Source organism: Phaenicophaeus curvirostris, chromosome 1 (genome assembly GCF_032191515.1).
Source record: "Phaenicophaeus curvirostris isolate KB17595 chromosome 1, BPBGC_Pcur_1.0, whole genome shotgun sequence".
Taxonomy (NCBI): domain Eukaryota; kingdom Metazoa; phylum Chordata; class Aves; order Cuculiformes; family Cuculidae; genus Phaenicophaeus; species Phaenicophaeus curvirostris.
In genome coordinates this window covers 31426674-31678879 of record NC_091392.1, presented here as the reverse complement: position 1 = coordinate 31678879, position 252206 = coordinate 31426674, and the positions used below count along the sequence as shown (strand labels likewise).

Genomic DNA, 252206 nt, shown 5'->3' with positions numbered 1-252206 from the left:
GATGTTTCTGGAGCAGAGAAGAGATGCTAGGGCATTGAATGCAAATAATACAGACAAACCCAAAACCTAAAAATCTGAACAAAATGCAAAAAAAAAAAAACCCAAACCCAGAACTGATAGTCTATATTGGACCATTAAAGCTGTGAAGATTTTCAAACTGAATAAGTCTTCTTTCTCACCCACTCCATAAATAACAGGTACTCAAGGGTTTTACTGTATTGTCCAGCTCCTGGCAAGCTGCAATCTAAGTTTATAGAGAAAAGTGTTAGCTCCTTGGATTAAAAAAAAAAAAAAAGAAAAAGAAAAAGAAAGCAGCTCTTTTTTTCAGTCTTTTCTTGCCTGCTAGTAATTTTCAGGAGGTCATATTTTCCCCTTAGAAGCAGAGGCACATCTCCAGTGGATTTCAGTGGCAGCTGTGTGCTTGTTTCTGAGAGAAGGTTTAGCAGAAAGCAGAAGGTGTTACTGTTTAGGAATTGCACTTGACTTTCATTCAAGAATAGGTATTAGGTATATATAGGAAATGCATGAAAACCAGACCTCTCTTTTTGAAAAGAGCAAACATTTTTCAAGGGCAGAATCCTTGGGCTCTGGCCTAGGCTGTAGAAAGCTCTGAAGAAAAACAGTGGAGCCAGTAGAGAGGAGAGCAGATACTCACAGAACAGTTGTAAGCATCCCCATGGATAAATAAGGTATGGGCAACGCAAATGTCCCTGCCCTTGACCTGGTTCAGTGCATCCACCAACATCAGATACAGGTTTCCTCCAGTTCTCGTATCTGCTATTGGTCTATCTACAAATTTTTTCTCAATCCTTTCTCAAAGGTAGAGTAATACTGGTGTGGTATCCCAGCTTTTAATCAAAACCGAAACAGTGTATATACGGAAAATGTTGCCTACACTGATCTGAGTGTTGTAGGATCTTTGATCTATTGTAAGTTTGTGAAGTTGGGTGCAATAAACTGAGAAACAGGCTAAGAAGCCACAAACTGAGACATAGTGTAGTCGCTAAACCTTAAGTCAGACTCATGGAGGGACAGTCAGAGTTCCATGTATGTAAAGAACAGAAGTCATACTGCTGAACAAAGCTGGAATTCTCTGCTAAATAAAAAATGAGAATGGGCTGAATGAATATTGTCTAATTTATCAGTGTTCAAGGTTACCAGTCAGTTGGGAGTTGTTCTAAAGGTCAGCAAACTCCAATGAGACATTACAGTGGCCCTTGTTTTCATGGCTTTTCACCTCCTTTTCCCCGTCTCCCTCCTGTTCAGTCAAGCCAGTAATTAGTAGCTCATGTTTTTAATTTTCCATGAAAAGTAAATTTAAATATTAAAAATTTATACCTAATTTCCAGGCCTAAATTATCTGCCAGATGATATAGTCCATAAAAAAAATTATATTACTGAATGATGTGGGTACATTGTGCTCACTTACTAGCCTTTCATTATTGATGCACTGTTTGTAGTGTTTGCAGTACCAGAATTCAATAACTTCCATAAAGGAATTGTCACCTCTCTGCAGAGTAATTGCCCTCAGTTAATGGACCTACGCATATAAAGGCAGAGATGTCTTCAGTTACAATGCTGAATTCAATGCTATGGTGAAATAAGTTGACATAAAGCAGCAGTGTTGTAAACTGTTGGAAAAGGGAGTTAACTGCAGCTGCAAATGTCTAGTACTCGCAAGTTTACCATGGGTGAGAATGGGGACTGGATGTCTCAGCTCTCCTTATGGCTAAGAATATCTTTATCTTCCTTGAGAGCTCAAGTCATAGCTGAAATACTAAACATTGGTTATTTCTAGTGTGCCTAGAAATGGATATTTATGAAGGCAGTGCTGGAAGACTGCCTTCCTTCAGTCTTCCTTCAGCCGAGAGGCAGAGGGTCTTTCCATTAACAACATTGAGCTACAGCAGTTCACCCTGGGGCACCTCAGAGAAGCACAGCTTCATAAGCCACAGAGGCCAGAGCTCAGATCTTGCCCTGATACAGCAGCAACAGCTGCTGACTTCAAATGCAGCATGTGAATGGGGTGAAAGCACCTCCTCCACAGGCAAGGTGAGTCTCACCTCAAACAGGTTGCCCATTTCCCTGCTGTGGGGAGATGCCTTGGGGCAGAGTGCATAGAATCATAGAATCACCAGGTTGGAAAAGACCCACTGGGTCCAGGCACCACTTGAGGGTCTTCTCCAAAGCCGAGGAGACTCCCACTGCAGCATAGTGATGGTGCTCAGCTCACGTGGCCTCGCAATATGCAGGTACTCCCTTGATTTCTCAGGCAAAAATAGCAGCAGCTTTAAAATAAGGCTCAGCTAGTTATTTTTTAATAGTGAAACTTACTTACAGGCAAGTGCAGTTTAAATTGTCCCTACACCAGTTAATAATTTAAGTTAAAAATCATTGGATACATTTTGCCAGCTACCTAAAGAAGACTAGAGCAGCTCTGTCATCTCCTGAATGGTTGATCAGAGGAGAGGAGTCTCTTCTGTGCTGCACTGGTAAAGCTGCTGCTCTCACATCTTCTGCCTAAGTTACAGCCTTATTCACCAAGTTGTAATCTTGGCCATCTCTTCTGTTGCTATATTTATTTTTAATTAAAAATGTAAAACTTGTCGTTTTAGCATGGTGGCCAAATCTCTGTCCTAGGAGTAAAGATAAAGTGTACCACTGGATTTTTGAGTAAGAAGAAGCAGTTCAGAGAGGGTCTGAAAAGAAAAAGATTATGTTGAACACCCTGTTTCTCAGATCTCTGTGCCCTGGTTGTTGATTGGCAAAGAGAACAGCCACAAGTGTGTCAGTGTACTTCTTTTTTTTTTGGTTTTGTCAAGATGGTGCTGATGCAAAATCATAGAAAGAAAAAAATCAGTTGTTGAGATCGGTTACTCATCTACTTTTGCTCTAATCAGTATTTTCTTCTTGGCAGAGTTTACACAGTCTGTAAAATGCCGAATAGACGTTTACTACAACAGGAGATTTGCAACCCTGTATTCTACTAATCTGTTCATAGATTATTTCTATAACACGAAACTTTAACTACAACAAAGCATAATAATCTATTGATCACATAGTATTTCATCCATAAGAGAACTGAACTCAATTACTATGCTTCATTTTAAAATCTGGTTTTGTCCGTCATTTTACCATTTTAGACTTCAAATATAACTCCCAAGGTGTGTGTTATATATCAGCAGTATTGCTTGGAACTGCAACATAAAATTGTTGAAGGGCTTATTTTAGGACTGAGTCATATTTAACAACCAAAATAACTAGAGCTGCATCACCATAGCTAGAACACTCATCTAAATAGAACAGCAGAAACAAAGTACGAAATCAAGTGCAATTTCATGATGAGGAGGGAGGGAAATTTCATTCAGCAGGAACAGGGAAAAAAACAGAAAAACAGGGAGCAGTCCCACTGATGCTAAATGGACTTCACTAAAGCCTTTGACACTGTCTCACAGTATTCTACTTGAGAATCTGGCATCCACTCGCCTGGACAGGTGCATCCTCTGCAGAGTAAAAAACTGGCTGGATGACCGGGCTCAGAGCTGGGTCCAGCCCTGTTCAATGTCTCTATCAATGACCTGGATGAAGGCATTGAGTGCACCCTTAGTAAATCTGCAGATGACGCTAAGCTGGGTGGAAGTGTGGATCTGCTGGAGGGTAGGGAGGCTCTGCAAAGGGATCTGAACAGGCTGGACCGCTGGGCTGAGACCAATGGCATGAGGTTTAACAAGGCCAAATGCCGGGTCCTGCACTTGGGGCACAACAACCCTGTGCAGTGCTACAGACTAGGAGAAGTCTGGCTAGAAAGCTGCCTGGAGGAGAAGGACCTGGGGGTGTTGGTTGACAGCGACTGAACATGAGCCAGCAGTGTGCCCAGGTGGCCAAGAAGGCCAATGGCATCTTGGCTTGGATCAGAAACGGCATGACCAGCAGGTCCAGGGAAGTGATTGCGCCCCTGTACTCAGCACTGGTGAGGCCACACCTTGAATATTGTGTGCACTTCTGGGCCCCTCACTACAAGAAAGACATGGAGGTCCTGGAGCGTGTCCAGAGAAGGGCAGTGAAGCTTGGTGAAGAGGCTGGAGAACAAGTGTTATTAGCAGGTGAGGGAACTGGGGTTGTTTATCCTGGAGAAGAGGAGGCTGAGGGGAGACCTTATCACTACCTACAACTACCTGAAAGGAGGTTATAGAGAAGTGGGTGTTGATTTCTTCGCCTCAGTGATAAAAGAGGCAATATCCTCAAGCTGCACCGGGGAGGTTCAGCTTGGACATTAGGAAAAACTTTTTCCCTTAAACAGTTATCAAGCACTGGAATAGACTGCCCAGAGGAGTGATTGGGTCACCGTTCCTGGAGGATTTAAAAGACAGGTAGGTGAAGTGCTTAGGGATATGATTTAGTAATAGACAGGTACAGTTGGAGTTGATGATCTCAAAGGTCTTTTCCAACCTAGCAATTCTATGATTCTATTATTCTAGTTCAGTCCTCTCCCCTATTTTAATGACTGCTGACCTGAACAAGAAGGAGGATGCTGCCTTTTGCATGCCTACCTTATTTCTTCTAAGAAGCTCCTCAGCTGCTCCTGCTTTTGAATATTTCATCTGACTGAGAGGACCACAGCCTTTTCCCGTTCATTATTTCTTGGTGACTTTAGTAAACATGTGAAAAATACTTAGCACCATCACAATGCAAACAGCTTTTTCCCAAGATTGAGACTGGCCCACTTCAAAATCAGGCACTGCAACTCATCTGGAGTATCCTGTCCTGAGGAAAGCTGCAGGCACTGGCCAGGCGTGTGGAAGGAGCAGCACTCTAGGTAAAGATGTCTCTGTGCAGTTTTGTTGTTTTATTAGCTATGTAGATTTAGGTCCTCCATAAGTTCTGATCAGAATGACCCAGCTCTAACTGGCTTCTCTTGCAACCTTGCAAGGCATAAAAATCCCCTTTTTTGCTGCCATACGTGAATTTTGAAGTAAAGTTGTTTGTTGATGCAGAGGGATGCAGGGTAGGACTGAGACATCCCCATCCCGCTAGGAGCCCCAACATATGCAGCACACGGCCCAGGAAAGCTGAGGGCTGCCTTCAAATCAGGAACAAAACATTCTTACAGTCTGAAAAAATAGTTTTCCTTGGAAACAGGCAAGAAACCAGGCCATTTATTTGCTTTCCAAGGCAAAAAATATTCCCATATTTGCCTCATTTACACTGGACGTGGATGAAATGTGGGTGCTCATTTGATATTCTGTCATCATATGGCTCTTTAGAAGTTACCCCAGTCAACTGAGAGAAAGCCCCCTCCCACGGCTTTCCTTCTGCAGGATATTTTCGGGGAGATGCCCGTGGGTGCCACTTTGCTGCTGGTGCCTGTGTGGCCTGGACTAGGCAGCACTTCTTCCCCTGCCCAGCTGGGTCAGGCTAGTGACAAATGGATGTAAAAGCACAGCTAATGCAGATGGTGTGAAAATATTTGACCTTGAAGACATTGCTGGTGGCAAGATGGGAGGGATAATATTGACACTGCTTAAAACGATCTTTTTTTAATTAATGTATTTTGTCTTTTTGAGTTTCCATTGGGTGATAATTACATTTGATGGTCCCTGATACTCCTGCTAAGAACACAGCAGGTGAGGAAGAATTAATTCACTTTCCTCACTTGGTAAACTTGAGAGGCTGCTCAGCTGCTGCCTTCAAAGGGAGGAACGCTGCAGCCTGCAGAGCCTGTGATCCCACCAAAACCAGCACAACTCAGCAGAAACACGTATCGCACCATCCCTGCCTGTTCTGGCAGTGAGTACCCTCCAGCCTCAGCAGCAAGAGCACTTGCTTTTAACAACCCCATCACATTAAATTAACTCCTTCACCACGGAGCTACTGGATTAGCTTTCTCTGGCTGGAAATAAACGGGGGGGAAAGTCAATTACTGTTTTTGCAACTACATTACCCCCTGCTTGGTATTTTATTCAGAAAATTATATGCTGCTCCCACCTACATCTCCTCTGTGGGCATGAATGTCAGCACCTGACAGATCACTTTCAGTGCTGCCTTATCCCAGCATGGCACTGATGGTTCCCATAATAGCTAATTTTATTCTGCCATGTCTTCAAACTTTCTTACATGGGATTTATCACTCATTGAGCTAGAGATCACCTGTGTTGCTTCAGAGGTGTCAGCTAGTGTTAACCATCCCTTTACAAAACCTAAAATATATAGATTCCCACTGTGTATATTACATGTTCCTAAAAAGCTGTACAATTAGTATCACTGAATTTGGATAAATTAGGAGTTGAATTCTTACTCTAAGTCCAAATTTTCACAGTTTGGACTTATCTGTATTTCCTAGTCCTCTGGGACTTGAACCAGGCTAAGAAAAAAGTTTGCTGAAATCCTAATTATTGTTTTTCTTCTGAATGAGGATTAAAGCCAACCAAGGATACTTTTCGTTAACAGAAGCATCTTTCAAAACCTACATCCTAGAAGGCCAGTTTGCACCCCTGTACACAGGTCTAAATTCTTGAATGACATTCCACCACAATTTAAATCATTTCCCAGCAAAGCTATAGCTATTCAGGTATTTAAACAGTCCACTTAAGTGATCTTTTTATTTCTTATATAGTGAGTTTTCATCTTTTGTGTATGATTCACATATGATTTGCATATGATTTCATATGATTTTTGTATGCTTCATGTATTTGAATTGCTTCTTGTGGGTAATATACATTTATACATAAAGCTTCTCCACTGTTGCATTTGGCTTTCTTGAGCTACTAGAATTTAGGGTTCATATATGAAATGAATCATTGTGCACACCTGATCAGCAAACCAAATTCTATAGAGAACTGAATTTGGCCCAGTACACAGAATACTGAAGGTAAGCTTGTCTTTGGTTTAGTATTTGAAATAGTTTTTGTGTTTTATTGTGTTCTTCAGCTGTGATCCAGCAGTTTGGCATTAATCTAGTTTAAAATTATTAACCTGGATTTCTGAACAATCAATCCGTACAAGGTCAACTGCAGCCATTGCCTGCACGGTGTGAATCAAAACTTAAGACACGTAGACACTTGGAACAATATAGAGAAGCAGAGATTTCACAGTAACCAAAATGCTTTTCATGTACAAACCCCAAATATACAGAATGGCTTAGAGTGAATTAGGCAATAAATTTTTTCCCAGGTTTAGTGACAGCAAAATCAGTGGAGGCTTAGATGTGAGTTTATAGTGTATTTTCTGAGTGGTGTGCTGCTCTGCACTAGAAAATCCCAAGACAGCACCTACTGAATAGTATAGATATTGGTCAGCTTCCTACTGAATAGTAGGACTGAAAAACTTGTGATGCTGAGCTTTGCACGCTTTACACAACTGATTAAAGGCAGCTGAACACATGGTCAGAGGACTATGATGGAGGAGCTGTATGGGGATGCTCCCACCTCCCCTCTGCTGTGGTGCAACTGACTTCTCTGTAGCTCACTTTATAGAGAGCTAAGAGCAAGCACACGGCAGCTACTGCACTGTGGCTGAAGCTCTTCGGGAGGTGGTCGGCTCGTGTTGCTGTCACTGCTTGTGGCTGTCTAGCCACACCCTTAGTACTGGTTCAGGTTAAATGGTTTGGAAAGAAACCTCCTGTCATGGAGACCTCACAGCAGTAGGAGAGGCTGGCAAAGAGGCTTGCTGGTTTGAGGGGAGGTGCCCTCCTGCCAAGCAGACACCAAACAGAAAACAGGGAGTGGATCCAAGGCCCAGGGAAGTCAGCAGAGAATTTCCCTCACCATAGAACCTGGTCCTTGAAGTATTCATGCACCTGCTAAATGAAGGTGTGTATTAACCCATGTTTTTGCTAGGGTTGGAGCATTTGCTTACACATTGTATCTGACACAGTGCAGGTGTGCTCTTCCATTGCTTTCTCTGCATGGATGGAGTTCCAAGAGGCTAGAAATATATATAAACTAAATTATGTCAATTAGAAATAAAGTTAGTCCATTTTGTTTGCCAAAAGACAAAAAATAACATCTGTCTTAAATCAGCTGTGTTTTCCGAGAGGGAGGTTGGGTTGGTAACGTCAGGAAGGCCCTGGCTGTGTCCCTTGAAGTGTTGCAACGGAAAGGATCCATTCGATACAAGGCAGCTTTTCAAGGGGCGCACAATTAGGGGCAGCGATGCAGGAAATTGCAGACACAAAGAACAAGAAAGACTTGTAGACATGTGACTGAAAAACTACAGCTGTGAAAAGAGTGGTCCAGTCTGTCCAATTGTGTGCCTTGGTACCCCCAATTACTGATGCAACCTGTTGGTTTGTCTTCAATGGCTTAGCAAGAAGATTACTTTCACAGTAGTTTCCTGATAAATGTCTGCTTGCTCATTAACATAGCTGATATTTTCTAACTCTGTTCAGATTTGCAGCCTTAGCTAATCCACATGCTATTTAGTTCACAGGCTAGAGTTCAAATGGAAACAAATTTTTGATCCTATTTGTACAACTGCGTGTCTTTTCCCACCCTCTTTTATGGTCAGAATAATAGCTTCAAACCCAGAAAAACCTCCAAAAAGCCTAAAGTAGTAGAAAGCTCATTTATTCTGACATAAAACTGCTTTTAACTCTGAATGCAATTTCTTCTTCTTCATTTCATCTTTAGTTCTACGCAGTAGCAGTTCCTCAAATCTGCATTTCTTTCATAGTCTGCCAATGCTATAGTTTTACACATGTATCCCCTTAAATCAACAAATATTTTTCAATATATTTAATGAAAATAGATATAGAATCTCACCTGATAATATGTACTGTTAGAATTAATGTTTTTAACGTTGGATAATGACATAACATGCTAAAGCAAAGCCCAAGTTCTAAGAATGCCATTTATTATGACCCGGATTTGTAAGATTTATATCAGAAAATGTTTAGCCTGAAGAAATGAACATAACTTGAGGATTTTTTTGGCTGAAATATTTGCTTCAACACTGTAAATTTTCAGAGAGCAGTAATGAACCAGATGAATGTTTGATTTCAAGGTCTCCTTGGGACAAGCTGGAGTAATTTGCATAAGTATAAAGCCCTTCTCAGCTGAGCTGCATTGCAGTGGCACGTTTCAGTGCTCTTCTGGGATGGAGGAGCGTGGAGTGTAAGACTCTTCTCTGCTTCCTTCTTCACTTGCCCAGGAAACAAGTACTGAGTCGTTACCTCTTGCACCCAATTGGTCCCATCTCCACCTTTTCCCTGTGCTTCTTTTTTAATCTGATAAAAAAAGCTTGGACCTTTTTTTTGCCCAGGACACCTGTATTCCTATATGTCCTGTTACCACAAGTCATAGGGTGGGTGAGAGGAAGGATCCACCATCAATGTGCCCTGTAAGCCCTGAGGCTGGGAGTTTCAAATGTGCTTTAGTGAGTGCGTCTTAGGAGACGGAAAGCTGAATGCTACAGACCAAGAACCCAGTGACAACAGGTTGTCAGCACTCACAACCCACACAGATTTAGAGCTAATCAAATGACAGAATGATCATGAACTTGCCCATTTCATTTATGAACTGCTAAATCTTTCGGGAAATATAGTCGTACAGGAAAATAACAATGTTTAATGAATAATTGTTAATTAAAAAAAATTATCCATGTGGGAAACAATCCCAGTGTAATATTTAACTTACTAAGTAGATTTTATTCAATGGACCACAGAGTCTTTTGTTAACACCCATGAAAATTCAAAAATGTCATAATAGTCACTGGAGAGCTCCCATTCTTTTCCCCATCTACACTAGAAACAAATACAGAATTACAAGGGAAACATTAATAAAAAAATGACAGTAAGGACTGTAAGGACTGATGCAAAGTGCATTTCCTCATATGCATCAGGAGCTAACAATATAAAAAAATCTATACAATTCATGCTTAATATACTGTAGTTTGATTTTTCAAAAAGAACAACATATTTTATACTAGACCTAAAATTGTCTCAATAAATAATGAACAGTTTGAAAACAGTAGGTCAGTACAGCTGAGCAGAAACAGTGGCATTGTAGTGGCTTGTATTATGGTACAGTAAAGTCCCAACCATGTTTAGGTGAAAAAAGATAGGTAAGAAATCTGGTCCTCCCTTTCTCATCACAAGTTACTTTCATTGACACAGAAGAATTAAAGCCAGTGAAGCTCGCATTGAGTGTGAACACACACAAGTAGCACTAATGACCAAGAAGGAAGTTGTTTCTGAGCTACTTTTAAACCAAAGAAACCTGTTCCCTTCACTTCTGTGTGAAGGACTTCTCACCTTTCTTTGAAGACCATTAGTGGGACAGAAAAACAAGCTAAAGACTCAACTTGGGCATTTTTCCTCCTCCCATTTCCTTTCCTTGCTCTTGCTTTTTTTGTTCCTGGGGTTTATATGCTGAGATTTCTGGCACTGCATGCACAATGATTTCAGCTATTAGACTTGTATTACTTATTACTTATAGACTTGTATTACATATTCTCTGACCACTAAACCCAAAGCTAACCAAACAAGACACTGAGGAACATAACAGCATGTCTAGAAAAGCCATTAGGTCTGTTAAAACACAAATATATAGACTGTGCATTGCATGAATGAGAGGCAATTTAGAAGAACAACCTCATGTCTTCATAAGCAAAAGTGGCTTGTTTTCCATGTAGTGACATGCTTCTGAATCTCTTTCTTGTCACCCAATTATATGCTTGTCAAAGATAGAGCCAGAAGGTCACAACCACTTTACTCTCCTCACTATATAAATCAGCCAACCAAAACTACCACTTCTTAATGCATTTCAATTATTTACAACTCCAAACCTACTTGAACAAATACACTTCTAGGCCTGAATCTGAAAGCTAAAAGAGAAAAAAATGTCATCACAAATCATTAGAAGTGGGCAACACAACGCTGGGGAATACAGGCTCCTGACATGCCTTCACTGGACAACAAGTCATGAGGAGTTTAGGGTATTTGGCTTTCTTTATCTTGTTTGAAGTGTTCGTTTGTAATTGCACAATCCTGGTATATATTTTAATATGCTATTTAGATGTACAACAGAGGTACATGGAAACACACACACCTCCCACACAAAGACTGGGTCTAACTTCTGTTAGACTACATGTGCTAGACAACTCAGCACCTAGCTCCTGCTGAAGCCTTGATGGGAGCCAAAACAAACACCTCATCAGTTATTTCTAACCTGATCTATATGCTTGGAAAATTTCTTCGCCCAGCTCTCAAAACAAGAGCTGGAATCCATGCTCCATTTTAGGGGGCTGCTGAATCTAGCCTTCCACATCTCCCTGCTCCTGGACCACGCATCCAGGTGCCCCAGTCCCAAAGTATCTCCCCCTTGTCCCCCAGGCCACTTGCCAGCTGGTCTAGGTTGGTGCTGACAACACACCCTCATCATGCCCCATGCTGGCTCCACGGGCACATGTTACTCCCATCCCTGGTCTACTCCTGGCACTCAACGCCTCTTGTACACACATGTACACAGCCCAGAGAGCTTTGCAAACAGGAAAATTCACCAGACGTGAAGTTCAGTGAGAAGTGGGAACTGATCGCATCCTGACCGTGCCAGTTTGCACAGGACCAGCTCCTTTTCTCCCCTTCCCTCTCTGTTTTCCCACTCTTGTTATGCACAAAACCATTATGGTCCCTTCCGTCCCTTACCTCAAATGTTTTTCTCTGAACCCTACAAGGAACTCTGTAACCTGGGCAGTGCCTCCAGTCTGTGGGGTGATCTGGAGACCTTCCTCTCTGACTCTTGGTGCTCGGTGTCCCCTGCCCTATGGGGCTGGTACAGCCTTGGGACCAGAGCAGGATCTCCTGTCTTGGACTGCACCATTGGGGTTCCTCCTGCCATCCTGCCTTCAGGGCTGGGGGGATGAGCTTTTCACAGGCTGATGGCCTTTGTGAGGAGGAGAGGGGCAGGGATGTATTGGGGTTCCCCTACCTGTGGGGTTCTTTGGGTACATGTGCCCGGCTTCTGTCATATAATCCAGCACTCCCTACTGTCCCCTGTCCAAGAGGATGCTAGGTGACTGTTGGTTCAGAGGAACTTCCAGTTGGATCGCACACAATTATTGTGGCTAAGTCCCGTACGGCGTTCTGGAGCGAAGAGTTCTTGTTGGAAGTTTGCTGCAATAAGCTCTGTATTAACAAGGAATGTAATGGAAAATTAGCCAGAAAAGTCATTCTTACGTATGTCTCATTGATATAATGAATATTTAAAGCAGAATGGAAATGCTTCAGCAGAAAGAAGAGGGTGTCAGGTTCCTGTGAACCCTTTCAGGACAGAAAATGTTGTAGCTAAATAGTGATGCTCTTCTGAGCTGCAAAACTGAGTGGAAATGATAGAGTGATGCGACAAGTATTTTTGACATAGTATTTCAGGTAAAAAATGGAACAGTTCTATACCGTTTTCCTGGGAAAGCCCTTACTCCTCTTTGGCTCTGGCAGGAGGACCTACCTCCAAAAAATGCAACCCAACTGTGCAATCCAGCTAAGAAAAGACAATTCCGTCTCCGTGCCCACCTGTGAAGTGCTGCAGAGATGAGTGGATATTCTCAAAGTGATATGGGCACGGGAAGTCCACACCTGTCTTAGTGGGGCATGGACTAAATCTGGATCCGTGGGGTCCAGCATGAAAAAGTACAGGGTTTGAAAGGCCAGTGGACTTTCTGATGGCACCACGTGGGAGGGGGGCTCTTTGCATAATGTGCCCAGGAGGTACACGCAGGCCCTGGTTAGACAGCGTAAGTCCCAGCAGAGGGTAGAGAGCCCTGCACAAAAAACCTCTGGGGCACAGAGAAGTGGGTTGCACACACTCTTAGTTTAGTGTTGGTCAGGGGTTGGACTCCATCTTTTAACACAGTAGGTAACTGTGTAGATAATGAAACTTTTTTCTTGTGTTTTCATTATGAGGGTTGTTCATTTTAATTGCTGGACTTGGGTTTTGCTTGTTTGGTCTCCTCTCATTATTGTTATGGGGTCTGATTCACCCTGTGTTTCTGTTTTCTTTTGAGGGAATACTGAAGAACATTCCAGCTGCTGACCTGGCTCCCGTTGTAACAAACCCCAGGAAGCTGCTCAACAGGAACAGCACTGTGTTCTCCTCTGTGCTCCTTCCACAGCCACCCCCAGCCTTTGAGATGAACACGGTCTGCGTGCCTAGGGCATGCAGCTCCTCCTGTGCTTGTGCCTTTTACTCTGCCAGTCCCAGTGGCGGTTTGTCCATCTCACTGGTAACACTTTCAGAGATCAAAATAGACCTATTTAAATGCAGACAGGTGCAATGGCTATTTAAAGTAATGGCAGTCAATACAACAGGCGCTTAAGTCGTGAGAGCTGGTCTGTCATTAAAAATCCTCCTATGGGATGCCACTGCCCTCTGGGACTTTCTGACTTATTAAGAACGTTTTAAACTACTGTGTGTCTCTACCAGGGATAAAATAATGCAGTCTTGCTACTGATACCTAACATTGTAGCCAGCAGCATGAATTTCTGGTTCACACTAATGTTTCTGTATCTTCAAACTTCTCTATTTTGGCTCTTGTAGGTGACATTGAGCAGAAAGAATGAAATATCTTATGTTACTATATATTGAAATCTTAATTTCTTGCAAGCACCTACAGGTACTCCTGACTTCATCTTGTAATTTCTTGATTATAATGAATGAAAATTTCCACTCTGATTTCCTCTTGTATACCATTTTCTAGATAAAAGATCATTCTGGGTGCTTAGATCAATAATTTCAAGGGTACAGAATGGATTTGGAAGCACACATTGCCTTGAAACTAGCAGCAACTGTGTTTCTAATGTAATGGAGTCATTCTGAAAAATTGAGGACCTACAGCTTATTTTTAACAAAATAATTATTTTATTTTAGTGAACAAATCTTCTGTAATGCAGAAGGCTTCAGCATGTAAGCCAGTTCCGAGTGACATCAGTTTTCACCAGAAGCAAATCTAGCAGTGTGTGCTATACTTCTTTCACTAATAATGTGAATTAAGTTGCATTTGGTAAATAAAAGGATGTGTGTTTCAAAAGTTTGCCAACATCTCACTTAGAGTGTAATAAACTGTGTGTTGTTTGCTAGCTTTGTGGCTCCTCTAAGTTTCTGATAGTATGGTATAAGAAAAATCAATATCTCATTTCTCACATCAGCCAGATGGATAGGCCAGGCAAGAGCTTCAGCCAAGCCTTTGTGCCATTCTGACAGGGAAAAAACATGTTTTCCCTATTTCAAGCTCTACTGTTTACAAGCGGCTATTGACAGCTTTGCAGTACTTCCTCCAGGTAAGATCTATCATGGAAGAGTTTTAAAGTCTTGCTGGCTCTGCTGTATTTCTTACACACCCCCACCTCAACTGCCAAGTACAGTTATAAATTCTTAAAATGGTTCTTAGTTTTGCATGCACTCACTAAATGTTGAGATTAGCCAAGGAATAAAGATGTTCTGAATTTACAGTCAGCCTGACTTATGCTGATACTTAGCAAAAAAACCATGTAATGAGATATTGGCTTACAAAAACCTGGCAATTACACTTCCACGCCCTCTGAAGACATTTGTTTCCCTGTATGGCAAAGCTCTTTATATCTGTTGGAGAACCAACTGGCAATAGAAACACTGTGGTTTTCTGTTCTGTGGATGCCATGGAACGCATTAAAATAACAGGTAATTTTTAATACCAAGGCTAGAGACAATGCCAATATTGATATAAAAAAAACTTCACATTTAGACAGAAAGCTGAAAAAAGTTAGATTTTCCAATACACTCACTAATAAGATTAAAAACTTTGTTAGTGAAAGCAGTGGTTATCTACTTGTCTGCACAATACATCGTAATCCCACCCCCAAAAGGAGTATTAAAAGATAATTGGACCTTGTGATTGCCAAGTGAATCAGTCATTGTATGGGAAAGCCAAATAAGAATTATCCATTTAGCTCTGGTTGGCCATCCCACTCACAGTGCTTATTACATGTTATTTTTTTTCCATAGAGAGACGCTGCTTGGCAAAAAGAAACAGCATTCATTTGCCTGATTCATGCTCTCTTTTAAAACCTCTTTGTTAACTGGGGCTGACTGCATGAAGAGTCCTCCACAACAGTTTCTTCATGGCTATGTCACTGCCAATAAGTTGATTGTGAAGTTGGCTTCAAGAAAGCTAATGTTCGCATTTAGTGCATCTAAAGCACTATCACTACAGCCTAATTCTCCTGTAATATAAGAAATCTAAAATTCAAATGCAGATACTCCATTTTCCACATGTCGCCATCAGGAGAGCTACTGAGGCAGCTCAGATAAAAAGGGAATTTGTGTGCAAATGCAGGGCTGTCATATACTGCTGGAAAGCAGCAGAATACAAACAAGATGTGTGCAACATTTTTATATTAAATACTCTTAAAGCGCAAACCAGTCGAAGTGCTATGATGAAACCAAAAGCTCAGCCTAGGTCTTCCCTCTGCTTTGCCGCAACCATTTCCTTCGGATCTCAAGGTCTCTGAGGAAGCCGTTCCTTGTGCAGACACAGAGTGACAACAGCCACCCCTTGGCTGAGTTTGGCTACTCTGGGGCCTTGTCAATACAACCCTACACTGAAGTGTTTTATCACAGTGCAACACTATAAGCTCAAGAGCTTGGTCCTTCATCATTGCCTGTTTAGTTTTCATGGTCAAATTTTTAAACTGAAACCAGGAGGTTCAAAACAAAGGCAATGTCCACGTGAGTCTCAGAGAGCTGAAATCAGGAGTGACCAATGACAGTCCTCCCTGATGCCTGGACGAAACTATGAAAAGTAGTGGGACTGCATAAAGCTTCTTAAATGAAGGAAAGGATGTTATGGGAGCCAGGTTTTGGGTTGCAAAATTAAATATAGTGAGGTATGGATCCACTGTCCTTTCCTTTGTAACTTCCAAAGCATAGCTGATTCAGATGAAAGATTCTGTTTTGGCTGATATCAACTGGAAGTTCAAAATCAATGGCACCGCATATCAACACAGGCAAAGACAGAATGCAATGTTCCCTATGGTACCTTTTGAAGCTTACTTTTGTTAAACGCATACTGTACTGTTCTTCTGGAAATAGATTTTAAAGATCATTTTGTAAGAGATGCCACAAAATGAGAAGAAACATTTGCACAACTCATTTTTGGCTGATCTAACTTCAAAACTGAAATTGGGGCACAAACCATGACATAAAAGCCATGTTTCCTCCTTTTCTGGCTGATTGCATGCTCATATTGCTTTTAAAATTCTCAGGGGATGTACAGTTTGAAATGAAATATTAGTTTGGTATAATGGTAGCAAGGAGATCGTAGTTATAAGCTACTTTTGTAAAGCATAAATCAATGCCTGAGCACAAACCCCTTGGAACCTAGCATTAAATTCATATATTATCAGTAATTATAATTTTTTGCTTGATGACATATCATCACTCATGCAAGTTGCTATGAACTATTTTTTCCACACAACTTGTGCACAAGGCAATGACCATTGAAAACTTCCAAGGATAAATAAGTAAAAGGATGTTTTTGTTATTGGCAATTCTACACTCAGTTGAGAAACTGTTCCTTCTCATTACAGGGCATTGAACAGTTCCTTTCCCAAAGAGCTGATTTTTTAACAAGGCAGCAGACAAGAATTGAGACTGAGTGACAACTTGTAGTCAGCAAGATAATTCAACGCTTCTTATTCTAAAAAAAGAAACATCTGAGAACACTGTAAGCAAGGATGGGGCACAGAGGCTGTGAGGGAGAATCTTGAGAGCTTTGGAACAAGTAACTGATTAGTATGGAGAATGAAAGCCTTTAAGTTGAACGTGCTGCTGTGATTTGTTTCCTAAACTGTTAGCCATCTTGATCAGTTAATTTTTAGTACTTCTAGGCACGTGCCCTCATCCTTAGCCTGCAGCTGAGAACACTTCCTCTGGGACTGGGTTCTGCAGAGCAGGTGCCAATGCTTTCACTCTGGACTCACAACTAATCAGTGGCTCACAGATGTCTGATGGCACCATCCACAGATGTGATCCTCAATACAGCGCTTGCTGTAGCTGTTTTCATCCCTGCTTCCTTGGCTGGAGATGACTCTCTGATCTTACATTTTTCCTTCCTTCCACATCTCTCTGGGTCAGAGAATAGCATGCCCACTTGGTTCAAATGTCCAACAGTATTTCAAGTCTATCTCAGATTATTCTTACAACAATTTAGGGTGCTTTTTTGAAGGAATATATCTTTCCCCTTAAAGTTATGAATGAGTTGCAGCAGCTCTACCTAGCTGCAGTTGCTCTGATATGTCAAAGAGGAGTTCAGGAGACAACGTGGACCAAAGCCTCCTACATTACAATAAAATCTTGCCAATCACCTTGCATTGGTGAAAAATAACCCATCAGAATGGGAGATACCTGCTCCAAAAGTCATTTTTCTGACACCCTGTAACTGGCATAAACAAACATTTGTGAATTGGATCAAGTTGGTATCCCAGGGCCATGGAATTTCCAACTATGAGAGGGATAAAATGAGTAACAACTGGATTGTATATTACAGAGGCATTCCTCACAGAAAGCTCACCATGGCAATACAGCTACAGGCTAATATCTACCCCACAAGAGAATTTCTGGCAAGGGGCAGACAAGACACTCAAATTAAATCATGTCAGCACTGCTAAGCAGAAAATGAAACCTGCTCACATATCATTGGGTCCCGTGGTTCAACATGCAAGGATGAAAGGACATAATTAACTTTGTGAACTATCGGCAGATGAAACCAAAAAGAATAAGCTGTATTCCAGAAACTGTTCTTGAAAAATGAGCATGATGAATTGCATAAAAAACCATGTTTGTCAAATCAGACCAGGCTGTTGTTGTGGATACATAATTAGATGTGAGAGTACAGCAACATCCCTGCTGGATGTGGCAGCAGAAAAAGCAAAGAAATACCAGCATCTTAACAATCGAGTTCAAGAATTGACAAATACTGCCGCTATTAAATTTACAGGATTTCACTTGGGAGTGCATGGGAAGTGGAATCAAGACAATTTTGAGCTGTTAACTGAATCAGGACTCGCCAGTTCCTGAGAACAAAAAGTTACTTATCATCTGAAATAATGAATGGTATCTGTGAATTAATGAATTGACTCTTTCTATCTATCTGTCTGAGGTGAGAGCCAGACTCCCAAAAGGTGTGGTACACAGACCCAGGGACAAAGACAAAAACAATTGAGGGTATGAATACTTGATGAAATCAGAAGTACTGAAAAACAAGTGATGGTAGCATGTGGGGATGAAAAGGATCTCAAAATCACGATGCGTCGTCTGCTCTATTAAGACATTAAATCACTGCTCTGTGCCTATGTAAACAGGCCACCTTCACTTAACCTGGAAAATTTACAAGCGTAATTCTATATACATTCGATAAATAAATGCCCAGATAACAATAGCTGAAGTGATAATGAGGTAAGTGTGCACAACAACTGTGAACACAATACATAAAACTGTGCATTCTGCAAGGGAGGTTGCCCCAAACTGGTCTCACCATGAGGAGAGGAGGAATGGTGAAGTTTACTTGAGACATCGGTCAGATGGATTAAACAGAATGTAGAAGAATACCAGGAGAATGATGAGAAAAGAAAGAGTCAGCCCAGGAAGAAATCTCAAGGAGTGTGAGAAGTTGTGGCTGGGAACAAGACCCAGGAGTGAGACAGGGGAAGAAGCAGCCACCAAAGACAGGACTGGTACTGCCAGAAGCAGCCTGCTGCTCCTAGATGATGTAAAGGAGTTTGTGAGATGTGTTCTCATCAGTGGATAGATTAGTGGGTAGGGTGCTCCAGTATCTCCAGAAGGAGAGGTGCATGAGCTGGGGAACCAGCACTCCAGAGGAGGGGGATGCACCTAACCATGCACGTGTGTGTGTGTGTGCATACTTAGAGATTTTGGGGGTTACTCATTGAAAATGTGCTTAGAAATTTCTGGTTGTTTATCAACATTTGCTAAGTATCTTGAACTGTAGTTTATCTGTTGTGTTGACAATACTGATCCTAAATGCACAGTTGAATGCTTGCCAGTTAGTTTGATGCTTCTAGTAATCAGATAAATGGCTCCAATCCCCTCTGGTGTAGCATGGAGAGTTGAGCTTTTTCCCTGTGGGGCACTTGCACCCAGTCCTCCATGACCTCCTAAACCCCGCTGTTATGGGTTGGGTTGGAGAAGATGACCTTGAAATTCAACCTCTGGACCCAGCAGTACCCAGCTCTTGTTCTTCCCTCAGGTCAACAGTGAGAGCAATACAGATCATAGGTGGTCACTGCCATAGATTAGTTTAATACTGAAGTTAGACTATGCCAACGGGCGGAAATTGTGCTTTTGAGCTACAACCTGCAGTGGTCAGGCTTTATTTCCTCTCAAATTTGAATGCTCTACTTTGTCTAGAGGTCATTTTCCCCTTACAGATGCATTAGAGACTTAGCCTTGATGTACTGCAGCATGCTGACTCTTTCTGCAAGCTACCAGATGTTACAGCTCTGACAGAAAAGAGGGAGAAAGACAGTGTTGGAAAAATTATTTTTGCCATTATAAGAACAAGTACCCGTAAAGCACCTCAGTTCTGGATCTTCTCAGCTAAAGTTCAAATTGTTGTTGCTTAAAGATATATTTGAATCTGTGTTCTGCCACCTACATATATATCCCTGTTTTCAAAAGACTTGAGCATCCACATTGATCAAGACTTGCCAACGGACTGCGATTTAATAATAAATTTTTACTACTGTAACTCAGTCTTTTTCTTCCTTTTCCAGCACTGATTACATCTCTGTAGAAGTGCTCTAACAGGTCCAAGAAAGCCATTTTAAAACATGAAAGAAGGTACAGACCTGACCCTTCTTACTCTGAATACTCTGTGCCCCCACTGATGTTGGACTACAAGGAATGTATGTTTGAACAGATTGCTGCCTGTGTCAACTTTTGACACTCAGCTGCTAATATGCTCTTCGTAGCATGTTACTGCCTGATATTTGATCTTACCACATACCCTACCTGGGTTACATCTGATGTCTCTGTAAGAAGTGTATATACATGCATCTAGATGCTTGCTGACTTCTTTTTAACCCTGGCAAACCTCACCACTACACGAGCAACTCAGTATTGTCTCTCTGTGAGTTTAAGGCTGCTGGAGGAATTGACACCTGGCAGTCATCAAATATGACTGGTAACAGCTCTAGGTTAATTGAATCCAGAAAAGAAAAAGCCATGTTTCAGTGCTACCAGCGATAACCATCCTCATCACCAGCATATACCCCCTGGATGGAGCAAGCCAGAGGCAGGAGCTCACAACACTGCAGGCAGTTTGAAACTTTCAGGCACTGCTATGCAGTGTCAGTCACACTCCAGGAAATCTTTTGTGTCCTTCATAGAAAGATCAGCCCTCAAGACACTCCTCCCAGCAGCCTCTTTGCACTTTTGCCACAGCTGCAGCCATCGCCTCCCTTGCTGGGAAATACAAGATGGAGAAATTTTTGAATTAGGTAACACAATAAATTATCTGCAATGGACTTAAATTTTCTGGTGTGTGTGAAGTTCCCAGGTTCTACTAAACACCGCATTATGTGGTATCCCTGGGTTCCTTTGGGAGCTAACTCTTGGGAGCACTTCCCCATGCCTGCAGTTGCTGGGGAACTTTCTACAGTGGAATTAGTTCTGTTGCATGGTTTCAGGCCAACAAGGTTTCTGGAGCCCGAGTAGAGAGGAGGTGCTCCTGTGCCATGGGGCTCGCGTCCAGGAGCCATGGAGAGCCAAGGAAAGCAAGTGCACCTCCACTTCCAGGGTGAGTTCAGGGACATTGCTGAAAGTCATCACCCTTTTTTGTCCAAGGGCTTGTGCAAAAACTTGTAGCTTAGCAAGTGGGCACAATTCAAAGAAGTCTTTTTAGAAGTGAAGCAAAATGAGGTAGGGATAGGGGGATTAAAGCTATACATAGAATGAAATAAATATCTGCAAGCCTTTTTGCACCCCAGGGCCTACTTCATCCCGGAATGCAAAGCCAGGATCCCAGGCCACACCTGCGGCAAGGACGGAGAAATTTCAACTCTTTCAGCAAATCCCCACACTGTGCAGGGGCCGCAAAACAGACTGCGCACACCAGGGCCCAACTGCAGATCATTCCAGGACAGGAACACTGATTTCTTTCAAGGTTAAATTGCAGATCTGCTCACAGTTCAAAGTTCTTCCTTCTACCAAAACAAGAACATTGCCAAAATAACTTAAGGACAATGTCGCGTGAGATAAAGCCCTGGGAATATCAGGTTTCTACAAACTGTCAGAAAAGACAACATGACTTTCATATATTGCAGTTATCTAAAAGGCTGATGGATTTTAATTTCCTCCCTTTCAGGTTGTTTTAGGCATTTTTTTTCTTCAGAGTTACAAACTCTGATTGATTGAAAGTGCTGTTATGCCATCTGGTAAACCTCCCATGCTGTGAGGAAACAATATCCAAGCTTTTCTGCCAACAAGAATATCAGTTTAGATTATTAAGACTTGAGGCATTGTTGAATTCACCTGCAAAAGGACGCAGTCAGCAGGAAAAAATTCTAGCAGTCTCACATTCCTAATGTTGTTGTTCGAAGTGAAGTTTTGGCATAAGCTACTAGGAGGAAGGAAAGCTTAAGTCTGGATGATAAAACTGTCAGAAGATATATGTATTTAAAAGAAGCAGGTCTCGGATGAAGTAAAGAGTCAAAAGCTGGTCTTATCTGGCCAGAAGATAACTTATCCTTGCACAGGCGGGATAGTCTTTCATTACAGGCAGCGGGACCTCACCCACACAAAACTGAATTTGATTAAGAGGAGGTGGCACAGAAGCAAAGACATTTGAAAGAATGGATCCTAATTTTCCTGTCTCACAGTTGTGCAGAGAAGATATCAAATTTTTTTTTTTTGTGAGTGGCAGTCTTTGGCATAGGTGAAACAAAGCTTTCAGATCATGTATACAGGTTTTGTAGACACTGTTGAAAGAAGTGACACTTCTTACACCATTTCACTCCCAAAAAGCCTATTAGTGCTTCTTTGGAAATTAAAAGCCTATGCTAGTCCATTTTTATAAGTGAAAATCCCAAACATTTTGTGAGGAGCTGCAGAGTTGCTGATCTTGTGTTAAAATGAGGCAGATGAGTAGCTGTCAAGTCTGCTGACTGGCAGAGTTCCATACATCCAGCTGCTGACCTGCAGAGATGATGCACAGTCCACTCCATACCATGATTTTATGGCACTTTGGATATAATATTAGATGGATTCTGGGGGAACATAAAGATTTCCATAAAGTACTAACATCCAAAATGTTTAAAAGACTTCTGACAGCAGCGTGTTGTTCAGCTTTCAGATAGCTGGCTGGATTCTGGGATCCAGACCTTTGACTTTCACTTCAGATTTCCTCCAAGTATTCTATACGCATTCACTAGCAAAACTGGCTGTATCTTCTACATTTTTTCAAGGGACTTGTTGATGCTAACAAATTGTCATAGCTAAAGAGGAGATATGTTTATTGTTGCAAGGAACTTCTGGTGACCATAGAAGACACATGAAAGACATAGTAAGGGGAACAAGCTATCTGAGTTGGATATACACAGACCTAACCTGTTCTTATTCAGAGCTGTAACTGCTTAGTTTCTTTCCTAGCATACAAAGTACATTATAGGACTTCAAGAGTAATATATAGGGAGCACTTTGAGATCCAGGATGAGGGAAAAAGGAGGTTGTTCTGTTGCTTTGGAGTCTAAGCCTTGGCAAAGCACCAACAAATAGGAGGCACCTTTTTACTGAACTCTACTTAGACAGGGATATTCAGTCAAGGGTCATTAAGACCGCTAGAATGTGAGTATTCTAATAATTTTTTGGCCTCCTTCTAGATTTGTATATGGACAGCGAAAGGGGACAATATTTACATATGCACAAATGGATTCTTTACACAAATGCTTGGGAGGACAGTGATAATTCAGCCATGTCACGTTTGGTGAGCGAGGAAGGCTGCACTCTGGGTTAACAGCGGGGCTCGTGGGGAGGGTTGAGCAGCTTCATCTGTTGCAGAGGGAGATTATGAATGTGGTGCTTAGGAATCATTCTATATCCAGCAACAAGAACTCATTCTCTGCTTTTCCACTCACCCTCTCCATGCAGGCCCCATGGGTGGTGGAAGCTAGGAAGGTTGTAGTTTATTCCTATTGCTTCATTTTTGGATCTGTGATCCTTCGGATTTCCTTACAGAAAAGTGTATTTTGCCCCAGAGAAACCATCCTCTTCATGACAGATATTGCCACCAGGACATGTAAGTATGTTAGAAAGGTCATTTTTGCTGTACACTGCATTGTCCAGTATACTGATTCCAGAAGCAGGGGAGGGAGAGGGGGAATGGCTATAAATTGGAGAGGGGAAGATTTAAACTAGGTATTAGGAAGAAATTCTTCACAATGAGGGTGGTGAGGCACTGGCACAGGTTTCCCAGGGAAGCTGTGGCTGCCCCATCCCTGGAGGTGTTCAAGGCCAGGTTGGATGGGGCCTTGGGTAACCTGATCTGGTGGGATATCCCTGCCTGTGGCAGGGGGGTTGGAACTAAATGATCTTTAAGGTCCCTTACAACCCTAACTATTCTATGATTCTATAACATTTTGGGTATAAAAGAGCAGCTTTGTAACTTATTTGTACATTACTTGCTGTGGTAGGAAGCACTGCTAAAATCTGTTTTCCAGACTCACAATGTCTGAACTCAGACTGAGATCAGTGAACTCAGGAAGGCAGTTGAGGAAGAAGGGAGGTATTTCCACTTCTTATTATGGTCACCCTGCAGGCATTTTCATGGCAGGAGACAGCAAGTATTTGATACTAGCAAAACTGCCTTCTGACTTCAAAAATTTTATTTCTTCTTGCGGAATACATGCCAGGGTGAAATATGCCTAGTCCTGTTCCTGGGATGTTTCATGCCATGTCTGTGTGCTTGTGAATCTCATAAGGCAAATAAAACATTTGACAGTCACAAACTAGAAAGGCCAAAGTCCTAATAAAAGAGACGAGCAGTGGGATACCTGGGTTCTGGGAACCTGGGCAAGTGATTTCATATTTTAGCATTTTTTTCATTTTGCTTTCAACCATTGCATGTCTTTTGTACTGCAAATTCTTTGAGGAGTTCCTTTCTAATTGTTGTAGTCTTATTTATCTAAGGCTACCGTGGTATAAACAGTAACAAGCAATATGATGTGTGTATATTTGAGTAAAGTACATTTTCTGAGCAGACACAGAATATGGAGAAATGGTCTTGTTCACAGCCTGGTTCACTTCTTTAAAGAGACAGTGGAGATTTTTGTGATGTGAAGTTAGAGACAACAAAATACTAGGAGGGACATTCGGGCTATCCATGTTTATTCCTTCATGTGCCTTTTGCAAGGCACTAAAACGCATCCAAATGATCTGGATGCCTTTGAAGTCTAGTCTGACTTGTATATACTGTGTTTTTATAACACTCTTCAGAGTAACTGGTCTAACTGTTCAGTTGCAGTGATCTAAAAGAGGCATATAGCTTACATGGACCTAAGCTTGTATCTTTGGATGGCCCCACATGACTTTCACAAAGCTGTTACTACAGACTAGTTACTAACTAAGGGCCCATCGCTGGTTTTTTATGTGCTACAGGTATTGCCTGTGCTTAAAAACTGAAAATAGCCCCTATTTTTTAGGTGCAACAACACACGTTTCCAGGGAGGTTTCATTAAATACTATACACTAAGCGCGCCCATAGCTGACAGGTTCAACAAATAATTACACTGGCCCTCATAGGCAGACTTGCTGTGAAAATGGAGCAGAAGGTCACTGTCAACTTCTGCCACATCTGCTCTAGCTTCATTTATATAATAACAAACTCTTAGACCTTGGAATCAACAATCTTTTCCTTTTTTCTTTTTGAATGAATGATGCCTTAAGTCTCTCCAAGACCCCATAGGAAAGAGTTTGATCTCTGCCCCCTTTGGGATTATTTCTGAGGACTAGCTTTCCTGTGTAGCTGTTGAGATTTGTGCAGGTCAGAAGTGATGGCAAGGGTGGAAACGGAATAAAGAGACGGTGCACTGGAAGTATAAACGACTATGTTGTCTGGTCACGATTTAATTTTAACCTTGCACAGATTTTGGCAAATGTTCTTTTGTAATATAGTTTCATGTAGCAAAACCAGATTTTTTTTTTCTTTCCAGTAACCATGGAAACACAGAAACAATGATTACTGGAAATTATCTGTACTTGTGGGATCAAGTTTGTGTTATCACTGGAAGACACAGACGCTAAGCCACACATGCATCCTCAGCAGCATTACCTGGCAAGGCTGCCATAGCCAACAGGGAGTGAACCTCACAAAGGTCCTCAAACATCTGGAGCCCGTGGAGCTGCTGCAGTTGTGGAATATATTAACACTAGCTGCTGTTGGTTCAAGCTATACCTGCTTTCAGCAAATGGTTTTATGAACAACTAAATACTGAAATTGTGACTATGTCTTAACATATGTTTTGTTTTCCAAAAGACTTAGTAGTCACCAGCACAACGACTCTCTTTATATCCCCTTAAATCTCTCAAAGGAAAGGTCAGCAAGGCATGCACTGTCTCAGAACCTGTCATCATTGACACCTATCTCTATTTAGAAGGAGGAAGTGTTTGTCAATACTTTTTTAAAAGCTGTTTTTGAATAAGATCATCTCTTATTACCTAGCTCTTCTTCCTTTGTCATTCTATCTTCTAAAATTACCCAGGCTCTTTGGATAAGCAACTGCTTTAAGACACAAATGTGGATTAAATTGTATTGATTTGTTTGATCTTTATACATTCATCCTCTCCTTTACTGCTTACACATCCTGCTTTTCTGCAAAGTTGTCCTTCTCCCTTTCACATTTCTTTAAGTAATGTGCCTCCTTCCCAGACAAGAACTTGAATGGGGCCAGCTTTCATCTAATTACCTCTGCTAGACTGACTGGGAGGGAAGAGCTCCTTAGATGCAGTGGGAAAAACTTAATTAAAACAAAATAACCCCCTGACCAGCCTTGTCTTCATCCACATTCCATGCAAGCACAGGTTTCTAATCTGTTTGTCATTTTGGAGACCAATTCTAACACTCTTGTGTGTGCAGACATACACGAGGCCAGTAATTGAAAGTCAATATGAACGGAAGCCCGAGAAGAAAGAAGTCTTTTTTTTCAGTTGATCTAAATGATTTTTCAGTTAATAAAGATCACAGTATGGCCGCATAGATTAATGACTCAAGCAATGCATAAGATCAGCTATTCAATTTGTTTCCTAGGTTTTAAAAAAATGTAATAATCCATTATATTAATGGGTGCTACTGGTTCTTCTAGACGAAATATAATAAAGGATGACTCTTTCAAGAATAATTTTAAACATTCACTCAGGGTAACTGATTACATGAGCCAAGGATTGCAAATTGAAGAGATAATTGACTTCTTCAATATGCAAATACAGTACAAGGTAGTAAACAGATACCAGTTACATCAATATGAATTATAATTGCAATTAACTTCAGCATCACAAAGAAACTGTCTTGATTTTCCTCAGTGCCTGCATGCCATTTTTTGCTTTCAGTTACTCCAATGTAGCATCTAGTGAGAGCTGGTGTGGATTCACTCCCACAGGGCAGAGCGTACCTGAACAGAGCTGTGCTCACATCTTGACACCTTTGGCTTCACAACGTGTCACTTGTCATTGTTTGCACATAGTTTGATAATTATCACTTTTTCCTACTGGGAATTTCTTACAGAGATTTCTACCAGGGGCAACATTTATGCAACAATACTGAGGAGGTTTTGGAACAAACCCAGGGAGGTTGTGCAGTCTCCATCCTTGGATATTTTCAAGACCTGCAATGATAAAGCCCTGAGAAACCTGGTTTGAGCTCAGGGCCAACCTAGATTTGTGCAAGAGCTTGGCTAGAAATCCCTTCCAATCTGAATTTACCTACAAACCTATGAAAGTGAACAGGAGGTAAGCAGAAAGGAAAGGAAGAGCCTGGATGGAAACTGCAGAATGATTTTGAGGATCTTGAGAATCGGAGAAATTTAAATAGTGGGAAAAGGGAAAATGGATCCCTTGGGGAAAGGGAATGGAAACAACGGAAAAAATTAGTTGACAGCTGAGGAAATGTTCTGATCCATCTCAAAATGCCTCTCTGAAAGATGGCAAAAAGGAGGGAGCAAACATGCAGACAGCATTGACCTTTTAGAAATAAATATTGCACTTTGGTTTTAACTGCTATGACTCCTTTCTGCTTGTCTTTCTTATTTCCATGACAATAGGTAGGAAACAGACACTGGCCAGCCACACCAACAGTACTTGTCTGACTGAAGAGAAGAAAGGATCCTTCTCTTTTCCTAAAATCCCCAATCTTGAAGCTATGGCAGGTAGGGCGCACTGGCACTCTGTGCATGACCAGGCTGAAATACTCCTTTCGTCAGGAACTGAAAAGCTAGAATGAAGGCAGACTTGAGGAAAACATCTATTATGTTCAGGTAGCTCACATCTCCTTTGAATGTAGCTGAGAGCAAAACAGGTTGCTTGCAACAGGAGACATAGAGCTCTGGTTGTTTTGAAGAAGTTACACAGTTATGTGTCTTCTTGAATAAATACATTGAGTCATAAAAATAACTGTCTGTAAACATTGCTTTGTAATTCTCCAAGGAGGGACCTGGTTAGATGGACCAAAAACATTTCTGGATGTACCATACAGAATTGCAATGAACCATATTTGTACTAGATCTGTCCCTAGACTGTGTCACAGTCTTCATAAAGGAACCTGTTGCTGCTTTGGCAGAATGTCCTTGGCTGGGCAAAGCCCATGTACAGATGGTGCTGCATCAACAACAGCAATTATGGGCCTTTGGTGGGTGATTGGTCATTTAGGTCACTAACAATAAAAATTTATTGGAAATAAAACCAGAAGAATGAAACAGACTTTAGGAAAAAAAAAAAGGAAGAAAGGAAGGGAAGAACAAATTCAATACGCAGAGAAATGCTCCAGATGTCACAAAGCAGCATGAGACCCTGGTCTATAACCTGCCTGCAGGAATCAGATAAGTTGCTCTTCTCAAGACCCCAATCACTACACAACAAAGCATGAGATTAGAAGCATCTCTGTGTCTGTGCTGCTGCTGTAGCATATTTTTCTGAAGAGATTTGGTGTTACTTTACTCCACTTGGCAAAACATTTGTATTCATGCTTTTCCTCTCTCCTGTAAGGAGTTTGCTGTGGAGAGCATCACCTCCTGGGGTTTCTCCTTTGTAACTTCTTCCCTACTTCCCATTAAGAAAGCTACCCCTTTTCCTCAGTGAAAAGCTACTGGCATCCCCCATGCAGAGGAAGTGTTAAGGGGGAAATAAGATGGTGTTAAAACCTAGTCACCCAGAAGAGCTACTGACCCAGAAGTCATCTAGAAGCTGAGAATTGAGAGCATTTGGGAAGAGGCACTTCCTGCTTCGATTTGATATCTGAAAGGATATCTCTGTTGATAAAGGGACTGCAACTGTTTGTTAGTAAATACAGTTTGAATCTTTGCGCGTCCATAATCCCAAGCACAGAGTCACTCTAGCATCTGATATATGTGTATTTTGTCTATATCCTGCACTGGGCAGTGAATCAACTTTATCTTCTTATTCACAGTTTGGTTTGTCGAATTTTTATGGTTCTTGCAATCTGCCCAAAGTTTAAGCTGGTTGCTTTTAAACGCAACCTAAACTGAAACACTCTGCTTACAGGACTGTAACTACTTCAACTTTGTGGCCTGAGATAAAAAGTCCTCTCCCACTGAGTCCCTCCTAGGAGGTTGTTAAAATTAAGAGCAATGCATTAGAAATCTGTTACATCTTTTAGTAGTGAGTCATAACCTGTTCATTTCTAGGAAAATGAGCTTGCCAATCTACTAAGTATCTGAGTTGTCTTTCCAGTCTTTGAGAGCTGTCTGATCTTTGTTTCCAAGAGGGTGTCATGAGGGAGGCTATTCACGCCAGGAAAAACAATAATTTAACACAAGCTGTAATACAGTGCAGAAGCTCAGAGTATGATGGAGAACACAGAAATCTTTTGAAACAGAACAAATTTACTTTCTGCATAAATTAGACAAAACCATGATTTTGGGAAGCAGATTGTGCGATTACATATTCTTTTTTGGGTTTGCATTTTCTAGGCAGTGTGAGGGGATGCACAGGAGATGAAGCAATCTGGAGTAACTATCTCATGGAGCAATGTAGAATAGAGTAGTCGTGCATCATCTGCTTGAGAGACACAGCACTTTCCCCCAAAAGAATCAACTAATCCCTAAGCTCCTAACATACTTACACATACACACACATATTCACTTTTATAAACATTAATATTATATTTAAGGCACTTTCTACAAATATTCCTACCTTCTCTTTGCTCCATATCATTTCCATCTCAGCAAAGGTAATTTTTCGACAATACTGAAGTGATTTATAGGCATCCGTGGGCTCATAAATCTTATGTGCTTAGCCTAGAGATGTCTCTTCTATGTGCACTATTTTAGGCAGTATCAACCATTCATCACTGTACTGTGTATCTATGGTAAAGAAAGAACCATTGTAACAAATATGATCTTTGTCAAAGCAGACTGCCCTGCAGTGATGGCAGCTACTAGATGGTTTATTATAGAGAGCAGAGTGGAGACTTGTGCAGTGTGTGAAAATATTGACACTTCTTCAAGTTTCTTCCCTTCTATGGATTCTTCAGCTTTTTGAGGAAAAGAAAAAAAAAAGACTGAAAGAATTTGTGTAATAGTTAAGACAAGACTTGCAGGAAAAAGTCAACCATCCCTCCCATGGTTCCAGTGATGGGTACAAGACCAAAAACCATTGCTGAGTGGTTTGACTTAGTGAAGCGTTTCAGAATATTTATAGTGAACAATAGTCAAATCCAATGAATGTGCTTGGAGAAGGAATACTTCCACTTTGGGTAACCAATTTCAGGCCTTCCAATTAGCCACCCATGGACTCTTCTGCAGTCCATGGAGCAAGATAAGTTGCTTCAGGAGAATATGAAGGATAACTCTGCATTAGCAGTTCATCTCAGAAATGCAGTTTAGATTGTGCTCACTTACTCTCTCCTAATCCAAATCACAAGGTTTCTGCACATGAATGAGTTTTTCCCAGAACGTACTCCAGCCACTATGGTGAATTCAGTTTATAAGGGCAGCCAAGAGCTAAACTGAAGTAAAACCCTGGAATACACAAACTGTGGGCACCGGAACCTCTTTGCCAGCTGTTCCACTCCACAAACCCGTTCCTGCTCAGTCGCACTACTAACCAATGCAGAGGTAAATGACTAAAGTACTAAATCACCTTTAGTGTCTTCAGTTTCCAAGTCTCTGTCTGCTTCAGAAAGAGCTCAGGGTAAGCCTAGCCACCTAACTCAGGCTTTTCAAAGGCAACACTAGAAATGGAGAGAAGAAATACTCCTTTTTTCTCCCATCTGCGTCTATGTTTACAAATGAGACTCCTACACAACTGACGAGTCTTTTCTCCTTTCACTAAGTTGATGAGTTGACCATTAATTTAAATACTCATGCAAAAGCTAGGCTTACTTGATGCTGTTTTCTCTTTCATGCAGGCCTGTAATGACCTTAAAAACATTAACTCAATGTGAGGTCAAAGAATTATTTTAGCTGCGGATCAGTTGCTTAATAACAGTTTTCTCAGTCATGTAATCATGCAAGCTGTAAGGCTCAAGTAATTCTTTCATTTTCTGCCTACATATTAATGGATTTAACCAATCCCATGCACAAAAAGGAGAAATAAGCTAACTAGGGATTTTCAGTACTTGAATTTACAGTGTCCAAAACATACAGAGAAGCATGTATCTGCAACAATAATCAGCTATTTCTGTAAACTTAACAAATCAAATGCAAATTTCTACTTAACAAATCAAATGCTCTTTGGAAGTCAAACATCAATATAGTCACCTCTTAAATAGTATAAGCAGGACCTCATTGTGTTTTGCCATTAGGAATTAATGGCTTGTCTTTGACTGTATCTTAAGTCAATTAAGTTTATAGGCTGCAATAGGCAAAAGCTAATAGATTTATTTTTAGTTATAATTTTAACGGATAAAAATTTAGTCTGATTATAAAGTAAACTTTCTCCTGATGACATATTAACTATTCCATAAGCAAAATATTTGATTTTGACATTACCGTCTTATTTAGTGTCAGAAATATTTATGGCTTTAAATAGGACAATGCATGGATAAAATATTTTAAAAAATTGGAAAACTAACAGAATATGTTCCTGCCTCATAATAAACAATTGTTGAATGGTATTTATTAAAACTGGCTCTCAAGCGACAGTTAATAAATGCATAGTTCTATTATGCATGCTAAATTCAGCATTCTGAAAACTTAAAAGCAGATAGATCAAAACAAGAGAGAGAAAAAAAGTCACAAAGACAAAATACATCAACACCAGTAAATGACAGGGAAACAATTCAGACTTAAAATGACTTCTTATTTAGTAACTTGTAACAACAATTTATAGAACTAAATTACAGTAAAATCAGAGTCTTTCTGATGTTTCAGATATGCAGTTTTGTCTAGTGCACAGATATTGATCATACAGCAGAGGAATTCACATTAGAAAGTCCCCTTCAAAAAAGAAAAAAACACAGTTTCTCTATGTTTCTTCTTCCAAGTTACTCTTATTCACAGATAATGAAAGAAGAGGGGGGGAAGGATACAATAAAACTAAATTATTAATCTGTTTTAATTAGAAACCTTAAACATTTCTTCAGTATTTGGAAAACGCAGACTGCTTATGTGTGGTGTGCTTCATATGCATGTTTCATGTAATTCCAGACCATATCTGCACTGAACTGCACAAATGCTGGATTTAATGGGCTTTATGTCCTTTACTGTAGTCATTCCATTGGCTCTTTGATATTGGGTAGGTTTGATGTGATGATGGAAAGAGTCGCTTCAACCATGTAATTTCACCTCTGTTTCTAAAAGGTGAAGGGCAAAGCCTTTTATCAAGGAGCAGTATATTTTTAATTACATAAAATATAATTAGGCATTATCACCTAACTGCTATTACTGATGGAGAAAGTCATATTTTCACAAGTAGTGACCCATGCTCTATTATCACTCTGCTGTTTACCACATAATGAATCTGTATTTCTATTTGGCAGCTAGCCAGCAAAAAATTAAAAGGTAATCAACATGCTGCTCTGCAGTCTGGTCATCAAAGTCACTGGCTTCACAGATGAATAAATAACAAAGTCAAGTTGTGATGTCCTAACAGCAACTGTTCTTGAGGAATAGCTATGTTTATCTCCTCTGTCAAGACATCAAATGATACTTGAAAGAACCATATACAAAAAGCTTTGCAAAACAGGTTAGAAGAACTGTGCTATACAACTGGTGTTGAGTTAAAAACAGTTTAATGTCTCAAGGCACCACCATGGTAGAGTTTTAAACCTGCAGGTAATCATCTAATACACTATTATACAGATAAAGTATTAATAAATAGCTTGTACAATTTTGGGAAGCAATCTATAAAGGAATGTTATACAGTAGGCACATACTATAATACAAATAAAACCCAAAATTCCTAGAAAAAGCATGCTGAGCACCTTTTGGTATAGGTTGAGTTTCTTATTCTAAACACTATGTAAATCTTAACTTACAAAAGGTAAAACTGAAATCTTATAGTAACTGCTTACTTACTATAAGTAACAGTTACTTAAAGTAACTGCTTATTTAAACTGATTTTCCTGGGTATTTGCCTTTATGTCACAGGATTACTCTTAGGGACAGAGGGCTCTGGTACTGGCTGTAAAGGGCTATCTTGTTCATTCAGTTGTGCGTTCAAGTTTTCAGAAGTTAGGAGAGAAGAATTAAAAACTATTTCACTTAAGTCTGATTTTATGGATACAAGATGTGGTTCTTGAAAGCTTAATGGCTCTTCTACTAACACCTGTGTATTTTCTCGTGTCATTCCCATATCTGATGGTGACTTTCGTTTCATTCTTGTGTAGGATTTGTCTAAATTCTCCATGCCTTGGTCAGTTTTCTGAAATCGCCCAAAGAACCAGATGAAGAAGCCAAACAAAGCAAAAGCCAGCAAACTTGGAATAAAAGCCAGGCATTTGACATCAAGGCTAGAGCCTGTGAATCTGCTGTGCAAGAACATGTCGCCTTCAGCATAGGTCCGGTTGGTCAGTGGGTTAGTGTTATTAGATCTCCATTCCCAAGACAACTTAGTTCTATTAAGGTCTTTCAAGCTTTCTGAGTCCTTCACTGTGTAGATCTTCTGTCCAGGACCAATATATTGACCATATTCATGAGGTTTGTAAAATATTTGGTTCTTCCACATATTCAGATCCAAGATTAAAACAAGGAAGATGATTCCATAGTTAAACCATTTGCCTGTTTGGAAAGAGAAAGTTCTGTCACCTGATATATCCATTTTAGAAGCAGTACAAATGCAGTCATATGTAACAGCTACTCGGAGAAAAAAAAAAAATTTTTCATTAATCTGTAAAGCAAAATTGTAATAAAATTACCACCATATTCAGATCTACACTGAATATCCCTTAGTATTTCACAATTATGTCTGGGTACATAATAAAATAATTCTGTAACACAAGCACAGCAGTACATCAATTGAATTCACATTGCAGTTTATAGGAAATCTGTTGGTTAGACCACTAGGTGATGTGGTATGGATTAATAAACTTTGAAAAGCACTCATTTCAAGTCTTAAAAAATATTCACATGGAAATTTTCCATGAAAAGGCCACATTTGATGGAACTATTTATATGCCAGGAATGATTGAAGTGAATGAAATTTTGGATGTTGGTAATTAAGTAAATATTAAGAGTATAAAAATATATTGTATGATATACCAACCATGGTGCACACTTATACTTGGGTGGGAGCTATTGGATAAACTATGATTTGGAGATATTACACCCTAGAGAAACAGTAAGGTCTGACTGTAATTTTGGAAGGCCAGTCAGCTTAACTTTTCCTATAGTCTGCATAATGAGAAACTCCTTCAAGGAGTGACTCACAGTCATTAAGCTCCGGCAATACCAGAGGAGGAAAAATGTCTCCTCTTATTATTTAGAATTGCTCTTTCGCATGTTTTCTCCAGGCATCCAAAAGACATTAAAAATAACTTTATGCAGTTGCAAACTTGTCCCTGCTTTGAGTAGAATGTTGAAACAGATGAAGTCTAGGTATTCCTTCTAACCTAAATTGTTCTATGAATACACAAAACAAATTATATTATTTCCATAGTTAAAGCATCTCTTACATTCTACCTGGATATATTTTACAATCTTACCTGTGCAGTGATGACTGGCACCACCCAAGATTCCAGCTAATCTACATGTCAGCATTATGTAAAAGGACATTTACGGCGGAATGTTCCTGCTGGTGATGAATGATATTGATCTATGCCGGAATCATATTTAAATATGTTTCATGTGAAAAAGAAAATGAATGTACCAGACTATCTATCAAATGACATCTGTCATTGGCTCGGTAAAGAATAAATTGATTACAGTTCCTGAAATTCTGTATGTTCAAATTGTATAACCAGAATGCTCCAGGAGGGTAAGGAGGGTAACTCCTTCTATTTCTGCAACTGTGTTTAATAGTCCTCTTCACTTTAGATTATACTTAATGAACAAGAATGTTCATTCTCTTCTGTTATAGTCACTATCCAGAAATCAAACTGCATTGAAAAGACCTTGCGGCCAACCTTATTCCTGTAATTCCTTAATAATTAATCTCTTTTTTCCAAGTTTGATCAATGTTAAAATTGCCCTGTTAAAGAATATTATTGTTTTAGAAGATTATCTCCACATTTTATAATACTTAATTTCATTAAATCAACATCAAGACACTGAAAATGATGCTAAACTATGAAATACAACAGCAAACAATACAATCTAGTTTCATACTGTTTCCTGTGGATTCCCACCCTCTGTTTCCTGTGTTTTTCCCCATTAGAATAACTTTATTTTTATTTCCGTATGGACTTTCAGCAGACAGGGACAGAATAAATCTTGCATAGTGTGTGTTGATGGGGTGAATGGGACATGCATATTCACTGCTATATTGGCTGCTGTCAAAGAGAATATAATAGCTGACTGATCTCTGCTTTTTCCTCAGCTGGTCACTAGCTTAGATGTCCCTCTTTTACCTAACCAATGTTTCTTAGGGCACAATGATAATGTCACTATTTTTCAGATCTCCACTCTCTGAAAAATGTTTTTGAAATGGCTGTGGGTTCAAATTATTTGATGCTGAGTGTTGGACAGAGTGAGACCAGCCCAAATGATCATGAACATGATCAGACAATTCTGTATTTCTTAAGAAAACAGGCTAAACACAAATAAGAATGAAACAAATATTAGAACCACTATTTGTTTATCTATGGCCACTTTGAAAGAAAACATGATTTACTACATTCATAACATCCTTTCTCTGCTATGGTTGTTCTCTTGAACACTTTTTGAAACAATAATTTGTTGTCAAATATTACTTTCATATTATTCTCAATTAGAAAGCTATTTCAACCAGAAACCAACCCCTTGCTACATAGCCTTGAGGTTAATTCCTTAAGTCATATTCTTTTCCCAGGAAAATGTATCATAAGCCCATTCAGAAGAAAACTTTCCACTTTGGTTATTAACTTAATCCAAATGTCATCTGTTGTACTTTGCATTTCTCCAGAGCCAAGACAGGTGACTTTCCAGAGAGATCTGCTAGACCCTAGAGATGTTAGGAAGGGGAAAAATTCATGTAGGACCGGTATTGCTTTTTCCCTTCAGCTAGACATTGCAAGAGTGAAGATGTGTAGGGAGAAAACAGACAATTAAAGGATCAAAATATTAAGCATGATGAGCTGGTCTTTATAAAGGCTGAAATACACTGTTATCGTTTCCTTGATTGTAGGTGTCAGGTATGACTGACAAAGGAAACTTAGTAATTGCAATGCTGAGCTGCAACTTACCTCCACTTTAGGCATGATGGCACCCAGGAGACTTTGCAGCTATCACCTGCATGGCCACATCGTGCTAAATGCAACACTTGTAGAGCAAGGCACCTAAGGAGTAAGACCTGAGATGGCAGCCTGCTGCTAGTGAAGAAGTTGACTAAGAAGCTAGCAGAAAACACTAAAGATGCTGAATAGAGGTAGCCAGGTGCTTGATCTCAGGCTTCATGTAGTATCTGTCCTGCACTGTTGTTTCATAACTATGAATCTCTTCTAAGATGAATCTGTCTAATTAAGGTTCCACCTCTCTTACGTTAAGAATTTGAGTGCTGACCTCATCTAAGAGATAAGCATTCCAATTATTCCTGTTTCATCAAAAGCATGAACATGAAACTCCCTCATTCAGCTCCTAGACAGAGTTTGGCAGGAAGGAGCAACAGCTCTGCTATTGGGATCATTGGGTCAGTGCAGACTATAAAGGGCGCTTAGACAAACAGCTTAAGTGTAGATACCCCAGTTAACTAAGATGAAGAGCAATCTATATGTCTAAGTGGCAGCTATTTGCCTAAGACCTACCTCTGTTCTATAGTGGATCCTCTCAGAACTCCTTCAATTTTTCATTTCTAAACAATTTCCCCATTCTCTGCATCACTGTCACACTCAATGAGCTCTATGATTCCTTCTTTTCTTTTGAAAACTGCTGCCATCAGAACCAAACACTGTATATGAGTAACAGTTTCACCATAACTGTATATGAACATAATGACATCTCCCTACTCAGTATCCAAGGGCTGCGCTAATCTCCTTAGATGCAAAATGACTGGGAGATAGTGCTGTCTTGGTTACTTACAGAAAGTATTTGCCTCTTTCTGGAATACCACGTCCTCTGCTGTCTATCCCTCTTCCAAGGCATGTAATTTTACTCAGCTGCACTAGCAGGCATGATAGCCAAATAGGCCCAGTTTACCAAGCAATCATTCTAGATCAGTGATAAATGTGTTGAAGCAGACTGAACCAAGAGGTCTGACAGTCTCCATTCACAAATACTTATTTGATGGTAATTCCTCATGACAAGTAATTTTTGAGACTTATTATACTGACCAACCTTTAATGTTATACATGTGTATAATTATGTATATGAAATAATTGTGTATTGCAACATAATTTTAACATAATGCATTTTATAGCAATCTTTAAGTCATACATCAGGCCTATATAGGAAATAAACTTGGTAAATTAGAAGTCACTCCTGAACTCTCACCTTGCACCTAAACAAGCTCAAGTTTGTAGTTTTGCAAAGAGCCAGAATAAACAGATTATGAAGCTATAGATACTAATTTTCTTAAAAAATATATTTATAATTTCTTTTACAATGCTTCAACTCTGATTCCAGATGAAAAGTGGTAAGGGAAAGTGGAGCCCCACACTACGAAGTAATTTAATTTGTCTCTCAACCAATTTTAGTTGGATCACTACCACTGTTGCTCCAGGGTTGTTTCTACTCCAGTGAGATCCGTATGGCCAAGAATACTGGCGTACACCTGACACCATTTAGCCCTTCTTGAAGCAAGTGGCTTTTTCACACAATTTGGGAATGGAAGGATGAATAATAGTAAGATCAGTTCTCAAGACTGGAACGTTCATCATTTCAGCAAATCATTTCAGCAAACTGCAGGGAATTAAACCTGGGCTCTTCAATGAGGTTACAATGAAGAAAACTGGGTGGTAAAAAGGGCTATGTCATTCAGCTATGCGCTACCTAAAAAAGACCTGGTTGATGAGTGGCTTTCACAGCACTGATGTATTTATATGCTATGCATGACATTTGGAGAGTCAGGAATCTGGTTCGGTGTATTGGGAAATGTGGTACAATACTGAAATTTGGTGCAATAAGGATCCCCAAAACGATACCTGGAGGTATGTAGCCTAAGTGTCTCCATGAGGCTGTAATGCAAAACGTGAAAGGAATGTTCTAGGATACTAGGTCCGTCTGAGATGGAGTTAATTTTCCCCGCAGCAGCCCTCATAGTGCTGTGCTTGTATTGATAGCTAGAAAGGTGCTGATAACACATCAGTGTTTTGGCTGCTGCTGAGCAGTGCTTGCATGGAATCAAGGCTGTCTCTCCAACATTCCCCTCCTCACCAGTAGGCTGGGTGTGGGCAAGATCTTGGGAGGGGACATAGCCAGGACATCTCAAACTGACCAAAAGGATATTCCATACCATATGACATTTGATTAGCAACAAAAGCCAAGAGAAAGTAGGAGGAAGGGGGAATATTTATTATTATGACATTTGTCTTCCAGAGCAACAAGTACACATATTGAACTATCTTGATCTTGACCCATGAGGTTTTTTCCATCTTATTTTCCCACATCCCTCCATCCGGCTGAGGAGGGGAGTGATAGGGCATCTTGGTGGGTAGCCGGCATCCAGACAAGGCCAACTGAGCACAGCTTTGTAACCTACAACTGCTATTTTGGGACAAAATCTCAATCCTTGTGTTCTGAGAAAACATGGCTGTTGAGGAGGATTGTATCCTCATGACTAGGACACTCACCAGATAGGAAATCTTAACACTAGAACCATCACCATTTATAGCAGTCTGGACCTGCATTGTAGGACTATACTCTGAGCACCAGCCTATATGGGTCTCTGCTTAGAAATACTCTCCTGTCTCTGCTGAAGCTGAACCGCAAATATGCGCCGCCCATGAATGCCAGGGTCTTTCTTATGGGGAGAGAGAGATGGATTTTTCTTTTTTTCCTTTTTCCTGAAAATCACTTGTTTCTCCCAGTTGAACAAGATGTTTGGGTAGTGCTCATTTTTTATAGAGGCTGATAAGGCTTATGAGGTGTTCAGCAACCAGCCCACAATCCCCCATGCATCTCATTTATTGGGCAACTGAAGCAGATCTTGGAGGTCCAAATATCCCAAACCAGCTGCTGGTTCTGGAGTATTTTTACTTTTGTATGTACACTGCATAACAGAGCAGTTATGTTCTAAAAGAAAGATCTCAAGTAGAAGCCAGTCTTTAGCATCCTTCCTGAGCTTAAGAGGAAATGTGAAAATCTCAGTTATTAAGGATAGATTCAAGTGGCCTCATGCTGTGCAACCACAGCCAGAGGCTACTGTAGGAAATGTTGACTTTAGCGTCTTTTCTCCATTGCAATTTGTGTCTAAAAACATTAAGATACCTCTGTAAAACATTTGGGTATCTTTGAAATATTCTTCTTATCTTCTGTCATGTTAGTGTTATTGGCTAGATACATGCACACAGATCACTCAGAGCTGAGCTAAGTCGCAAATCCTCTGAGTATTTTTCATATCTATGTGCACTGATAGCTTTGTTTTTACCTCTAACCTTTCTACTTTTGCCCATGGTCTTCCTCAGGCTTCACTGTGCAGCAATGCTTGGTCTGAATCTATACACACTTTTGGTTGAATTCCACAAGCCAACCATGCTAGGCACTTGCCAGCCATGAGTGTGATGACTTCTGGTTTTGGTGGAAAGGCACCGTGGATAGATCAGTGTTCAGAAACACATTTATAAACAGCTAGAAAAGTCTCCCACCTGTTTTGATACCCAAACCTTAACATTTCCTATTTGAAACTAATCCATATACTTGACAGCAGATGCTTTTGGATCTCCACTGCTGCTATTAAAGGGTACCAGCCAGGCCCCCTACTGCCTCTTAACCATGATAGAATCTGAAGTAACAAAATTTACTTTTAAGTTTTACAAATTTCCCTGGGTATTACAGAAACTAGCATAGACTACGTATTTTCATAAACAGAAGCCCAAGAAGGAAAACACACTCACTGCAGTGAACCATCTGGTTCATCGAACCAAAGGAAATCCAGATGAGTTAAGCAGATGCAGGAATTCAAGGTTTTTTTATGTTCATAGATAAAAGCAGCTATCAAAACAGGATAAAAATATTTAATACTGAATAGATGCTTGCTAGGAGCTTCTAGATGCAAAGAAATTTGAGAAAAATGTAGTATGCATTTACCAGTAAAACTAAGATATATTTTTGATAATAGATTTAAAATTCCATGAAGCATATCAGCTACAGGCTGCAGATGTTAATTCAACATTACTGCCAACTTGCAACATTCAGAAATCACAAATCAAGTCCAAGAAAGCATGTTATTAGTTTAAAGTAGTAAGATGGGTTGAAAATAATACACTTAGTACTGTTTTCTTTATCTGCTTTTTTAGAGATGGAGCTATGGAGAAGCAACATTTCAATTTTTTTTCCTCTGTAATCATAAGCTCTATTTAGAAAAAACATGAAAGCCAAAATTATCACACAGTCACTGAATTCAGGAGCTAAGTCTTTAGACAAAACAGCAGAAAAAACACACCAAACCCAAAAACCCCAGCTGTCTTAAGACTTGTGATAAAATCAGGAGAGCTGGCAACAAGATCATGGAACTGAGAAATCCTTCATCTGTACAGAACTTGCATGAAGCCACTAAGCACACACTGACAGAAAGGTAGCTTGAAGTCCATTACTGAATGTCCCTTTACTTAGAGCTACTCCTTTGTGGGACTGTTGCTCATTAGAGCGACCCAGCACCGAATAGGGCTGCTCAGAGGAGTCCTAGGGCTGCTGTTATTTATGTCAATCGACAGCAACCAAAACAGACTGTAACAGAACTTATGAAGAATAACATTTGCCAGGAAAAACATAGTAAATCATGCTTCATCCATGCTTTCTTCTTCCTGTTCAGAAGAAATGGTTTTCCAGTTTCTAAAAATCAGGGCACAGGTCATAGATTTACAGCTTGACTTTATCCCTATAGCAAGTGCTAAAATAAATGGTATTCCGACTTTAGTCTCTTTACCTGCTTGGACTAAAAAAAAAAAGTCACATAGTTAAACTTAAAATGTACTAAAACAGGGCTTAAATATAGCAGGCTTCCTGCCATCATCAATGTCTTATCATGGCATCTACTGCAGTTGCATTCACGTGCTTCACTCTCTACCCTCATTTTAGGCTGAATTACATTCATCTTGTTATACATATATATATTGGACCAGTTCTTTCTTTTATTACCTCATTGATTTAAGTAGAAAATTACAAGTATCTACACATCCACACAGTAAGTAGAGCTTGAAAATGATCCAAGAAGATACCCTAACCTAAGACAAGAACTGATGGCAAGAACAGATGGTTCAAGCAAAACTTACCCAAAGGGAGGTTCTTGTGCAATGTGTTACGGCTGTTTATTAGTCCTCCTAAAGGGTAGTGTAGCACTGGGATAAAACAGGCACTCAATAGACAGACTACGTGACATGCAGTCAAATGGATTGATTTGTCTAGCGAATCTAATAAATGAATCTTGTTAATGCTGAGCAGGGAAAAATATTCCTCAGCCCTTATTCATTAGCTCATTGTTATTAAAAGAATGCCTTCTCGCCAGAAAATCAGAAAGGCCTTCAGACCTCTTTTCAGAAGGCTCTACAATGCATAAATATTGGTTTCTCTTGGTTGGTCTGTTTTCAAACAGCAGCATTGCTAGCACTTGCATTTCTAATCCCTGACTTATTTTCTTTGCTGTTGTTTATTTTTTGCTCTTCCCTTGTCTCTTCTACAATGCAAAACTGTTCTTTGCTCTTCAGTCCCTCTTTTACCACCCATTTTTTTTATAATCTACTTTAATTATAATCCGAGTTTCTGTACTCGATGGTGCAGCCCACCCTGGCATGCCTCTGTGCACCCATTCTACTACGTCTCCTTATACAATGGAATAATTGGAGGGCATGTGGGAACCCTGAGGGACCGAACTCCTCCAAATTCATGTTCTAGTCTTCAGAAGTAGAAAAAAAATAGTTTTCACTATCCATGAATACTATGCCTATAATTCACATCAAATTTTTGATGCTTATTCTCTTTTTCTCCATTCCTTTCCCATTTTGCTCACCTGGGAGAGAAAAATGTGTTCATCATGTACACATTCCATCTTCTCTCACCCTACACCTTCTAGTAACTTACCATGAGATCACTTACTTCATTCTTTTCCATTAACCACCAGTGGTTCAAACAGTCTTACTCATGACACGCCCCAGCCCTTTTTTCTTGCTGTCTCTTCTCTTTCAGTATTCCAGCAGGACATCTACAACTAATTTTGAAAAATTTCCCATCCCCTCATTTGTACTTCCTATGGGCCCATTTGCTTTCCCTCATTCAACAGCCAGCAGGTAACTTTTGCACTTATTTTTTCTTGTTTCTGTTTTTAAATCTGATCACTCAGATTTCTGCCTTCTCTGCTGAAAGTGCCTCATTCAGCCTATCCTGACTAAGTCCTGAGCTCATCATTCTTTTGTCCTCAGCACATTTTCTTCCATTGGCTCTTGCTGTCTGGTGAGCTTATGGCTCACCTTCTAGCTCTTGGTCTTATCTTTGCATCATCTCTGAATGCTCCTTTTGTCGCTGTTCTGCAGAAGTTTCATATGGCTATGTCGTTTGATGCTCTCACCTATCTTATTCCTTTACAGTATCATGCTGTGACTGTTTATATTGGCAGGTTAGTTTATATTGTCACTTCACACCAGCATTACTTTGCTATCCATTATCATCCACCTCTTCCCAACAGAGAGAGAGGAGATATGCTCCTTCTGCATAGCTTAAAGGCAAACCCAAGATATTTATCCCTATTTAACCTTCTTCTCTCTTTTATTCCCTACTGTTATTAAAATGCTGTCTCACGATATGCAAGGATCAGGTACTTTTTATCTATATGTACCATCTATTTGAATAACCACAATTCTATTTTATTTGAGGTTATTTAACTGTCTGCTTCTGGTTAGATGACTGATGGAAGCATGGTTATGAGTGGCCTTTGCCAGATGAGAATGACTGAAGTTATGAAAAGATATTAGCATAAATCATAGCAAAGGCATCTGAAAGCATAAGAGATTTGAAAATGAAATAAGCCACTAATTCCCCTTGAGAGTAATTTTAGATAAAAGATTTCTGAAGCTATGCTTTTTATTACTTAGCATCAGAAGAAGTTGCTGAAATCCATGAAAACTGCGGGTCTCTCTGATATGTAAGAAAGAGATTTGTCATTTCACTGGGATGTTTATATTCAGAATATATGGATATGGACAGATAAACAGATAGAAAAACTGTAATCTAGGGGTGACACAAAAAACTTCAATGCAATGAAGAACATATTACCAGACATTTGTTACACAGAAGCAGTTCACTGTGTAACTGTGTCACAGTCTGTAAGATTCCATACCTGTTATATGTATGTGATATTCCTCTTTGAAGATCTTTTGGAAATAAGGTACTTTGAACTGCATGTGTGCAGATGGCAAGCCTGGAAGATTCACTTCAACATCACCCATAAAATGTGGAAACTCCCAGTCCTGTTTAAAAAAGAAAAGTAAAAGCCTAAATATATTTCATGGTATATTTTTGTCCTTTAAAATGACTGAAATTAATAAAAGGGAAAGGTTCTATTTTTAAGCCTCCTGTTACTGGATTTTCTTACTGTTAGCTTTACTGAACCATTGAAATATAATATCTTATTTATGTTAGATATTAATATGATTTTTACTTCAGGTCTATGTGTTTAAAAGTTCACTTCAGAATGACAATATTGAACTCAGTGTACAAGTTGATAGTACAAAATAGTCTAAGCATATGAATATCTATAGAGCAACCTTGCAATACTGGTAACACCTTCTGTTACTAATTAGGCAGTTTACAGGTAAGAAATTGGCAAAGAAGGTGTGATTCCTACAAATCCTTCATATATTTGTATTCTACTTGTTCAAATTATAGGCTGTTTTCTGTATTTGGTCTTAATAATTTGGTCTAAATAAAACTCCACCTGCAAGTGAAGACCCCTCAGCATAATCTGCCTGAATCAATCCAAGTACAACTTTTTCCATTGCTATATTTCAGCTGACAAGGTATTACTGGAAATGTGGAAGCTTTTACCTATTATTATACATATTTTGGTAGCATGTGGTAACCCAGTTGAGGAGAAGCTGCATCTAAAGGAAGTTTGCACTTGGTTATTCGTGTGCACCATTGATCATTTGAAAACAGGTATAATGGCATGGCTCATTACAGCCAAAACCGAAAGCCTAGCAATAGAGCTAGAATTGGTTTGATTACTGCCAGAGTGATTACTCTGTGCATTGCAGACTGTTGATGATCTCCAGTTTAAAACACACTGGCCCTGTTGCCATTTATACCTCTGGTTTTGTATCCCACAAGTTAGTGCAAGAAGCACCTGGATTACTAAAAGTAAGGTAAAGGAATCTGAAGTGTGAGGAGCTCTGTGAGTGATTTGTGCTTCCTTCACATGAAAACCATTCCAGCACAGCCATGTCCCCAAGAGAACCAATTTCAGGGGTTTTTTTTCAGTTTTATAAGGCTAGAAAGTTTCCTACCAGGGTAATGATGAAAAAAACGCATCATTCAAAACTAAGAATCATTGCTGAAAAATAAGTGACTCTATATGACTTGACTTCCACAAATTGCTAAGCATCCCCAACACTTTCTACAGTGGGAGAGAAACGGAAGAGTTTTATCAGCAGGGAATAGCTTAGCCTAAACATTAACAGCAGCCTATTTGTGCTAATGCATTGTGATACGGAGTTAAGTGGATTAACAGGAGTGCAAGCAAGGAGAAAAACTGACCCTCTGTACCTGGTTCTCAGTGTTCACAGTGAGACAGAAAGTGCCAATTTACAGATGCAGAAGATAAAGAGTAATAAGGATACTCCCCTTCTCCCTTATCACTAATGTAATACAGGCAGTCCTGGTCATGAGGCATGGTAATAACTGTTTGGCTGCTCAATTCCTTACACTGCATCTGCAACCATCCCCTTGCAGGCAGCAGACATTCAAAAAGTGCCCAAAGATAAAAATTTCATGGGTGTACACTCTCAGTTCACAATATCTAATGCACATCTCTGGACTTATGTCTCATCTTAATTCATACATACAGTCACCCAGGAATAAACATGAAGAAATGCATTACTTATTCCTGAAAATATACAAATGGCGAGCTGTGGACGCTGGACTATAAAAACATGGGACTATAAATCCGGCCTCCTGCTCTTGCCTTGCTGTAGTACTCCTAAAATGGATTTTGCTCATTTACAGATAAAATTCCACTGCACAGAATTTTGCACTGGACTGTGTCTTTGCACTTGAGTTTTATAAAAACTTCAGCATTTTCCCTGATCTGCATGAATGTTACCTGGTAATGAGTAACTAGAATGCCAGCTCTATCAGATGTGCAATTTACCATATTATTTGCCTCAGTAAACAATTACTTAGACTGGAAAAAACCAGAAATATCCAACCCAGTGTGCTACTGTTTGTATTATACCAGACAAGTGAGTGGACAACCCATTGAAAAATACATATTTCACAGCAAAATTCAGCTACCTTTCATGCATCCATTATCTCACATTTTCTATACACATAGCCCATACTGTGAAGCGTGCCTGAATTGTATCATGACCTCTGTTTCCCTGTAGCCCTGTAATGCAGTATTGCCAGTACTAGTAACAGGTTACAGGCTTTGTACTGAGTTTGCAAGGTCTCAGAACTGAGGTTTGTCTGGCTTGCCCTGTCTGAACTGTTCTTCACCCATCGACAGCATTTCTTTATCTGGTTCAGCTACAACAGCAACTTTTCTAATTCACCAGGGGGCTACAGCTAATTTGTTGTAGTTTTGTTTTCCTTTATATAGTACCACCACAGTTCTACAACTTTAATACTGTTGTGTAGTATAGAGAAATAGCAGCCTGGTGGGATAGCAGTGGTATTGAGCAGTGGAGGTGCAGGATGCAGCACAGCAGAGGACTGACATGGGATGGTAAGAGATGAGCTCTGGCTGGCACTAGAGACCCCAGGGCTTTAGACAACTCACCAATGGTCAGCTGAAAAAAGGATGGTCTGGAGCTGGGCAAAACTGATTTCAGGGTTTACAAGGAACACAAAGAAATATCTAACACATGTGAAAGGTACGAAGGTATCCAAATGACAATAACATGGTGTAGTCCCGCTGCCAGACTGAAAATCCTCATTTCAGGACCCTCAGGAGCAGGGGTGTGTGTGATCAAACAGCAGGGAAAACAGTAAGAACTAAGGAGCATGTGTATAACAATTTTGACGTTATTATTATTACTGAAACTTCTTCTGCAAAGAAGTACTGTTTTCTGTAGTAATAAGATCTCAACTAACAATGATTCTTGGATTACACTGTTATTTAAATAATGCTAATAAATTCTAGGCTTTATCTATAGGGTGTTTTGAGTGTACAACCTCTATCGGTTTGATTATAAAATCTGCTATGTAAGAATATCCCACTGGAAATAAATAAATAAAGTAAAACAAAATAAAACAAAAGACAATAAAATGTACTTGAAAGCAATAGTAAAAATAAGGAAACTAAAATAATGAGATCAACCTACTCACTTACAGGCAAGTCACTACAGCCACAGCACTTTAGGAACATGAAGCTTCAATTTATGTGATTAAGTAGCCTTCAGGGCTTCATTTGGCTCACACCTTTGGTAAGTGTGAGTACGTACTGCTGTCTAGGTAGTCACATTATCACCTGCAGACACGTAGTTGTATTACTATTATTGTGCAGGAGAAGAGCAGATGACCATTAACTTTTTGGTCTAATGCCAATGTGAGGTTGTCAAACCCCAGCCCAACACACTGGCCATTTTGCTATCTAGATTATAAGAAAGTATTGCCCAAAATCTTTTGACTGTTACTAATTTTTTCCTTACTGTCAAACAAAAGACAATTTTAGCAATATCCAGAAAACCATTTTTCCAAGAAATTCAAGATGTCTAGTAGGAATAATCTACATAATTTGTTAATAGGTACACTAACAGCACAAATGTACAAGCCCATAATTCCAGCTGCTTCCCTCTTTGGATCACAGCTCAAGTCTGCATTATATTTTCATACACAGTACTTTCTCTCCATGATTTCTGCTATCAGTCTATGCTATCAATCTGTGCTCATCTCTGGGACATGAGTGCCAAATGCTGTGTTCCTTAAGTCCTCTGCTCACAGCTATGTGAAGTTCACTTTTTCAGCTTTAGTCCTTACTGCTGAGGTGCCAATACTCTGTTGTATCTGGGATCTCACTAGGATCTGGGCACAAAATACCAGATTTAGAATGCATCTCTACTTGAACAGTTTGAAAAATAAAACCAGAAAGCCATACTGCGAGCTCATACCTTTATCTCTCATACTAAATGAACAGATTGTTTCTTCTTTATATCCATCAGCAGCAAACTTCCAATATTCATCTACATCAGTGGTTTCCAACCTTGGGGGTCTGCAGCATATCTCTATGCAGTTTATGAAGAAGAAACAAACCCAGAACCTGCAGGCTTAAATCAGTTGCACAGAGGTCTCTAACCTCATTGGCAAATTTTGTGGGATGTGCGAATCAAATGAGTTTATTGCCTCATTTCACCCTAGTCATGAGGAAAGGGCAGCCAGAGGATGAATTTATGACTACTGAGGGGTTCATCCTAGCGTTGCAATGGGCAAAGGGAGCACCTCTGATTGCCATCCACTACCTCATTGAACTCAGAAGCAGAGACAAAACTGCATGTTGCAAAAGAGATCATAGTATTTTCATTTTCTTCCCTTTGCTTCTAGTTCTGCATGCCAAACAAATGTATACACTCTCTGCTGCTCTGCCAGGTATTGATTTAAGATCCTACAGTGGAGCTGGCAGCACTGATTCGGTATCTCTTTAGGTACAGATATTTTTAGTAATGGTAACTGAGCATCAATGCCACAGTTTCTAATATGATCTGCCCCTTCTCTGCCATCACTGAAGGAAAAGAGAGTGTTGCCTCAGGAAGCCCTACCCTGACCCCAGCCAGGACACACATCTGCCCTGAGGCTCTGAGCCAGCTGCTGGCAAGGGAGCCCAGCGGGAGGCTGGCAACAGGCAGCACCCTGGCTAGCTGCAAGATTGCTCCTTGCCACTTGGTAGTTTTTATTGCAGGCTCTGGGCACTGACTCCCAAACCCAGAGGACCAGGGCCAGGTGCCGGCAGTATTCAGCAAGGACCATAAGCTGTCTGGGAAGGTGATGCTAGCTCTCAGCAGACTGCATCCCACAGTTCGTGCACACAGGACCTCATGTCCCTCAACCACCTGCCTCATTCCACCCAGGGAAAACTGCCACACAGAAGGTGGGACCAGGATTAAAAGCTGGTAGTGATTAATGGTAAACAAATGTGCCATGCCTTCCTCTCTCCTCCTGTCTGAACGTAGCTCATAGGGTGTCTGGCACACAGTAAATGTGAAATAACACAAAAAAGAATATAAACACTGTTCAGATATAATCATGAAAGCAGACAAACACACACTGAATATTTCTGCATTAAGTATTGAGGTTTAACAAGGCCAAATGCCGGGTCCTGCACTTGGGGCACAACAACCCTGTGCAGTGCTACAGACTAGGAGAAGTCTGGCTAGAAAGCTGCCTGGAGGAGAGGGACCTGGGGGTGTTGGTTGACAGTGACTGAACATGAGCCAGCAGTGTGCCCAGGTGGCCAAGAAGGCCAATGGCACCTTGGCTTGTACCAGAAATGGCGTGACCAGCAGGTCCAGGGAGGTTATTGTCCCTCTGTACTCGGCACTGGTGAGACCGCTCCTCGAATCCTGTGTTCAGTTCTGGGCCCCTCACCACAAGAAGGATGTTGAGGCTCTGGAGCGAGTCCAGAGAAGAGCAACAAAGCTGGTGAGGGGGCTGGAGAGCAGGTCTTATGAGGAACGGCTGAGAGAGCTGGGGTGGTTTAGCCTGGAGAAGAGGAGGCTGAGGGGAGACCTCATTGCTCTCTACAACTACCTGAAAGGAGGTTGTAGAGGGGAGGGTGCTGGCCTCTTCTCCCAGGTGACAGGGGACAGGACAAGAGGGAATGGCCTCAAGCTCCGCCAGGGGAGGTTCAGGCTGGACATTAGGAAAAAATTCTTCACAGAAAGGGTCATTGGGCACTGGCAGAGGCTGCCCAGGGAGGTGGTTGAGTCACCTTCCCTGGAGGTGTTTAAGGCATGCGTGGACGAGGTGCCAAGGGGCATGGTTTAGTGTTTGATAGGGATGGTTGGACTCCATGATCCGGTGGGTCTCTTCCAACCTGGTCATTCTATGATTCTATGATGATATATGCTATATTTAATGCTAGGAACACACTTGTACTTGAAAGCCCTCTGAATAATAAATGAAAAAAATAAATACAGGAAAGGAACCGAGAAAATGCATATGTGAATGTGTATATCTGTGCTTGTCCCAGAAACTGCCTATAGCAATTTTTTATTTAATTTTTAAAATACTGTTAACTTATGAGTTAGAAGACTCTGCATCTTCAGATATCTTTGCATCTTTTAGATAGCCTTGTTTCAGCTCTTGGAACATAGCAGACAGGCAGACAGCTAAAGGAAATTTAATGAGAGTCAATGCCTATGTATTTTTGCAAGTAGTTGAAGAAAAAAATGAACAACTGGAATTCAGAAACAGAGGTCCAACCTCACTGTGGATATCACTAACTTCATTTCAGTGCTGTAGCTTCCAGTGATCTTGGCAGCTGAGATGTCTGCAGCTGTCAGCTGCTAAAGTACAAACATCATTGTAATATTTCATTCAAATATAAATAAGGAAGGAAGACAGCAGTCATGATTAGAACTCACGTACATGCCTGTGAGATCAAATCTACTGCTGTTTTTGGACTCCTATCCTTTGCCAATACCTTATCTGAAAAGCAAGGAAGCTTGATAGACACAGCAGTTTTTAGCCCTCTCTAGACAAAAAAAATAGACATCTACTCTTAATATTCCCACCCACATACCCGTATGCCTTCAGTCGCACTACTTAGCTCCCACAAGGAAAGATGACACATTATTCTTCAAAAGACCTGCTTCACATTAGTACGATCAGTGCTAAATTATTTATAGTTTTCAAGCCCAGAAAGTTTTATTTGATCTGCTAATCTATTTTGGTTTCACCTGCTTAGATTGTTATTGGCAATAATAATCACAAAACCCCACCGGGATCTGTGGCAGGAAGTCCCTAATTGCAGACACAGCCACACCTTTTATCACTTAGCCTTGGTTTAAAGAATTCCAAACATCTTTATCAATGACCTGGATGAAGGCATCGAGTGCACCCTTAGCAAGTTTGCGGACGACACTAAGCTGGGTGGAAGTGTCGATCTGCTGGAGGGTCGGGAGGCTCTGCAGAGGGATCTGAACAGGCTGGACCGCTGGGCAGAGTCCAATGGCATGAGGTTTAACAAGGCCAAATGCCGGGTCCTGCACTTGGGGCACAACAACCCTGTGCAGGGCTACAGACTAGGAGAAGTCTGTCTAGAAAGCTGCCTGGAGGAGAGGGACCTGGGGGTGTTGGTTGACAGCGACTGAACATGAGCCAGCAGTGTGCCCAGGTGGCCAAGAAGGCCAATGACATCTTGGATCTTGGCTTGTATCAGAAACGGCGTGACCAGCAGGTCCAGGGAGGTTATTGTCCCTCTGTACTCGGCACTGGTGAGACCGCTCCTCGAATCCTGTGTTCAGTTCTGGGCCCCTCACCACAAGAAGGATGTTGAGGCTCTGGAGCGAGTCCAGAGAAGAGCAACAAAGCTGGTGAGGGGGCTGGAGAGCAGGTCTTATGAGGAACGGCTGAGAGAGCTGGGGTTGTTTAGCCTGGAGAAGAGGAGGCTGAGGGGAGACCTCATTGCTCTCTACAACTACCTGAAAGGACGTTGTAGAGAGGAGGGTGCTGGCCTCTTCTCCCAAGTGACAGGGGACAGGACAAGAGGGAATGGCCTCAAGCTCCGCCAGGGGAGGTTCAGGCTGGACATTAGGAAAAAATTTTTCACAGAAAGGGTCATTGGGCACTGGCAGAGGCTGCCCAGGGAGGTGGTTGAGTCACCTTCCCTGGAGGTGTTTAAGGCACGGGTGGACGAGGTGCTAAGGGGCATGGTTTAGTGTTTGATAGGAATGGTTGGACTCAGTGATCCGGTGGGTCTCTTCAAACCTGCTTATTCTATGATTCTATGATTCTATGAGACAGAAGACTGAAGACAGCTTCCAGGACCAGACACAAGTAAAGAAAGGCTGCACTATATGGCAATTTAAGTTAAGACCTTGCTGTGATTCTCCATCACTGTGCTCTTCTCTTCGCTTATCTTCTTCAGGCTCCTGGCCTTTCTCAAGAACCACCACTTTAAATCTTGCTCATTTTCTCCCTTGTTTGAGAAAATGATAATGAGACAGCAATAAGTCCCTCACTGGGAGTTAAAGCAGCAACATGGCCTCTTTTTATGTGTGCTTGGCCTTGAATTCTTCTTTCCACTAAAAAATCATTACTGAATCCTTTAATCTGTTATCAATTTCTGCTTATTTAAAGGCAACAATTCCCAGGCCATTCAGGTCCCAAACAAGCCCTTGGGCTCTGCACTTTGAATTTACACATTAACGCATTTTGAGCCTAGGCAAAGCCATGTATGCACATGACCCTTGTTACTGAAAAGTCCAAATTGTTATTTAGCTTTTCCACAGAAACTCAAAGTAACCTAAAAATTTCAGACCACCTAAAATAAGAAATGCTTGCATTTCACTAAAAGACCCATATCCATGCCTCTATGCACTGGCAGACGCCTGATTTTTGAAGGACAGCACTTCTTCCCTCTTGCCCGCGACTATAGCTTGGCTATCATCTTCTATTCAGTCCTCACAATCTGGTAGCGCCTTAATACTGCAGATCTGTTCTGCATAACACATCACAGATATGACAATTCTTATTAAATCCCACAGCTAAAATTCTTATCAAGACTCACATCGTCTGCTGTTCTGTTACATCAGCATCTTTCCCTTTGGCCTTTGCAAGAGCTGTTGTACTCCACCAATACAGAGATGCTGCTGCATAGACCATTCTCCTAGTCTGTTTCTTCGGCCATGTTACTCTTTTCTTTGATCAAATAAAATATAGGCCACTTCCTTTCATACTGAAATCCCTTCAAATCTTTCTCTACCCTAGGTACAGGCTCTCTATATGACAGCTGCTTCTTCAATCAGCCTATAAATTCAGTGTTTCTCTTCTTAAAGAAACTTTCCCCTGTGCAGTTCCCCATCAGCTGCAAGGCTTTCTCCTTTCTCATTCTGTTTTTTAATTCTTCTTTGCTATGAGAAAATATGAGGATGTCACACATTAGGTATCCCAGATTACCTGTCATTCTGACCAATGAAGTTGCTATTGCTTATACATACCTGTCTAACCAGTCACAACTCTTGGCTTTTCTTTAGCAATGGAATGTTCCAGGACTGGAATTGTATTTTGGTTGTATTTAAGCCTCATCTAGCACAATAATGCCCAGGCCTTACTGAATGTTGCTAGTTCCTTGATAGGACAAATATTGCCAGTAGTATGAAGAATTAATGGCTATCAAGTCTTTCTGTTACATTAGGAACAAATTGTGTTTGAAAACACAAGGAAGGATGGACGCTAGAAGCTCTCACATCTTGTGATGTGTAGTGATCAGGAAAAACAGTTATCACCATGTCCAGCTGAGGGCAAGGACCCCTCCAAGTTTCAGCTGTTCACGAGAGTCAAAGATGAGCAAGGTGAAATGACTTTATCCATGCCAGAGGCGCAGCAGACATCACTAAGCACAAGCATCAGTGCACACTCAGGAGATCCAGGGAGCAAGTCCACCAATGTTTCCATCAGGCAAATGTGAGGTCTCATATATCGCAGTGACACTGTGAAGTCCTTTTTGATAACTCACTTTCACCTGTGGCTACCTGTTCACAACTGCTGAAAACATTGATTACAAAAAGGCTGCTCAAAAGTAAATGTTCTTCTGTTTTGTCTCTAAGTCTCTCCACTTTCTGTAAACCTATACTCCTGCTTTACTGTCTCACTCCTATCTGATCTTGGTTGGGCTAAAGAGTGATTAGGTAATTCTTCTGGATGAGAAACATCAATGTAAACTTTTCTAGCTAGTTCTGGAGTCTGACAGGCTCCTAAATAAGTGGTAGTGTTATGATATTGCGCACCTGTAAGACACAAAGAAATTGGCTCCAGCAAAGCAACTGTGTCTTGTTCGTACATGAAACTTCCTTAAACCACCAGTGAGTCAGTTGTAATGGTTCTCCTAACTACCTCAGTGACACACTTTATGAAAGCCATTTCTGTGTTGAATAGGAGAAATGAACATTCACTAATAACACGAAATACGTATATTTAGACATTTCCTGAGACTACAGCTTGCTGACAAGGGAAATCACTGAAGACCAAGCAGCCAATCTTCCTGGCATTCTAGAAGACCAAACACCCGACTGTGATGTGAGGAATGAGAACAAATTTTAAATACATTGCTATGTAATCATCTTCAACACTATGAATACATATGCAGTAATGCACATATCATTGCATTGTGGTTTATATACCCACATCACAGATAAACTGTAATATGAAATCTGGAGCATTTCAGGATTTGCAAAACCTGCTAAAGCCATTTGTAACTATTTGAGAACAGCAAGCTCTCCTTAGAGTTCTGAAGTCATTTTGTATTAAGGCAACTTTCTCCAAATAATTTCAGTTGCATTAAAAAGTGTATTGTCCCTTTCTCTTTTCAAATACCCAAATACATTAATTTCCTTGTTGCTGGATACCCAAATGGTGTTTTTTAGTGTTGCTTAGATGTAAAAAGACAGATTCGCTGTAAAATACCTGAGCAGATATTTTCCTCACCATGAGCTTTGCAACATAATAAAAATGGTGTTACAGAAACGAAGAGTATCTGGAGCAAGGGGATTACTATACGTTGCTTACAGTAGATGAAAAGTAAATCAGCTGCCTCAGTGTTAGATCTGTTCTGTTCCAGACAAAATTCCATCAGATCACTCATGCTCTGAAAAGCTCTGAGAAAATTTGGGGCTGGTTACAAACAAAACTATAAACTTGCCCTTTGGTATTACGCATGATCTGAAGTGGGAGGTTTGGACCAATGGTCTCACTTTGAAACTTCTTCCAACTCATTTTGGTTAAATGGTAACTGTAAATCACATATGTGCTTGTGCAGGGTTCAGCTTGCTATGATTAAGGTGGTGAAACAGTAATATTCATTTCCTACTGAAGAAAAAAAACAGGATTATATGCTGTATTTGTCAGACACTGAGAAAATTAATAGAGCCTAAGAAGGCGACAGAAAGTAAAAACATCAGATGTATATAGAATGCAGGGAGAAACGTGTCTCTCAAATATAAATGTGGGGTTTGCAAACAAGGCAATGCAAATTCCCTTTCCTGTTAATTACTAGACCAGCTTTAATATACAAGGAATGAAAAAGGAAATTGTGTGCAACTGTTGAAAGAAAGAATGACTTTGCGAAACCTGGCTTTCTGCACTTTTGTTTCAAGGACAACAGGAATATGGAATATATTTGGTCTTCCCAGCTCCCTCTTCTTTTTTTTTTTTTTTTTTTCTTGTTTCTATGTCTTGAGTTTTAGCCTGCTGATAAGATTAGCAGCAGCAGCATAATGTACTTGTGAATGAGTTGCCTTCATTTCCTGAAGGCAACATATCCTGTACCTGAACTCTCCCTCTAGACTCCCTCCCTACCTTCAGTTTTATCTTCAAAAGCTGTGGTTTGGCCATTAGGCACATCTTTTCCCAAAGTAATAGTGGCTTGTTTGGTGTCATTTAGGGTGGTGGTATGAAATGTATCCATTATGTTTGCATAGTCATTATGTAAACACATCTGGGGAGCAAAAGAGGATATAAAGAAACACACAAAGCCTAGGAGGCACGCATGTAAAAACAAAATCAGCCTTGCTTGTGTATCAGTATATCAGGAATGTGTTTACAAACTGTCATGAACAAGTGAAAATGGATGTTTGTTATATGGGTGTTTATTTTGTTCATTCTTTTTAGCATTATTTGTACAGCTATTCATCTGGATGAGAACTAGCACACAGCCAGCTCCCTTGTAGCCACCTACATTTAGGGGTCCTGTGCTTCAAACTGAATCACATTTAGGGTGTTTCAGCAGAGTACCACTCCAGAAGTCTGATGAGCCACTCGCGGCTTGTCCGTACAAAAGCAGATGCCCTTTCTCACACTAAAGTTCTTCAGAATATAGAAGCCCTGACTGGCAATGATGGCTGTTTAGTAACCTCCAAATACCTTTTCTGTGTTTGTTATAATCTACTTACCTTTTTTTCCGTAAAACATACTAATTTTAATAATCATATGAGAAGGTTTCTATTGACTCCCTCCCCAGGTCAGGAAGATAAACAGCAGAACACTCACCAAGGTGCTCTGGTGAGGCACATCCTCAATAAATGGAAGCATTTCCCTTCACCCTCTCAAATTAAAACTTGGCACAAACCACTGCCTATTTCAACAGAATTTGAATGGGACAGACTACTCTTCAGACAGAAATGGATTGGAAGAGTTCCTGGAAAGTACAAATCCACAAAACCAAAAGGAAATAGCCTTCTTAACTGTGTTGGTGAGAAATACAGACTCAGTTCTGTGCATGAGAAACAGACTTCTAAATTCAGTAACAATGGACCTAGAAAACTATGTTTGACTGCAGAATTAAAACTGCCAGCTCAGAATCTTCAGCAGTTTGTGGTTCCCAGATTGTCTGCCTTATAATGTTCTTGCAGAGGCTGAGATGCTGAACAGTAACTGGGTCTTCATCAACCATCTAGATAAGGAAAAAGGGATATGAACACAAAGGTGACCCCTATTTTAACACAAGAGATTGTGAAAGATAAATCAAGAGGTTCTCACACTGGTAGTGGTTCCATCTCAGTCAATTCCTGGTGAGTACAGAACTCCGCAATGGATCAGGGCCTCAAAGTGGTGTGCAGTGATGTTCTTATAAGTGTATTAAGTTCTAACTGCATTATTCTATTATATTAGCTTCCCAGTTTCTAAAAGAAGACATTCTTTAATTACAAAGCAATATACTGAATCAGACAGTAAATAGAATCAATAAATACAATCTTAATCAACACAGAGAAGCGAAACTATAGGAAAGAACCACTATAAGATCTTTGTCATAAGTTAACTTCATTTCATTGTATTGTGCACCATTTGACTAGAGAGAATTTGAGAAAAATAAGAAAAAAATAGTCTCCCTACATAAGTATTGGTCTACTAGTTTCATTATTTTTGCTAATAATAAGAGGCTATGTAAAGCTAGTGTTTGGCTTGGATTATTACACTACAGCTTTCATAGAGACCACAGCATCACCTTAGTCATTCATTGCGGTTCAGTGACATGAAATATCCTCCTATTACAGAGAATGTATGTCACTTAATAGTTGCAGAAATTATTTATTTACGCGCTCCCCTTCCCATCTGCCCTCCTCTTTCCAAACATCCATTCATTTTCTTATCCCCTGGGGAAATCCTGCCAGTACCCTCTGTATGTTATGCATACATAAATTACATACCTTATAGAATGAACAATATAACAACCCCAAAAATACAGCCTCCAATGCAAATCAAAATTAGGAAAGAGAACTCTTCTCTACAGCCTCCTTCCTGACCCCAATGCAAAAGCTCACTTTCTGAGTCTGATAAAGGAAAAATGCAATTTCAGCTTTTTATACTAGAGCAATATATCTGCCTCTGTCAAGCACATCCAGAAAACATGAACTTCATCCTAAAAGGTTTCCAATGTTTAGAAATCTCCTGGGAGAACTTGTCAAAAACACAGTGAACCAAGTTCTAATTGCACAAATTCACTCTGGTCTTGACAAACACAACTGTTTGGTTTGAATTTCAAAACTCTTCCCATCAAAATCCTTGGGAGCAGAGAGAACATTGTTCAGTTGTCTTCTTAAATCTCAGAGACAAAATTAGAGGCCAGTGGTGCACCTTGAATGAATTAAAGTGTTCTCCCAGTGAGATTTGAATATAAATATAGCAACTATGCTGATCACAAAGAAAGGCTGAATTATAATTTAAAAAAAAATAAAAATATTAGACAGGGTGACAACCTCAAAAGGTTTGAAAACTCAATGTAGATAAGAAACCATATATACAGCACTTGGCAGAAGCTTATCCAAACGAACAGACCCTTCTGAAGAATGCCCTCTTGCAACCTTTCTATTCAGTCTTTCCTTTTGATCTGTGAGAAATCCCTTTCCCCCCTCACTGACAGTGCTACTTCTGGAAGAAAACTTGCTAATTTCCTTCAGCACAGAGAATTTTCTTTGGGTAAATTTTAAGTACCCTATGAGCCCATCTTTCTGAGAGGAAGATGCTCTCTTTCACCATCTGTTGTTTCAGGAATTTAGCTCTCTTTCACCTACCCACATATTACATGCCCATAGTCTTTGCCACTAACAATAGTACATACGTGCTCTTCTGCTTACAGTATTTTCTTCCATAACTTTATCCTTAACATCTACAAGTGGTAGACTTAGTTCAGTAGTTCATATTTTTAATTTCAAGAACTTTCATGGCAAAAGTTTTGACAAATGACATCTTGCCTGCTCTCAAAGACACTGTTACGAGGGCAGTAAGCAGACGCAGCATGCTGCCTGTAGATAAATGTGCGGCTTCCAAACTTCCAAGTATGACTCCAAAACTTTTAATTACTGGCATCAATGAATCAAGAGAGCTACATTACAGCAGCTGAGGGATTACTCTCTCATTGTGATTAATAGAACAGGTAGGGTTTTAAAGCAAGGTTCTGCATATGTATACGCATGTAGAGGAAAGATAGATGTATGTGTTTTGAGGGGAGCTTCAGTTTAACTAGTCAAAGTCACATACTGCACACAGTTATTGAAACTTTCTGGGCAGGAAAATATAGAATTCAAGCATTTTTTCAATTGTTTAAAGAAATGCTAAATCAATTTTCACATCAGAGGAGCTGTTTTAGAGTAATTCTCCAAGTCAAGATAATGAATGAGCTGTTCTTTCACAGCATTCCTCAAGGAGGAATTACCCCAAATGATATGGCTACTTAATACGAACATTTATAAAGGGATGATCATTATGCGAATTATGTATTTTAGATAATTTATTTCAACTTCCAATTTATAGCAGCACTTTTATCTTTTTTCCATTCAGTGATAAAAAAAGGCATCAATTATAATTCTTCTAGCATGTCTACAGAACAAATGCCTGCTAGTGAAGTTCCTGTGCTTATTCAGACATATAATTATACATCGGAGGGTCTTGGGCAATCTACACTTACCAAAATAATGAATAGATAAAACCTGCACACTTCAATGTAGCAGTTTAGGTATGAGAAATGCACTACAAAATATCTTTAGGGGCATGCTGGTCTACAGCAGTGCTACCCACTATATGATGACTATTGGCCAAGCACTTCTGCTTTTAAAAATGTAAACCCAATTCCCACCCAGACAGCAATATTCTTGGTGCCACGTTTTCAAAAGTAAACAGGGTATAGCTTTCATGCCTCCTATGACTCAATACATTTTTACTGAGGTTTATCCAGTTTGCATGTATAAAGCATGGCTGCAAAGTATGCGAGTATGAAAGAAATACAAGCAAACCAGATTATAACAAGTATTATTGCAATTTCAAAGGTTCTATAATCAGAGATGAAAAGGAGTAATGCAGGAAAGCAATTCAGAACCATGCCACAGGTTATTATTACAGCAATATACTATTTAGGAATTAAAGAATACCAGGCTATCAGTCTGCATCAGCATGCCTGACAGCAGAGGTTGGTCAAATGTTCTGATCCAGTCTAAAAGCAATTTCACTGGCTTCTACAAGCAAAACTTCAAAAGCTGAGTTATTAATAAAATGACATTTGCTAACGTGCTTTGGCAAAGACCCTGCTAGACCTTGTAGACGCTGAAAAGATCTGCCAGCTCCATTTCATAGTCTTTCCACTGCAAATCACAGATATTCACAAAAGACAGACTCCCCTGATCTGGGCTACAGAAATGGCTGATCAGAACAAAATTTTTTTAAATCATGGCTCAGGCGAGCACTCTGGAAGATTAGAAGCTCCTATAGTAACACAGCATAGGGGATCCATGAGGCTTAAGGACGCAAAGCTCATTGGATTATTTTCCTATCTTGTAATCTTGGTTAATATGAAGGTTGCTCAAAGCAGTGACTACTCCTTAACACTTACTTAGAATGACCAAACCTATCATAAGAAACTCAAAATAACAATTTTATGAAATACATAGGAATTAATAGCTCTTTCTTTCATGACATTTCCCCCCTCTCATTTTATCTGCATTTCCCAACTTCATCTCCGAGTTTTCCTGCAGTCACCTGCCAAACTTCTTGCCTTAAATGCTGAGCCAAAATACAAGGATAATATCACTCATGTAATTCTTGTATATTTTGCGGCAACAATTTAAGAAGCAAGCAGTACTATTTCCCTCTTGACAAACACACAGCTCCAGCATATACTGTCTCACATTTAATTCTAAAGACTTAATTGTTTTCTATGAATCCTTACTAGATACATGGAAATTCTTATGTTAGTAAAAATAACAAAAGCCACATGAAACGGTTTCTTTGACAGAAAACAGTTATTTACAGAAAACAGTTATTCAAGGCTCGCTACTTAATTGGCACTAAAGACAACATTCTGCTTCCTGAAGACACCACCAAAAGCTTTCACTGATTTCTGTGATGTAAAGTCAATTACTAGTTACATACTTGATCTCTGAATATCTCTTTTTATGGCTATGAGTCTGCACAAGCATTGCTACCAGAATGTGTTAACTTTAAGGACTAGATCACTAAAGAAAACTAAATTAATGTTCTTATTTTGACTTCAGTGTTACACAAATTTATAATTTTCCCATAAAACGTGTTAATAACTTTATTTAATTTTCTCATACAACCTGGAAGACCATCTAGCCTGAATGTCAGTATGGTTCTACGAGCCTATACAGACATGGGTATCCCATCCCCAAGGGAATCTGTAGTTTAACTAGTATCTTTCAAGACTCTCATTACTTTTCTGCATCTCCAATAGCAATCTGTGTCTTTTATAAACTAAGAATGTTGGTAATTGATAGAGTAAATAAATGCATTTGATGGGTAATATTGCCCTGACAGGTAGTCCCTTCAGCAATACTGACTGAGGTATTTATAGAAAAAACACCATAACTGTGTATATTTGCATTGAGACACGCTGTGAAAATTTATTGACCAGCTTTGTATGGGAAATGAGAAGATCATTTTTCAGGTATTTTCAGTGTTCAAAGTTGCTTATACTTAGAAGCACTACATAAAGGAAAAGCAAGAGTATTATTGCTATAAAAATGAATATGAAAATGAGGTTGAGAAATTATTACATGGAAGTGGTTATCTAACAACCCTGCTGAAATCCTGAGCATCAACACTACAAACTAGGCATTTTGCCCTTAAATTAACACAGTTGTGTCAAGTTGGAGCCAGTATCTCAGCGAAGGCTGAAAGTGGCTCCAGGGTGCTGGAGCACAGACCTAGAGAACTGGGAAAAGCCTTAGCTCTGTCAATCCAAACTTCTGCAGGTGAAGAGGGTAGAGGCTCACCTTCCTTCCAAACTTCTCCTAACCATTGAGTGAAACAGTGAGAAAACTCTGTGTGTGAAACACTGGAGATTTTTGCCCTTCTCAGCTTATATATACAAAAGGAAGAAATACAACAAACTGCACTACAAAGACAGAGCTTTTTTTGAGCTTATTTTACTATTGAGATATCACTAGAGGAATTCATGCAACCCATACAATAAGGACACCCGGTTACCACTGCAGCAGGTGCCATATAAGACAAACAAAAATCACAGCAATGCTGCTCAAGTGTGCTTGTGTACAAAATACTGACGTAAATTGCTTAGAACTTTTCCAAATTTCACTGCTTGGGTTGAATACAGTCCATGCCAGGTGTCTGCCTCAGGCGGGTTTTTTTTTCTGTTTGGTTCTATGTTTCTGTTTTAGGGTTTTGACATTTTCAACTAGCACTATTCAAACACTTCTGAGAGCAAGACCAAAGCAAAAATAAGCTGCTTTGCTTTGTAGAAATGCCTCGTGCTTTGAAGTAGAGACATACACTTTAGCAAGGGAGTGACTTTGTGTTAGAAGTGTACCTTTTGCTTCTCTGTGAATATCTGCCCCGAACTGGAAGAGTTTAAGGTACCTTTGAAAAGTCAATTTTTATATTTGCAAGAGTTTATCTAAAGGTTCAGAAACAAGTAACTTCACAAACCGTGCATTACTCGGTGTGCCAAAGTGTCTCTCAGCTCCTAGAGGTCATCTGACTAGGAAACTGCCTCTCTCAGAAGACAGATGGAGCATTCTTCATTCCCCCTTTGCCTACCACCCACATTGGTGCTTGTGGCAGGACTCTGAGCTGCTCTCAAAGAGTGACTGAGCTGGCCCCACACTGCAACCAAAGGGTGGAAAGCCACCTTTTCTGTCACTACTGATCCCAAGTTCTCTGCATATAGATGGAGGCAGGCAACTGGAGCTGAGGGCAGATGGGGGCTGGAGGGCTTCCAGCCTTGGGTCTGAGTCTAGCAGGGATGCAGTGTCCCAAGCCCCATTCTCTTCCCTCACCACCAGCCATCTCTAGGAGGCCAAGCACAAGGCTTGCCATATGCAGCCACAGGGTTAAATGAAGGCTGTGTCCACCTGAGTGATGCTCTGAAGGGGAATGAGAGCACAGAGAGAAAGGTCTGATAAGAGGTTACGCAAAGGTAGTGGGAGGAGGGGAAAGCCATCAATCAGGCAAGAGGGTGGAGTGTTGGGTTAGTAAGGATGGTGGGGATGAGGGCAGGAAGTTGCAGCTTGCTGGCTAAGGGAAAGGGACTGACCTGGAGAAAGAGTGAAGGGAGAAGAGGAATGATGCTGATCTGCACAGCAGGCTTGGGGTGGATGATTAGGATTTACTGGATGTGGAGACTAGAAATGAGACTCAAAGACTGGAAAGCGGACTTGGATAAAAGTAATAAGTCATAGCACCAGGGATAAGGAAGACCCAGGGCGCAGTCAGAGATGGAGACAGAGAGAAGATTTGGAAATGACAGGAAGGGAATAAGCCAGTTTTGGGAAAATGGTCTGAAAATGTCAGCCTCTTTGACTCTGGAGTTTGGACTGATCACCATGACTCCAATTATCACCTCTGCTGTTAACAAGCAAACAAGAAGCCCAGAAGCAATGTACATGTCTCCTCATCCTTCTGAAGTGGCTCACAGAAATTAAAAATACACACTGCAGTTAGCAGGTAGCTCACATGACAAACATCCATGCAAGGGAGCTAACAGTCTCAATACCCCGATAAGACATATCAGAGCCATACAGCAAACTTCATTTCAAAGTTCTGAGCTTTTTATAAGAACTAAAGTAATTATGCACACAATAAGGCCTGCATCAAAAGAACTGTCTGGAGATTTCAATGGTGTAGACTCATGAACTAGGAGATGTCAGGCTAAGGTTATTTGTACCGTATGTCTATGCATGGTACAATCCTTACTTAATTACGTTATCACACACTCTTTGTTCCAGAGGACAAGATTCTTTTTCATTAAAGAGGACCTACCTTGTGATTGTGAGATGGCAATACACAGCAACAGAGACCTCTGTAGCTCTCCCGCAATCTGCATCTGCTGCACAAGCTGGAAGGTGTGTGGGAAGAAGGGTGTAAATGCAAGAGACAGTGGGCAGATGCTGCCAGGAAGAACTGAATTTGGCAACGTCTGCCATGACATATCTAATTTCTAAAAATCAAACTATTTCCAGGCAGTTATAAATTGCTTACCATTTTTTTTTTCCTCTGTGATTGCCTCAAGACCACATCTAAGCTTAGATTTGCTCAAGTGACCCATGATTGGTGCTGAAATCAATGAGAGTTGGACCAGAATATATCACTACCGAAAAGAAGAAGGAGGGCTGACAAAATAGGCACAAGGATAGGTGTGTATAGCACTGCCTAGATAGGACTGCCCTATACTCCTTTAAGATCAGCATAAAAAGTAACAAGAATTTTTTTATGGTGCTAAATATATGACACAGTTATAGCCATCACTCAAAACAGGCAAAGAAATTGTTTTTATACCTGTTTGAATTCTTCAAGAGAAATAGGGCTGTTGGTATAATACTATATAAGATTACATGAAGTAAATATGCGGCTCTGTCTGCTTCTCATGAAATATGCTAGATCCTCCTCCCTCAATTACCTAACCACTCAGCTAAAAGATGGGTAATAATATAAATTTTCATAATAATGTCCCCAGACATTTCAAATTAGGAAACCTTTGACTTTAATTTCTTTGTGCCTTAGTATAAAATGTGGGCAATAATGGACAATAATACTTCTGTGAAGGCTACTGTGAAGATAAATACATTAATGCTTGAAAAGCCCTTAGGAAGTACAGCGATGAGTGTCAAAAAAAAAAGCTCATAAGGAAATGAATTATTTCATCTTCATATCAAGGTCGCAGTAGTGTGCAGTGAGTAAGGCCTGGGGCCACATGCTGCACAGAAAGGGTAAACCAAAATATTGAATAGCTTCTCATTAAGTGAACACCATTCATCCAGCGCAGCAAGTGAGACAGAGGTCCTGTGGAAAAATGGGATGTGAATAGATAATTAAAAATTGTATCGTAATGCATACAAGCAATAGGGGTGAAAAGTTTTTACCAGGGACTTTAATTAACGCATCTTCATACTTCTGAATGCATGACTCTGCAGCCCAACAGTGCTGTCTCATTTGTAACATGATTCTTTATGTGTAACTGCATTTGTGTTGCTTAAATCATCATCTGCTCATTTCTGATGCTAGGCTTGTTTGTGTGATGCTTTTCTTTCTTTCATCCCTGTACTTGGAACACTTTGTCCAGACATGCAAATCCTTGCAGCCTGACCTTGAGGAATAGCAGGAGTTTGTATAATTTAGATTAGCACAATAATTGTTTGGCCCAGACGCCAGAAACATTCCCAAGGGTATTTAACATTCATTCAGAAGTTGTAGCTGTTGCTTCACAACTTAAGATCAGGACAAAAGTACCAACTCGTAGTCAAGAGAATACACTGCAGCTCTCGTCTGGGAGGAAGCCCCCTCAGGCTGCCTCCAAAAACGTTACATGGAACAGCCTGGATGGTCCGAGCAGCCTTCTCCAGCACACGGTCTGCAGAAAACAGGTTGAATCACAGTCATTAAAATCTTCTTTTGAAGACTTGAGACTGGGCAACAAAATGTCCCTTCGGCTTCCTCTAACAACAACTGCCTGATGGAGCAGATCACTTAATCATTTCTTCTTTGCCGCTTACTGCTAAACAGATTGTGTGCTGCATGTGGGATCACTGGTGCTGTTGAGGGTTGGTTGTTTCTCCACTTTGAGCACACAGTTCTGAAGCAAAATGAAATTTCATTATAAACATAATGCGTGCTGCACATTGTATACAGTCCAGCCCAAAGACCACCTGAGAGAAACTAAAAGCAAAGAACCATCCAAGGATTATAGGATTATATCCTTAAATTTATAGGGATACACATTAGAAAGAGATCTACACTGTTTACTCATTTTCATCTACAGATGAAAAAACGGATTACCTAGTCACAAATTCTCATCATTTAATTGTGGCGTGGTACATGATGGGGAAAACAACATCAGAGCAGACCTCACTGAGAACTGAGGGAGAGGAAAACTGAGGCTGATTTTGTATGAAAGGAAGAGGCAGAATGCCTCTCCTGAAAGATGAAATAAAATCACAGCCCAAAATGACCAGTACCAGCTAGAACGTCTATAGGGCTGTCTTCTGGATTATTGTACCTTGCAATTAATAGTGGAGGGGACGCAAACTATAAACACAATGAGAATCGCAGTGTTCCATAGGCTTCTGTGGAATAGATGGAAATAGAGTTGGCCAGGACAGGATAAAGGCTTCTTGAATGTGCAACCCAAATTTGGCTGGCCACAGCAGAAAAGCTGCTCTACCACGTTTGACTCATTGAAAGCACGCGAGTGCTTCATCCCTGGAGTGGGGCTCCATAACCAGCGTCTGCCTCTTCTCTGTGCCTGCCTCTGTGCCACTGGCGCACCATAAAGTGTTGCTGGCTGGAGGAAGAGAATTTCAGATCAAGACAGTATCAAGTCCTTCTCCCTGATGCTGTGCTACCCTGCATGGCAGGAGCAGCTGGCTACTATTACGGCCTTTCTTCAGAGACGGGGAACTGCTTGCAAATGGTTGCTTTGAGCTGCAGGTAGCTAGGTGTGTAGTTGCATCAGTGGCTACAGAGCCCAGGCCTCTCCCTCCCTTACAACACCTATGAGTGCTACTTAACCACCTCTAGCAACCTTAGGACACGGACTACCTTGCTCAGAGCCAGTCCTGGCTCTTTAATTCACCCACCTTCATCCAGGGAGAAATGGATTCTGTTGCTGGAGTAACCAAGTTCAGACACCTTGACAGCTCTGCTTTGCATTGGTTGACAGTGGATAGTCTCCACTACGCCTACAAGCTGCCCTCCCTGCTAACGAAGTGGGAAACGAAGGTGTAGGGAGCCAGCTGTACTCATCACATACTGCCAGAGGCTGTGACATTCTGGCATCAGAGGTTATCAAGACAAGTTCAGCATTACTGGCTACTGCAGCAATTGAACAAGTGTTGGGGAAGGAAGTGAAAAATACAGCTCTTTCCCAGTTTGATTCACATTGGGTTTTGTCTCTGTACCATTTCAACAATAGCAACAATGTGTTAATGCACCTACATCAGCCGTTGGCTCACAGGGGGCTCTAAGGAATCTTGATGAAAAAGTTATATTGCAAATACTATTTAGGTACTAGGAAGAGATAGAGAAGAGGTTAATTATTTGGGGACCAGCTGAGATATAGTACACCATAAAGCCAGCTGCAATGCACTGCAGAGACTCTTTGGGACACTATAGGCATGTTGATTTTGTTTCTTTGCTGCTCCAGTGGGAAACATAAATTCACACTGTCATGTAATGCTGGTCCACAATCTATCTGTCAGATCTGTTAAGTGTTATGCTGGGGAATCTCCTTTCCCTAATGAGCACTACAGGACAATCAGATTCCAGAAGAGAAAAGCTTTCTAGCTTCTGACTTGTAGGAGACTAGAAGTCTGGTTGACACTTTTACACCACCTATGACCCACAGGGGACACGACTCCAAACACAATACAGCTGAGTAATTAAACATTAATTCAAAATAAACAAACCACTGCAACTATAATTTCAAATCGCTAAAAGCACTAGGGAATAATGCCCTTCCTATATACATATGGGAATGAATCACTTATTGATGGGCTCAATGAAGTCAGTTTCTAACAGACGCAAAAATATCTATTGTACTTGGTATATCAAGGCACTCAGTGGTTAACTACATATGCTCTTTATTTTATACAGACAAAAGCAGCAGCTTTACAGCATGTTTGAAGAACTCAAAGGCAATAAAAGAAAGCATGTCTTTTTGTTAATGTCTCATATAACAGGCTTCAAACTTTCAAAGGAAGAATAAACAACTACCATTCAATCATCTTTGCTGAAATAATGCAGTTAGACCAACAATATCAGGCATATTCTTGTTTCTGCTCCCCTCTACGGTTTGATAAAGAACAAACAAGATGGTTTTGCTTCTTCTCCTTACTTGAACTCAGTATTGTTGTTAGGTGGATCTGTATGCTCAGGTATGACATCACCAAGTCCTATAAATTCAATATGTCATGTAGCTAAATGTAAAATATGAATAGGCATAAAATTGGTCTTAAGGCATCACTTTACCTAGTGATGGCAAACTGAGGTTTATCTTTCTTTTGTTTTAATGCATACGGTTGCATTTACAAATTGCATGCAGTTCTACCACCTAGAAAAGAGCCGAAGCACTTCAATCTCTTCTCATATTTCTCATTTTTAGATACGAATCTGTGTAACAATGCTTATTACAAAACCAATTTCTACAAATAAACAATGCATTCAAGAGCATTGCTGTGGAAAGCTGAAATTATCTGAATGTCACCATTACTGTCATATCAACATATATCACTGTGATAAAATCTTAAGTAATGCAACACTCATCATACATGCCTCCCACAACAACAAAGCCTGTAACACGCTGATTATAGCAGAATCTGTGAAAATACTTTCCTTGCAACTAAAAAGATTCTCGTGAAATACTTGCGAACTATTTCCAGCTTTTCTTGTTCCTAGAATTCCACATTTGTTGTGCATTTGGGCTGATATGGTGATTTCAGGGTCCAGTGTCTGAAAATGCTAGGTCTGCTTTTGGAGAACTGCTTTATCATGTCAGGGAAATACCCGCACTGCAAGAGAAGGGCCCCAGTGTCACATGTATGGCACGTACCCATTGTCAGGGTAAAAGGGAACAACTGTGACAAATGAGAAGCTTTTCCCACTAATTCATTTCATGTGTAGTCATCTCAGGGCCAAGAGGCTCCAGCTGGGACTGGTGCCTGATTATGCTAGAAGCTGTACCAAGTCAGACAGCATCCTTCTCTGAGTGCCTTAGGGGCTAAGCATACAATCAGACAACTAGTGAAAGAAAAGAACGAAAATTGTTCCTTTTCAGCAAATGAGGAACTGAGTCATAGAGCTGAAAAAAAAGGGCCCAGACCTCAGCTGTATAAATTGGCATAACAGGATTCAGGTCAGCACCAAGTTTCAGCAGCCAAAACAAACCCCGGAGTTGAATCTGTGATGCCTGAGACAAATATAATGCACCCAAGTAAGATTTAACCATCTGCAACCAGTGCAAAGGATTAAATGTACTTAAAAATATTGTACTTCACATGTCTTGTTTGACAAATCCACAGTATAAATGATAGTGCCAGTTGTCAAACTAGACAAGCACAGAATGAAAATGCTGCAATATAAGCCAGATAGCTCATTAAAAAGGTAGGGTATATAAAATGTAAGAACAGACAAAATACACCCACCTTTTCTCACAGGAAAAGGACTTTAGTTATAATTTTCTTATTCCAACGTAACTGAAAGAGTTGAAGAAACAAACTGTACCTTACAGTGTGTTCTGGCAGAAGGGCAAAGGAATGTTTCAGGGATTTTCAAAAGGAATTTATAGATCCATCTGGATCTTGAAAATATTCCAACAGAAACTTCTGTAACGATGCTGTACAGCACCCCCTCATCACCCTTTTACATAAACATTACATACACTTCTACCGAACTCGAAAGGTGTTTCCCTTCAAAATAAAAGCAGTGGATTTCAAACGCACAAAAGAAGGGAGGGAAGCCTTTCCGATGTGAGAGACTTTGCTGGAAGGAAAATCTATTACATGCTACTGAAAGGCTTCTCCCAAAGTCACCTCAGCTGAACTTGTCCCCCTCTTTTTCAGAGATCTGTAGGCCACAGGAGGTACAGTTCTGTGCAGCCAACCCTCACAGTAGGTTTCTTTGGCAAACATTGCACAATTAGCTGAGTACATGCATGTGTTCAAAATGCTTACTCGTTTTTGTAATGCTGTTTGACAGGTATGTCTCAAATCTGCTAGTGAAGAGCAATGCATTCTGAGTGGAATAAAACACTCCATATAATATCTGAAAAAGTACTCCAGCCCATATGGCTCCTCCCTGTAAAACCTTACCGTATGGTAATGGCTGGGGACACCAGTCATAGAGTTGGATCTGCCATCAGTTTTATAAAGGTGAATTCCCATCTTATCCTGACTGCTCTGAAAAACCTGTCACTGGTCACCTGCCCCCATGGCTAGATTCCCATCTTGAAAGGGCAAGTAATACATCAATAAAAATATACAGTAACTCCTCACACACAGAAAATCTGAATGTTAGAGATCAAAGAATCACGGAACGGCAAGTGCTTGTAGGGATCTGGACATCATCTAGTCCAACCCCCCTGCTAAAGCAGGATAACCTAGAGCAGGTTGCACAGGAACATGTCAAAGTGGGCTGGTGAAGGGGCTGGAGAACAAGTCTTATGAGGAGTGACTGAGGGAACTGGGGTTGTTTAGCCTGGAGAAGAGGAGGCTGAGGGGAGACCTTATTGCTCTCTACAACTACCTGAAAGGAGGTTGTAGAGAGGGGGGAGCTGCCCTCTTCTCCCAAGTGACAGGGGACAGGACAAGAGGGAACGGCCTCAAGTTCCACCAGGGGAGGTTTAGGCTGGACATTAGGAAAAAATTCTTCACAGAAAGGGTCATTGGGCACTGGCACAGGCTGCCCAGGGAGGTGGTTGAGTCACCTTCTCTGGAGGGTGGACAAGGCATTGAGGGGCATAGTTTAGTGATTGATAGGAATAGTTGCACTTGATGATCTGGTGGGCCTTTTCCAACCTGGTGATTCAATGATTCTATGATTTTTTTTTTGTCTTGCCAGAGAAGAAGACTCCGTGACTTCCCTGGGCAGCCTGTTCCAGTGCTCTGTCACCTTCACAGTAAAGAAGTTTGTCTTCATATTAAGGTGGAACTTCCTGTGTTCTTGTTTGTATCTGTTGCCCCTTGTCCCTTCACTGGGCACTGTTGAGAAGAGCCTGGCCCCATCCCCTTGACACCTGCCCCTTAGACATTTATAAGCACTGGTAAGGTCCCCTCTCAGTCTCTTCGTTTTCAGGCTAAACAGACCCAGATCTCTCATCCTTTCCTCACAAGAGAGATGCTCCAGTCCTCTGATCAACTTCGTGGTTCTCTGATGGACTCTCTCCAGTAGTTTCTTATCTTTCTTGAACTGGGGAGCCCAGAACTGGACACAATACTCCAGATACACCCTCACCAGGGCAGCATAAAGGGGGAGGAGAACCCCTGTTGACTTGCTTGCCATACTTTTCTTGATGCACCCCAGGATACCATTGGCCTTCTTGGCCACAAAAGCACACTGCTGGCTCATTGTCAACTTGTCTATTCCACTCAGCTGCTACAGAACTTCTTCACTTCATTCAAGAATAAATTCTCCTTTTGGAATCAAATAGTACTTTCAGGTAGCTTTTAAATCACTTAGACATTGTATATGATTGTACTGTGAGATAAAAAGTTGCAGTAAGTCATAAGAGTTGGAAGAATTTACACTATGGGACTTGCAAAGTGTTCAGTGAGGGAGCTATAGTACGTAACTCCACAGTGAAATACTGAAAATATTGAAATACTCCACAGTCTTTCAGAAGTACGGAGAAACCTGTAAATGCTCACAAAAGACACTACAGAGATTAAACAGTTCATCTCCCCTGGACATATGAGGTTTAACAATCCAGCCACCACACGCTCCTACCCATTAGCAAAGTCACTAAGAACACGATATTGAAAAAAGGGCACTATATAGGCTAATCCACGAGTTCCTGTCTACTTGCTGGAATGTGGGATTAGTTTCATTTCTCATATTTACTCCTTTAATTAATAGCCTTCTATTATATCTTTGAGAAAGAGAACTAAATATGTGAATTTTTCATTAAAATGGTAAAAAGTTCTAATGTATGATAATAGCTTTAACATGTATGATCTTGCACTTAGTCTGAATCTAAAGCTAAAAACATAATGATGGCCACGCACAGCAATGAATGCTATAGGTGCCAGAAATACACTTATGAGATCTTGCCATCTCAGTTATGAGGGCAGGCATAATTAAACAAATTGTGAAAATGACTAATTTCATCACATCCATACTGTGGCAAAAATGACAAACTTGTAGTTTTACTTTCTTACTTTAAGCAAGCATACGTCCTTTAAATTGAGCTAATGCTCACCTGCATTGGACTGAATTTGAGCTGTTGTTTTTCAGTGAGAAAATATGCTATCTCTACACTTAAAAAAAACCCAGTGTTTACATTTACATTGGATAAAATGTCCATACAATCAGGGTTGGAATAGAGACCTCTGTGCTGCCTCTCAAAAAGGCTAAAATGAGTATTGTCTCTGACATGCTGTCCTAGTCCCAGTGAAACTTAAACTCCTTTCAAACCAAGGCCAGACAGCAGTGGGAGAAGTGGAGCTCATCCTGCCTGCAGGAGTTAGACATGGTCTAAAGAAGTCTCATTGAAAAAACACCAGCAGAGAAAATCTTCTTTGTCCCTGTGATAAGCTGTGGAAATATTTGAACAGGATTCTTGCAGAGCAGCAGCTCTAGACTCAAGCCATGCTACTTGCAGAACATTTCTTTTGAGTCTGGCTTAAGGGATGGTTCCTCTCAGCTTATCATGTTGGGTCTGTTTATTCTCCATGGAAAGAAATATGCATCTCTAGGGTCTGCTGCACCTCATCCAACTGTAGATGTTTAAAAGCACCCCAACTGTACCTAGCTGTCTACATTGCCTATAGGTGGGGACGTATACACAGCAGCCATTTAACTCAGGGTCCCTTTTCTTCACTCCAAGGACAGTGGATGTGGTGGTGTGTTACAGTGAGGTTGGCACAAGAAGTAGGAACATAACCTGAGCCAGAAGCCAGCCACACTGTTCATTAGGTCCTGTTGTAGTCCTGCAACTTTCTCCATGAACTGTTTTCTCCAGCTGTCTTAATATTTTGTGGTTATAATTTTCACATTTACATTTCAGGTACAAGTCTGTCTCCAACTCTATCTCTTATCTGTGCTTTCCTCACTGATCTGTCCCCTGAATACATGGTGAATTGCTCAGACTGGAGGAGTCTTTCCCCACTAGAAGGAGTGCAGGGCTGGAAGGTAGCCAGGGTTTGTTGCAGGACAGAAACCAAAGCTAAAAAGTGCATGTACTCTTTAGCTTGATTCATATAACCATCTCTATAAGGTTTAGATGTTTGTGTCCTCCTTTTATAACGTTTATCTGGGTTAAGTCTGATTATAAAAGGTAGCTCTTTAGGGCAGAGTCTCAGGGCTCAGTCCTTTATTTCTTTCTTATCCTCTACATAGGTAAATATTAAATTATAATACTATTAAGAAGGCAAGGCCATCCTTTACAATTATGTGATTATTTTTCACATCCTTGAGAATAGGTTTCCAAACTCAATTGGTTTTCTCTTGTTGCTAGACATAGCATTAATTCTACCCTTCAGAGGGACAGAAAATGCCTAAACTAAAAAATTATATGACTTCATCTGTCTTCTTAGTTAGCATCAGTCTCAAACAGAAATTAGTTAATACCAGGCTTTTTTTTCTTCTTTTTCTAATTTTATCAGTTTATTGCTAAAGCTTTTTAAGTTTGGGAAAAAAATCTCTAAAACAGACAATACTATTGAAAAGAATTTCTAGAAACATGTAATTCTAAATCATACTTCAGTCCAAGGATCATGGTCCTGATGGTCTTCACCTGTGATTTAATACTTTGCTGTCTCAACTTGACTTTATTGCAGTAGCAACGCAGTGATGCTAGAACTACACTGTAAATAAACATGCCAACTTAGTTGCACAGTCCAAATAACTTTAAATAAATAAATAATGCCAAGATACCAACATAAGTCAAAAATGCAATTAAAAAGAGCCTCTTACTTTGTGTTGTAGAAATATGAAATAGTGCTTGGAACAGGCTGTTTCAAATAAAATTCTTTCCCATATTCAGCAGCTCCAAGGTCAAAGTACTGAAATTTCATTTTTCAAAGTCAAAAGGATGATTTAATAATTATTTGTTATGAAGGCAACTCTGTTTCTCTACCCTACATGTAATATCAAATTCAGTATAGCTTGATAGGTTGTGTATTTTCTTTCGCGCTTTCATTACAGCCCTGTGAACTACATTCATTTATTATACATTCTCTTGAATCTTTCTGAAACAGCAAACAACATGTAAAATGCAAAGGGAGAGAAAAGAAAACACCAGAAGTCTTACGAGAAAAACAGTATTCCCTTTCTTATCCTCGTTCTTCCAACCATGAATGGCAGTGAGCACTGAACAGTGGCGGACATTGGAAAATAAAAGTGAACTTTAGAAATTTATGCAGCTTTCATGTCCTAGTACAGCAGTGATAAATTCTGAGTGTCACCATGGTGTCACCTCTATGATAATTACTCAAGTAATAGATATCTCATTAAACAGAAGTGTCTCAGAAATGGTCTTTGCTAGCAGAGTTAGTAAAATATTGGAGAGAAAGGACCCATCAGTTCTTCTCAAATTCTTTGCTAAACTTCAGTCCAACAGTGTAACATGTCTAGAACAAGTAACAAAAGTCACTCAGGCCTTCAGCTCTCTTTTCCTTGCCTCAGCCCAAGTGACCTAATTTTTCACAGAGCACTGGGTGAGTTATTCACACCAGGCTCAAAACACTGACAAATGCAAAAGGTAGAGGCACAGCATCACAGGAAGGAGGTTTTGGCCATATACTTGTGACCCAAATTCCTTTCTTAACAGCTAGATTCAAGGAGAAGACAGTGAACGTTGCTAGCAGAAGACATTACAGTACAAGGATCTGTCACCAAAGACATGAAAGTGGAAAGACGTTCAAGTGGAAAGTGAAATCTTAATAGCAAATACTAATTTTCATTTATTAAAATGCTATAATGCGTATATACCTAATATTTGCAGTGCTTGAAATATGGAAGTATTTCTTTCATGTTTGGACAAATTTCTGTCATCTTCCTAACAGAAGCTTTTAATTTACAAAACAACCAGCTTCCATTTCTCTTTCTGATGTCACTTTTGCAGAAAACACCTTGTATTTGGAAAGTCATGGAGTTCTTACCTAGTAGTCTAAGAAGAGAAGTCAGCAATGTTTTCAGAATAAAATGCCAGCAGGCTTTTTGCAAAGTCACTGAGAATGGTGTTATAAAATGCTTCTACTAATAGCAATTGCAAACAAAACATTTATCTACCTTTATGTACTCTCAGCTAAACACCATTTGCTCTAGTGGAAATAGAGTGACTAGGCAGCCTCACCAAGTTGAATGAAACATAAGGAGAGCGTACCTGCATGACAATAAGAAGGTCAAACACCAAGATGAAAGAAGCCAAGAAGGCTCTTGAGACCTCATCACTTGGCAGAAATCCACGATTCAGCTTGTCCCAGCTGATCCAGTCAGTAGTGATGACAAGCACGACTACAGAGGTCAGAGTAAACAGAACTGTCCTGCAAGGGGAAAAAAGAAATAGTTCAGAGAGAATATGATAGTAATGAAGATGCATCATTCTATTTTATCTGTCTTCTAATGGTCAGCTAGTGCTTTATCAGTAATTTTCTGCTGATGAAAACAGATTGAAGAAAATTAAGTGTACAAACAAATCATTTAATTCAAAATACGAAAGCAGTCAACTGCATCCTCAGTAAAAAGAAATTTAGTAGCTAGCACTAAGCATGTTGCAAAATTAGGCAGGTGTGTATTGCTCTTGCTCTTCATTCCATATTTTTCACCTATGTTGCAAACCAATTAAGTAAAATAAGAAAGAAATAAACCACAGTAGTGTACCAAGGACTCTATGATCTACACCAAATCCAAGTGAAAAATTTGAGAGAACATTTTCTAAGATACTAACAACATCAGAACCTTTGAAAAGTCTTTTCTCGGCTTTAAAAGCTGTAAGACACTAACTGTGAAATCTAATGTTTATATAGAAACACATCTGTATGAAAGAAATTTTCATTGACTAAATTAGTCTTTAGCAAATTCTGGGGGTTGTAGAAGTATTTTGCTTTGTGCCTCCCAAGATGTCCTTTGCACAAGTTTTCAACACATCTTACGGCATTTCTGAGAAGTCTGTAAAGAGTGAATTGCAAAACTAATAAATCCTCCATATGAATGTTATTAGAATTACAGAAGAAAAACGTGGCTAATTCATACAATTTTGCAAAACAGTATTTAGGAAAATACCTAAGCTATCCCCTTCCAAATGTCATAATTTCTAGCAGAACCTTGGTGATATCCTTCAGAGATGTCAATGATGACTGACTGAAGTCCTAGTTCCGTGGAAACTGGCATATTTAGCTGGTAAATTTGAGGGTGAGCAAGGCTTCTCCCAGTAGCCATAGCTGTCCGTAAATCTGTGCTATAATAGGGGCATATAAACATCTGAATGCATGCACACACCTAAATAATTGTGGCATAGCAGAGTTTTTTTCAACAGCAATAAAGTTTCATTTCCTTCAGCTACCAAGGGCTGTAAAACTATGTGAAGAATATATCCCATGACATTTTCAAACAGGACAAATGCTTGGAAGTGTAAAAGAAAAATCTACAACAGTAGTCACAGGCTACCAGTCTGTAGACACATCTTTTTATACATCAGCCTTGGCTGTGTCTGTGTAGGCAGGGAGCAGCAGTGTACACATTTAGACTCCTGAATATCATTCTTTTGTGGCACGATGGACTATGGCTCTTCAAAATATAATGAGACACACAAAGACTTGATTGCTACCACCTTTACCCTTGAACATTTATTTTTATTCTTAACAAATAAATTCAGTCATATTTAAGACTGTGGTTGGCACCACAGCAGAATCCCTGGAGCGTATTAACAGCATCTGGGCCAGAAAGAAACAAATGAGGAATACTAAACTTAATTAGACCTAAGCAATACTCAAGCCTGCTTATCCCCAAGCCATTTGCTTAGGTACCATTTCACCTGTCCGTACCTGAATGTGATGAACTTTTCTACAGTCTCTGCTTTGGCATAACCAGAACAGCTTCCTTTGGAAAGGCGATTCATTATGGTGCTTCTCTCGCGCACATAGTCTCCTGAGAATCACAATGGGAATTCTTCCCACCTATTTCACCTTCATATCTGAAATTCACATTGAGGTAAATGTTCTCACTTTGGCTGACAAGTTGACCGGAAAGAACAAAGTCCTCAGTGCTTGTCTGCCAGCCTGTGCAGGCTGCCCTGGCCACCGGACACACTGATTTTCCTTGCCCTCATGCTGAGGAACCCACATCTCCTGGTGCACGGGCGTTTTAGAAATGTAATTCAAGTCTGCACATTTTGCTATAGAAGCCATGTACCTAGAAGCTATGCTCAACACTATTCTGTTTCAGTCCTCTTGAATTATGCATTTGCATTTTGGAGCAAGAGTTCAAAGCATGGGAGGTTGGATTTTGGCATGTAGGCAAGCAAATGCAGGCATATTTTTATGCATGCTTCATCAGCATGCATGCAAAGACCAATGTGTATGCTCAAGCCCTGATTTCCTCTAGGAAATGCATATGCACTTAAAAAACTGCTTCGTTATTCATTCTGAGATGTCGTATAGGGAGGGAAGGTAGCAGAAAACAGGCTGCTAATAGAATAAGAAAATGTGAAACCAAAAAACAAGGTCAGAAACAGTGGTTTGAAATGGTTGCACCACACGGTTGTATTTTTGACCTATGATACTGAAACACAGCAAAGTATTCAATATATGCTTATGGAACTATTATAAACTGAGTTTGCCTGAGTTAGAGTTCAGTTCATTTCTTGTGAAAGTACAGCAATGCTCCACTGCCCTGGGAATTAAGAGACGAAGTTGAGGATTTCATTTAACTTGACGTAACTTGCTTCAGATGAACCAGTGTGAACCACCCTGCAATATTTAGGCCAGTGTACTTTGTCCTTTATTTTGCAATGCACATTACTGAGGAAGAGCTAAGCCGTGAAACTATTCACATCATTGCTGGTCTTCTGCTTATAGAAGGGCTATGAGGGAAAGGCAAGAGAGGACTGACTCAGTACCAGCCATTAAGAAATGCAACTTCTTCTCTGCTTTACAGAAGAAATAGAGTTCTATATTTCACTTCTAATTCTAGCTTGCTGTATCAAACGATTATGTGTCCTGGACACCTATTCAACTACCATAACACGCATCTTACAGCATAGCCCCTACTCTTCAAGATACAAGGCTGCTGTGAAGAATAAAAATTTAAAAAAAAATATACAAAAACCCACTGTCCAAGTCAATTGCATACTGAGAAGTTAAAATTATCAGGTAGGTCTAAAAAAGTCAGTACTGTGATCATCACTGCCAGCGATTTTCTAAAATCCTCTGTTCTACACTGAACCAAGGGAAAGCTTGAAGACAGGAACTTTTTACTGCAAGGAATCACTCAAAAAGCAGGTAATTTTTAGACTGTATCTCTATAAGCTTCGATAGCAGGGACTGAGTCTGGTCCTGAATTTGTGAAAACAGGTCACTGATGCCAGACTGAATCCACGCTGCTGGCCTTCATTTGCTAATAGAACATTTATTTTCTTCTCACACACTTAGCAAGAGCCAAACCAAATGTCTTTGACTTTGCCACCTTTCCACAACAGCACTTTCTTCAACCATAAGCTTTGACCCAGCTGACCAACCAATTAGTATTTATCACCCAGCATGTTATATACTACAAGAGGTTGTGCACAATAAAGGCCAGAAGCCTGAGAAGGTTTTTATCATTCATATTGGCTGCAGACAGTCCCTCATGGCAGACATGGTCATAACCACAACTTTGCAGTCTCTATCATTGATAAATGCTACTTCTGGAGAACAAAGTCCGTGACACCTCTTTTTCCTCAAGACTAACACAATTGATAGGAAGTACAGAACATCTACATGCAATGGGCCATTTTCAACTGTGTAAAGAACTTGGCATTAGTTTACCTACAATGCCTCCATAGTGGCCATCACAGCGTTCAGGAAAGTGGCCATCATTCTCTGAAGTCTGAACAACAACACCTGAATGAGTTGTTTGGAAAGCACTTAGAAGTGGAGAAATTCAGAGCTCATGTCATGCATCCCCCTCACAGGTGTTGTCCACAGCCTTGCTCTGTGCAATCTCTTGAATTTTGCTGTTTTTCATGTCTTATCTCCCACATCAGGAATTACGTAGGCAGAGTCCATGAGGCATTGACTCATCCTTCTGCAGCCTTGGTGCAGTACCACAAAAACATTTACACCACAGCTTCTCCAGACATAAGACAGAAGTACCTTTGACTCCATCCAGCCACATCATTAGAGTCTATTATTTGTCTGTACCGAGTTGAAAAATGCAAAACCCCAGAATTTGTCCTTGGAAAGATAAAGACAAGGTAAGAAATGTATACAAGTTCACAAAACATTTAAGGGTGTAAAAAAGAACTGTTCCAAATCTGAGTTACCTGATTCGTCATGTCTAAATCAGCAGGGCAAACTATACCAAAACCAAATTCTGGTCTATGATGGCACCTCATTTCTCAAACTGCCACATAGTGAAAGTGAAGTTTTTTGCAGCTTAGATATCAAATATAATTGTTTGTCCAACCATACATAAGAAGATAATTCTACTTTCAAAATGCCAGCAACTTTGAGCTGCTCATTGTTGGAGCTATTTATAATTTTCTTCTGTCTCATGTGACCCTCTGTCAAATCTTTTATGAAGGTGTAGCTTTGATGATCAGATAGCAAGAGTTCTGCTAAGATCAACCGAAGAGATGAAAGACAAACTTTGGCTATTTTCCTCATCTTCATTTTGTCTTTTCCAAGGGGCAAAAAGCAATATCTTGCCCTTTGACTACACCTTTTCCAGAAAAAAAAACACCCTACCTGTGCTCAGTTAAAAGTAGCTCTTAGATTTGTATAACATCTCACTGTGAGAACTTTTCATCACACTTTCACTCATAATTGCCACTAAGTCAGGTTATTTAAAAACCATCAAATATCACTAATAAGCATTCCAGGTATTGCTTAATACTATGTACATTTGGAACAGAAGGACATGCTAATAAAGAAATATGATCATAAATTCTGTATTCTTATTCTTGTTCATTAAGGAAATGAGCATATGTAATTAATAAAATACATGTCAGAATTTACTGAATACACAAAATTAACTATAGCATATAGTCTAGGTATATTGACACTCCAAAATTAAACCACCTAGCAGTTAATCAGCATTCATCAAAACTTTCAGCTTCAGATGGTGCCATAAGAAACAGAAATGCAATTCTAATCAATGTCTTATAAATAATGTTTCCAGCTGCAGTGTTTATAATGTCAATTTTTTATGAATGTGCCAAAAACAGTTAAAAACACCCTGTGAAAACATATACAGAGAGGGAAGAACAAATTTTACTGCACTTGAAATTTAAAAATACTTTCCAGTCCTTAGGAAAGAAAGATCATCCATCAAGTTAAACACTTTCTGTAATTTTTAATCCCTGAATCAGTGCTGGCCAAACATGCTGTCCCACAGTGTACAATAACTATAAAGAACAATGCTACTGCAGATGTTCATATGCAAATGCCAACACTTATTATTTCACTTGTTTTAATTAGGAATGGTTCTGTTATTAAATCTGTCAAAACTAGCAACTCTAAACCCATTTCAAATAAAATATTTAGTCTGCCTGTTGCTTGGTGTCAGCATCACTTCTGCAATTAAGCAAGTGTAAGGGACAGATGCTTTGTTGGTGGAAAGCATCTGGGTTCTCTGGAGTAGCACGGATTCAAGCCTCCAACTGGCCGCTGCTCTCCTGCCCTGGCTGGGACAGACAGCAGAAACTTGAGCTGCACCCAGAAGAAATCTTCATTGTGCACCCCAAGCTCAATCTATGCAATGAAACACAGGGTAGGTGGAGAGATGACTGGGAGATCCTCTTCAGAAATGTGCTGCTGAAGTGAACTGCTAATACAGACATGCAATAGGAGAAGTCATATGCAACAAGTATCTAGGAATATTTGGAAAATTAATTAGACTGGATCTTGCTTGTTAAAACATAGTGCCTGTTCCCCTGTGGGGACAACTATGTGGTAGAGATAAGGAATAATATTACTGCCAGATTTCAGAGCACCACATGCCCCATGGCATGATCTGAAGGCATAAATGAGTGGGAGAAAGTATATTAATGTAGATTGTCATCAAAAAGACTTAATTATCTGAAGTAAAATACCAATTAGAAGAAAATTATTTTTAATTCAAATTTTAAATTGCATTATCTTTTTAAAAAACTTGCCATCACAATAGTGTATTTTTAATGTCTGTCATACAGTAGGAAATAATGGTTAAGTAATTCACTCTTTGCCAGTAACCTCCACCTCCAAGATATCTGCTCTGAAATTGCAAGTTCTGAAATACTCCCTGTTTCAAACAGGGAATAGTGAGGGGAACTCTGTGTTGGGACAGGCTCATAAATACTTATCGACAGCAGATACCACACATGGTAGGAAGCTTGCATTCCCAGTTAAGTCTTTTAGTCTATGCTTGTCATCATTCTGCCTGGTAAGCTGAAGAAACTGGACACTGCAGAGTATAAAGGATGCTCTGACGTTAGTAAGACTGGAATTGTTTATTCTGCATTTTCACACATTTCTTTTACTTAGGAAAATAAAAAACATTTTTGTAAACGTAAATAGCACTAGTTTATTTTTTTCAGTTATATGTTTGTCAAAGAAAGGAAATTACCTCTCCCATAAACCCTGCTTTACTTATGTCCTTTGACTGTGACAGCTGCAATTTTATTAGAGTGTATCAATATGATTCCAGAGCTATTTGGGATTTTTGCACAAAGATTTATATAAAGTCTGAAATTACATTTATGTTAATGCACAGAGGAAACATTTTACTATGTTTCATGTAACAAAATGACTAAGATTAGGTAATGTAATCACATGGTGAAATATTAGAATTCTAGAGAGTATCATTTTTTATGATAGGTAGAAGCATCTTTGAGTTTACTTTTGCCACATCATTAATTTCCTAAAATGAATGTGTTATCTATTTCAAACAGCAGCTCATTTAAATTAAACTCATCAGCCATAAGCTTTAAGTTTCAAATGCCATTTCCTATCTGTGACTCAGAAAACGAAAAACAGTTTAAGGAAGTTCATGGTCTTGCTTGTAAAAACATTTCAATCAGCACCTATCACACACAAGGTAGTATAGGACTCACATGAGTTATATTCAAGCAACTCTACTCCATGTTCAGCTTCCAAAGTTAGAAGTTAATTGCTATATAAGATAAAGGGAGGTCTTTTTTTCTGGTTTGCTTTAAGATGGATATATCACTTAAGTCTGTCAACAGAATGGGGGGTGGAAGACCACTGGCTCAAGAAACAACAGAAACGAGATTTTCAAAAGCATTTTCAGAGTACTGAATGTGCCTTAGGATAGATCTGCCTGGCAATTTTTCAGGGAAAATGGTTTACATTCATGCAAGGGTAGTTCATCAACACATCGTATTTACCTGTGAAAGGGCTGATTTCTGTAATGTGAGGGAAGTTGTGTCAGAATTGGTCATGATCCCTGCACCTCGCTGTGGTTGAGGAGCCAAGTGTTAGGGCAGCATCTCAGCTGTATGAGAGGAGGGGCAAAAAAATGGGGCTAATACCCGTTCCGTGTGATTCAGACCAGGTATTTGAATATTGGTCTTAAAGGGACTAGTCATAATAACCAGGCTTTTGGATGCTACATGATACTTTCAACTCTCCAGTTAGAGCTGCTCTACTTTGTCTAAATACATCAACATTTCTACAGCTCTCTGGACACAGATTTCCCATGCCCAGCTGAGTGTCTTAGTGGCTAGTATTAACCATATCAATCCTTTATGTTCCTCGCAGTCCCTGGTAAGAGTGAGGTGAAGGATTGCTGTTCACCATAGCAGGAAGACGTAGGATCATATGCCAAAATGTAAATAACAGGGACTTTGGCCTTCCACATTTCCAGCATCCCCAGTAACCTTCACAGAAACTGGTCATTAGAAGAAAGCATTCTTGACCTCTTTTTCTCATTCATGATAAAGTGTGCAGTAAAGTTAAGTTAATTGCAATGTAGAAGGGGAAAAAGCTTTGAAATGGAAAAAACTATATGTCCTTACATTTAGAAGCCAACTCTCATTTCAAATGCATTTAGACAGTAATTGAAATGCTACTCTAAGAGCCTAAAATTAGGCTCTTTACATAGTAGTCAATGCCTCTGTTTAGGCACCTGAATCCCATCTTTATTCAGTTGCTAGAGTCTGGAAAATTATTCAGGTGACTTAATACAAGTTTCTGCTCACGGTGAACTGAATGATCGCCATCTGTATTGGTCAGAGCTCCATCAGCTGTAGTAGCAGCAGGTGTGTTGATAGCCACATCAAGATGTAAATATCAAGCATCTGAATCCAGAGCTGAATCTCAAAACTAAAGTCAGTTTTCCATGTTTTAATTTCTTTCAAGAAAATAATGAAAAACTGACTGAATTGGAAAACACATACATTTTATTTAGGACCTGTCAAAACTAATCTTCAACCAAAATAATGGAAAAGTTCTCTTTAGAAACTGTCAGATGAAAAATGCCACTGACATGATGGAGTTTATTTGCTTTTTAAAACACATTTTAGAAAACTAAAATGACTACACAAAGAATTTTGCTGTTGCAGAGGCTTGAAATTACCCTTGCAAGTTTTTGGAAAAAAGAAGAACAAAACCCATAAAATTTCCTGCTGTCTTTGTGATCATGAGCTACAAAGCATTAAGGATAATAGCAGAGGCTGATTTTATCTATGTAGAACATATGGAACATGTTATCCTTGCCAGATGTTGTCATATTGCTGATTTTAAGCAAAGCTTTTGATGAGTAGGTGGGAGGGTTGTACAGTATACATGTCTCACAGCTTTTGAGACAACATATTATACCCACAACCAAAATTAAAAAATACAGTTCAAATTTAGAATAAGCTAATCATAACAGCTTGATAGTTTTCTGTGTTATGGACTGGTTTAGCTGTGTATTTTAACTATATAGTAGTTTGAAGGGATAAGAAATTTCTCATTATTTTAGGTTTCATACACTACGGTATCCATACGATATAACTTCTCATTTACCAAGATGTGGTGCCTTTTACAATTACATTTGTGCAAACCCTATCAAAGAAAAATATAATTACAATTGTTTTGATCTGCTCTTTAATGTTGTTTTTTTTCCAAAGCATTTTGAATAAATGCAGGCTCTTTCATCTAACAAGTTGATTATATTTTGATTAAATGTATTTCCAAAACAACTCCAACACAGAAAAAAAAAGTCCCCAAAGCTTTAATCTTGCCTTCTGAGCAATGCATCCTTATGTCAAAAATCTTCCAAAGAATATCAATCTTACATTAGTATGAAAAAGGTACTAGTAGACAGCAAGCTGAGCATGAGCTGGGCATGTGTGCTGGTAGCAAAGAGGTCCCAACAATGTCCAGGGATGTACAAACAGAAGCACAGCCAGTAGATCAAGGGAAATTACTTCCTTCTACTCTGCACTTATCAGAACATATCCAGAATATCTCGTCCAGTTTATACCCCTGCCCCATAGCATATAAAAAGCACCAATACACTAAAGTGGAGGTCCCCAAGCTGTTTGGGGGCTAAAAGATTTGTCCTGTGAGGAGAGGGTGAGGGATATGGGCAAATCCAGTGTGGAGAAAGGGTGGCTCGGGAAGCAACTAAGAGCTACCCCCAGTACCTCTGTGGAGGTTAGCAAGAAGATGGAGCCAACCTCTTCACAGCAGAGAACAACAGGAAGACAAGAAACTATGCATTTGTTGAAACAATAATGATCCAGACTTGATATGAGGAAAAACTGTTTTCGATGAGTCCTGTCAGGCAGTGGAAGAGGCTGCCCACAAAGCCTGTACAATCTCAATCTCTAAAGCTTTTTGAGACACAACTGGAAAAAACTTTGAGCAACCTAGACTCAGCTTAGAGCTGACTCTGCTTTGGGTAGCAGACTAGAGACTTCCTAAGATCCTGAATTTCAGCATGAATTACCCTATGATCCTAAGCTCCTATGATATTTTCCCTCCAATAAAGGAATCCCAGTAGCAAAGCATGTAAGTTATACATCATAAACATTTACGATGTTTATAACATCCAACAAGCAAACCTATCTCCCTGTATAAAAAGTGTGGACAGCAACAGCACTAGCCTCAAACCAAAAAAAGGATTACAATTCCTACTTCAAAACAGAAGGGATTATTTTGTGCACAAAACTTCTGAATTTCAGCTGTCATGGTTGTTCCAACTAAGTCTTTCAAAATGCAAACATTTAAAAGTTCACTTGACATTCCCGGTAAATTGTAATATGCAATACTTTTTGCAAATGATTCAAGAATAATTGATACTAACGCAGAGGTTGCTCAGGAAATAAAAGCTAATAGGCATGACTTTCCACAAGTTGAGCCAGTTCCAGTATAAGGCTGACACATCTTAGAATATAAAGAAAAACTACATCCAAATTACTGATTTTGATCTCCTGGGAAGTTAACCTTTCTAAGAATGGAACAGGGTTAGAAAGAAGAATGAGCAAAAAGAAGATAATAGACTCACCAGAATACATGTTGAAGGCCAGTGCCTGATAATTATATGTCCCGTTCTGTGACAATATAAATATTGTCACTTTTCCAGTGATAGATGAACATGAAGAACTTCTGAGAAGGAAGGAGCACAAAAGAACTGGAGAACTGTTAAGACTGAATCCACTAAGATGCCCAGATACATATTTGCTTAAACTTAGAGCTTCTCAGGAAATGGTGATGCCCCTCAAACAGAAAAAGCCATGTGTTCTGTCCTGAAACTAATCTGCACTCCTTTCTAGCTTATTATATTAAAAAGAAACCAGAAAACAAATAAATGCTGGAAGAAATAGAAATATTCAGGGAATTCAGCAAAGATGCATTAAACCCAGATGGATGTTCCCCTACCCCGCCCACCTTCACCCCAGAAATGCAGGGTCTCAGATTAACATCCATGTGGATTTGATCACCATGGTACTGGCTACTCTGAGGAGACATGAGTCTCTCCCTAGTTTTGATCAGAAATTCCTTTCCATAGATAAGAGGCATTTCTCAATGAAAGTTTAATCAAAAGTGATGCATTTCTGAATGGTTCAGTTTTCAAAAAAAAAAAAAAAAAGTTTTGTTACAGGATTCTCAACAAGGTGCAAGTAAAATTCTCTCTCCCTCTGAAATAATTTGTCATTCTTCAGTTTCCAGCCTTGGTCTCTTCAGTTCCTAATGTCTTGATACTTAAGAATCAGATGTGAAGACTGCCAGTAGCTGGAGATTTTAAGAAACCATCTCTCCTACCATTTTGTTTTAGCTGATGTTCTTACTTGGCAGTAAGTCCTCTTGTGGTTTGCTGCCATTTTCTGTCTCTTCCCTGTTAGTGTTTGGACCTGCTTCTTCCTCCTGATGTATCCACTTAATTTCAGTCATGTATGAATTTCAATATAGTCTGTAACCTGTAATATGGCCCTGAGATTTGGTGGTATTTTGGTGATCTAGGGTTCATCCAAATGGCTAAGGATGCCTTAGCAGGACTGAAGGCTGGGGCACAGCCCAGTTCTGGATGACACTGCAGAGTTCAGGCAGTGGGGATGGAAAGCAAGAGAAAAAAAGGCATCAGTTTTCATTTCTTCTGGGCTACAGTCAGTGGTATTCACTGCTTTTCCCACAGACTTCTGCTCTTGTGGACCTCCTTTAGGGCTATAACCGTCTTGTACAAAGTATTAATGAGTAGATAATCGACATCCCACTTCTTATGCCTGTCCAAGAAGGCGGTCCTTTCACGAGAGCCAGGCAACAAGTTAGGGACAGCCCTTTCCCCTTGCCCAGGGAACAGACAGGTTGTCAGAACAAGGGGCCACATTTAGGTCAAGTTAATCATCCTCCCAGTTTATCTTCCACAGACCCACATGTCCTGTCAACTTCTGCTTTGCTTCCCTGATTAAACTGAAATTAAAATAGTTCAGGCTCTGCTAAAGAAACCCTGAGTTTAACAGATATTTTGCTGACCTAAATTTTGTTAAACACATATTCTGTGCTTAATATTCTGTTAAACACTTTGGCCATTGCTGATTGAGCTCCCCCCAGTTATACAGCTATATGATCCTTTTCTTCCTGTGGAATACTTCAACGTATGTGTTTGACAAGCATAAAAGCCTACAGGCTGCCTCTCCTTCATTTCTATGATTGCTTAATCAGTCTCCAGCAAGCACCTACAGAGAGCAGCTCGACGAACACTTTTGGAAGGGCTATACTTACCAGTGCTGCGCCTTCTCTCAAAACAGGGACCCTTTGTATTGTTGATGAGACTTTGAAACAAATCAGCATTTAGAATCGATGGATGCATTTGGCATCTTTGAACTACAACTACTACAGAGACCAAAATCAGCTAAATTTTCAGACCTCTGCAGAGCAAATAACTGAATCCATTTCACAAGGGCTGTAAAATGCGGGATAGCTTTTGGGACCGGATAGAGTATCTCAGAAAGCTGTGTTTAGTTCTTTTGATTAACTTTGTTAGTATTGTTTTTTATTTTCTCCTAGGTCACTCAGTCATTGTGCAGAGATGACAATAAATTAATTTGTCCAGTTCTTCTCTAAGCTTTTTTGCTTTTTGTTCTTCCTGGGAGCCTTGAAAATAACTGTCATCTCAGGCTAGGAGGCTTTGAAAGATGAATTTGACTTGCACTCATTCCCGGGCCCTTTGAACCATAACTGGCAATCTATCACAGAGATTTCTTGGTAGATAACCCCATCAATGTCTACTGAAAAAAAAAGAAATATATTTCACTGAGTTAAAGCAGGTCTTCACTTTGTGGTGGGGTATTTTAAAAGCCATATTTAGGGAAGAATGGACTTTACACTTAAAAATTCTCAAATATTGTGAAATACTATACTAGACCAGCTATAACAGACGACTGCTTATATATGAATCTGTCATTTGACATTTAAAGGTGGTTTCGCAGATGTATTATAGAGGACTGGGGTAACTACCAATTGTGCTATGAACGATAATTGCAGAATGCCGCAATATCTCTTCTGCAGCCAGGTGCCGTAAAAGCAAGATGTCCATAGCTGCATTCAGCGTGTAATCTATAGCCAACAGGAAAATGCTGCATCACAGAAAATATCTAAACAACACTTCCACTGACTAACGCTGTTATTAATTTCTCTGTCAATCAAATGATTGTTACCCTAAATTTGCATATATCTAAATGCTGGCGCAAAACATTTTTAATTCTATTTAGGTTTCTGGAATTACATTTGCATCGAATTGGTTTAAAAGACAGGACGTGCGGCTCTGTAATGAATGCCACTAGCAAAGGCTCTGTTGCTTTACTCAAATGGGAAGAACAAAGCACATGAAGGTTTTCAGTCACAAGGCAGAATTCAAAGACAATGTATTGATCACTTTTTTCTTAAAGTTAAAAAAATGGTTTTCATGATTCAGTTCCAACTATCAAGACTATTTTCTAGCTGTACTTAGCATGTGGACAAATGTCCTCAAATCTCTTTAAGAAAGATGATAATAGAATAGCTCATGATACATAAATATTTGGAATGACCTACTAACTTATCACAGATGAGAGCTGCTTAAAATCTGAACTCCTGTTTAACATACCACACTGCTGAGGTGTGCCTGCTGTGCTGACAGATTCTTCCACCTTGGACCTTGTCATCAAGTTTATTCAAAAAAACTCTGTCCTAGGGGTTCTTTAGAAATTAAATTTTTAAAAACATCTCCAATAGCTTTCTACTTATGTTATCGCACTTTGTATTACAGAGAGATGATTTGTTAAGCTAGTTCTTTTTGTAACCCAAGGCCTGCTAATTATTGCTTAGTTTTATTTCATTTGTTACTTAAAAAATTAATAAAATATAGCAAATTGATTTTTTCTTTAATTTTTTTTTTTTTTGTAATATAGTCATACCTGCTCCCAAAGCAGAATCTGGTTAATTCTCTTCCAGTTTGCTCAAGTTGCAAAGAATGATAAAACTGAGCACAACTGTGCCATAAAGCCAAAAGGTTCCTGAAAAAATCCAAAGCCTAGATCTCAGATGGCATCATCTATACCCTGTCCATGCAATCAAGACTTTGCAAACTGGACAACAGTATCTCCTTTCTCTTTCTGCTCATTCAGGGAGAGACATTGAAGTTGAATCCCGCCCCTCTAAGTTCAAGGAGCTCTGATTTGTCCTTGTGCTATGAATTACCTTGGTCACCTCACTGCAGATCTCCAAATAGCATGAATGACCTTAAAAACTAAAATTATGGAAGCGAGAAGGCAAATTGAATAATGGTGTCGCAAAGTAATGGTTCATGTCTCCTAACAATTTTTAACCTGTCTCTTTCCAAACTGATCAGAAAACTCAAAAATGAACATATTAAGATGATCTGACCAGATGGATGGATACTTAAAATCTGTGAAATTTTCATAGGGTCCAGGGAAAGACCTTATGATGCAACTTTACATTGAGTCTCAAGCTAGGATCCTAAATCACAGACTGGGAATTATATTTAAATAGTTTGATTTTCTGAAGTACTGCAAGCCTCACAAATCTCCTGTACATCAAATTCAAGGGACGTTTTAATATATTCATATGTTTAAAATCTGTATATAGGATAGTAAATTCAGATGGTTAAGGTATGAATATTTGGATTACGACTCATTTTCCTGGAAGGGGAAAGCATTTTTCATATGCTTCGCTTTCTGAGTACGCATACCTAGATCTTTATTAATCTGATCTTGCTGTTGTGAGGAATAACCTGCTGTCTCAAGGCAAACTGCAGTTTAGAATGCCATGCTATACAAGGTAAGCATGCAACTTCTTCTGGCACTTGTAAAGCCACATTATCTGCCCATCTATCATAAGAAACAACCCAATCAGGTTTCTGATACAAAAATCACAAGGACAAAAATCTTAAGAATGTTACTGTTACTCAAAATCAGAACAATAAGTGTTAAGAAAAACAATAAGCCAATAGGAAAACTCAATAAATGAGTGGAAAAAAGGAGCTTAATGAAGTGGGAAAAAAAAACCAAAAAAAACCAAACCCAAACCAAAACCCCATAAACATAAAACCACACATATGAATCAACACTGTGAAGAAAGAAATATACAAGTTGCAAGGGTAAATATTATCAAAGGTGAGGAAAGAAAGCATTTTAAGACTTAACTAATCAAACAGCATATCTGTCATTCTATGCTTCAAAAATGTATTTGCATGTATGGTACAGAGCTCATTAAATACTGCAGGGGAAAATGTCCCCTACAACTAATTGAAAAAAAAAGCTGCCAATATCTAGAAGAATGTTATAGTTTCATTGAAGATCACTGGGTTTTACCATTGATTTCAAAAAGACGAAGGTCAGGCGCTTATTTCAATATGCTTATGTGGATGTTCTTTTTCCTAGGAAAAGTCAATCGTCCTGATTGTTAGAGTGGATATCAAAAGCCATTGACCACGACTGTCCACATTGCACCAAGGTTTCCTGGATTTTCCAAGACTGCTTACCCTAGGCCTGAACTGAAGTTCCTAAATTAATTTTGCTTCTCTAGAAAATGGTATGATTTGGGGGCACTCTTGTGTCATATCACTGGCATCCCCAGTAATAGGAGTCATATTAACATCACATATTTTCCATAAGCATTGTTGATGGTATTACCAGTTCTATATTTAGCTACGGATACCAACAGGGATATTTTCCAGATCAGTCTTCACAAATGACCTGGGTGCAGGACTTGAAGGTTTATTAAGTTTGCGGATGACATGAAATTGAAGGGAGCTATTGAGACTCTTAAGGGCAGAGAAGCCCTGCAGAGAGATCTAGACAAATTAGAGAGCTGGCCAATCACCAACACCATGAAGCTTAACAGAGCAAATGCCTTGTAGGAGGCATACAGGAAAGCTGGGGAGGGACTTTTTACAAAGGCTTGTAGGGATAGGACGAAGGAGAATGGCTATAAACTGGAGAGGGAAAGATTTAGACTAGACATTAGCAGGAAATTCTTCACCTTGACAGTAATGAGGCACTGGAATAGGTTGCCCAGGGAAGCTGTGGCTGCCCCATCCCTGGAGCTGTTCAAGGTTGGATTGGATAGGGCCTTGGGCAGCCTGATCTAGTGGGAGATGTCCCTGTCCAGGCAGGGGGGCTGGAATTAGATGATCTTTAAGGTCCCTTCCAACACAAACCATTCTATGATTCTATGATTCAATGATTTTGCACCTGGAACATGGCAACCCTGGATGTGCATACAGACTGGGGAGTGAGAGGCTGGAGAGCAGCCCTGAGGAAAGGGATATTGGGGTTCTGGTCAGCAGCAAGTTGAACATGAGCCAACCATGTCCTGGGGTGCATAAAGCACTGCATTGGTTGAGGGAGGTGATTGTCACACTTTACTCTGTACTGGTTCAGCCCCATCTTGAGTGCAGTGGGCAGATTTGGATGCCACAGTATAAAAAGGATATCAAGCTACTGGAGAATCTCCAGAGGAGAGACACGAAGTTGGTAAAGGATTTAGAGGGGATACAATGTGAGAAGCAGCTAAAGTAATTTAGTCTGTTCAACCTGGAAAAGAGGAGACTAAGGGAAGACTTCAACGCATTCTAAAGCTTCCTCACAAGGGGAGGAGGAGAAGGCTCTTATCTCTTCTCTCTGGTGACCAATGATAGGACCTGAGTGAATGGTAGGAATATGTGCCAGGGGAGGTTTAGGTTGGATATTAGGGAAAGGTTCTTCACCCAGAGGGTGGTGGAGCACTGGAACAGGCTCCCTGGGGAAGCAGTCATGGTGCCAAGCCTGACAATATTCAAGCAGCATTTGGACAATGCCCTCAGACACACAGTGTGAATGTTGAGGTTCTCCTATGCAGGGACAGGAGTTAGACTCAATGATCCTTGTAAGCCGCTTCCAACTCAGGACATTCTATGACCTTCGAGGCCTCTCAATTCCATTGCATTTAATAAAATAATTACAATGTCATTAGGAAGTAAGTTTTGTTTCAATAACAACATTGAAACTAGTTAAAGAAACAAAAGCATATTTCTGGCTTTAGCTCAGTGTTTACACAAATGCCTTTGCTTCACCATGCCATTATCCACCTGTAGTGTATGCCATTACTGGAACACAAGCTCTCATACCACTAATGTTATTGCTTAAAGAGCATATGAAGATGCTGCTATTTCCATATGGGTGAAATCCATACATCTTCCATAAGTAATTACATCACCAGTAATCATTTTTAAAGGCTGTCTTTGCTCAGTTGCTTTGTCAAGAGCTCTAAACTGGGTTATATGACAGTCCTACTTACTCATAGTTTATGAATAGATAACAGAGAAACCAATCAATATGCTACTGCTCTCTGATCCATGACAAATCATAGAATTGAGACCCATCAAAAGAAACAAAATCTCTTTGTAAAGTCCCAAACAGTTTGGTTTTATTTATTACTGAAAATAGCAGAGAACAAAGAATTACTGACCCTGAAAATAGCATGTGTTCTTTTATACATTTTGAAAGGAATGATAATTATCAGGAAATACTACCACTAACTTTTTAAAGGGCTCTTGATATATAAAAAACCCCCCAGTTTCTAGCTATAGTACAAGCATCTCTTCCATGAAGGATAAAAACATTGATATGAAGATATAGAATACAAGTCATATCATACAATACTCTAATTAGAAGATCTAATAATGCCAGCAATGCCAGAAGTTTTGCTATATACTCAAACATTGTGTGAATTAATTTTGAAGACTACTTCCCATACTCCGAATTATATCAGATCTATTAATGAATAAAACCTGTTAACCTGAATATTAACACTGCACTTTTCTACTACATAGTCTACTCCTTGCTCCTGAGACAGTGATTAAAAATAGCAAATGTCACTGTATCTGTCAGTCAGTGGATACACAGATGATGCAGGAGGCAGTGTGCAGAAGTGTTTTTCGACCATCAAGCAGCAGTACACAGAAAGGCTGTGAATAAATTAAATCAAAAATATAAGCCTTAGGCTGATGTGTTTGAACTTCACTGCAAACATTCTTCATACATATTTAATTGCTCCGTTGAGACTGTGACTGTTCTGGTGATGTTCCAGGCATTATTTCCATTCCATTAGTACACTTGTAGTATGTGTACTCCTTAACCCAAAATGATTGACTCCATAAATGTCTTCCCACTTACTGACCTGAACACTAATTGAAGTTGCGTATAGATTAAAAGAGTGCATGCTTCTTGAAACCAGCCAATTGCAGATACTGAAATGTCTTGTGGCACAAGAAGAAAGCGGTACTTATAACTGAAGACACCAAAATACTCCTCCACAGAAATGTTTCAGGTAGGAAGAGCTGGAATTTATACAATAAGTTGAAAAATTCTGCTAAACAACATTTAAAACAGAAGTTTAATTCTAAGTAGAGAGCCCTACCTTTCTGAAACACAACACAATTTTTCTTTGAAATATTATTATTGCATACTAGATTATTTTTTTTTGTCTGTGCTTGCATCTTGTAAATTAATTTGCTTTGGGAGAAAGTATAAATTTTTTACATTCCATAAAAATAAAACTGAAGAAGTTCAGATAATTTTATCAATTCAGCTGCACACAAGGGGAAAAGCTGAATGATTTTAAGGTCTTCTTCAAACCAAGACAGTATTGTAAAGTGTAAATTATTCTGCTCAAATCTTAAGTAAGCCACCCCAAGGAAACAATCCTGAAGATCTCCATAAAGCACTGCCTGTTTCTGGGTTAACCTGAGAACTACAGGCAGTCTTCAACCCTTAATACTTAAGATGTTAAAACTAAAATGAGTTGCATCACAGTTTTAATGAAAAAAGCTACATATATAGCAGACTTCCTTGTAATAGAGGTATGTTCACGTAGCTTGGTCAAGCTTGTCTCATACATTGGAAGTAATACTGGGAAACACTTTTTTTAATTATACTTCATTTATAAAGTTTAGAAGCATGAGTATGTTAGACTTCATGTTACAGAATACTGCAGAGAAGCTTAGACAAGAAATCTGGGCCTGCCTTGTAGAGAAGTTTCACCCTGAGAACTAATGCACTAAAAACGACATTGTCATTGCATGTGCTGTCTTCCCCCAGATTTTCCATATGAAATAAATTTAAAGATGATTGTTTCCCATCTAAATTCTAGCTCTTTCAACTCAATATATCATTCAAAAGTCAAATAAGATATTTCTAACATGTTTACTATCATTGAAAACATGCCTCACTCTATTTCCTTGCCCAAGACCTTTGGTTCTCGCCCTACACAACTGGCCTTGAATATTTCAATAAATGAGGTCAGGTCAAAGCATAGAAATAACTGCAGCTGAGCATGCATCAAGGGCCATTTTTTTACTGACACGCAACTTTTGTAAGCAGCAAAAATGCATTTGTGGATAAGATATTTAGCATATTTCTGTGCCATGTTCTTTTTAAAACTGGAATTCCAGTCAGTAACCTCCCTAGGGCAAAGAGTTCACTTACTTATGTGCTGGCACAATGGAAGGCCCAAGTGAGAGCATTTTTAATAGTTGTTTGTTATAAAACGATGGCCATGGGTGGTTGTTTGTAGAAAATTATTTACTAAAAGTTATAAATTTATTATTTGTATCAGTTTATAGTGGAGGTACCTTAGGACACTTCATTATTTAAAGTTCCAACAACTCTGTATAAATTCAAATAAAAATTAACACCAACCCATCTAAATGAAAAGTAACTAACCATCTAGAACAAGAAAGAAAAGAAAACAATATCACGTGCATTTTACACATCATGCAGTTCTCCAACGTATGAAAAAACACAAAGACTCAGGAGCTTGCACTGGAGCTAACACAGTTGCATGACCAGATGCCTGGGTCCAGTTCTGTTCAACGTCTTTATCAATAACATGGATGAAGGGATTGAATGTACCTTTAGTAAGTTCACGGATGACTCTAAGCTGGGAGGAAGTGTCGATCTGCTCAAGGTTAGGGAGGCTCTGCAAAGGGATCTGAACTGGCTGGATCGATGGCCTGAGGCTAACAGAATAAGATTTGGTAAGGACAAGTGCAGAGCTGTAGAGAGATGTGTGCTGGTGTCTTCACCCAAGTGGCAGGTGATAGGACGAGAGAGAATGGCCTCAAGCTGCTCCAGGGGAGGTTTAGGTTGTACATCAGGAAAAACTTCTTCACCAGAAGGGTCATTGGGCACTGGAATAGGCTGCCCAGGGAGGTGGTTGAGTCACCTTCCCTGGAGGTGTTTGAAAGATGGGTGGATGAATTGCTTAGGGATAAGATTTAGTAGTGGACAGGTATGATTTGGCTTGATGATTTCAAAGGTCTTTTCCAACCTAGTGATCCTATGATCTCAAAATGAATGTCTGTTCAGCACTGAGAGAAAGCTGAATGTAGTATCTTTAAAAAAAAGGAAATATTTTCTTCTTTTTATATTCAGCATGTCTTTGAATAAACTAAAACAGGTATAGCAAGTCATGAAACTAACATGAAAACCTCCTCCATTTTAATGTAATATTTTGACAATTTTTTGGCCTTTGTCATCTACCTTCTCAATTTTAAGATATTCTTTATTTAATTAAACTAAATTCAAATTACTCCATGGCAGAACTAGTGGATTCTGGTAGCATGTGTAAAAAAGAAACGCGGAAGCAGTGAACAAAGCCTCCAAAAATATGGGTCTTTCTCGAGGCTAAATAGTTTTTTTTCTAGCTGCTGCCCCTGGCTTTGCTTTACCCCTTCAGACAGCACACACAAGTAGGGATGATGCCGTTCCCATTGAAAACCAGAAAGATTTACTCCTTGTTTGCATGAGCAGCAGCACAGTGCTCACCAATATACCAACACAGTCAGTAATACAAAGCAAACAACAGTAAATTGCAGTCAGGGTGTTTTTTCTCCAAGGAAGGGATAACTCATCTCAGTAGGTAAAGGATCTGAAAAGATGGAAAATCTTTAGTTCTGTATTAACAGTATCTTTGTTTAAACAATGTTTACGGAAGCTCTTGACTTTGATTAGTCACTATAATAAACTTACTATGTTCATAAGGATAGCTTCCTGCTAGACAAAACACTGCAAATATGGTCTGAAATGTAACTGATATCTAATATTGTAAGGACTTAAAGCTAACGTGATTTTTTTTTGAGTTGTTAAAAAAGATCCAGAAAAAGATGCAAAAGTATAAAAACATACATTATGAAACCAGGAGCCCTGCAGGGCACCTTTCGTTAACAACCTTGTGCTGTGATTTTACTGACAATTTAATCTACCCTTTGTTTTAGGCGTTGCTTTTTCTACTGTCACAATTGCAGACAGACAACATGCAATTACTTGAAATAAAAATACAGCCACAATATTCTTATTATGTTATGAAGCTATCCAGATATTTTCAAGTTGAATGTCTTGATTAAGATAGCTGTCAGCAAATTCTTTTAATTTTACAACCATACTGATCTTTTTTGAGGTAGAAAAGAATGTAAGAAACAAAAGAAACATTCCTTACATCTAAAAGGTTTTATACAAGGACTAACTAATCATACGTACATTCATATTTATAGTCCTGTTAAGAACATCTTGAAACATTAGTTTTAATTAAGTTTTCATTTTTATTAAAATGGCTCTATTCTACTAGTGGCTGTGGGGTATAAGAATCTGAAGGGGACAGAAAAGGACAGGTGATGAAGTCTCGAACCATTTAAATAACAATTTCCTGTTCCACTTTTCAGCCCAGTCTTTGCAAAAGACAGTGTCTCATCATTTTTTTGTTAGCCCTAAATAACTGAATTTGGATTTTCCCCCCTTCTTTTAAAGCATCACCAGTTAGAAAGCGACTAATCAATACAACCACATTCTAGTCCTGTGCAACACTTCGGATCTAAAGCTGTGATTTCACTGGAACCACTGTTAGTCTATTGATGTTTGTTCGACTGTCTGCACCAGTGGAACAGGATGAAAGGTAGAAAGAACTTTGTTGAATTCTATTAGCAAAATTCTGTTGACATCCAACACACAGCAGAGGTGTTGTCATGAAAGATTATCAGGAAATCAAGAGGAATAAAACCTTTTTAATCAGATGCTCAATGGATGATGCCTATATCCTCCTGAAATCAGTGGAAGACTTACAACTCATCCAAAGTGACCCCAGGGTAAGTGTTCTTAGTCCCCATTGTTAACCAGTCCCATTAATGTTGATGAAACTGTTTCACTGTCTTAGTGCTTCCAGTTTCACGCAAACTCCAGAGGCCCTAAAACCAGATACTTTCCAAACAGATTTTTACTGGACACAAATCAGTTTCAGAATAGCTTCTTCACATGGATCTGAAAGCCAAAGAACACTTGATATGATCATAATTTCTTGCAATCTTTGCCATTAAAAAAAAAAAAAAGATTGCAATTTTGGGTATTCTCACATGCTTTCCAGTCCAGAACCTGTAAATACTCAATACTTATGGGGAATATGGAAATACGAGAAAGATCATGAGTCAGAAGTTCAGCTATGTACATCAGCAAGTTCTAAGGCACAAATTTAAACATGCCATTACAGAGAATTACGATTTTTAAAAAGTATGCCAGCATTCCAGGAAAAGAAATAATTTCATCATGTTAATCACCACATTTATTTCACAAAACTGAATTGATTTTTGGAATCCAGCCATGGCAAAGTCTATGAACTTTGACTGTGAGCACAAGCAGCTGAAGCACTCATTTTCTAATCTCCATTGAGCTATATGGGCTTTTACAGTGCACATCTTGCACAAAAACATTAGCTGAGGCTGTGTCTTCTCCATGCAGCATTTTTTTGTGTGATGGATTCTTTAAAACTTCCCTAAAGAGACTTGAGTTCTGGTTGAACTGGCCGTACTTTAGGCTTTGACTTTTCCTGGCTTCTGCATGACGAAGAAAGGATGCAAAACAGTGAATGTCTACCTTGATAATCTGAAATGTATTCTTCTGCTGTATGAATAATAGTATGCATGCTGATCTAATTGCAATACCTGGAACTTCTGTCCTGGGGAGACTGTCAGCACTATCTCATTATACGCTGTTATAATTTAACTTTCAGCATTTTTTTCTTCCTACATGATCACACAGTGCATATTATCTGACAGCTATATTCATCCTACTTTTGGAGTGAATGAGGCCTGGGCTAGCTGTAAATGCTAAAGATAGAAAAAGGTGGTTTTACTAATAACAAATGCATTTATACTGTGGAAGAGGAAGGAAACGAAAGCGCTAAAGCAGAAAGAGGGCACTGACAGAACAAGCAGCCAAATCAGTAATTCTGCTGTTCTGCTGGAAATTCTTCCACAGGGCCTGGGTAGAGGCAGAGGTGTGTCCTACTCAGCAAAAACTCTGTGGAATGTGGAGAGAAGGTGCTAAAAGAGGACTTGCTGCAACATTATTTCTACATTGGCCCTGTGCCTGAACTGAGGATTGCACCTGCCTGTTTCAAAGAAAAACATTTTGAAACTTGCTAAGGAAAATCCATCTAAGAATTAGAGCTTTTCAGTTTTTGGCATAGAATGTGATTTTGTGCAAGTTTTTTCATTTGGAAGAACCGTTATTACTGAAACATTGCAGACACTGCACTTTAAGAAACTTTCTTAAAGCTATACATCGGTTAAAATATTTTTAGTAACAGTTCATGATATACCTCTTGCTCACTAACAGGGATAGAATAAAATGTACTTCTTAAAGAGGTGTAGATGGGTTGCCATATCCATCCAATTACGAGGGCTATATTTAGGGATCTAGCAATTATGTAGGAATAAAACCATCTTTTTTTTTTTTCCTTACAGGCTATCAGCTATTTAATTGTAAGTAGATACCAAATATAACTCAAAAAGCTTAAACTGGCTGAGGAACTGAAGATATATACAATAAACCACATATGTACTATAGCAGTTCAAAGAATTTTAAACCAAATCAAAGGTAAAACTCACATCGATGAGCCTAATCCAAAACCCCACCGTAGCTAATGAATGATACTTGTCTCTTTTCAATATACCTATTTTTTCAACCAGATTTCTCTATGAATCTTTTTTTACACCCCAGGACGTGAAATGCATCCACACTAGAACTTACAAGGGGAATGGTGTTCGTGCAGGGGTGTTAGCAGCTCCCTTCCTCCCCTCTATTACTGTCTTGAGTGCGTGGTTGTGTGTGTGGATGCACACGTCTGTGACCTGCTTCAAATTAAAGGAAAGCTACACTCCCTCTCCCTCTCTGCCAACCCTTCTCTTATTCATGCAAATAAAACCAAGAAACAACATGTTTTTGTTTGACCTGTAGGTGTCTCCATCAGAAAAAAAAAAAGTAGATAAGACCACTTCATGTAACTTCAACAAGATAAATAACAAACCTAACTTCATGTGAAAGTGATCTCACAAGTACAATATTTTTTTTGAATCTGAGGTCTCAGAGCTCCCTAAACTTGATTTTGTCTCCCTCAAATGGTTTTCCTTCTAAGAAAAGTGAGATGAAGAATTATTTGTTTCACTCTTCTTCCTTTCATGAGCAGAGTGAGGGAAAATGCATGACACAGCCTTTCCAACCGTAGACTGGCATAGGCAAGATACAAATTTCTTTCTTGATGGGCGAGACAGATGGGAGACTTTCACACACACTCCCTCACATATGGATACGTTCTCTCTGCTCATCTATAAGTAATGTCATTTAAAGCCTCTACCTCTCACGCACTGCATTACTAGTCCATGAATAACATACTCCATGTGGCCTCATGGGCTGCCCGTGGACTGTCTGCACTTCCCAAGATGCTCCTATCTCCATGGCTTTTCCTAGAAAAGCAGCAGAAAGGTTGAGACAGGCCTTGATGTTAGAGCAGCAAATGATATCTTGGAAGCCAACCACCCTACTGGCTTAGAGCCCCAAGTCTGTCTTGCCCCTTCCTTCATGCTTCTGCACACACTGGCAGCATTTTGGGCTATTGCTGTGTTGGAGTGAGGGAGGAAGGGAAGGAGTAAAATGACATGCAGGTACTGGAAATCAGGGGGGAGGTAGGACCATCTTAGAAGAGGACTGAGTAACGCAAGGGGACTGAGTAATGCTTCCAGCTGAAAACAGAGTTCACTGGTGAGAGCAGATTGATGGGAGAACCCTGAATTACTGATATTGTGGTCTTCATGCAGTGAGGAGTGTGGGGAAGGCTTCAGAGAATGATCCCAAAAATGGGTCTGACTCATATGGCCGCCAAGCTTCAACCACTTAGTCTTGACCACTGTTACTTTTCCATACTAGACACTGTAAACATTTTGATTTTGTACAGGATTAATGATTAAATGAAAACTAAGATTAAGTAGAAATCTTAACCAACTACCATTTGTATGAAAGAAAGTCCAGTGGTCTGGACTACGATGATTTATTTTCAACAATTTTTCATGTTAACCAACTGTAACCTTACAGCTTAGTTTACCAATAACACACATCACAGAAACATTGCTCTCAGAAAATTCTAGTCACATCTTGGGAAATAGTAATCATACTTCTTGACTGCCAGACTAAATGTAAGAATTGCTATTCATGGACAGTTTTATCCTCTTAGAATATATTTAACAATGTCTGCACAGATTACTAGTCAGATTACTCAATATAAATCCTCTAGGGATGACCTCAGTGAATATCTTGTATTGAGACAAAAATGAAATAGTAAGGAACTTATTTATTATCTTGCTAATCCAAATTGAAGTTATTCACTTTGGTTACAGCATAAGAATAAAAGATTTACTGGGAGCAATAATATCGTCAAATATTTTTATGTTCGTTAGTACTATTTATATTATTTCCTGGGAAATCTGTCTCACTTTGTAGACGATTCCAGGTTTCCATTCAGCAGTCAGTGTATTATCACAAGATAAATTACTTCAATATGAAAGAATGAAGAGAAGAAAAACATCTCCATATGGAGAGAGAATAATGTATGTGTATGCATATATATTATAGGTAGCATTATTTTGTTGTTTCATGAAGTTGTATTTGTGGACTGCATCACAAAAACCTTTATTCAAATTAATGAAAGTTTTGTTTTGTTTAGTTTAGTATATAATTTAACTTGACAAAGCTATAATGCCTAATTAGCTTTTCTCAGTGCAGCCTATAATGAAAAGAAAAGATGTTTCAAGAAGCTGTTTTTTGAAACAAATGTATGAACTACATTCATAGAAGTGAAAAGAATGTAATTGTCCAGTACGCATTTATCATCTTGACTACAAAAGCACAGAATATGGAAACATGACTTAGCAATCCAAACACTCAAATAGGTGCATAATAGAAAATCTCTTAAAGAAACTATGTCTCATTTCTGTGTGGAAGAGGTCACTAACTATCTCATAAGGAAGCTTCCTCTACTTCCAAGGTATAAAATATTGCCCAACTAAGAATCCTACACTAGCCCATGTTTAACACAATCTTCAATAAACATAACATATCCACACGAATTAGTACTCGTAGCAACTCTGAACAATTAATTCGAATAAAAGCTTCTAAACCTCTGTTACTACCTTGCTGAATCAACAAAGAACTGTGATTGCTAATACATTCCTGAGCACGTGCAGTTTTCTTTTTTCATTAAAAAAAAGCTAGAGAGAGAGTTTATGGAAATGCACACTAAAATAAGATTATTTAGTTTGCAAAGTCAAATGCAGCAAACACAGGGAATGACAAATTTACAATTCTCCATATTACTTTATTTCTTCTCCATGTTGGTATGTGCTCTGTATTATTTCAGGGAAAAGTCCTGTGTCAAAGACACATTATTGCACCAATGCAGACTGATCATTGTGTACACGTACAATGAATGTCTAGCCAGGGACACCACAGAAATGGATTCTGGTCTGCTACTTGCATATTCAAACATTTAGCTTGTGTATTTTCTGTCACCCTGTCTGCAATCAATATTCAGCTGCACAATCCACTGTTATTGCTACCCTCCCCCATTTTGACTGTCTACCTTTGAATACCAGTTTTGTCTTCCCTGGTCACACAGACCTCAGCAGCTCTTTTTCTCCTTTCCAGTAATCTTGGGGTTTTTTTGTTGGCGTTCTCTCTTTCCCTATACCTAAAAGTTCAAGTGAAGAACTCTATGTCTTGCTCGTTATAATCCCCCCACATTAGGAAATTTTTGAGGACAACTAATATTGCAACAATTTGTCAAGAGAGAGTATTCGGGTCTTGCCTCTAATAACCTAACTGCATGCAAAGTCCAGAGACATCCTGGTGATCCTATTCTAACTGCTATGCTTATTTCTTCACACAATGTCACTGCAGAAGACATTGTAATGAGGAGATAGTGATATTAGGCAGAAAGTGCATCAAGTGCACCCTTAGCAAGTTTGCGGACGACACTAAGCTGGGTGGAAGTGTCGATCTGCTGGAGGGTCGGGAGGCTCTGCAAAGGGATCTGAACAGGCTGGACCGCTGGGCAGAGTCCAATGGCATGAGGTTTAACAAGGCCAAATGCCGGGTCCTGCACTTGGGGCACAACAACCCTGTGCAGTGCTACAGACTAGGAGAAGTCTGCCTGGAGGAGAGGGACCTGGGGGTGTCTGAACATGAACATGAGCCAGCAGTGTGGCCAGGTGGCCAAGAAGGCCAATGGCATCTTGGCTTGTATCAGAAACGGCGTGACCAGCAGGTCCAGGGAGGTTATTCTCCCTCTGTACTCGGCACTGGTGAGACCGCTCCTCGAATCCTGTGTTCAGTTCTGGGCCCCTCACCACAAGAAGGATGTTGAGGCTCTGGAGTGAGTCCAGAGAAGAGCAACAAAGCTGGTGAAGGGGCTGGAGAGCAGGTCTTATGAGGAGCGGCTGAGAGAGCTGGGGTTGTTTAGCCTGGAGAAGAGGAGGCTGAGGGGAGACCTCATTGCTCTCTATAACTACCTGAAAGGAGGTTGTAGAGAGGAGGGTGCTGGCCTCTTCTCCCAAGTGACAGGGGACAGGACAAGAGGGAATGGCCCCAAGCTCCGCCAGGGGAGGTTTAGGCTGGACATTAGGAAAAAATTCTTCACAAAAAGGGTCATTGGGAACTGGAACAGGCTGCCCAGGGAGGTGGTTGATTCACCTTCCCTGGAGGTGTTTAAGGCACGGGTGGACAAGGCGCTTAGGGGCATGGTTTAGTGTTTGATAGGAATGGTTGGACTCGATGATCCGGTGGGTCTCTTCCAACCTGGTTATTCTATGATTCAATGATTCTATGATTCTATGATTCTAAGTAGGCTGAGGTTAACCACAGATCCTGGTGGCAGAGACCTGTATGCTAACATGGGCCACAATGACATAACCTGAGCGCACACTGTGGCATTAGTGTGTGCTGCCTTTATAACAACACCATCTGTATGTGTCGCTTACGGAGCTTGCTCCTCTGCACACGTGTAAGAGCGTAACACTCAGCAAACCTTGGGGGACCATCTGATGCTCAGTATTGCACAAGTTCGTTCACTTGGAAAAAACACATTAAATACTACAAAAACAGACATCTCATAACTATTTACTAAATTACTTTAAAGTAATTTTTCACAAACTCAAGACCTTAACCTTATTCTCTTCCACTTATAGTCAATTTTTAAGGCATTTAGTTGTCTTTCTTCTGTCTTAATAAGTGGTTTCCTTATTACAAAAAATCCTTTCAACAGGAGCCCATTAGTATTGGTTGGACTTAGATGGAATAAAAAAATATTTTCAAAATAATCAGTCTCTTCACACTGTACTTCCCTCTCTGCTTCCTCTACTATCCAACATTAAAAATAACTACTGTTCTATATTGTCCTATTTATTAATCTTATCACTAGCTACTGCTATTGGCTTGTTGTCAGCTCATCCAAGATCTTTACTTGGCTTAATTTAACAATCTTTTTTTCTTGTTACTTCTACCAATCCTCTCATATCATATAATTTGTCTCTTATAAACCAGCCAAATTACCAACATAACAAAAAAGCATAAACCAGCCTTTTTTCAGTTCATGCTTGTAACTTCACAAAACCAACAGCAACCACAGAGCACTTGAGAGAGCTGTCTCTCTGCCACAGCTTCATCTGACTGCCTAGTGGTGTGGACATTGAACCCCATGTGGAGAACCTTTCTTTTATAACCCACAAACACGTCTGCAACATTCCATTAATTCCACCAGGATTCCAGATAATTCATTGCTTTCTAAAAGGCTTCTTGACAATATGCTTTCTTAAATCTGTAAGAAATGGTGTTCTGATTTGCATTATATCAGGATGCTTTATAACACAGACAGTAACAGTGTTATATAAATGGGCCTCTGGATGAAGTAGCCATTCAGTAGAGGTGGAAATGACCAAAATGGAGACCTTTTTATCAAAAAAAGTCCCACCTCCCCACTGTAAAAAAGTAAAAAGCATTTCAATGAACTCCTCGTAATGGACTAGACAAAAGTAAATACCAAATGGTCATTTTTGAGCTAGCTGAGCTGGTGTTGAAAGAATTGTATTGTAAAAACATTCCAAAGGCAGCCAGTATCCTCAGGAGCAACCAACAACCAGTTGCTGATGATGCTTCCAAGGAAAGATATAGAACAGGAGGTGATCAGCTAAATCAAAACATTTGCTAATTAGTCGCATTGGAGAGCTGAAAACATTTCCATACGAGAAACACAAAGCAGCCACATGATAACAGTGATAAACAAGTGGGTAGTGCCTTCATCCCCATGACAATCATTCTGTCCTTGCTACATTTATAGGTGTTTTCTAATTTCACAAAGAAAACCTGAAAATGGCATTTACAGAACAAGTCCAGCATGTATCTAAATTTTTTGTTTTATCAACTACTTCAAACCATGAATCACATATCAAGTATTTGGAATAATTAAAACACAGTGCACTGTATTGCACTATCTATCTCAACTAAACAGGTGTGTCACTAAGAAACGTGCTGAATAAATGGATTTGGGCATACCAGTAGCTGTGTAAGACATACTAATGGGGATGTTTCATTTAGGACATATCAGAAATGAGGCTGCTCACATCACACTCCTTAAATAACAATAAATGAAATCCATATACCCCATATTATCATGCATAACGCTGTCAATACTTCAACTCCCTCCTCTATTTTTCCTACTTATTAGGGAAAAAAAACCCATCTACTTTTACTGGTGTCTAACATGTACTATCTAAATAATGTCTCCACAGAATGTAGACTGTTGACAAGGGCTATTTTATTTCACTGCTTAAAGCTAAAAATACAAGCATTTATGTCACCCTCTAGGTTTTGAAATCCTCATTAAGCACACTCTTTAGTATGAGAATCACGCATGAAAAGAAATATAATTTTTCACTTTAAACTTTTTGGTAGGATTTTTTAATGTGAATATTATTTGAAATAAAATATGGATTTATAAAATTTTAGACTGCAAGACATCAAAACATCTCTCACAAGAATATTTAAGTACTTCTAGGAGTGTTTTATGTCTGGTATGTAAACTCAAAATCTCCCTATCACGTCACCTTGCTTTTAACTCTTTTTTTCCATTCTTCCAGTCTTTTTGAGTAATTAAGTTTTTGGTTGGTTTTTTTTTTTCATGACTCTTAACTAATCTCCTTTCCAGTCCTTCAGACAAGGCTATACTTCAGACAAGGGTAAAAAAAATCAATTATGTTCTAGACTGAGCTTTTTGCTGACTTAACCAAATGACACATTCATCATGGCTAGCCCCCTGGTACCTATCTGAGTACTTTTTTACTCATTTGCTTTACCTTTTTGCCCACCCAGACAGAATCTTCCTCTGCATGTCCCACAGTGGTGACAAGGAGCTATTTGAGCCCAGCCCCCTCCCCAGCCCAAACTTTTCAATCATATTATTCTTTCCACCTAGGTTTCCTAGTTCCTTCTTCCACACTAGCACTTGTCAAATTATTCACTTCATCTTTAAATTCTGTAATGTCACTAATATTTATAATGCATACAAATAGGAATACTACTTCTAATATTAAATAATGGAACTCCCTTTCTTATGAATGTAGTAGAAAAGTATGATTTTATTTATAACTTTCATTGCAAATTTCTGAGTTGATTCCTAAATGTTCAGCAAACTCTATGAGGTTACTAGTTTCCTTAACTGCCTTCAGTGAATAACTTTGTCAAAAGCCTTTTGAAAGTCCAAATAAATTAGATCAAGCATTTCTTCCTCATCCATTATTTTCAGGACATGTTCAAAGACTTCTAACAGATCAGAGCAGGTTTTCTTTCAGCAAAGCTACCCTGGCTTCTTCTAGCAAAATTTAATCTAGAGTTTTGCTCATGATTCTATTATTGATGATGGATTCAATCCATTTAGCCAATACTGAAGTCAGACTTACAGACAAGTAGGATAATTCTAGTTTGTTGAAAAAAACAACAAAACCAGAACAATAGTCAAATTTTACCATTCAGTTTTTCAACAGGCAATTAAGTGCTAGTAAAATTTGCATCAGCTGAGACCCTTCAGTTCCTTATAACCCGTGTTTGCAGCCAGTCAGGCCTTTGATTTTGCCTTTTGAGTCCTTTAATTTCTGTTATTATTTCCTTTAATTACCTCAATTTAATATATTAAAATATCTCATATTTACTACTCCAAAACTACAGGTATTTCATTGCATTTTCTGTAGCAGGATCCATGTTAATAAATCTTTCAACTTCTCTGCAACAATTCCTTCTGAATCTACTCTCTGAAAAACAGCAGGCTGGCAATATTTAAATGAGGTTTTCTGGTTTTTTCTGTCTGTTTTTTTTCACCTTCAGCTATAAGGTCTTCAGACCAACTCAACTCATTTTCCGTTTTAACAGTTACAATTTACCTCCATTTGGAGTCAAATAAACACTTGCCCCTCACCATTTTTCCCATTGATTTTCAAAATATTTTTCTTAACAATCTGAGGCTGACTCACCACTTGAAAGTCTATTCATGTGTTAATTCAAAGAATTGCTGTAGTTAATATCAAGGTCACAAAAGGACACTCACACATCTATTTACATTAATTACAAGGACTGACAATGAGTTGAGTTGGTCTAAATATTATCACATATGAAAAAACTTTGCAACTCAGGTATAAATAGCATGAAAGATATAATAAAAGAAACAATATGATTCCATTTTAAATTATATTTTTACACCAACTATTTTGATAAGGAATTGATCAGACGGGTACATCTTCTGTGATGTTTAACGTTTTGTTAGACCAAGTTTCATTTTTTTCCGACCATATGTTCTGTTCAGATTTCTTTCTGCTGTGGACAATTAGAAGATATATTCTTAGATGTCCTATAAAAGGTTCAATAACAATAGAATCATAGAATCATAGAATAACCAGGTTGGAAGAGACCCACCGGATCATCGAGTCCAACCATTCCTATCAAACACTAAACCATGCCCCTTAGCACCTCGTCCACCCGTGCCTTAAACACCTCCAGGGAAGGTGCCTCAACCACCTCCCTGGGCAGCCTGTGCCAGTGCCCAATGACCCTTTCTGTAAAGAATTTTTTCCTAATGTCCAGCCTAAACCTCCCCTGGCGGAGCTTGAGGCCATTCCCTCTTGTCCTGTCCCCTGTCACTTGGAAGAAGAGGCCAGCACCCTCCTCTCTACAACCTCCTTTCAGGTAGTTGTAGAGAGCAATGAGGTCTCCCCTCAGCCTCCTCTTCTTCAGGCTAAACAACCCCAGCTCTCTCAGCCGCTCCTCATAAGACCTGTTCTCCAGCCCCTTCACCAGCTTTGTTGCTCTTCTCTGGACTCGCTCCAGAGCCTCAACATCCTTCTTATGGTGAGGGGCCCAGAACTGAACACAGGATTCGAGGAGCGGTCTCACCAGTGCCGAGTACAGAGGGAGAATAACCTCCCTGGACCTGCTGGTCACGCCGTTTCTGATACAAGCCAAGATGCCATTGGCCTTCTTGGCCACCTGGCCACACTGCTGGCTCATGTTCAGTCGCTGTCAACCAACAGCCCCAGGTCCCTCTCCTCCAGGCAGCTTTGTAGACAGACTTCTCCCAGTCTGTAGCACTGCACAGGGTTGTTGTGCCCCAAGTGCAGGACCTGGCATTTGGCCTTGTTAAACCTCATCTCACTGGACTCTGCCCAGCGGTCCAGCCTGTTCTGATCCCTTTGCAGAGCCTCCCGACCCTCCAGCAGATCAACACTTCCACCCAGCTTAGTGTCGTCTGCAAACTTGCTAAGGGTGCACTCGATGCCTTCATCCAGGTCATTGATGAAGACATTGAACAGGGCTGGACCCAGCACTGAGCCCTGGGTACCCCACTTGTCACTGGCCTCCAGCTGGATTTCACACCATTTCCCACCACTCTCTGGGCCCGGCCATCCAACCAGTTTTCCACCCAGGAGAGTGTGCGCCTGTCCAGGCCAGAGGCTGACAGTTTCTCAATTAGAATGCCGTGAGAAACTGTGTCAAAGGCTTTACTGAAGTCCAGGAAGACCACATCCACAGCCTTTCCCTCGTCCAGCAGACGAGTCACTTTGTCATAGAAGGCGATCAGGTTAGTCTGGCAAGACCTGCCTTTTGTGAACCCATGTTGACTGGGCCTGATCACCGGGTTCTCTTGCATGTGCTTCATGACAGCACTCAAGATCACCTGCTCCATGACTTTCCCTGGCACTGAGGTCAGACTGACAGGCCTGTAGTTCCTTGGGTCCTCCCTCCAACCCTTCTTGTAGATGGGCACAACATCAGCCAGCCTCCAGCCCAGTGGGACTTCCCCAGTCTTCCAGGACTGTTGGAAGATGATGGAAAGGGGTTAATTTGATTTTACTATTTTCCTACCAGAATAAAATGATCCTAATGTTTCCTTTCTTCCAGAAGGCTCTGGCAGACTTTCCCCAGTCTGGGTAGGGTTTGTCCTGAAGCATCATATCAGTGACCTACAGAGAAAGAAGAAATGATACATAATTAAATTGGTTTTACAAAAGGAAGTACTGACACGGACTTTATGAACACTTTTTTTTTTATGATGCACCTGCTTCAGTTCTGATTATTTTAATACTTAGACAGTAGAAAAATAGTATCTCTACTGTTATTTGCCATCAAGACAAAGTATATTGGCCTACATACGCTGCCCCTAGAAGTGCATACAGTTCCTTGAGAAACATGGAAACCTGTGGAGATCCAAATATAATAGGCAGGGAACTAGTCTAAAAGTTACAGCAACCTACAGCTACATTCCCTTAAGGCTATGAAGCTTTCTGGCCCAGCCTGGGGGAGGGGGGAAACTTCCCTGAGAGCAGCATCAGCAGAATTTCCACTTTTGAAATGAGAAGTGCAGCCAAGGAGTGCAAGCCTGTGAATTAAGCACCACATGCCATTTATAATCTCCCCTCACTTCCTGGTACCAGTAAGAAAAGCACACTTGAGACTAGAGACATGGAAATCCCTTAAAACTTGCACAAAATTTTAGAAGTATGAAATATTTATTCTCATTTTCATAATTCCTATCTAAGGAGACCATCTGTTTCTCTGTCCTGAGACTCATATGCATGCACTACTTCTGGGTGGAGCTCAGAAGTATTAAAAATGGCTTTCAGCTAAATGAGGGAGGTGAATACCCCTCAGGCACTTGCACCTTTGGGAAGCTGAGTTTTCATACCCACTTACTTCAAGTTAATTGTACTGAAAAGCACCAAAATATGCATTACAGTAAACTCATCAATTCTGTTGTGCAAAAGATTCAGAAGAGTGGAAAACTTACCCAAATGGAAAGATTAAGAAATAATTGAACAGATAAGGAAAACAGGGATGATCACCTGCTTCAAAACACAGATAAGTAAACCAAATTCCTGCTATCTATCATTGGTATCAGTACACAGTGGAAAATCACTTACTGTTTTGATTAGTCTGAAGAAAACTCTCAGTAAGATTTCAGAAGGAAATAACTTCAATTTGAAGTCAAGACCTCTTGTTTTTATATTCCACTACATTTATTTTTTGGTATACAGAGGGTTTAAAGTAGAGTTCACCGTCTAGAATGTGAGCTACCAGTATCAGTCAGTAACATTAACAGTATTTATCAAAAGGAATACATTGTCTATGATTAAATTAAAGCTACACATAAACTATAGCCAATTTCTAATTATGATTCCAAGTCCATTTGGGATTAAAAGTGTTCAACATATTAGCCTGAACGGCTGGGTCCAAAGCATAATTTAAATAAATAGATAAAATAAATTCTAGGGTCTAGTCTGAAGAAATAACAGTTTATATCCCAAAATACTATCTTTAATAATTTTTTTCTGTAGGTAAATCTCTCCTCAGAGCAGGATGCTATTATACTTTTTAAGAATCATTTAGATGTTATCTAAATAAATATTTCAAGAAATATCTAATGTCGAGCAAGACCTCTGTAAAGATTTAATCCAACACTTCAGTAATATCTTTTTCTCTTAGGAAGAGTCTACATGGTAATGAATATCTGCAAGTAAGAACAGGTATTCTGAGAGCTCTTACTCAATTTTCAAAATATTTTCTTCAAATACTTTCTGGGATATATTTATTATACTGGATAGAATGGTGTAATCTGCTGCTCTATGACCAATTATTAGAGTAGCATGTTTTATAAGAATGACATTCAAGAAGGAGACATTTTCTGAGGAAAATGGCAAGACAAGACAGGAAATTCTTTTTCTGATATCAGGCAGTTGGTCTTTCATCTCTTAGCTTTGGCATTTATTTAAAGTCACATCACCAGATCAATGTCAGGTCAGTTGCAGCTAAATTGGCTGAAGTAGAGACAGTCATTAAAGGGATGCATTCCATAAAGAGAAATCCAATTATTTTTTGCATTAGAGAAATCAAATTAATTTTCTGGTTTGGTCAAGGACAATCACTGTGGAAAATGGCTCACAGGAGAAAAGCACTCAAGACTGTATTAGTGCAAATAAGTTTTAGACAGCAACATCAAAACCTCATTGTTACTGTTAGAATGATGTTTTCAGAAAAAATATAAATTTTAATTTAATTTGCACAACATAATATAAAGGTATGTACATGTGTATTTTTCCCTCTGTCTTTGTATTTCAATTACTGGATAGAAAAACTTCTCTCTTTTTTACAGGACTATATTTGAAAATACTGTGGATGCTCAGAAACAAAAAATAATTGATCACTTCATTAATTCTATGTATGCATGTATCCTAAATAATCAGGATAAAACAGGGAAGGTACTCACAAAGTAATTAAGTAATTTATTTTTTTCTTTAACTAAGAGATGTGATATACTTTAATCAATTAATTACACTGCTTCAATTCAGAAAGGAATGGCCTCTTCATATAATGACTGTATATTCTTTCATTTTCTTTAGTGTCTCAGGAGAGAAATGGTTACACTTTATTAAAGTTCACAACCCAAACTGCATAATACAAATGTTGCCTGACTTTTTAAGTAACACACATGCCAGAGCTAAATATCTTCATAAAAAATTAGTATGCCTTGTATGTGTAACAGAATATTAGATTTCACTCTGCTAAATTAAAAATCTTACTTTATTGACTATTCATATTATTCATTTCACATTGACTATGAAGAGAACTATAATGCTTTTAAAAAGGAATATTGCAATCATTAAATTAATAGCAAAATGTTACAATTCAGAATTTTTATTACAGAGGGACCAGAGGAAAAGACCTCAAGTTGCACCAGGGGAGGTTCAGATTAGACATTAGGAAAAATTTCTTCACTGAAAGGATTATTGGGCACAGGCACAGGCTGCCCTGGGAGGTGGTTAAGTCACCATCCCTGGAGACATTTAAAAGATGTGTAGATAAAGTGCTTTAGTAGTGGACAGGTCCATCTGGACTCGATGATCTCAAAGGTCTTTTCCAACCTATCAATTCTATAATTCTATAGAAAATGGAACTGTTCCTTTTAATCTGATTGGCTACAATAAAAAAAAAAAATTATGCCATATTATATAGAAGAAATAACCCAGGATTCCAAGTTATGTTCAGAGCAGGTAAGTTACACAAACAAGCACAGAAAGTGAACTCAAAACCCTCCAACAAAACAGTAAGATACTTAGGATACCCAAGATATACTAAGTGGAACACTAAAACACCTTAAGGATCATTTTACTCCTTCCATTAAGTTGCTCTTTGAGCATATTGCTCAGGATGCTCAGCATATACTTTAGATTTGTCCTCCTAGACATTCATGACAAACAATGCTACTTTATAAATCATGGGATTCTTCCCAGCAGAGGCAATGTCTGCTGTGTGAGTTTCAGATAAAGCTAAGTGCCTTTTCTATTAATAAGGTAATTGTAAGTGAAGTTTTCTTTTAAAAAAAGAAAAGAAAAAAGAAAAATGAAAATGACCTAATACTTCGTCGTGCCTTCCAAATTCTTCACTAGTAGAAACTATGCTGTCATCTTCTGAACACAAACTGATCATTCCTGGAAAACTAATGTGGCATGGGCTGCTAGCCAAGCTGTTTTCATCTGCCAAAGTGCATTTTAGAAACCTAGAAGTACAGAAGTACATCAAATAGTTTCATAGTAGCACATCGTCACATAAAAAAGTGCAGAAATTGTATCTTGAAAGAGAAATGGACTCTGGACAAGCTCTCTAGGACACAATGTATTCCATCCATTAGCTAGAGACCAACCCTCAGTGGAGAGTTTTCATTGCTTTAATCACACTTGGCTAAATCATCAAAACAGGGTAAAAGCAGCCCTCTAGAATTAAACAGAATGTAGCAGAAGCCAATAAAAGCCTGGAAATACAACCCAAATGGTGAACTATGAAATCTTTTTTATTGTTTTGATACAGCAATGACCAGTAAGAGGTCTTATGGATGGCAGGACTCCAACATCTCACATCAGTAAAGAAGTTGTTCCTATGCAACTACCCAGCCAGAAGGACAAGATATCAAGGTGCTATTGCTGGGAAATGACATAGCTTGAATAACTCTGCATTTGGCAAAATACGTATTTCTATCTCTGTCAAGTACATGACTCAAGTATTGTGTTACTTTTTTCTATTTTTATAATTTTACAATTTCAAAATCTTATTTTAAATCATAAAGCTCCTCAGAAGTAGCACTAAATTAATTTAATTTGAAGCTCAGCCTGAAACTGAGTTTCCACTTTCCCCAAACTCTTTACACAAGAAACATTTTTTTCAATCCTGCAACTGAGGAATTTAATTGATGAATGAGTACCATAAATTGAAAAAGTGCTCTGTAATTGTATGGATGCCACAGTGACGGGACAGGTCTGAGGGCAGCTTCCCAGGGCAGATGCATGCACCTTGCCTGCTTTTGTGTAGCAAAATATTCCTCATCAAAAGAAACCCTTTTGCATAGACTCAACACTGCTTATGTGTTTCTGAGAAGTATGAGTTTTTTTCTTAGAGACTGGGGTTAAACCAGGTTAAAGTAATTATGTTTCTATAAGTCAGAGTGTGATGTCAATGAGAGCTAATGCATATAGCGGAGTGCATAGACTCTCTTGGCTTTGCTCTTATGTGCTTTTAGGTAAAAGCTATATATTTAGGTAAAAGCATCCCACTAACTACACATCAATTCTTTATCATATCTCAGTCTTAAAGTACTATATCACATCATGGTAATCATATACCAAACCAGAGAAACATTTAGTATGCAGACATAAAAGCTTCTAGGCATCATTTTTTGTCTTCGTCTTCTCTGAGATATTTAAAAATTGCAGAGGTGTTCACTCAATGTACCGAAGTAACCTATACGGAAAATGCTTCAATGCTTCTTTCATTTGGATGTTAGGGAGAAAATAGTCTTCTATGGATCATACCTCAAAGCTTCCATGGTTTACACAATGATAATATGAAATGACTCTTCAAACGATGAAATTATTCTGGCAGTTGAGCAAAGGTGTTGAAAAGTTTGTTACACATCCTTCAGAAAGAACTGCTAATTTATCTTAATCCACTCTGCTGTATTTTGGAATATATAAAATGTGTAAATGTTTGAAAACAAATGTAACAAATATTTGTTCTTAGGCTTACTGAGCTATAAGGGGGATGATATTTTTCAAGCTAAATGTAAATATTCAGCTGTAAATACACTACTAGAGTTTAAAGTAGCTTTGTCTGCTTATTACACTTTCAAACATTCCTAACAGTTTCATTCCTACCCTGAAAAAAAATCAAGGTTGTGTTAGTTTATTTCTCCTTCTGTTTAATGGTAAGAAGCTTCTTTTATATCTGCATTTTCAAAGAAACTGCAATCACGGATACAAAACATGGCCCCTTCAATCTACTCTTTAATTGTTTTCTCATTTTAATCGGAGCCAGCACATTGTTCTTTTCTTACCAACACGAGTTGTTTTAACAATAGATAAATCCTGAAAAACATTAATTTGCTGTTACAATTCAGTGATCAAATGAGTGATAACTAATACTGTAGTTCAATTCTGTAGCTTCCACAACAGCCTCCAGTATTATTTTGTCCACTTGCACATTTCCCACCAATAAAATGCTTCCAGAGTGCTGCTCTTATGAGCTATTATTCTCCCAATCCATAGCATTTGCACGCATGCACCATTTTACATCTGAATTTCCACTAAAACCATTTACAGAACTTCTTTTGTACAAATACTGAAGGAGCTTATATCAACTATTCCATCTTTACCAGTCCATGCAAATTTATTTCACCACTAAGGAAGAGAAAGCTGCTTCTTTTTCTGGCAGCAGATCTTGATTTATTTTTTCTAATATTATCATAGCAGTTTCTGCCATAGTCAAAAGCCGTGCAGGGATAACAAGACAAGAACAACAAATAGTTATACACACTTTAGGCTCAACTTCAGAAAAGCTGCCCCTGCCAGCACTTCCTTTCAACTTCCAGACCGAGTTGGGACAGAATGTGCCATAAAGCCAGTGTGTATTTCACAATCAATTTGTGGTGAAATATTTCTTTAGGTATCAAAATGCGAGTTAGAAATTTTAAGACTGTTCAAGTTATTCTGGAAATTATACTTTGTATTTCAAAACCAGCAGAATTAATTCTGAATTAATTTTGATGGTTTTTTTAAAAAAAAAAATCTAAAACAAACAAAAAAAGAACAATACTCTTCTTTTAGCTCAGAATTTTACAATTGAAATAGAGTTTCTGAAAAAAAATCCTAAGCTGCACCATCTCGTTTCCTACCATGTTACAGGTCCACACTGTGCATACAAATCACTGTACATATGCAAGAAAATATATTGTCTGCCATGTGGCAAGCACTTTCTGTTCATACAACCATTGACACTGTGTTTCAGGGGACATTTTTTCTTGCTTTATTAATTCCTTATTAGTATTATAAATGCAGAAGCAGAGGTCTGGGTAATACCATGTGTTACAGACAAAGCGTGAGACAAAGCCACACCATGATTTTTCTCCAAGGCATTCAACTCAATTCCCTCTTAGCCTGACACAACAGGAGAGTTTGCTTTACTCATTTAGAGAGCTTGGTGCTCTTGGTAAAAGGCCAGCAGTAGGAGTCATGCCATGTTTGATGCACATATGCCACAGGCGTGTAGACCGATGTAGATTCTTTTTACAGTAAATGAAAACGCATTTCTGGGTATCAGTTTATTTCAGAACAGGCTCTGTTGTAAATATGTACCTATTCCTCTTCACTCGAAACCAGGACCTGCACAGATGTTCACACTGATGATATCTTGGAATACTGTAGGGATGCAAGCATTTCCCCATTTATCTCCACTTACTTGTAAACTGTCAACATAACTTCTGTGTAGTCTGCGTTTTGATGTGTCAGAAGGTCATCATTTGCTGTTCTGACAATTGTAGTTTTGAAGTTCTTGCTCTTCAGAAAAAAAGCTGGCGTTTATAAATGATAACACATATGCCATTTGGTGCCTTTCCACCTGCCTTTCCCTTTCCCACTAATAACTTTTTCATTATATTTGGTGAGCTAATGGATGAGAGAAGCTCAACAAATGCAGAGGCAACACTTGCAGTGACAACATAGTGTTAGGGCGATTCTCTGGTAGACGAGGGAGTGAAAGAAGCAGCATTTGTGACAACAGCAAATTAGTAACGAATACTTTGGGGAGGTTACTGTTTTCTTCTCTATTTAACTTCCATTTAGTGACTATTGAGGAATTATTATCTTGTGGAGAAGCCTAAATGAATGTTAGATATAAGAGATGCAATGTGTCATTAGATTGTTGGGAATTACACTTTACACAATGTGTTCTAGATAACGGCATAAATTAGATAGAGTAAGCATAAGCAGCATCAGCACATCTTTCAAAAATCTCTGTTGGTGTTTACATCATGTAGCACTTGTTAAAAATGAAGCTCTGATGTTTGTGCTTTGTGTTTCACTACTCTCTCAAACTCACTCATGTAAGACATAGACCACTGGGAGGTCCCCAGCGACATTCAGGAGGCACATCAGCCACTCTGCTGAGACACCTGCCTACTTCCTCTTGCCAGAACAAAGAGCCTAATTAAATGAAAATCCATCTCCATGCTGTGGACACTGTGCTGCTCTCCCAGCTGATTCAGAGGTGTCATGCACTGATAGCACAGAGTGGCTTCAAAACTTTCCACTTGTTTATGGTGACTGGCACAGAGAAACTGTAGCTTCAAAATAAGTAAATGAGAATTTGAAACTTCCTTTACATGGCCTTTCCTGTTCTGAACTCATAGCAAACACAGCTACTAAATGACTATATTTTCACCCTAAGTAGAGAATGAAAACAATTCTGCATGTATGTTTCTCACAGATTCTAGAAACACTAACTTGAAAATTGTTAACAGACAACAAACTGAAAAATCATAGAATCATTAAGGTCAAGTCCAACCATCAGCCCAACATCACCATGCCTACTACGCTATGTCCTGAAGGGAAAATCATTAAGTGGTTCTGAAAAACCTTCCCATGGGTATTTACAATATTTTCTTTACCATACTACAGGCGATTAAGCCACTAAAAGAATTTTCCACTCAGCTTCTGGTCCTTTGCCAGATTTATGGGAAACATTATTAATTGTTTTTAATTACTCTTTTATTTTGAAGTTACAACCATGCTAAGAACATAATCCATCAACAATTTAGAAATCCTTCTGTAAGTCCACATTTTCTGGGCTATGCTGTACTTGAAATGCAAACATGGTCACAGTATTGTACAATTCCCTTTAAAGAAAATTACCTTGGTTGTACTTCAGAATAAAGTGTGTACATTGTGTACTTGGTGGAAGGTGGTTAGTACTGGTTCCACTTCCACTGGAGGAAAATCTCCAGACTTTGTTGCAAAGTCAATTGCTATTTCACTTTGAAAAAGTCAATGAACTATTTTTACATCAGTAAATGTTCCTTAAGAACATTAAGACAGTTAAGTTTTTGATACCTCAAATTACAAATATGATCTAAAAATAGCCACAAAAAGTTGCACAAAAGGAACGTAGGGTCTTTTTAGACAGCAGAGAAAGATTACTCTTAAAATGCATTGTGACTGTTTCAAGGTATTCTCAGTGCTGCAAGAGGAACACAAAATGAACTATGTCCCTATTCCCTGAACAGGGAGCTTTTGGGATTCATTATTCAGAAAACTGAGATAATCACTTAACTTGTCTCTATTAAAGAATCATAATATTGGAGGCCTTTGGTGTTTCAAGCACATTGATATTAGAATTCCCTTAAAAATAAGTGATTAGCTCAGCTCAGATATACAAAATTAAGAAAGATAATTCAGTTTCCATTTATTTGCTTTGAGGTTTTATGGACTTCTCACCAAAGCTGATGCCTTGAAATGAAGTGAAAGATATGACATTTACAGTCACATATAACTCCAAATTTTGGCTTTCAGATATAATTCCTGCCACTGTCAAGACAAAATCTGACAATTTTTAACAACTTAGAATATTGATATCCTTTTGTATAATAAACACCAAAGGGGAAAGCTGGTTATTAAACATTAATGGATACAACAGAAAATGTTTCATACTGCTTCCTGCTTAGGAAGAATTTTGAAGACACAAAGGGGATAATGGTTTGTGAAGAATTCTTAAGCATTTGTCAGGTTGCTAGAGGGTATTTTGGAAAAGGAGGTACAAGAGAAATTGCTATAACTCTAGGGACAGGATTTTACACGTCCTTCTGGACTTGTGCTGAATGATGTTCCACAGCAAATCTGTCAGTAAGTAGATACCTGGTTTTGCAGGCTGGGAAGTCAAGGATGGCTAGAAATATTTTGTAGTAACATTGCTTTCTCATATCCCCTTGGCCACAAAAACCAGCAGTTTTTAACCAAAATGCTTAGTTACCTGAGCATAGGCAGAACTTGGTATATTTGTTCCTTTAGTTAAATAAGCAGTGAAAGAATTCCAGGACCTCTGGGCAAACATAAGATTCAAAGAGAATGGAAGGAAATTTTTTGTACTTCTAAGCACACTTGAGAACACAATCCTCAATATACAGTTGTTATTCAGCCTTCCATATTATTAAGTCTGTACCCATGCTATACTTTTATTTGAAACCGAGTCTCTCTTATATAAACAAAGAATCAAGATTTTTTCACACATTCTTTCCTGGCTTCACAGGTATCACTATCCATCTGCAAACATTCATCCCAGGATTGATATAATTTAGAAGAAAGCAAATAGAGTTCGATCATGGGTGCAGTTATTTTCATTTTCATTAAGTTCAGTCTCTATCTACTGCCTACACACAAAACCATATGAAGTCTGCTAATGGTCAGTCAAGAAAACATACTTTTACCTTATACATATTCATAAGACACACTGTAAAGAAAATCAACGTGTTATTTATAAAAGAAGAAAGGAGAAAATTCTCAAGGAGACCAACTCTACATGAAAGGGAAATTTGATTTTCTTAAAAGTTCAGATGTTACAAATTAAAATATACTGCTTTATTAACATGGTGTAAAGCAGATTTTTTATCAGATTCTCTTTTGAGCAATAATTTTTTGTCAATTATTACTTCACACGTGGACATTTCTCAGGGCTGAGCCATACTGTGTGCACAGCTGATATGGTACAATCTTTGCTCTACAGCTGGTCTTGTTTGTCATCTCAGCTTACTTGATTAAGCATTTTAATCTGTGTTTTGCATAAGATTGGGTGCCTTCTGTCGAAAATGGTCTGGCTGCTATTTAGTTGAAAACCAGTTGACTTCTCAACATCTTACTTAGCCTTTGGCCACTTCACATCCCATAACTTTTGAAGCATTTCTAATCAGTACCTTAAATACTTTATTTCATTAAAAAGTAATAATGAATGTCCTCCAATCATTGCAAAATTCTGAACTAACAATGCTGGCAAGCAACTTCCAATGAAGCTGGGAAGTTGTTTTACATTTAGCATAATGCCATGGAAAATACATAATAGGACTGTCTTATTTCCCCTTAAGCTTTGGCCTTTTTGCTTCTAACTAAAAAATAATATGTTAATTTCAGTATTGTGTTTATGCCGTCTCTTTTAACTGTTTTGTTAAGTCACCCTTTTTTCTTCAGCCAGATCAGGTGCTTGGTAACTTTTTTTTGGACATAGTAATTCTGCTTTTGACCCTGGAGTTCTCAGGAAATTGAATGCAGATTATATTTACATGCTTGAATTACATATAATGTACAATTTAAAATGACCTTTATTTCATCCATACTTCCTATGTTTATATAGCATTCTCATTTTGGCTTTTCTGAGCAGACCATCTGGCTGAGCTCCAGCTCTTTGCCTCTTAACACAAAGGGGGAAACATCATAATTTAGGAAAATGTAAGTGCCCTCCCCAGAGCCCCGACCACATTGTCTTATTACCTTCTAGAAAATGTTATTGCTAAATGAGAAACAAAAAGCTCTCCTATGACTAAGCATAAACAGAGAGACTTAAATATTTACACATGATATACACACTCCTTTGCCTTGTAACTGTAAAGAGAATGCAAAAAGTCAGTTAGATTATTGGTATTCTCAAACAGTAACAGCATATTCTCAAGGGATGTGAGACAACAAAATTCACTTTATCTGGTAAAAGTTAAAGATACTGTATTTACTGGATATCCACCATTGTAATAGGTAAATACATATTTACAGTTAATTTACTTTATATCTAAGTTATATCACCTCCTTATCAAATATACACTTTCTGCTTTACTAAAGCCTCATGCTCCCTGCCTTGACTACAACAGGTTATCGTTGAACCAGTCCCTAGACTCCAGTTTCCATGCCTCTGAGTTCTCATAAGTCCTTGCTCAGAAAAATGCATTTAAAAACTACTCATTCCGGGACTGAGTAGCCTGATTGTATAAGTGCACTGTGACATTATACCTGACAACTCCATTCTAACTCCAGTTTGAAAGACAGTCCATGGAAAACCTAAGCTAATGCTGATGCACTATATTTTAACCTAGGTACGTATTAAGCAATGAGGTATACTGCTGGCTTAACTACTATCTAACAGAGCTAACACGGTAACACTTCAAGCACAAATGACAAATAAAAGGGGTACTACTCAGTGTACGTATAATGCACAAAGCTGGAATATAGATTCCCTGATTTATCCTGTTACATAAATAGGAATCTCAAGAGAATATCCATATCAGTTGGATGAAAAACTGGAAAGAATTTTTTAGGTTTATTTATATAAGCATATAAGCATAAATCCATATATGCTTGAAAACCGGTAATAACTCTAAACACTTTTATTAAAATTGCAACTCCCTTGTGTATATTGGCAAAAATGTTTTATAACAGATGAAGAATGAAATGCAATTACAGCTCTAGACTAGCTAAAATTGGTATGACCTCAGGTCTACTATAAAGTATTTCTCAGTTAAAAATAAAGTATACACAGGCGTTTTTAGTTTATAACAGGACATCCTGAATTCTGTGCACAGAAAACTGAAGTTTAATAAACATTCTTATCAGCTTTGAAAAATCTGTTCATTTTTGATGGGAAAATGAAATAAAAAATAGACAGTCAGAGATGAGCGAAACAAGTTCTAAAAAGAGAGCAACCTTGATGGAAGACAGGGAGATAGAAATGTGAAAATGATAAAATACCAAGAATGACAACATGAGGTTGAAATAAGCTCAGTAAATGGACATGTTATTGTGTAGTTGCAAATGAATGGAGATAAGTTCAGAGCTTAAAAATACTTGTTTACACTTTGACAGAAATGAAGGTTGACACTGACAGGCAGATTGTCCCAAGATTAGAGAAAGCTACTGCTTTAAACTAGATATCAGAATACTTCCTGGGACATCTGAGATTGACCATTCATTCCTGAAGCGTTTGAAAGAGAATCCAAACAGTTGTTCACATCATACAGGAGATCAACCAACATGACAAAAACAAGCGAAGGCAGACTAAAGACACAACTGTAAGTAGAAAGTTCAGGTCTAAGACCCCAGTGCTATCAAGTGCTTGAGACACAGACAGAAAATAAATAGAATCTAAAGTTCTAAATTATGAAACTGCTCCTAATTACTCTGTTGATTTTTCACTTTAATGAGTAATTAAGATATCTTAAAAACATACACAATCCTGAGCTGTCATGTGAATCTCTTTGATGTCTGCTAGAGAGACAATGCAATAATTGCTTAGTAATTTATAAGATTCACTATCTCATTTGATAAATATGCAAAGAGGCTTTATATGAGTCTTTGAGCACCTTTGGTCTACAATGAAGCAATGTTGGAATGCAAAAAGGAAGCCTCTAAACCAGCATCAATTCAAGCCAGTATGCCTCCTCAGTGGCCCATAATGCCATCTGCACATACTTAACTTCAGCTCCCAGGCAGCAGACCTAAAATGCTTTGGCCTCTTGAGAGGCTGGCATGTTCACTTTGATGTAGAGCCACAAAACACAGCTTTTGTTCTTACATCCCAGGCCCAACATATACCATTGCGTATCCTTGCGCTGCTTATGCTGGGGTTTGCACATACAGATCTGGATTTAGGCTGCACCCTTTCTGGTTTGTTTGTTGTTTGTTTTCTTTTTTTTATAATTGGAAAATGTAATTAAATTACACTAATTCATGATTTTTTGTTAATTTTACAGTACAGCTAATAGGTTGCCAGGTTAAATTATGCTGTAAACCTGTATTCAGCCAACAGCAATTAAATTTAGTTTAGCGTGAGAAGAATTTTCTCTTTGCTCAGATTGATGATCTATCAAATACTGATTCACTGGGGTTTCTTCTGTGCTGGGAGTACATATGGGAAGGTGAGTAGCACTGTTGAATGCAACTTCTCTGTGCCAGGTATCTCCAACACTTTATCTTCAATGAGCCTAGCAACCATGAAACATTCAGGTTCCAATAATGTAGAATATAAAATTAAACAGAACTTGGATCCTGTGTTGTAAAGCTATCTTTCCCTGGGCTTCCACACAAATGTCTCTACTGTCATACATTTCTACTAGAAAAATGAGGCTGTGAAATCTGGGACAATCCTACAAACAATTTGCACACAGATTTTACAGGCAACTTCGTGATCAAGCAATGGAAGAACTGACTGCAGAATCATATTCTTCATTCTCAGTTCTTTAACCAGAGCATGACACACAGAATCAGTATAGGAAAGTAAAATTTCTGCCATTCTTAGTAAAATTGTTTTTTCCCTTTCTGACAACACAATTACCAAAAATATGCTGGCAATTATCAACGATGGCAAACAAAACATATTTGGAGCTGTTACTTGCATAGCACAAATGAAAACGGTCAGATAACCGACAATTTCCTAGCTGTTTCAGTGTAACAATCAATGTAGCATAAAACCAACAAATGAGTGTTTGACTTCCTGTTTCACAGAGACACTTATATTAAGTACTCTTACAAGCAGAAAAGGATGAATGTTGGCTTTTGGAAAAATCAATTACTTCAGGGATTAAAATCTGTAAAATTATATTAGGGACTAGTCTATCTTTAATCTGATTTTTAATAGCATACTAAAAATGATCACAGAATCATAGAATCATAGAATAACCAGGTTGCAAGAGACCCACCGGATCATCCAGTCCAACCATTCCTATCAAACACTAAACCATTCCTCTTAGCACCTCGTCCACCTGTGCCTTAAACACCTCCAGGGAAGGTGACTCAACCACCTCCCTGGGCAGCCTCTGCCAGTGCCCAATGACCCTTTCTGTGAAGAATTTTTTCCTAATGTCCAGCTTAAACCTCCCCTGGCGGAGCTTGAGGCCATTCCCTCTTGTCCTGTCCCCTGTCACTTGGGAGAAGAGGCCAGCACCCTCCTCTCCACAACCTCCTTTCAGGTAGTTGTAGAGTCTCATACTAGTACATTTTTTGTGGGTTTCACATGTATTTTTGTCCATGCATGTATTCTATGCATAAACATAGGATTAAATATTTTATACATATAAACCTTTCTGGACCGAACAAAGTGCTCTTAAAATCAGATTGGCAGAGACTAACAGCCTGAAAAATTAACTTAACTTAGGTCCCAGTTCCACAAAGACTTTTGTATAAGCAGCAGTTCAACATAGCCAGACTCAAACTCTTCCTGCATTCTCTAGAGTTATTGTCATGGTGTATCTAGCACTTCCTTACTGAATGGTCCTACCTCTTGCCATCTGCCTCCCAATAACACGCCATCCTCGCCCTAGTCTCACTGGGTATCTGCCCATTTCTATTATGAAATAATATCATCTAATAAATAAACAAATTATCTCAAGGCTCAAGACTTTTTTTGAACAAGCTCAGGGATTAATTTTGTTTTCCATCACTCCAGTGGAATTTTCCCCATTTGATTCTTTTGGTTACACAAAATGATCTAAAAGTGTTCTTTAGAAGTCAATGAGAAAGCTCAAAGTATGCCAACTTTCTGACTATGTGCATTGCCACTGCACTGTTGCAACTCCACTGCAATTATTAGTAACAAAATAATTTCAAAATGCTAGGAAAAAAAATGGGCAGTGAGAAAGTGCTTCTAGAAAGGACAATGAAGCAGAGCTTAAAATGCTACAGAAGTGTTACAATATCACTTTGAAGGGAAGTATTCATATCAGGTTTAAGTGCATACCCAAGCAAAACAAGTAAGGCTTATTTACATATGTAGGTTCAGCTATAGCATCACAAAAGATCTTATTTGAGCACTGAAGAGGATATTTCTGAAGAGTGCTATTTATGAAGGGCATTTATGTGCCAAAATTCTTATATGACATTCTAAATATATGGTATGTACACATCCATACTATTTTACAGCAGAATGCGCCATCAGCACAAATAGCATATGTATGGTTGCTTTTACTGAATTTTTTTACAATACTCATTCTGCTGTGGGAAGATACTGAAATGGAGTTAAAAAAACACTTTGCCTCTGCTCTTTCTCAGTTTTTTAACTGTCACTTAACTATTTGGTTAGTTTGAGTGTGAGGGTTTTTGATTTTAATTCCTGACTGAGAAATCCTGTACTGCTATGAATGAATCTCAAATTACCATTTTTTCCAGCCTCTGCCTTCTTTCACATTCTAGACCCTTCATATTTTTCCAATCCACTAAGTTTCTGGCTTTTTAATTTTTGTAATATTTTTATTAGCATACACTGTACAAATGTTTTCCACTTCAGAGATAATTACTTTAGCTTGTTTTTAGAAGTTTTACAGATAAGTAACTTGCAAGTTTTTTCTTCCTTCTTGTTAGTAATGTGATAGCAAGAAAATTCCAGCTCAAAAGTAAGTCTTGTCGTTTCTGACTACACTCTGTTCTCATTAATTGCATTATAAATTAGAAACTCACCAATAAACATTATGACACAATGATTAGGAGTAGATTAAGATGTCAATCAGAATATGAATAGCAGCAGATTCCTGAGTTACAATTTTTGTGACCTTTTCCACTTATTCATAAATTGGGGTGTTTAAAATCTGTAGTTAGCTTTCTCAGATCAAAATAATGAAGCTTTTGGTGGCCTCTTAAGTCTACAGACTTTGCACTGAAGTGCATGGAGAGGGTTCATGTGAGCCATTCAACTGACTCACGTGTGTAGTTGTGATAACCAGCTGAAGGATGGTAGAAAAAGACTGAAGGCCACTTAAGAAAGTCTGGCGCGGCCATGGCCGTCTTCATTTCCACACTTTCATTTGACCCCAACATTGTTAGGCCAATAAGAACATGCTGCTTTGAAGCTCCTGTAGGATTCAAATAAAAGACAAATGGTACCAACCACATAGAAATGATAGAGAAGGCAAATGAACAAAACCCATTTAACTTTACTTATTTGAGGTCAAATGAACTTGATCAGACAGCTGTGCCTGTTTGCTATAACGGAGATTTCAGTATTTTTTGTCACAATAAATATCAAGTTATGGGCACATTTTGGACAAGCTTTATTTTTTCTGGAGTTATCTTTGCAGATACATGACATTTGTCTTCCATGTGAAAAACACTCCAATATGACTTCCATTTTAAATAAGTTTCTAAGGCAACAGCACTTCTTGGCCCAGATCTCTAATCTGAGACTTGGGCATGAGAAGACAGTAACACCTTGAAACCACATTTGTACCTTTCTTCTCCTAAAGATCCTCAAGCTCTGACTTGGCTTTTATTTAGACTGTTGAACATCCATGCTGTTTGCCCACCTCCTCAAGGCATCATCATCATACCAACTTCCCATCAGTCAGACAGGCAAAGGATGTGACTTGTTACACCTGTAGCTCCAGCTATATACATACAGATTTCATTGTAGGTACCTCAGTCCTCTAGAAGCAGTAAGTCTCACACACCTGGATTGATGACATGTAGTTATGGATAGCCAAGACTACCAGAAAGTGAGATGGTGTGAGAAAGGGCTAAATTCTGCTCTCCATTACACAGCTGAAAACTTCAGGTCAAGCCCATCAATGTGAATTTATGGCAAGAAGGATCATTATCTTATACTCATCTAAAAGAGAACAGAATTTAGTGTAAAGATTTTCCTGTTCTTCTAGCTTTCTGGTGCTTCACAAGGCAGTCAGACATTTTTGTCACAGTTTATTACACTCTCACCAGAACTGTTGGACATAAATTACAAATCTGACACTCTTGGTGTCTGTCACTTGTTCCTCATGAACAACATGTAATTCATAGAGCCCAACTAGCATAAGTGTGGATGGTATGGTGAATTTAAGAACAGGTATGCTATAAAGTTGCTTGAAAGTACATATGAAATACAGAACTTTAAATGACAAAAATGACTGAACAAAATTAAGAAAATAGTTCAATTCTAATTATTGCACACAGTTTAAGAAATTAGATAAACAGCTTTAGAAATTATACCAACTGCAAAATAGTTGCTAAATACTAATTAAATGTTCTATTTAGAAATATTTCACACATGATTTCCTTACCATCTGTATTTATAAGACTTGAGAAGAAAAAAAATGTAACAACATCTGGTTAAAACTGTTTGAAGGTACTAATACTACACTGCTTAAATCTAAATTCAACAAAAGTATTCACCCCTTCTCGAAAACATATTCTTTTACAGCTGAAAAGAATACCAATATATTCTTTGTGCAGACATGTCATGTGTCTACAAGAAGTGTCAAACTATATTTTTAGCTACGGAGTTTACTTAATCCCACAGGACTTTATCTTGCCTTTATGTTGACAAATGAACCAGGCTGAAATATACGGGATCTGAGTTTCTGTCAAGATATACTCTGTTTTGAAAGTCATTGTCCTAGCACAGCTGTTTCCTTTAAGCTATTGACTTAAACACAGGTTTATTATTCTTCTGGGCTTATTACTGAACTCCTCACTAGTTGTAGTTAACTGTCTCCAAGCTTTACTTTTCCAGACAAGCCAAGAAAATGCAGCAGAAATACAACATGATACCAAGATGCAATGAGGTGACTTTGAAAACACTCATTCAACTCACATAGCTGTGTTCTGGCTACATTTTCCTGTTTCCATGTCCCTGGTTTTCAAAATACACTTGTGGCATATTACCAGATTAAAGAGAAAAACGCTATTGGCATTACTTGTAACACCTTTTAGTTAGTAACACAGACAGTAATTATCGTTAGCATTAAAAATAGTGTTTCACTTCACATCTCAGACTTCATTCTATCTTTAATGTGTCTATACTGAATGATGAAAAAGACTTTACCAGCTGTCTGGTTTTGCTGTACTAATAAATAGTACATATAAACTATTTCTAAATTAATATTAGTAACTTCCAGCAGGTTAAATATTAACTTCCTATTTTATGTGTTATAATTGCTTGTTTCCTCAAACTCCCAGATTCTTCGACTACATTAAGCCTGGGAGAGGCCCTAGAAACTTCCCTGTCAGACTAATGAATTTTCTAAACATTTTTAATATAATCAAAATACTGTGCATTTGTCTGCAACACAGACATCCTCTGCTAGACTTCATGTAGAAATACTTTTTCTGGGAAGGTTAACTGCACAGATCTGTAAGCTCAGTAAAAGTACAGGAACAGAAATTACGTTCATCTAATCAATGCAAGCCAAATCATGGACTCCTTCCTAAGTTTCTATTTATGTTATAATAAATGCCTAATATTGAACTTAGGCAACTGGGAAATAAAAATGCTCAGTATTGTTCTGTACCAGCAGAAGCTGTTTTCACTGTTGGAAGACTTGCTCCGGATGACCCCATTGCACTATCAGGACAAAAAGCTTTCCTCCAACTTACAGAAGGAATTTTTTGATGATGGATTGATTTTACCAGCCTGTTGGCCCCTACGGAACCGGAGCAAGCCTCTTAACTTTGCACCACTTCTGGCAGTGTTTCCCATTCCAGACCTCATTAGGCTATGGAACTGTTACGGGACCCTGATTTGCTTAAAGCTATTTTGCCAGTAGTGAAGGGTACAAATAGCCAATATGAATCCTCTCTCCTGATTTTTAACATGTATGATGAATGAAGCATTTATTGGCTGCCTATAAAAGTCAATCAAATATTTAAAATAAGTGATTTTTTGATTGCCACCAACATAAACCAGTGCAGGAACATTTCCAAAATACTACAATAACATTAGTGGTGATAGTAGTGGATTTTCTTCCTTTTCTTCAGTGCCTGTTTGTGGCAATACATGCTCAACAACTCCGAATAATCCTTCAAGATCTTGTGACCTTCTCTGTGTAAAAATATTTCTAGAATGACACAAAACCTCTTTGTTCAAAGTAGTTAGCCTAGCTGTCAGACATGCTTGTGAGCACCAAACCTTCTCTTTTTAAATGTAGGAAAATGTGCATTTACATTTTTTCTTAAAGCACCAATTAGTTCAATGGAAACTTTTTTTTTTTCATTTTCAAACAAATTAAAAGCTAAATAAAACACTGGAGAAGCAATGAAAGCAATCAGACTACAGACAGTCCGTTGTTCTTTACTTACGCAGACATTAATATAAAGTGCTAAATTTGAACTGTAGTTCTTAACAGGACATTCTTAATCACATAGGTAACAACTGCCATTCTATGAGCAAAATGGAGAACACGTAAACCTCAATCTCCACGCAAGAAGACTGTGTATCCTGAGCATGCATGTGATGCACAGGCTGCAAGAACTACTCCTGTATCCTGTCAAATCACTACTTCTCCCTCATCACTCACAATGAAGACAGTGAAGAAATGAAAAAAACCTGTCATTTTACCAAACAACATTTTGTTGGATGAAGTACCGAAAACCACCTCTCCCTAACATATGTCAGATACAGACTTAGTAGTAAGAATCCACACACGTATGGACCCCAAGCTTGATTACTGCATCTCATTGTATCCAAAAATGAAAAACGTATCACAAAAACATTCCCACTGCTACAAAATGCAGCTGCCAGTCTGCTGAGCAACACAATCTACTATGAACATGTGGTCCTAGCACGCTAGTCTCTCTGCCAACTCCCCCATGATTTCAGAATCTAGGTGAAGGTCATTGCCATGGTCCTCAAAACACTGTGGGACTGGCCTTAGCTACTTGAAAGGCTGCCATCCCTTCTGCAGCAATGACCTTCTCTGACAGCTACACTCCCTTGGAACAATGAAACTGTCAGTGAAGGGAAGAAACTCAGCAATGCAGAAGACCTAGCTTTACAGAAGCTAAATCTCAGCGAGAGTGCTACCACCCAGAAGAGAGGGAAACCACTGTCTCCCAAGCTACACTTCTCAGACCTTTAGCTCACCTTCCCCAATAGGTTTCCTCCCTGCACTACCAAACCCTGCAAAACGGATAGATGGACTGGACACCAGCCATCAGCGTATAACCACTGACAGATGTAAATACAAAATAGACATAAATAGTACAATAAGTTACGTACTTTCATAATTGCTCTTATTGTGTCACTCCTAGGCTAGAAAAATGCCTAGAAGACTGCCTACTTACTCTACCGTAAATGTATATTATATGAGATCAATGAAAGCCATTGAAAACTGAGTTTCAAAGTCATTCGTCACAATTCCCTGTTCACTGAACTAGAATTATTGGTAATTAGGATTTAAGTTCTATCCCTAGCAAGGCAATGGACCTTACTACCAGCAAAGACACTTCTGTCTGCTTCTCCCATAAAGTGCTTTTTCTTCTACATTTGGGAACTGCTCAACAGTGATAGGAAATTCAAAGCACTCTGCTTAAAACTGTCGTATATTAAACAATGTAGTGCTTGAGATGGATTTCCTCTTGAGTATTTTTGAAAAAAAGAGAGGAACATTCAGCCTCAGAGAAATTATCCCTGTTTTAATAACAGTCATAAGCATCTGAAAGATAAAGGGTGCAGGCCATCATAAACATATATTAGGATCAGATGGAATGGGCCTGAACTTCTAACAACCTTCTCATACAATCATCCTGTCACACTCAAGATCTGGGACTTTACCCTTACCTGACATATGGATGCTACTGAAGAAAAGTGCTGCTCAGACTTTAAAAGCTTGTGAGCTGGTGGAAGCAACTGGACAGTCTATAAATCCTAGGGTAATAAGATGACCTGGCATGGATGCAAATATATATAATTCACTCAAGGGAGTACGCTTCTGATATCATAAACTACAAGAACATAGTCTGAATGCTTTATGGACAGAAGCAGAGCCCCAAGAGCAAAATCAACATTGCTCTCTGAAGTCGTTTAGTATTTTAGATAGAACAGACTGTGAACTCTTCAACATTTGAAGTTCAAAAACTTTTAAAAACACAATGAATAATTCAATTTTTGTCTCAAGTGACCTTAGTGAAGAGATGCTGGGGGCTGGACTCAACATTTATAAGTGAATTGAAACTGGAGCAGCAGCTAGTAGTGCTACAGCCTAGAAGGAGCGGGAGCTCTCTTAAAACATTTAAGGGGCTCTTCCTCATTCCCTGGTGTTTTGGCTTGATCTACACACTGCTTTTTATGCCAATACAACTGTATCAGTTAGGGAACGATCATTCTCATGTAGTCAGGTCAATTTTGATAAGGCTGTAGTTGTATTAGAATAAATCTGTGTTTTGATTCAGCCTTTTCTTTTAAAAGCTATAGCCACATGGACGGCACACTGACTGTTTCTGTAAGGGAGTCATGTTGTTTCGCTGCCTAAAATTAAAAGGGCAGATTTTTAATTTCATGTGAAAGGACTGGAGCTCAATGTGTACTGAGAGGCTCTTCAACCTAAAAATACTGGCAAGAAACTTGGAATGAACAAACTGCAAAGAAGAAATAAATCTGAAGAGTTTAAGATACCATAGAATCATAGAATGTTTTGGATTGGAAGGGACCTTTAAGATTATCTAGTTCCAAACCCCCTGCCATGGGCAGGGACACCTCCCACTAGACCAGGCTGCTCAAGGTCCCATCCAACCTGGCCTTGAACACCTCCAGGGATGGGGCAGCCACAGCTTCCCTGGGCAACCTGGGCCAGTGCCTCACCGCCCTCATGGTGAAGAAATTCTTCCTTATGTCTACTCTAAATCTGCCCCTCACCAGTTTATACCCATTGCCCCCAGTCCTATCACTACAAGCCTTTGTAAACAGTTCCTCCCAGCTTTCTTGCAGGCCCCTTTCAGGTACTGGAAGGCCATTATAAGATCTCCTTGGAGCCCTCTCTTCTCCAGGCTGAACAACTCCAACTCTCCCAGCCTGTCCTCATAGCAGAGGTGCTCCTGCCCTATGATCATCTTTGTAGTCCTCCTCTGGACCTGTTCCAACAGCTCCATATCCTTCTTATGTTGAAGATTCCAGAACCGGACACTGTACTCAAGATGAGGTCTCATAAGACAGGAATAGACGGGCAGAATCACCTCCCTCGACCTGCTGGCCACGCTTCTTTTGATGCAGCCCAGGATACGGTTCGTCTTCTAGGCTATGAGCGCACATTGCTGGGTCATGTCGAGCATCTCATCCACCAGCAACCCCAAGTCCTTCTATGCCGGGCAGCTCTCAATCACATCATCCCCCATCCTGTATTGAAATCAGGGATTGACCTGACCTGAGTGTAGGACCTTGCCCTTGGCCTTGTTGAACCTCATGAGTTTCTCACAGGCCCACTTCTCCAGCCTGCCCAGGTGCCTCTCGATGACATCCCGTCCTTTTGGTATGGCAACTGCACCACTCAGCTTGGTGCCATCTGCAATCTTGCTGAGGGTGAACCCGATCTCGCTATCTATATAATTGATGAAGTTATTAAACGGCACTGGTCCCAGTACGGACCCCTGAGGGACACCACTTGTCATGGATCTCCATCTGAACATCAAGCTGTTGACCACTACTCTCTGAATGTGACCATCCAACCAATTCCTTGCCCACCAGTCGACCTAACTAGAAGCCAGATGTATGTCCTTACAGAGGAATAATCATCTAACGCTTGAATCCGTTCTGAAGTCATTCGCAGATATCTGGCTCGGAGCATCAAATGGCTGGTTCAAGCCTTTCATACTACCTCAATTCATTTAATAGATCTTAGTCTACTAAATAGCATAAGATAAACTTGGAAATAGGTTAAATCAATAAAAATAGTGGTTTGCAAAGCATGAATAAACATCGTAGATGATATAGGCCCAATCTGGCTTTGGTCATGCCAATAAAAAGATGCCTGGAATTCACTACAGGATAGGAAATACAGGGGAAATCAATAAGATGAAGCTTTCTGTGGTCAAAGGTCAGCTTAGTAATAAATAAGGTGTATTTGTTGGCCTTACATAGATTAGGACACTTTGGTATTAATAACATTCAGTTGCCTCATAAAGATTAAGGCTGTTCTATATTAGTAATGAAAGAACACACAAAAAAGGCTGTCTCTCAGGCACAGTGTTGAATCTGTGCACACACACACACATTTTTTTATCTTTAAACACCCAGAGACCTTCTTTGAAATAAGTCTTGAAATTTAGATAATTTAAATAACATTTATTCTTAATAGTTTTGCTAACTTCAAGGTAAAATTTAAAGTTCTGGAGGATACACAATCAAGCTAGTTCTCATTACCATCTATACGATCCTTGATTTCACACTGCTGTTGTATGTGAATTCTTTATGTTTTATTTGCATTATTATATAATTTATTCACTGCTGCATGAGCCTCAGACTTTATGTGAAGCTCTTTTAATGTTTCACCAGGAAAGCCTTGCCACTCTGGCAGTATTCCTTTACCTTCCTTAGTTCCCAACGGATGTTTAACTCTAAACATTGCCATGTTTTAACTCTGACAGTTTGTGGGATAACTTCCAGCATTTCTGTATCCCCTGTATCCAGACAAATAACTTTAATACCTCAAATGTAAACATCTGAGTTACCCTACAAATTCTTCACTACCAGTGGAGAGAAATAAGTGGGGTTACAATGTTATTCATTTGCACCATCTGTGATGTGATTCATTTGCATCATGTCAACTACACTCCAATAACTTAGCAGGCTTTTTTCTCTCCACTGATTATTAAGGTAGCCCAGAAAATCAGGTCAGATCAAAAGGTCACGATTTAGAGGTGCCTGAATGTAAATTTTATCACTTCTATGACCAAACCACCATTTGGTCACACAAATCCTACCTTCATTCTCACAAGCATAAAAGGAATGCAAAGCAGAAGAGAAGACAGGACAGACATCTCCAGAAATGGGCACAGAATAAACTCTCATCAAAAAATGCATGTATTATATGGTTCATACACAGCTGAAGCCAGGAGAAAGGGAAGCACAGTCCACAGCATCCACCACCTGGCATCCCTCCCCCTACATACAGGCGAGAAGAAACCTTTTAATATGCTTTAATCACCAGCTGGAATATAAACCTAGAGCAGCTCCTTACCTTTACCTTTTACACAGTGCATATACATGCCATTTCAATTTTCCATAAAAGAAATCATTCAGTGTCTTTGCAGAGACAGATATCTTTTAGATATATCGGAACGCTGCCATCAGTGGAAACAGAAAATAATTTCACTTAAAGATTTGAAGTAAACAGTGATGGGACAAATATAAAGCTGAGAGCAGGCTCTTGTCTCAGTTCCATCACCAGCTCCCTACAGAATCCAGACAAGCACCAAAGCATTTTCAACCGCAAGATATAAGGACTGGAAATCTGCTGCACAAAATAAATCTTCCTGTCATCATTTACACTAACATAAAGGTCAGTGCAACTTTATCGGAAGCTATGGGTAACACCTGATTAATTTGGCCTCAAAAAGCTTAATCTCTTCCCTCTACCTTTGCTTCAGTTCCCTATTGTAAAACAGGGACATATTAGCATACCTATCTCCATGAGTTGCTATAAAGATCAATCCCTAATGTCTGCAAAATGCAAACCCTTTTTTATTACTGCCAGTGTAGGAGGTAGTGATTTCTTTTGTGATTTGGAAAAGCGTAGTACTGTAAGAAATTATAAAAATAGCTTTTTAATGGAGGTTTTAAAGGTACTTACAAAAGTTTAAGTGAAACTCGGCAATCTTTCTATCCATTTTAAAAAGTACTTCAAGTTCCCATTTCAAGTAACGTAAAATAACAATAAAAAGAGACTAAGGCAAGATTAGACTCACCTTACCAAGTGCCTTTTATTAGATGGAGCTTTATAATGAATTTTAATTCAAATCAATTTAAACCTTTTATTTTAATATCTCAGTTTTTAAGAAGCAATTGTGGTTTTAAGTGTGCTGCACTCAGCAGAATTGCATCAAAGTTAGATTTGGGGTTTCACAACAAAGATCTACTGAAAGCTGAACTATCCAATCTTTTTTCTGTAGAAATTGTGTTTAAACGTGTTGAATTTTCAATGTTTCTTGAGCACAAGTACAAATACTGAAAAACTGACCTGCAGGCTAGAGTATCATAAATCTAAGTCTGACCGTTCCTACTATTTCTCCATTTTAGGCTTGGCTTTACTGTCAACTTCCATACGTACAGGGTGGAGTTAGTGATTTCATTTACAAATCAAGAAACTCACTTGATTTGATTCAGGGATCTTAGCAGTGTGGATTAAGAGAAGACTTCTCACACCATTATTACAAGAGATTCATCTATTATGCAGTACCATACAGGAAAATTAATTCTGCTCTGTTTTTACACAAGCACTCGCTTAAATGCTCTTCTGATACATCGTATTGGTCTCCGGAATGTGTGGGTTGAGTTGAATGCAGAATACCATTTTTAAGGTATTGCAGCTCTTGTGAGAATAACCTTTTATTTTTAGGCATAATTCAACAGTAAATTAATTGTGTTCTGGTAACCTGAGCATTCAAATTCTTTCTGGCCATAGTCTAAATGTAGCTTCTATACAAAACAGCATCCGAGATTAAAACAGAGGGCATCAAGGGCAACGGCTTCATAAGGTGAGAGCAGGTGGATGGAGCCCGGTAGCAGAGCTGAAAGTAGAAGTACAGAAGCTGAGGAGCATCAGGGAGAGTGAGCTAGAGATAGACTGGTGGAACCACACCCTGAGCTCCAGGATACAGAAACGGAATCAGCCACAGGAAAAAGCCCAAGATCAAAGGGATCCGGTCTCTTCCCCCCACCAGGTTGTAGGCAGGGGCTCAAAAGGAAGTAGCGAGTGGAACAACTTTTTGGCCTCAGTCTTCACTGACAACTGCTCTCCTCACCCCTCCTGGGTCATGGGACAGCAAGACGGTGAGCAGGGAGGCAAACCCCCTCCCACTGGTGTCCCTCAGGGGTCCATATCATCTAATATCTTCATCAGTGATAGGAATAGCAAGATTAAGTGCACCTTCAGTAAGTTTGTAGACACCAAGCTGAGTGGTGCAATTGCCACAACGAAAGGGCAGGATTTCATCCAGAGGGACCTGGACAGGCTGGAGAAGTGGGCCTGTAAGAACCTCGGGAAGTTCAACAAGGTCAAGTGCAAGGTCCTACACCCGGGTCGGGTCAATCCCTGATTTCAATACAGGATGGGGGATGATGTGATTGAGAGCTGCCCGGCATAGAAGGACTTGGGGTTGCTGGTGGATGAGATGCTCAACATGACCCAACTATGTGCACTCGTAGCCTAGAAGACGAACCGTACCCTGGGCTGCATCAAAAGAAGCGTAGCCAGCAGGTCGAGGGAGGGGATTCTGCCTGTCTATTCCTGTCTTGTGAGACCTCATCTGGAGTACTGTGTCCGGTTCTGGGATCTTCAACATAAGAAGGATATGGAGCTGTTGGAACAGGTCCAGAGGAGGACTACAAAGATGATCATAGGGCAGGAGCACCTCTGCTATGAGGACAGGCTGGGAGAGTTGGAGTTGTTCAACTATGCTTTCCTCTGTAGAGAAGCATGGATTTTACACATCATTTTATTAGGCAAGAGTGCTGTGATTTGCTTTTTCACATTAAAATAACCTTCTCTCCTTTCCCCTTTACAGAGTTTCTAATAGTTCATCTTATAGACTCTGAAGGAATTCAGAAACAAAGAAATGCTTTGCTGTGTACCACTGCCATCTGCTGCTAATCTCTCCCCGTGGATACAGAAGGTCTCATTTCATCATATATTTAATCCATTAAAGATCTTCACCTGAATTTGCATCATCAGTTCTATATTACTGTTATAATACTTAGCAAACAAACCCTTTCTATTCTGCTGCAGAGTTTCTCATTGCACATCTTGGCAGATTTATTGAAGTAATTGCTTCAGTTTCAGCAAGAAACCAGTCAGTGAAAATGGTTTGTGCTTGCAATCCTATACAGAACCAGGCTGTTCCAGAGAGGAAGTGTCCATCTGAGAGGGGACATCCAACAGTTTCCATATTTGTCATCTGTACTCAAAGATCTTCAGTAAGAACATGCTATTTCTAGAGTCCCACTTCTGCAGCACTTCTGACACCCTCGCATTCACACCATTTGTAAGGAGTAGATGATGTCAGAATGCAGAATTGCTGGATAGTTACTTTAATTTATATGGTACTCTGCCTTGAGTCTCTAAATACAGGTAACCAGGATATATCAAGACCTGCTGCATAGTCAAGAAGCAAATACAGCTCTACACAAAAAAGAGCATAGGAGAGTATGATACAGAGGAAAAGAAAATATAGGCCCCTAAGTCTCACTGATTTATAACTATATAGCTAATTAAAGCTACAAAACAAATCAGTTGGACAAGATATAAGTTGCAAGAAAACATATCTTCTCCCTTACACCTTGTCTTTTGAAAAAGATGGAGCCATATATTTTATCTGGAGACTTCACATATCATCACTGTTCTGGAATTAAAAGAAAATATACTGTCAGAATAAAACGCACAGATAAGTCTGAGTTTAAAAGGAAACGTTTAGGAAACTGAGTTTTAGGCCGCAGTTTCATGTTCACTGCAGTCAGAGGACAGTCACCGTAGCTCCTAAGCACACCACTACGCCATTGTCTATGCGGATAGTTCTCAGTTTGCTGGCTCACATTCCCCCTCTATCTAGAATAGTCCAGTTCCTCACACCCTGCACCCAGGCATACGTGTAACATGGAAAAAAAAAGCTGTCATAAAACCATCACCAGCTAGCGAAATAAGTGAGGCACACTGTGCCCACACAGGCTCCCTGGGCAAGATGCCAGGGACTTTTTGATGACTTCTGTCAAATATTCATCTGCCTGATGCATCTATTTTTTTCATTATTTAGTTTTTAATGGGATTTGGATGGTAGTACTGTAACAATTAAGTAAGAAATAGGCTTTCTGTGTTTTAATACTGAAATCAACTACAATGCATTCACAAACAGAATCTTATCACACACTAAGAGTTATCCCAGAAGTTGTTACAAAAGTTGTTACACTGTTTTCAATTTTATAATAACAGGAAATCATTCAATAAATATCATCAAAAAATGAAAGATTATTTCACTTCACTTTTCCACTCAGACAGAGCTCCAAATTCAGAGAAGGAATGCAGTATGTGTGTCAGGGCATTCAATATGAAACGTGTACCAGCTAAACAGGAAAGATCTGTTTCACTTTCCTGCACTTCCAGCAAACTAATGGAAAATCTTTTCCATTTCTGGAGGATAACTATGATTCTCTCTACTGACTACCATTTCTGGCCTTCTATTAAGTCCTCTTTAGAACAGGTAAACCTTGTCGGACTAGGTGTTGTTTTTATACAAGCAAACAACTGCATCTTCTAAAGAGTAAAGTCAGGTTAGTAACCAGCCACAGCACTATTCAAAATATTCAGTTCATATGTGAGCTTACACCATTGCCATGTGAGCACGGCAACACTAAAGAACAGATGCTACTGAAGGGGGACACTGCTGTTCAACACAACTTCATTTACTTACTCTTTGCCTGCAGGATACCAAAAAAAGGTATTGTTTAAATAACATCTACATCATCTGCAAACACTAGATGAAACAGTTCCAGAAGAGGCAAAAATTAGCATGGAAAATGAATGAACACAAGGCCCACACATCTTAAAAATCTCCAGTTACCAGAAAATCTCTTTTTACTGTTAGTTGTCTATTTACTTGGACTGGAGGCTGGGCAGCAAAGTAGCACATACAGAAACAATGAGACCCGACAATTAACTTTCACATCAGTTATGGGCACCTGTATATGGCATACAGTTTTATGAAAGAATAATGACAGCTCTTCACAGTCATTCCACCAATGCTAGGAGCAGAGACAATTTCCATCTGAAATGTAGCTCAAGCTACAGTTTAAGGGTGCTCCAGTGATGGAAAGAATGTCCACATTAACCTTGTAAGAGGCAGCTTGCTGTTACCACGGTCAGTCTCAGCAAGCAGGGTCTAACTTTTTGGATTTGTCCACTCTTAAATACATTCTGCAGATTTCTGGTGTTTTCAGCTTGAAAAAAAGACATCCATCCTAATGGCTCAGCCCAAAGACAGATATATCCATGTATACTGGTATCTGGTACACTTTGCTGAAGAAGTATCCAAGAAATACTTCCATCAAAAGTTGCAGCAGTGTACACATCACAGGACTGAAACATTTGGCCCACAGGAGACTTCGGCACCCAGTTCAAGTCACCCTAACAATGAGAATTCCACCAGAACACTAAGTACAGTAGGGTAAAAGAAACCCTCTCTCACCTACTAAAGATTATTGAGTTGAGATTGCTACCAGGTGAACCTTGACAGACCATCTGCAGACTTTTGGCTCCAGTAGAAAACCTCACATTATCAGGGCTGAGATCTGAAAATGGGGTGAATAACCTGACTGAAAAATGAACTGAGAACCTGGGCTGCTTTTCTGATAATGAACAGATTCTCTCTAGCCACCATGAAGCAGGTCTGTTCACACCACTTGGTCCAGAAGTAGAAGATGTGACATCACTTTTTGACACAGTGATCCAGACAGTACAGAAATGTGCATAATAAGATCACAAAAATGTGTGTATGAGTTCACACTCCTTAAAAAAAAAATCAGGGGGAGAAATTTCCCACCTATTTGAAAGAACTCCTAGAACAATTTTTGCTCGTCATAGAAAGTTGTCAGTGGCTGATTTGGAGAAACTCTAGGATAAATTTTGGGGGCCAACTCTGGCCCTTCCGATCCTTACTCTTGATCTCTGTGGTAGAGCTGGCTATGGTGGTCTTCAGAAGAAAATCCTGAGGCTGTTACTGCTAGATATACCAAGTGCTTGTTTCAATGCCCAGAAAACCATTATCAACAAAGATACCTGCTGTGATGATGAGTTGAAGGTACTCACCAGCTGGGAAACAGCAATGAACTACCACCTCTGGCAATGCCTGGTCAGAATTAAAATGACAAGGTAACAGGGGAATACAAAAAAAGATCAAGCTTGGAAAGGCAGATAATTATAATCTAGAGCATATGAACAGATGGTTACGCCATCAATCAATAAATAAATAATAGTGCAATCTGACTTGATGAGATGATTGGATGAACTCACATGATACCAGGCACTCTCCACTTATACAACTAAGTGCCAGCCATGAAGTAGAGCAGGACATGAGCACATTCATGACCTACAAAACTGAAAATACAAAATCAGCTGGTTTTGTGTGACTGGGTCTATCAACAGTCATCCTGCCAATGAACCTACATGTGGGTTATCACCTGGAGACAGAACAACTAGTTGCAGAACGGCTCTATAACTGGACTGGCCCTTAAGATGAGGAAAGAAAAACAAAACCAGAAACACGGAAGAACAAAAAGGGCAGCTATAAACACAAAGAAATATGTTGCCACCAGTGATGTTATTAGTCACATTCCTGTGTAGTCCTGGCAAGTAAGTTTAGTAACATCTGCTATCTGCTTTGCTCCTTCCACTTCATGCTTCATAGTTTAATTTCATTTCCACTACTGAAGTACGTACGGCAGAGTTGTTAGCTATACAGTATTTCAGATGCCACTGCAAATTTAATTACAGTACTATTTTGTCATTTGATATATCGGTGGAATAGAAACAATAAAGAAGATTGACACTGATCATAATCTGAATTGTCATGCCCAATCCTTGACAGTTGCATGAGTTAGAAAAGGTGTCAGTCATTCAAAACTCCTGACTCCAAACTACTTTGGAATGTGCATCAAAATGGTGGATTCTTCACTGCTTGCAAATAAAACAATACACTGCTCTGCAGAATTGAATTTCCTGAGCAGAATTACTCTGTAAGACTCATATTAATTTAAGAGTGAACATTTGTGGCTATTCTTTTAGTTAAAAAGATGCATACAAAATCCCAGAAACTTTATTATTTTAATGATTATGTTACATTTTCTTTCAGCATATTTTTTGTACCTGCGTCCTTCCCTGTAATAAGAAGATTCCATTTCATAGCCACATTAGTATTTAATTTTCTATCTATTTGCACTGCAATAGTCTAATGTCTCTGCTATTTACAGCAACATGATAGATTTGTAGCATCAAGATTGCTCACTTTGTTTGAACACACCTTAACAACACACACACATGCGCCAACAGCTTGCAAGTCATCAAAAATATTTTAATGGCAATAAGTAAACATCTATTTTAATTACAAAAATGAATAAAGAATAAAGCAAACAGAGCATGGTCTACAGGTACAAGGTATCTGCCAGAAGATAACATCAAGCAATGGGCTTATTAAAGTGTAATGTGTGTGCTACACTACTTCACCCTACACTGTATAGTATATTAGACAATTGTACTTCAGATTTATAGAGAAAGACCACACCAGCATTTACGAGGTCACAATGAAGAGCTATGCAAGCATATACCTGGGGCAGTGAAACACTTTGATCCCAAACTACAGCAATTAGATTGTGTCGACTGCCTATATAGCGGGGAGGGAAAAAAGAGGTATTTCTCAGGGAGAAGGTTAAGAGGGGCCCAGATTCAAAGAATTACTTCAGCAGACACAGGTTCCTATGTCCAAAATTATGATTAAAAAATTTCACCTTACTATGAAAATAAGAAAAACTTGTTAAGAGCTTCACCGTTTGGCCTAAGAGACCCATAGACTATGTGAGTTTTGAGGAAGGAGTGGCTACCTATGGTTGACATACTCAGAAACATGTAATCCATGTACATATTCTGCACACAGGTCTTGCACAAGCAGGGATGTTCTGTCTCCAGGAAAACATTTACAGCCATGTTCAGGCTCTATTAAACCTTCTGCTATGTGCAATAACATACAAATCAAAATATTCTCACCTTAAGTTTTGTTCATCTGCAAAATGCTGCCCAGGCCATAAGACAAAGGGATGTTGAGAGAAAAGGGCAGAGAAAACTAATGAAAATTAGGTAAAATGAACATACAGAGTTTAACTGCTAGGAAATAAGCTCACTGTCTTTCACTGACAAGCTACATGATGATAGGTCCATGTAGTTCCACACATTCATTGCCCCTGAGCTGGGACATTTCGTCTTCCATGCAAAGAGGACTTTCAGGGCCACCCAGCATTGTCTGAATATCCCTTTAACAGCACCAGGAAGCACTGAATCTGCGAAAGGAGTGTTAAGTGGCTGGCTCTGTAAATATCAGGAATGGGGATATTTCAGAACAGAATTATTGAATCAGGTCAACAAAGCACATGGATGTGGTTATAGCCTAACTAAATTTTCTAAAAAGCTTTTGAAAAATCCCTCCTCAAAGGCTTCTATGGAAACCCCACAGTCAGAGCTTTAGGGAAGGTCTTTATGCTGACAAATAACTGGTTAAAAGACAGGGAACAGAAAGTGAGTTAGCCAGACAGCTTTTGCAATGGAGGGAGGTCATTAGCAGAGTCCCACAGGGATTTGTGCAGGTGATGCAGCCGTTCATCATATTCCTAAGCAACCTGGTAAAATGGGTGAGCAGTGAGGGGAGAAGGATTTATAATGATATTAAGTTATGCACAGTAATAAGGATGATGGCTTGCAGACTGTGAAGAACTGAGAAAGGTCCTTACAGAAGTAAGTCCCTAGGCAATAAAATGGCAGATGAAATTCTTTGCAGATGAATGCAAATTGATGCACAGGAAGCAAAGCCATTCTAGGATCATTTACAGAACAATTGTCCCTCAGCTGACCATTATAGCTCAGCATCAAGATCTTGATAATACAGCACCATGAAAACATGCTCTGGGTGCCCCATATTGTCAACACCTTCCTTCCATGAACGTTGGAAACAATTAGGAACTGTATAGAAAATCAGGGATCATATCACTGTAAAATTCATAGTTCATTTACATCTTGAATACTGTGGAAAATCGTGATCTCCCTATGAAGGAAGGCATAGCAAAACTGGAGAAATTGCAAGAATGGCAATAAAGATAATCAAATATATGAAACAGCTTGTGTATGAGGAACAACTTACTAGGCTAGAGGTTATCAACCTGAAGAAGGGATAAATTAGAGTAACTATGGCATATGCCTAAAGCACATTAGGGAGAAAGCATACACACATGAAATGTTTGTTTTCTCTTCAGTAAAGAACTAAAGTCATCAAATTAGTCAAGTAGCAAACAAGATAAAACAAACAAAAGGAGGTAATTCTTTATTTGGTGACTTCTGGAACTTGTCAAATAGTTCTGTACATGCTAGAAAAAGAATGTGGTCTAAAGGTGAGATTGAGCAAGAACAGGGAAGAAACATTGATCAGGAGTTGTTTTTATATATATAAAACTCTATGCTGTTCGAGAGAACATTAAGTGGACGCTATTATATACGACTGGCTTATTCCTACTTTCCTGATAGGCTTCTGCTCATAGCTACAGTTCAAGGCAAGACACCAGACTGGATATATTTTTGGTGTGATTAGGCACAACCGTTAGGTTCTTAGAGACATTGCCTGAGTTCTAACATGGTACATACAACAGAATGAAGTTCTGGTTTAGGAGTCTACAGTGTTACTGTGTTATCGCATGGCAGTAACCATTCACCTAAACATGTCTGATATTGATGTTAATAGAATAGCATCAAGGACCACGTGGATAGGCTTCAGCTCTCTAGACTGTTCTTTATGAACCAGCCACAGGCCCCTCTACCAGCTACAATGTGACCAGCCGCGTAAGACAAGTTAGTCTCATAGAATGGGAAAATACAGAAGCCTCCTTCACTTGAGGATGAAGATAAAAAAATGCCTAACAGAGAAATGAGAACAAGAACAGAACAAAATCTATTTTTTTCACAACTAGCAAAGCCAGAACTCATAACGGTATGAGATTTGTCCTCTGGAATTATAAGACTGAAAACTGGTCTGATTGCCAGATAAGTACATTTTCTGGAACCTTTTCAGCTAGTACTGAAAACCTCAGAGAATGGAAAAACCTTCTCACAGAAGAACAAAGAAGCTTTAGCAAGGGGAGCAGAATTCCACTACAAGTTATATGTCACAATGTGTAAGCACCTAATGATACAACTCTTTTTCCTGAAAAATTTGACAGAAGCCCAGGCAACTTGTAAATACGGATGTCATTATTCAGTTCCACCAATGAGGAAAGGTAGCTGTGGATTCCTCACTCAGTAATAACCTGTTGAAATCTCAATACCATGTCCTGACAAGGAGTCTTAGGTAGAAGGTCTCTACCTCCATATCCATCCATCCATCCAAGTAGATAGGATGCATCTGTGTCAGTGCTGGAACAAGTGGTGATCTATTAACCTTCTATGCAGACTATGCTGGAAGTACTGCTTCCTAACTTCCTCCTAATTCCTCTGGTAAGATGAAGAAAAAACAGAAACGGTCCTGTGAGTCTTCATAATCCCAAGTGAGGGAAGAGTCAAAATGAAGTCAAGGGAAGGTGTTAGAAAGAACAGCCAGGGATTGTGACAATGATTCAGCTTACACTCTAAGACTTTCTGCCAAATGCTGCACTAAAGCACAGTGCTGAGAGAAATCTTGGATTCTCCCTGTTAAAACTAACATACTGGTACAGATTTCATAAATACTAGTTTGATGAATAATAAAATAAACCATGCTATGAATTTATAATTGTTTCTGATTATGTGATCCAGCAGAGCTTCTGCTGCTTAGCGATCTCTCAGATGTTCTCAGTTCCCTCTATCGATGAATAAGGCAAAAAGAGAATCTCAATTAAATTACCTTTCAAAAAGAAGGTAAATGGGAATAGGATCCCTCGTCAACAGGATCAGCCCCCGATACATTCATAAAGATTAGTGTCAGCCACTGGCTGAAGTTGACTGCTTCAATTCTGATAATCCTAGCAAGTAAGGTCTAAGAGAGATATAACAACCTTTTATTGTTTAGACTCTTTCACACACGTGTGGAGCTCAGAGGCAGGGATACATCTTTAATGTAAACAGCAATGGCAGTTGGTAAGCAGATCTCTCAATACGAGTATCATTCACAGAACAGGGCCAACACAAAATCTTTAGAGATCCCAAAGAGCCATCACTCAAAGAGGACAACAGTTTTGACAGTCTAAAAGCCAGAAGTGCCTTGAAAGAAGGAGAAAAGCAGGCTGTTCCACCGCACCAGAAGGCTGTAAAGAACAGAGGAAGCTCTTGGTGAACTCTGCCCTCTGTGTCAATGTTCAGTGCCATCCACTCCCACAGGTATACTCTAAGCATGCCTTACCACATAAGCTTAGAACTGCATCTCTCACAAAAACACAGCTGCAGCAGGTTGCTCATTTATACAGAGAGGGTCAGGAGGCCACCTGACTCTAATCATCAGAGATTCTGCCCTGGAATCAGCTCCTTCCTCAGCCTGCTCACACTATCCCAGAAGGCAGCCATAACTGCTAGTTTATAGGCTTGCCTGGGTGGAATCCAACATTTTTTTCAAAGCTATCCTACTGTGCCAAATCCTGTGGTGTCTGCCTCAAAAGCACTCTCCATGAGAACAGAATGCACATTTTATGAGAGCAGGAGAGCATGTCAAAGCAGCTGCAGAACATGCTTCCCTGGCTTCAAACAGGAAAAAGCACATAGAGATGGTTAGTACACTGAACTCATTCTCCTCTTCACAGTGTTATTTATACTATCTAACACTTAGAATCATAGAATCACCAGGTTGGAAAAGACCCATCGGATCATCGAGTCCAACCATTCCTATCAAACACTAAACCATGTCCCTCAGTGCCTCGTCCACCCGTGCCTTAAACACTTCCAGGGAAGGTGACTCAACCACCTCCCCGGGCAGCCTGTTCCAGTGCCCAATGACCCTTTCCATGAAAATTTTTTTCCTAACGTCCAGCCTGAACCTCCCCTGGCAGAGCTTGAGGCCATTCCCTCTTGTCCTGTCCCCTGGGTGACTTCTTTACAGAAAATTCTTAAATGTTGGAAAATATGAGCACTTTTGTGAATGGGGAGGTGTACAAAGGTTCCTTTACAAGTTTGCTTTTTCTTTTCTGTTTCCAAACTTCATAAAATATAATAATTCCACTGTCATTTTAAGCTCAGCTAGCAACTATGACCATGCAGCTGCTCTCTCACTCCCTCCCTCTCCCACTGAGATGGAGAGAAGAACCAAGAAAAAAATCAAAACCTGTGGGCTGCGATAAAGACAGTTCAGTAGATCAGCTGCCTGGCCATGCTCCCGCTCAGCTTCTTGTACACCTTCTTGCTAGCAGAGCATGGGAAACCGAAAAAGACTTTACTTTTTTAACAACTAAAACCACCAGTGTACAGTTAATATTCTTCTCACATTAACTTTAAAACACAGCAGCTGCTGCAAAGAAAATTAACTCTTTGCAGCGTAAGAATTACCTAGCAACAACTAAAACAAAATGTGTTATCAACATTATTCTCATACCAAATCCAAAGAACAGCAGTTGCTGGGAAGAAAATTCATTTTATCTGAGCAGAAACCAGAACATCCACAAAAGACTCGTGTTACTTTGTCTTGAATTCCATGCTGGACATGACATGCAGAAAGTCAAGCAAATTCAAATATAATAATCAATATGATCATTTCTGTTCATATAGAATAAGATTGCTAAATTTAGGCTGTGTGGGAGGTTTGTACCAATGTACATACATGCGTACAATGTGTCCACTCTCTTCTGTTACTAATATCTCTCTACCTGACATTGCAGCTTTTTTTGATGTTCCGAGGCTTGGCTCCCCTCAGACACTTTAATTTCCATTGACTGATTCATACACTTTGCCTAGAGATTTGCATTGCAGAAGCAATCTCGCTATTTTCTTTTGCTCTGAAGAGCTAAAGACAAATCATTACACTTCTTAATACTCCTCATGCAATGAAGAAACGTGCTAAAACACACAGACCTGCCAATCTCATGCCCTCTGCTCTTCCTGCAAGCTAACAGAACCAGCCTAGTTTACAAACAGCCTTCCCTTTCAAAATTACCTCTTCAGTCTCTCTCACATTCTTCAGTGTTAACTCGAGCCACCACTGGAATCTGCCATGCCACAAACTAATTGTGCCTCCATTGCTGAAAAGACCTGAGAGGTCTTTGACTTCACAGAAAAGGATCAGGATCCTCATTCCTCTTGAATCCGCCCATTTCCATGTTTTATATAGTGTTGCATATAACAGTTTTTTTTTCAAGGAAATGAGAAAAAAAGGGACTGAAAGCTAACGTAGTGCAACATTGTATGTAATCTATCACTGGAGCTCTAAGTCACATGTGTATGTTAAACATGACCCCTCTCAATTAGCTTATGCATCATATGTTCTTCCAAAGTGGGATAAAGCTGTGGAAGCCCTTAAAAAAAAACCGAAATGTATTTGGAAGTATCGATGAATTTTATTACTGATTCACAAGAAATCCACAGTAATTGTCAACATCACCCAATGCACCAATTTTGCAATGTCCTTACTGTAATGTATGTAACAGATTTGCCCTGCACTCGTTTTTCATGGCCACTACTTCATAGAGTATAATTTGTGTCGGATAAACCACTGACACTATATTGAACTATACGCTGAAAAAAATTATGATGCTTTTTTTCCTCTGTCTGTTACACAGCATATTTCAAATATGTGGAGGACAGAAGACTATAAATAGAAATTCGGATGACCCTTCTAAGACTGTTCCTACAGTTTTATAGACTATCGTCTTAGCATCTCACAGTCATTCCTGCTTGAAACTATTCCTATAGTGCCTTCTCTCAACACATACCAGAGTCCTAAAATTTATCCACCTTGGCTTATTTTTTTGCTTACATCAGAGATTATTATAGTCAGTAGCTACACACAGTGCTAAGATCTTTTCCATCCATGTTTCTGAGATATGAGATAAACATTCAGCATCAGGCAATGTTCCCTGTGTTAATTAAATCCTCTAAACTTATGTTGATTTTTTTGAGTAAACAAATGCATCAGTGAATCATTAGGAAAAAAAAAAATTAATTAAAACAAATTCTGCAAGCTTAAAAATCATGGACTTCTTTCCCCAATTTTAATATATATCACAGTCATCATTGTTAAAATTGTTACCTACACTAACTATAAAAACCTGATCTTACTAAAAAAACCAAACCAAAACCACTTTACATCACTATGTATTTAATAAATGCTTTTCCTGAATAAAAACACATGCATATGCTTCATTTTATTCCCAGTTAGCTGTCATTTTCTGGTTCTTTTTCACTAAACTGATCTTTGGGTTGCCCAAATTTCAGGAGAGAACCTTTATAATAATTATAATCCGAATGAAAAATTGCTTTTCTAAATTAAAAGGCAAACTTAATCTGACAGTTTCACATCAAACAGGCTGCCTTCAAATTTTGACATGTAACTGTCTTTCTTTTTCTTTCTTTCTTTCTTTCTTTCTTTCTTTCTTTCTTTCTTTCTTTCTTTCTTTCTTTCTTTCTTTCTTTCTTTCTTTCTTTCTTTCTTTCTTTCTTTCCTCCTTTCTTTCCTCCTTTCTTTCCTCCTTTCTTTCCTCCTTTCTTTCCTCCTTTCTTTCTTTCCTCCTTTCTTTCTTTCCTCCTTTCTTTCTTTCTTTCCTCCTTTCCTCCTTTCTTTCTTTCCTCCTTTCCTCCTTTCTTTCTTTCCTCCTTTCCTTCCTTTCCTTCTTTCCTTTCCTTCTTTCCTTTCCTTCTTTCCTTCCTTTCCTTCTTTCTTTCCTTCTTCCTCTTCCTTTTTTCCTTTCTTCCTTTCTTCCTTTCTTCCTTTCTTCCTTTCTGTTATTTCCATTGCACTTGTTATATATCTTTCAGCTATTTTTTTTTCTTTTTCAATCCATTCCATTACATTTGTTTATCTCTAGCTGTTACTCGCCATTTCACCAGACAGCAAGTCGTGATGATATTTCACAGCGAAGAAGGGCCATCGTGCCATCCTCACAGAATGGCAAAATTCCCACTCACAGCAGAAGAAATGAAATATTCTGATACATTTTAACTGAAACTCTTCTGGACTCCCAGCTAATTAAATACACTGCCATTAAGGTACTTTACCTTTGTTAACTTTCTACCTCTCTGGGTTGAAATAGTCAAATACTTTAAGAAATTGAGTTTTCTCTCTTCTCCTCTCCACTTTCCCTTGAAACCAACAAACATATTCCTTTTCTTTTCTTTTAAAATGTAATATTATGTTTCTTACCATCCATGCTGTGACAAAATCTCCCATCCAAGTCCCAACTGCAGCTACCTTCATAAAATTTTCATTCCTGATGCCCATGAAGTCTGTTATAATGTATGCACTGTGGAAACAAGAACAGACTGTAAGCTATACACGTTTGCTCAACGCAGTTAAAAGAACTTGCTTTAGTGACTAAATTTATGATTAGCTGTGAAAGATTTCCCATTTCTTTCATAATCACTTTTTCTGCTAGATCTGATTCTTGACAGAGAACAAGGATGGGTCGATTCCAATTAGAAATGGAAATGTGAATCTGATTTTATCACCCATGTCTCTTTTGAAGGTGCTAAAATAATGATAGGCAAAGGCTTTAGGATGATGTAAGGCTTCTGGAAATATAAACTATTTTACGCTTTTTACCTCTTTCTTTGTACAAATGGAATTGCAGCATTCTAGGATTCAGTGACTTTGCAAAATCTTTATGAAGAAAAAAGAAAATATTTATGTTCTTTTTAAAAAAATAATTGAGCCACTTGATTTTTCACTTTACCACTTGCATGATTTGCTATACAACCACATGGTTTTTTAGCACAACAGTGCACCTGATTTATACAATGTAATTTTATAGATAAATTTTAATTAAACCCAAAAGAAGCATTTCCACTCTGCTTAAATAATGCAACAGATAGGATTTAAAGCCTCACACAGTAATTTGACCTCTGCTTTCAGGTTCATCAAGATGTTATAAGGACAATTAAGAAGGTAAAGTTACTTGTGCTGGATTAAAACCTTTGTGAAAAATCATAGCTTTTAATATACACATAGCCTTCCTTTGTTGGAAGACTTTTAAAGTGTTTAAGAAGAGATTACTTGAACTCAAGAGCTAACACATTGAATAACAATAGCAATTATATTTTACCTCCCCAAGTGATGTGTTTTCAAGTTACCTGTAAACATTCCTTATGTAATTTTATGCCTATTTAAGGGTGCACACAACTGGCCCAGTAACTTGGAACAACTTCCTTGAACGCCATGTTATCCATTATTCAAATTTTACATTATTATACGCCAAATGTTGTACAATCTAGGAGCTAACAGACCATATCTCTGCAACTGGATCAGTGCATGCTGATACCACTTTCTTGGGCAATCCTATTAAACTCTAAATATTTGATCAGGATAGAAGATCTTGGTAGCAAGATCTTGGTAGCACAATCCATACACAACATTGTATCGTTTCTTCGATACAAGTTAATATGTCCTAGAGTGGAAATATTAATGTCACTGAATTCATGACACGTGTAAAATTACACACCCTAGTGGCTGTTCTCACTATAGACATTTTGTAAACTCAGCTAATACATCGCTAACAAAAATACAATCTGGTTTTTTATTCATCTGTTGAACAGCATATAAATGCTGGCTCAGATTTTCTGCTGGAAGTTAAAAAAAAAACACAACACATTTTTTTACAAGCTATTTTTAATTAAGTTCCATACAGTTAATAAGATTATCAATATTCTGAATTTGCTGTGTTGTAAATAGGATGCAATAACACCAGAACAGTTCTGCTGGGTCAGTCTAGTGTCTCTTTGTTCCAACGCCCTCTCTCCAAAAGAGGGCAACAGCAGGTACCCAGAGAAGATTGTGACAACAGGAAAGCACACCTCCCAGATATATACTCCCAGCCTCTTTATAACTGAGAAACATTAGGAATTCCTTATTTTCCTGCATCTTGGGTATGCCATTCTTGCAGCATCTGTGAAGGTAAAAATGAACATGACTTCATTCCTTAAGAAGGTGTCTCATTAACAAAAAGGATATGGCAATAAATGACAGTTGTAAGGGTTGGCTTCCAAAAGCAACCTGTATCTTTATCTTTCTCATCTGAAACATACAAAAACCCCACGGTCGTTCTCACCTCTTTTATTCACATTTTTCATACACATTATACATTTGCACATGCATTATACATGATTACAGGTCTACAGAAAGTAAATGAACACTTGCATAACACTCCTGGAAAGTGGGTTTCTTGGGTAATTCCCATAGCTCCACCACATATAGTGGTCCTGTCACAGCCACCCATGACAGGCTGATGCACACAGGATGGGTTATCCAAAAAGGCTCAGAAGTCACTGATCACTGAATGTGGGTATTAACAAGTAGAGGAGATATCAAACCAGACACCAGCTATTCTTTTTGATGGAAATTGAAATTCTCCATGTAGTCACTTGCTGTTACAAATGTTAAAAGTACTGGAGGCTTATAATAAGGTTGGATGAACTGGACACAATACTTACTTAGAAAGGCCTTGGAAGCACCAGATCATCCTCATAGCCCTTTTTATAATTTGAAGCAGGAAAATTTGAAACATGAAAGCATCCAAGAAGCCTAGTATAAACTGTGCATCACAATCTAAAAGTAATTAATGCCTAAACTAAGGCACGGGTGGATGAGGTGCTAAGGGCCATGGTTTAGTGTTTGATAGGAATGGTTGGACTCGATGATCCGGTGGGTCTCTTCCAACCTGGTAATTCAATGATTCTATGATTCTAAATATGCAAACTGACAGACCCTTGGGTAGATTTTAAATAGCATATCATTATTAAAAAAAAACACCTAAGAACACAATCTGTGCTTTTTTTAAGTGCAGTTACGATTAAAATACAGCTGCAACTTTTTATGGATCAGAAAATATTTTTAGCACTGTCATTATCTTATTAGAAATAGTAATGAAACACTGCTATTATATTAGCAATTAACATTACATCCTGTGTCTTTTATACTCTGTAATATTATTTTTATTTCAAAATACAAAGAGAAAATTACTTTTATAAATACGAATTTTGGGCTGCTATAGAAGAAAAACCTCTCAATTTTTAATTTTCAGGGTTTAGTTTGAATATAAATGAGAGTAGTTAACTTCTTTTAAAAAGCCATGTGTCCCAGTTTAGCCCCTAGCCAGCAGCTAAATGGTTGGTAGCTGGTCTCTCTCCTCCCCCCAACCAAGAGGAAGAAAAGAGAAAAGGAAAGAGAAACTCGTGGGTTGAAATGAAAATTAACAAGACAATCACACAGGTGCAGAGATCAAGGTGGATACAGATATCACCAAATGCAGAGCACTGTGAGTGGGACACAGAGTACTGGAGCAGTGGCAGCAGAGGCGCTAAGAGCAGGCAGGAGCAATGTGGGCTACCCCCAGAAAACTTGCCCATTATTAACAGTGCATGACATTCATGGTATGGAATCTGTCTGTTAGCCAGTTTGGGTCAGCTGCCCTGGCTCTGCTCCTCCCAGCTTAATATGCCTGTTTACTTGTAAAACAGGAGAAACTGAAAAAGGCTGTTGGCTTTCCCAGTTACAATAAACATCAAACTTTTTCAGCATTTTTCTCATACTAAAATTTAGAAAAACAGCAGCTGCTGAGAAGAAAATTAATTCTATGCCAGTTGAGCATAAAACATTGTCCAGTTACAACTGCAAACAACATGTGTTATCAACATTCTTCCCACTATTAACCCAAAATGCTGCAGCTATTAAGAAGAAAATTTACTCTAGCCTAGCTGGAACCAGAACACCATGATTGCCTGATGATGTTACCAGCATTTAAATTTTACCAGTACCAAAAGTAAAAATAATTCTGTTGTAGAAAAATTCCCCACTTTTTTCTAGCTTTAACTAGTAATTAGAGCAGTTTTCATTACTTGATTACTCTGCTGCCTGGCTAGGATCCATGTTTGCCCTTTAAGGAGGTCTAATTGCTGTTGGGTTCCAGTTAAGTGTCACAGGCAGCCCAGATTTTCCATAGGTTGTCAAAAGGCTTCTTTTTGCTTTATCATATTTATATTCTGTAGCAAGGTACCTTCATTAATAGCACAACCTAAGAAAATACTGAGTAGGAAAATACAGCAGTTAAAGCTCAGAGTAAACAGAGTTAAAAAAGAACTCTTCAGAAATTGACAGGATGAGTCAATAATTAAAGGCTGGAGAGCCAATCCTTGTGAATGTTACAGATAAAGGACAAGTTTGCAATCAGGATTTGGAACAAACCCACTATTAACCTTCAACAGTAATACTGCAAGCTGCAAAGCCCGGGAAATTGCTCTTTGCAGGCTGAATCATTCCATGTGCTGTGACATATCCTGGTCTCCAGTTGATAACCCGAAGAGATGGAGATATCTTGTAAGCCCTATGAGACATTTAATAATCCAGACACATCTGACCTGAACCCTAGATCTCTATGGACTGTAAATGAGAGCACAGACACTTTTGGTTGCCTTTTCATGCTATTTTAGCAACATTGGTACATCTTAGCTATCCTTCAGCCGGCTTTATATAGACTCTAGAGTATTTAAGGCACTGGGCTGGCATGACATACAGGGGAAGTTCTGTACAAGAGTCTACAAGAACTGCACCCATAGAGAGTGGTAATTTAAAACTCTTGGAAAAGGAGGGAAGCCTAGATGCTTACTATGCTGAGTGATAAGAAGTCTGCACATGTTCTGCAGTCTGACACATGCTTCCCTGAGGTGATTTTATCTGGCATTCCTCCTAAATATCTGATTATCTAGATGGAATTCATCTTCCTTGGTGCACCTGGCAAAGTGAAATGCCTTGACAATAGCCAACAAGTGACAGCATGGGAGTTCACACAGGCTGCAAAGAAGTAAGTCTTTAGACTTGGCACCACAAGCTTCCATTACTCTTAATTTAGCAGAGACAAGGAGTGTCAGCACAACTGAAAACACAGCAAAAGTTTCTGATCAAAATTTGTCACTCTAAAATCACAGAATGGCAAATGCGACGTGAGGTAGCACCTTGCTCAGCTGAAAAGCTACCCCTCAACTCCTAGATGAGTTTTTACATCAACCTAATAGAAATTGAAGCCACAGGGAACTGGAAGGTGCACTGAGACAACAAGATCTGCTATCCTGAAAGCTGGCACATCATGAGACTGGCATAATGCATAGTAGCTATCTATAAACAGTACAGACAGCACAACAGCTAGTCATACAGTCACTAACCATCCTCAGTGCACATTTTGGAGGTACAGATGAACCTTTTTCTGCAACACTGGAACAGAAAGAACGAAGAGGCACTGAACCAGTGATTTTGCTTGACAGGACGTCAAAGATTAACAGCCACAAAAGGATCCACAGGCTAATCTCCAAGACACAACAAAACCAGGATGCAAAACGAGCTTAGCCATAGTAAGACAGATCCATGGCACAGTGCAAAACTCCTGAGACTGATGGATTGATGCTGTAACAGACCATTTGCGGCTGGTAGCTTATTTATACTGCTTTTTGAAATCAGGAAACAGAACTGTGATTCTGAAAACCTTTGCTCATCAGTCTAAAGGCCTGAGGGCTGCCTAACTTACTCTGGGGATTTGCTTTTAAAGCTCCCAAGCTATTTAAAGTTCTGCTGCTAGGCATGTACAGGAGCTGTTCACTCTCCACAGGAATAAGCCATTTGGCTTCTAGCTCACATCCTATATTGATTGATATCCATAAAGTGTTTATTTCTCCACTTGATTTGCCAGTGGAGTTCCATCTGTGAAGTGTTTTGCAAGCCTGCCTAGAAGACACAACCTATTGGAAAATGCAGCAGCTGCATTTCTGTCTGTTAATGTGGAAGAGATGTAAGCATCTAACTTAAACAGCAGGGAACATGAGATCCATTCCTTATCCCAATGGACACTTGTTTAATGCTTTTCCAAGTTAGACAATTGTCACTGTCATAGTCAATAAGAAAAAAAAGAAGTGATGACAGTCTTCCATTAGGACAGTACTTTTTTTTGTATATGGTGCTCTCCAAGAGGATACAAATGTCTGTTCCAGCCTCCTTTAGGTGAAGGGTAACTAAAGTTGTATAGGAACTTGTTGGAATGGATCCAGAAGAGGGCCACAGGAATGATCAGAGAGAGGTACACCTCTCCTGTGAAGAAATGCTGAGAGAGCTGGAGTTGCCCAACCTGGAGAAGAAAAGGCTCTGCGGAAGCCTTACTGAGCAGCCTTTCAATTTATAAATGGGCTTACAAGAAAGACAGGGCCAGACTTTTTAGCAGTGCCTGTTGCAAGAGGACAAGGAAGGTGTAATGGTTTTAAAACAAAGGAGGGTAAATATAGATTAGATACAAGGAAGATTTTTTTTACATTGAGGGTGGTAAAACACTGGAACAAGTTGCCCAGAGAGGTGGTAGAAGCCCCATCACAGGATGCAGGCTGGATGGACCTCTGAGCAACCTGATCTAGTTGAAAATGTCTCTACTTATTGCAGGGCAGCTGGACTAGATGACCTTTAAGTGTCCCTTCCAATCTAAACTACAATTCTATGATTCTGTGATTCCATGTCTTGTACAAGTATCATCTTTCAGATACAAGACAGAAAGACAGACATTGCCTGTCCTTCGCTTTTAGAGAAGTGGAATGGATGTCACTGGTCAGGATAGGAGTTTGGATTAGATCACAAGTACAGTCCTAGTTAAGGTGTTTCAAACAACTTGAGACAGGATTAAAAATATATTTCTGGCCGTAATATAGCTTCCTTCTCGCACATTGTAGGAGTTCCCTGTTTTCTGTGTGGATTTTTTATACATAGCTCTTTATGCTTTCACTTAAACTCTATAACAATGGTCTAAGTTTTTTTTAACTGAAGTAATGAAATAAAGGACTGCCTCTTACATGCCTGTTTGATACTACAGGAGAGGATTAAGATATTTACTTACTGCTAAGTGAATTGTTTATTGAAAATTGTTTCAGTGGACAATGAAACGAACAAAAAAAATTATTGCTAACTTTTAGCATCTATTTTAATAGGCTACTAAAACTCTGCAACTAATCCACAAGACTGTAGCACAAGCTGGTGCATTACATGCCTTATTTGATTCACTCTACTTGCCTATATACTATGATATTAAAATAGTTTTACAGTCTCTCTACAACTACCTGAAAGGAGGTTGTAGAGAGGAGGGTGCTGGCCTCTTCTCCCAAGTGACAGGGGACAGGACAAGAGGGAATGGCCTCAAGCTCCGCCAGGGGAGGTTTAGGCTGGACATTAGGAAAAAATTCTTCACAGAAAGGGTCATTGGGCACTGGAACAGGCTGCCCAGGGAGGTGGTTGAGTCACCTTCCCTGGAGGTGTTTAAGGCACGGGTGGACGAGGTGCTAAGGGGCATGGTTTAGTGTTTGATAGGAATGGTTGGACTCGATGATCCAGTGGGTCTCTTCCAACCTGGTTATTCTATGATTCTATGATTCTATAAAGAGGTCCAAAATGCTGGCACAGGTGCCCAGGGACACAAATAGGACAAGCGGCCTTGGGCATACCCATTTTGAGGGTTTAAAGAGGATCTTTACTCATCGGGCTATAACTCTGCAGACATACAAGTCTGCAGTCTCAGCCTTCACCCTGCACATCCAGAGAAAGGTAATGAGTGTTGATTTTCAACAAGTTGCTAAACAGCAAGCTAAACTACACATGTGTACATCTAAGAAAAATGTACGCTCAGAATTATAAAACTTAGGAAAATGTTGTAAGCTATTTTGTTGGGGGGATTCCATTTAACATTCTTTTGAACGTTGTAGGTTTGCTTATCTTAAAACACAGATAATTTGTTGACATTTAAAAAATACGACATAAAATCTGAAAATAATATTAACAGATACTAGAGAATATAACAGGCAAGGCATAAGGGAAGGTTAGGTTTGTAATTTAGCAAGACAGAAATGCAGTAAAACACTGCATTTTAAGTAAATGCTTGCTTTGTTTTTAAACTTGGTGAGATACTGGTAGGAACGGCTTTGAACGATGCTGCACTGCCTGAACTCCCCTGAATGGGAGGTGGCTTACACACATCCAATCCCAATGTTGTCATTTTAGTACAGCTAAGAAGGGATAATGACAGACGTGCAGCAATATTCTCAGAACTGGCAGTTACAAGAAAGAAATTATTCATTTAAAAACAAACAAACAAACAAACCCCAGAGGGAACTGCTCATATCATTGCCAGAATATAAACAAAATTAAATTATGTAGTTGGAACTTCACCGCTTTGACCAAGTGCTTGGATAACATTTAGAACTCCTACGAATTTCAGTGAAAACTTTGTACTTTCTATCCATTTCAGCTTTAGGGATGACAGAGAAATTTAAATGCATTACTTTAATGCTGATTAATGTAGCGACTGCAGCATTATTACTGCTCAGAAATGGGAACTTAGGACAATTTGCAGTTGGTACAAGACACTGAATGGACTCTGGTTGTAAGTAGCAGCCCAACTGGGAAAGAAAAAGCAGGAATATGTTTTAAGCAAATTTTAGCAGAAACTTGTAAGTATTAGCAGATAATGCAACCTCATATATTTATCATCCCTTAACTTATTAAACTTCCTTGAACCATTGATGAACAGATTTTATTTTTAAAGAAGTAAAACCATGAAATGCCAGAAACCTACAAACAGCATGTCATAAGTTAATGAATTGAAGCTGAGGGAACAAAGAAATGCTGGCACAGAATCTCTTCTGAAAGTTTCTCAGCAATCACAATTGAAAAGAATTTGAACTGGCTCTGAAAAAAAATTTATGTTAAATAATTTGTTATAAACATAGTAGATTTTTTCCCTTATTTAATGAATAGATTTTAAAGCTTTAAAAAGACTACTATTAGTTCGAATTTCAAGGGTCTGCTGTAGTAACTGGGTGAAGCAAGGACCACGTGCCTTCCTTCAACACTTTATTATTATCCCTCACCATAAGAAGGATGTTGAGGCTCTGGAACGAGTCCAGAGAAGAGCAACGAAGCTGGTGAAGGGGCTGGAGAACAGGCCTTATGAGGAGTGGCTGAGAGAGCTGGGGTTGTTTAGCCTGGAGAAGAGGAGGCTGAGGGGTGACCTCATTGCTCTCTACAACTACCTGAAAGGACGTTGTAGAGAGGAGGGTGCTGGCCTCTTCTCCCAAGTGACAGGGGACAGGACAAGAGGGAATGGCCTCAAGCTCCGCCAGGGGAGGTTTAGGCTAGACGTTAGGAAAAAATTCTTTACAGAAAGGGTCATTGGGCACTGGCACAGGCTGCCCAGGGAGGTGGTTGAGTCACCTTCCCTGGAGGTGTTTAAGGCACGGGTGGATGGGGTGCCGAGGGATATGGTTTAGTGTTTGATAGGAACGGTTGGACTCGATGATCCGGTGGGTCTCTTCCAACCTGGTTATTCTGTGATTCTGTGATTCTGTGATTTTCAGTAACCACTCACATCTTGCAGCTGAACGAGAAATGGCCAAAGGACTGTCTTTTCAGCACAAGCCAGGGGACTTCTAGTGCTTTACTGAACACTGAAAGACACCACTAGAAAGAGGTGAGCAAATGCTGGATCAGTATTTGAACCTCTTGGATGGAGTTTGAATTTGAGAAGCAACTGGAAAAACAGCTGAATGCAACCTGTGTATGGATGCCCATTTTTAAAGCAGTGGAGGCTGACATATGACTCACCTTATAATTTGCATCAAAGCATGTAAACGTGTAGTGGAGGAGTGTAACTGTTGCTAAATAGGCTAAAATTATTTTTCTTTTTTTTCCACTACATCAGTATAGTGTGGTAAGTTTTAACTTTGACATTTTTGTTTCCATAGTTTTGCTACAGAGCTATGTCAGAGTACCTGAAGCAGAGAAGACATCCTTCCCAGGCTAGAAGCTGATTTCCCTGACACACAAGCTTTAAATGACAAATTCAAATCCATTCACATTATTTTTCACGTAAGACATGAAGATATTCGATTTGGCTTGCGTGCTTGCAGTGCCAGTGCTGTTGGTACCACTGTCTCTTTCTTCAAAGTTGTCAGTAGTTAAAAACGGTCAGGAGCATTTTACTATTATTATAAAGCAGTAGGTCATGCATAGGCTGCAATCACTTGAAGGAACATATTGCTTTTAATAGATGGGGGGAAAAAATAAAACTCTGAAAATATGGGTATATTTCCAAAATGCAAAAAAATTGCCAGTTCTCAAATTGAAAATAATCTTGTTGTTTCATTTAAAAATTAAATTGTTTAGAAAAAATTAGCTTGATTTTTTTAACCTGTTTCTATGATAATTCCAGTTTTCTTTCCAAATCTGCATATCATAAGTATTTTCATTATTTTAATTTCTTTTGCTGATTTGGGACAGGAAATCCTCCTAATTTGCAAATATTCTTGGGAGATTGAAAACATGTTTCATGTCTAAATCACTCTGGATTAGCATTTATTGTGCTAGTTTTCTCTGTCAGAAAAATGTATTTCTACCTCAAACTACACTACAGAATAAGGTCAAATATTCCTTCAGAGGATTCAAAGTTTAAATATAGATATGGAAAATTTTCACCTTTCAACAGTAGGGTAATTTAAGGCTTAATTACATCTGAATAGTATCAAAATTAATTAACCAATTTTCAATTTTCTATTTAAAAATTCTTGTTTCACAAGAAACTTCTCATGTTTTCTTAAGAACCAAGTCCACAGTATGTAAACAAAGTTGGTGAGAGAATGAGTAAAACAGACTGTGTAGGTCCTGTAATTGCTATTTCAAATTATCCAAACCAATTTGGGACTTTGTATCATGACTGTTCATAGTATGAAAAAATACTAGAGAAGCGTCAAGGTTGTAGAACACATGATTCCACTAAACTTATTTTTTTAAGATAAGTGTTTTTTTTGAAGTATTCACTATAAAGACAAGTAATATTTGAAATGAATGAGTCAGGAACAAGACTAGACTGTGATAACATCTGAGACTGAACAGATGGATGGTGGGACAGAGTCTCCATACTTTGCATTGTGAAAGTATGAATCTACTAATTAAAGGAAGAGTGAGTAAGTAATGCTGGCCTTGGAGCTTGTGGGATGTGTGCCGAGTGAGAAGGATACTGGACTTCATGGAAGTTTGAAGATAAGATGAAGATTTCTGAACAAAATTTAATAGGGCACAAGGGCATGAGTACATTTTGACTTTTGATACAATTGACTGCTTAAGATTTTTCATTAAGGAGATCTCTTATGATTATGCCAAGACCCCATCTATTTGACACAGTGCTAACACAGCCAAAGATATGAACAGTGCAAAAGGCAGCCAAACACAAGGGCATATATTGCTTTTGAAGAATATAAGCAATTTTTTGTCACTGAGAGACAGAGCAAGTCAGAATGCTAAGACAAAAGTTAAATTAAAATATAAACTCTATTTCCTACAGGATCTTTATGTTGTATATAGGTAAAGCCTAAAAAAAGTGGAGAAAAGGCCCTTTGAGGAATCTCTTCTCAGTTGCTTCTTCATGAACTCTAATGGCTCTCACACGTACTCTATGGATTCTACCAGTGGGTGGTAGGATCCTTCAGCATGCCAAGTTATTGAATGCTGAATTTGACAAGGACTACAGGGAGACCATCAATCAGCTAGACCCAGAGAAAATCATATGCAACTAGGGAAGGGGAATACTGAAAAATACTTAAAAGAAGGAAGAAGGGTTGGAGAGCTGGGAAACTGGACTGACAAAGTTGGTAGAAGGGAAAGGACAACATTAATATACACAGAAATGTAGAAATACATTTCAAGTACAAAATATTTGTAAAGGGAGAAAGATCAGAGCCCATAATGGAATGGATGTGCTCACAATCCTCAAATTTTATTTTAGGAAAAGTGTTCAGATTCAGCTGTATTTTGCTATTCCTTTTGTAAATTCAGCTGTCTAGAATCTCAGCATCGTAGAGCAAGTTTCACTGCAAGAAGAAAAACAGAGATGCTTCCTCCCTTGAAAAGCACTCAGTTAAAATCTTAATTTCAAACAAAGGAATAGATCCAAGGCTTCTATAATGTTATTTTAGTGCTTATAGCTGCTTATAGATTCTTTGATGTATTACAGTCTGTTTATATAAAAGAAGACTGAAAGTGCAGTTGGTTCAAGGAATTGGGGGGCATATACCAGTCCAGAACATCAGTATGCAACAGCACAAATAACTGCACAGGATTCTTATAAAGACCTAAAAAGATATTAGCATGTCAGTCTTTCAAAGAACCAGGTCAGCAGAAACAATAATTGGACCCAAAACCCCAGGAGTTTACTCAGATTCAAGATGGATACTAGTATCTGATACAGCCACAAATTAACCCTGAATAAGAATCTTCAAAACACTTCCTCGGCAAATATTTTGTTCAAAATTGTTATCTAAGTTCTACAGTCTGTATACACGTAGCCAATACTCTGCTGATAAATCAAAACAAAACAGAAAATCCTCATATAAGAAAAAGCTGCTCTTTAAAGCTATTTGCAGAAGCAAAAGAACAGGAAATATCTTTCTGTTATGTATGTTTGGGTACATATCTGCTGAAGATGACTGGTGTGTGTCAGTCTTGCTGCAGTCTTTAAAACCAGACCGAGATATAGAAACTATATAAGTTGTTAAGAAATAATAATCTACCTTGCTCGCAGGTACCTTTCAGAAGAAATGGTAGGAAAATGTGGCATGACAACATAGAAGCTGGTCTGAGGATTTGGTTGACTTCTCCCATAATATAATAACAGCAGCAGATTGCAGAGCAGATGGAAAAGAACTAGACTTCAAGCAATGCACAGATTAAGAAGCTAAGGAGATTGCTTCTTTACTATATTACTTGAAAACAGTATATAAAGAACAACTGGTTCCACGGCCAGTCATCTGACAAGACCTGGCATATAATCACAGCCGAGAATTTCACACTGAAAACTGAGGGAAGGAGACAGCCTGTTCTTCTACTCCTTGGCTGACAATGCAAACACTTTATTATGACTACTTGACCATCCAATGGCTCATACCATCTGAAGTAGCCCAGTGCTGGATCTGCTATAAATTCACTCTGTACTGCACTGACTACTATATTTTCTTGTCCTTACACTACTCAGCATTTAAAATAAAATTATTATTGAAATAAAGAGGGAAATCATCAGAAGTGGTTTGAGGATTTTATCCTCAAATCAATATAACTCTATTGCAGACTGTACATTTTACAATACAGTCTTCTTGTAATGAATTGAAAATGAGTTATCGGAAGACAGACACATCAGAACCAGACACTGTGTTTGCTCAGGCACTATCACTTGTAGCACAACTTCAAGACATACTAATGGAGAAAAAAAAAAACATCACAAATTGAGGTGTGAACTTCATCCTCAAAAAGAATATCCTTCTAAGTTCTCCCTAGTAAGACACTAGCATATCATCAAACAATGGAGAGAGAGATCCACGAATGCGCATTTTGGATACCCAGACAGTAATCTGTGATGTTTTAGGCTATATTTTTAAGGTCAGTTAGTTACAAATACTGGATTGCAACTCATCTAACTACAGCCTCAATTTCAGCTAGCAATTATAGGATCTCCTAGAAGAGTTTAATTCTCTCCACAGTCAACAAAGAAAAATAAACACTTTACAGATGAAATTCATCCGACTTATCTTAGACATCTGCACTGGATCTGGCTGGGATGGAGTTAATTTTCTTTACAGCAGCTCATAGGGTGCTGTGTTTTGTGACCAAAAAACAGTGTTGATAACACACTAACAATGCCTCCTGAGCTTAACCTGCAAGAACATCTCTAAATCAGATGAATCATGTTCTGATATTTCAGTTCAGTTAAATGTAAAAGTAGTTGGTTAACCCCAATCTTATCTTTATCAAATGCTTAAAATATGAGATATGACAACATATGGATTTTCACGTTTTAAGACTAGTACAGTTTAGGTTAATAAACTGAAGGCCTTAAGTCCATAAAATGTCCTGGCAAGTCTACACACATCCTGTCTGTAACCAAAATCAGTGAGATACTAAAGATTAAATATGCAGTTCGGGAAAATACCATTCTAATTGAAAAAAAAAAAAACAACCTTACCTTTTATTTAGACATAAGGTTGAGAAACACATTTCCAAGAAGTGTAAAAGATTACGTGATAAAACATTGCCAGTAAGAAACCTTTACAAGAACGAATAAACAGCAATTAAGATTCCATTAAAATAGTAAGTTAGACCTAAAGTTGAACAGATGGTTAGTAGGACAGATATAACCAGAATTAAATAAACTATGGAGTAAATATTCTATCTTTGTCCGATGCTAACTGTGGAAAACATCTCAAAGCACTACTGTTCAATGATAATCTGATCCAGAAACAATTTTATACTGTCTGAAAGTTATCATCCACGTTACTAGGTGAAGCAAATAGTATCATTCTGTCTTGACTGCTTCAGAGCAGATACTTCTAACCATTCCCACATCCTCAACTCATTTCAGAATGGTGAGAGAATTTTTGTAGTGGTTATTCCTGAGCAGAGAGGATTTATATCATCCAGCAGCATTCTATTTCTTCATTCATTGCTGCAGAATACAAAATTGCTGCAGAATATAAAATTATAAAATTAATTATAAAATCTCCCACATAATCAATAAGTGAACTAAGGTAATAATTACTGTAAATTATATTGGAATTGTTCCTAAAGCTTTGTATGCATCCAGTGTAAAGATGTCATTGTATAATTAATGATACTATTTGCTTCACCTAGTAACGTGAATGATAACTTTCAGACAGTATAAAACTGTCTATTAATTGAAATATTAGCAAAATAACATTCCAAATATGAGTCACAATGAAAAACTTCTAGTAGGATTTTCAGAGATGCCCAGCACATACATTCATCTTTTTTTAATGTTAACTTCATATATATTTAGTCCTCAATGACATACTGTTAAAATAAACATGATTAGAGATTTCAAAAAATAAGTAACCTTCATGAGCTAACATCACTTATTTAAAAAACAAATACCAACAGCTCCATCAAATTCCACTTTCACATTTTGTTCCACTCACTTTAATCTGGATAGAAGTAGTACATTCCTATTTATAGATCAACCTTATATCATCCCCTCTCGGTCGCTGTCTGGGACATTACAACCTTTAGGTCTTCAGTTCAAAATTTAGAAAGCCGAAACCTTCACATAAGTATGATAATTGTGTCAACATGATGAGAAACCACAACATTAACAGGACAGTGCAAAAAATTTATTAAAAACCTAAAAAAGAAGTATCTTCACTTTTGTGAGTATCTTTGGTTTGTGAGTTTATCTCCTGTAATGTTTCAAGAACCCTTTCTTGTCCTTGTTTGACGGCTATTCACCCAGCAGCCTGTCATGTTTCTGAACTGAAATTCCACTTCTTGTTCTGTACTATAAATGAAAACAAAATCCTGTGCTAGACAAGGCAAAAGATAAGACTGTGATCCTGTCCCTTTTGATTTATTGGTTGTACAGGCACCCTGTGTATTATACTGATCCATCTCATTAATTTCCCCAAAGGCTGTACCTCAGAGCTGGCAGGAGATCTGCCCCTTGCAGATGTGGAATCCAGTTCCACATTTTCACATTCAATTTTCACGTTTCCTGTTGTACTAGAAGGGGGTCATTTGCCAGCACATAAAGCTGATGGCTTTTTATTCTTTACTGTACTGACCAGAACTCAAGTGTTCAACAGGTGATTCTTTACTCCAAATAAAAAACAGGCAAATAACAGTGCAAAAGAATTAACTTTATATATTTTATATTTTTATACTTATCTTGAAAGCATAGAATAATTTAGGTTAGGAGCAACATCTCAAGATCATCTAATCCAAACTCCTGCTCAAGGCAGTGCTGATTTCAACCTGATCAGGTTGAGGGAAGTCGAGATCTTCCCTCAAAAGTAGAGCACGGCACAGACTGTTGCTGAAGTTCCAGAGCTCCAGAACTGCTGCAGAGTCAGAGGTGAGGAGCAGCACAAAAGATAGCTACCACTATGCCAGTTCGGAAACTAGTCCAGATTTTATTAAAACAACAGTATCCCTGCCCTCTTTTGCAGCTTGAATGACCCATTTCAGGAAGACTGATGGCAGCAAGTGCTCCAAAAGAAAAGTTTACTCCATGCCCGGCTGATTTAAGTGCTTTAAATACATTTCAACTGATTAGACTGGAAATACGAACACTCTGCTCATCTAAATTTTAAGTGAAAGTTATCTCATTTTTTGCAAGAAATGTACCATGTTGCTTAGTTTTCTAACTATTTTCTTTTTATAAGCATTCTGAACTGATGATAAGTGCACTCAGTTTTTGAAAATTTCACACTACTTTCATCTTGGCAGTAATCACGTTGCTACATAAAGAAAAAAAACAGTACAAAGTGAAAACAAATGTATTAACTCATTATGGACTGAAAAACCTACTAAGGTTTCTTGTTAAACAATGATTTAGTAATACAATGATAAAGAGATGGCTACACATTTGGATAGTTTAAAAGGCATCTTTTCTGGGCTGGCTCTGGTCTTCAACTGGACTGCTGAAATAGGGAGTAATTAACATTTTTTTTAATATTTCTTTTTTCTGTTTCCACAAAGGAAAATGAGACTTTGGCATTAATTCTTCACACTGTCAGGAAACATTTCTAAGGCTAGAAGAACACTTTCTTACAAGGAGACCACTCAGGAGTGAAAGGAATCGTGCCAAAGATGAGGAATATACAGGTCTCCTCCACAGGAAAGTTGAGTTCTTAATGTGCTGTGGATATCATACATTTACACAGCTTTTCCAACACATTGTTTCACCCCATGTTCTATCTAAATTGCTGCAGGCTTGATAATGTCTGGCTCAGCCTCATAACCATACTGTAACTAGCAGCAAGCATACTGCTACCTTGTAATGTAAAGGTGCCTGTGGGAAGACAGTACTAGCCATATGGCTTTTTCCAAATAGAGGAATAAGCTGGGTTTGGAAAGTAAGTACACAAACTCTGCTGGCATCCTGCCTTCAGTCTGGAAGAGAAACTGCCTCATGAACAGAAGTTTTCTGAGTGGTTGATATCCTCTTCTTAATACCCTTTTTCTACTGCAGTCCTAACAGTCAGCTCATCACTACATGCATCTCTGTTTCTTTCAGGTAAGACACAAAAATGTTATATGATTAGCATGAGACAAAACTGAAACCTGAACTGAAAATCTGTTTATAGAAAATACAGAAATGAGCCTTTTAAACCAGCAAAATAGATGCTCATTAAACTTAAGCTACGTAGAAGTCTACTGCTTTATTTTTCTCTATTGTCTTTATTTACTGACACTTTTAGGTACATAGAATCCAGTTTTAAAGCCTTTTTATCTGCTTAACATGAGGAGCAAAACTTTTCCCATTGAAATCAGTGATTCAATAACTACTGTTTACAGGGATGACATTAAACTAGGTAAATGAGTAGCAAGATTTTATCTAGCAACAACATAGATCATTGTTCTTTGAGTCAATGTGAAAGTAAAGAAACCCCAAATGATTTGGCCAGACAAGCAAGACATAAAACAACTACATTTTGGATGCACTTCCTTATCAAGGATTTGTTTCCATTAAAAAAGATCATGTCTCCTTTACGAAAATTTTGTGACAGAAATGTCTCCTCATTAAAAAAAGCAGGTTACTTCAAAGCAATGAAGACAGAAAAGACCACTTTTGGAGCAAGATTAAGGAGTCAATTCTACTTTTCTAAAAGTTGAATGGACTGTAGAGACATTCAGTGCTTTAACTCCTTCAAGAGAGAAAGTAATCACAAGAGTACCATTTTCTCGATGCCATCAGCAGTGCCAGTTTGGAACAAATATTAGCTTTCAGTATTCTCGGATGATAGGAATGGTTGGACTTGATGATCCAGTGGGTCCTTTCCAACCTAGTAATTCTACGATTCTATGATTCTAAGACCTCAAGGGCAGAGAGAGACTAGAACGTGGAATGGCTTTTATGTTAGTCACAGTATTTGTTTCCACAGATAGATAGTCTGTGGATAGTACCCCAAAGATAAGAAAGGGAAGTAATAACAGTGACACGTTTGACAGGCTAAATCTCAAATGCTGACACTTCATATTCTTACCGTTGTAAGATAAAAACGCATTCATTTATTAAGAATTCTTGAATGCTTTTTCTGAAACATTTTCAAACAATTATAAGCATTATGGTCAGCTTGAATAAAATATATATAAAGTATAAGGTAAAAGTAGGATCCACAGTCAATATACTTCACCCTTAAGTTCTTCTGGCTGGGGCTGCACTAAAGCAAAAGAATCTGACTTGATACAGAATAGCAATAAGAAAAAAATGGTAATGAAAACGTTTGTCATCAGTCTCTCTTCTCTTGGGCAATTGAGGCACTAAACTGAGCTTTCTTACTGAAAAGAGATTTTTGCCACAACAGAGGCCTTCATTATTAATAGTTCGTTCTTTCAAGAGCTGATGTCCATGGCCACAGAAAGAAATTTACGTTTAAGGCAAGCTGAACGACTACTGTTTACTGGAATGGGAGCTATGAAACACTAGTGTGGTAAGTACCAAAAGGAGAAGTGATATTGAAAGAGAGGAATTCTTGTATATTTGTAATTTCAGGCTTTGTGCGTCTTCTAGTCTCACTCATCAGTCTTTTCTTAATGGAGTGAAACTATTCATAGTCAATACATTTGTAACTGGAGAAAAAGGAATGATCATTCACCTTGAGTTTTGCAGTATGATTTTCAGGCTCTGACTACTACTTCCTTACAGATACTGCTTATGTTGTTCTGCCCCCTGACCTGGTGGGAGATGTCCCTGCCTGTGGCAAGGGGTGTGGAATTAGATGATCTTTATGGTCCCTTCCAACTCAAACCATTCTATGATTCTATGATTCTATGAGGTTAAGTCCATTAGAAAGTCTGAATTTCAGTAAAGTATATCTACAGAGAATTTACACATCATCTATTTTTCCAGTAGTTACTTAATCTCACTGTGAACCATCTGCACTTTATCCCTACTCTGAATTTTTCCAGAATTTGCTTTTAGCTGCTACATCTTTTACACCTTTGCTAAACTAAACACTCTATTACCTGAAATCTTATCTTCCAGCTCAGTAATTAAAGGCTTTATTGAAGTTCCACATGGAATTTGTATAAACTAAATAGCCTCAAACCTCAAAGCATTTTTTTTTTTTTTTTGCTTGAGTTATCATTAAGGTGTTGTGGGGTTTTTCAAGTTAGCGTAAATTTTCATATGGAATATGTACGATGTTATATTCACATCTCCCTGTTTCAGGAAAGAAATTCCTTTTTGCATATCCAAGTTCCAAACTCACTCATCTGGTCAAGGTTTAAAAAAAATAATGTAAAATTTTAGTGTATATCATAACATTACATTTGCCATGCACAAAATAAAAGCTAGCATTGTTGTGTCAGGGGTAGAGTAGCAGCAGCAGACTGTTTTGCTGGTACAAGTACTCATTTTTTAACACTCTGATCCTGTTGAAACCATCTACGGTATTATTCTCTAAAGCAGATAAGAGCTGAACGTAAACAGGGGCTTGTGTTCTGATGGATCTCTGAAAGATAAGGATTCACCATTCTTCTTAATGAGCAAAACTGAAGTTCTCCTCCTTGAATTTTTGCTTTTGGACAATTCTTCTGATTCATTAATTCCTTTCACCAGAGGAAAGAGGAAGGGGAGTCTACGTAGTTTTGTTATTAAAAGTGGCTGTGCCTTTCTTATAAGACAAAAAAACTCGCTCTCTTCTAAAACTGGGAAGAAAGTGAAATACTTCCCTCCTTCCATTTTGTCTACTTTCTTTCTTCTTCGAAGTCAACAAAGAAAAGTAGATTATTGTAGCTGGCCTCAATCACACCAAAACCGTTTCTGACATGTGAAAAACTTTATGGCAATTCCTGCAATTTGGATGAAAACATTAAGAAGCCATCTGACTTCCCCAAAACAGTTCTACAGACCTTGCAAACTTAGTCCTGAACAAAACCAAATCTTACGAAGGAAACAAGTAGCAAGGACAGAGCAAAGTCACAGAATGATCTGGGATGCAACTCTTCCTAACACAAGTTCAATACATACATACGTCTAACATAAGTTACCATATAATTTTCCCCCTTTTTGCACTGATCTTTAGAGGCGTTTTTAAGAGACCTGTTTCTCTCCTCTCTGCAGCCAGAAACCTCAAATGTCCTCGCTCAGCATGATTTGATTTATGGTTAAAAAATCCCGTGATTTCAGTCATGAACCCATTGAACAGAAAAAGGGGGCCGAGAACATGAGAAATGGAACAAATCTGGAACAAAGTGAAAAGAATTCTTAAAGTCCAGTCTGAGAAAACAGTCCAAAACTACTAAAGCTTAGTATAACAGATTTTCCCAGATCAAACTTCTGTTTCAGACAAGGATAGGAATATGGGCTCTGCAGGTGCGCGCAACAGTTTAACCACAGTGGAACACCAGGCTCTACATTTTTAGCCTCCATCATAGAACGTTTTAAAAAGTAAGAGCCTGAAGGTAGAAGTGTGAAGTAGCAAAGTTAAGCTGCCTCTGAGAATGAAGGTGGTGTAAGCGAACTTGCTCTGGTTTAACACGAATTCTTCTTACTCAAGCAGGTGAGGATTCAACCTCTCGTTGGAGAAGAACTTCCTAGAACAAAGCTCTTCCAACTGGAGGAGGAACTCACAGTGGTAACAACAAAAAAAAAATAACAGAAAAAATATTTAAAGCAGCATAAAATCGATTCACCAGAGCAAACAGCAGATGCAAATACTCGTAGCAGATATCATTATCACCAGTTTTCAGAGCCTTGACATTTTACTTTGTTTACAGGTTCTAGAAATAAACATGCTTAAGATCTGCTGTTTGTTGACTGTTCTTCTGAGATCCAACTCTTTCTGTCTTAGTTATTATTCTTAGGGTCTTGAGCAATATAAAGAAGATTGTAAACCAACCAGACTTAATGCTAATGATGGATTTGTAAAGCTAAACCAAAGCAGGGGCAAGCACACATTTAATACCTGAATAATGTTCACACTTATGTTCAGACAACAGTGTGTGTGTGAGATTCTGAGCCTGATTTTATTTCTGTTCTTTCTGAAAACAAGACCAAATCACTCCTGTTCAACAGCATTGGTCCCCTCTTCCTGACACGTTTTTAATGATCTTCTTTAATGATGTTGACTACCTTGCATTATCATCCCCTTTGAAATATTAAATATGAAATTGTATTAATAAATAAGAAATAATAAAGGTAGGAACAATGCACTTCTGCATAGAAGCATTTAAATTAATTCCCTACCAATTTAATCCAAATAGGCTTTTGTTATAACATTTCTTGACAGAAAGATTATTATGAATCAAAATGAATGCTTCTCAAAATCTCAAATCAAAACTCGGGTTCCTTTAAGCCAGTCTTGCACAGAACTCATATTGTTCATGCGCTAGTAGGACCGCAACCTTATTTCATACAGCCAAGTTTACTGGAAAAGAGTTTTGTAAATTCTGCTTTTCACCAAGTCAATACTACTGCTAAAATGAGAGATCAAGTAACATAGTAAAAGTATGGGTTACTATTTAATATCGACAACACTTTAAATAGTTTGCACAATGAGTTCTTAAACAACTGCATTACAGTTCAATAAAAGAAGCTTAAGTATCAGTATGCCATTCATTAGTTTGTTCTGACAGGTTTTTCATTAACAGAATAGCAAGGCATCATGTTATTAATCTTCTAGGCTTCCCCAAAATAACCTGCTCAATAAGATTATGGATTCACGCGTATACTGCAGCAATTCCAGTCTTGGAATAGGTCTCATTTAGGTCTCATCTGTCTACCAGAGAGAGAAAGGGAGAATTTAGATATTTTACTATCAATTAGGTATTGACATGCTGTTGTTCACTTTGGTAATAATTCTGCTGCATGCTGGCTGTAGTAGTCTGGTAGAGCAGAACACCTACCTTCAGGTAAATTATTAAAGCTACTGATTTCAGAAAGCGTGCACTTAAATTAAGCATGTTGCTAAGTGGTTTGCTGAGCCAGAGTATCCTGGTAAAACCAAGTTCTTTGGAAGGAACACAGTAATTGTGGCAAAACAGTGATTCTTTTATTAGTCACTACAAAGCAGACATTTCTTAGCTGGTCTAGGTGATACAGCCAGCAGAATTGTCTTTAACAGTCACATAGGAAAAGTGAATAAAAAGAAAAGGGAATATACAGACAATTGGAAAGATTCTTAAATTACTGTCATAAAACTAGAAGCATTGTAGGTCTACTTCTCCACTATTTTGTATGATGCATGCAGCAGTTCCCATAAAGTGAATACAAAGTTACTAAGGAAAATGATATGTATTTTCTTTGGCAGATGACTGAGCTACTATCAGGAAACTGGATAATGATTCCTTATAGACATTCCTAAACAATGCAAGCTAAGACCAAGTCATAAGATGCAACCATGTTAGGAACATATAAAATCTGAAGTAATCTACAATTATATGTAATTAATTGTGACAAAGGAGAAAACTACTTATTCACGTCAAGATAGCCAAGGAGAGACTTGCTTGAACAAAGACAAATGTAAGTACAAGTCAGCTAATGAAAGCAGCATAGTTCCTGGGATTCACAAATTTAAACAACTCTTGCTTTCATCTCAATTGGCTCTCCTTTAAAGAGATTCTTTGCATTTTCAAGGTCATGTAAGTTGAAAATAAACAGCAAAGTTAATCTGAATAAAAAAGGCTAAAGCTGAATACAGGCTTCTAAATTCACAAATGCATTTTTGAAAGCTTTCACCCAATCACTCAGATACTTAAATCCCTATTTCTGAACAACCAAAAAAAATAAAATAAAAAATAGCAAAATTCAGAATAACAGTTGCTAGGGTTTAACCCCAACCAGCAACTAAGCACCATACAGCTTCTGGCTCACTCCCTCTCCATTGGGACAGGGGAGAGAATTGGAAGGGCAAAAATGAGATAAACTCCTGGGTTGAGATAAGGACAGTTTAGCAATTGATAATTATTAATAATAGCAATAGTAATGGAAAGGAAAGTAACAAGAAAAGGAACAAAATCCAAGGAAGACAAGAGATGCAAATGAAAAATAACTGATTATCACAAACCAACTGATGCCCAGCCTGTCTCCAAGCAGCAGCTATCACCCCTCAGTCAACTCCCCACAATTTATATGCTGAGCATGAAATCATATGGTATAGAATATTCCTTTGGCCAGTTTGGGTCAACTGACCTTGCTGTAGCTCCTCCCTACTTCTTCTACATCTCCACTATCCTCACTAACAGGGCATGAGAAACTGAAAAGTCCGTGACTTAGTGTAAGTGCTGCTTAGCAACAACTAATACATCAGTGTGTTATCAACATTATTCTCATACTAAATCCAAAACACATCCCTATAGCAGCTACTAGGAAGAAAATTAACTCTATTCCAGCTGAAATCAGAACAACAGTACAAATTTATCACAAGTGTTCACTAATTACTTTAAAAACTAATTCAAGAAGTAGACCAGTAATTAAATGGAAGAGATCACTATGAAATAGTACCCGTCCCTGGTTGATTTACTATCAGAAGCAGATGTCAAACAATTTATTTTAAAAATAGTTTAGTATAGCTGTAGTTCTATTTGGAATTGTCAGTTTCAAAATAAAACTTCACATTATTCATTTATGTATGAATGTATTTTGCACTTATTAATTGAACTACAGCTGCATGTTAGTACATCAAGTATTTAACTGCAGTTCTGGAACTCTGCACATTATTATGGATTATGGAAAGCTACAAATAGGTGTGAGCTCATTGGCCTCCACTGATTTACCTCCGGTGACCCTACCTTTCATATTTAACTCATTTCATTAAGATACATTAATAATGCAGAAAGGAAAAAAAATAAGAATCACAAGATAAGATAGATGATGGTCATTAACAGTGCATACTACCTTGTTGTAAACTGCAAAGAAATTGATTTCACCAAATACTAGAATTAACATAGAACAGAAGGCTCTAATAACACTACTTAAGAAAACTGCTGTAACTAAAGAATGAAATATCTACACATTTGTTTCTACGACATGTCTGAATTTGCTCCACTGAAACAGCATCATCAGCAAAGTCCTTAAGGGCCATTTAACTAACAGTAATTCCTTACAGTTCAGAATTAAACACATATACCTCTGAGATTTTTCGACTCAGACCTAAAACCAGCAAACACATTACTGCATTTTTATTTCCCCTGCTTTACAGTATTTTACACCAGCCGGCACTGTGTACAAATTTCTGTCTGGTATTAATACATAAGTGTGGGGGAAATTATCTGATTCCCTTACATTCCCATTCTTAAATCTTTACCTGCACCTTTTATTTACTTGCTTAGTTCTGTCAACTCAGTCTTTTGGTTTTCTATTATTTCTCCTTATGCCAACATTCATCTTGTCTGCTTAGATTCTGGATTACAATACTATAGTGCAAACTAAGAGATGCTGACACTGCAAATCTGCTTTGCTGAGGAGAAAATAATTCTGTTAAGAATTAATATCCCAGATACAGACCAAGGAAACCACCTGGAGCTGACAAGAGATAAATAAGATTATGCTGCTAGATTCACTTGCCTTGGTCAGGATCAGAAGGGCTGACATTCCCACTTATATTTCAAGGTTACAAACATACATTATCTCCTAGCCGACTGGCATTTGCTCTCACAAAACACAGCAATTTAAAAATAGCAAATGAATTCTAAGGCCACAGGAAAAAAAACAAAGAAGTTGGGTCCATACAGTTTAGCACAAAGGTGCACTTCTAATCAAACTCTACGATGTGTTTATCTCAGCACACTTCAGGTTGTTGCTTACATTTCTAGAAATTCCAGCCTAACTCTGACAGAAAAGAGGTTGTGTATCTTTGGGATAATATGTATTTTTCACTTCAAATAACTGTCCTAGGTTTCTGAAAAAAAAAAAAAAAAGTCAGAAGACACTGGACATGTGGAAACACTTCAGGGGATCATAGAATCCGGGGAATTATTTGGGTCAGAAGAGACTTTCAAAGATCATCTAGTCCAACACCCTGCCATGGGTGAGGACACCTTTCCCAATATCAGGTTATTCAAAACATCATCCAATCTGACCTTGAACTCTTCCAAGGACAGGGTATCCACAACTTCTCTGGATAAATTGTTCCAGTGTCTCACCATTATCATCATAGAAAAAAATTTCTTCCTTGTATCCAGTCTCTTTTGGTTTAAAATCCTTGACCTTTTTCCTGTCACTATAGGTGCTGGTAAAAAGTCTTTCTCTATATTTTTATAAGCCCCCATTATATACAGAAAGGCTGTAATAAGACCTCCCCAGAGCTTTCTCTTCCTCAGGCTGAATAACACCAACTCACCCTTAGCAAGTTTGCGGACGACACTAAGCTGGGTAGAAGTGTCGATCTGCTGGAGGGTAGGGAGGCTCTGCAAAGGGATCTGAACAGGCTGGACTGCTGGGCTGAGTCCAACGGCATGAGGTTTAACAAGGCCAAATGCCGGGTCCTGCACTTGGGGCACAACAACCCTATGCAGTGCTACAGACTAGGAGAAGTCTGTCTAGAAAGCTGCCTGGAGGAGAGGGACCTGGGGGTGTTGGTTGACAGCGACTGAACATGAGCCAGCAGTGTGCCCAGGTGGCCAAGAAGGCCAATGGCATCTTGGCTTGGATCAGAAACGGTGTGACCAGCAGGTCCAGGGAGGTTATTCTCCCTCTGTACTCGGCACTGGTGAGACCGCTCCTCGAATACTGAGCCGGTGGGTCTCTTCCAACCTGGTTATTCTATGATTCTATGATTCTATGATTCTCAGCCTTTCCTCATAGGAGAGGTGTTCCATCCCTCTAATAATTTTCGTGGCCCTTCTCTGGAATTGCTCCAACAGATTTTTCAATCCTGTATAGTTAATTATTCCTTAGAATTATTCCTTTCCATATAAACACGTCAAATCGAATGCATTCCAACTACTACCCATTAGCCTACTACTCTTAGTCCATATTATATAGGCTAAATATGTAAAATGCTCTGTACTTTATTCCAAGGCTCCTGAGGATATTATTTTTTGTCTTTTATTTAAATGAAGAAGCATGCGGCTGAAGAAAATCCTGATTTAGTTAGAAAAGGCTAATTTTATATGCATGTTTAAGCTGACAAAGAAAAATGAACTTTCATTTTTTTGATAAATTCATTGTTTCAATGCTTATTTTTCTCTGAAACTAGGGCAAAATATTGATACAGGAAAACTTTCTGAGGAAAGACAAATTCTGAAGCCTTTCAGTTACAAAATGCCTTTTTCCAGAAACATCTCCTATGCTGTGTTGTGGACTATGGCTCTACCAGAGAAGATGCAGTACATCAGGAGAGGTGCAGCCTGGCTGTTGAACACAGGCAACAGGGAAGTACGAAGACACGAATTTTCCTCATCATACTTCCTATAAACCCATAAACCACCACAGTAATGTCAATTCATGCGAAGAGTAATGGAAATATTTGTAACGAAATACCGCAGAATTGCTGAAAACCAGTAGTTCAAGAGTTTCAAGCCACCAGTGAAAACAATAGCTTCTGTAAATATAGACCTATCATTTAAGTTCTCTGCCATATTTCCTCCAGTAGATTTAGTGGCTGATAGAAGACATAACTACATAAAGGATGCAAATCTCCTTACAGTTTAAAAAAATTACCTAAATACTGAAGATCATTACTGCTATTATACCAAAGTCAGTTTATGTATTAAGGGGTTATAATTACTTTAAGGCACTATGAAATCTCATTATTAAGTCAAAGTAAGAAGTCGTAAGCAGAGATAACCTTGTTCTTTTTCTGCTGTGATGGTGAAGTCAAAACAGAGGAAATTAAAGGCAGAAAATTACATATTTTGTCCATGGATTTCCATGTGTATCTAGAAGGACATAAGCGGAAGTTCTATGAGATGAAACCCCATTTGGAAATATTTATACCTTGCTATTTCTGTTTCACCCCTTTTAACTCTTAGCCTCACTCAGTTATGACTGTCCTAGTTTCCAGTGTCCGAAGTGGCTTCTCAAGAAGCTTTCTAGCTGTACTCCAGATTTGCTGCTGATGCCAAAACATACGTACATAAAACATGAGTAAGAGTCACAACAAAAAAGTCTCACAAATAAAAATAAACATACCTTCCCTTCTCCTGTTCTCTCTCCTGAATTTATAAACCCATGGACAGATATATGCTGTTTCTTTTCTCTTTGTCAGTGGTCCACAGGCAGAAAGATATCCTTGGAATGGCAGCATTTTCAGTCAGATTATCTCTTTCAAAGCTTTCATTACTAACCAGTGGATAGAACGAAGTTCTTAAGTCACATTGCAAAACTTCTGAAGAGAGGACATACTATGCAAAATTAATGCTTTCCTATGAAACTCAGTCATCTGACGTACTTGCACATAGCTACCACTGATTTCAGCTGAATGCATCACCGATCTAATAAAAGATATTAGGATATTTATTATGATTCTATAATTATGGATGTATGTTACCTTTGTATATGAAGAGCTAGAAATGGTGGTACTACAGACGAAAACCAGACAAAATATTCTTTGAAGCACTGTTTTCAATAGAGGCATTCCTTCCTGAGCCAAAAAACCCACTGTTATCCAGCAGACAGAATAAAGCCATTTTAGTCACGATGAAACAAAGGCTGAATATAGGAGATATTACACAAAAAAATTATTCTGTTTGCTCCACCTCATTATTCTCTAGGTCTAACAACAGTAGTAAGTAAGTAAGTAGAAAGCTAGTTTTCTTTAAAAGGTGTCTTGTTCCAGCTGCAATGAGTAGTGCATTAAGCACTAAGAAGCAATGAGAAATCCTAAGGGACTTAGTTGTGTGCAGACATAACAAAGGGAAGGAAATGCAGACCATGACAAATCAGAGAATTCATCTATCTAAAGTGTATGAATTTCCTTTTTCAGTGTTTTCTTATTTTTCTTTTGTATGCCTCAGAAAGTAAATTCCGTTTTGTTCGTACACCTTCATGTAATTTTTCCTTCACTGTAAACTGAAATTTCACCTGGTGATGACCCTGCATGAACAATAAAGTCATTAATTCAAGATGGCCTTTGTCCTCCTCATCTTTTTTTTTAACAAATTAATCCCCATTTCTGTTTGTTGGCTACCACTGGAGATAATGCCATTTTTGAACTTAAACTGGGCATTTCAGAGAAAAGAAAGTAAACATCAGCAGAAGACATACAGAGGATCCAAAAAAAGGAGAAACAATACAAAGAGAGAAGATTATTCATTCTGCCCCATAACACAAAAACTAGGACATAGTCAATGGAATTACCAGGATCTTAAAAGAGGTATTTTCCACAGAGTGCTTAATGTAAGCCTACAGTTCTTCTTGCTGGGTAATGTAGTAGCCAAAAAATGTAGATAATTTTTAAAAAGTTATATTATTAATCAGTTGAAGAAAGACCATTAAGGGCTACCAATCTGCAAGTACATTCATCCAGGTCAGAAAACTCCTAAGCCCTGTGCTGGTAGAAATTGTGAGGGTACGCTGGGAGAATCATCACTATATCATTATATCCTGTGCTCCTTTCACAGACATTCAACCACTGTCAGAAATAGATTGTTCCTAAAAGTTAGACAAACAGTCTGACACATTACATCCTTTATTATATTCTTAGTAGATGATAGGTATCTGCAGGTCATAAAACTAAACAAGCAATAACTTCTATGATGTGTGTAAACAGCCATAAGAAATATGTTGGTGTGTTACTTTCAGAAGATTCTCTATATAGATTTAAACTGAGGTGGGAAAAAAAGTGTCACCATAGAAGCTTTTTGTTGATGCTGCATCCTAGTGAAAACAGATATATAGCCACAGTGTTTTATTTATGTATACGCTGGCAACAACATCAACAAATAATTTATTCATGTCTTAATGTTCCTCATGGTACGACACAATTTCATCCAAGGACACTTTGGAAAACCTCATAGAACAAATAACCACTGTTTGTCTGAAGTGCAAAGAGCTCCAGAACTTTTTTAAACACTCTGTGGTACCACTGTGCACATTTTAACTGTAGCAAATTTCACCAGCAACTCTCCTTTCTAAAGAACTACTTTCCCTGAAAGAACAGCAGCACAAAACGATCCCTCTGAAGCTATAACGACCTTTGGTGTACAATATCAACAGGCAACCATAACCTGGTACATCTATCAGGCAAAAGATAATTTGACTTAAAAAAATACACTGTAAGCATACAGGAACTCAAATTCTGTTATCTCAGTTCAGCCCATATTTCTTCTTTACAGTATTGCATCCAGAGAGATACTGGTTTCTGGACATCCCATTTTAGTGATGACCAGAACTTCATAGAAATCACACAGAAGTAAATTATTAACAAAAAGCCTAGTGGCCTGGAAGCAATGTGCCTGCCTATTTATCCTGAGACACAACAAAACTGGAGCTTTCATTTCACACGATCACATGCTGTTCTACATCTCTCTCCCCAGCATCTGTTTGTCCATCATACAAGCCATTTCCTGGGTCGCTTTGCAGAGTAGTGCTGGTTTGGATCCTGGACATAAGCTGCCTCCCAGTGGTGAGGAATATAGAAAGCAAAAGGAAAAACATGAAACTGAAAGAGAAGGCTGTATGCTAATGAGGTTCCAGCCTCCTACTCAAATCCCATCTCCTTATGCTTCTGCAGTGGTATTGGTGCTTACTTCAGGACCAGATTAGAGCTAGGATGAAGTAAATCACATACACACACACCCCAAAGTGCATATAGTGAGGATGCCTGGCCCTCAGCAGCAGCGTTTTTGCCTTACAGATATATTCATGTTTTGCAACACCGTTTGCTAGCATAGATACAGGCTGCATGGTTTCCTCTTGCCTAGCTTGAAGCAAGACGAGTCTGTGTTTATTTTATCCTGTTGAGAATGTTAGAAGTTAGTCTAGCTTAGGTCAAAGCCCATTCTTATCACTATATCTAAATGTAAAAGAGATTACACCCCATGACTTCTCCTCTTTTTTTTTCCATGCAAGGGCGAATTTTGACAAGATAAAATAAAATCGGCAAAGCTATTTTATTCTATATTTAGGCTCTCAACCTATGAAGAAAAAAGGCTTCAATATCCAGGCTCACAAAATATATACCATATGAAAGGTAAATATTCATAGTGGGTGTCAGAATAAAAGCCACCTCTTCAAGAGCAGTAGGGCTCACTCATTCTATGATGAGCTCATTATGTACAAGCACAGCAGGACAAGTAACCAGCCTAAGAGTTGGTCTTCTGCAAGGTTCAAAACAATTTGGGGAAGTAGAGAGACCCCATCAAATAACTAACAATAAAGAACAAGACTAACTAACCAGAGTACTTCTTGACTGTGACAATTAAAGTGGTACCCTGAAACTAAGACAGGCCAGAGCACATCAATTAATTAGGTTGTTCATGTGGAAGACACATAAGTGGTAAATGATGTGAGTTGGGATATTTTGCAGCAGCAACAGCATTGGCAACAAGGAGAAGAGACTACAACTGGTGGCCCAGAGGTTGCCTCAGAGAAGAAGTCAGAGCATGGGAAGGAAGTCCATTTAAGAAAGTAGCTGAATTTAATGCATGCCAAGTGAGTCATATTAAGTCCTTTATCACTAAGGTACATAAGGAAACATCTTAAACCCCCTCCTATCCTCTTTACATGGTGAACAAATTAATCTATCTGAAGAATTTGTGCCTTGTTTGGTCCTAAGACCTGATCCTAAGCTCTGTAGTCTGGCTTCTTCCACCTCCCTAAATGGCAGGGCAAGGGCCAAACTAAACCACGCACACCAGTCTGAAGCAGATTTCTAAATACAAAATGGCAACTCTACCACAAAGTATAACAGACTCCAAGGAGGATTTTACAAAGCAAAAACAGATTTAAAAAAACATGTACAGATACATGTTTTATAGCAAATGTATTACTAATACTGCCGAAGGAAATCCGTGGCCTGGAGACCTAACCTACAATTGTTGGTTGCCCACAGATGTTTTCACTGTCCTGCTATCTATGCTTATTGTTCCTGTGGTATTTTCATTTCTATCTAATGAATTAATTGCTTCCAATTAATTGACAGCAGCTTCCTACTGTATTACCAAAGGATTACAAGTTAAATTTTAATTATGGTTCATTGTGCAGGAGAAATCAAGTATAAACATAATCACAATCCATTATAAAGTAAGTACACTAGACATTTTCCAGAACAGATGCGAACTGTCCAAATTATAGTCAATTCTGATATATCATCAACAAGCTAAGAATCATTTATTAAACTCTAAGCATCACACCTCCCACACATAAAGGCATGAGACAAATGTGTAAAGCTTCAAATTTTCACAGATGGTAGGAAGAAGAAAACACTCTTAGAAGACAAGTATTTCGTGCCTGCAGTCTTCTTCAGTCACCGGTGTTCCTCTGAAAGGAAAACATAGTTCCCAATACAATTTTTCCTGTACCATGGCAGCAGTAAAATCACTCAACTGTCACTGTCAGTTCTGCCTGATACCATGCAGTACTTAGACCCTAACAACAGGCTGCCAGGTGCCTAACTCCAGACTGTTAAAAATCATGTCTGAAAACAAGTTTAACCCTTGTTCCAGGCAGAAAATATTCTTTGCAGTAAGGGCATCCTAGTTTTAAAAACTGATTGGGAGAAGAGAGATTAGAGCTGTGGAGTATACTGTTCAGAAAAAGGGTATTTTCATCCCTGCTGCACCCAGGAGAAAACAGATCTGTTTTCCTCCTAATGCTCTGTAAAACTTCACCCTCTCAGGGAGAGCGAGGGGAGTATTTTTGGAGATAGTGGGGGAAAGAAGGATAAAGCAGATACATATCTCCAGAGCAACATTTTTTTTTTGAACAGTTGACATCAAAACATCTTGTCAGCCTTGTCAGTGAATTCAAAACTTAGTATGTGAACTAAGTCAGATCCTTAGCTGATAAAAATTTACATAGCTTCATTGATTCCAATAATGGGAAAGGTGAGTTTTTGAGGAGCTGAGAAAGACAGCATCTTTCCCAATCAGCCTGCAAGGATACTGCCTCTAGGATCTGATTCTCTTTAAAGAAGTTACTTTATGCATAAACACCTGCATAAACTTTTCAGAAAAATAGATGGTATTCATATTTTGAAATGGCTGGCAAAGACTTTTCACTCATCATCATTTCACTCCACTGAACATCATGAACATCCTGAAAAGCACCATCTCACCATATGATAGACTCCAAGTAGGTGAGTATTCTCAATAGTCACATAGGTGAGTCTTCTCAGAAATTCCAATTTAAAAGTCCTACCAACTAGAAGACAACTTTCAAACATGTACAGCATGTGTAGCAGTAACAGAATACAACCCTACCAAATCATCACATGGTTTGAATGCTAAATCAAACCAATTCCTCAAAAGTGAGATCTTAAAGAGGAATTCTTCTACATTGTAAGATGTAGTTTTGTACATATTTACCCTGGGGTCCTACAAGATCAGTTGTAACTGATCTGAAAATACTACAAGTTTACCTTTAATAAAATCACAGCTAATGCAAAACTGTATCACAAATCATATGCACAGTTATGTAATTTGGATCATCCATCATGTTGTGTTCATTGAAATAACATTTTAATATGCAATAAAATTGTGTTAATCTGTAAAACAAGAGGGATATCATCTGAGAAAGCATACTATGAGCATCATTACAGCTAACAAAACACAACGTCCCAATGCAGTACTACAGCTAATGGGTAACAACATCCTTGCGAATATAAGCAAAGAAATACCTATTGAGATTGCAATGATGTTATTGCTCCTAAGTATGGAGGTATTTTTGGACAGCATGTGTATTTTCAGAGTGCTGCTTCAAGTTATGGTGCTCTGACAGAAAACACCAGAAAAAATACTTCTACAGGAACCACTAGATAATCAGAGGACTGCAAATTCTGTCCTCTAATGACAGACTTAAGAATCTGTGTCTATCTGATCAAAGTGAAGATTAAGAGGGGACTTGATTACACTACACAAGTACCTATGTGGGAGATTACTGGTAGCAGAGTGCTCTTTAATCCAACCAAAAAGCAAGTAACAACATTAAATAGGGGAAAGATTAAGCTAAATGACACAAAGAAGAAATAAGTTAGAAATGCTTAACTATTAAAATAATTAACCTTTGAAATACCTTGACTTTTAAAGTCTATGAATTACACATGACGAAAGCCAGCAGAATTTATGGCAGTAGAGAGAGACTCTTGCCATATGCCTCAGTTCTAAAACCTGGGCTTTTTAAGAAAAGTATCATGCAAAAAGCTTCCTGACTGTCTAGTCTAAGTGAATAAAAATCAACAACACATTTACTTCATCTGCACTGCTGTAATATTTTACTAATCCTCTGTGTTTCTACTAAAGTGTAGCTAAAATTTAATCTATTGTCCTGTATCCTAACTCTGCACAGGAAATCCTTGAGTCTTACCAATTGATTTCTGAATCCACAGGTACACATTACCAGCAATACTCAAATACTGCCTTTCAAGATCATCAAGTTTTCTACATGCTCTACAGAGGAAGCAGAACTGTTGATATTCTCTCTGTGACCTAATACCATTTAGTTAAGTAAAAGGCTGGGCCACTAACAGGAGTTCATAATACTGTCACCGATCTTAATGGAAGATTTACACTGAGATGAATACATGCACGTCAAAAAGAAATAAATACACAGATCATAATCAAATGAGTGCTGGTAATATTTCAGGTTATTCTGCTGCTGTTACTTTAAATGCATTCATTTTAAGATCTCACATGGGACCTGCAGGCTATTACAAGATGCTGCTTTATGCACACAGCAGACACTTCACTGTCATTTAGTGGCCTGCTGACAAAAACAAAATTATACTAGTGACACACAATAAAAATGTGTTAGCTGCATGATTTTTAAAGAGGAAATCATAGTGTGTGTACACTCGTGGTGATAAACAACATGAAAATTGCAAATATGAGGATGGATAGGGAAATAATTTAAGGATTTGCATGTTTAATATGTCGCATGACACACACGCATGTGTATGTGTAGCTGTCAGAGAGACTGAGAGGAGCTGATTTATCCTGCCAAGTTTTCAAATATTTCCTTCTTTGGATATTTATAACAAGATGTCACTCTTTAGGGTCAGGTTACTGATGATTTACTTAGCTAATATTTTAAGACTATAGAGAAAACATTTGATGGACTATATACAGCCCAGTGTCTGAGAGGTGCTGAATGAAGTGAATGAATGAATGAATTGGACAATTGACTGAGCTAAACAGTGAGATTCTCTTTAGTATAGCTTTGTTAACAAACAGAAGGATTTGGACAGAGCTAGAACACACAGTATACCCCAAGGAATTACAATCTTATCTCTGCTGTACCACAAGAGGCTTCTAAAATACCTCTCCATTTCCATTTTCTCATGTCCATGTTTCGCATGTTTCTTTCATCCTCAGTCTCTTTTAAAGGAAAGGACAAAATTTTATAATAAGAGACTAGTAAACTAACTGTTTGAAGTCGGGTCATAAGCCTGCTGGTAGAACTGAAGTATGTTTATGTAGCATTCACCAATCTTTCATCTATTTCTCACAAAACACTTGAGTAATTCATAATCCCACTTATTCTTCTGCAGCACTATTAGATTTTGCATTATAATCCCTCATATGTGTTTAGGAGCATTGTGAGAATGAGAAAAAAATCGTTCTCTGATGGATATTTACTTAAGTTTCATACGAAGGCCCTGTACTTGCTGCAACTCATAAATAATATGCACTGAATTAAATGCTACTATTCCAAACAGAATAGCACAGAAACAGAATTTCGAATAGAATTATACCAAGACCAGGATCTCAGATGGGTAAAGAAACATAGTCAAGCGTTTTCAACCAATCTTCCCATTTCTAAGTCTACACGCACGAGTCACCAAAGAGGAAACTTTACTTTTCCCCTACTTTTTTTTTACTTTTCTCTTTTTTTCCTACTTTCTTGCTAAGTCCTTTCAGCACTAAAGCTTGTCCAGATTTCTAAGGTCATCACTCATGACCTTATCAGTAGTTCATATATCTGGAATATAATTTCTAATTTTCATGAGATTACATACAGGAAGCCTCAGAAATCATGAATTTCCTGTTCAGAGAATAGTAGGATGGATGTGTTGGGGATGCAATCTGTAATGCTCATCAATGCATATTTCATACAGCTTAATATGAACATGACACTGCTTGAAATGTGTCTTTTATTATGATCTAACTTTTAAGAAACATAGGCAATCAGAACAACAGAAATATAATAATGGTTGTACTTCACCAGATCAAACATCGCCTCTCTCAATATTTCATCTTTTACAGACACCCAAGGAAGAGAATTCATAAACTCTATAGGTGATACCTCCCCATAACCAAATCCCCCAGCTGTCAGCAACTGAGGCTCAAGGGCTCTCTCAGACAACAGCAATATCATCGTGTCTAAAACTCCTCTTTTCTTCCAGGACTTTATGAATCAATTTTGCATCCACACAGACATCTGCAATATTCTGTGGAAATGAGTTCCAGAGCATGTAAAAAAATAGTGTAAAAAAGTACATCCTTTTCTTTTCATCCTACCACTTGGTATTATTTGATCATTCCTAAATTTTATGAGAAACAGTGAAAAATTGTTCTTAATTCATTTTCTTTGTATCACCCATGATTTTACAGATGTTTTCATAAACTCTAGTATACTTAACAGCTTCTTATATGGAAGGTGTTCCTTTGATCATCTTTGTTGCCCTTCTTTATGTATTTTTCAGGTTTTTGTATTATTTTCTGAAGGAGGAACAGAATTGTGCCTATTATTCAAGATGCAGGAGCGTTACAAGTATGAACAAAATCTAGACAAATAAGAGAGCTGGACAATGACTAACTGCATGAAGTCTGACAGGGGAAAGTGCCAGATTTAGGACTTGGGACATGGCAACCTTGGACGTGCATACAGACTAGGGAGTGAGAGGCTACAAAGCAGCCCTGTGGAAAGGGATCTGGTAGTTCTGGTCAATAGCAAGTTGGTGCCTCAAGCACTGCATTGCTAGCCAGTTGAGGGAGGTGATTATCATGTTGTGCTCCACACTGGTGCAGCCCTACCTTGAGTACTGTGTGCAGTTTGGGGAGCTACAGTATAAAAAGGATATCAAGCTACTGGAGAATCTCCAGAGGAGAGACATGAAGTTGGTGAAGGGTTTAGCAGGGAAGCCATGTGAGGAGCAGCTGAAGTCACTTGGTCTGTTCAGCCTGGAGGAGACTGAGGGGAGACCTCAATGCATTCTAAAGCTTCCTCACAAGGGGAGAAGCAGACGTTGATCTCTTCTCTCTGGTGACCGATGATAGGATTCAAGTGAATGGCAGGAAGAAATGCCAGGGGAGGTTTGGGTTGAATATTAGGGAAAGGTTCTACACCCAGAGGGTGGTGGAGCACTGGAACAGGCTCCCTGGGTACGTAGTCATGATATCAAGCCTGACAATATTCAAGAAGCAGTCAAACAATGCCCTCAGACATATTTTGTGAATTTTGAGTTGTCCTATGCCAGGACAGGAGTTGGATTCAATGATCATTGTGGGTTCCCTTCCAGCTCAAGACTTTCTACGATTCTATTAACAATGGTCCAATGATTTCTGTTCTAACTCTGTTGTTCTCTGCTCTTTTCCTAGTAACCCCTTACATTCTCTCCTTTGCTCTCTTCCTCTTCTTTGCACTGACATTTTCATACAACTCCCCATGTTAACTCCAAGCCCTGCTCTCTGACAGGTAGCAGAATGTCATGTGCCAAATTGTCATTGTGAAATCCTGTGAAATTGTTCTTTGCAATGAGCTTTCATTTTTGCTACTCTGAATAATGCAGTGCCATCGAAAACTTTGCCATTCTGCTTCATACCCTCCCTTCCAGTGTATTTGTGCAAATACCAAGCAGTACAGACACAAGCACAGATCCCTTTAATACGCTACTAATAATCTCTTTTCCTTCTTAAAACTGACCATTTATTTCTACCCTTTGTCTCTTGGCTTTTAACAAGCTGTTCTTCTCTGAATCTTCACTCTAATCCTGACCAAGATTCTTGAAAGCCTTAGATGAAAGAATTGTTGAAAGACTTGGAAATTCAAGTAAGTTATACCAGTTAGATTTATTAGCAGACATATTCCATGATGCCTTAAGGACTGCTAACAGATTGTTGTAAGGAATGATCTCCCTCTGCAGAAGGATTCTTTTAGAGTCATCTTCAATATATCATATTTGTTTACAGTTCATTGATCCTATCAGCTTGTCCAGTACAGATATCAGACTTCTGCATCTACGGTTTCCCAGTTGCCCCTAAGCACATTATAAAGGAGTAACTGTGAAAATGCACTGAAGTTTATTTTTATATTGAAATTTTAAGTTAGTTTGACTTCTAAACTGTGCACCACAAATTTTTTCCAACTATAGAAACACACACCCTCTCAAAAGTATGCTTGGTAAATTGGACAAAAATTCAGGAACTACATCTCCAACTCTCCAGAACCCTTCCTTTTGGAAAACACTACTCTACATTTTAGTATCATTTACTTCTATTTCAAAGACCCTGGCAACAGTAGTTTCCACTAACTGTAAACAGCTTCAAAAGGGCTTAGGTAAACACTGTGATGGCCAGAAACTCAAGGGATGAAGGAAGCACAATTATATGGGAAACAAAACATCATAACAGGAATACTTTTAATTTAAAAGTGACTACCATGTCTACAGTTCCTTACTGGCATGTGCAGTTTCAGTCGACAGGATTCAAACATCCCTGATCTTTGTGCTACTCGCTGCATTTTTACTCAGCCCCTCTTACACAAACCTTACTACTATATCCTGTCCATGCCATGCAGTATTCTTGCGCGACAGTCAGCTGCAGGGCAGAGTGCATTTGACTAGCTGTGCACTAATTACAATATTTGCTTTATCATATATTCAACCAAGTCACAAGTAGTCAAAAACTATGCTCTGCCTCCATGGCACTCATCTCTGCAGCCTGTCAGGTTCATTTAAGGCACGGGTGGAGGAGGTGCTAAGGGGCATGGTTTAGTGTTTGATAGGAATGGTTGGACTCGATGATCCAGTGGGTCTCTTCCAATCTGGTTATTCTATGATTCTATGATTATATGATTCTATGATTATTCTCCCTACTCTCATACCCCACCTCTTTCCTGAAACGCCAGGGGAAGCTCATAACATACCATGTATTCATGTGTCATGAGATGACACTCATTCTCCTTCAGAACACAAGCACTTTGGTTACCAGAGGCCAGGAGGGATTTAAACTGGAAGTTGCTCTGGCCACAGGAAAAAAAAAAAAACAACAAAAAAAAAAACCAAAGAAAGGAACAGAATGGCACAGTGCGAGGTGTATCCTGGCATTCATCAATTCAAAATCAACTGTTGGATGGAACACTGGTGGAAGCAGCCAAAATACTAAGAGGTTCCAGATACTGAACATCCTTTCTTTCATTACCTCTGATGGGTCCAATAGTTCTGTGTGACTACGGGTAATGCCAAGTGTCATACTTTGCACCTACCTCCTCATAAACATGGAATCAAGGTATCTCATTGTTTCACTCAGGTTGTCAGCACAGGCTGTGGGAAGTTGTTCTGGAGCAACATAATTGGTTAGCAACATGACAATCACCTTAGATGCTGCCAACATAACCTTCAGTACAAGCTCTAAGAGGCAGATTCTCCTTTGTATTCCCAAGGGCAGCCCTGTACTCAAAAAACATTTAAGAGAATATACAGCAACAGGCACTAGACACTATAGGGTCAATCGCCCATAGGAGAGCAGTTTAGAAAAGAAACAGTGAAATGTGACCACTAATAGTGATGAGTCTTTTTATTCAAAAATTTATGTATAAAGCAGGATTCACCAGGGCTTTTTTTTGGTGCTTTTCCAAATAGCCACAGGTAGCGCGAGAAAAATCAAAGCATGTATTAGAATGCTCTGATATACTTCTTAAATCAGGAGCAATGTCAGCTAATTGAGGAGTGGATGTGAATGACAGACTGCACTAGAAGAGGGATGCAGGCCAAAAGATTTAGGGAAATGTGTGTCTAATCTGCTTTAATAACAAAGCACTATGCAGAACAGAAATCATTTTAGTTTTATAAGGCATTGGTAAGACTGATACCAAAATGCTGCATACAGTTCTGCAGCCCACATTTTTAAAGCATGATGAAAAACAGTGTCAAAAAAAGACTGGAGAAAAGACATACAGTGAGTTCCAAAACTTGTAACTGATTAAAATAGGACTGAGAGGTGACCAGGTCACAGAATACATGTATTTCCATGGGAACAAAAAAAAAAAAAGACTCTTTAATCTATTATGGAAAGGTATAAAACCATCAGGAGCCAGGGCTGGAAAAATTTCACACAAGAAAAGCAGCACAACAGCTCTCAGAAGAGTTTACAAAGGAAGCAGCAGATTCACTGTGCATTGACATATTTTCTTCTTCAGATCATGAAAATTTTAGAGACATGGATCTCCCTCCACGAGATGGCGAAGTGCATATATCCTACTGTGTGCTACCAACAGAAGACAGGAGCCTCTGATATACTATATCTGAGTCCTGCCAAACCCATCAATATTCAAATCCAGATGAAATTTAACAGTCCCCAGCATAAAGTCAGGCCAACTGGAAAAGGGGTGCGTGACATCTTCACTGACAAAGCTCAGAGGACTGAGAAGTACGCTTGTCCCTAAGAGCAGTTTAAGAGAAGGGTTTCACCTGAATCATGGGCTGCAATATAGTGAGAATTCTGTGTATCCACTTGTACCCACATACATGCCACATGAGAAGCAGGGAACTGGATATAAAGCATGATCTTCAAACATTTCCTTAGTAAAAATACAGCCTGACAATCAATCCCTGCCTGTATTCATTTATCTGAGAAAAGCATTTATCAGTACAAATCAGACTTGGATCCATCCTGCCTTTCTAACCATCTATTTGACTATGACACATCAACAAGGAAGGAACAGGTGCAACAGAAGGTATTTCTCTATGTTTAGTCTTATAATACTTAGATGTACAGTACATTGTCAACAACGACAAAGAATTATTATAGGGACCAAAACTGCTCACTGGGCTTAAAGGATTATAAACTGATCAGAATAAAATAAGTTTTCAGGTTTAATTACATGTACGTGAAAACACAGTGTAAGTAGTCACAAAACACTGGTGCAGAGCAATACTTCTCATGGCTTACATTAATTGTCTTTCATAATGAAGGAAAATCAATCCTCTGTAGGCTTCTGGGGTTATACAAAATTACACTTTTAGGTAACAAAAATAATGAAATAATAGGTGTTTTGCAGAATGAACTGCTAGGACTTCTATTTAAAACATGCACTCTACTGAACCCCTGAATTACTCTAGCTTTGGTCTTTATACCACAAGACAGAAAGCACAGGGGACAAGTGTCCTTTTGGACAGAAGAAAGGAAAAGGGAGAAAAAAAAAACAGCCCAAAAGTGAGAAAAACAGCCCATTGTATGTTCGGTTGCCTCAAACATACCTCAGAATTGACAAAGCATTAATTTAGTGAGTTTACTTTTACACTGAGACTCTGAATCTCAATGAGAGGAATCAACTATCCTGAGTAGTTTTTCTATAACCTAAGGATTCTATCAGGTCAATTTGATTCTTTTCATACCTAACCCAATAAAATTTCATTTGGTATTGGTGGTTTATTATAGTAGTTTTCTCCTTGAAAGTAAAGTAACACCAAACTGATAAAAATCAGGTGCCTTTAATTAAAAGTACTGAAGGTTAAGTTGGTAACAAATCTTACAAATCATGAATTTAATACACTTAATGCAACTGTTTGTGCAAGTCAGCACAGTAAGTGCTTATAAAGTACGTAACTATTTATAAAAGCATACTTTGTACAATATTCATAGAAATAGAATAGCTATTGGTATGGTGACAAAAATTCAATATCTGTATTTACTGTCTGCAAGCCTACTTCCAATTCAGATGTCATCCAGGATATACTTAGGGCTGCTGTGAAGGTGCAGACAAATATTTTTCAATGACGCTGGAAAATAACAAGGCCAAAAATCAGGAACAATAGGCTCAATCATAGCCAGCCTGAAAAGGAAAAATCCCACCCCCTAAGAACAGAAATTGTTTTATTTTTGCCTTGAGCATGCTATTACCTATATTGCCATCTTCCTAAATAAAACAGAGACAAAAGAGAGGAGTTGAGTCATGGTGCAACTGCAACACAGCATGAAACTAATCCCAGCTGAATCGCACAACTGTGAACAGTTAACAGCACACACCAAATTAGGTAGGATTAATAAATTATTCCGTCAAATAGACTGTGTAATTAAATAACAGTAGTTAGTCAGGCTGTGAATGATGTAGATAAAAGCATTCAGCCATGTCAGATGTAAACTTTGTATTAAAGAACAGTACACTTAGCCACGCTGCATCCTGATGAAATATTAAGTAAAGAACTCTTGAATTGAGAAAAATTATGTAATATTTCATCTCATTATCACAATTTTAATACAGGAAACAAAAATTAGTACTCTGAATCACTTATTTTAAATTGCACCATAGCCTTAAGTCTCTCCATATACTTTTCTGTATACATTTAAAGACAGTTTTTTTGTAAAGCTTATCTTTCTTCTCCTTTAGCTATGCACAGATCACCTTGTGATTTAGAGTTATTTGTCTCACACCTGACTTACTAATTCATAGCAGTTTACTTATGGATGTGATGTACTTTGCTTATGAGTACCAATTCACAATAGCTTGTTCTATTGGTTAAGATGAGGTCATAGGAGGGCTAAGGCATTCCTTGAGGAAATCTGTACAAAAAAATCTGACCCTAAATCCAACCTTGTGAGTTCAGAAGCTGCCATTCTCAGTATGTCAAAGTCTGGAATCTTTCTTCAGTAAAATATCCATGAGATTCATTTCACAGATGAAATATTGCTAGTTATGTGTGAAGGAACTTATCATGGCACAGGAACCTATTTTTGTTTTACTCAGTTACCCAAACATTCAAAGTAAAGACCAAACACACAAAGCAATATTTTATGCATCGCACCGAATCCTTTACCAGAAAGTGGCTTTTGACACATATAGTAATATCTCATCTATCATCCATTTGCATACATAAAGATCCCAGTACAACATATGGGTATCAACTTCCTTTAACAATTATTTATTAAGTAGACAAATATGAGTATTGGATAGAAGATTTCAACATCTGAAATTGTGCAGATGGCACTGTAAATAAGTATAAGGTTTACAGTCAACATATTCCTTTGTGGGAATTCAATAATACCCTGTTCTGTATATTTTTTGCTCTTCATTCAAAAGCTCATCAAAGACAGAAACAACACATCTTTCAGAAGTTCTTTATAGTAACTTTGATGCATTCCAGATATTACAAAAGACGTGAGGGGTAACTTTAAAGTTATAGTTAATTCTTAATTATAACTTCTGTCTGGAAAATAAATCAGGCCTACTTAAAAATAAGATCACAAATGTTTAGCCAGAGTGCCCTCTAGCTGTCTTAATTCTGGTTTTATAATTTCAATATAGATTTCATTACAGAGTAGCAAAAACATCCCTGGATGAACCACCAGCTTTATACCAGTACAAAATGAATCCACATTTCTCCTAGAAAGACTACAGGCATCATCATCTGTGATCCATCTACCTGCTTTTCCTTCTCATGATGACCCACCCTAAATCCAACATTTCTCTAAAATGCAATGAAAAAAAAATGTATTTTTCTTATTGTATTTCCCAACCTGAAAAGCAGAGGTCAGAAAACCAGTCTTAACAAAGTAAAAACTGATTCAACATTTTTATTTAGACCCAAACAAGCTCAACATAAAGAATGATTGACATACAAGGAGTTTTTTAACCATAAGACACATTTGTTTCTAAAAAACTCAAACAATTGCGGATCTTTACAAAGTGAAAGTCTGTTTAAACTGTCAGGCAATGAACTATCTTCACCAGTGTGCACTTATTCCTCTTGTAAGCTTAAAGACTGACCACAGCTTTGTACAATGCAAAGTACATTTGACCTTGAGCTTCTTTTCCTAGCCCACTTTTCCTCTAATGCGGTAGCAGATAGCCTCCCTTCACAGCAGACATCGCTCCTTCAAATTCACTCAGCCTCGTCACAAAAAAACTCAACCTCAAATCTTTGCCTCCAAACAGGGGTCTGTTAAAAATTCTGTATCTCTTGTTATTAGTCAATAGATAAGAGACATTCAAAGTTGATACTACATTGTCCTTCACTGGCTCCAAAGACATGTATGTTCAACTAAATGTCAAGATTCCATTAACAAAAGAGATACTCACTTTATAATGATACAAAGGGTAATGAAAATAAAGAAAATAAAGAACTGAAAAGAGAAATAGACACGTTATAATCAAAATGTTATCAAAGGTATAATTTGTGATTTCATGCAATTACAAATTAGTATTTAGTATAAATAACAATACAATAAATAGTATAAATTAGATTAATGTGGAACTGTATTGATATTAATCCAGCAAAGGAGGGTGACCTTCAATCTAGAGTGGAAGTCTTACTATTAAACTTAATAGTTAAACCCTGAATGACCCTGACAACTACAGAGTTTTGCCTGTAAGTATCATATGGCAATAAGAAGTATCACGAATATGGGCCAACTGACCATAGTTTGAGCATGATTCTCGCAGTTTCTTTGTCTCAATAAATTTTCTCTGGCAAGTGGCATACATGTGGTGTAAGCGTCCTGCTGACTGCCCTAAACTATGCACTGTAAAGATACGCAGGACCACTGCCATCATTAATTACTTCCTTTAATTAGATCCAGAAGGATGACATACTGGCCAGAGGATCTAAGCCCTTAAATAAAAAACCCACTCCAAATGATTTATAGTTTAATTCTATAGTTTGCATTTTTTTGAATTTTACTTCCAGGTTTTTTCCTTTTCTTTGATTCTTATGGTCATTTTAAGAGACAAATCTTGATCCCTTCACTTCAATAGAAACACTCCTGTTTTATCATGGTATTAGAGGCACTCATGCTATTCTCAGATAGGTCTGCAATCTCTAGAACAGAATCTGGCTAGAAGGTATTAATAGCAACTGTAATATAGGCTGGTTCAAATGACATGAGTTTGCTTTAAACCACTCTGGTGATCTGAAGCCTTCCTATGGGGCTTAAGGATCTCCAACCAGATTCTTAAGACATTCCCAGGGCACCCATATGAGACATGAAGCCTCCCCACTCCTCCAGTATGTTTTTCTGTGAAACAGTAAAAATTTCTGAGACAAAAGGTTGCACTGGAAAACCTAGGTTAAGAATTGCAGAGGTCATAGCAGCATTTCAAATTTTCTATCCCAGTCTACTGTAATTTTAAAGCATAACTTTGTGCTAAACAAAAAAAATATTTACAAGCCATTTTCACCCTCAGTTCATATTAAAATGAAAAGCAACTGGAACCCCTAATACCCAATGGGCACATACAATCATATGCAGTGTTCATAGCTACTGAATTCAAGCAGTCTCTCTGACGCTGAGTGCACTCAGCTTATTTGCTGTCAATGAATCACTCAATTTCTGCAGCTGCAATATAAGGCAAGAGAGAACCTGGATCTTAATATCCACTGTGTGGAAATATCCTGGGGTATGGCTTACCTGCCAGATGCAGGATGCTTTCAGCAATAGAGTAAAACCAAGGCTTTTGTCTTCAACCTGGCCAGTAGGATAACTCAGTATTTACTCCCCATTTCTCAGAGAAAGCAGGCAATCCTTATTTGAAGAAGAACCCTCAAAACCAAAATATCTGAGTCACAAGAGCTGATCATAGGTGGATTCATCATGGTGGTGATACTCGCTAGCTTGTTGAATTTTAGTTTCAATTTACCAGCAGGAATTTTTTGGTGCATATAAGTTTTTCCATACTAACTTAAATTCACATTTTTTTATGCATATATGAAAATGTTTCAGCATGGAATGCTTCTAGAGGGTAAGTTCTGTGAGAAAGTAATTTTTAATAATAAATAATATAACTTTGGCAAAGGTAGAAGACCTGGAAACTTCCAGGCTATTATGACACATGTTTCTGAAGCCTATAATGCAAACCTATTTCTTCTGTCCACCAGCCAGCCTTGCAAGCCTCGGTACTAAGCCCAAGAAGCATAATAGGTCACTAATAGCTGGTGCAACAGAAGCAGACCTGAGGGTTTCTGCCGCTGTAGCCACACTCCCTGGGAGTGGACTGCTCTCTGGGGAGGCATTGGGGAGTTCACACAGTGCTGGCCTTCACTCCTCTAAATCAAGAAAAAAAGCCCTATGCAAGCTCCCCAACTGTGCTTTATACAGAGCGGGGTATCGTCCTCCTGTTACTTCAGACGGCTGAGTGCTAAAGGAATATTCCCTTTCTTAGTCTCACAGGCATTTTAAGGCTAGAAAAAGGTTCTTTTGATTCTATTATCATTTGTTCATCACTGGAGAAATAATTGTAGCTGTCAAATGCTGCTGTTACCTAGCCTCAACTTCTGTTCTCAGTTACCATTATGTGTTACATAGACTGGAGATATTACAATGGGTTGGCTGAAAGAAGCAGAACCTATTGTGTATCTTTACTCTACTTTTCAGAGCAAATGTCACTGAAAGCTGTTTTATCACAATTCTTTTTACAGGTTGCTTCCATTTAGAAATGGTTCTAACCGTGTCTTTTTCAATGTTTCATTATAACTTCTGCAACCAGCAGTGCTCTCCATCACAGTCATGCTGATTCTTTTACAATAAAAATGTCTCTAAAAATAAAATCCCAACCTACACTTTTCTAGGTGAGCATTGATAAGTGGCAAAATATTTCTAAGCTACCTGCACAGCACTCAAAAATTATCTGTAAGAGAACTTTGCAAGGAAAATTTTTGCATTGGAAAATGTTTGCTTCCTGACTTATATTAATCTTTTTGCATGCATACATGAATACCACTTCAGCATGCAATTCTGGAATTTAGTGCTTAGCTATTTTCAAGTTCATTCATTCCTAAATTGGTGAATTGCATTAAAAAGTTTTACTTTGTTTAAAAAAAAATCCTCAAATAATAGACTGCCAATAACACTTTAGGCAAAAGTATACATCTTTACAATACAAAAAGGAGCCTTTACATTTTTTCAGAAATACCATATATCACTAAAATTCCCTGGACTGCACATATATATATATAGGTACTGAGGTACAGACTCACAAACAAACACAACGACGACACTCTACGATACACTGTCCAGTCCTCCTTTCACAGAATACCCCTACAGAAGGGACAAGGTAAATATCTCAGTGGATGTAATTGCATTTTGTCTGCATAATATTGAAAGTTTCATATTAATTACAGTGCTTCAACACTAAATTTAATTGAAAATGGTTACATGGAAAAAGCTGTGGGTATATTCATTATGAAAAGTTCTTTTCATTAATTTAGCAATTTCTTCTGCCATCTGGTACAGCCATAAGTAGTTATTCATACATTATTCAAAATCATCTTTGAATTCTTGAACAATTTTGGACTGATTGCCAACTTTTTACAGCAAGCATTCAATGTTTTATTCAAAATAATAACTGTGTCAATTTGCTGTCTACTTATTTGAGCATGAAGTTCCTTTGGGTGCTGAAACTACATAATACACAGTTTTGGCACAAATACAAAAAAAAAATTAAAAGTGGTATTAAGTCCTGTCTCAAAACTCTGCATACTGTTGCTGCACAGCAAATAAAAACATTCACTTCAAAACCTGATTATTGTGGAGAAAAGGCTTAAAATGTATTCCTGTGAAGAAGGCTGAAAAAAATTCTAGAACACTGTTGTTTACCAGTAAAATAAAGTTGAGTGTTGCAGCTATTACCAAGCAAAAATCCTAGTTCATCCACTGGATATTCTTACCAAAGAACTCAAAATTTGGCATGAAGACTCACAGAGAGAAGAAACAGAAAATGTATCATCTGAGTAATCACCCAAAAAAGAAATGAAATAAAGCAAGAAAGATTTTAACCTCCTCAGTCTTTTCTGCAGACTAAAGGAAATCTTGAAAATTTCTCTTCCCCTTCTGAATTTACTGTCTTTTTTTCTGGCTGGGGGACTAGAGATGAAGGTTTCTCCATATTATGAGTACTGCTTAGAGAAAACTAAGGAATCAAGACCAAATCCATAGTAAAAATGCTGCTAGTTTCATTTTAGATCAACACAGGTAGGCACCAATTAAAACAATACAAGTAACAGGAATGAGATGCGGTGTTGCTCTACCATCTTAATTTGTACTCAGTCTAGTAAACTGAGTATTTCCAATATCTCCACGATATCCAAGGAGATCAAAAGGTTTGTATCAAACAAGTAGATTTTCAACTATTTTACTGGAATATATTTGTTTTCTCCCTAGAACTCAAAGACTGTACACAGCTTCCATTTCACACCCAAAGTGCTAAAACTCTCTAGTTTGGGTGAAAAAATAATAAAATTTTGATCAAAAATGCAAAATTTCTGGTTTAGAAAAAATTAGTCAATTTTTAAATTGGATGAAGCATTCAAAAGTTCTCATGTACAACCACATGTCTTAATCTGTTGATTTGTAGATGTATGAACATATCAATGAACAGGTGTCCCTATGAGCCAGATACCCTGGTTTTAAAAAAAAATGCAGTAATCCTGCAAGTTAATCATTAAAGCAGAGTTTTATTTACATCACACTTTTAGATTCTCTTCAAACAGGTCTAGAACACATGCAATTGCTGATCAATGCAGGTAAATACTTTTTAAGTGGACAACTTATTTTTTTTACAGTTATATAATAGTTTTAGGGTGACTGATGGTTATAACATCAGATAAAGCAGTGGGGGAAAATGTATTATCACTTGCTAAAGCCAGAGATCTCTATAAAAATTTCTGTGCACTGATTTTTGAAGATGACAACAAGATATGCTTTACAATTATGAGGCATTAAACGCACCCAAGGGCATGAGAAGGGCACTATAAGAGATTGTTATCCCAGGTGTTACCCTGTGGGAGCTGAAAGCACAACACGGGCCAACTTTGTCTGAGTCATATCAGCTGCTGGTACTACTGCTGCCAGGGGAAAGCAAGCGCCTACAACATTTCTTCTGCATTTTCCAGCTCTTTCTCTTCTCTGCCATGGCTTTCATGTTCAGCAGCCTCAATCACAACTGTGCCCTCCACTCCAGCAGCCGAACAAGGCTAGGGAATAGGCTGCCTACCCATCTGCTGCTACCACCTACCTTGTTACTGGTAGAGATGCTAGGGAGGGGTGGGTTCTCTGCTCCTCAGTTCTGTTAGAATGATAAAAAAAGGGAATACAGCAGCAGTACCTAGAGCAACCAAATGTCTTGCTAGGGTGGCATCTGTGATACATGTTTTTCTATTCCAGGTGCTTGATATCTTCTGGGTTCTCAGCCAAAATGAAGAAGGATGAAATGCACCAAGAAGCATTTTCCCTCTTAAAAAACTGCTTTTTATGGAAGTATTCATTATTAAATTCCTGTTTATTAAAGCTTTGCATTTAACTGAATGCCCGTCTATGAGCTAAAAGGAAATGAGAGAAAGAGACAGTAATGGATTCGCTCCTAAGCCAGAGGAAGTTGGCAGTAGTTCCCCTCAGTTCAATTCAAGTACAGTTTCATCCCTGGCAAAAATAGTCTAGATTACAGCTTCACAGATTTCCTGGTTTATGGTGAGAAGTGACCCAAGGACCTGAGTTTCTATACAAGAAGACACTACACTCTACCCAGATCAGCCCGACAGGCCTCAGGAGGTGTCTTTGGACTTCCAGCCTCTTACATTATAATTAGCCACAGACATATGGCCCCACATCATGAGCTGCAAACACAATCTCGCAGCTGGTTAACCCACTAAGTTTAGCCCAGGTTATTTTTACCTTTTGGAACTCAATAAACTGGGTAAGAGCAAAGCATTTTTCAGTCTTAAGGAAACTGAGCTCATGTGTCATGGTCAAAGAAAACAAGATAGCAACACTATGATTCCTGAACTGGCAAGGGGGCTGATGGAACACGGGACTTTCATATAATTGCAATGGACAATGGCAGAGTGATGGTGTCATAGTGTGATTAAAGGAAAACCCTCTCAGTGTCTACATACCAATTCAATCCAGAGTGGTATGAAATAAAAAAAGTAATGTTGTAGCCATTAACTGTGCCTTCAAAAAGGAAAAAAATATGTCAGTGAGTGTCCACAGGATGCAAAGAGGAAAAATCTGCCTTGTTATTGTAATTGTGGTGTGAACAAAAGCATTTCCAAAATTTTCTACTTTCTTATACTCTTTCATATAGTTTCATATTAATACATATGAAATGCCATCTCGAATATTTTAAATTGTGAATTTTTTTTCACTTAAACAACAATTTCAAAAAAGAATAAAAGAAAATACAAAATATGTAATAGTGCCATAAATTAAGTTTTGAATAACGTATAACTACATCATGCCATGATAATTTTATGTAGTCAGTTATCCCTAGCACTGGAAAGGGCATTTATATGAAAGGAAGAAAGGAGAATCAGTCTGTAGAGTCCTAAGACATTCCTAAAGTCACATCAGTGTCACCATGGCAACACCACGGGACAGCTGTGTCACAGCCACAAGGCTACTTGCTCCAGGGCTACTTGTCTAACCCAGGGCTTGGGCGTCACCCCTTTAATACTGGACATGCTGTTGTCTCTCGCATGCTTTTCCCAACACAGACTCCAACATCCTTTGTATTTGCTGTTCTTAGCTAACAGGTCTGGCACTGATCAACAATTATAGTACTTCCCGCAAGCATCTCCGAGCAGTGACAACCTTCTTAAAGCCAGTCACTAATATTAGCCACAGGGAAAATGCTTCTAGGAAAAGGGGATTTTACAACAGTGCTACAACTATAGTTCTTACTTAAACACTGACAAGTACTTGAATTCAGGCAGTACACACGACAAGTAGCTAAGTCCCAAGCTGGGTCCTCTGCCTATGTTTTGACAAAGAACTCCTTCCAGAACTGATTTGAGTCACTTGAATCTCTGTGGTTTGGCCTTTGCTCCTAAGCTGCCCAAAAGAGTTGACAGGAAAATGGTTTGGCTTGGATAGTGTTTTCCCTTGCAGTTTGGTTTTCTCCACAACTCCTATTCATTTCAGTCACAGAACACAGAATAAATATGGCAGATTTAGCACATCGAACCAAGAGTTACTTTTTTGCCAAGTGATAGAACTGTGAGTATATTTACCTGTAAAGGTTGAAACAGCTTGAACTAACTTGCAAATTTCTAAGTAAACTTTAAGTTTCAAGTACTAATGCTGGCTCAAGAGATTTTTCAATTGCAGTGCCTTGGAAAACATGGTTTCTTCTGCTCTGGTGATTTCACCAGACACCTGTGCCTTAGGATCCCAGCTACGATGACAACCTGCAATAAAAAGTCTCACTTGAAGACCACTTAAAGACTGCAGCCTTCTGCATTCCTGCAGAAATATCTAAACCAGTAATTCTTAAAACTATATTAAACTTTCTGCCCTCTGTATACATTGCATAGAATAAGCCTGTTATGCCCTATGCTGTTTAGAACCCATATGCATTCTAAGGGAGTCCCTTTTTTCCACATACTGTTTGGGAAAGACTGAGGGTGGTTCCAAAGGATTGGTCTCTGAGAATGGCATAGAAGATTTATGTACCTGAAACCCTTCTTTCCAGCACTTCACAAAAGCTTGAACTTTCTGAAGGTCACAGTAAAACACAATTATCTTTGCCAACTGAGGGACAAAGCTGACAAAATTTGAGGGACAAATATCAATCCCTCTTTCTAGCTGAGAGCTTGAACCAAAAAAACAACACCATGAACAATTTAGCACTTGTCTTATGGCACAACTACAGTAAAAATTCATAACTAAAACAGACATATAGAAAGGATACAAGAACATAAAGCTCATGAAACATATGACTGGGTAGACACAGCTCTGAAGGTGGTCTGGGGGGCTAATACAGATCCACTGTGAATCATGAAGTTTTGTAGAATAGTGGTTAAGAAAAAACATTCCTGTGTGTTCCTAAACTTTGCTCTAAAAACTATCCTAAATCCTGACTAATCCTTGACTCATTAAAAAGCAATCAAACAAACTAAAATAAAGAATCCTGAATAAAGATATGGCATAAAGTCTTCAATAAATACACATTTCCAGGGACATAATAATCTGTACATAGCTGAAACTGGAGAAAAAGACAAGGGACAGTAACTTATTCTGATAAAGGTGAAGTGAATCGGGTCCCAATTCATTAAATCACTTAAACAGAGTCCTCTTCAAAATGAACCTCAATTAAAATTAATTAAAGGAATAATTTTTATTCCTAATGAGTTTCTGCTATTAAACTATGTTGTAATTTCACATGTTTTCTGTGAAAGAAATGAGCAATAAGAGAAGACAAAAGTATACCAAAATATATCTCTCTCCTGGTGCTTTCTAAGAATAACTGAAATCCTTCAACAGTGCATGAAATAAATCACTCCAAACCCTTTCCTGAAACATTCAACACTCAAGGAAGAGAACTTGTATTACTGCTGAAATAATGTGACAATTAGCATCAGAAAAGAGTTTGTGTCTACAGTCTTAATGACACTTTACAATGCTGGGTAATGATGCACCTAAACATCCTTTGGTCAATTTAAAATTTCTTTATCTAAGACAAGACAGCTGACATTTATGAGACAAACAGTCATAACTCTGATTTTTGGATGTCATATGAAAAATACAGCACGGTGTTATAAGTTTAAATATCAAAGCATTATGTACCGATGCAGGCTCCCAAAGGAGAGAACGGATGTCCTTTAGGCAATACGTTCTCCATTTAAAAGCAATACAATTCAAAAAACTTCAACAGATACAGGTACTGACTTAAGATTATCTCACTATGTTAAGCATACAAAAGTCACATATAAACAATAAAAATACGGGACAATCCCCGGACAGTTTCTTTAAAGAAAGACACGATAAATTAAGGGCTGTGAATTTGCTTGTGGCACAGAAAAATTCAGAGAAAACGTTTGATAGAAAGGAACCCTGTATACTTGGACTGGATTTAGCTTTTCTACTGTTAAAATACGCCCTTTGCTGCCACCACGTGGGCCTTGCTGCGATGCACTAGGAATGAACACCAGCAAAACTTGTCTGCAATCCTCTTCTTTCCCATTTGATTAAAAGAAGAAGAAAAAAAAAAAGAACAGTTTCCTTCTTTATTTACGTTTCAGATACAGCCTTAGATAATAAGCTTTGCTCCTTATCTGTTAGGTGTTACATGGCTCAAAATCACTGCTGAAGTTCAAGAATCTGAGTGACTTTAGTTAACAAATAAACACAAAAGTCACTCACTTTTTAAGAAAAGTAACCCATGGTACTTTGATAAAAGCCATGCAAAACCTGCACTTAGAATCATAGAATCATAGAATCATAGAATAACGAGGTTGGAAGAGACCCACCAGATCATCGAGTCCAATCATTCCTATCAAACACTAAACCATGCCCCTTAGCACCTCGTCCACCCGTCCCTTAAACACCTCCAGGGAAGGTGACTCAACCACCTCCCTGGGCAGCCTCTTCCAGTGACCAATGACCCTTTCTGTGAAGAATTTTTTCCTAATGTCCAGCCTAAACCTCCCCTGGTGAAGCTTGAGGCCATTCCCTCTTGTCCTGTCCCCTGTCACTTGGGAGAAGAGGCCAGCACCCTCCTCTCCACAACCTCCTTCCAGGTAGTTATAGAGAGCAATGAGGTCTCTCCTCACTTCACCCTACCTGTTCAGATACCACAAAGTTCGCTGTTCCAAGAGTTCACTGGGTCAGGATCCAGACAGGAGCTCAAGCAGTGGCCAGAGTCACTTGATAACTGTCAGGACAGAACTTACAGTAGAGTACATAAGACCTGAACTGCATAGATGGAAGTGATATTTATGATTAAAATAGATGGTGCTCTGATATAAGATGGCTCCAGGCTGCTGGGCGGGTGACATGAGTGACGTGAGTTCTCCAGCAACAGGCAATTAACAAGTTTGGCCACTCTGTCACACAAGAGATAAAGGTTGAGAGGTGGAACTACTGTCTTTCCATTTTAACTGAGAGAGACCGCATGTGCTTTGAAAGTCAATATGATTCTAGAGCTGTCATTTCAAAATCTTAACAGCCCTCGCCAGTACATTGAAACCCTTAATTTTTAATGAAATCCAGATTTACATTTTTCAACTCAAGCTGCAAAAGGGCAATCAGAAATGGCCAAATATAGGAGATAAAGTGCAAGACAAGTATCTCACAGTCCGCTGAACTGCCTTGAGAAAGCTCTCCAGGTGTCCTCTGCAAGAGGGAAGTAAAAAAAACTGTACTCACTGGAACTATTCAAAAGCTGCTAGACAATTGACTTATCTACCCTGGATTTGAATATCATTGCCCCACGACACTTTGGAAAACAAAGGCCATGAGTCCTAAGACAAGGGGCAGAAATAGATTTCTGGCAAGGTAGCACGGAGTATCCATTACAAACAACTATGGGAGGTCTTCAGATGTGAGCACACGGAGGCTGGCATCTTATTGGATCTGCATGCTGTGAATTGGAATTCACCAGGACAGCCCTAGGAATTCAATAGCTCATTACTGCTCCAGTTTCCCCCAAGGAGCAGACAGAGGACAACTCTGATGATGTTGGCTGGGGCTTTACTAAGCCATGCAATACTGTAAAAATATTATTGTAAAATTCTGTTATTCTCGCGTTGTCCTTGTTGCCATTTATTATGTGAACAGCAGTGCTGAACGTAGCTTTCTAGAATTTCCCTCCACAAAACATCTTGCTTGTTTAATCCTTTGAGGGCTTCACTTTGACATACTGGGCTCTGAGCTGCTTTTGCACATACTAGGGTTGGGTTTGCCACAAATGTTCAACAGCGTTCCTGCTTATAAAATTTTACTGCTACTAACAGAAACCTTGGCCTTGGCCAGTTTATGACGTAGTCCAACAGCTGACTGTGTGTTATTACTAGTGTCCAGCACAAGGTATTACAAGCACATAAAGGATCCAGTTCATGTTTCCAAAGGCCATTAAGATACTTGAAAAACAGTCTCCTGCTTTGGACTATATGAACAAGATCACACTGTTCCAGAATGGGTAGAAGGACCCCAGGCATGGCCAGTAGCACATAATATTCCTAGAGAGGTTGTGCAGCAGCCTCCCTGGACAGACACATGGACAAACAGCCACCTGGCCACACTGCAGAGGCCTGGACCCCAGGATGCATTCACAACCCTGAGTGCAAACACTGTTCATGGTCACGCCTCCTGATGACACCCCTCAGCCTCATTCAGTGACCACTGGCAACGCTCTGCTTCAGCTTCCAAGAAAGTTGTTTTCCCCTCTTCAGAGCACTGGTCAAAAATCAAAGAAAATGTTACAATGAAGTTTACAGAAGGGAAACCAGCAAAGCAGAGGTTGAGTACAACAACCAGCCACCATCTTCTTATTCTCTATAACCATAGAAAAAAAATTCTGTTCACTACAGGCGGGCCTGTATTGATGGAAATAGCACTGAGTCTGAATCAAGACTTCCAAACAGGCTCCCACAGCTGTTGTAAGATGGATAAAAGAAGGAGGGATTCTTTTTCAGCCATGTGAGGGAAAAGCCTAACATAGAGCAGGCAGAGTGACAGTGACAGATCTGATGCAGAGGGCCACTTTTGATGGCAGCCAGTCTTCCCAGGGCTGCCTGGGCTCGCTGTGTAGAGGACTGTTCTGTACACGTGTGGTGGACTGTTGTGCACAAGCGTGATGAACCACAGGTGACAGACACTGCACATCTGCTCATGTGCACAAACTCACCACAAGACTCGTCACATGAACAGCAGATCCAAAGGAGCAGACATACTTTAAAAAGCAGATGAAGGAATTAGGAAAAGATTTGTTTTCCTCTGCTTACTGAAAGGTTTGAGTACCCTTGAGGCATAAAATATAAAACATTCGGTCATGCAAAAACTTCTACTTCAGTCATTGATAGTATTCCTACTGACTTAATTTATACAATAAGTAACTGCAAAGCTTATAATACAAGATCTGGAAAGATTATCAATCATATGTCTAATGTATATACTGAAGGCCGTTATAACTTGAATATCTTGAACTGGAACAGGCTGCCCAGGGAGGTGGTTGAGTCCCCTTCCCTGGAGGTGTTTAAGGTACGGGTGGACAAGGTGCTGAGGGGCATGGTTTAGTGTTTGATAGGAATGGTTGGACTCGATGATCCAGTGGCTCTTCCAACCTGGTGATTCTATGATTCCATGATTCTATAAACCAAATTGTGTTATCTCACAGTCCCCGTCGCAATGCACTGTATCACTGTCTGATGTACACACACACATTGAGACGATGCAATCCGCAGTGCCCTTCTCATTACATCAAAAAAATTAAAATTCTGGATTACAGAGGAAACTCAGTGGCCTCATTCCCACTGCACAGTACAGACCTGGTATCACACAAGACAGTATTTTTTCTCATCCTCTACAATTGTTTTTACTGTTTCTCAAGTATTAAAAAAATTGCACAACAAACCTTCTCTCCTCATTTGAGCATAAAGCTCTGCTTAAGGCTACTTGGACTTTCGCAGGAACCACTTTTTGTGCCTTATTCTTACAGCAGCCTTGACTGGGACTGCTCCCTAGTCAATTGATGCTCTTGTTCCGATTGACTCCTCCTGCCACACTCCCCAGGCCTCTAACCTAAACCTGAATAACAGCTGAACCTTTCCTGCCTCTGGATCATTTGCACATTCATCCTCTCTATTCCACAACTTTCTTGCAAAGAAGGACCAGATAGAATAAACAGCTCGTTCCTAAGCCCGTACCTCAACACTGCTGGACCTTCAGACAGTCACACAAACCAGCCCCTCCTGACTATTTTCAGGGATGAAAAGCAGTAAGAAACAATAGCGGCATATAATTCTCTGACAGCTTCCAGATATGTTTCCTCAACCAAATGTTCAGCTCTGACTAAAAGAGCAGTGATCTAATGTCCAGTGAGTCAGTGCCACGAACTGTGAAGTCCCTAAAGGGAAATATCACTGACAAAAAGAAGAGGGACTTAAAATTAAAAAAAGATACATTCCAATCTGTCATAAAATATTCAGTTCAAATAGCCACACTTTCACCCAGCAAGTAGCTGTATAACATCTAATCAAAAATCAGCAACTTGTTCAGCTTTTGCTTTTAACAGAGCAGTCTCTCTTCCCAATACCTGCCACCACCCTTTAAGGAATACATTTAGACTTTTTAAGTTTGTCACACTAAGAAACATCTGAATTGTCTTTAATAAAACCTTTTTTTAAAAAATGAAATCTTCACAACTGTAAATACACCTTCTCAGAGAAGGTAATGAGATAGAGCTTCAAAGCACTCCTGGTGCGGGTTTCTTGAGCCCCCCAACAGGATATTGCTTCTTCTGTGTTCATCCATGCTGGCATGCACACACAAGACACGTGATTCTCCTGCTTGTGAGCAACAAAGGGGTTTTCATTGATGAGACCAAATATCTGGCATAAAGAAACACTCTCCTGCCAGCACTCAGGTCAAGCTGAATCAAAGACAGGTCAAAGAGCAAACACACACATGCAAAAAAACAAGAACACTTTTCACTCAGTGTTGTACACAGTAATTATAAGGCTTTCATAGCCCTTGTATTGGAAAGATGTGTATTCTGGATGCTTATGTTTCACAGGAGTCCATAGGCAAGAAGGTCAGCTTGTCGCTACAAAGACTGCAACCTTCATGCAGGTAGACTCTGACCTTTAACCTGGAAGCCAGTCCCTCTGGTGTCAGCCACTGCAGGGAGGCACTGTCGCATGAAGTGCACATTCTGTTCTTTTGCACAGAACTACAAACTATGAAGCAAATAGCTTTCATAAGGATTACACGTACTCAGGAAGAAATAATCCACTCCTTGGAAGATTTTATGGCAACATGAAGCAGTTGGCTTTGATGTTTGTTGTAGAAATCCTCTTTTCAAAAGTACTAAACATTGTTCTGCTTTGACTTTGAAAGAAAGGATTCAAGGGCTCTGTTTGACTGATCATTTGCATTGAGCAGTTTGAGACTGAAACCGTTTATAACAAACACTCAAAGTGGCTGTAACAAGCCTTCAGTCCACTTTGGAAAGGCAGTTTGATTCCTTCAGCACGGTGTGGTTAGTTTCCCAGAATGATCACAACAAATATGGGGCTGAGGCATCAGCTCCAGGCAGGGAGAAGCTTCACCCCACCCACCGAAAGTGAGAGGGCAGACTGACTGACCCAAGATAGTTCAGTACTAGGCTGTGTCTGTTTCCGTGAGTGTGGACATTGATCGCCACTCCGTCTCTTCAGTGCAGCTAATGGAAGCTTGTAACAGATATGGGGAGCAGGAATGTTGTCAAGGAGAAATGAATCCTGATTCTCAGATATGAGTCAAGCTTTCAAATTTGTTACTGCTTCATCTAACAGATAATTATCATTTTTTAAGCATTAGAAACAACAAATACAAACCTTAACATAATAACACTATGACCACATAAATAGGGAAGCCAGCAACCTGCAATGCTCCCGCCCTCCTCAATTCAGGGATGATTATTCTGCTCTTATTGGGCAACTATTCATACTCACCTCATCATTACCGTGATTTGTTTCCTAAAACACTGCTGATTCTGTGTTGTCTGATGTGATATATTTAGTCTTCACCTCACAATCTCATGATTACTCCAGCTGGTCTGTGCTTACATTCATCCAGTGACACCCCGTCTGCCTCCCACTCACCTTTTACGTCACATTGTTAACAGAGCTTGATACACTGTGTATTTTTTTTACACACTTAGGAACTGTAACACACCATATCAGGGCCCATTAAATAACTCTTCATCAGGCTCTGTTGGTATCCTCTGACATGCTGCTAAGAACAAGTTATTCAATTGTTTGCACTGCTCTTCAACTCATGTATACATTGGGTTTCTTATTCTAGAAACTCTTCAGATGCTGTCTTGCCTTTCATAAATAACATGTCTGTGTATTTTTGTCCAATGAACTCATTTTGATATGTCTTAAATAAATAACAATTTAGGTTTTGTCAGGAAAATCAACACGTGAAACTGGTGTTAATTTTGAGATAACAGGAAAAAGCAAATCTTCTTAAGCCAGAAAATTAATACAAAAAGCTTCATCTAAAATAAATCCAGACATAATAAAAAGATAGCTACTCATCCCTCAGTCATCCATAACTGCCCAGTCAGAGAATCTTACAGGAGAAAAACTTAAGATTTTAAAGGATATGTTTAACAAACTGGATCAGCAAATATTATTGTACATAACCAAAACAGCACTATATTACACACATAATGTTTGTGTTTTGAGTGTGAGCTTCCTCAAGTTTGGATGTTTCAATTTCTTTCAACTTTACTTCTGAATTTCCTGAGTAGGCACAATAATAATGCTTACACTTTTAAGTTACTCAGCCCTAGCTTCAAGTGAAATTTGTTGAGCTGTAACTTTAAATAAAAATTTCAGATATAATGTTCATTACTACCCTGGTGTAATAGTTGCTGTTATTAGTCTACATGCCCACTTTTTATAACTGATACATTAACATTGGCTACTTAACTGATTAAATTAGAATTCAGAATGCGGGGAAATAAAAAAAGATGGTGAATACTATATGTTTACATTTTGGTAAGCTCTTGTTCACCGTAAAGCAGCACAATATGGAAACTTTCCTGTAGAATATATTCTAGAGAAAAAGAGACAAAAAGAAACTCAGTAACCCACCTCATATTCCCTGCCATAATGAGGAACAGATTATAAATGTGAGAAAAAATGAAGAGGAAGAGGATGGTACTGAAGAACATCGTCATCCAAGACCCGTGGTCCTCTCGAAACATTTTCAGGCGGAGCAACTGACCTGTGGTATGAATATTATGAGAAAGCATATTTTAGACAGTCAGTACACACTTTTACATGATAACAAAACCAAAACAGAGTACTAAATGGTATTTCTTCTTATATCCAATTATTCTAGCATCTGGGGAGGGCAGATTTAGTATCATGCAGCCAAATTACTCTTCTGTAGTTCAGCACAGTAATTATTCCTACAAAATTACAAGGCTACATCCCACAAACTGATGAAAAATTGGTTCGGTTTCCTGCATTCGAAATCACTCAGCTGCAGGTCTGAAGGAGTCCACGTTAAGCCTTCGGCAGATCATGGTTGTGGTTTTACACGCTACATGTGATTCTGCATGCTGGTTAAGCAGTCTTTGATGTTTCACCATTTCAGCCATTAACATCTCTACCCACTCTGTTCTCATGCTGGCACAGCAAGCTGAGCAGCTATGCCCAAATGAACAAGAGTGAGGAACAAACCCACGTAGAAAAAAAGGTAATTTACCATATTTTTTTTCATTTGCATTAGTCCCATCACCCTTCTGACTTTGAGGCTCAATGAACAGTAGAGCTGCATATCTGTGTGCAAAAGGGAAGGACTTATGGATTGGAAAAGCAGCTGCTTAAACCATTCTCTCAGGGAAAAACTCATGCAATTAGTCTAGACCTCAAGAGCCACGTGTTAGTGGCATTTGCACAATATTTTGAGAAACACGCTTATTAATTTTGAAGTGTCATAAGTACCTCATTCTGTGTGAGAATCATTATTTTTCGTCAGTTATTTCCTGACCAGTAACAACAGAGTCATTAAATCTTGATGGTTGTCTGTCTCTTTCCATTGATTACAGAAGCATCAAGTCAAATTCTGTATGACATGATAATAGTGATCTCCTTATATGTGCTGGTCTAGCTTGTGAAAAACACAAACATGGAATAGAATAGGGAATTCAGGACATTTGGGCTCATGAGAAAAAGAGATGAAGGGCTTTTCTGAAAAGCTGCAGAACCAGTTGAGGATGAAAGAAATTGCCCAGACTAGCGGCAAACTCCATGTCTCAGAGAGGGACATCCCTCGAGTCAAAGACTCTGCTTGCTTAAGCCCGAAAGTACACTTAAAAAATAGTTAATAAGCCCTCCTCTCAGTAAAGTTGAGATAATACTACTGTACAATCTCATTGTTCCTCTTTTTTATGAGGTAGGACAAGGTTGCCACTTGTTCTTCCCTGCCACTCACTTAATGTCAACACAGGACACCCTGAAAAAGCATCAGACTCCAATATTATGGAACTGCTCACACGGGATGACCTCACTGAAGTGTGATATACAGTAGGCAAAGTGTCAGGAGCTTTAGAATCAGTTTAAAATTCTACCAGAGACCTCCTGCAACATTACAGACAAATAGTTTACAAACGATGCTCAAGTCCTTGATCCACAAAATTGAAGAATAATATTATGCTCTTTCTTATACTGTAGAATTTTGCTACATTATACCACAACAAGGCTCCAAACTGATTATGCCTGTAAATCATAATGTAAAAAAAAACCACAAAGAACAGAGTGTACAATAATACTTAGCACATAATTATTATTCATTTCCTAGACACAAATGTACACAAAACTCTGCCACTGCAACACAGAGTACTAAATACTCCCTAGAGCACTTGAGCTATGATTGGTTCTCATAGTAACGTTCTTGCTATTTCAAAAATGTAATATTATGAGTTTGTCAAGAGCAAGATTTATTTTATTGTCCTATCCCTAGAAGTCTTACTGCAACGCAACACTCTTCCCACCCTGCTTTTCATAGTTTACACTTGGTTTTAATGGTTCCTGATTTTTCAAGGCTATTTATTAGCAGTGATTAATGATCTTAATAGGAGAGGGTGAATCATGGTGAAAAGATGTAGAAATATTTTTTTCAGTGCTTGACTCCCAGCAAGAACAACATCTAAGATCCCAGCTGGGATTTCAAAGGGCTTTGTACCAACAGAAAATATTTAACATGTTTAAGAGCAATGTAGTTGCTACAGTGGTAATTTGTGCTATTAAGGTAGCATAAGAAAGACTAAGCAACTACCAAGCAGTTTATTAAATTAAAATTTGTCAGATGCTGAGCTACAATGCCTGCCAGCAACAAAGCCCAGTTTCAGTATAGATTAGGGCTAGACACACGGGGAAGCTATAAAGTAGAGAAAACTATTAAGAAATGTGAGGTGTTCATTTAGAGAAAGAAATAGGAAGATCCCAGGACTGGTGTGTGCTGCTGAAGACTGGAGATGCAGGTTTGGGGCAGAAAGACTGGAGGACCTGGAGCAGACATGGGCTCAAGTGGCAGGGAGGATTTGAGTTCTCAAGTAAGCAGAGTTGGATGATGGGAGTTCACTGACAGCGTTGAGATTTTGGAACGAGGTGGGAACTGCAAGACAAGAGAAGCAACAGAAAGGTAGGTGAGGTGAATCAAGCTCTGCGTCAGGCCAAGAGGTCCATGAACCAGTCCCGTAGTAGGGCAGCAATAACAAAGATTCTGGCAGTGAAGACAGGAGAAGAAAGGTAAGGGGCAAACACACATACACATGCCCCAAGCCCCTGTACCCTTCTATTTTCCTGATGGAAACACTGACAGCCCCAGGCCTGTCCTGACTGGGATGTGCAGTAAGTCTGCCCTTTTCTAAAAAAGCAAGCTGAGACTGCTATAGCAACAGCAATTGATCCTGACTTACTGAGAGGAGGGGCTTAATGATAAGAGACATCTCCCCTGCGGTTTGACATCTGCTCTCTGAAGAGCTGCCATTGCATATGGAATGTGACTGAAAACATAGATTCAAAACAGTACTTGCAAAACAGAATTGTGATTTCAGAAGATCCAGCTTAATGAAGAGGAAAAGCATAGTGAAGAACCTAGACTTCAACAAAACAGATAATTCCAACCTTTCTTAAACAGGTAAGAGAAATATTTAAATATTCATTTCTCCTGTATTCTTCAAAGCAATATAATTTTCCCTGTTTAGCTATTACACGCTGATTAATACATACACATGTATATAAATCTCATAGTTTTTAAAGTACTTCTTCACAAGTATTGTCTTTGGTGGACAAATTCTTATACATTACCCATCCTTCTACTTGCAGATGTTTGCCATATAGGACTTCATTAACTCATCACTTTTTAATGAAAGAAATAGTAGCTTAATCAAAATACAAACTGAGTCATCAAGAAGAAATGAAGTCGATATTAGCACAATCTATTTACCTAACTGCATACAAACACTGCTCTATATTATTTTTCTTCCCATTGTATTCATATATATAATATGCTCAATGCAGTTGAACTAAAATATGTGAAATTCTCCACTTAATATTCACATTGCATTGTATCTTTTCACATCAAGTCAATTGAACTTAAAAAGGGAACGCATGAGATGATTACCTAGCAGGTAAGATGCTAAAGTAAAAATTGCAAATAACGCTTGCTATTTTTGTAACGAAGCCTAGGTCTCCCTGTATATTGCTTTATTAATTTGAAAAAGTGATCTAAAAGGATATACTTTGAGAGCACATGTAACAGAAATATATTGGGGTGTGAACAGCTAGAAATCTGGAATACTATTTGGTAACTGAACTAGGTTTGTACTAGATTCAAACACAGTTGCAAGATACAAATAAAACTCTCAGAGTAATCCAAAGAAATAAAGGAGTTCATATAAAATCAGGGCTTCTGCTATGAAGAGCAGCAAGCAAAAAAGAGCAAAGGGTGAAGACACAGTACATAAGGAATAAAATCAAATAATACAAGCTCTTAACTCAGCTAAATCGCTCGGTTTTTCTTTTACTTTGGACTGAAGTCATCACTTATTATGACCTTATTAAAAATGTTGAAAAAAAACCACAGGTATGATAGGGAAGAATATGGTTCCTATTATATATATACACCTACATGATTAGATACTTTTAAAATAAATAAATGCATGAAACCGAATGCAACTTTGCAAGTTCAAATTAAATGTCATAGGAATGACTACCAGTGATAAACTGCGGGCTACAATTAGCTAGATATAGAAAACAGATTATTTTCAATGATATAGTATTTTTTAGCTCCAAAATAATTGCCCTCAAAAAAATAACTTTCCACTGAAACAAGGTGTTCTACCTGCTCCAAGACTTTGGAGGGCTTGTTACAGGTACAAGGGGAACATAAGAAAGTAGAGACTTCAGGATTCAGTGCCTGCAACAAACCAGACAGTAGATTAGCTAATCAGCTGAAACTTGCTTGACTTCCTACAACAGCATGCAGATGCTGCCAGGGACAATGACAGAGGAGGCTGTAGATACTCGTCGTCCAGCAGCACAGATCTAAGACATGTTTCTTTCAGATCCAGGAGAACAGACAACACAATAGGCAGATATGAAAACAGAGTCAATCAAACAGGACATTTGCTAAAAAATTAAAACTTTTCTAGCGTCTTTAGATCCACAGCCCACAATATGGACTAAGCATAAAAATCTTACCCATTAATTTAGCATGCTTTCTTGTCCCAATTACGAGTGACAGAGCCCATAAACTTCAAGCTTTTCCTGGGTGTATGTGTAATATTCTAATCTCAAGCACTTCATCAAATCAGAAGCATTCCTTTGATTTTGGATGCCTCATCATGTGATTCTCTGTCTGTCTATGACATGTTCATTGTCACCTCCATCAATGGCTGAAACTGTTCGGCTGAAAAATTAATCTCAATAAATTGGATGTATTTTTCAGCCTTGAAAGACTAATCATACTTTCATCAAAGTCTAGCAAGTCTGTTCTTAGTCAGCACTAAGACCATATGCAACTTCTCCCCTGTCACAGTGTAATATCATGGTACTGTTGCTCAGTCTGCCAGTGCTAAGATGTGTGTGTGTTGGCTGGCTTTCTTTAAGACTACATGGACTTAGCAGTGACCACAGTAAACTTCAGAAAAAAAAGAAAGTTTTCTTAAACTACAGATGTAAAATTTTGGACTTGAACTGTGGAGACAATCTAGTCACCTCTTGTAGCTCCAGTTATTCTGTTGGTGCTAAGATGGTAGACAGAAAACCTACCACTGCCTGATATAAAAAAAACAAACAACTCATCACTTATGAAAATCATTATGGCACATATGCAGCATTACTGGACATCAGGGTAGCTCTAGTGGCCTCAGGATATAGCATAGCATGCTGACTGTCTTCCCAGTGCAGTGTAACTGGGTCCTGATTACGGGAGTCTTCAAAATCTTCTGCACGAAGCTGGAGGCTGAACCCTTCGCGTTCTTCTCTTGCTTATTATGTTACCACGGGAAAGGTTCTTTTTATCTCTGCACCCGCTCCCCTGTGTGCACCCTGTAGGTCGCCCACATCAATCGTGAAGTACACTGTTTCAAGAACCTTGTCTTTGTTACTGTCTTTAAGCTCTACTATAATACAAAGAATTAATAGGAGACAGTAGACACACGGGAAATGCCTACACAGAGACATATTTTCTAACAACTCTCTGAGCTCCAAATGCACCTGACCCAGCTGTGCAGTTCCAGCACACCCAGCAACATAACTAACTCCATACAGCTCAACCCTGAATGCAGTCCAGTAAACTGAAGGTGACAAAGGGGATGCAGGATTTATTACTTCAGGTCTATAACTGCCCTAATGCAGTTACAAGGCTCCACATCCAGGCCAACTTACAGGAAAGTGGAGCAGGTGGCACAGCTATCTGCGTTCCTTCGTTTAAAAATCCTATACTTCTTTTCCAGGAGCCTGACAAGATCAGTGATGTGGCTTTACAATTCCCTCATACAGGTATAGCCATGCTGCTTGGGGCTTATTTGTACTGCCAACACAACCAGGAATTGAGTGCTTACTGCCTTCACTTGTAATTATTGGAAAGGAAGGCAGAGAGGTAGGAAATATAATTTACTTCAAATTACACAACCTCTAACCAAGAGGATTTTAGGAGAAGATAACTCCTATACATATTCAAATCGCTTTTAATTACACACATTATAAGAAAATGTTACTTAACTGTATTGTACATATTAGGGTGTCTACATTTTAAAGATTTTACAGGGATATGACATAAACTTCAGATGAAGAAAATAATTACACAAATTTAGATACTCACAAAAGCTATGGAGAAAACTAGGGAAAGAGTACAGTTACCACGCAGTGCAGTGCTTCATACTGAACAAAAGTACAAAACAAAAGTACATTTAGACAGCAAACATTGCCCACCTGTGGAGTACACATCCTAGGAGTGGAACAGATGGCTTTCTATCCATACTGCTTTTCTGTAAAAGTCATTTGACTGATTTTATTGCTGACCTTACAGATAAACAACGTTCCTCTTTAATTTCATTCTGTACAGTCTGAACTAGGTTTTTGTTAGTTCACTATCTAGATGAAACGTGTATGCAAACCATGGCTCCACTGTAGCTTACGTTTGTTTTATTTCAGCATACACCTGTGACATATCTCTGGAAAAAGTCATATTGTATTAAGGTAGACATGAAAATGAAACTTAATGTTCTAAAAAACCACTACTATGAACTTATTGCTTGAAGCTGTTTGAAAATTTTCAAGGAATCAATAACATTTTTATGAAATCCTTTCTTCCATTAGAAGTGTGCTTTGTACTGAGTAAAATTTTATCCTATCTCCCTGTCAAGCACAGTAGTGAACTCCCATCTAAAAACGGCCATTTGAATGACCCTCATAAAAAGCTCCTACTTGGTCAGATCTTACAGTTTGGCATCTGCTGCAGCATTTAGAGAGAGATTCTAGAAACACGACAAGCTGCAACTGGTGACAGCTCATTCTGGCAAAATGTTCCAGCCATTTTGGTTTTATTATAAGTACAAAATCTTTGGGATTAAACACAAGGCTTTACATGCATAAAACCCTTGCTTTGAAAAATACACTGCAGATCCATTTTCCAGACATCCCATAACGGGTCATCAAGAGTAAGACAAAATGAATTGTTTCTAACCCTACCATAAGCCTAATGCTTAATTTATAGAAGAAAGTTTAAAAAAGCATGTAGTTACTGACAGTGTGTGCTTTTTTTCTCTCATCTATGTCACGTCATTCTAAATATTAGAGAGGAAAGAATATGAAGGATATAATATATTTGGATAAAAGTTCACAAAGGTCTGCCTGTGCAGATGTTGCTGTAGAGTAAGCCTTAAGCATTACCTACTCAGCATTTACATTATTTTTAGATAGAAGAGAGTTTGTACATCATGCCATATTCCGAGTTCTTTTGCCAGTTTAAACATACTGGATTTTACATAGAAGTATTTAAATTTCAATTCAATAGATTTAATTCAATTTTTTTGTTTTAAAAGCTGTTAACCTATTTTTCTTTCAGGCATGCTCCATGGAAAGATGATGAATGGTACATGCACTACTTCAATTTGCCACAGAAGTCCTAAGCTGGAGTGGTACTGTTATTTGCTGATTCTGGTTTGTGTTTTCACTTTGTTAGTGGGGTTTCTAGGCAATATACTTGCACTACAACATTACCTGTACTGCATGAAGACATGGACTACCAATACTATATTTCTATTTAATTTGGCTCTGTGTGACTTTACATGGACCCTCATGGCACCTTTTTCAGTATTTTACATTCTCCAGTACTTATCCGACTACTCCAGTCAAGCATTTTATCAGATCATAAAACTATTTTTTAGTATTAATATCTATGGAAGTGTCTATTTTTTGACCTTTATCAGTTTGGACAGATATGTAGCTGCTGTCCACCCTATTGCTTCATTAATGTGGTGGGACAAAGAAAAAGCCACATTTTGTACAGTTGCAGTATGGATCTTCACAGTGATTGCATCAACGCCAGAGATTTACTACATAGTTACAGTTGGAAGACAACACGACAACATAGATTTCCTGGACGGCACTGTAGTACCTTTAGAATTTGCAGTGCCATTCACACTCTCCAAGTTTGTATTGAGATTCCTAATTCCAGTCACAGTTGTCTTTACATGCTATATGTTGACTCTCAAAGTATTACTACAACTCAGTAAACATCAGCAAAGAAGGAACAGACTTGCTAGACCTCTATTATTGATTTCAGGTGCTATGATTGCACTTGCTGTTTCTTTCATACCTTATCATGTTATAATGATGACGATACTAATTTACAGAACTAAGTGCCAACCACCTTGTGGAAACATAAGTACATTAAGTGCCATTTACAAAGTCACAAGTATCTTCTGCAGCATCAACTGTTGCCTTGACCCAATTATTTTTACAATAGCAAATAAGACATTTTATCAAAGAATTAAAGCTATAAAATGTCACCCCAAATGCCAGAGCTGCTGTTGTCTGACTGGAAGTGTAAAGGACATCACTCTGTCTCCAAGAAACACCAGCCTACAAAGACATGTATCTCCCACTGCCCATTTGGAAGTGGAGTAGAACATTTATATCTACTAGAACAGAAACACTAGGAACTCCTAGCTTTATACAGTTGGCATTTTAAATCTTCTTGTCATAAATACACCTCAGTTTATCATGAAATAGCACTTTTTACCTGTATGTGCATGTGATATGGAGTGAACAAGGAAGAGAAGTACTAACTGGCTACTCTAATTCTTGACCAGAAAAATACAGTTAAGACTAAGAGTACACAGTGTTGAGAAGCCTTCTTATACAAATTTCTGTTGATTATTTTTTCACGTTTCCAAGTGCCACTGTGATTGGACTGTGCAATTAATTACAATCATGATGCTTACAGCTGAACTTCCCAATCCAGAACTTCCCAGTTCCAGAAAGGCTTTCTACAAGTACCTCATTTTAATTCTGCTTACACAGTTGCTTGCTTCCAGCTGCCGGTGGAACCTCATTAACCCAAATAAGTGCAGCACATTTCCAAAAACAAATTGAAACCAAATAGTAAAGAGCAGTCACTGAGGTTAGTCAGAGCCACAGTGAATACACTCATGAAGCAAATGAGCATGGATTGGGGAGCTTTGTTAAATCTTTCCCCAGGCAGCAGTGGTTCTAAACTGATAGGCAAGTCATAATTCTGGTGTCCCACCAACCCTGGGCAATCATAGCTGTTTCTCATAAGTGTTCTGCTTCAGGGGAGCGTGTTGTTCTGCCATGAACCCTGAACCCATCAACAGAGAGAACTGTGCGCAGGAGAAGTTCGGAAATACAGAGACGGCTTAGTTGCAAGAAGAGTAAGAGATGCTGCTACACAGGAATGTTTCTCCTGTTCATTTAGGGTCTCAGCATCAGAGTTTCAGGACAATCTAAGGTAATTAGTTTACAGTGCATTTTTGCCGTTAAAACAGTACAATATATAATGATCAGAACATCCACCTTCAAGAGGGAAGAAATATGTCTTTCAACACACTGTAGAGGCAAAACAATCATGTTCCATAATCAACTTCCTCCTAACCTACTTTCTTGCTGTCTTATGCACAACTTTGTTAATTATAAAAGCCCATGCATCAGTGAGCACATTAACTTTCTTTTCAGAAGTTACTAGTGACAAAGTACATTGTAATATACTTTGAGCAGTGTCTTTAATTCTTTAATTTCCATGGTTTCAATATAAATTTGTCCTCAAATGTCTCTATGTGAAAATAGTTCTATTACATATGGGTATGAAATCTCTCTTGTTGTATATTTCAATTGTATTGAGTAAACATATATGTTTACACAGTATCCTGAACAATGTTTCTTTTTAATTTTCTATAACTCTCACATAAAATGAAGAACTAGGCCCTGATAACCTGAAACACTTCACATATGTTTGGATGTACTAGCAAACTTACAGAATCTAGTAGCAAAATTGCATGCCTGTATTCTGTGCAGGGAAGGTATGCACTCACCTCATTTTTTCCTTGGATAATTTTTTAATCTGCCAATTTCTCTTATTTTAAAAGAAAAATATTCACCTTTTTTTTTTCAAACATGAATTTTCTATTGAAAAAATGATCGGATTATTAACAATGCTTCCTTATGAAAGACAGCTTTTTAAATCCATGAATGGGCACCCATCAGCAATTACCTACTACAATATAGACTTACATCTCAGACTGACAGAAACAACGTCAATGCCATTTAGTGCCAAAGGTGCTCTCAGCACAAAAAAAAGGATAGAATAAGACAGATTAGTGTGAAGCTCTGGGTTAAGTGAGTTTATTGCTCCCACTGGATTGCACCCAAGATTGTAAAGTTATTTCCAAAATTAAAGACTTCCCATTTTTATCTTTCAGTCTGTCTTTAAAAGTACAGATGCACTGTTTCTTTCTTCTTTCTCCACCTCAATACGGCTTTACAGCAAGTTAATTTGTCTATGTTCAGGCTGGGTAAAATTCAATGTGAAATAAAAATACACTTTTAGATAAAATTAAACATAAAAACGCACTCTAGTTCTGGACTTGAAAAGATAACTTCACATCTCTGGGAAGCAGAGATTCTCAGGTTTCACCAGTGTTGTGGTTTGAGCTAAATTAGAGTAAGTTTTCTGACTCTCAACTCAGTCTTGTCTAAGTAACTTCATTTTCTGAAAGTTAACTGCATGTTTTCGACTCAGTATTCCTCTCTGGAAGTGATAACATGGGACACTGTTATGCAGAAAGGCCAATGCTTGTACTTATTCCTGTAGTAACCAAGGCCATCGGGGAGCTGGAGAAAAAGGGCCACACCTGCAGGGAGGGGTGGAATGGAACAGGACAGACCCTAAACTGACCAGCAGAGTATTCCATCCCATATACTCGGTGTAAAATTGAGAGATGACAAGGGTCTCACTCTCCTCCATGATGGCCAGTGTCCAGTGAGGACCTCACCTGTTTGGTTCCTCCTGATCCCAGATCTATGTGTTCCTGAATCCAGTTCCTGAGTCCAGCTCCTTCCTACCTGCAGACTCATTCCCTCATGTCTGATCCACAGTATTTGCGGTGACGCACAGTCGTCGAGGGGTAGGGGTGTAACCTCATATATCTGTAAATATTTCATTATTTTATAATTATTTTCATCATCATCATTATTATTGTTAATACTTCATTAAAGCTGTAATGAAATATTCTTCCCTGATTTACCCTCAGGTATTCCTGTCCCTCATGATACTCAGTTGTGAATACACCTTAGTGGCTGACAAGGCTTCTAGGCATTTGTTTGCCTTCTCATAAGTGATTCTAGAATCAATTAAACACACTCCTTTAAAGTGTTTTTGTTCAACTAGGCTGATCTAATGCTAATGTTGTCCTGACTGAAATCAAAGTTTTCCTACAAAACAAGAGTTAAAATGCAAAAGACATCTGTTCATATTTACTTGGTCATATTTTTATTTGGAAATGCATGCTCCTAAAATGTTTCATTATAATATTCTCCAGATAGAATGATATAGGCAAATAAAATTAAAGAACTTCATTCCATTTTGCTACAATAAGCGAATAATAAACTAAACCATTAAGAGCTAAAGTCAACATTTTCTAGTATGACAAGTAATGCTTCTATATTGGTTTCTCACAGATCTTTGTTTGGATTAAATCTGAGAGCACAGTATGCAATTAAATGCCCAACTGCTATAATGAGTTTGAACAGTATCCAGTATTGAATGTTGTAATAATGCATTAGCCTACAAAACTGACTGCAAGGTATGGGTAGCTTTCATATACTGCATGTAGATGTGAGATATCACAGTAATGGACATCTTTGCAATATACTAGCTGACTACAAACAGACCATAGCCTGAGACAGTTGGCTGTTTCTGCACGTGCTCAGCTGTGGTCAGAGAAATAACTTTCTCAATTGCTACTGTAAATTCAGCATTGTTTTGTAAGCAAAAAAAACATTATATCAAAAACCTCAAAGCTGAAGAGGTAAATTTTGCTGCAAATGTCTCAAAACTGCTTTCTAAGGAAATACATCTTTAGGTATCCACTGTTCTCCATTTGTCTTTGTAATACCTTTACTTTACAGACCAAGTACCTGAAATTTTCATAGTTATGAAGACATAAGCTCAACTGTTTTAAATCAAAATGTTTAAATGTTCCTGAAGTTTGGTTTTCTCTTCAATACACATAAAATAATTCATTCCAACATCAAAGTTTTTCCTTTCCATGCTTCAGAAACAGCTCACTTGCAAAAAAAATTACAAACAGTACCACAAGGCAGTTAAAATACTTCACCTTTGTACACTGCTTTTATCAGTGGAAGCCAATGCTTGTTAGACAGAAGAAAAAATACGCCTAGACTGATTCTACAGCTGGAGGAACTAAAGCAGAATCAGGTAATGTTGTGAAGTCCACCATCCACCTTGCAGGGGAATGTAGCTTCTCTGCTCCTGCCCTAGAGAAACATTTGAGTCTCAGGACTGCCGTGTCTCTCTGTGCTGTGCCTGGAGACCACAGTCAGGGGTGATGGGATGTGCTGCCCCTTGTGCAGGGACCTACAACCTCTATAGCCCCCTCAAGGTCTCTTTGCAGACCTTCTCCCAACTTACCACTTACCAGCACAGTCTCTTCCTCTTCACATGATTCAGCAAGGATAGGGCTTCCTCCAGTTGGGAAAGGTGAACCTTAATCAGGGAGAAGGCAGCTCTCAGCTTTTGCAGGCTATGGTAAAATGCAGCCTAATGTCACAAAACGTAGGCAAGGTCTCAGCTACTGACCTAGCTAGAAAAGTCATGTCCTCACAAAGTACACTGGCAGGGCAACGGGAACCTGTGATCTCAGCTTTCCCAACAGTCCAGCCAATATCAATCAGAAGACTGACATTTATAGCCAGGCATCTTCCCATCAGGCTTCTTGTGCAGCCCATCTTACCCGATTTGAGTGGCCTCGAGGGCCTGGTTTGAACAAATGCAGGTGAAATGTATAGCACTTTGCCTTCCTCTAAAATGCCACATAGTCTTTAAAGATTGCTTGATATTTCTCAAAGAAAAAAAAGAATGTTCTTAAGAATGCACATTTATCTTTTAATACCAAAACAAGAACAGGAAGATGGACTTTTGCTGGTGCAATGAAAGGGCTGACCTTTTCTTTTCTTAATGGACTACCCAAAGTAGAGTGGTAATGGTCAGTGCCATCTGCATTCACAAAGGCACAACATTCACACTTTTCTTTACACTAATTTCATTATTATTACCTAGAAGGAATACCTCAAGCTGCTATTGTGAAAAAGCTGTAAAATGCAGATAATGTGGGAAGACTTAAAGCTATGCAGAATTGCATTGTGTAGGCAGGCTTAATTCTGAATTTTTCTGCCTCTATTTCCAATATGCAGATTTAGCACATAATTTTAATTATAGATTTTACTCCTTCACTTTTACTGATACTATTACTTCAGGTTTAGACAATTGCGCTGATGCAGTTAAAAGGAAACCTGTAAAACTAGCTATTGATTTCCTATAACATCTTTTTAGAACATCTTTTAGTACGGAAGCAACTGAAAACCCTGTATTAGCAATAGAAAATGCTAACACATTTGTTCTGGAGGTTGTTGAGTCTTTCAATTCTACGCAACTGTATCCCAGCTTATAAAATGAATAAAAAATAAATTTCTGTCTTTAAATGTCCTCAGAGCTTACAAAAGACAAGTTGGTTAGAGGGTACATATTATATATTTTCAGTCTCTATCCTTTGAGAATTTCTAGCATTTTTAAGAAACCTATTTTTTTTCATAACTGCCAGAACTGTAAAAGTAATTTCATGATCCTCCTCCTTTTTTCATTTTAGAGCTGCAACGTTTCATTGTCTTACCTATAGTGCCTACAGAAACTACATTTTCCTTTACTGAATTCATTGCAATACAGATATCACAGTAGGTAAAATAAATACAGCAGTATTTATATCCCATACAATTCTGACACTGAGCTCTGAAGGGCAGGGCTGTACAATAACAGTCTAGCAATTTCTTGCAACAACTTGTCAAAATAATTATTTCCTTTTTTTTCTATACTGTTTGCTCTTTTCTCCAGAAACTGCACTGAAACTGATTCAAGCTTATCTTTAACAGTAAATACAGTTACTTACAATATCTACCACTTAGCCGCTTAGAATAAACATTTATAAAGCATTTTTGAGTCAGAAAACAAAGCTGTGCTTTTCATCACCCATCTGGGAGCCTCTACAGGTTTACAAATGGTCATTCCAGTAAGTGATCCAAAATCATAGAGTCATAGAATAGTTTGGGTTGGAAGAGACCTTAAAGATCATCTAGTTCCAACCCCACTAGATCAGGGTACCCAAGGCCCCGTTCAACCTGGTTTTGAACACCTCCAGTGATGGAGCATCCACAACTTCCATGGGCAACTTGTGCCAGTGCCTCACCACTCTCATGGTGATGAAATTCTTCCTTATGTCTAGTCTAAATCTGCCCCTCTCCAGTTTATACCCATTGCCCCCAGTCCCATCACTACAAGCTATTGTGGACAGTCCCTCTCCAGCTTTCTTGTAGCCCCTTCAGGTTTTGGAAGGTCGCTATAAGATCTCCTCAGAGCCTTCTCTTCTCCAGGCTGAACAAGCCCAACTACCTCAGCCTGTCCTCGTATGGGAGCTGCTCCAGCCTCCACAATGCAGAATTGTGGCACAGTAAAATGCAAACCTGATTGCAATATAACCATACAGAAGTATCAACATAGTGGAATATACTTATATGTAAATAGTTTAATGTCTTAAAAAATAGCACTCAAATATGCATAATAAACCTTTAGCCTGATTTGAATGACAAATGCTCCTTTCCATCAAACTGAAGTTGAGGCTGACAGCAAACTGCCGCCTGTAACAATAGTTCAGAACCAATAGCTTTGCCAGAGATTTTCTACAGGACTAAGGCAAGCAATGCTGTCTCTGGGACTCAGTGCAGGGAAAGTAAGGGTCACTACTCAGCATGCATGCTGAGCCATCAAAGACCTGCGGAGAAGAACAAAAGAGAAAAGGCAATTTACTTTTCCTCAAGGCAAAAAGTAGTCACATAGTCAGTCAAATACAGGAGACAGCAGGTGTTCTAACAAAAATAAATTGTGGTTGAACGAAAGTGAAAAAATGTCCATTTTAATTAAAAGAATGAGCTAGACTCCCTTCTGGTAAAGATCAGGAGTACGCTGGTTTTTGTCCAGAACCCCATAGCAGATGAGAGCTCTCATGCAGGAGGTTCCCTCTCTCTGGTTCTAGTTAAAGGCATAAAACACACAGAAAAAAGGAAATCCTGACCAGAGACAGCTTTCTGATTTAATCTTAGTATGTACAGATTAAGTATGAGACTTATTTTAATTCTTGCCTTCAATAAATATTGGCAACTAAGCTGTCTGAACACTGTAACTAAATCTCACAGTGCACAAACAGGAACCCCAGGGTTTACAGAGCATGTTTGCATTTCCAAGGCACAAGACAAGCGGAAAACTGATGTGGGACCAAGAAGAAGTACATTCCAGTGACAACCAAGACGGCTCTCTAGCCTACAATGAAACACTTAGACCAGAGCATTTTCAAACTAGATGAAAACCATTGTTACATAAGCTATATACTTCTCAACTAGCATCTGTACATGCATCCAGCAGACACTTGCCAGAGCAGCAAGAAGAGATACAACCAGTTAACCTACTCCTATATCAGTATTAGTAAGTGCTGGAAGCTGGATAAATCTTACATAGAAAAGGTTATTATTCTTCCAGACTTAAAATAGCCTTAGGGGTTAGGCAGTCATACTTCTAACAACTGAATATTGTGGCACGTGCAATATTTTGCAGGCTATTGTGCCCATTGTTATTTCTATACCTGCTGACAAAACCCCAACTTTGCCTCCGGTTCCCCAGTTTTCTTACCACCCCTTTGCCCTCCTACCAAGGAATGGAAGATGCAAAAATACTAGCTATTCCAACAAATCTACTTCATAATGGCACAACCAAAACAAGTGATACGGAATGAGCTTTCATTGGTTAAAATGTTTGGAAGACCTGTTTTAACTTTGGGCTGAAGTTTCCAGGTGCTGATAAATTTCTTCAGGGAAAAAAGGACATGTTCCCTACTTTGATAACATAGAATTATGTTTGCAGAAGTAAAAAGTGGAACTACAGTTATAACTTCTTTTAGCAACCTGCGAACTGGACTTACTGTATTTGACATTCTTTTCACACACTTGCAAAAAAAAACCCCATGAAAATCTAAGTATAAATATCTGTTTCATACAGATAGCTTCAACTAATGCACAAGTATCCTGCAGTGAAATAATATTAAGCATTGTTCATTAATCCCTAATTTGTCTTTCTAGAAGCAGCACATCATTCATCTGTACACCATGCAATGCTGTCCAAAAAGGATTATTTACTACACACAAATTGAAAGAGCAGAAATCTACAGTATCAGCTAAACCACTATATCCTATATCCACTGTATTTAGTAGCAACTTTGGAAAAATGGAATTTTAAATCATTTGATAGTACATTATATGCAAAAGTAACCACAGCAAATACTATACTGACATCTTTACTAGAAATACACTGGATGAAGAAACTGTGTTAACAATCAGTGAAACTTTGGATAAATTAACAGTTCTATAGCAAATTTCCTTTAGAGCTAAATCAGATATATAATGAAACAAAATTTTCATATTGAAAGAAAGCCAAAGAGTAGGTAGTTTCCACAGTGGAACACATAAAAATACTATTTCACAGTAAGCGCATAAAATGCTAGTAAGCTAGAAGGCTGGCTGGGGGTTGTTTTTTCCTTATTTTTAAAATGAATTATGAATATAATAATAAAAATAATGTACAGAAATATGCATTAGTTTTCTTCTTCTAGCATATTTACATCCCCTTATTTTAAGAAAATAATTCACTTTAACTAGCTGCCACATTCATTCAATACCACTAGAAGGTGCTCCTCCATTGAAAGATAATTATTTCAATCTGCATTGCTGCTTAAAGCTAATTTTCCTCTGATAACTGTGGCTCTGGCCAGTTGTTTACACAGACTGTAATTGCAACAACTGCCTCTATTATACAACAGCAGGAGCTCATATGCCATAACCATTACCGCAACAGGAGAATAACAGATCTCTTATCACTCATTTTCTGGATAAATGTGAATCCCAGCTGAGCAGGACTCCAAGCTGAGCAGGACTCCAGTTAGTTTTGTAGGAAGGTGAGGCATGGAAACTGTGGTGAAGTTGATGCATTGTAAAGAACCACAGTTTCTGTAAGGTTATGAATCATAGAATCGTTTAGGTTGGAAAAGACCTTCAAGATCATCAACTCCAACTCTAGCAACTCCAACTCCAAATCTAACACTGCCAAGTCCACCAAACCCATTCCTGGAGTGACTGGAGGCAGAACATATCCCTAGAGAGACATTTGCATGCTTGTCTTAAGTCTGAAGGCAGAAGGAGAGTCCAACATAAAAAAAAAAAAAGCCATAAGACAACCACACAAACATAAGCGTATGATCTATACCAATTCCACACCAACAGTATCAGGATATCAAACTGTACCTGGAAATTCAAGGATTAATAATTTATATTTCACACACAACCTTACACAAACCTTGACTAAATTAAGATGTAGTGTGATATCCAGTAAGGCATTCTGATAACCTTTGGGAACAAACAGGCTGCCTCTATAAGCTCTTTGTACATACAATACAAAACTGAGACTGAAATAATTGCTCTTATTTTATTTTTCTAAGGAAAAACTTCAGCCTGAGCAATGTCTTAAGAGTTTCAAGTTTTGTGTCATCTGGGATTGGGTAAGACTTTGGTGAGAAATGAGAAGTAAAAGGGGACTAGTCAGCTAAGACAAAATTCTGACATTTTCAATCAGAGAGGGTAAAGGAAGAAAGTCACCATACAATTCAAGCTGTTGAAACCATTAAAAACTAAGGTCAACCTCAGGAAGAAGATTCCTGCTGGTGAGGACACATACATGTGGCCTTTCCCAAATTTCAGTATCACAAGGGAAGCAAGCAGAGCATAATCCTCCACTGGAGGACTTTGCAGAGACAGTTGCAAGAAGCAAGCTAACTAAGCTTAGAAGCTACTCAGATAGAGTTCAGTTCATGAGAGAAGTCTTAATTATCAAAATTGAAATAACCAAAGGAGAAAGGTGCTGGTGAACTGTTCGGGATGAAAGCATTTTCTATGCACTTCAAAATGTTAATATGGCAAAAGGCTGTTCCCTGGGAAGTCAGATATTACTAAAGAAAAACATTCTACCTCTAAAGGTGCATCCATTCAACATTTAGATGGATGATAATTTATATAGTTCAGGACCTGAGAGAAAGCAAAATAATAAAGACATGTCAATGATGCATCTCTCAGGTCCAGAATGCTTTAAGTGCAGCATGACTGTGCACAGCATCTTTATCTTCAAATAGCCAAAGAAGAGCTCTTCATCTTGAGACAGCTGTGACATAGTGCTTGTTTCCTTGAGGTTATGGAGCACCCTCAGGTCTGCTGGTGAACATTCCCAGCTCTTTCAGAGGAAGGTCCTTTCCCTTTTAGAGTAAGGAATTCAAATGTCTTCAACAAAGTAAAAAAACTCTTCACTCATTTTGAAGTTGCACTTATTTTAGAAATACCTTGTTAGACCACATTTAGTTCATTCTATGTGTATTGAAAAATAACTGTAAATTCTGTCTTGAGACATGTACAATGGTCACAAAGCATCCACTGAGACTCCTTGAGAGGTCTAGTTATAAAGGATTTCTATTTCAAATAATATGAATTATTCAGTCACAAAAGGAATAGTGCCTTTCATAGTACCAAAGACACTTAAGTGACACTGACATGTTTAGGATACACATGTTTTTCCTTCTCTGAGGACGTGGTCTTTGAAGGACTTGACCTTTCCATAACACATCACACCAAGGAAATGGCTAGAATAGGCTTAACTTGCTTCCTTCAACAAGACGAAATACCATAATACAGCTTTGTGGCACGTCTCTTGAGAAATAGGGTTTGCAACTGCAAATAAGAAAACCAGTGATTGAATATATACTTAACATTTAATCAACTTCAGTGTAAGTAACATGGAAAACTTGTACTCAGTTTTGGTCTTCCAATGTAATTGTATCAGATGTTAATCTGATTTCTAGGGCACTACCCACAGGAGAAACTGAGTCTGTAGCAAATGGGGTAACTGTTCCAGGGGAAACGTATTGTCTTGAGTAGCTGATCTATGGAGAGGAACTTGTACAGTATCAGAAGAAACAGATGCACAAAAAATTTATGAATTACCACCAGAGGCCACAATACCAAATGAGAGTTTTGCAGAAAATGTATGAAAATACCATAATGTTTGAGACAGAAAGGATTTTGGCTCTCTAGAGTTCATCAGTGTTGGTAGAGTGCTGAGGGTAAGACCTTTTAGGTACATTGTGGGCCAACCCTGTGCAGGCAGCAGTACTGCAGTGCAGCCCTTTTGACTCTGAAGAGATCACTGACGCCTGCTTTCGTTCTGATATGTGCCACTAGCACAGCAATCAGAAATACAGCTTCAAGAGATCTGCTTTTTATCTGCAGCCTAAGAGATGGAAATCCATAGATATCACCGAGAGAGTAATATTCCCGTTTTTCTCTTTGAATTTAGATAGGTCATACAGAAGCGACCTCTATTTTAGATAAAAATTGTTCCACCTTTGGCTGCCACAGAGAGGTGGCACGTGGGATATAAACATAGCCCCAAGTCACTTCTAAGTAATCTAAACTGGTATGTACCAAGAAGAGCATCAAGCGAAGTAGAAGGCATGTTGAAGAAAACTATTTGCAAAGAGTTTACATTTTCATTTGCTATATGAGACTGATACAAAATTGAATGTTCTGCTAAGCCCTGGATTTCCCAGGTCAGAACTCCACAGAAGCTCCACATAAAATACTGGTTTTAAGTTTTTCCTACACTTTCTATACCTTCAACACATTCAACTATCAAGAGTGAATTAAGATTAATATTTTTTGTCACTTACATCTACAACCACAGATTAGCAAGAGAGGCAGGGTATTTGTGAGGTTTTGTTAATTAAAGCTGGGATTTCTCAATTCTTAGGCCTTTTTCCCTTTTCCTTTAGTAAACTAAAATTAAATATTGTTGTGATTGCTGTAACTCTCTAGGAACATTTTCCTCAATCCCACCTTACCTCTTTACACCCTCCCTGCCATAATTCTCATTGTCATTATTTGTTTAGCATGTTTGACTTTGGTTGAATCTTATACAGATTTAGCTTCTTCTTTGCTTTAGTATTAAATCAAAGAGTGCTTCTTAGTAGACACACATTGCGTCAGTGTCCCAGAAATAGAAAACATTATTTAGCATGTGCATAACTGAGCCTACAAAGCCCTAAGCAGCTGTCCACTTTGAAAGATCGGTGTTGCAGATGAAAGATAAATTCAAGATGTTGTAAAAGACAGGAAGACCTCAGCAGAAGAATCTACTCTTTTCAACCAACAGGAGTTTTCTAAACATTTTACCTTTTCTGGACTTCAGTCAAATGGCCAAAACCAACACATTTCCTGGTATCTTAACAGAAGGAGTTGGTAAATTTGGAGGTCTGTGAGTACATGTGAAAATTTAAGAAGGATTTGCTTTTTAGTAACAGGTAGGCAGGAACAAAGACTACTGTTAACTATTACCTTTATTATTTGTCTTCAGAATGACTGTCAAAAGGCATCTAAAAATAGGCATGTTTTTGTTTGAATTCTGAACAAATTATTGGGGGCTGGGAAACTATTCTGGGAGTTTTCAGTTCAGTCTTTCCTATTCCTATACCTTTATCTCAGAATCCACAGTGAGCTGCCATAAGATACTAAGCCAGAAGTATCACCGGTTTAACACATAGGTTTTGCAGTATTTTAACATCTTATACATCATAATAAAAAATAACTGATAATCAGATCAAAATCAGGTAGTTTACTGTAACTTACTCAATGGACAATTTGAATATGTCAAAGATACTAATTTTTATATCATTCCAGACGATTAACTGATAGATCCCTCTATCAATGCAGATAAGGCAATGCACAAAACATGAAAACATGGTTGTAGCTTGTTATTTTGAATTCATGTCTTAATAAATTATATTTCTGCCTCTTTATTCAGGTACAGAATGTAAGAAATCTTAAACTGCACTTCGCTGAACTAAAAGAGGACATCACTTCAAGCATGTTAAATGATTTTGGATATTTATATCAAATAGGAAAATAATGTTTTTCTAGTTACCATTGTCATCATTAAATAACATCATAACAATTGTTAAATTACCATCAGTATTTTTACTTGAAAATTTCAAGAGTCTTGTGCCCAGACACCTGTGTATTCCTCTGCTCCTAGGCTGGGCTGTAGAGACTGGACTGGTACATAACTACACAAAGCAAAATCGGTTCTAATGAGGCCGTCATAATGGCACCAAGGAACTATAACACACTGGTGCTTGGGCAATAACAAGTGAGGACTACTTGTGAATTAAAGCATACCTAAAAGGAAGGCGTGTCATACATAGTGGAAGGAACTCTGCTTAGGACTAAAATGCAGCTGTATCTGGAGTGAAATATGGTAGATGACTAAGAAGTTCTTACCTTACTTAGAAAACAAAGAAATTATAATACTTTATTTGACCCAAACTTTGGGAAAATTTGGATCAGAAGTCCTTTGTTTGTAGAAGCTTCACAAAATCACTGATTCTTACAATGAGTAACTCAACACTTAAGTGTTGATGTCTCAGTTCACCTTGCCCTGAGGCTCTACTGCTACCCTACCCAGGCTCCCAGTCTGCCCCTGGGAGACTCCTTTCCCGCTTGGAGCTACCAGGGAGAGTATAAATCCTCAAAGCAGAAAAGTCTCTAATGTTCCTGCCAGCCCCTGGCAGCGTCCAGCCAGTGGGGAACTGGGTACTGCCCCTTCTGACGAAAAGAGAGGAAAAGCAAGCAGAAAACTCTCTTTTCCAGCATCTGAAATGAGGTTATATGCCTCATCAGTAATCACATTTAGAAATATTGTTGTTGCTCTACCTGTCTCATACAAATCAATTAATGATCCCTCCTCCTCAAAAGTCACTCTGGTTAGTGAGTGCATTTACAATAGTTTTTTAATTATAAGAAATATATAAACCACACTTACTATTTCCTAAATAGTTCTTAAACACCAAGAATGTATCCACAGCTTTTTAAAGCCCAGAATGGGGAGTGTCCATTTTGGAATTTTTTTAAAAAAATAAGTATATAACTTCGTAAGGCAGATGCACAGGCTGATTTGGAGTTCCAGCAGAATCATACAAAGAAAAATGTCTGGTATGTGAAGGACCTTCAAGCCACTCCGACAGCCTAAGGGGACCTTTGAAAGGACACAACATGACCAAGGAGATCATGTTCTCCTTCAGGCTCTCTGTTGGGCAGATGGCAACTAATACCTTCTTCATCTCCTCATTGTAAGAATAAGGATAGAAGAAATTTGTTCTTGCACTAGGCTGCACCTGCACTACGCCCATCAGGCTGCTTCTGCTAGGAGTAAGCTCATTTCTATTTCTGGAAATCAAGAAACAGAGACATATTATTCCTGTAAGTGACAGGCATCATTCCAAATTCACTCCCAGTCTCAAATGGAATGGAAAATCTGAAAAATCACATCAAAAAGATCAAAGCACAAAGTTGACACATCAATATTAAGTAGCAATGAACTTATTTTTAGTTTTCAGTCACTGGATGCTAAATAGTCTCTAGAATCTTCCCATTACAGATAATCTGACACATGTAGCTCCTCTCACAGTCAGGAAAGGGATATGCACCCCCAGCAGAATCAAAGCTTTACTGAAAAGAGAATAATATTTTTGTAACTGCTGCCTGTACCACTCCATTTAAACACTATAATTTACTACCCAGAGGTAATATGGTATGAGACTAATCCCACAACTAACACTAAGAGCAGACAATAGCAGTAGTCTTCTCATTGAGCCTGAAGAGAGGGAACACTAAGAAGCTATGGCTCTTCTAAAAATACAAGAGTAAAAGAAGAAATTAGGAGGTCACTTGCATGTCTTTAATTTATATTTGAAAGGTCACTTGCATTCTCCCTCATGAATGATGTAAAGTGTATTTTAAACTGACATCTTAATTATGGCAACATGCCAGATCTGGAATCTGATGAGCCTGCACTCATTCAGTGGCTGGCTGTGAGCTTCTCCCTTTTTGTGGTTTTTTTTTTTGTTGAGGATTCTGGCTCTCAGAAATGCTTGCTCACAGTCATCTGTGCGTTATTATTAGCAAACTGTTAGACTGGCCCCTTGGCACATGCTTTATAGGACCATTATTGTATTGCTTCAACATTTTACTAGAAACAAAGGAGGTGAATTGACAGTGAAACAATCGCAGTAGACCTTGAATGCCTTCAACAGCATTAGCTTTATCATTGTTACTGAAATTCATACTGAACACTCTTGAAGACAGTATTTTTCACCAGCTATCACATTAATTGCTTTCTATTGGACTTAAGTCATCAATGGTAAAGTAAAATCAGGAACAAAGTTGCTGGGTATTAAGCGACAGATCTTATTGTAATGTAAGCCACAGAGCTGACAACAGAAAAGAATATGCTCTATCCATCAGGTTAGAATTTTATGCAAGTATCACCAGACACCCATCACTTGTTCGTAGAGATGGTGGCACAACTGTTCATACAACCACTATCAAACAAGAATGGGAAACAGTTAGGCTGAAAAATAACCATGTAAAAATCTTGTCATATCTCTGGGGTTGTGGGTTGTTTGGGTTTTTTTGCAAAACACATCACATTTGGTTCATTAGCTACTGCATAAGCACCACCATGAAAGTGATATGCCACAGCAATACTAGTAGAAATATCACAGCTTCGATTTTATACTAGCATGACCCCTAATACATCAGGATACTAATTAATCATATATATGTATGATTGTACAAATGTATCCTATGTCTGTTAGTAGCCTAACAGATTCACTTTCCTTATGTAGCGCATGATCATCCCGACTAAATCCCATTCTGCCTAATTTCCTCTTGCAATCTGTATACATTCATTGCTTCAGCTGATACACACTTTAATTTTCAGCATAAATGCAGACACTGAAGAGTCTGCTTATACTAGGTTTGCAATATCTTTTAGAGCCTTCCAGATAAGATGTTTGACAAAAAGAGTAATGCTTTCAGACAACAGGTCCTCAGTGGGTGTTTTGTTTGAAACTGTCTATCATGAAATTGCTCCCAGCATGGCACTACTATCCATTAAAAAATTTGCAACATTAGTGTACCCACAGCTCAGTGCAGTTCCTATAATGACTGCTTTATTTATTCACTTCAGTATCTATGAAGCTCAGATTATCATTTAATTCTAAACAAACTGCATACTGTGAACATTTGTAAGAAAGCAACCCATAAAAGTCATCATTTATGCAACTGCTCTGATTTGCTTGCAGAACTATGATTCCCCTATTTAAGAAATATGGTTTTAGTTCTATGTATCTTGGTTTCCACGATTTGTTATAACATGTCAAGTATTTGGTTTCTGTCCACATCATTTAGAAAAGAACTTACAAGTAGAAATCTAGGCATACTCACTGGCAATTGGATAAAATACAGTCTCTGTAATCACAGGCTTTTAAACATATTCTAATACATCCTTGTAACCACATAGAACCAGAAAAATGGGCAAGTAGATATACACGTTTTGTTCTATGTATGCTTTTAAAAACTCATATACGTGTATAATATGCAACATAAGGAAAGGCCTAATACACATGGGAAACAGTCAAAGCAAACATGGTAGACTGAGAAAATTATTTTTCCAAGTATACAACCCATTTATCCAGACTGCTAAAAGTCAGTTGAAATGAAAGATTATATTAAATTTATACATAATGATAGATCATATTTATACATAATGATGCAAAATGCACAGACTGAACTTTGGGCCAAAATAACACTCACTGAACTCAGAATTTGGGCCTGTGGTTGGAGTACAGAATTGCAACTGTGCATCCACTGAGAAGGCGCCAATTAAAACATACACTTTCTACACACTAAATACTGTGTTATTTTCCAGGCAGTGCTCCAGAGCCATATGACAAATATGCAAGAGCTTATTCTGGAATGTCTTTTAAGTTGGGATTTAAGATTTAAATACATTTTCTGAATGCAGTATCATCAAACGGGGTCAGTTTGTAAGCTTCTTCTGCTTTTAATGAAGAAGAAAATAAATCAAGATATCTCTAAATACATGCAAAGAATGTACTCAAGTAACTCTCTCATGCAGAACAAAAAACAATGGTGGTATATGTGTGTGTGTGCATATATATATATATATCTCTTCATTTTTTATTTCCCCACACCTCCAATATCCAACTATGACCTTTCATTTTCATTTGCAAAACAAAAAAAGCATGGCAGAAGACAATACCTAATCAAACGGAAGATACGTTTGGTGATAAATCAAAAGAATATAGTGAGTAACAGCCAAAAGGTAATTTTAAAATTCCATCTGTACTGACCATATGCCATAAAAATATAGACTGTAATAGATGAACACTCTTTTCCTTGAAATATTTATCATGGGGGATGTTTATCAAATGAAGTAAGTTATTTCTTGACTCAAGAGCAAGAAGTAATTGTTTTCTAATCTTGTTTTAAGTCATGAGCACTATCTTGAAGAAGTCCCTGAAGAGGTTACTGTACAATGGTTGCAACAAATATTATCAACAGAAAACAACCCACCATGTACTCTGGTTGAGATCTCTACTTCTTGACAATGTCGTTTGTCTACTCCCTTATCTCTCCATAAATTCAGACAGACAAAAGCTAAATAATGTTTCCAGCACTTCTCCTCCCACTTTTAGAAACATAACATGCTTGAACTTAACACTACTACTTATATAGTTCATGACAGTCATGGCTATCAGACACTGTCTGTCACAGATGGTAAACTGCATCACGCTGTAGCTCGAGCTACACTATTTTTCTAGTTCATATGCAAACTCAGCAGCAAGAAATGCAGAAGAGAAAGGGACAAAAGAGCAGGACGGGCATAGATAAAGAAAATCCTTTACCCTCCTCTTCATCTGAAGTGAGATGTGCAGACTAATCCTTCTCAAATTCAATTTGCAGTACACACTGAGAGCCAGAATCTGACAGGGGAAAATTGACTGGTGCTATTTGGTTTCCTGACTGCAGGAAGTTACTCATAGGTCACAATAAACAACCAGTCACAATTTCCCCTAGAATTAAGCAGAGAAATAAAAATAAATGAAAAACGATTCAAAAAAAATCAAACAGCTCCAAACAACTATACATGAAAAGAGAATTAATTAAATAGAAGAGAAAAGGACAGAATCTGCAGCTATTTAAAAAGATAGAGTAGGGAAATAAAAAACAATCAAGGGATGAATTCATGAAGTGCTTGATGCCTGAAGATCCAGAGGGCATACTCGGTGATGATGTCAATAAAATGAGGGATTTCTAGGCAGTGAAGACATTAAAGTAGGGGCAATAACTGGCAGGAATGATTTCAGCATGGCCTGTACAAAAGACACATTCAAGCTGTAAACCCACATCATCATCTCATCAATGCAACCACTATGTACACTAGCTAGCTTATAGCCAGTGTGGCCACACAAATCAGCAATACAGTCAGAGCTTCAGCCACGCAGACTCCCATCTGCTCCCAGCATATTTCCACTGACACACTGTGTGGGTGCAGTCCCATGGCACTCGAGCCAACGCAAGGTAGGGCTGCCATTGCCCCCGGCTATCTCAGCTGCATGGTTCCTGGTTGTTGCATCAACACTGGGATCCAAATGATTGCATCAATTCAAGGAACTGCTGTAGACAACAACAGAAGCAACTGGTTTTCCATGGGACAGTTGCCTGTGCTGGCTCACTGCTCCTTTACATTAACAGCAGCGCTGGCTCAAGGGAGGCACCAAAACAACGTGGTTACGGTTAGGAAGGTGGAACTCTGGCAGATCTATCTTGGCTTAAATTAGCCACGAAACTCAACGTGCAGCAACTAGCCTCAGATCAGACTGTATCTACACCCACAGTAGTCACCTAGACCATAATCATAAATATTCACATGCCAGCATTGTCAGCAGGGGTAGGAATCTCTTGCTTGTTCATTTCCTTTCAGTGCTGATCCCTCCTTAGTGCTGCCACAGACATTGGTATGATCAGAGATATGATCTGCACAGAAATAAATACGGGTACTGCTCATGTGGGTAAGTTCCCTATCCTGTTTCACTGAGCAACTGCACAAAAGCACAAAGCAGGAGACACTGAAGGCTGGGCAGACCTTCGCCTTCTGGCAGTAACGCTGACTCAAGCCACTTGAAAATTTATGTTAAGCTATGTCCTATCTATGGTGTACACTTACAAATCCAGAAGGAATTATCATAATAACCTACCTAGACAGAAGGTACAGAAATACTCTGTAGTCAGACTAGAACATAATCCCAAAAAGAAAAATTCACATCTTGATGAAGCCGAATCCTATAATAACTTGTTCGACTGATTGTCTATCCTTTCAGCCAAAAAAAAAAAAAGTGCTGGCTGTTTGCCATGTCCGAGCACTGGACCTTGCAATACATTTGCTGGACTGAAGGTTCTGTCCTCAAGTCAAATTTGAGCAAGTCACGCTCTGATCTTCCTCTTACCCTTTCAGTTCTCTAACTATAGGGCTTATTTTCCAATTTCATCATCAGTTTCATTATTTTTCCCTGATCTTCTCCAATTTTACAAAATCATTCCTCAGTTGTGGAAGCCAAAATTGAAAAAAAAAATCTTGAAACAGTGGTTGTTCCAGAGCCCACAAATTAAGGTAAAATGTCCTCTTTATAGACACATTTTATATTTACCATTACATCTGCTGAAAAGCCATTAGGATGCTCAATTCCTTTACAGTACAAGCGCTTCAAGAGAACTCACTCTTAAGAGAAGTCTCTTAATATGGCTTTGCTTGTTCATTCCTTGACATAACAGATTTACATTTGATTTATTGAAACAATAGTGGGTTTTCATCTTAATAAAACAAGACAGACTAAGGAAATGGCCTGTCACTCATGTGCTTTGAGGTGTTTCAGTAACCATTCATCCTGCAGCTCCTACCATTATAAGAATATAGGACTAGCCCACCTAGACCAGACACACCTAGGATCAGGCATTTCCAAGAACAGTGAATCTGGCAGGAGTGACATAATTTTTTCCATGATTTCTACTTATCTCTAAAACTTTCAGACAGCCTTGAACCCTCACATGCAATATTTTCTATGACTTAGTTAAGAAAGACAATGATATTTTTGTTTCTCTGTATATTTACACCTAAATTCTCAGCCTCAGAATTTAATCCAGAGTCATTCCAGTCCTTTCAGTGTATGTGCAGTAAATTCTCCAGTTTAGCTGCATCTTGTGTACTAAAGCATGTAGGGTTTGGGGTTTTTTTTCATTTCCTAACTTTCCATTTCACTGACATGCTCTTGTACCATTCTCTAGAATTCCAGTTTTCATGTGGGAGCTCTTCAGGACAGCTCTGCTAAAACCAACAACAGCCTCTGCTTCCACTTCTATGACTTTTGGCAAGACACATAGTGTCACCACCCCAAAGAATGATACCTTTTCTGCAAAATACTGAGAAAATTACATAATAAGATTTAAAAATTGGTGAGGAGATGCAAAGAAGTATTTTAATAATACTGAAAATCACTGACCTCTCAAGTATTTCAAACATGTCAGCTTTCAAAATTTTTAGCCGTTTTTGACTTGAAATCATCATGTTCACATAAGAAGGCATGGTATTAATTTCCAAGATGATGAACGCTTTGATGCACTGAGTTCTCTACAGCTCTAAACAGCTGAAGAGATTAATAACAGAGCTTACAAAATTCCAATGAGTAGAAAGCTAAAAGCAGAAGTCAGAATTCCATTACCAGGCAGTCAGTAGGTGCATTATGCAACTTACCAAATAGGCGCTGATGGAAGAGAAATTTCCCAGCTATCAGTCCTGTGAGAATGGCAAGCAGCCACAGAAACACCTTCAAGAATCTCCAGCCTCCTCCTTCAGGGTATTTATTTGTTACAAAGGAGAAACAATTACCAACAACAATAACATTGGCTTCTGTCTGACTGTGAGATACTGGGTCCTCAGCAAATATTAAGAAGTTAAAGAAGATCACTAAGTAAGCCACAACTAATCGAGACCAGGGGTGCTGGAAGTAGTAGCGGAAGTCTTTATCCATCCTCGGAGACTGCAGAACTGTCCTCTTTGCCTGTATATAAAGAGACAAATGCACAACGTTATACATACTCAGAATTCTCAGAGCTTAGGAGATACCTGCAGAATACAAAAATCAAATCACTGTAACCTTGTCATCAGTAATTTTTAATATTTCAGACTTGACTAGCAATTAAAGTTTCAATCAAAAGGCACTGTTACATTCAGGTAGGGAAAATATGAAATTGCTGCCCATTCCAGTGTAAAAACAACAAATATATACATTACAGCACAGGATTTTTAGTCTCAAATATTTCCATACTAGTTCTTTAAAATTACAGCTTCATAATGGGGCATGAAAATACAGCATGTAAGAACATCACAGGCTACATGAAACTCAGAGTGCCATTCCGAACACATTCAAAAAAATAGAACATATTTCATAAATGTCTGTGCGAAGCCTAAACTGACTCCTTACAAGAGTAGGATGGACAAGCTCATAGGGCCAGTGAGGTCTTTTACTGCTTCATCTCCTGGAAGCTCACATGTCTATTCCCCAGCAACGTCTGAAACTTGTGTTTATATGAAGGAAAAACATGATGGAAAAGTTGCTAGAATTAATCCTTGAAGGTCAGGCAAGTCTGTGGAAACCTTTTCATTGACTTCAGGGACTACACCTATAATTAAGCATATTTTCAGAGCTGGAAAAGAAGAGTTCTCTGAGCACAGACTCCTCTGTACAAATACATAAGCTGTATTTTGAAACTTGCCTACTTACGAAGTATGGCTATGGAAAAATGCAACTGAGCATGGTGAACATTTCGGTTGTTTACCATTTGATTTCTTTTTCTTTTTATTCACAACAAATTAGTTGTTTCATCCCATCGAACCCCTTTGTATGCACAAAGACACAAGGCCTTTGTGTTATGGAACACTATAATTATTCAAGGGACATGGAGTGTAGGAAGAAAATGGGGAAAAAAAAGAGTATCTAATAATATTGCTTGTTTATTACAGTATGATCCTTGAAGGATACAGTGTACTTAACAGCACAGATTTTTGCAAATGTCATATGCCCTGCACGAAACTAAAACCCAAACCCAAATTACAGCAAAAGACCTAAAAAACCCAATTACTCATCTGCTCTTGGACTTCTGACTAAGCGTCACTTTGCAAACTTAGAAACGGCTTGAATCACCGCGTCTCCCTTTAGGTAGCCCCTTCAAAATCATCTCTCTCACTATATATTTGCAACATAACCAGTCGGCACCCACGAAACCAAAGGGATAACAGAGCCTCTCAGCAGGTTCAGGCAACACACCAGGTAAACAATAAAACTGAACGGCGTCCCATTATGCATAAATTACATACAAAAAGGAAAAAAAAATCCCCACCTAAGGGAGTCAAAAAGTTGGCACAGGGAAGCGTCAGTCCTTGGAAAAGTTTATGGATAAAGTGATATAAGGCGCGGGTCACCGGCCCTGCAGCCCAAGCGGGTACCGCTCTGGAGCCATGAGGATGCCCAGAGGGATTCCGCCTTCTCCTTTCTTCCTGCGAACGGGAAGAAAAGTTTGGGTGTTTCCTTAGGCGTCTGAACCACCTTCAAGCCCCAGCGGGGCTGGCGATGGGCAGCCGCCGGACCCCCGAGAGCTGCCTCCCGCCCCCCCGGAGTGCAGCTCGCCGGGAGGCGCCTCCCCGCGCGGGAAGCGGCGCTGGAACCGGCGGCCGCGGCGCCAACTCGCTCCCCGAGACCCCCCGGGTCTCTCCCCCGTCTCTCCGCCACCGGGGGGGCCGCGCCCCGCTCGCCCCTCGCCACCTGCTCCCGGGCGGGGTCTCCGCGCCCCCCCCCCCCCCACTCCCCCGCCTCACTCACCGCCTCGGGGCTCCGGCAGGGCCCCCCCGGCCCCTCGGGCGCTGACAGCGGCCGCCCCGCCCCGCCGCCGCCGCAGCCGCTCCCGCCCCGCCCCGCGCCGCTGCGGCAGCGGCCCCCGCGCCCCCCCGGCCCCGCCGGCAGCGGGAGGGCTCGCTCCGGCGCCGGGAACGGCGAGAAGCCGCTCGGTTGCCGCGGGAAGCGGCCGTAGGAAGCGCGGGGTCGAATCTGGGGACGCGTTTACCTCAGAGCGGCGGCGCGGGGCTGGCGGGGATTGCCGGGTCGCTCAGAGCCCTCGTGTCTGGGAGAGGAGAGCGCTCTGTGCCCTTTCGGGGGGGCTCCCGCGGGCGGTGTGGTCACCGTGCCGGGCGCGGTGTCCCCGTGCACCCGGCGAAGTGGTTGACATGGCACTTGAGGGTTTTGATGCGAGCTGTGGTCCCTAGTGCCGGTGCGCTGCCGCTGCTGACATCCCAGGAAAACGTTCACAGGATGCTCTTGGCGCTGCATCCTGACTGGGTCTTAGTGCAAGACATAGAATCATAGAATCTCCAGGTTGGAAAAGAGCTCTTGGATTATGGAGTCCAACCATTCCTATCTGCCACTAAACCGTGTCCCTCAGCACCTCGTCCACCCATCTTTTAAACACCTCCAGGGAAGGTGAATCAACCACCTCCCTGGGCAGCCTGTGCCAGTGCCCAATGACCCTTTCCGTGAAATATTTTTTCCTGATATCTAGCCTGAATCTCCCCTGGTGGAACTTGAGGCCATTCCCTCTCGTCCTGTCCCCTGTCCCTTGGGAGAAGAGGCCAGCCCCCTCCTTTCTACAACCTCCTTTCACGTAATTGTAGAGAGCAATAAGGTCCCCCCTCAACCTCCTCCTCCCAACCCCAGCTCCCTGAGCCGCTTCTCGTAAGGCTTGTTCTCCAGCCTCTTCACCATATTCGTTGCTCTTCTCTGGTCATTGCTGGAGACAGGTAAAACCAACTTGAAGTTGCCAGGCACAGCCTCAATGTATTGTTGTGAAAAGTAAGGTAACTCCATTGGAGCAGATATCTGAAAAACGGTATCAAACTTAAAACATGGATAAACAGTTGGCTGCTTCAAGCTAAGGCACAGAGGAATGTGGCTGATGTCCACTGAGGAGCGTGGAAGGGTCTCTAGGTGAGTCATGTTGTGGAAAACCAGCATAACCAGAACAAGCATCACATAAAGACTCGTGAATCCTTTCTGTACTTATAGCAATACAGCTTTATACATGTTTACAATACAAGGGGAGGGATTTTTTAGAAAGGCTTGTATTGATAGGGCTAGGGGCAATGGCTATAAATTGGAGAGGGGCAGATTTAGACTACTTATAAGGGGGAATTTCTTCACCATGAGAGTGGTGAGGCAGTGGCTCAGGTTGCCCAGGGAAGCTGTAGATGCCCCATACCTGGAGGTGTTCAAGGCCAGGTTGGATGGGGCCTGATCTAGTGGGAGGTGTCCCTGCCCATGGCAGGGGGGTTGGAACTGGATGATCTTTAAGGTCCCCTCCAGCCCAAACCATTCTATGCTTCTATGTTTGTAAATAAACACAAATGTATTGAAGGTATGTGATATAAACACCACATTATCTTCCTGACTGAGGACTTGCAAGACCCTCAATTTAGATAGAAAGATGCAACAGTCAATATTTAACACTAACACCACCACCCCACATTCCCCCCCCCGGCTATCTTTACAGTAAACAGAAAATTAAAATATTCAGAGACAAAAAAACAGCATGTGTCATGAGACCGTATGGAAATACAGCATATAGCACTGCCTCTTCTTGCAACAGTTCTGTGTACACTGCCGTGCTTGCAGAACTCAGCCTCCTTCTGTTCAGCAATTGAAAATTCACAGGAAAGTCAGCAGCACCTACCACAAAAGAAAACACACTCTTCATACAGCTACACACTAAAATCCTCTTTAGCTCAGATGGAAACACATGCTACAACTGCAAAGCATTTGTGAACTTTCTTTCAGATGGTAAATCAGTGAGCAAGTTTTTGAAGCCACTAAGTCAATGAAGTGAAATCATCTACTTTTCCATTAAAGTAACCAAAAGCATAAGTGCACCATACACCTTCCCCAAATTTCATGTTGCAATTCCTTTCTTAAAGGAAACTAATAATTTTCCAAAAAATGCAATATTTCACCAATATATAAAAAAAGCTGGACCACTCCTATTCTTTTTATTTTTTAAATCAAGCAGCCAAGATTCAGTTAATGAAATACATACCTGAACAGCAATAATTAACAAATCTAAGTAGACTAATCAAGCCCACTCACTAAAAAACAGGAATTGCCAGCAACAGAAGAATGCAAACTCTTATCTACAAAATTGTCAGCAAGTGAACAGGCCAGCAGTAAAACCGGTAAGCTGAACCTAAAAGGCAGGTTGAATCAGGACAATGAGTCATCTTAAAATGCTAGTTTCGATACTTGTGAATGAAACTGTTTTACCAGCACTCCTACTACAAAATATAATAACTCTTGTGTAAAGGTTATTGTTTTACATTTGGTTTTCAGCAGAGAGCTGTGTGTATTGAATCAACCCCATATAGATCTTTCCACAGTATCAATTTCTGGAGAGTCATTTGACACTCAGATCTGAGGAATCAGCCTTCTGCACATTAGTCTGTAACTGGAAAGTTCTCTTACAGGACTCAGCTGCCTCAGACAACTCTGTCAAGTGCAGGAACATGCACTGAGCTACAGTATGTTCCAAAATAATGATGCTGTACTAAGGAATGGGTTTCTTTGCTTTTCTATGCCAAAGCAGAAATGCAAGTTTTTTCACTGAAAAAAGCTGCAGCTCAAAACTAAAAAGACTTGTATAATCACTCTATTCAAAAGCAAAATAAAAAGAAAATGCAATTCTTTATAAAATCATGTAAATCCAGGACTGAAAAGTAATTCTGGAGATGGAAAAAAAAAATGCTACAGCTGCATCTGAGAAAGCTCTCTGGTACTCCATGTGGTCTATATCAAGTATGTGCTTGGCTGCTTGATCCACAAACCTGTGGGTCACTTAACACCCATGAAATTTAACAGAACCGCATCATAACTGAGGCTGGAAGTGACCTGTGGAGATCCTCACAGTTTGGCCTTATGGTCAGACCAGGATTGGGTCCAGCTGAGTTTTAAATATATTCAAGGTTGGAGACTCCACAACTTCTCTGGGCAACCTGTTCCAACATTCAACCACACTCACAATAAAAACATGTTTTCATATGTTAAATTGAACTTGTTCTGTTTCTTTTTGTGCCCATTGACTCTTGTCTAGACAGCTCTGAGAAGAGCCTGGCTTCACCTTCTTTCTCCTTTTAGATGTATCAATAAGATTCTCTACCCTGAGCCTCCTCTTTTCAAAGTTAAACAGCTCCAGCTCTCTCAGCCTGTCCTCCCACTCCTTTCATCCTCAGTAGCACAAATGCTTCTTCCATGGCTTGCTGCTTAGAATCATAGAATCAGAATAACTAGGTTGGAAGAGACCCACCGGATCATCCAGTCCAACCATTCCTATCAAACACTAAACCATGCTCCTTAGCACCTCATCCACCCGTGCCTTAAACACCTCCAGGGAAGGTGAATCAACCACCTCCCTGGGCAGCCTCTTCCAGTGCCCAATGACCCTTTCTGTGAAGAATTTTTTCCTAATGTCCAGCCTAAACCTCCCCTGGCGGAGCTTGAGGCCATTCCCTCTTGTCCTGTCCCCTGTCACTTGGGAGAAGAGGCCAGCACCCTCCTCTCTACAACCTCCTTTCAGGTAGTTGTAGAGAGCAATGAGGTCTCCCCTCAGCCTCCTCTTCTCCAGGCTAAACAACCCCAGCTCTCTCAGCTGCTCCTCGTAAGACCTGTTCTCCAGCCCCTTCACCAGCTTTGTTGCTCTTCTCTGGACTCGCTCCAGAGCCTCAACATCCTTCTTGTGGTGAGGGGCTTCATTCCTTTAAATCTCAAAACCCCATTACAGAGGGAGTGTGCTCCTAATGTATTTTTCTTCCATCCCACTATTGTGGACTGACCCTGGCCAGTAGGTAAGCACCCACATAGCTGCTAGCTCACTTCCCTCACTCCTCCCCGAGTGGGATGGGGGGAGGATAGGAGGAGACAGAGTCAAGATAAAGAAGGCTTAATGAGTGAAGAAAAAAGTGAGAATTAATAAAATGTAATAAGTAAAGATACAAAACCAAAGTGATGCTAAGGCAGTCACTCGCCAAGGGCCACAGGCAGACCAATGCCTGGTCAGTGTCTGATAACCAGCTTTGAAGCCAACCCCCATACCACCCTTTCCTCTACCCACTGTTATTGCTGGGCATGACATTGCACAGCGTAGAGTATCCCTTGGGTCAGCTGGAGTCAGCTGTCCTGACTGTGTCCCCTCCCAGCTTCTTGCCTATCCCTAGCCTGCTAACTGGAGTGGGAGTGTGGGCAGAGTGGGAAAAAAAGCCTTGACCCTGTGCCAGCAGTGCTCAGCAATAACCAAAACATCAGCATGTTTTCAACAGTGTTTTAGCCACAAACACAAAACAGAGCACAATATTGCTGCTATGATGAAAGTTAACTCCATCCCAGGTCAGATTCTGTATGCTTGCAAAAAATATCCTTGGAACAAGATTTGTACACCCCGGAAATTTCACGGTTACAGTAATAGCAACCTGTCTTAGCTATACCACTTAAGATCTACTAGTTATCTGCATCCCCAACTTGTTCCTTACTACAAGAAGAGAGAGCAGCACATTAAAACATAAAACGAATGGAGAAAAAAACAAAAGGTGACAGCAGTTGGTGTATAACTAAAGAATTAAATAATTCAAGAACACAGAAGAAAGAAGATAAAAATATATAACCCGTGGGGAGTAAGAATGTCAAGTTAATCAGAGATAATGACATTGCAAATACGTTTTACTATTAGATGTGAAAAATAAAATTGTCTAAAAGAAGTTATAACAGGAAAAATGTTTCTGATGCATATGTGGAAAGCATAAACAGTGCTTTCAAATTATGTAACATTGAAATACTTCCCATTAAATAAATAAAATCAAAGGATTGTAGACAGCAGCAACTTAAATTAGACATTTATTTTTAAATGGCAGGTCGAAGACTTATTAGAAAAATAAATTAAAGATGTGATAGCAATGTTAATCATTAAATTTGTTTCCTAACAGCTTCTGAAATGCTGAAATAAATTCATACAACCAGAAGAAAGTTAAAGGGTAAATAGGATGACCAACTTGGTTACAGGCTTCCCAGGCTGACAGCTAGCATGGGGAAAAATATGGGAAAGGCAGGTTCAGCTCTCAGTTTCTGAAAGAAGTGTAAGGAATTAAAACTGGAATGACCAAATGGCACACACACACATATGGAGAGCCAGAGTAGTCACCAGATTTATTGGTGACTTTGGCCTAACTAGTACCTCTGTTTCTACAAAAGCAACCAGCAACAGTACTCAGTGAGAGAACACCCTCTTTGAAAAACTGTTCTGATGGAACCTTAGGACAAAAGGCGTTTGCTTGGTTAGGTTAGTACCACCATGCATGAACTCCTCAAGGCATTTATGGGATCGGATATCTACTGACATGTCAATGAAAGAACAAGAGTGACAAAAAATCAACATTATAAATAATACACAGATAAGGCCTCCAAGTCATGACAAAGGGCCTTGTTTCTGAGTCTAACATTTTTCATCAAAGAAACAAGAAAGAGATTGCAAATTAATGAAAATGAGGGAAAACAAAAATAATGGCAAAAAGACACACTTCTGACACTATAACTTCTGGACTCTTTGACTCATTGGATACAATCTAAAACATTTCAAACCAAATATAAATGTGAATAAGAATAAAACATACTTGCTGTTTCTGTAAGACAGAAAAAAAATTAAAAATACCTTGGAAGTAGATTTTAACAAATATAAATTATCATCTAGCAAAAAATGTTAATGGAATCTTGGGATCTGAGTGATTAATATATATTTTTTGATCCTTGTCAAGCAAGTTGGAGTTTACAAAGATAAAGTCAGGGTATCGTTTCATCATTGCTGATAGGTTAAATTATAAAAATAAAATTTTGAGGAGAACTTAATATATATGTCTAATTTTGCAACACCAATGCAACTTGAGAGAAAAAAACAGTACGAGAACCAGAGCATTAAGTGACCTTTTACATACGTTGAAACAGAACTTCAGTCCTGTTTTAAGCAAAGCTTAAAGCTGAAGCTTTCCTGGAAGTTTTGAAGATGACAGTCAAGTGATAAACAAAACTTACATCCAAATGAAGTAATTCCTTCTGTTCACCTAGACTAAATTACTCCAAGGAAGCATGATTCTACTTCAAATAATCTATACTGATTTCAAACAGACAGACAGCATACACCTTAGATAAAATCACTAAAGAACTGTGTAGTGAGGCGAATTTACAGCACTAATTAAATACCTTTTAAATGCATCTGCTGGCCATATGGGTGCTTTCAATTAATAGTACCACTACATGTAGCTTGTGTAGTAGGAAGAGAACGGAATAAGCAGCTTGAAGCTACTTTGATAGTTACATATACAGAATTAGAGGAAACACAAATTAAGAAACAGCAGCATCCGATTTCAGCCTGCCATGGGTGCTGCTTAACCACACTGTCCAAGTTTATTGCAATGGTAAAAGAAGACTTCAGAAAGGTTGAATTAAAGCTTGAAGACAAAGGTTAGAAAAATAGTAAGTGGTAACAGAAGGTCTTTGAGAACAGAAAATATGCTCTCATGTTGCTGAACTCTAGTAAGAAAAATATAACATCACAGGTTTTGTTTAGTATGAGCTTTCTATTCTTTCTGTATAAGCAGGCCTCAGATTACTATCTGACAGGAAAATAATTTAAGTTTTGTTGGTTTATTCGATACTACAGAAAAAAAAATCATTAAAAGTAATGAGGGGTAATTTCTTCACCTCACACAGGACCAAAAAAGTCTTGTGTTTTCTCCTCTTTTAAAATACTGTATCTCATTGTATTCTTCCAAAGTGCAATCAGGAACTGTACACTGAACTCCTGTGCTTTGTATAGCTACAGTAACAACACATTGCCTTTGTTAAAAAAAAAGTTTAAAAGCTTTACTGTGTTGTCACATAAGTTCCCTGTGAATTAATCCTTTTGCTATTAGAACAACTGAAAGGTGTAGCATGACAAAAATTTTTTATCTTGACAGAAATACTGCTCTTAAATTCAAGTAGAGTGTGATAACCCAAACAATTAAATTACTTTATTTTCAAATCTCTGCCTACCAAAAATTAGAATGTGTTATCTTATACAAGAAAAGGAATTTGAGTGCTGATCATGCACTGTCATATACAACTGACTGGATTAGGGGGAACAGAATCACAGCCAGGGCAGAGAGTACTGTGAGACACTGGCTGCTACGCTGTGAGTCTCAACAGAGGCTATGGCAAACCAGACACACCACTAATCTAACTGAGGAGCAAATATGTCCCTGCTAAAGCAGACACATACAGGTGTCTTGTGCAAAGAATGGCTTGTCCAAGCAGTGTATCAAACCCCCGGAATCCAATGGAGCTATGCTTGCTGACAACTTCACTGTGACTGTCCAAATAGTAGCACTTGGTGAATCAGAAATGTAAACTCACTGAAAATAATCAAATGTACCAATATTAAACAGGAGAGAGATAATCATAGTCTGAAGATAACTAATAATAGGATCATATATACACTGCTATGCCTACAGAGTGGGGCTTTTTTACTGTCAGATTTTTAGTTCCAGACAAGTGATGAGAAGATGAAGTTTTGTGACCTTTGTTTAAATTTTCTTCTCACTGGATATAGGGATATGCAGAATCTATTATGCAAATAGACATTTTTCCAATGGCAAAAGAACAGCCTGTGGCAAATGCCTGTTATTTTTAGCTCACACTAATGCACTGTGAAAATGCAGCATAGTTATGCAAAAAAAAAAAATTACAATCATAAATGTAATAAATTATTTAGCAGCTGGAAATCCATTCAAAATGGGCACGCACTCTGAATAAGTACCCAAGAGAACAAGTGATAATGTACAGTGGAGTCAAAATGTCCTTTGTTTGTTTATTGAATTTCCTTTCATTTATAACACGAGCAGTGAGTGCACTGAGGAATATTTTGGAACTAAAATGAAGCACTGGAGACCTTCAGCTTTTGCTGAGACATAGAACGCATCTAGGTTTGTGTGTGCCTGTGAGGGTCTGCTGCTGCTGGCAACTAAGTGCAAGGAGCTGAGCACTTAAATGCTAAAAGAGAACAATACAACTACTTCAGGTTTTACTGCAAGTCTTTTTCCTACCGTTCTTCCACATTGCTATCTATTTAAATAGAAAACACTGCAGAGTAAGGATCTGTGTTAGAGTTTCACTTTGTCATATCCCAGAATGCTTTCTGCAAGCAATTAGTAATAAAGTCCCTAACTGGCTTCATGGAACCCTTTGGGATAAAGCTTCCCATGTTTTCTTGTTAGTATTTTTTAAGACTAATTTATGGGTATAAACTGGGTATCACTTTTGAGTGACAAAAGAGAAAAGCCTGTCTGACTGAATTTCTCTCATTTCTCAGTTTCCTCCTCTCCTTTGAAAAGCTAACTGTATCCCAGCAGGCCAACTGTATCCTGGGCTGCATCAAAAGAAGCATGACCAGCAGGTCAAGAGAGGTGAATCTGCCCTGCTACTCTGCTCTGGTGAAATCCCGCTTGGAGCCCTGCATCCAGCTCTGGAGTCCTCAATACAGGAAAGACATGGATCTGTTGGATCAGGTCCAGAGGAGGACATAAGTGATCAGAGGGATGGAACATATCTCCCATGAAGAAAGGAAAGAGTTGGGGTTGTTTGGCCTGGAGAAGGGAAGGCTCCTTGTAGTCTTTCAGTACTTAAAGGGGGTTATAAGGAAGATGAGGACAGACTTTTTAGTAGGGTATGTTGCATTAGGACAAAGGGCAATTGTTTTAAATCTAAAATAGGATCGATTCAGACTAGATATAAGGAAGATGTATTTTCTGATGAGAGTGGTGAAACACTGGCACAGGTTGTCTAGAGTGGCTGCAGGTCCCCCATCTCTCAAAGCATTCAAGGTCAGGTTGGTTGTGGCTCTGAGCAACCTGATCTAGTTGAAGCTGTCCCTGCTGATTTCAGGGGGGTTTGACCAGATGACCTTTATAGTTCCCTTCCAACCCAAACCGTTCTGTGGTTCTATGATTCTATTAGGTCTAATATATTCATATGCCATATATGACATAGAGATACAGGTAAGAACGTGGGATCTCAGGAAGGATAGGCAAAAGGTCAAAGAAAAATAAGACAAAATACTGAAAGTTTTCAAATATTGATACTCTTAGGCTACAAGATAAATAGTCTTAGCAAGGCCCAGAGGCTCTGCAACACTGTGATTGAGACAGGAAGTGACTTAGGGCTTTGTGTCTTCAACACAGAGTGTAAACAATGCCTTGGCCAGAGTTGTGTTTGCTTTATCTAGCACTAGTTTGTACTGACTGTACCCCATTATGAGAGGAACAGCCATTTCTGTAGTAACGGAAAACAACATTAAAAAAATGCATGTAATCAGCCTAGTGCTGGTATTTCAGCTAATAGTATTTCACAATGACTCAATGCACTTACCTAAAGTAAATATTAAATGAAAGTGGAATTAAGTATGAGAGGAACATTGCCCAGCATCTCTCTTTTAAGTTCACCAGGAAAATTACAGGATCCATGCTAGTGCAGCACCAGTGTATCACCCTAGGTAACTGGCCATTAAAAGCAGTTCACTTATTCCCTACTAGTAGAGTCCTGTCTGTACCAAAGCCAGTGAGAGAAATCTTGACCCTTCTTTTAGTGAGGTCATGTTACATGTTTAGTGAGGTCATGTTATCCTGCATGTAACATTAGGGAAAACAGAAGTATAATCTCTAACTTTTGCAATATGCATATTCAACTAATTGATTTTATTCTTTAAGTTGGAAGGGACCCTAAAGATCATCTAGTTCCAACCCGCTACCATGGTTATTGTTTTTAAAATGTTTCTAGTAACAGGAATACTTGAGTGAGGAAATCTTTGAGAAAATTACTACTTTCCAGAGTACTCAAAACTACCTACCACCTCATTAGATCATGCAGTTTGAATACTGCTCTGCACAGAGACTTGACTACTGGCCAGACAAGCCACCCACTGTCAGCAGGTAGTTAACTTGGCAGATAAGGTCTACTTTAAATCTAGACAGTATAGTATTTGGTAGCTCTCTGACAGGGCTCACTATCTTTTTAAGAGGGGTCCTTTTACAGTCACCTTGTGTTGAGCTCTCAATATGATCATCCAAATGGGATTGAAACAGTTCCAAGCACATTTTCTATCTCATCGAGAAACTGCTAGCAAATCCAGTGGTATCTAGTTGACATAAAAGTGTTAAAGGAGAGGCTGCTGAAAGATATTGAACGTACCCAGTCTCTTAAAAAATAAAAGGATATTGGAACAATTTTTCTAGATTGAGATCTAGATTGAGAGGAAGGTTTTATACAAACAGCAGCTCATGCTTGTCTTGGAGTTTTTTCCAATACAAGATGTTGATTTTGAATATGTGTTATTTAATTCTTTTAAGTGGCAAGATGACTTCATTCCTATTGAACAAGGATAATAATATGGGTTCAGTTACTGTTTTGTTATTATCTTTGATCTGGGCTACAGCAATGCAACACGCCTTGCTATAAATAATGAGTACATTTCTTTAGCCACTCACCCTACTAGAGCAGATTATGTCCTGCTTCTGTTTCCTGTGCCATCTTCTCCTAGAATCCAGTCAAATTTAAAACCTTGGTATTCATGGTCAAGGATATGATGGTGAGAGAAGAAGGCATGCATACGCTAACTTAGTCTTGACAGCTTAAAATGGAAATTGTAACTTATAAATCTATTCCAAGGGCCTAAGGGAACTGTCCAGGTCTTTATAATAAAGTGGTTTTTTGCTTTCTTTGACCCAAGAGATCCAAGAATCACTTTGAACATGATATAAAATGAAAAATAAAAAGCTCTACACACAAAGAAGCTTGGAACTTGTAATCAATAACTGACCAAGAATAGATTTAAAATAATTAAAATAGTTTTTTCCCACTGCAGAGAAAAGTCAAAATTGAGAACCACAGAGATACCAGTCATACTGCTTAGTGCACTTCAGAAATGCATTCAGTAACACCATGGAGTCAGAACAGAAAATCTGAGAAGAGTGGCTGAAAGGGTGACTGGATCACAAATAATTTTCCACAGTGATTTTTCAGTGGTATTTACATGTTAGTTAATCGCTACTGTTAGGGTAAGTATATTAATGAACAAACAACATATGAGAAATTTCATAATTTAAAAATGACCAAGAGCATGAAACAAATTGACCACCATATGGCCCATTATGTTGTGCATAGAGAATGCAGACATGCCACGTCTTGTGTCTATATACAGATTAACCAGATCAGAAAATGGTAAAAATGGACCAAAACATCAACAAACCATATTCACAATCAACTCCTTAATAATGTCTGGAAGTACTTACTAAAACAGAGATATGTAAGAAATGTGGGGATTTCCACCAATTGTGTTTTGGGCTTTTTTTCAGTTTATTTCACAAGACATTTGCTTCTTACTATCAAAGCACATCAAAATATTACAAGAATCAGTCATCTAGAACTTTCAGAATCGCAAAAACTATTGTTGCAAAACTGGTTTTGTCTACAGTGGTGGCTGGGAAATCTCCAGTACTTCAAATCTGGCTATCTGTTATACTGTAATTCAGCTCATAGTAGTTGTCTATCTAGCATGTTCCTGACCACCCAGAGGCAACACCTACTGTGTCAGCTGTTTAAGCAGCCAGAAAGAAAAGCCCCTCAGACTATCAATACTGTGACAGGAGTTAGGTGCTTTATTTGCTCATTTAAGAGAAATTTAAGAGAAATTAAGTATCTCAAAGCATAAAGAAATTCCAGAGTTATATGAAATTCCAGACTTACTGATGAATGTAAAGGGAGAGTTGTCCAATAAAATTACTTGCTATAATGGCTAGACAGTGACGAGTTCTTATAGCAGTACTTCTTAATAGCAGATTATCCATAAACTCTATCCATCACAAAGAAATACCTTTTTATTTGACTTGAACATAGTGTGTTAGCTGATCAGAGCTATTTACTGAGACTTACAAACTGGTAACACCGGCACACCCAGAAATCAAAGTTCATTTTGCTAGGAACACCTTTCACACATATTCTCAAAGTTTTAAGCAAATCTCACTCCATGAGTGGTGTGCTTTCTAATTTCTTTGCTTAACTCCCTGTGGCTGTATGGGAATAGAGATCTCTGGAACCAGACAGAGCTGAAGAAATGCAATTTTAACATATTTATTTCTTAAGGAAGTAGTTAATATTCATTCTTACTCTATATGGAAGAAAGTTCATGTTTCTGATGGACTGACTTTCTAATACTATAATTATCTTACGAAAATGTTGTTATTTTTGAAGAACGTGCTGATGGGGGGAAAGAATAATCTAAGATGAACATTTGAAGAGTGTTAGGATGGAGATCTACAGGCAATGGAGGTCCATAGCAATGGACATGAAATGGAAATGAAGTTGTAACATTGCCCAGTAAAAAGGTTTTCATTCCTCAGCTGCTGGAAATGTGTTTAACGTCTGAAGTGTCACCTCAGGATAAGTATGGATTACAGTAATAAAAGCTGTATGCAAAAAAATTGTATTTCCATTGTCAGATGGACAATTATAGTCAAACCTGGAAAAGGCCTTCCTGACAACATCACAACAGGAAAAAATGTTTGCATACCATTACAGAACTATGAACACAATTAACTGTGGATTCTGTAGAGCATAACCACAGCATTTAACAATCTAGCATGAGTGAATAGAGCATTGTTAAATCAAGGAAGAATTAAATGTACAGGGAAAGATAATAAAGACCTTGAAAATGAAAACAGGACCCAGAGGTCCCATGGAAAATGCAGTACCAAAGTCTATTAAAAACATTTCCTTTTTCAAAATGTTGTTTGTTATTCAGTTAAAAGTATCTTATTACAAATTGGGAAACTGCAATATGTTGTCTCTACCAAAACCATCACAGCTTTAACTAGATACAAAACAAGGTATACTGGAAAAAGTTAATTCAAGTACAGGGAAGAAACTATAAGCAATAGAATGAAAAAGGTTACTTAATGCATATGCTAACAAATAAACCTCGCTATTCTTATCCTGACACTCTCATGATTTGGATAGGAGTTTAATAACCAAAAACATTATACTAAGACTCTGAAGCACACTGAAGACTCTGAAGACTCTGAAGACTCTGAAGTTTAGGCATCTTCAATAGACATAAAAACCTTACTTGTGCTTGTTTCTGTGCAATCTCTCTTCCTTGTCAAATCTAAAACACTGCAATATAGGAAAGCATTTGCGATATTGAGATTTTAAAAAAATATATATACTTTATATATATATTGTCTTTTTGCCAAAAAGGTGCTAAAAAATGCCAGTTGGTAGGATCCTTGTTTCACATGAAGCAGATGTTAAGATCCCACTTCTGCACTTTAGAGCCTTCTGATAGATTGGTGGGAATTGATGTGGTGTGACCTCAGGTAGCCAAGGGGGTATCAATATGGCATCTTTATGGTCTTTAACACTCTGATATTTCCAGTTTAAGCACGTGTTTCCATTGAAAGCACAGTTCCACAGTCTTAACTATGCACCCTTGTTACTGCATTGCATCAATATTAGTGCTTCTGAGGACATACAACTAACTGAATCAACAAAACGATCGGTCCCTTCAGGACATCTGTCTATCAAGGCAAACTTTATTTTCCTTCATGAATTTTCAGGCAAATCCATGCTTTAAAAATGCTAACACCTACACAGGGGAGGAACCAAGACCACAGGACCTATGGCAGGTTTAGGTTTAAATGATTTAAACTGATTGTGATAGCACTACATCTTTGGTTGCCACTCTGGATGGTTGCTGGCACTCCTTTCCTCTTGTAAAAGCTCTTCTTTGAGAGTTGCTTTATTTCTTTCATAACATCTGTGCTCATGCAGGCTCATAACAGAGCAATTAGAGCTGACCCCTGGGTACCTGAGAGACTTCTCCTGTCTCTCATTTCTTGATTTCATGTGAAGCTGCAGCTTCTCTGTTTCCCTGGCTGCTGCAGTCCTCACAGTTAGTCCCAGCTCACTAGCTGGTGTCATGTCTCCATAGTGACTTTGTATTTGCCGGACCAGCATTACACAGCACAGCTCACATACTACAGTAACAGCGCTATTTCACATTTCCTAAATAGGACACTAAATCCCTCACCCACTGTGTTTAAACTGGATATCTGACAAAGCGCAGGCACCCACATCTATCAAGACAGCTGGCTTCAGAAATTCCAGAGCTACATGTCTCTGGAAGCTGGAAAGGTGAACCAGGGAAGGATTACCATACGCTTACCTTGTTCTTCTATTCACATCTGTGCCACTGGGCTAGGTATTTGGTATGCCTGGTTACAGCATTTCTTATGTTCTCAGGTTGTATAGTGATCCATAAACCCCCTGCTAACTCCCAGGAATCCAAAGGAATCATAAACATCAGGATGTGCCATGAAGTGCCCACAGCCCTGTTACATCTACAATTGCCTGCACATTTCACCTGTGGAATCTCATCCAGACCAGAGGAGAAATTAAAAATGCTAATGCAGTACAGGACATAAAAGCGATGGCTAAATAAGAGATAATTGCCATCTCCTTGTCATTAGAGGACAGTACTTCTCAACCTGTGGACAGAGGTGCCTGTGAAAGATAACTAGCAAAACCAAAACTACCTTCAGAACACGCTTAAATTTATTATGACTCTCTTTCACTGGGACCTTTAAAATAAAAAGTTTAGGGCAAATTTACCAAGGCAAGTTCAAAATGTGTAAAAACCTTTGGCCACGTGGACAGGCCACTCATTGAGAAGCCAGCACACCCTTTCCCTGTCTGGATCCATGCCTTGCCGATGCAGATGAGTGTCTCAACTGTCAGATCTATGCCAAAAGAGAAGAAAACTTTGTTATCATTGATGTGCTGTCCCCAAGTAGCAAATAATGCAAAATTAACAGAGAAAGACTGCCTTGTCAGGGGCGAGGGCTTGAGCTGAAAGAGCTATGGTTCCCATCTCTGCCTCCTGATTTCTGGGCTCTTTATCAAGTGAGTGTTTAATACAAAATTCCTGCTACACACAAGCAGCTTGGTGTCCCACTGTCCTTCCCTGCTGCTCCAAGCGAGAGCGGGAGGTCTCCCCAACAGGTTCCTAGAGAT

At 38.9% G+C, this 252206-nt stretch overlaps 1 protein-coding gene and 1 pseudogene across 3 annotated transcripts; one reads left to right on the top strand and one right to left on the bottom strand.

Moving 5' to 3' along the window:
• Positions 1-29604: 29604 nt before the first annotated feature.
• TMEM117 (transmembrane protein 117) lies at positions 29605-236912 on the bottom strand. 3 transcript variants are annotated; one of them, XR_011336983.1, is made up of 9 exons: positions 236850-236912; positions 234725-235031; positions 205678-205810; positions 146921-147020; positions 107421-107518; positions 73860-74019; positions 43269-43398; positions 30351-33430; positions 29605-29742 (listed from the first exon to the last, which is right to left on the bottom strand). XR_011336983.1 is itself a non-coding variant. In XM_069851952.1 (8 exons), exons 2-8 carry the CDS (start codon positions 234999-235001, stop codon positions 32790-32792), a joined length of 1539 nt encoding a protein of 512 aa, XP_069708053.1. In that variant the 5' UTR covers positions 235002-235031; positions 236850-236912; the 3' UTR covers positions 29605-32789. The 3 variants fall into 3 exon arrangements, 2 of the variants coding, with proteins under 2 accessions (XP_069708053.1, XP_069708063.1); XM_069851952.1 differs by having other exon boundaries at positions 29605-33430; XM_069851962.1 differs by lacking the exon at positions 236850-236912 and adding an exon at positions 236371-236513 and having other exon boundaries at positions 29605-33430.
• LOC138716577 (P2Y purinoceptor 1-like) lies at positions 208663-214230 on the top strand (annotated as a pseudogene).
• Positions 236913-252206: the final 15294 nt, after the last annotated feature.

Bases quoted from the DNA above. Each gene is read 5' to 3' on its own strand.
- TMEM117 (XM_069851952.1), bottom strand. From the start codon at position 235,001: ATGGATAAAGACTTCCGCTACTACTTCCAGCACCCCTGGTCTCGATTA. The intron at 147,021-205,677 runs GTGGGTTACTGA...TTGTTTCCACAG, and splicing joins ATTATGGCAGGGAATATGAG to TGCATACATTATAACAGACT. The intron at 74,020-107,420 runs GTAGGAAAATAG...TTCCCCTTGCAG, and splicing joins ATTAGGATCATTTTATTCTG to GACAGTTCTGTTTACTCTGA.